The sequence below is a fragment of the Podarcis raffonei genome, chromosome 11 (assembly GCF_027172205.1).
Source record: "Podarcis raffonei isolate rPodRaf1 chromosome 11, rPodRaf1.pri, whole genome shotgun sequence".
Classification (NCBI taxonomy): Eukaryota; Metazoa; Chordata; class Lepidosauria; order Squamata; family Lacertidae; genus Podarcis; species Podarcis raffonei.
The window spans coordinates 11,229,822-11,518,179 of NC_070612.1; the positions used below are offsets into that span (position 1 = coordinate 11,229,822).

The 288,358-nt window shown below is 45.3% G+C and overlaps 5 protein-coding genes and 1 non-coding gene across 12 annotated transcripts; 5 read left to right on the top strand and 1 right to left on the bottom strand.

The window, feature by feature from the left end:
* The first annotated feature begins 8,453 nt into the window (after nucleotides 1-8,453).
* MAPK4 (mitogen-activated protein kinase 4) lies at nucleotides 8,454-93,015 on the top strand. 3 transcript variants are annotated; one of them, XM_053408899.1, is made up of 6 exons: nucleotides 8,454-8,726; nucleotides 47,256-48,573; nucleotides 76,993-77,158; nucleotides 87,173-87,334; nucleotides 88,481-88,682; nucleotides 89,672-93,015. In XM_053408899.1, exons 2-6 carry the CDS (start codon nucleotides 48,028-48,030, stop codon nucleotides 90,357-90,359), a joined length of 1,764 nt encoding a protein of 587 aa, XP_053264874.1. In that variant the 5' UTR covers nucleotides 8,454-8,726; nucleotides 47,256-48,027; the 3' UTR covers nucleotides 90,360-93,015. The 3 variants fall into 3 exon arrangements, with proteins under 3 accessions (XP_053264874.1, XP_053264873.1, XP_053264875.1); XM_053408898.1 differs by lacking the exon at nucleotides 8,454-8,726 and adding an exon at nucleotides 44,529-44,615; XM_053408900.1 differs by lacking the exon at nucleotides 8,454-8,726 and adding an exon at nucleotides 44,531-44,615 and having other exon boundaries at nucleotides 76,993-77,137.
* Nucleotides 93,016-99,554: 6,539 nt separating this feature from the next.
* Nucleotides 99,555-139,776, top strand: ME2 (malic enzyme 2). The gene is made up of 16 exons (XM_053408901.1): nucleotides 99,555-99,701; nucleotides 113,829-113,950; nucleotides 118,158-118,291; nucleotides 121,901-122,050; nucleotides 123,991-124,066; nucleotides 127,963-128,124; nucleotides 130,008-130,111; nucleotides 130,551-130,660; nucleotides 130,768-130,865; nucleotides 131,916-132,029; nucleotides 132,134-132,248; nucleotides 134,016-134,158; nucleotides 136,878-136,980; nucleotides 137,299-137,369; nucleotides 138,481-138,579; nucleotides 139,359-139,776. Exons 2-16 carry the CDS (start codon nucleotides 113,843-113,845, stop codon nucleotides 139,521-139,523), a joined length of 1,752 nt encoding a protein of 583 aa, XP_053264876.1. The 5' UTR covers nucleotides 99,555-99,701; nucleotides 113,829-113,842; the 3' UTR covers nucleotides 139,524-139,776.
* On the top strand, nucleotides 112,225-112,298 carry TRNAI-GAU (transfer RNA isoleucine (anticodon GAU)). Its single transcript has one exon. It is a non-coding gene; the product is annotated as a tRNA-Ile (tRNA).
* Nucleotides 139,777-147,696: 7,920 nt separating the features above from the next.
* On the top strand, nucleotides 147,697-160,392 carry ELAC1 (elaC ribonuclease Z 1). Of its 4 annotated transcripts, XM_053408906.1 has the most exons (5): nucleotides 147,697-147,835; nucleotides 147,973-148,015; nucleotides 152,059-152,239; nucleotides 153,381-153,848; nucleotides 159,732-160,392. In XM_053408906.1, exons 3-5 carry the CDS (start codon nucleotides 152,083-152,085, stop codon nucleotides 160,214-160,216), a joined length of 1,110 nt encoding a protein of 369 aa, XP_053264881.1. In that variant the 5' UTR covers nucleotides 147,697-147,835; nucleotides 147,973-148,015; nucleotides 152,059-152,082; the 3' UTR covers nucleotides 160,217-160,392. The 4 variants fall into 4 exon arrangements, with proteins under 4 accessions (XP_053264881.1, XP_053264879.1, XP_053264880.1 ...); XM_053408904.1 differs by having other exon boundaries at nucleotides 147,697-148,015; XM_053408905.1 differs by lacking the exon at nucleotides 147,973-148,015.
* A 1,935-nt stretch (nucleotides 160,393-162,327) lies between these two features.
* SMAD4 (SMAD family member 4) lies at nucleotides 162,328-189,888 on the top strand. Of its 2 annotated transcripts, none has more exons than XM_053408902.1 (12): nucleotides 162,328-162,681; nucleotides 174,157-174,478; nucleotides 174,747-174,921; nucleotides 176,701-176,730; nucleotides 178,530-178,745; nucleotides 181,075-181,194; nucleotides 181,686-181,799; nucleotides 183,089-183,139; nucleotides 183,525-183,708; nucleotides 184,122-184,290; nucleotides 186,055-186,193; nucleotides 187,200-189,888. In XM_053408902.1, exons 2-12 carry the CDS (start codon nucleotides 174,230-174,232, stop codon nucleotides 187,409-187,411), a joined length of 1,659 nt encoding a protein of 552 aa, XP_053264877.1. In that variant the 5' UTR covers nucleotides 162,328-162,681; nucleotides 174,157-174,229; the 3' UTR covers nucleotides 187,412-189,888. The 2 variants fall into 2 exon arrangements, with proteins under 2 accessions (XP_053264877.1, XP_053264878.1); XM_053408903.1 differs by having other exon boundaries at nucleotides 183,531-183,708.
* A 9,149-nt stretch (nucleotides 189,889-199,037) lies between these two features.
* Nucleotides 199,038-230,309, bottom strand: MEX3C (mex-3 RNA binding family member C). Its single transcript, XM_053407910.1, has 2 exons — nucleotides 228,693-230,309; nucleotides 199,038-202,500 (listed from the first exon to the last, which is right to left on the bottom strand). The coding sequence occupies exons 1-2, from the start codon at nucleotides 230,116-230,118 to the stop codon at nucleotides 201,272-201,274; spliced, it is 2,655 nt and encodes an 884-aa protein (XP_053263885.1). The 5' UTR covers nucleotides 230,119-230,309; the 3' UTR covers nucleotides 199,038-201,271.
* Between the last annotated feature and the right edge of the window lie 58,049 nt (nucleotides 230,310-288,358).

Here is a 288,358-nt window from a genome sequence, read left to right on the forward strand (position 1 = left end):
ACCTTAAGGGAGATTGGGCTGGCTTTCTCTCTTCAGCATTTTCCATTAGCATGAAAATGGTTTCTCAGCCTCAGCTCCTATTACCAAGATGGAACAAGTTCACCTACACAGCTCTTTGCAGAAGGGTCAGGAAGACTCTGAAATCAGATGGCTGGAAGAGCCTGGTGGGGAGAGATGATAAAGTGAGGCTTAGAGGACTCGCCTGCAACCCAGCAGCTGTAATGAGCTTCCCTTGGTTATTGCTCTCAAGCCAGTGCAAACACCAGACATAGCTAGCTGTGCATGCAAATGCTCCAGCCTTAACAGAAAAACCAATTCTGGAGTGGGAGAGCAATTCAGAGTGTGGAAGGGAGTTCTAAACTCTTTCCCAGCAAAGAAGATTTTGTGTGTGTGTGTTTGCCCTTGTAAATAAGCTGCCGTTATTGGTTCTCTCTATTTTCTTTACTGCGTTTGTTTTCGCCACCCAATAACATTCCCTTAAAATATTAAAATATCATAAAGCAACCGCAGAACAAAACAGTTCTAACAGAGAGAGTCCTTCGGCCAAAATTCACAGCACTGAAACCCTGTAGCAGGGAAGTTGCAAGGCGAGAGTAGTGGTATTGTAGTATTGTATTTTAATTTTCTGTTGGAAGCCGCCCAGAGTGGCTGGGGAAACCCAGCCAGATGGGTGGGGTATAAATAATAAATTATTATTATTATTATTATTATTATTATTATTATTATTATTAGTGGGGTTTCGATTGTTGCAGGGAGAGGAGCAAGACTGAGAATCCCCTGCTAATTCTCTGCTCTCAACTAGCCCCTTCTCAGGCTGCATATGGCTCATGGGAACTGTAGTTTATTAAGGCTGCTGGGAATTTTGGCTCTTTGAGGGGGTAAACTATAGATCCCAGGATTCTTTGGGGGAAAGCAATGTGCTTTAAATGTGTGGTGTGTACACAGTCACGAAGTGCTTTTCCTTTACATAAAAATGGCACTGGGCTCTAATATGCACCTCTGCAGGCAACATTCGTTCAGAGGTTTAATCACCTGCTTCTAAATTTAAGCAAACTCTCAAAAGTGGAGAGCCCAAAAATATAAATAGGTACTGCTTAAAAATGAACAATATTAGTAGCAACAAAACTGTAACAATAAGTAAACACTAATCCAATAGCAGAGATTTACAACAACAGAAATTAACCATCTTGTTGTCTTTCTTCCCTTTTCTGGAAAGGTCTTTCTTGGGACTCAGCTACATTAGTAAAAAAACCCAGCATTTTGTATGCGTTATAAACAAGCAACACCAGGTGGCACTGTAAAGCACTTGGGAATTCAAAAGATAATTTGGTTAAATTAATATAATTTGCTTGGCTTGGTAAGGAAAATGTGTGTAAAATTGCATAGAAACCATTAGAAATGATTGCCAAGTACTTGCAGTTATATATCATTATCATTAAAATTATTATTATCATTATAAAAAATTATTATTATTTAGAATTACCTGACCTTTTCAGAAGGTAAAATTAAAATTCCTTGGTTTTCCGAAAGCAGCTTATGTGTTTCTTCATCAAACATATACTTACCAAGCTAAATGCTTTCCAGTTACAAAAACAACAGCAAATATGAACTCATCAGACTCAAAACCATATTTTAAAGATCTATCATGGAGGAGATTTGCAAAACTTAAGTTGCACTCCCTAAAATGACATGCCCTAATGGGGCAGTGTCTTCTCTGTGGTGGCTCCCTGCTTGTGAAACATCCTCCCGTCTGAGGCCCACCTTTGGCTCCGTTCTGCCACCAGGTTATGGCCTGTCTCTGGTGCAGCGTTTAGGAGTTGTTAATTCTATACCTTAACATTGTAATAGCTGCTGCTTTTGTTTTAACAATATGTCATTACTTACTGTTTTATCTTACCTGTGTTATAAAACCATCGCACAAATTAACTGCATAGTCCTGTCCAGAGGGCCTTTCCGTATAGGGAAGGCTTTGAATATTTAAATATTTAAATAAGAATGACTCCCTGTGGGCTCAGGCAAGAGTCTTCTCCAGGTTTTTCAAAAACTGGAAATACAATGAACTGAACCTGGGGGGCTTTTGCTAAATGACTAAGGGTGCTTCATCCTGATTTTATTGCAGGGGAATTAAATGATGGTGGCTGTGGGTGGCGCTGTGGGTTAAACCACAGAGCCTAGGACTTGCCTATCAGAAGGTTGGCGGTTCGAATCCCCGTGATGGGGTGAGCTCCCGTTGCTCGGTCCCTGCTCCTGCCAACCTAGCAGTTCGAAAGCACGTCAAGTACAAGTAGATAAATAGGTACCACTCTGGCAGGAAGGTAAATGGCGTTTCCGTGCGCTGCTCTGGTTTGCCAGAAGCGGCTTAGTCATGCTGGCCACATGACCCGGAAGCTGTACGCCGGCTCCCTCTGCCAATAAAGCGAGATGAGCGCCGCAACCCCAGAGTCGGTCACGACTGGACCTAATGGTCAGGGGTCCCTTTACCTATTTAATGAGCATTCATACAAATTTGTGTGTTGCAAGGCCGGGTGGCGTTTTGCATCTAAGCTTTGTCATCCCACAATTTCCAGAGCATTTCTCCATCAGTCTTCATATAAGTCTGAGCTTTGGGAAGCTGGTTTGTTGTGGAAGACCTTTCACTCAACTACAATCTCATGACCTGAATTTGCTGGTATGAACCCCACCTGAAAACAGTGACAGCCTGGAAGTGCCTTAAATAAACGTCTGGTATTAAAAGTGGAGGAGCAGAATTGGGAAAAACACTGGCAACCACATGCCTTGTTACAATAACATGTGGGCCAGGAGAATGAGCAACCAGGCTAATACCTTATTTTCCTGCCTGTCCCTCTTTGCATAAGCTATGCCTGCTTTTTTTGGAAGTCCTATCTGCTCGTAGGGTTGCCATACATCCTCTTTTTCCAGGGCACATCCTCTTTTTCATGGGTATGTAAAATGAGAGTCGTCATAGCGATCCATAGTTAAAAGTAAAGGTAAAGGTAAAGGTAAAGGTACCCCTGCCTGTACGGGCCAGTCTTGACAGACTCTAGGGTTGTGCGCCCATCTCACTCAAGAGGCCGGGGGCCAGCGCTGTCCGAAGACACTTCTGGGTCACGTGGCCAGCGTGACATCGCTGCTCTGGTGAGCCAGAGCCGCACACGGAAACGCCGTTTACCTTCCCGCTAGAAGTCGGCAAATGTGTCCTCATTTTTGCTCTTCAAAATATGGCAACCCAAATAAACTGCAGCTTCCTTTAGGTCTGAAAGAGGCCAGATACAGAAAGCAACTCCTGCTGAATTTCCACTATTTTATCAAGACCTTCAAAACACCTTTCTGCCATCTGCTTAAGTCATGCATTTTTTAAAAAAACTAAAAGAATACAATTTAAAATAATGACATCAGCTTAAACCAGTGGTGGCCAAACTTGCTCCTCCAGATGTTTTTGGACTACAATTCCCATCATCCCTGACCACTGCTTCTGTTAGCTAGGGATGATGGGAGTTGTAGTCTCAAAATATCTGGAGGGCCGAGTTTGGCCACTACTGGCTTAAACAAACAACACTTATCTCCATGCTAGGAAAAGCTTCACCTATTACATTTTTACGGCTGCAGACCTGAGGACACTTACTTATCATTGAACAAAGTGGGGCTTGTGACTATGTCAAGACCGCAGCATAAGATTGCAGTGATTTATTGAATGGGAGGGGGCAGTGGATGCTTCAGCAGGGGGTATGCCTGACAGCTGTTTCCGTGCTGCTCTGACAGGTGGGTCAAATAGCCCATCCATCAAACAGATGGGCCCATAGCATCTTATGTTTCTCATGCCATCTCTTGCCCTTTGCCCCTATGGCTACTTTGCAAACTCTGGGGTTCTTCCAGTACCACGATGGGCAAGTCAGACACGCAAGCACACATGCCTGGTTATTATCCTCACATTCTCTTGCTTTCGCCCACCAGCCTCTCAAATATTCATTAAGGCGAAGCCATCCTGCTTAACTGGGACCTTAGGGAAATTATAGCCTTTCTAGAGCAGGAATAGGGTATCCTGTTCTTCAACGAGTGAATAAAGTAATCTTGTGTAAAGAAAGAGGAACCGTCATCGCTGATACGGTATTTCATTCCCCTTGGGTTGTCAATTGACACACACAGACATCTATAACCCTGGCCTGGCTTGTTCTTGTGCCTGAAACAGCAGGCTGGAGGTGCAGAAGTCAGCAGATGGAGGTTTTTCACAGCAAGGAAATAAACTTGCTAATGTCTGTGCATCAAACTACTATTTAAAGGCACAGATACTGAGGATGGCTGAGAAGTTGGGAGCCCGGAATTGAATTTTGATGCTGTCTCTTTGCAGTTTGATGCCGTGTTGCCTAGAGAATACTGAAAAAAGAAACAGTGCAACCAGATATAAATTTTTAGCATTTCAGTCTTGGAAAGAACCGATGTTCTCCTCTCCCCGATCTTTCCCATTTCCTGGTATGATTGCCGTATTTTTGTCCTATATCTGCTCCAGTGCCTACAACAAGCAGGCTGAGGTGCAATAATTAAGCAGCTGAAGCTTTTCCTCCATGCTAGGAAAAAGCTACATTTGTTAAATCTCTGCGCTTGCAATTCTGTGCACGCTTTTCTATGCAAGGCCCAGCAGGATTTCCTCCCACATGTACCTTCTCAAAGGGAAGTGTGGAACTGGCCTTTTAAGTGGTGGCTCCCCGTTTGTAGAATTCTCTTCCTATGAAAGCAACCCTGGCACTATCACAGTCTCTTTTTAGGTGTCAAGCAAAAACATTATTAATAACATGGAGGCTTATGGCTTTTAGTTGAAAGGGTAGTTAGATATGTCAGTGGCCTTTGTTTTGTACATCCAGTCAAAGACAACTATGGGGTTGTGGCGCTCATCTCGCTTTCAGGCTGAGGGAGCCGGCATTTGTCCACAGACAGCTTTCTGGGTCATGTGGACAGCATGACCAAACCACTTATGGCGCAATGGAACACCATGATGGAAACCACAGAAACACCATTTACCTTCCTGCCACAGTGGTGCCTATTTATCTACTTGCACTGGCGTCAGTGGTAGAACTAGCTGCTCGTGCACCCAGAGCGGCACACAAGCCATGCACCCGGGGGGCGGGGCGAGCCGCACAGGGGGGCGATTGGCGTAGCAATTGGCATACAGAGGGGTGATCAGTGTAGCGATTGGTGCCCATTGGGGGCGATCGAAGTGGTGATTGGCGCCCAGGGGGTGATTGGAGCAGTGATTGGATCCCAGGGAGGCGGCAATCCGCCCAGGGGGAATTTTGTCACACACACCCCAGGGATGACACCCGGGGGCCAACCGCCCCGACCCCCCCTTCCTATGCCCCTGACTGGTGTGCTTTTGAACTGCTAGGTTGGCAGGAGCTGGGACAGAGCAACGTGAGCTCACCACGTTGCAGGGATTCAAACCGCTGACCTTGGCAAACCCCAGAGGCTCAGTGGTTTAGACCACAGCGCCACTCGCGTCCCAAAATCCTGTAGAGCTGCTGCCCTCAGTGTAGACAGTACTGAGCTAGGGGATCAATGGTACAACTCATTATAAGGCAGTTTCCTCAGTTCCTACATGCAGAAGACCTACATTTCCAAAGCATTCCTCCTCCTCCTCCATCTAAAGATGTGACAAATTGGCTCACGGAGATGGCAATATGTGGTACAACAAGGTCTCTTGATCACTCCACAAAATGGTGTCTCCCTCAGCTACATTATTATGCAAGTTATCTTTTTTTCACACTTTCTCTCCCCCCCCCCCCTTTGGCAGTTCTAGTTCAATTTAATAAGGAAAAAGAGGGCCTCTCGCAAGAGTTGATACGAAGGCGGTGACAGCTTTGGAAATCAAAGACTCCATGCCAGGCAAAGTTCTTTTCCAGAAGCAATTTAGCTTTGGATTGAAGGGAGAAAAGCCATCTCTAAGCAGCCAGTGATCCGGTTGCATTAATATCGCACCACTCTTCTCCAGGCCCGTAGACAGAACGATTTGCGACAAATGTGATGGTTAACATATGCATTGTTAGATGAACAATGAGCACGAGGTTCCAACTAAACGCCACCCCACGATTTCTTGATGCCTGAGGCAAAGAGCAAAATGGTGCCCTCCATTTAAGAGCTGCTCAACAGTGGAACGGACTCCCTCTGGAGCTAGTGGACTCTCCTTCCTTGAAGGTTTTTAAGCAGAGTTTGGATGATCATCTGTCATGGGTGCTTTAGCTGAGAGGGGGCTAGACTGGATGGCCTTTAGGGTCCCTTCCAACTCTGCAATTCTATAATTCCCTGTACAGAAGTTGATGGGCAGTTGAGTCTGCTGAAACTGAGGTGGCTGAAGAGACCAGAGACCATCTTGGCTGTGAGTCCTGGAAGACCTGCTCCCTGCTTTGCAGGCTTTTCCCACCTGGGGTTGGTAGTTATTCCTGGTAAGTTATCAACAGCAAACTTTTGTGTGCATGAACAGCAGCACCAATATTGCCATCTGACCAAATCCTGATTTTTCTTTTAAAATAAAAATAGATCAAAATATTTTTAAAACTCACAAGTTTCTAGACCTCATGGTGGAGTAGATTGTCTTGCATGTAAGCAAAGCTATATAGACACAAGACCAGTGTTTGGAGTGGGTGCTTTTCTGTTGCATGCAAGCTGAGGCGCTGGCATTGTCTCAGGATTCCCGCAACTTGTATATGTGGTTGTGATCACATATTTGCATGCAGCGAGAGTAAAAGTTGTATCCAACAAAGATCTATCCGGAAGAGACCCATAAAAATGAATGGGTGTTACCAGTCTAGGCCCATTAAGTTCAACAGGAATGGTAGTCAGTCCCAACAAATTGTAGCGATGGCCACCAACTCAGATGGCTTTCAAAGAGGACAAGGCAGGTTAATGGAAAATGAAGCCATCAGTGACTACTAGCCAAAAAAGCTATGTTGCACCCCAACAGTTGTGAAGGGAATCACAGGAGAGAAGAGTGCTGTTGTGCTCAAGTCCTTCTGGTGAAATCTGGGTGGCCACTGTGAGAACAGGAAAGAGCTGGCCCACCCAAGAGGCAAGCTGAGGCAACTGCCTCAGGCAGCAAGTGTTAGAATTCCTGATCTATGATTGCAGTCATGGGATTGCTGTCTATCACATGACGGTGTATGTTTTGACTCCACAGAGTGGGAAGTGACGGAGACAGGATGTTTGTGTTACTGTGTTCCGTGAAGTGGGACTATTGTCCTTTGTTCTTTTTCTCTTTGCTGTCTGATGCTAGAGAGAGAGGGAGCCATGTTGCAGTGCTCCGTGCGTGTTTATATGTAAATAAAGTAGATTAGCCAAAATGCTGAGTTGCTGAGGTCTGTTATGCAACTGCGCAAACTCTGGGGTGCCGGTGCCGGTTGGCATCGGTTACTGTGCTGTTCGGGCTGAAGAAAGCTTATGAAGCTCCCGAATGATCGACCAGGAGGGAGGGAACATGCCAGTTGGGCATGTGTCTCTGCCAGGGTCCTACTCGAGTGTAGGCTGAACTCCTGACAGCAAGATCCACAGGGACAGATTATATGGCCTGAAAGGAATGCATCACCAATTGCTGCAGTGGCACTGACAGCAGCGATGCACCCTTGGATCTGCTCCCCACATGCTGCCTCTGTAGGAGCCTCTTGACCAGACTTCCTCAACCTTGGCCCTCCAGATGTTTTGAGACTACAATTCCCAGCATCCCTGACCACTGGTCCTGCTAGCTAGGGATCATGGGAGTTGTAGTCCCAAAACACCTGGAGGGCTGAGGTTGAGGAAGCCTGCTCTTGACCAATAGGAGAGGTGCAATGTAAATCTTCCCCCTGTACTTGTTTTAGATGTAGATCTTCACTCACCCCTTATTCCACAGCAGGGAAGGCTGTGCCATTTTGTGGTCTGCCTCAGATGCCAAAATGTATTGGGAACAGGATTCTGGACTAGTTGGGCCACTTGTCCAGCAGGGCTCTCCTTCTGTTCCAACCTGTTCAGCTTTCAGCCTTAAGCTTCTCTTACCTTTGCTCTTCTCTCCGCCCCCCCCATCACACACACACACACACACACACACACACACACACACAGAAGAAAGTAGATACCATCTCCAAATTTTGCTGCTGATGTGCCCAAATTTCCATCTGAGCAGGGAACTACACAGCTGGCAGACTTCTCATTTCTTCCGCCTCCCTTTGCACATAAGAGCCTCTCACTGTTCTTGCACCCTTGAACCAGCTGCTGTCTCCCCTCCCTCCTCCCTCCCGCTTCCCTGCCTCCAACCGGGGACGGGGTGGGGGCGCAGCTGCGGTTGCAACCAGCCTGAGCTAACAGCAGGTGGCTGCCCGGTGACTGACAGCCCTTCCATGACGTCATGCAGGTGGGCAGGGCGCCGGGAGGCGTTCTTTTTGCATGACTATAGAGGCAGTGGCTGGTAAGTGACAGAGGGGAGCTTATCAGTACACAGAGAGAGTGAGTGGAAGGAGGGAGGAAGGGAAGGAGAGGCAGAAAAGAAAGCCGAGCTCTCTCTCTCTCTCTCTCTCTCTCTCTCTCTCTCTCTCTCTCTCTCTGTGTGTGTGTGTGTGTGTGTGCGCGCGCGCTTCTGTCTCTTTATGGCCGGTGCTTTTAAATACGAAATGCACCTTAGGTGAGGCTTCCCTGCCAGAAGGGAGATAAGAGATCAGGACCATCCTTCCTGCCTGGGCTCATTCAACTGGCTGGGCTTTTTCCCCCCATAGGTGAGTAGCTCCATTCTTCCTTCCACAGGGATGCTGGTTCTCAATTAGTTCCGAGGAGCCTGTGTATATGTGCGCGCGCGGCTGCTTGATCTGCGCTCAGGAAGAAAAGGATCGTAATAATAATCAATGAAATGAAATCCATAGCCAAGAAGATCCTGGAGGGGCATATAGTGGAAAAGGAGGGGGCGAAGGAAGGGAAGAGATTTGGAGGGGCTTTGCTCGCCTCTGCGCCTCTTTTTTATCGGTCCTATAAAGAATGCTCTCCTTCTCATTGTCCTAGAGAGAGGGGGGGGGGAGCTGGCCCTCCGCCTTTTAGTCCTAGCCGGATTGTTGCAGGGGGGTGGATGGGAGCTGGTGGAGGCATCGGCGGCTGCCTTGGCTGCCTGGGGTTCTTTCAGGACAGGGTGATGGGAGGGAGCGAGCGAGGGGAGGCGAGCAGCAAAGAATGAATGACGAGACGAGTTTGGCTGGGGAGGCATCTTTTTCTCGCTCTCGCTCCCTCTTTCTCTCCACTGCCAGCATCCGAGCTAGGCAGCCCCGATCCTTTTTGCGCGTTTTGGTCGGGAGGAAGCCCCTCTCAATTCAGAGGGTCTTGATTTTAATGGAAAGCCCCTCCTAATTCAATGGGACTTCACTCCCCAACTCAAAAGCGCGCAGAATTGCAGCTTTGGGGATTGCTTAACCGTGGACCTGGGAGAGAATGTATTGTTGCGTTTGTGAAAGGCAATGTCTCTCTCTCTCTCTCTCTCTCTCTCTCTCTCTCTCTCTCTCTCTTTCTTTCTTTCCCCTCCAAGCTTCCCTTCTTGTTCTGTATTGCACTGAACCAGGAGATTTGCACTATTGTCCTCCTTGCGCCAAGTGGGTAGGCGCCGGAAGAGGGTTTTCCCCGGGGCCACCTTTCCACTTCGGATTCTGATGCCCGCTTAGCGCTGGGTGAGCAGGTGGGAAAAGAGGCGAGGCGGTGCACCCAAGCGAAAGGGCTGTAGCTCAGTGGTAAAACATCTGATCTGCGTGCAGAAAGTCCCAGGTTCAGGTCCTTGGTTTCTCCAGGTACGTAGATAGACGCATGTCACAGTTCCTGGATAGCCGCTGCCAGCCATCAATAAATATTGATTGGCTTTTAAAAATCACATCACAAAGTCCAGTCTGAATAAGATTAAAATATTATTTGTGCCTTTCACAACTGAAGTGAGAAAGACTGTAGCTCAGTAGCTCCAAGCAGAGCTGGGAATGTCCGCTGTCTGGAACTCCGGAGAACAGCTGCCAGTCAGTGTAGACAATATTGAACGAGATGGATCAATGGTCTGTTTCAATGTTTAATACCAGGAGCCCTAAGGAATATGACCAGGATCCTTTTCACATGGTCTTGCATCCTCCTTTCCTAATTCTTTAGCCTTTACTATGCCATGAAAGCTGGTGATGGATGTTGGCATCTGTCTGTCTCGAGAGCAATGGAGTGCGCCTCGAGGGGTGAAGTCAAACCACTGAGTTAGCAGCGCCAAGGTGACCTCCCTGGGGTGCAAGCCTGGGCAGGGTGTGTGGAGGTCCTGGGCTGCCCAGACGACAAGACCCCACCCCCTGGCCTCGCTGATGTGGTCCAAAGGAAAGCAGAGCGATATGTTTGGCACCAGCTTGGCTTGCAGGAGTTGCGTACAAGGTGCCATCCAACTGCTTTAGGGACTCCACTTTGGATTTGTTGTAGGGTTTACTCCTTTGCTATTTCTTCTCCTGAAGATGTCTGGCAAGGCAGCACAGGTTTAGGACCAGAGTTTTCCTTCTAAATGGACTGCCTTCTCAGGTGGGTGAGCCCCATCTGCCCCTCTACAGCACATGCAGAAACCACCCTCCTCTTGACTGTTGGGTCTCCACTATGGGTCTCCACTTCCAAGGCAAGAAGGTGACTAGCTGTATGTTTTCTTGGACACAACAATAATGCATTGCAGGGACTGGGATACACGATAACGACCTGATTCGAGAAAATGCCTTGGGAATGCCTTGGGAGAAAATGCCTGCTAATGCCTTGGGAGTTAACAGTGCAGCCCTAGGTAAAGGTAAAGGGACCCCTGACCGTTAGGTCCAGTCGTGGCTGACTCTGGGGTTGCGGCGCTCATCTCGCTTTACTGGCCGAGGGAGCCGGCGTACAGCTTCCAGGTCATGTGGCCAGCATGACTAAGCCGCTTCTGGCAAACCAGAGCAGCGCACGGAAACGCCATTTACTTTCCCGCCGGAGTGGTACCTATTTATCTACTTGCACTTTGCCGTGCTTTCGAACTGCTAGGTTGGCAGGAGCAGGGACCGAGCAACGGGAGCTCACCCTGTCACAGGGATTCGAACCGCTGACCTTCTGATCGGCAAGTCCTAGGCTCTGTGGTTTAACCCACAGCGCCACCCTAAACCATGTCTATTCAGAAGTTAATTCCCAACAAGTTCAGTGGGGAAGTGGGTGTAGGGTTGCAACCTTAGAACAATGTAGGGGTGAACTGGGACTTTGCTGGTTCAACACTAAGCTCTGTGTCGAGCATTTTTCTGGGGGAATGAGATGTCGGCCCCAGCAATTCATCTGCACTATGGAGGCAGTTCTGGGTTGCTTGACAGCAGTGGGACTCTCCCCAGTCTGCAAACTTCACCAGTCCTTTTTGAGTTGTTTTTACCTGGCTGGAATGTGTCCTTGAACTCGGGCAACGCTTTTTGTTCGCCTGGATGGAGGATAGAGAGGTCTGTTTAGGAACCAGATAACATTTACATTTACTGCTGCACTCACTTTTGCCTCTGCCCCTGCTCCCCATCGGAAGGTTGCCAAGAAGGGAGTGGGTCCCTCGGTGTGAAAAAGATCCCCCACTTGAGCCGTAAATTCAGGGGCAGTCTACCTCTGAGAGCAAGTTGCTAGGGAACAAGATCAGGAGCCGTCCCCCATGCCCTTATCTCAGTTTGCTTCTTGCAGATCAGTTCTCACACCCCAGTGCCTAAGCAAATGTGTTCAGCGAGGTTACCCATTAAAAAAGTTAAATAAATGCACACCTGTATTTCACGTGGGACCTGACAAGTATTGTACAGACATTAAACAGGAATCAAATTGCTTATGAAGTTGGCTGCAGATGCACCAGACAGCAGTTTTAAAGAAGTCAAGTCACTGCTGCTTACCGGGAGGGAGAGTGGAAGAGGCGAGGTTGCAAGGAGGTCAGCGCTGTGCAAACTCACTGGCAGAACCCCTGGCAATTCCACAGCACCAACCAGCCCTTTGCCTTGTCCATCCCACTCTCTGCCTGGTAAGCAGGAGCATCCTGCCTGCCTTGAGGTCAGGTGAGTGTCATTGCCCAACTGCACCACCTGCCACTGTGTTTGGCTAGAGGTAGCCAACATGGGCGCTCTGTTGATCTGCAGCTCCCATGTCACTCCATGTTGCCCTGGACTAGGGCCACAAGGGTACCTTAGCAAGCAGAGACAGGGTGGGCACCTGACAGAGTGGGCTCTAATCCATGAAAGCTTCTGCCACCACGAATCTTTCAGATGCCACAAAGGACTACCTTGTTCTTTCTGCAACAGGCAAATGGGCACCACAGGCTTGCAAGGAATACTGGACTAGGTTGACCTCACTGTGCTCTGGCAAGCACTTCTTATGTTCAGAGGCCAGAATGTTTATGCATTGACTCCTGAGTATGGGACCTTTGCTTTTATAAATGAAATATATATATAAGCAGACCTCATGGGGATTCTGTTTCGTTTTTTAAAGCAGACAACACAAGCCATCAACTAGTTTCAACATTGCTGTTGCATTGGCGGTTCCCAGACCACTCACGCCCCTGCCTCTCTCTATGTATAATGTCTAATCCTCTCTCTCTCTCTCTCTCTCCCCCACCCCTGCCCTTGCTATAAGCCCGCTTTGCTTGCACATTGTTTTTTCTTTGCTGGCTCTCCTGCGCTTTAAAAGCCAGCGTTCCTATAAAACCAGACCTGATGCCTACAGCGTACGAATGCTTCTGTTGCAAATAACTGATTTACATTTGTATGAATGAATTCTGTTATGCTGTAAGTGTACGTAGCAGCTCGCCCATTGGCTGAATGCATCCTTTGCTGTGCTCATGCTTTCAGATCTACAGAAGAAGCCCTTTTGGTAGTCACCGCACCTAGTGAGGTGTGTGCTGGAGGGGGCTGTGGGAGTGTGTTCTCTGTGGTTGCTCCACACCTGTGGAATGACCTTTTGTCAGAGGTATATCATGCTCCAACACTGCTGCTTTCATTTCATCAGATGCAACCCTTTACCCAAGCCTTTGAGGAGTACCAGGAGATGGAGAGTCTGGGACTGCCTCATTTAGCTGCCGCCGCCTATGTTTTTTAGTGTGTTTCCACTGCAGTTTGATGAATGTGTTTAGTCCAGCTTATTATTATTATTATTATTGCCAGTGTTGGTTTTCAATGCCTATGCATTTACCTTCCTAGGACCTTTGAGCCAAAGGTGGATTATAAACACTTGTAATAAACAGATTCATAAACGACAGGTTTCCAAGGGAGCAACCTGTTTATTGAGCATTCATTCTGTTTGATTTGTGGGGAGATTTGACAATGTTGGCTGTTTAAGGAGCATTCGTTCTGATTTGTTTCCGGGGAGGTTAGTCAACATGGTTTCAAACCATTTCCCCATGGCTTTCCTTACTGTAAACTTTGGAGGAAGAGGGGTTGTCGCACAAGGCCTCCCAATGATCTTTGAGTTCGCAAACCTGAATTTGCTGCCAGGGGACTGGATCCCACCTGAACATAGTGACAGTCTGGAACTGTGTGGGTGGACTGAGAACATGACACCCACCAAACCAGCACGCTTTGTATGCACCCAGGAGCATGGGATTTGGGTGCTGTTGCGTGGCTATTGATGCACAAACTCTATTGATATTGGTGCTCATTGACAAGCTGCCGCATACAAATTTGCCACTTAAACTGATAAAGTAGCAAGGCACTTACTGTATTTTTCGCTCTATAAGACGCAGCAGACCATAAGACGCACCTAGTTTTTGGAAGAGGGAAAGAAAAAAAATATTCTGAATCCCAGAAGCCAGGACAGCCAGCTGGATAGCTGGCTTATGGGATAGCCGTGTGCAGCCTCTCCTGGGCAAGGGCAGCCTTCATCCCCTGCCCGGGAGAGGCTGTGCATGGCTAAGGCTCCCCCAAGAGCCGCGCTCCCTTAAAGAGTGCGCAGAGTGTGTGGGCAGCTTTTGGGGGCTTTTCCTCAGGGAAAAACCCCCAAGAGCCGCACACATGCTCCACACGGCTCTTTAAAGGGAGCACTGAGCAGAGCCTCCCGCCTGCATTCGCTTCATAAGACGCACACACATTTCCCCTTACTTTTTAGGAGGGGAAAAGTGCGTCTTATAGAGCGAAAAATACGGTATGTGCACCCCAAACTTAAAAGGAGTTTACTTGCAGCAGATGCATCCCATTTGTGGCACACAGATTTATGATAAATTCCTCAATAGCAACTGTGCTAGTCTGCCATGGCAAGAAGCAGAGAAGAAACTCGAGACATTGCCCCCCCCCCAAAGACTGCTATATCTGACTATAAGATCTAGTGTGGAGTAGTGGATAGCTTGTCACACCAGAATTGGGAAGACCAATTCAAATCCCCTCTTGACTATTGGGTAGCCTTGGACCAGTCTCTGCCTGACCTACTTCACAGGGTTGTTGTGAGGTTTAAATTTGGGGGTGTTGAGGAGAAACATATATTCTACCTTGAACTCTTTGGGGGGGAAACGTGAGATGCAAAGGCAATAAATAATTGCAAGACACTTGTAACCGGAGAACGGGAAGCTTAGTTCAAACCAGCCTCTGAAATTTGGGCCCAGGTGCAGATTTCTGCTGCTTACAGCTTCTTAGTCCTTGTTGACAGATCGCAATGAGAAAGTGACAGTGAAAAACATTAAGTGCTGGAGTTATGTCAGACTTCAGTTTTGCAGGCAGGTAGTTTTGTGCCTGGACTTAGTGCTCTTAATTGTGTCCCCTTTAGGCAGGTGTAGGGAACATAGGAAACTACCCTGAACACAGGCAGAATACTGGTCTGGCTAGCTTGGCATTGTCTCCACTGACTGGCAGCTGCTGTCCAGATTTTCAGGCAGGGACATTCCCAGCTTTACCTGGAGAGAGGAGGGAGATTGAACCCAGGACCATCTGCTTACAAGGCAGCTGCTCTGTCACTGAGCTGCTGTTCTTCTCCACTCCATACGTAACCCTTTGCTTGTGAAACATGCAAATAATATTTCTTTCCATGCTTTGCTACCCTATGGGAGTTTTACTTGCGTTGCATTGAAAAATATTTCAAGAATTGCTTTTAGGATAGGTTTTTTTAATTTAAAAAAAGGTCCACTTTTTGAAAAGAGGGTGACAAGAGGACAATTAATTTTGTTAACATGCCGGCATTTGAGACTAGGTTATGTCCAATTCCCACAGAAAAGGTCTTAGCACTAGTATAGCTCTTAGTACTATTGTCCCCGCAACTACAGCAAAAAAAAATTGCTCTCCTATGTTGCTGTTTGGAAGCTTTCGAAGTCTGAAAATGCCTAAAACGATCACTGTTCCATGTGTGTGAATAGCAAACAAAATAGCAGATGAAATTGAAATTAAGTGGCGTTCTAGTCTAAGCTGCCTAACTATGGTTGTTTTGTTTTGTTTTGTTTTTAAGTGTGCTAATATTAAGCTGAGTTATCTGGCTTCGGCTTTCACTTGTTTGGCCTTTTTCTGGATATGCAAAGCTAGCGACCAAATCCTCTTAAATAAATCTTCATCAGTGTCTCTTAGAAAGCGCAGCCCAGTTTGCGAGAAAGTCGATTACATCACCGCTCCTGTGAAGGAGTCCTCCTGGACGCTTACATATCAATGCTCGACCGCACGCCATGGGTTCAGAGGTCTGTACAAACATGGATCGCAACAAGGCTCCTGTGACAGCTGTCAGTGTTGCAAACCTTGTTTTACAGACATTTTGGAAGGTGAAATGTCTTGCCTGAGGCTATACTGGGGGGGGGGGGAGAGAAAGCAAAATTGATGGAAGTTAATCTCCACCAGTGATTCGCAAGCAGTAGGGCAGCCATGGTGGCATGAGGTGTTTAGAAGAGGTAGTTTTGATGTCCCAGGGAAGGGAGGGGTCATCTGATGGGGCACAGCAATGCCAAATTTAGCATGCCCACAGCTAGCTCCCACTTACCTCCTTACTTCCAGCCAGTCTGGGAGGGAGGTAGCAATAGATGTCAGCTTTCTCTCCCTCCTCCTCTCTGTCAGTCTTGTCCTTGCAGAACTCAAGAGGGAGGAGGATGGGGAGAAAGCTAGAATTAGTTTTGAGTATATTGGACTCCATGACATTCATGTAGGAAAGTCCTGCCCAATACAGATAGGTGTTAAATGTTGAGAAGGCTTGAAGGAACGTAAGAAGAAGAAAATTACAGGGACAGAACTACCTAAAATGTATAGAAACGTATTTATGTATGCTGCTACAGAGGCAAGAATGTTACTTGCCCAAAAGTGGGAAGAAGCAGAAGTCTCAGCAAAGTAAGAACAAGAAATCAAGATAATATTTTTTTTTATAAAAGAATGGAAATGGTCTGTTAAATATTTACAGATAAAACCACTGGCAGGAGTATTGTAAAAACCTGCAGTTTTATATGAGTGCTGTGGAATCTCGGTTGTTGAATGTAATCCATTCTGGAAGATCGCTCGACTTCTGAAACGTTTGACAACCGAGGCACAATTGCCGGTCAGCAAAATCCATTGGGAAAAAATGGAGAAATGCGCCTCGGAAGCGGTTCGATTTCCGAGGTGCGTTCAAAAACGGAAGCGTTCACTTCTGGGTTATCAGCGTTCAAAAGCCAAAACGTTTGACTTCCGAAGTGTTCAACAACCAAGGTTCCACTTTATATATTTGAAGAAGATGAACAAATGAGTAAATTAAGTTGAGTTGGATATGCAGAAGATATTAGAAACAAATTTAAGGAACTGCAGAAAGAGGGGGAGGGAAGTCAAGTTTTGAAATGTCAAAATGATTGTAAAAGTAGTGAAATGTATAAAATTAGTGAAATGTATAATTGCCCATCTAGTCCAGCATCCTGTTCTCACAGTGGCCAAGCAGATGTCTGTGGGAAACCTGCAAGCAAGACCTGAGCACAAAATCACTCTCCCTTCCAATGGTTTCCAGCAACAGGTATTCAGTAAGATACTGCCTGCACCCATGGAGGCAAGTCAGCAATGTCTAGGCAACACAATGACCATATACACACGTAACAGACAATCTTTATAGAATTCCTTCAAACCATAACAAGTACAAAATGAAATCTTTAGTCTCAAAGTCTCTGAAAATCTTTAAATGAAGCGAGGTACCAAACTTTGTATGATGAAAGACAAGCTATGAAGCTTTGTATATTCAGCAAATATTATGTCCAACACTGAACAGTGATTCCAGATATTGACTACTGTTTCAGAGAATTCTTCATCAGCGCGGTGGGAGGATGTGGAATTGCTTTATAAACTGAAAATATTTATTTTTTTACAGACGATGACCTGCATGACATATCACTTTACAAAACTTATAATCTATACTACAAAGAGTAATGAAAAAGAGTAAATACTCCATCTTCATTTAAAGATTTTCAGAGACTTTGAGACTAAATATTTCATTTTGTACTTGTTATGGTTTGAAGGAATTCAAAAAAAATTCTCTATTACATATGCATATGGTCATCATGTTGCCTAGACATTGCTGACGTTCTCTTTGCAACACAGGGTTTTTTTGCCTACTTACCCATGGAGGCAAGAGCATAGCCATCATGACTTATAGCAATTCATAGTCTTATGCCCCATGGAGTTGTCTAATCCCGTTTTTTTTAATAAAAAAAAAAGCCATTCAAGTTGGTGGCCATGACTGCCTCCCGTGGGAGTGAGGGCCATAGTTTAACCATGCACTGCCTGAAGTTGCTATCCACATCAATTTTGTATCAGCACAATCATTGATAATTGCAGGTGTTCATGTACTGTGCTTTTAAATTATGTTCCTGTAGTATCGAGGAGTTAATGGGAGGACACCAAAAGTGGACTTTGCAAGCCTTTCTTGTTGCTAAGAGACTTTGCCCACCATCTGTTACGTAATGGTCTTCGGACCTCGCTGCCCTGGCTATATATGTAGGATGCATGTACTGATAATATTATTACTCATACACTATTTTTATTTTTTTCTTCTTCCCCTCCCTTCTGTTGTTAAATCTGCAAAAATAAAAAATAAAATAAAAATAATAAAAAGCTTGCACTGAATCCAGTGAGTCAGCCAGGGCTACACTATACCACACTGTAGAAGATAAGGCTATTGATGATTTCTTTTTTTAAAAAAATAATATTTATTACTTTCCCAACAATTTAAACACTACAAAAGAAAAAAAGTTAAACAAAACAATACAGTACAATACAAAAACAAAAACACTACATAACACTAACACTAAGACATTAAACTAACAAAACAAAACAAAAACAATTTAAGACACATCAAACAATTTCAATATCTTATCTTTCATTCACTTGTTTCAACGACCTCCTCACACCTCCCTTTTTGTATTCCACTTCAGTTAATTATTTCAGCAATTCCTTTCCATCTTCCTCTGTTTTCTGTCCTGTAATTATCTTAACATATTCTAACCTTATTTTTCCCTTTAATACACTAATAATCTATTTGTACTTAGTTCCTTATAACATTTCTACTAAAGCCATATAACTTCATTCCAACATTTTTCTAACATTCATTAATTTTACAGTATTTCTGTAAATAGTCTTTAAACTTTTTCCAGTCTTATTCCACCGACTCTTCTCCCTGGTCTCGGATTCTGCCAGTCATTTCCGCCAGTTCCATATAGTCCATCAACTTCATCTGCCATTCTTCCCAGTTGGGTAAATCTTGTGTCTTCCAATACTTCACGATGAGTATTCTTGCTGCTGTTGTTGCATACATAAAAAAAATTCTGTCCTTCTTTGGCACCAATTGGCTGACCATGCCCAGGAGAAAGGCCTCTGGTTTCTTCAGGAAGGTATATTTAAATACCTTTTTCATTTCATTATAAATCATCTCCCAGAATGTCTTAATCCTTGGGCATGTCCACCAAAGGTGAAAGAATGTACCTTCAGTCTCATTACATTTCCAACATTTATTGTCAGATAAATTATAAATTTTTGCAAGCTTGACTGGTGTCATGTACCACCTATAAATCATTTTCATTAAATTCTCTCTTAGGGCATTACATGCCGTGAATTTCATACCTGTGGTCCATAACTGTTCCCAGTCAGCCATCATTATGTTATGTCCAACGTCTTGTGCCCATTTTATCATAGCTGATTTCACCATTTCATCCTGTGTGTTCCATTTCAACAGCAAGTTATACTTTCTTGACAAGTTCTTAATTTTTGAATCTAACAATTCTGTTTCCAATTTTGATTTTTCCACCTGGAAACCAACTTTTTTGTCCAAATTGTATGCCTCCATTATCTGTTAATAATGGAGCCAATCTCGCACTTTGTTTTTCAATTTTTCTTGTTCCAGAATTTCCCAATATTTCGGCCATTTGGCCTCCATATTGAGCTTTTTCTGTGCCTTCGCTTCCATTGGTGACAACCATCTTGGGGCTATTGATGATTTCTAGCTTTGACAGCTGGGTAGGACCTCCAGTGTCGGGGACTGGATGCCCCTCTGACTATCAGCTGCTGGGGAACACAAGTGGGGAGAGAGCTGGCTTTGTGAGAACAGGATGTTGGACCAGATGGGCCTTTGGGTCTGATGGTAGCAAGGATCTTCTTATAGGTGGCTGCCCAAGTACACTTCATACAGATGAATGACACAGTCAACGTATGAAATGAATACGGCTAATATTCAACTTGAATTGGTTCTCACCACGCTACTACCTTATCTTCCAAAACTCAATCAGTCACATATGCCCGCTGAGAGGACAGAAGAAATTCCATTCCCCAAATTTATTTTCCATGTTGATATGCGTAGCAGAAACCAAAACCACAATTCTAGCTGTTTTCATGGTGGATTTTATCTCTTTCTCTTTCCCAACAGTGAAGTGCAATAAATACAAAGCCTATCTATCTAATCTCAATCTCAATCTCAGTCTCTGTGTGTGCACATGGAGAGAGGAAGAGAGTAGGGTGGAATGCTGTTTTGGATAAGAACATAAGAAAATGCACAGTCATAGGTTTGAGCCCCACACTGGGCCAATGATTCCTGCATTGTAGCGGGTTGAACTAGATGACCCTTGTGGTCCCTTCAAACTTTACAAATTCTATGATTCTATGTGAATTGTAGGTGGGTTCCATGAGGCAAGACACAGTTATAACAGCAAGAACCTTTATGAAACAAATAGAACTGGACAACAGGGGCAAAGCAACTGCTTATATATATTTTTGAAGGCCTGGGCCACTTCCACTCCCATTGTGATTGGCTGTCTTAACTTCCAAGCTGCGAATCATGACTCAGAGTTTAAGGGCCAATGGCAGAGACCCAAATCCTGAAATGTTCTGTGATTGGATATTATGTATCAAATCAGAACACAGGGGCTCAGAATCCTTAGTCCAGACCAAGGGTCAGCAAACTTTTTCAGCAGGGGGCCGGTCCACTGTCCCTCAAACCTAGTGGGGGGCCGGACTATTTTGTTTTTTGGGGGAAGAACAAATTCCTGTGCCCCACAAATAACCCAGAGATGCATTTAAAATAAAAGCACACATTCTACTCATGTAAAAACACCAGGCAGGCCCCACAAATAACCCAGAGATGCATTTTAAATAAAAGGAAACATTCTACTCATGTAAAAAACACACTGATTCCTGGACCTCCCGTGGGCCGGATTGAGAAGGCGATTGGGACAGATCCGGCCCCTGGGCCTTAGTTTGCCTACCCACGGTCCAGACTCAAGCTCAGGCAAACACAGACCACTGAATGCATAATACTATGAGAAACTGCAAAGGTCCTCAACAGCACCCTTGTGGAGAAAAGTTGTGAGAAACCATAGAAACAGCTTGGTCCTTTGTGCTGCCCACTATACTGTACGCCACGTACCCAAAGATTTATGCTATGGAATGACTACACAGAAGAAGTAACAGTTATTACTGATAGGCGACCCCGGTGGACGAGCCCCATCTGCCTCTCACTTCCCTCTACAGCACATGCAGAAACTGCCTTCTTGACTGTTGGACCTGTTAGAATTCCTGCTCCATGATTGCAGTCATGGGATTGTTGTCTATCATATGACGGTATATGTTTTGACTCCACAGAGTGGGAAGTGACGGAAACAGGATGTTTGTGTTACTGTGTTCCGTGAAGTGGGACTATTGTCCTTTGTTCTTTTTCTCTTTGCTGTCTGATGCTAGAGAGAGAGGAAACCATGTTGCAGTGCTCCGTGTGTGTTTATATGTAAATAAAGTAGATTAGCCAAAATGCTGAGTTGCTGAGGTCTGTTACGCAACTGCACAAACTCTGCGGATCCCTAAGTGTGCCGGCGTCGGTTGGCATTGGTTGCTGTGATGTTCGGGCTGAAGAAAGCTTTTGAAGCTCCCAAACAATTGACCAGGAGGGAGAGAACATGCCAGTCGGGCATGTGTCTCTACCAGGGTCCTACTCGAGTGTAGGCTGAGCTCCTGACAGGATCCACTATTGGTCTTGTTCACGCAATCTGCCGGAGCCTGTGTTTAGGTGCAGGGGAAGTCCCTAACTTACTGAGGGTTTGAGACCCATCGGCTCCCCTCACCTGGTTTAACTGGCCATTAGAAGCCGTTCCCAAGGTGTGGCCTGTTGGGAAACCGTGTACGTGCAGCTACTCACACAGGGTCAATTAAGATTTGGCAGACAGCCAGAAGGCAATCTGAAGGAGTAAGTCTGCCTGGTGATAACAGAGACATGGAGACTGCTCCCTGATTGGTCAAGCTCTCTCAAGGGAGTGATAATTAATGGCCTACTAACTGGAATGTGTTCGTTCAAGAGTTCAGTGGTTCAGTGTGTCAGTGTAGGAGATGTGAGTCGTGTCAGAGAGAGCTAGCAAAAGATCTGTGTTCTGTTCCTGTAAATAGTCCACTGTATATAATAAACACCTAACTACAAGTTCCTGGTTCCTGCTTCGTCTATCCTGTCTGCAGCCAAGTTGCCAATTGCTTCCGTGGATTCTGCGTTTACTCTGCTAGGTCTGGCTAAGGTCCTGCAACTAGTCAGAAATTCACGAAACACCAATAGGTTTTACCAATATGGCCACTGTGACATACTGACAGCTTCTAGGAACCACAGATGAGAGCTGAGTGCAGGTTGGGGACCAAAGGTGGACAACCTATCCCAGAAGGAGCACAATGTGTCCCCTTATCAGAGGTACTACCCCTCCCCTAACACCCTATAAAAACCTGAGGCGTCTTGGCAGGAAAAAGAACACTTCTCATTCACCTCTACAAAGGGGGTATTTGGAGCAGGGGTTTCTGTTCAAGATCTTAAGAAATGTAATTGCAATTATAAATGGCGTTTTAAAAAAATTTCCCCTTTGTCTGCATGCCTGATGAACCCATGGCGAGCATTCTTTGCAAAACCAAGTATGCAAAGCAGATTGAAAACGAGGAAGGAGAAAAATGGTAGATAGTTCTGGATACTGCTCCAGTAGGGAAAGTAATTGTTAGCACATTTGAGTTAATTATTATTGGAAACCTTTCTCGCCCCCCCTGCCCCCCCCCCGCTGTCCTTTTTGCTCTGCTAAGTACGGGATTCTTGTACTCTTGGTTTTGTTTCATCTCCTTTTGCATGCCACCCACTGTGATTTTCACTACTCATTAAGTGAATTTCTCAGGCAGCTGGAACTCTAACTGGCATTTCTGAAGATTCCTTTCTCCCTATGCCCCCCAAAAAGCAACAGTTAATTCGTGTCATCAAAAAAGACAATGAATTAATGAGGGCAAAATGAGTGAATGAAGGTGAGGATCAAAGATACCGCAGAATGCAAAAGAAAAAAAAGGGGAAAGAAAAGTATCCTGATAACAGGACTACTAAGCGTGTTATGGGCCATACCCAAACTCAATTACTTGCCTATTTTGGATAGAGATAAATTAAAACAGGCTTTTAGCATATGGAAAGCTGTGCTAGTTGGTGACATATATTTTAAAATGAGTGTCGGGCTGCAAAGGAAGAGCCAAACACTATGCCTTGTTTGTTTGTTTGTTTGTTTGTTTATATTTATTTACTGTATTTATATCCCACCCTATTATCCGAGGGTGAATTATGGTGCTGGAGGAGACTCTTGAGAGTCCCATAGACTGCAAGAAGATCAAACCTATCCATTCTGAAGGAAATCAGCCCTGAGTGCTCACTGGAAGGACAGATCGTGAAGCTGAGGCTCCAAGACTTTGGCCACCTCATGAGAAGAGAAGACTCCCTGGAAAAGACCCTGATGTTGGGAAAGATGGAGGGCACAAGGAGAAGGGGACGACAGAGGATGAGATGGTTGGACAGTGTTCTCGAAGCTACCAGCATGAGTTTGACCAAACTGCGGGAGGCAGTGGAAGACCGGAGTGCCTGGTGTGCTCTGATCCATGGGGTCCCGAAGAGTCAGACACGACTAAACGACTAAACAACAACATTATCCAAGGAGCTCAAGGGGGTGTCCATGGTTCTCCCCTGCCTCATGGAATCCCCACAACAACCCTGTGAAGTAGGTCACCCAGTGAGCTTCATGGCTGAGTGGGGATTCGAACCCTGGTCTCCCAGGTCCTAGTCGGGCACTCAGACCACTGCACCACACTGGCTCCATAAGCCTTGTGCCTTTCAAGAAGAGCCTTAGGGACGCAGGAAGCTGCCTTGTAGCAGGTCAGACCACTGGTCCATCTACCTTAGTATTGTCTACACTGAATGGCAGCAGTTATCCGCTATTTTAGGCAGGAGCTCTTTCCAAGTTGGATCTCGAGATGACAGGAATTGAACCTGCAAGGCAGATGCTCTCCCATTTTGTGGTATCCTTTCCCTATTATGTCCATTGCACAGGTGGAAAACTGAGGGCGAGATGTACTTTAAAAGAAGATTAGACAAATTATTGGCTATTCATGAGCATGGTGGCTATTTCTCTCTCTGCTGTGTTGACTAGGGGAGGATGGGTTATTGGTTTGTTTTCGTTCCTGTTTTTTATTTTGGATTTTGTGGTTTTTTTTAAATCTTGCAGTGCTTTGTTGTAAACTGCCTTGAGCTCTATGGATGAAGGGTGGTATACAAATTTAATTAATAAATAATAATAGCAGTGGCTCTCCAGGGTTTCTGACAGCCCACCCTGAAGACATTGAGGTTGGACTTGGGACCTTCTGCATGCAAAGTACCTGTTCTGCCTTTGGACAATGGCCACTTCTTCCCTTTCCTAGCAAGCAAAGCCTTTACCCTTCTTCTATGTTTTTCTCTGGTTTCTGGTGCTTTTTGATGTTCCCCGGAAAAGGCTGTTGACACACTTATCTGAGAGGCTTGTGCATTTATTTTCTGTTTGCGCAGAGAGCAATTTAGGGTGACAGAACAGAGCAAGGCTCCGTGGCAGAACGGAGATGAGAAATACGTCCCATCACCCCATGCATAATGCATACACAATTACCTATCCAGAAGCCCTTCTGAAATGAGCTGTTTCAAAGCTGGGTTAGAGCTTCCCATCTTCACTGATCCACAAAAGGTGGGCAGTCCCATCATCAACATCCAACGTACTTAGAGCAAGCTCCAACTGTATGAAGACATGTCCATGCCAACTTTGCTGCCTCCACTGAGTTCTTGAGTCGCCTCCATCGAAGTGTTGTGAAAGATGAACGGTTGCTTTCGCCTACCCCAGTTAACCCAGTCAGACCATTGGTCCTCCTAGCTCAGTCCTGTCTCCACTGACGGACAGCCGCTGTCCAGGGTTTCACACAAGGGTCTTTCTCAGCCCTTCTCATACCCTCCAACATTTCTCCGATGAAAATAGGCACGTCCCATTCCATAATGATCATTTTACTATTTATACCCCAGACATCTGACTGGGTTGCCGCAGCCACTCTGGGCTGCTTCCAACATATATAACAACATAATAAAACATTAAAAATTGAGGGGGAAAAATCTTCCCTATACAGGATTGCCATTAGACTGCTCGGGGGTTGGAGAATGCCATACCCTCCAACATTTCTCCAATGAAAATAGGGACATCTTAAGCATTGGCGGAGGAAGAGGAGTGCGGTGGGGGGAGCGTACCTCCCCCGGCAGTGCGATCCTGGCAGGGTGCCATCACGGCTGCCCCCCGCCCGCACTGGGCGCCCCACCCCCGCCTGCTCTCCGCCCCCCAGTGCCGGAACATGAAGCTTAGCCACTGATCCTAAGGAAAAGTGGGACATTCCGGGATCAAATCAGAAACTGGGACGGCTTCTCTAAATCAGGGATGTCCCTAGAAAATAGGGACACTTGGAGGGTCTGCCTTCTAGGAGATGGCAGGGATTGAACCCGAATCCTCCAGCATGCAAAACAGAAGGGCTCATGCTACCTAAAAAAAACATTGTGTGTTCTTCCGTGCCGTTTGGACATACTGCATGTTTGATCTCAAACTGTTCATCCAAGTGCATTACTCATAGGTTCCCAAACCATAAAATGGTCAAAGCTATAGTATACCTGAAGGAGCGTCTCCACCCCCATCGTTCTGCCCGGACACTGAGGACCAGCGCTGAGGGCCTTCTGGTGGTTCCCTCCTTGCGAGAAGTGAAGCTACAGGGAACCAGGCAGAGGGCCTTCTTGGTAGTGGTGCCCGCCCTGTGGAACGCCCTCCCATCAGATGTCAAGGAAATAAACAACTATCTGACTTTTAGAAGACATTTGAAGGCAGCCCTGTTTAGTGAAGTTTCTAATGTTTGAAGTTTTATTCTGTTTTAGTCATCTGTTGGGAGCTGCCCAGATGGGTGGGGTATAATAATAATAATAATAATAATAATAATAATAATAATAATAGTTGTTATTATTATTATGATGGTGACAGGTTTTCCAAAATATATGCCCCTAAGTAAAATGTAAAGTTTAAACTGCAACCTTCATGAAACAGCAGGTCGCTTTTCTGTTCGCAGTGAAGAAAATGGGCTATAAGAAAAATCCCAGGCAATTATATTTCTTTAGCAGCCTAGCAAGCTGTGCACATCCTTCCCAGAGCATAAAATAAAAGAGCTCTTATGCGTCTGGCCAAGGCTGGGAGCAATAAATTGACATTGGTGCCATACGCGATGGTTGGCGTGTTAGCTTTTGTCCATTGTTATCGCTGCATTCTCCGTTCCTTATTTCCATTCATCTACGGCCAAATGCTATTTTTTTCCCCTTGTCTTATTTACATATATGGACAGTGTCCAGCAAAAAAATATATATAATAAGGATGCATCATTGCGGGAAACAAACAGGTTTGCTGTTAGATTTGCAAAGCAATGGGTTATGGAAGGCTGATCTCAAGGCTCAGGCAGATTTGCACGGGTGCTTCACATAATGTGCTCCCCAACCAAGTAGGGCTTTGAAAGTCACCACCGGCTGTTTAAATTGGGTCCCAAATCAATCAGCAGCCAATTCATCTGTTTTAGGGTGGCCAGTTGCACACGGTCAAAAAAGAGGGCAAGCAACATCAAACAATAGTACAAAGGGGGATGTATATGGTCATTTATGGGTATAAAGGTAAAGGTAAAGGGACCCCTGACCATTAGGTCTAGTCGTGACCGACTCTGGGGTTGCGGTGCTCATCTCGCTTTATTGGCCAAGGGAGCCGGAGTACAGCTTCCAGGTCATGTGGCCAGCATGACTAAGCCGCTTCTGGCGAACCAGAGCAGCGCACGGAAACACCGTTTACCTTCCTGCCAGAGCGGTACCTATTTATCTACTTGCACTTTGACGTGCTTTTGAACTGCTAGGTTGGCAGGAGCAGGGACCGAGCAATGGGAGCTCACCTCGTCGCAGGGATTGACACCACCGACCTTCTGATCGGCCTCCATGGGTTCCATAATTCAGTTTCCTTGGAATGAAGGTCAGCGGAGACTGTGAAATCCTTAGAATAGGTGGTTTTATTTACGCATATATGCAACCTGAGTACAGGATGGAGGGGCTCACAGCATTAACACCCCACAGCATCAACAGTCCCAAAGATCTTCCTTCTCCATTAGTCATAGTTTGGGGTCCAGCATGAAGCAAGCATGTCTCTCTGTCTCCAGCTTCTAGCCTGCATTCTGCTCAGCTCAACTCTGGCTGTTATTCTCCTACCCAGCAACTAGGTGAGGCGTGGTGGAAGAAAGACCCCATTATGCTTGAGGGCACCATCACATAGTTGTAGCTCTTGCAACCTAGCTCATTTTGGGGGACGACGACGACCTGATGAGGACACTTAAATGGCCAGTTAAAGTCGTTGTCTTACAAAGAAAATTGTCTGACTAGTTCAGCAAACTTCTGTTAGGCTCTAACGCTCACAAGGGGGTACAGGGCCCTTTAATGAACTTGGGGTATCACCTAAACTGACCTCCCACAAACCAACAACAATATTTACACACCAATCTTTAGCAGAATCATTTAATTAATTAACTTTGTATACCGTCCTATACCTGTAGATCTCAGGGTGGTACACAACACAAAACAACTACTGTATATCATCTATCTATCTATATCTATATCATGTATATCTATATCATCTATATCTCTATCTATCTATCTATCTATCATCTATCTATCTATCTATCTATCTATCATCTATCTATCTATCATCTATCTATCTATCTATCTATAATACGTAATAAAAACAAAAACAGAATCAACCCAATAATTGCCATTCCACAACATTTAAAAGGGCATCGGACGTCAATCAGCCAAAGGCCTGGCTGAAGAGAAACATCTACAGCTAGTGGCTAAGGGTGTATAATGAAGGCACCAGCCAAACCGCCCTGGGGAGAGCATTCTACAACTGTGGGGCCACTGCAGAAAAGGCCTGTTCTTGTGTTGCCACCTTCTGGGCCTCTCGAGGAGGAAGCACACAAATAAGGGCCTCAGAGGATATCTCAGGGTCCAGGTAGGTTCATATGGAGAGAGGTGGTCCTTGAGGTATTGCAGTCCTTGAGTAAGGTAGGGCTTTATAGGTCAAAACCAGCGCTTTGAACTGGGGCCGGAAACGAATTGGTAGCTGGTGCAGTTGGCTCAGGATCGGTGTAATATGCTCAACCCGCCTTTAACCCAGTGAGCAACCTGGCTGCTGAATTCTGCACCAGCTGAAGCTTCTGAACCATCTTCAGAGGCAGCCCTACGTATAATGTGTTGCGGTAATCTAGCCTAGAGGTTACCAGAGCATAGATGATGGAAGTTAGGCTATCCCTGTCCAGATAGGGGCGTAGCTGGACCACCAGCCAAAGCTGATGGAAGGCACTCTATGCCACTGAGGCCACCTGAGCCTTGCACAGCTGAGAAGAAGAGTTCAGATGCTTTGTTTTTTCTGTTTTATTAATAGGGAGGCTGCGATTGGGAATGCTAGGAATATACGAGTGCAGAAATAGGTAAAGGTAAAGGGACCCCCGACCATTAGGTCCAGTCGTGGCTGTCTCTTGGGTTGCGGCACTCATCTCGCTTTATTGGCCGAGGGAGCCAGCATACAGCTTCTGGGTCATGTGGCCAGCATGACTAAGCCGAACCAGAGCAGCGCACGGAAACACCGTTTACCTTCCCACCGGAGCTGTACCTATTTATCTACTTGCACTTTGACGTGCTTTTGAACTGCTAGGTTGGCAGGAGCAGGGATTGAGCAACGGGAGCTCATCCCGTCGAACCGCCGACCTTCTGATCGGCAAGTCCTAGGCACTGTGGTTTAACCCACAGCGCCACCTGCGTCCCACCAGTGCAGAAATAGGACTGAATAAACCTTTGTGAGAGGTGACACTGACCAAGCTGATTGACGCCAAGGGTCTGTCGCTGGGACCACACTTGACAGTTCTGCTGCTTGGAGGTCACTTCTTATCTGTCCAGCTCACACGTGGAAGACTATTTAGAGAGACTCTTCCTTAAGTACAGACAGCTGGCTGGAGTCCTCTTGTCTGCTTAGCTTGCCATGTAGCACCAAAAATGCAGCACAGATGGGTTACCCATTTTAGCGACTTTCCTTTTTAATTCCCCCTGCCTCCCCGCAAAGGTTAATGCTCCTAATCTCATTATTGCTGTAGGTGATTGCTCTGGGCTGCTGCTAAAGCTGGTTCCTTGGTACAACCTTTGATTTTTTTCCCCCCAGTGTGTCATGGGAACGGTGAAAAAGTCACTGGGTATATACAGTGCGTTCCGTCCTGTGCTATTTTAGGATTTTGATTTATGATGCAGAGCTCTTTTCTTCTTCTAAAAATTTAATTCCTATAAGGAGATTGTGCAGTATTATTTATTGAAATGCACACTGTATGTAGGAGTCTGCTTGGGAAGATAAGGTTTCGTCAAAAGATGCATCTCTGTGTGTTGTTCCATGTTTGTGCCTTCTTGGAAACCGTATCCCCTTTTCCCCCTAATCTCTCAAGTGTGAGAACTGTCTATAGTTATTTAGGGAGGGGGGTATATTCTGTATGTTCTCAGAGGCACCCTTGCCTCTTGTTTCACATGTCAGTGCTGCTAAACTTTAGCCCCACAAATAGGTGCTGGTTGGGGCTGATGGAAGTTGGAAGGACTCGTCTTCATTTGAGGTTTTAAAGCAGGGGTTGGGGGCCACCTGTGAGGGATTCTTTAGTTGTGATTCCTGCAATTCAGGGGGTTGGACTAGATAACAACAACAACAACAACAACAACTTTATTTATACCCCGCCCTCCCCGGCCAGAGCCGGGCTCAGGGCAGCTAACACCAGTAAAATTACAATAGAAACATAATGGGGGACGGGGGATGACCCAATTTAAAATACATGTTAAAATGCAAATTAAAAAGCAGCCTCGTTTTAAAAGTAGCCCATAAATCAAAACCGTAAGCGGAGGGAAGACATAAGGGTCAGACTGAGTCCAAACCTGAAATATACTCAGAGTTGAGTGTGGATTTCATGCTCTTTATTCAGCTCATAGTGGTGAGGAGGAATGCAAGTTCCCCCAAAGTGTCTGCTTTATATACATTATTTACACAATGGGCCCCGCGTGATTGGCTAATTCCGGGATTCTCCTGTAGGCCAATCAGGTTGCGGATTCACTTCCACCTGGAGCTGGATTGGGTGGCTCCTGCAGACCAATCAGACTACTGCATGTTGGATCCTATTGTTCTAGGACCAATCAGACTGCTGCATTTTGGATCTTATTCAACTCAGTACATAACAAAACCAAAGGCCAGGCAGAACAGATGGTCAGCCCCTTCCAACTCTTCTATGATTCTGAATGCCACAGATCCTCTCCCTTCCTTGATTTAAACCTGTTTCCCACCACCCACAAAGGGCAAAAAGCAGTCTGGGTGCTATATTGCTTGGGGAAACAACCCAGGAGGATAGGATTGAGAACCTTTCTTCACCCACTGTTTTATCTCAGTGTATTCCCAGCTGCAGTTCAGTGCTTTTAAAAGTTGGGAGGTGGAGTCTTGCATTTTGTTCCTCTGAGTGGGTAGGGTTAATGGCACATTCCGAGACACCGTCTTCCAGAAATATATCCAGATATAGACTCAACTGTTTCTGTAGAGGAACTTTGAAAGTTCCCATTGGTGAGCTGTTTTGGAGCAATGGCTCCAGTTATGTAAAAGTTTACGAGATTATGAAAGACAAAAGAGTTCCTGCTGGCTCAGGGAAAATGTATTTCTGAGACTCTATTGCAATTTAGGTTGAAAGCTCGGTCAGGTTACTGGTGCCAGTTACCTTCTTACATAAGATGGGGGGGTAGCGGGCATTTTTTCAACAGCATGGGCAATCTGAAGGTGAATTTGCTGCGTTCAGGCTAACTGTACTTTTCCTCTTCTGAGTAGGTTGGCCATTAGAGCAGACAGTCCTATCTCTGGCAGACTCCTCTGTCTGAAGGGCTGTCCAGCACAGTACATTTGTAGGGTTGCCATATGTCCTCTTTTTCCAGGACACATCCTCTTTTTCATGGGTAGTGTCATCAAGCAATCCATAAAGGTAAAGGTAAAAGTAAAGGTAAAGGGACCCCTGACCATTACGTCCAGTTGTGGCTGACTCTGGGGTTGCGGCACTCATCTCGCTTTATTGGCCGAGGGAACCGGCGTACAGCTCCCCGGTCATGTGGCCAGCATGACTAAGCCGCTTCTGGCGAACCAGAGCAGTGCACGGAAACGCCGTTTACCTTCCCGCCAGAGCGGTACCTATTTATCTACTTGCACTTTGACGTGCTTTCGAACTGCTAGGTTGGCAGGAGCAGGGACAGAGCAACAGGAGCTCACCCCATCGCGGGGATTCGAACCACTGACCTTCTGATCAGCAAGTCCTAGGCTCTGTGGTTTAACCCACAGTGCCACCCACGTCCCAGGCCAAGCGATCCATAGAAGTCGGCAAATGTGTCCTCTTTTTGCTCTTCAAAACATGGCAACCCTAGATGTGACAAGGGGAACCTTTGGCCCTTTGGGGGTTGCTGAGCTACAACTCCCATAATCCCTGGCCATTGGCCATGTTTGCTGGGGATGATGGGAGTTGTAGTTCAGCAACATCTCAAGGCATAGGTGCCAACTCCCTAGGGCCCTTCTCCATGAAGGGACTGCGCATCCACAGATTTCGGGGTCAGGGCCATGCACGCTGCATGGCACCCATGGCCCCAGACACCCTTGGTTGTGGGGCCAAGCCGGCACTCCTGTCTCAAAGGTAAAGATTCTCCACACCTGAAGTTCCCTCTCAGTTGCTGGAGCAGTTTGTATTTATTTATTTCATTTATGGAATTATTGGATCATGCGGAATTGGCAAAGTTAACAGCCAAAATAAGAGAACCTAATTGTTTTGTGGAAGAATTGAAGCCATTTTTTTTGGGGGGGGTTACTTAAATAAACGCTATATTCTGAATTTGTGAGCAGGATTCAAACTATGAACAGAAGGAATTTGAGATTTTGTATTGTTGTTATGGTATAAGATACAGAAGACAGGGTGCAGCAAGGGGGAGAAATAAAAAAAACACCACGGAAAATGGGGTGGGAAGTTGAGAAAATGAAAGAAACAAATATTATATATTGGAGTGTCTATGTCACGCTTTGGAAAATTTAATAAAATATAACTGAAAAAGAAAGAAAGAAAAGAAAACCACTCAGAAAGGCTTGTTGAAAGGGGAGAGTTTTTTATTTTTTTTAAATCCTTTTAAACAAACAAACAAAAAATACTTTGGCGGCTAAGGAATGGCTAACCATACGAATGTTCTTGGGGGCAAGGGACAATTTTGACTCCTGAGCCAATGTCTGATTTGTTGCTATATGTGTCTGTCATTATTGTCCCTCCCTTCCCACCTGGAGAAGCTGATGAATGGAAAGCCCAGGATGTTCACAGAAACATCACAGACATCTCGGCAACAGTGGGGGCCTCTGGGGAGGGAAGGAAAGGTCTTATTTAGGCACTGACTTCTCCAGAAATCTGACTCAGGATTTCCCAGCATGTAACTTTGGTCAAGCTGTTTATGGATGTAGTTCTCCTGCCCATCACCTCCAGTCTGCGAAGCTAAGGTGACAGGACCTGTCTCACTGGCGCCATCTTGGCAGTTTTCTTCCCTCACGAAGGGTGTGAAAAACTAGGGCAGTAAAAGACTTTTACGGCACGGTCCTAGCCATTTCTACTCAGAAGCAAGCCCCATTCAGTTCAATTGGATTTTCTTCCAGGTAAACGAGTAGAGGATGACAACTGCAGTCAGCTGTATCCCTTTTTAACAGGGAAACAGCTCGGTCCTAATCATGTCTACTCAGAGAAGCAGGTCCTGTTGAATTAAATGAGGGTCACTTTCAGGCAAGGGAAGATCGCAGCCTCGCATACATGGTGTGACACCTCAGTAAGAGTGTTTCTGAGGATCCCGAACAAAGTCTGATAATAATAATAATAATAATAATAATAATAATAATAATAATAATACTACTACTACTACTACTTAAGGAGAAAATGCATCCTCCTTTGCTAAGGGAAATTAAAATCTCCCAGTCACCATAAAAGTGACATGGATGCCTGTTGCTTTGAGGTGCTTAAGTTAAAAAAAAAAACCATGTGCGTGGGACCAAACTGCATTGAAACTGTGCTCCAATGTATTCCATTTTATGTATGCTATATTACATAAATAGTATATGATAGGATTTAGGTCAAAACAACATCTTTGATCAACAATTCATGGGTAATTGGCAACAGGAACAGAGTATATTTACACCGGGGGGGGGCAGTGGTGAGAGAGAGACAGAAAGAACCAATATACAATGGTACCTCGGGTTAAGTACTTAATTCGTTCCGGAGGTCCGTTCTTAACCTGAAACTGTTCTTAACCTGAAGCAACACTTTAGCTAGTGGGGCCTCCTGCTGCCGCCACGCCGCCGGAGCACGATTTCTGTTCTCATCCTGAAGCAAAATTCTTAACCCGAGGTACTATTTCTGGGTTAGCGGAGTCTGTAACCTGAAGCATATGTAACTTGAAGCGTATGTAACCTGAGGTACCACTGTACTTCCTTAACAGAAAACTACTCCTCCTACTGGGGAGCTTTTCTTGAAAACTATCTAGAAGCTGGTTTGGGTAAGGCTGTCATATGTCCAGATTTTCGTGGGAGCAATTCCTGAAAGGCAGTGCTTTGTCCTGGATCTTAGGCAAGTCAATCAAACAACCATGTTTTGAAGGGGGGAGGAAGCTCAACAACTTTCGGGGGGGTGTGTCCTAGTTTTTACTTTTTGAAATATGGCAGCCCTGGTACTATTACTTCCCTTGGTCTGGAGAATGCACTTCTGTTGATGCAACCTAGAATAGCATTACCCTTTTTTCCACTAGTGGGACTGGTTGGTCGAATCTGGCAGTTTTAGGCCCTCCAGATGTTGCTGGACTTCACCTCCCATCATCCTTGACATCAAACCATGCTGGCTGGAACTGATGGGGGTTGGAGTGCAACAACCTCTGGAGGGCCACACTCTCCCCTACCCCTGCCATAGAAGGACCCAGGGGGTCTGACCCTGTATAAGGTAGCTTCCTGCGCCAACACTAAAGCAAAAGTATAAGCTGTTGGTTATTTCCGTTCTGCTTGGCTGTTTGCACTACTCTTGTTTGTTGCATATTGACATGGCATATTGACTAGCTTAAATGAGTGTTGAAAAACAACCTGCCTCTTGGCAAATCTTGACGCTTTGCCTTGAGCAGAGGTCAGTAGTCGCTTACTCTTCCTGATGATTTGCAAGTGGTGATTTGTAGGTACAATCGCTTTGAGCTGTAATTGATTGGATTGATTTTGCCGTTGCAGATGCCCGAGAGCCCCCCCCCCATTCCCAAGCCCCTTTCCTGGAGCACTCTGCTTTCCATGCAGGAACAGCAAAGCCTATTTTTATGGCCAGGATAACTAAGGCTGCCATAAATAGCCTCTGAGCATCACTCCCTTTTTCCCCTTCTTTTTTTTCTGCTTGAAAGCAAATAGCTCTTGCAGGGCTCCTGTTGATGGATAGGGAGCCTTTTAAGTTAATTAAGGGTGCATCCATGAGGCTCTTACTTTCTCAATTAGGGGCACTTAAGCAACTCAGATCATTGCTGCTTTTCCTGCTATCTTCCCTGGTGCACGCTTTATTCCCTGCACTTTGGTTTCCTGCATTGGTCCTAAAAAGGTAAAGGGACCCCTGACCATTAGGTCCAGTCGTGGCCGACTCTGGGGTTGTGGCACTCATCTCGCTTTATTGGCCAAGGGAGCCGGCGTACAGCTTCCGGGTCATGTGGCCAGCATGACTAAGCCGCTTCTGGCGAACCAGAGCAACGCTCAGAAATAATGTTTACCTTCCCGCTGGAGCGGTACCTATTTATCTACTTGCACTTTGACGTGCTTTCGAACTGCTAGGTTGGCAGAAGCAGGGACCAAGCAACGGGAGCTCACCCCGTCGTGGGGATTCGAACCGCCGACCTTCTGATCGCCAAGCCCTAGGCTCTGTAGTTTAACCCACAGCGCCACCCGACTGCTTTATATGGTCAGGGAAAAAGCAGGCAGTCTTGGACTATATGCCAATGCAAAATGCAGGTGGGGATGTGGGATGCATGACTGAGTATTCCCCAGCATTAAAAAGAAGAAGAAGAAAAGCCTATTTTCCTCGGCCAAGCTAACTAGCTTGCCTGGAAAGTGATGCTAGCCTGCCTACTTCCTGAGTTGCTAGTTTTCAGGTGGAGTGGGTGGGAGGGGAAAATTGTTTTCTTTTCTTCAATGTATCATAGCGTAGGGTTGCATTCAACAAGATCATAACTGGGGCCTGAACTCACGAACAGCGTGGAGTGCTCCTTATTTTATTATTTATTCTTTAACAGCATTTATCCGGCACCCCTAGCAGTTTCCCTTCTTACAGCAACATGCAACTGCAAACAAACAAACAAGTCCTAACTGAGCCCATAGAAGGCAATGGCAAGAACTTTCTGACAGTAAGTGCTGTTCGACAATGGAATGAATGGGTTCCCATGACGGATGGTTGTGGACTCTCTCTCCTTGGAAGTTTTTAAGCAGAGGTTGCATAGCCCTTGGTCATGGATACTTGACAGTGGTACCTTGGGTTACATACGCTTCAGGTTACATACACTTCAGGTTACAGACTCCGCTAACCCAGAAATAGTACCTCGGGTTAAGAACTTTGCTTCAGGATGAGAACAGAAATTGTGTTCCGGTGGCACGGCAGCAGCAGGAGGCCCCATTAGCTAAAGTGGTGCTTCAGGTTAAGAACAGTTTCAGGTGAAGAACGGACCTCCGGAACGAATTAAGTACTTAACCCGAGGTACCACTGCAGTTGATATTCCTGCATTGCAGGGGCTTGGACGATGGTTCTTGGGTGTCCCTTCTAAGTCTACAGTTCTGTGATTCTCTGTCATGATCAAAGTCCAGCCGGACAAAAACAGTCTACACAGATGTGCAACGAGGCCAATGAGAGGTATGGTTCGGGAGAGCCTATGTGATTGGGAAGGGGGGGTGGGGCGTTGCCTGGGCAAAGCCCCAATGGCCAAGTAGAGAAACCTGGGGGGAACGTTTGGCCCTTAAAATTGAGGTTCCCCAGACCTGTTCTTCCTGGTAATGTGCAAATCGGTCCTGAGCTTGCTGGATTTCGTTGCTTCTGCTCTGAGCTTCTGCGGGCTGAAGCTTCCCACTCACTTCTAGACGTTGAAAGAGACTCAAGACCTTGCAGGGCTGCTGCGCACATCAGCAGATCTTCACAGATTCTCCTTCCCACGCCTGACGGAAATCGATCCAGGGAAGGCTGTTTGCTAACATCACCTTGTCGAGCCCTCGACTGTTGATGTTACGGCTGATTATTCCTCTCTGCCAGTGCTGGATTCAGCATGTGTGTTTTACTCTTCTCCAGAAGAAGTGGAGGACTTGCTTTGGAAAAATGCGACCTTTCCCTCCTCTGGGCTGGGCTTCGCCCTTTGAAAGCGCAACCAGCTATATCGCATGCTGCGTCCTTATAAACTGGAGAGAAAATTGTAAACTTCACACTTGTTGTGGTATTCTTAATAATGCCATTTGGTTGCCATAGAAACGTATTTTCCGAGCATTTTCTGGAGAGCATAGGGGGAGAGGAGGCAATGGGAAGAAGAAGACAGGTTTGGCTCAGGTCAGATCTGAAGGACGAACTTGGCACATCAGTCTACTAAATCATACTCAGAGTAAACCCATTGAAATCAATTGACAATCTAGTTTTAAGAACATTAAGAAGAGCCCGCTAGATCAGGCCAGTGGACCATCTAGTCTAGCATCCTGTTCTCAGTGTGGCTGTCTGTGGCAAACCCACAAGCTGGATCCGACCACAAGAGCACTCTCTCCTGTGGTTTCCACTCACATCCTGGGGCTTCCGACTCTGGGGTTGCGGCGCTCATCTCGCTTTATTGGCTGAGGGAGCCAGCGTACAGCTTCCGGGTCATGTGGCCAGCATGACTAAGCCGCTTCTGGCGAACCAGAGCAGCGCTCGGAAATAACGTTTACCTTCCCGCTGGAGCGGTACCTATTTATCTACTTGCACTTTGACGTGCTTTTGAACTGCTAGGTTGGCAGAAGCAGGGACTGAGCAATGGGAGCTCACCCCGTTGCGGGGATTTGAACCGCCGACCTTCTGATCGGCAAGTCCTAGGCTCTGTGGTTTAACCCACAGCACCACTGTAGTGCTAATAATGCACATTATTCATCTTGACGTGGCAATTCACAGAGCAGTATGCCTAGCATTACTTCAGCATTACTACTGAAGGAAAACTAGTCCTGCAATGTGACAAGAGAAAGACATAAGCATTTGGCCAGAAATGTGTATCTTATTTTTTTAAAAAAGCTCCTGCCTTTCTCCCGTCATGTTGCAGTGTTTGTGGAAAGCTATAAAATGAGCATCTCATCAAAAGAATGTCTTCTTGTCCAGACACACATGTAGTGCTCCTTTGGTTTGGTCGGCCTAAGATGGAATCCAGCCTGTGTTGCGGCACATCTGATGTGGCCTTGTGCATCCACATTGGTTGAGGACCTATGCGCTAGACCACAACCTGCCTACAAATTTCCACCATAGAAATGAGTCGTGCGCACACCAAGAATACAAGAGTCAACAATCTCTGGTTTAAATAAGAAATGGAATGAATGAATGAGTCATAATAATGATACACTGCTTTTGTATTTTCCATTAAGGCCTTAATGCATTTCATAAACCCAGTTGCGGGATCAAAATGGAAAGGGAGGGGGAACGAGAGAGTGGGTGGAATTCAGTGTTGTGTTTCAGCTTGCCAGACGGGAGTTATCTCCCGCTTGGACTACTGCAATGCGCTCTACGTGGGGCTACCTTTGAAGGTGACCCGGAAACTGCAATTAATCCAGAATGCGGCAGCTAGACTAGTGACTGGGAGTGGCCGCCGAGACCATATAACACCGGTCCTGAAAGGCCTACATTGGCTTCCAGTATGTTTCTGAGCACAATTCAAAGTGTTGGTACTGACCTTTAAAGCCCTAAACGGCCTCGGCCCAGTATACCTGAAGGAGTTTCTCCACCCCCATCATCCAGCCCGGACACTGAGATCCAGCACCGAGGGCCTTCTGGCGGTTCCCTTATTGCGTGAAGTGAGGTTACAGGGATCCAGACGGAGGGCCTTCTCGGTAGTGGTGCCCACCCTGTGGAACACCCTCCCATCAGATGTCAAGGAAATAAGCAGCTATCTTATTTTTAAAAGACATCTGAAGGCAGCCCTGTTTAAGGAGGTTTTTAATATTTAATGCTGTATTGTTTTTAACTCTCGACTGGGAGCCGCTCAGAGTGGCTGGGGAAACTCAGCCAGATGGGCGGGGTATAAATAATAAATCATATTATTATTATTATTATTATTATTATTATTATTATTAATCCCACCGTCCTCCCCACCCTGGTACTGTTCTGGGGCTTCATCTTCCCAATTTCAGGAAGTACACAGGGAGAAGAGAGGAAGGGGAAGCCCTATTGTGTAAGCTCAGTTTCTCTGACGGCACCAGGTCCACTGGCAGACCAACTCTGTGTTGCAAAGATGTTTGCAGATGTGACATGAAGGTTAGCAACATCAACCCCGTCTAGTGGAAATCCTTTGTAGACAACTGCAGTGCCTAGAGACAGACAGTCAGATCATGCATTCACAGCAATGACCAGAAGAGGAATGACGGCCGGGAGGAGTGCAGAGAGAAGAAATTCTGTGCTGCATCTGCGACAGTGCAACCAGATGCCTTCAGCTGCCCCAGCTGCAACAAAACATGTCTCTCCCACATCGGTCTCTACAGCCACAGCAGGCGCTGTAACCTTCCAGCGGTTTGACTTCACCCCCAAAGGCACACTCCTCCGTTGTCTCCTGAGACAGACGGATGCCAACAGTTCTGCTGTCGGAGCTCATAGGGCAAATCCTGCCCAGTGTCTTTCTTGGGGAAGGCTTGCTTTGTGTGCAGGAGTCCTGAGGTTAAATCAGCACCACTTCCACGAAGGGGTGGGAATGTCCCCCAATGTTCCTACTAAAGGATATTGTTTCTAGGAGTTTAAAGATTATGTGTGGGATGGATAATTCTCAGCCTTGCATTAGGGGAATTGAAAGCTGCGCATGGCGTGATGCTTTTAAAAAGATTCTGTGAGATCATGGATGTTTGCAGAAATGTTTGTAAATCTGATAAAGAACATTTTCCCGGCAAAGCAGATGCCGTTCCTGCCGAGGGCTGCTCTTTACCAATCTAATTTGTGCTGCACACTCTCTGCATAGGCGGGTGCGATATACACAAGCCAATATCTGTGCCAAACCCTCAGTGACAGAACAAGTCTGGGTGGGGAAACCCAAGAGAATTATTTCAAGGAAAGCTTTGGCTTTGAGACCAGTTCTCTTGTCATTGGTTATTATCTGTATCCCAGTGCTATTCCAAGGCAGGGGTGTGGACCTCCAGATGTTGATAGACTACAAGTCCCATGGACCCTGGACCATTGGCCTTATGCTGGCTGAAGTCTAGTAACATCTGGAGGGTGATGGGTTTTCAAGCTCTGCTGTAAGAAGCTGAAGGCAGCTTATAAGACCATACATTCAAAGCACATTTAAAGCACATTCCCCACTCCCCAGAAAAAAATCCATGGGCTTTCTTTAGATTTGAAGGGTTGTATTCAACTAACTCCCCCCCCCCCAATTTTTTTATTCATTTTATAACACAAATGAAGAACACAAACAGAAAAACAAACAAATTCTTGTCATATCCTTATTTTGTATTCAACTAACCTTTACTCAGAGTAGACCTGTTAAAATAAATGGCAGCAACTACATAGTTAGGTCCATTAATTCTGGTGTGTCTGCTCTGAGTAAAAGTTAGCTGAATGCAACCCAAAGTAATTGACATTCTCAGCCTTAGCAAAACACAATCTCTTCCTAGAAACTTTTTTCTGCAAAGCCATCAGCTGTGACCTCATTAGCAGCTCTGCTTCTGTTTCCTCTTTGTCTCCTTGACAAAGGTGCCTCAGGTCCAGCCTGTCTAAGTAAGTAAGTAAGTAAGTAAGTAAGTAAAATAAAGTAAGTAAGTAAAATAAAGTAAGTAAGTAAAATAAAGTAAGTAAGTAAAATAAAGTAAGTAAAGTAAAGTAAGTAAGTAAGTAAGTAAAATAAATAAATATCTGCATGATGTAATGGTTTGGCTTCCCTGACAAAGCCTGCAGGCTTGCAGCCAAGAGTCAGGCTGAAGCGCCGTGCTTTGGGATGATTTACTGCTGAACCTTGAATTCAGTGGAAACTCTGCCCGGTTATTATGCCCGCAATGTATTAGGCCAGACACCCTTTCAAAAAGCTGTAGGGGGAAAAGCCCAGGATGGACAGCTCGTAATGCAGAGCCCATTAGCCAAGTGTGACAGCGCCTTTGGCTAGAGTGTTTAGGGATTTGGCAATCTCACAAGGCACAAGGACAGGAGATTTAAAAGGCAGCTGAACCTTCATCAGTTCGACCCGCTTGCAGTCAAACGATGGCCGCAGCCATCAATCTTCTCTGTAGCTGAAGAACTGGCTGGAGAGGTGGAAATGCTGGAAAGGAGATACATGACTGGGTTCCCCTTGAGGAGATGGACTGTTGCCTCTATGAAACACTTTCCATCAGTTTCTGTCATTGTCAACAAGTGGTTGTTTTTGGCATCCATTTGTCTTAAGAGATAATGGAGTGCGACTCTGGGGGTGAAGTCAAACTGCTGCGTTAGCAACACCAAAGTGACCTTCCTGGGGTGCAAGTCTGGGCAGTGTGTCTGGAGGTCCTGGGCTGCCCAGATGACAGGACCCCCCCTCTCAGCCTCACTGATGTGGTCCAAAGGAAAGCAGAGCAATACATTTGGCACCAGCTTGGCTGCAGGAGTTGCTGGAAGGAGGCGTACAAGGCGCCATCCAACCGTCTTAGGGATTCCACTCCAGTTTTACTCCTTAGCCTTTTCTCCCAGTATGTTTCTGAGCACAATTCAAAGTGTTGGTGCTGACCTTTAAAGCCCTAAATGGCCTTGGTTCAGTATACCTGAAGGAGCGTCTCCACCCCCATTGTTCAGCCCGGACACTGAGGTCCAGCTCCGAGGGCCTTCTGGCGGTTCCCTCACTATGAGAAGCCAAGTTACAGGGAACCAGGCAGAGGGCCTTCTCAGTAGTGGTGCCCTCCCTGTGGAATGCCCTCCCACCAGATGGCAAAGAGAAAAATAACTACCAAACTTTTAGAAGATACCTGAAGGCAGCCCTGTTTAGGGAAGCTTTTAATGTTTAATAGTTTATTGTATTTTAATATTCTGTTGGAAGCCATCCAGAGTGGCTGGGGAAACCAAGCCAGATGGGCGGGGTATAAATGATAAATTATTATTATATTGTTATTCCTCTGAAGATACTGTAAGTGTGATATATGGTAATTAAGTGTCCCTTGTGCAAACTGTCCACCTCCTCAAGGGACTGAAGTCAAAAGCCAGCCGCAACCCGTTGACTATGCTCCCTGGGATTCTCATGTCCAGCCTCCGACTTTTTGTTTGGCCTTGGGGAAGTGATAAACGCCATGGAGTTCTAACTCCCAAAAGGCTTCTACACTACAGTTAAATCCAGTGCTTCCCTAGCACCAGACATCCAGCTGGTGGCTGGGTATTTGGGAAGTGTTGTGCAAAGCGGGAATAGCTTGTCCAAAATGGTCTGGTGGGCCAAATGGGGAGGAGGTCTGGTGGGCCATAAATGGCCTGAGGGATGGAGGTTCCCTACTGTTGGTGTAATAACCCTGGTCTACTTTGCACCTTGTTGCCTTGCATATCTGCAGCGTTGGTGATGTCTAATGAGAAGTGGGACCATAGCTGTCAACTTTTCCCTTTTTAAAGGGAAATTCCCTTATTCCGAATAGGATTCCTCGCAAGAAAAGAGAAAAGTTGACAGCTAATGAGAGGGACGCGGATGGCGCTGTGGGTTAAACCACAGAGCCTAGGACTTGCCAATCAGAAGGTCAGCCCTTCGAATCCCCGTAACGGGGTCAGCTCCCATTGCTCGGTCCCTGCTCCTCCCAACCTAGCAGTTCGAAAACACGTCAAAGTGCAAGTAGATAAATAGGTACCGCTCCGGCGGGAAGGTAAACGGCGTTTCCGTGCGCTGCTCTGGTTCACCAGAAGCGGCTTAGTCATGTTGGCCACATGACCCGGAAGCTGTATGCCGGCTCCCTCGGCCAATAAAGCGAGATGAGCGCCGCAACCCCAGAGTCAGCCACGACTGGACCTAATGGTCAGGGGTCCCTTTAGACACTTTGCACCTTGTTACCTTGCATATCTGCAGCGTTGGTGATGCCTAATGAGAAGTAGGACCATAGCTGTCAACGTTTCCCTTTTTTAAAGGGAAATTCCCTTATTCCGAATAGGATTCCTCGCAAGAAAAGAGAAAAGTTGACAGCTATGAGTGGGACACCGTAGATCTTCACCAGCTTGCATGACTTCATGATGTGGGTCAGTGTAAGGTATGGATGGGAGAGCTGTTTCAGCCTGAAGATGCATGTGGGCGTGGAAAGGGCCTGAGGCGAAAAGTAGGCACGGCCACAAATGAAAATATTACCTATGTGACGTAGGATAGCTTCTGCATTCACCCATCCATCTTTGCTGTACATCCAGCCAAGCAAAAAGCATTATCAGAGCTCAAGGGCTGAATCTACTTTGATCTGTACAAACTTAATTAACTCAGCTTCCCATTGTCGAAGGCTCGCAGCTCTACAGCGCCCTCTGCTGTCACATTTTGATAACACATTTTTAATGTTATATGCGACCAGTGTAGATCTGTCGCTTTCGAGGAAGCTGGTAAAATGTGGCTTGAACGAGGTAACTGGTTGACTGACCGAACCTGTAGAGAACTCATTAATGGTTCCTTGTCACCCTGGGGAAAAGTGACAAGTGGGGTACTGCAGTGTTCTGTCCTGGGCCCGTTATTGTTCAGTGTCTTTATAAACGACTTGGATGAAGAAATTGAGGGGATGCTCATCAAATTTGCCTGGGAGGGAGACGAAGCCAAGCCTTATGAGGAATGGTTGAAGAAGCTGGATATGTTTAGCCTAGAAAAGCGGAAACAGAGAAGAGATATGATAGCTCTCTTCAAAAATCTCAAGGGCTGTCCCATGGAAGATGGAGCAAGCTTGTTTTCTCCTGCTCTGGAGGGTAGGACTTGAACCAACGGCTTCAAGTTACAAGAAAGGATATTCCAACTAAACATCAAGAAAAACTTTCTGACAGTAAGAGCTGTTTGACAGTGGAACAGTCTCCCTCAGGAGGTTTTGGATTCTCCTCCTTTGGAGGTTTAGAAGCAGAGGTTAGATGGTCATCTGCCATGGATGCTTTAGCTGAGATTCCTTCCTACTCTACAATTGTATGATTCTATGATTCTGTGATCCTGGCAGCCAGAAGCACTCAAGGAGCATGTGAAGGACGGACCAGCGGGGGGCGCTCATGGGTAGGCAGTATGCCCTGAAGAGAGTCTCAAGGGCCGGATAGAAAGCCTTGGTGGGCCACATGCAGCACCTTGGCCTGACCTTCACCACCCCTGGTGCAAGGGCTTGTGTGGCACCTAAAAACTGGCGACAGTGCCCAGCACGCGTCTCTCTTACAGTTCTACTTGGGCCTGCTAAAATAGCTGTTGCATTTTTCACCCCCCTAGTTGGCCTCTGTTCACTTGGCACAGGAATGGGTTGCTAAACATAGCCTGCGATCAGTCAGCGCTGCAGAAATGCAGAGATCATTATCAGAGGCAGACTTCTAGTTGCATTCGCTTGAGGAGCACACGCCAGAGCGACCTGGCTGTGCTGAGCTTTGGGAAAGCACTTCAAGATGCGGGTGTTTGAATCAATATGTTTTGTAATTCAGCTCCTGTTCCAGTTCAGCTATGGTAAAAAAACACACCAAAAAACCCAAGGCTTTGCTTCCGTTCCACTTCATGTCGCCTGCATTTTTGCTTCAACTTTTTCTCATAACAAGATTCTGTTATGAAACTGAACTGGGCTGGGATGCCCTGAAGTCAGGTTTTATCAGCATGCTGTTCTGCAAGGATACACACACACACACACACACACACACACACACACACACACACAGATATATATAGTGGGTAGATTTGGGACTTAGCCATGCCTATCTCCAACACAGGATCGAAGCCTTAATGAGAGAGGTGGCATTTCATGGTTCGTTTTGATAAATCCTGGCCTGGCACTCTGGAAGAAAGAAGGAAGGAAGGAAGAACTGTTCTGGAAGGAAGAACTGTTGTTGGCACAGGGCGCCTAAATGGAGTCTAGGTGGCTGACATTTTTAGAGCAAAACTTTGGGGTGATTAATTTCCCACCAAAATCTGCAAGAAATGCCTCTCAGTTTCTAATTTGGTGTAATTAAAAAACAAAAAAACACCTTCGTACAACCTGAACAAACAGGGAACACCAGACCCTCCTGAATATACCTAAATCTTAAAGTTTTACAGAAAGCTTTGCAAAATAGCCAGAGACTTTCAAATACATCTTACCATTGCAGTCCCTTTGAGTTTTATGGTGCTGATAGGGAGGGAAAGTGGATTTGTGCTCCTTTTCCCTAACATGCTCCTACTTCTCATTGCTCACTCCCCTCACCTCAATGAGGCACAGTCCTCCAGAGAGACAGCCATGTGTGGGGGAAAAACCTGGAGAGATGCTAGCAGGCAGTATACACAATACTGAGGTGGTCTGGCTTGGTGTAAGGCAGTTTCTTATCTTTCTTTTCTTTTATTTCCATAGTTCAGAGGGAGCCACAGAGAGCCATGCAGAGCAGACCCAATCCATTTTGCTAGCTGAGGTAAAGCAGTAAATATTAACCCCCCTCCCAAGTCAAGGTGCAGAGATCAGATTATTTTGGCACCTGAACACAGAAAACCTCACAGATTCCTCTCCCCTTCCCTGCCAGTAAGAATACAACCATAAAAAACTAAATAAATAACAATTTGCTGCTCCTTCAGTGCGGCGGCAGGGCTTGTTATTGAAGACATAGTGTATACATTGATTAGAAGTTCTTTCTTTCTTTTGTATAGTCTTTGGGTTCATCCTGATCATCGAATCATCAAATTGTAGAGTTGCATATGCAGGAATCTCGACTAAAGCATCCATGACCGATGGCCTTCCAACCTCTGCTTAAAAACCTCAATTGAAGGAGAGTCCACAAATACCCGAGGGAGTCCAGTCCACTGTCAAACCACTCTTAATGTCAGTAAGTTTTCCCAGCTCCCTCAACCATTCCATATGAAGCTTGGTTTCCAGACCATTGATCATATTGGTTGCCCTCCTGAATTACAAAACATACAGATTTGAAACTCAGCTACAAGTGGTACCTAACACCAAGAAAACTACTGCTAATATGACCAGGAACCTCACCAAAATGCTGGAGAGGGTGCACCTCCACAGGTACATACCTCCACATGTGGTGGGAGTGCCCCAAAATCCAACTATTCTGGACAACTGCTATACTAGAAATATGTAAAATAACTAAGCAAGTATTAGAAATAATCCCAGAATTGGCCCTACAAAACATCTTCCAAGACAATAATGCCCATTTACACCAGAAAGAACTCATAACCCACCTCCTTTCAGCAGCCAGAAATATCATAACCAGACACTGGAGAAACCTGTCAGGAGTAAACATGGCCCAATGGTACCAAATAGTATGGGAAACAGCCTTACTAGAAAAATTAACCAATAAACTGAAACTGACACGGGGACAAAGAGAAGAAGACGCCTTCGCCCCTGTATGGCTCCCTTTTATCACATACACAGCCCAACAAGACAATGACAAAAATGCACCAACAGCATACAAATCAATATGGCTAACCTGATCCAAAACACCCACCCATCCCATTCACACACGAAAACAAAGATCACCACAGCCAATCACAAATAAACAACCACACCCTAGGCCAACCCCAACCTCTCTCACCACCAAAGGAACACAAGTGAATAGCAGAGAACCTGCATAAGCGGCGGTGACACAAAACCCCACATATATTAAGTAAAATAGAAACATCGCCACCTGACCCCACCCCCACTCACCTTTCCCCCCTCCACCTCTTTCCCCCTTTTCTTCCTAATGTCTCAACAAATGAAACTGATCTGTATAAAATGTTACTTGGAAAAAAAGAGAGAGACATTGCACATACTTTTGTAAACCAAGAAAATCTTTAATAAAAATACATTTAAAAAAACCAAAACATATGGATTCAAACACCCACATCTTGAAGTGCTTTTCCAAAGTACAATGCTTAAGTGGAGCTTAAATTATATGTGGTCATTATTCAGCATTTGTTCTGATTTGCTTGTGGGGTGTTTATGCATCTTCCCATTAATCATTAATTTGGCTCCTTTCATTGCCTTTGACCGTCACTTTCCTAACTGCAAAAATGTCTTTTTTTTAAAAAAGTGGATTTGTTGCACTAGGGCAACAGAGCACTATTAATCTGCTTTAATTGCATGAATTACACCAACCTAAATTTCCCACAGAATACTGGCAGTCTGGTGGGCATGTCTACAGGAGCATGGCTCTCATGCAGAAAACCTGCTATTCAGAATTTACCACTAGAGTAAGTAGAGAGTAGAGAGATAGAGTAAGTAGATAGAGTAAGTAGAGCAGTAGAGAGATAGAACTTAGAGGTGACCCCAGGGATGGGAGAGCAATTCAGTTCCTCTACTCCATTGTGAAGCTCTTTCCAAACAAAGTCTATCCTTGGTCAGCAGTCAGGCATCCAATCAGTAGCAGCACAGAAAGGATCCTTCCTAGGAAGGGGGAGAAATATGATTCAGTTCATGTTTAAAGGCTAACCTATCTAATTCTCACTTTTCAAACCAATTCGCAAACCGAGACATACTGTAGCTACCCATCGAAAATTGCACTTCTGCAAATTTTGTAAATCACTTCTCCAGCCAAGGTTACTGATACAATGCATTTTTGCATGTTCTTTTCATTAAATGCATATATATTAGTGAAAGGAACATACAGAAATACATTTCATTGCAGAAAATGTGTATATCAGGAAAATTGCACACAAATGTGTATATTGGGAGAATTTTGCAGTAAAGTGCTGATGAATTTTAATTATTAGTATTATTAATATTGATTAAATGTGTATACCACCCTGTACCCTATACCCGCAGGTCTCAGGGTGGTTCACAGGATAAAATGAGGACCACAGGATTTTAATGAGGACCTCTTTTAAAAACATCACAAACTATGTGGAAATGAAGAGAAATGAACTTAAGATTGGAAAAATGAGAAACAGAAAACCCCAATTTGACAGATTCGCCCACTCCTAGGTGACCGTAATGATGTATTTTCTAATCCTACATAACTAAATTTGTATTTTCTTTAGGTGTGTTAACCTTCGAGAAGATAGGGTGTGGATAAAAGAAACTGCTGTAGCAAACTACTTCATTATCTATTTTTCATTTGCAGGAGGAGGGGCTATAACCAGTGAGGATTTGACAGATACGATGAAGACTGAATGGAGATGAAAGAAGGATGTGGGAAGAACTGAGCATGGCTCTTTGTGGCACTCAGTTGATGGGGAGCGAGATTCATTGGGAAAGCACTTCCGTCTTTTATCACGTCTTGTGACGGCGAAATGGAAAAATCCACCCTGCATTTAAGAATGTGTGACAAAAGATTCACCAAAGCCTTGCAGTACTAGAAAAAAAATGCAGAGGCCACTTCATGGAGAATAAAGGTTTCTGGAGAACCTCTCCACCATTTGCTGTCTGAAGGTCCATGTTTAGGTAGCCAACTGAATATTAAAAGCATGTATATGTTGAAGCTTCACTTTCCCAAACTTAAAACGAAACAAGCAGGATGATATTTAAGAACTCTTGGAGCCCATTAGTTTATCAGCATATTGCAATGAAAACCATTTGCTAGATTGGCAACTTTTCACCTCTCCCCTCCTTGCTTACCTGAACCAAAGAGAGTCAATATTTAAAGTTTGCAAGCTGGTTTCCAAGACTATTCTCGAATCCACTTTATGTACTTGTGTCTATTTTTCTTTTTTAACCTCTGAACATTTGACTTGAAAACCTTCTCCTGTACGATTATGGGCTCCAAGCAAGGAATTGCACAGATTCTCATTCGTGGTAACGATGTACTGTTTTCTATTAAACCGTATTGGTGACTTGGAGGCTGGGCTCCTCCGCTGCCAGTTCATTGCAGAGACAAAGGCGGATCTGACCCCATCATGGCGGAGAAGTGCAATTACATCGCGAGCGTGTACGGCTATGACCTGGGCTGCCGTTTCATCAACTTCAGGCCCCTGGGCTTTGGAGTGAACGGGCTTGTCCTCTCAGCAGTTGACAGCAAGAGCTGCCGCAAGGTGGCCGTGAAGAAGATCGCGGTGAGCGATGCTCAGAGCATGAAGCACGCCTTCCGGGAGATCAAGATAATCCGCCGGCTGGACCATGACAACATCGTAAAGGTCTACGAGGTGTTGGGGCCCAAAGGAGCTGATCTCCAAGGGGATCTGTTCAAATTTAACATGGTGTACATCATCCAGGAATACATGGAGACGGACCTGGCCCGTCTTCTGGAGCAAGGGCCTCTCTCTGAGGAACATGCCAAACTTTTCATGTACCAGTTGCTCAGAGGCCTGAAGTACATCCATTCAGCTAATGTCTTGCATAGGGACTTGAAGCCCGCCAACATCTTCATCAACACAGAGGATCTGGTGCTGAAGATCGGTGACTTTGGATTAGCTAGGGTCGTGGACCAACATTACTCACACAAGGTACGTCCCTCGATTTGTTTGGCCTGATAAAAGCTGAGTGTTCTTTAAAATAACAGCATGCAGAAGTTTAAACAGATACTGTGGCATCTTCACAAGCTGTTCCAAACGAAGTTTCTCATAGAATGAAAGAGCAATATTGATGAAGCTGTGCATTCATGCTAAATTGGCTGGCTTCCCCTTAGAGGCCAAAAGGCATTGCCTTAGCATATCCTGTGAAATCTCGCTGCGTTAATTGGATTACAAACAACCCGGTTATGTTGGAGGGAGTCCAGCCACGCCACTTTCCAGATGTCAGGTAGCAAAAAAACTTCAACCTAGAAACTAATTTGCAAGGTATGTACAGTAGAACCTTGGTTCTCAAACTTAATCTGTTCCGGAAATCTATTCCAAAACCAAGGCACGCTTTCCCATAGAACAGGCATCCCCAAACTCAGCCCTCCAGATGTTTTGGGACTACAATTCCCACCATCTCTGACCACTGGTCCTGCTAACTAGGGATGATGGGAGTTGTAGTCCCAACACATCTGGTGGGCCGAGTTTGGGGATGCCTGCCATAGAAAGTAATGCAAAATGGATTAATCCATTCCAGCAATTTAACATGAATGTTACTATCTAACAAGACCATTGATCCATAAAATGAAAGCGATAAACAATGAACTGCAGTAGCACAATCAATCAATCAATCAGTAGCTGAACTGGGTTCCACACAGTCACAAAAACAAAACAAAAAGAGCCGCAATAACAAAAACGCAAAATAAATAACAAAACCAGACAGACATCAGCGTAATACTCAAAACAGAAGTGTGGCACTCAAAACGGAACATGTTCGGCTTCCGAAAAAAGTTCGCAAACCGGACCACTTACTTCCAGGTTTGCAGTGTTTGGGTTCCAATTTATTTGAGTACCAAGGCGGTTGAGAACCAAGGTACCACTGTATTCCATATCCGTGTTAGACCAAGAATGAGCAGCTGGTTACTTCCTTTTCCAGATCCAGCCTTGTAACGCATCTGGGAAATGCAGCTGAAAAGTTCACGCAGAAATAAGTCCCACCAAATTGTAAGAGTCCTGCTTCCTGGTAGGTCGGCATAGGGTGGACCCTTAGAATGCATTCTGGCCCTAATTTGAAAGCACATTTAGGCTGCAATGCAATCCTTGCTTTGGATTAGATCCACCCAAATTCACTGAAATTTTCATCTGAGTATGTGCATCTGGGATGTGCTTCCCTTTGAATTCTTCAAGTTAGCGTGCAGAAGAATGTCACCTTCAGAACTTTTAAGCTGCAACTGGACTGCCCTCAAAGGCTAGAATCCAAACAAGCTTGCGTTATGTTGCTTTCATTGGAAGGTATGACCGAGAAAGCTCACAGGGGTCGGAGGACTTGGGATAGGGGAGGAAAATGGTACGTTGGTGCTTCTTTGGCTATGGAGCGGCACTAGAAGAGAAACAGTCAGAGCCAAAGACGGAGCCAACTCCTAGGCGCTGTGTGGGCTTCGGCCCCCAAAATAAAATATTTGAGGGGGCTGGGCCCTCACAAAGTTGATGGGCGTTGCCATGTTGTGTGTGCACTGTGTCATGTGATCGTTTATGCAGGGCAGGGCTTACCTGGCCCCCCACAATATTTTATTAAAGTTGGCACCCCTGGTCAGAGCTTCCACAAGCACAGGCAGTTAGGAGTTGACAACAGAGGCTGGAAATTGGGCCACGCTCACACCAGTACGTTCAAAGCACTATGATACCACTTTAAATTGTCACGATACCCAGAGTTTCCTGGGAAAGAGGGATTTATTGTTAAGCCACCCTGGCCATTGTAGCTATGTGAGGGGAATAAGGGGGGTCTCCTAAAACTCTCAGCACCATAATAATAATAATAATAATAATAATAATAATAATAATAATTATTATTATTATTATTATTATTATTATTATTATTATTATTTATTATTATTATTTTTCCCCGCCCATCTGGCTGGGCCTCCCCAGCCACTCTGGGCGGCTTCCATGAAAACCAAAAATACAGTAAAATATCACACGTTAAAAACTTCCCTGAACAGGGCTGCCTTAAGATGTCTTCTGAATGTCAGGTAGTTGTTTATCTCTTTGACATCTGCTGGAAGGGCGTTCCACAGGGCGGGCGCCACTACCGAGAAGGCCCTCTGCCTGGTTCCCTGTAGCTTTGCTTCTCGCAATGAGGGAACCGCCAGAAGGCCCTCGGCGCTGGACCTCAGCGTCCGGGCAGAATGATGGGGGTGGAGACGCTCCTTCAGGTATACTGGACCGAGGCCGTTTAGGGCTTTAAAGGTCAGCACCAACACTTTGAATTGTGCTCGGAAACGTACTGGGAGCCAATGTAGGTCTTTCAAGACCGGTGTTATATGGTCTCGGCGGCCGCCCCCAGTCACCAGTCTAGCTGCTGCATTCTGGATTAGTTGTAGTTTCCGAGTCACCTTCAAAGGTAGCCCCACGTAGAGTGCATTGCAGTAATCCAAGCGGGAGATAACCAGAGCATGCACCACTCTGGCCAGACAGTCTGTGGGCAGGAAGAGTCTCATCCTGCGCACCAGATGGAGCTGCCCTGGACACAGATTTGACCTGTGCCTCCATGGACAGCTGTGAGTCCAAAATGACTCCCAGGCTGCGCACCTGGTCCTTCAGGGGCACAGTTACCCCATTCAGGACCAGGGAATGCTCCACACCTGCCCGCCTCCTGTCCCCCAAAAACAGTACTTCTGTCTTGTCAGGATTCAACCTCAATCTGTTAGCCGCCATCCATCCTCCAACCGCCTCCAGACACTCACACAGGACCTTCACTGCCCTCACTGGTTCTGATTTAAAGGAGAGGTAGAGCTTCCTTAGCAATCTACAGCTCCCATAATTCTTTGGGGGAAGCCATGTGCTTTACATGTGCAATGAATGCACTCCACGCATGGTTTGGGTCTGTAGGAAGAAGGAGTAGGAGGGATAGAGCCAGGGAGAGAGCAATTGGGGGGTGGGAAATATCACGCATGTGATGTCAGGAGGAGCCAGGGTGGAGCCAAACATGGAGACCATGAGGCTTCAATGGTTGGTGGCTCCTCCTCTGCCTCCTTTGCCTGGTGCCACCGTGGCAGTGTTGGGATGTGTCCAAGGGAACGGCGGCATCAGGCAGGCCCCCAGCTGGCTCCAGCCCACTGGCCAGCAGCCGGGCGAATTCCGGTCTCCCTTGGAACAGCATCAAAAGAGTGGCGCACAGCTTCAGAAGCCTTCAGAAACTTGAGCACGCCTTAAGCGGCAGGGTGAATATCATGCAACAGAAGTGGCGGACAGAGGCATATGTAAAGCGCATTTACAAGCATTTTATTCAACATCAGGACAAAGGAAAAACATGTCTGCTCCCCTTCATGTCCAAGCAGCAGGAAGCACAAAGCAAAAGCAATACACAAACGGAAGTTCCCAGCAAGCTGTGCTGGAATGTAAACAGACATGTGACATACAACAGCTCCACACATCTGTTTAGGTGGAACGGAATATCAATATCCTAACAGGCAGGAGGGAGAGGAGAAGGAAAAGAAGGAGTCAGCCACTGGAGCCACACAGTGCTCAGCTCAGTTCTGCACTCAGCTCCGTGCTCAGTCTCCTCTGCCCCCTCAACATTGGGGGAGGGGTGGAAGGCTGGCCCCATCCCAAAAGATATTGAGGAGGGCCCCAAAACAGCTTGGGCCCCCAGGAGCTAGTGTCCCTGGGTAGAGAATTTCACCTGCAGCATGGAAAATTCCACTGTGAAAAAGCCTGTTCAGAAAGAATGTCCTATTTCAGAAAACTTTGACCACCCCACCCCGTAAAAGAGAGTTGCGTCCAAAGCGTGGGCTTGGCTCATATGCATGATTTCCCCAGATAAAAGGAACAGATGGACAGAAGGAGGAATTCAAAGTATGCTCAGCAATTTTGCTGCTACATTCCACCCCCTTCCAGCAGCCCACCTGCCAGCTAGGGGCTTATATGGGATTTTTGTCTGACATGCCCTTCCTTCGCCAATGAATAATAAGAGAGATGCTTGTCCCCCTGTCCCCACCCCACCTTACTAATTATGGGATACACATGACTACTGCTTAGCTTACTTTAGTAAGAAAACAACGTGAAACCTTGGGCTCTTAAGGGGGAACCGTTTATTTTTGAATAAGCGTTTGCAGCCTCAGAAAATTAGGCAGTGTTTTTTTCCCTTGGGAGCTAGTGCAGCTTACAAAATTTTGAGAATATTATTAAAGCGGTTGGAGTACTTAGCCTCTCCTGTGCAAGTAGCTCACGGAAACATAAGCAGGGCTTCCTGTTCCTCCGCGCTAAGATTTTTTTATTCTGACGACGATACTGCAAGGTAGGCTACAGGCAGAGAAAAAGAGAGAAAAGGGAGAGAGTGTCTGGCTTAAGGACACCCAAACATCTTTTCAGGGTCACACCCAAATACATCTAATGAAATCCCAGTACAGTTTTTGTTTTGGGCTGTGTGTGTGCTTGTGTTTTCAGAAGCATCCATGGAGTTGTTGTTGTTTAGTCGTTTAGTCATGTCCGACTCTTCGTGACCCCATGGACCAGAGCACGCCAGGCACTCCTGTCTTCCACTGCCTCCCACAGTTTGGTCAAACTCATGCTGGTAGCTTCAAGAACACTGTCCAACCATCTCGTCCTCTGTCGTCCCCTTCTCCTTGTGCCCTCCATCTTTCCCAACATCAGGGTCTTTTCCAGGGAGTCTTCTCTTCTCATGAGGTGGCCAAAGTATTTGAGCCTCAGCTTCACGATCTGTCCTTCCAGTGAGCACTCAGGGCTGATTTCCTTCAGAATGGAGAGGTTTGATCTTCTTGCAGTCCATGGGACTCTCAAGAGTCTCCTCCAGCACCATAATTCAAAAGCATCAATTCTTTGGCGATCAGCCTTCTTTATGGTCCAGCTCTCACTTCCATACATCACTACTGGGAAAACCATAGCTTTAACTATATGGACCTTTGTTGGCAAGGTGATGTCTCTGCTTTTTAAGATGCTGTCTAGGTTTGCCATCGCCTTTCTCCCAAGGAGCAGGCGTCTTTTAATTTCGTGACTGCTGTCAACATCCATGGAGACAAGATGCTTGACTCTGAAAACTCTGAAGTCTGCTTGTTTCGCCACTCCCTATCAGTTTGGTGACGCAGAAAAGTTTTCAACAGGCGTCTGAAGGTTAAAGCAGAAAGCTCCTGTCGAATTCTCTGTTGGCAGAGCATTCCACAGGACTGGGCTGATGACACTAAAAGCTTGGCATCTTCTTGCTATCCGATGAGCCGCACCAACTTGGGCAACGATCAGCAATGCTCCTGCAGGTGATCTCAGAGACTGAGCTGGGATATAAGGGATCAGGCTGTTCCTAAAGTACCCTGGGCCTAAGCTGTTCAGGGCTTTGTAAATTAATACAAGGCCCTTGAACCTAGCTTGATCGTGGATGTAGTAGCCAGTGCAGGTGTTTTCACAACGGTGTCACATGTTGTCGGCCCCGTGACCCCAACAGCAGTCTGGCTGCCGCATTCTGCACCTGCTGGAGCTACTGAGCCAGACTCAAGGGCAGCCCCACACAGAGCGCATTGCAGTAATCCAGCCCTGAGGTTAGCAACGCATCAACTACAGTGGTCAGGCTATTACGTAATAGGAACCATCATTTCCAACCAGAAAGAAGACACCCAACTTTATTTCGTTCAGCAGCTTAATTATAAGAGGCACGGAGGTGGCGGTGTTAATTTTGTTGCTCCTGTTATTAAAGAATTAGGAGTTGAAATGTTTGCCGATCTACTGTAAATCACCCAGTGGATCCAGACAGTGGCGTAGCGTGGGGGTGCAGGGGGGGCCGGCCGCACTGGCCGCAACATTTGGGGGTTAGGGGCGCAAATCCACGGGTTAGGGGGCACAAATTACTTGCCTTGCCCTGGGTGCTGACAACCCACGCTACGCCACTGGATCCAGATTGAGTTTCTGTCCACTCTGGCCCATCTCAGCTATTTGACAAATTCAGGTCTGAGCCAAAGACTTTGGGGGAAGTTGGGTTTTGACAAGGGATTTGAAGGATGTCAAATGTTATTCTTCCCTCTCACTTGTTTAAATGAAGATTTTGGATAACTATTCAGTTCTATGCAGAGTTTTGTGTAAATGTATCTCTGAGCTGCTTGCAGAACCGTAGGCATCAATCCTAGCCTGAAATGGCCATAATCTTAGTTCATTTTGACTCTGGAAAACCTTTTTTCCCCCCTCCAGGTTTTTTTGTATTGTTTGGCCAGGCCTAAGATGATATTTGTACACTGTGGTGAGGAATGATGTCTCTCTCAAACGACTTTCAGCTCTGTCTGAATCTAATGTCTCTCTCCATCTGCACAGACAGAGCCTTCTGTTGCTTCTCTGTTGTGATGCAACTGCAGAGAGGCTTGTGGTCACCGGCTAAGTGACATTTAAAACCTTCCACTCCTTTTTTCCCCTCACATGCTATAGAATCAGATAAAGGTTACCCATTCAGCACTGTATTATAGTGCCCTGCAGGTGAATGGAGGGAGATTTAATTCCACCTGGGCGGCTGAGTATAATTTCTCTGGCACAGTGGCATAAATCACCTACCTCTATTGTTACTGGCTTAAGAGAGACTGGAGAAGCCTCAGCCAGACCTTCCCCATTCAGGATGAGATTAAGGCGGAAAGACAAAAGGATCGCCACCCTCGGTCCCATCCTACAGGGCAGGCTCAAGAGCTGGTTGCAATAGGAACAGGGCAGAATGAGAGGCTACAGTTTCTAACATTTTTATTTCGAAAAGTTGTGCTTGGACAGGACTGAGGGTTCCTGCAGAATGGTTTACTGAGCATTCATCCTGATGTGCTTGCACAAATCTTATGCAGAGGTTAGATTATATTTGGTCTTCATTCTGATTTGAGGTTGGGTTGCTCATCTTGGCTGTGAGCCCTGGAAGACCTGTTCCCTGCCTGGCAAGCCTTTTCCCACCTGGCCTGGGAGGGAGGGGCCCTGACTGACTCCAGTTACAGAAGGTGAGGCTGCTGGACAGACTCTTGGGCTGGGGTATTGCTTAGTGGGGTTTGTTGGGGGTGTTGTTGTTGTTAAAAGGTAAAGGGACCCCTGACCATTAGGTCCAGTCGTGGCCGACTCTGGGTTGCGGCACTCAACTCGCTTTATTGGCCGAGGGAGCCGGCGTACAGCTTCCGGGTCATGTGGCCAGCATGACTAAGCCGCTTCTGGCGAACCAGAGCAGCACACGGAAACACCGTTTACCTTCCTGCTGGAGCGGTACCTATTTATCTACTTGCACTTTGATGTGCTTTCGAACTGCTAGGTTGGCAGGAGCAGGGACCGAGCAATGGGAGCTCACCCCGCCGTGGGGATTCAAACTGCCGACCTTCTGATCGGCAAGTCCTAGGCTCTGTGGTTTAACCCACAGCGCCACCCGCATCCCGTTGTTGTTGTTACTAACATTAAATTGTTGTCTCTTTATTTTAGATCCAGTTATGATTTATGTGACAATTATTCAATTTGGTTGTGTGGTTTTTTGATGAACATAAGAAGAGCCTGCTGGATGAGGCCAATGGCCCATCTAGTCTAGCATCATGTTCTCACAGTGGCCAGCCAGATGCCTGTGGGAAACCTACAAGCAGGATTTGAGCACAAGAGCAACTCTCCCCTCCTGTGGTTTCCAGCAGCTGGAATAATAATAATAATAATAATAATAATAATAATAATAATAATAATAATTTATTATTTATACCCCGCCCATCTGGCTGGGTTTCCCCAGCCACTCTGGGCGGCTTCCAACAGAATATTAAAATACAATAATCTATTAAACATTAAAAGCTTCCCTAAACAGGGCTGCCTTCAGATGTCTTCTAAAAGTCTGGTAGTTGTTGTTCTCTTTGACATCTGGTGGGAGGGTGTTCCACAGGGCAGGTGCCACTACCGAGAAGGCCCTCTGCCTGGTTCCCTGTAACTTTGCTTCTCGCAGCAAGGGGACCGCCAGAAGGCCCTTGGCACTGGACCTCAGTGTCCGGGCAGAACGATGGGGGTGGAGATGCTCCTTCAGGTATACTGGGCCGAGGCCGTTTAGGGCTTTAAAGGTCAGCAGCAACACTTTGTGGCATTCAGATAGCCACTGATAGCTTTCTCTAGGAATTTGTCTAATCCACTTTTAAAACCAAAATTCAGCGTCATTGAATGTCTTCTAACATTCAGCTTCACAGAATGTCCATAAGTTCTAGTGTCATGAGAGAGAACGGAAAACTTTTCTTTATCCACTTTCTTGATGCCATACGTAATTTTATAAATTTCTGTCATGTCTCCTGTTACTCATCTTTTCTCTAAACGAAAAAGTCCCGAATGCTGCAACCTCTCTTCAAAAGGGACTCACTCTACCCCTTGATCATTTTGGCTGCTCTTTTCTGTACAATTCTTTTCTTCTGGCTCAAAAAGCACAGCGGTTTGGTTTTTCTTTTTTGCAAAGGAAAAAAAAGCATTGCTGAGGGCACCCCTTCCATTTACACACACAAAAATATGTTTTACGGTTAGCCATCATAACTTTGATTTAAGGTAACTGAAGCTCATTCCGTATTTGGGCAAAAATGCAGCGATGGTGTAAGGCAAGGCTGTGTTTCTGCTTTGAGCAGGCTTGATTTAGCCTGGCAGTATCTTGGCAGGTAAACTGTCCCACTGGGTAGTGATCCTGCACCCTGTTCTTTGCTGCAAAGGGACAATTTTATCCTCCAGTCTGTCAAAGCACTGCTGCATTCCAGTGGATTTTCCCCCTCAAGGATCTGTAGAAAGAAATAGTACAGTGGTACCTCAGGTTACAGACGCTTCAGGTTACAGACTCTGCTAACCCAGAAATATTACCTCGGGTTAAGAACTTTGCTTTAGGATGAGAACAGAAATTGTGCTCCGGCGGGGCAGCGGCAGCAGGAGGCCCCATTAGCTAAAGTGGTACCTCAGGTTAAGAACAGTTTCAGCTTCAGAACGGACCTCCAGAACGAATTAAGTTCTTAACCAGAGGTACCACTGTACAGTCATACCTCTGGTTGTGAACACTGCGGCTTGCACGTTTTCAGGTTGCGGTTTCGCTGAACCCAAAAGTACTGGAACAGGTTACTTCTGGGTTTCGGCGCTCGTGCATGCGCAAAAGCACAAAATGATGTCATGTGCATGCGCAGAAGCACCAAATCGTGTTGCGCGCATGTTGCGGATGTGCCTCCCGCACGGATTACACTCGCAACCTGAGGTATGACTGTACTCAAGAAGGATTCCCCTTCCCCTGGGTTGTCTGTTGTATATGACGCTGGCATATTTTGAGCCCCTCTCACACTTTTGTGCCATGTGCAAATAATGTTGAAGGGAACTCAGAAGAGAGCGCTCAGATGGAACCGTTATTAATGCTGTCTGCAGTAGGAGCCGTTTTGAAACAAAGTGGACTTTGCTCTAAGAAGAGGGTGGCCCTATGTCTTCCTTTACAGATGACTGTCCTCCATTTGAAGTCCTTCCTCTATGTGGAGTCCTCTAGCAGAAGGGTGTTGTAGTTCATTTGTGGTTTAAAGATACCTAAGGAAGGTGAGAAGGAGAGGCCTTGAAGTTGCCCGTTTGGAGTGAGCGGTACCTGGGCATCAAACCCATCAGGCACACAGATCACCAGGTCATTTGCCCCCCACTGTTGTGTTTCTGCTGAACTAATAGTCTTTCTACAGTTTCATCTATACTGTAAATTAATATGTACAAATCTGTGCCTTTTTCATTCTCTCTCTTTCTGTCTCCTCTCAGAGAGCACTGTTGATGGCTTGACAAGAAATGACACAATTTTCTTGTGGCTTTTTCTCTCTCTTTGAAAAAGGGAAATATATTTGCTTTTGGAATAATTTTCTATTACAGTGGGCGCTCGGGTTGCGAACATGAGCCATGCAGGATGCACGTTCGCAACCCGCAGCAGCACATCTGCGCACACGCGGGTTGCGATTCGGTGCTTCTGCGCATGCGCACAGCGCGATTTAGCACTTCTGCACATGCGCAGCCGCTGAAACCCGGAAGTAACCCGTTCCAGTACTTCTGGGTTTCGGTGGTCCATAACCCAAAAAAAAACACAACCTGAAGCATCTGTAACCCGAGGTATGACTGTACTACAGTTTTGCGTTTTGGCTTCAGTATATGATACTGAAAATAACCATAACAAACCAAAACAGATTTTTATTTTTTTTACATTTTTATCGCAATCTCACCTTTCCTCCAAGGAGCTCAATGTAGTGTATGTGGTTCTCTTCCCCATTTTATCCTCACAACAACCCTGTGAGGTAGGTTAGGCTGAGAGCCAGTGGGTTTCATGGATGAGCAGGGAATTTTAACCTTGGCCATAAGCCAACAATCTAACCACTATGCCATACTGACTCTCAGTACTGACTTTGAGCCCCATGAGTGAAAATTGCCTCATATATTTTCTGATAGACTATTCTTACTGTTTTTAATTATTTGTCACTTTCCACAACAAAATGTCTCAGAGAGACTTCCTGATCTCTAACTTGCTCACAAATCTTTAAAGGCAAATGCATCAAGAAAAGAAGTTTGTGTAATCTGGAAATGATAGCAACAGAGAAAGCTCCCCGGATGCGTGATTTACGATGCTCTGATTTGACAGAGCGTTTCAGGGTGAAGACGGATATAGATTTTTAAGAGCAGGGCGCTATCTATTTGTAACCTACCATATAAACTAGATTCACAACTTCCTGGATGTACAGTAATTCATAAAACAAGGAACCGGCAGAGGAAAGGAGAGGAATCAGATGTAGCCCCTGGAACAGAAGGGGTAGAGATCTGCAAAGTTACATGTGCCATAATTTATTAAGATCTGGGTTTCAAGTCTCCAGCTTTCTTGATGTAGTGTGAAATATGGTCTTGTTTTTTCTCTGAAAGAGCTGAATCAGTTTTCCCTGAGAAAGAGCTACAGTACATGAAACGCATCATCAGGCAATAAATGATCTTCTGTGCACCTTTTGGACGTCTCTTCTGTTTTCATTCTTAACATAATTCATACCTGCAAGTCAAGTACTAGATCAGCCTTGCAACTTCCCCTGTGCATCTGGCAGACTGCGAAAGAAAGAAAGAAAGAAAGAAAGAAAGAAAGAAAGAAAGAAAGAAGGGAAAAAAGGTAGGCAGGAAGGAGGCACATGAAATCCAAGGGCTCTACCAGACTACCTATTCATTGAGAATTCCTTCAGATTGGTTTGCAGAGAGATCAAAGCAAGTTTTATCTCATACTTCACAATATATTTTCTTCTCACTTTCCTTACTGCTAAAAGTCAAATCTTTGGAGGAAGAGGGTTTCTTGCACAAGACCACTCAATCAACCATCATTCTACAACCTGAATTTGCAGGTGTGTGCTCATAGGTTCAAAGAGCAACACAGGGCAGTTTGAAAGCCTTCCCCTGAACAGCCCTTTGCTCCTCTTTAAATCTCTGTTATCCAATTTTCTTTAAACTTCTTTAAGCATCTGATTTGCTTGCAAAGGGCTTTCAGAAAGCTCCATGCTGCACTCTGAAGACTCAAGTGGCCTTGCCACCAACGGAGAAGGTAAGCCAGCATCCAGATGCATTGGCAAATCCTCCCAGTTGCATTGGTGCAACTTGGTTCCCCTGGCATAGTGTGGCTGACCTGTGACCCTCCAGATATTGCTGGATTACAACCCCCAGACCATTGACCATGATGAATGGAGCTGATGGGAACAACATCCAGATGGCCACAGGTTAGACGCCCCTGCTTTTGCTTCCTAGCTGGTATATGTCAAGTAAAAGAAAGCTCCCTAAAATTAATACTGCTACAGACAAGCACATTAAAGTGTGGAGTGCAGTTATAACAAGCGGGAAAACTTAAAAACACACAGCTGCTGATTCAGTGTACACTTAGATATCTTTGCACCTAATGCTATTAAAGTGCAATTCTAAAAAGATATAAATATCATTCAGTATCGAATATTACAAATATTATTGCACCTGGTGCTACTAAAATAAAATACAGACCGCCGCATGGTTCTGTGTGCCTCGCTGGGCGATTTACAGCTCCTTACGACCAATCAAACCATGGCATGTGTTTTCTAATTAAGGCTCATCTTCCCTTTTGCACAGAGTGCTGAGAGCTTCCTGGAATCAAATGCAAACATGAGGCATTTGCTATAGTGATGTGGTACAGGGCAGTGCTAATTAATTTCAGCGGGAGCTCGATCTGCTTTGGTGTCTTTGTACCAGCTCAGACTTCTGAGACTGTTGTTCTTACAGTGAAGCCTAATTAACAATCCCCTTTCTGAAACCAATGCTGCTGTGATGCTTTCAGATTTTTTAGGTGCCTGAATGCAGCTAATATTGCGTTGGCTTTTACAACTGACATTCTCCTGTTAGTAGATCAGAATGTGCTGTTCATTTGTTTTATGGAGAGAGAAAAAACCTCCTGTCTTCAGGAAAAAATGTCCCTTCTTTTACTTTGTTGCTTTCTCTGCAAGGGCAGTCAATAATTCTTCTGAGCATCTTAGAATCGTAGATCTAATCAAACCCGTGCCCGTGCCAGGGCAGCTTCTGTGTGATGGCCTGGGATTCGGACTCGGATGCTGAACCTGAGGGATCCCAGCCTGCACAGGATTCCCTGCCTCCAGAACCAGCTGAGCCAGGGCTGGGTCTTGAGGCTGAAGGGTCCTCACCTGTGCTGGATCCTCAGGTACAGGCATCAGCTGAGTCTGCTCTGGCTCCTGAGGTGATGGAGGACCCATTGCCTGCAGGTGCTCCACTCTCAGCCCCGTCAGAGGAAGCTGAGGTTGCCTCTGGGTCCGATAACCCTCCAGCCTCTCCTGAGCTGCAGAGGCTCAGGGCAGAGAGGCAGAGGGAACTAAGTTCCTGCAGGAGGAGTGTTCACCTCCAGGCCAGGACAAGCGAGTCACCAGAGGATTGGGGCCGCCCTATGCCTCAAGGCAGATAAAAGCCGGCCAGCCCCAGTCCCAAGTTGCAGGAGCAACATTGTTGGTTGCGAGTTCCTGCCTGAACCCTGTCCTGCTTTCCTGCCTGAGCTGACCAGCGCTGGCTCTCTGCTTGCAAGCCTGTTACTGACTTCACCCGGCTCCCTGCCCTGCACCCAGCTTCAGCTATTATGGACTGCCTCCTCATTGCACCTTTGACCATGAACCAGACTTGGACCTTGCCTTTTGGGTAACCCACGGGACCAGCACATTCTATCAATCTGTGACGTCCCAGAGAAATCGGGACTATTGTCACAGGTGTTATATGTTAGGTTTGCCATACGTCTGGAATTTCCCAGACATTGCCAGGATCCGGCCATTGGAAGGGTGTCCGTGTAGGGGAAAAGCTCAACAACTTTGGGCGATGACTTCTTTTGCGTCCGGATTTTCACTTTTTGAAATATGGCAACCCTGTTATATGCTCAAGCCATCTTGCTGCAATGTGCAATTTGGCCGCCAAATTCTGCACCAGCTGAAGTTTCCAAACCGTCTTCAAAGACAACCCCAAGTATGACGTGTTGGATTTCTGTTTCACGCATGGGGGGGGGGGAATAATCAAACATCTGTAGTTTCTGCTTGTGTTTTTGTTGGAATCCTCCGGCATCTCTTGTCAGGGTCTGCGGTTCCTCTGCTTCAGATGTGGAGGCCACAAAAGTAATGACTTGGTCTCAGAGTAGGCTGCTTGATGTGTGAGTCAGTGCTCTGGGCGCAAGAGTACAGCGCACACTCTGGTCCTAAATCAGAAAGACAATCTGCACGGCTGTCAGCCTTAGGCTAGCCTTCCCCCAACCACGTGACCTTCAAGTGTTTGGGGCTAGCGTACCCATCAGCTAGCATGGCGGTGGATGATGAGAGCTGGTCCAAAACATCTGGAAAGCACCAGGTTGGCAAAGGCTGCCTCAGACCCTGGTGGCCATTGGGACAGGTAGAGCGGAAAGCAGAGTATCCTACTGGAGATAGGCAGCTAATGACAGGCAGAGCCAATGAATTCTAGTTTGTCCCCATCCTCTTCCCTGCTGGGTTCTGCAAGGGCAACACTAAGCCTACAGAGGAGGAAGCTATAACTAAGAAAGCAGATCAGTGGGGCAGATTGGACTTGGTGGGGTAAAGCCCCATTTGCCCTACGATAGGATACGACAGGGATGCGGGTGGCGCTGTGGGTTAAACCACAGAGCCTAGGACTTGCCGATCAGAAGGTCGGTGGTTCGAATCCCCACGATGGGGTGAGCTCCCGTTGCTTGGTCCCTGCTCCTGCCAACCTAGCAGTTCGAAAGCACGTCAAAGTACAAGTAGATAAATAGGTACCGCTCTGGCGGGAAGGTAAACGGCGTTTCCGTGCGCTGTTCTGGTTCGCCAGAAGCGGCTTAGTCATGCTGGCCATATGACCTGGAAGCTGTCTGCGGACAAACGCCGGCTCCCTCGGCCAATAAAGTGAGATGAGCGCCGCAACCCCAGAGTCGGTCATGACTGGACCTAATGGTCAGGGGTCCCTTTACCTTTACCTTTATGATACGATAATCTTTATTGTCATTGTCCCATACAGAACAACGAAATTGAAAAAATCTACATCAGACATTCAAAAACCGACAAGCCTGCTATCCCAGCCTGGTTAACCCCCTAAAAACTCTGATACCCCATAATTAAATATAATATACTCCCACAGAGACTTCCTTACACTGCGTTTAAAACCGAAATCGGCAAAATTTCTCAGGCAGCTAGTCCTAGTCTTTATAACCCTGTACCTTCTTCCAGAAGGCAGAAGCTGAAGGAGATCACTTCCGGGGTGCGTACTATCTTGCACTATCTCTGCAGCTTTCTTATGACACCTGGAAGCATAGATTTGATCAAAGGTGGGAAGAGTGCATCCGATTATTTTCTCTGCAGTTTTTACAACCCTGGACAGCATTGTTTTTCCCCTGACTGTGCAGCTCTCAAACCACACACAGAGACTATAAGTTAATAGACAAGCCTCCATTGGCCTCAGACCATTTCAGATGAGGAGGTCAAATTCTGGCCTTCCCTTTCTAACCTAAGGCATTTCTCTCTCCTCTGGGTTCCATCCTAGCATAGGCTTGGGAGATTTGAGGTAGAGCTGCCTCCCGATTTGGAAACACTTGCTAGTTTTGAGTGGGCTTAGAATCACAGAATCATAGAATTGGAAGGGCCATCTAGTCCAATTCTCTGTGAGGTAGGAATCATTTGCCCAATGTGGGACTTGAACCCACGATCCCAAGATTAAGAGTCTTATGATCTACCGACTGAGCTATCCTTCTTAAGGAAGCAGTCAGAAGAGCAAAAAGGTTTTTTTAAAAAATAAATAAATGCAACCAATCGTAATAATAATCCCAATTTTGCTGCACGGGCACAGAAAGCAGTGGCGTTGAAGGATATCTTTATCTCATCAGGGAGCGAAGATGATGATAGGAAATGTCTACGCACTCCTGCTGGTAAACTGCTGTTATTTCCAGGGCACTCGTCCATTGGATTAATAGCCAGCAGCACTGCCAAGGAGATGTCCGACCAGAATCGTCAGGAACGGCTGCCATTCTGTTGTGAGGGCACCTTTAGCAGAATGCCCCAGGATGCTGTCTGGTCCGCCCATCTCCGCCGTCTGCTGGTAAAGGTTCCGAAATGGACGGCCTTTTGCACAGTGCACATTGTGGAATTTATAATGGAGTGGAGGCCTCCAGCTTAGTTGGCTTTAGAAGGGGGGTTGAGAAATCCGCTCCACTTCATCACGGGGAGGAGTTGTGGTGGACCGTGTGGCCGCCCACTCTTCCCTAGGGGCGGGGGACGAAGTCCCGCATTGCCCTGGGGATCTCGGCCGCGTCAGCACTCAGCCAGCCAATCAGCTGGCTGGTGGGGGCGTGGCCGGGACCATTTAAACGGAGATACGAGCTGGAGGGCTTCCTCTTGGCTCACTTCTTCAATCTCCTGCCCTCCCCTTGTTTGCAGGTTTTCACCGGCCTTGCTATGGACCTCAGTTGGTTGCCGTTAAGGGGCCTGGCAGGATTTTTTCCATTTGGCAAAATTGGCACGGGCCACTGGGTTTTTGCCTACCTCGTAGCAATCGTCACAACTTGGTAAGGTTTTGCGGTTAGGCATTGTTTGACCTTTTGATGGGGGAGGGGAGGTGTGGCCATCACCTGCCCCTCCAAGCTTAAGGGTATTCTGTTAAAGGAATCCGTGGATGTGGATCTTGTCCGAAGCCTGGGGCGGGGCTAGGGCCATGACACGACCTCATCGGGAACACCTGGGGGAGCTTGAGTTGGTCTGCATCGACGGGGCTCCTCCTTCTGGTGGTATCCCTTACCAGACTCCCTGCATAATGGGCAGGAGTCAGATATAGTCGGGTCCATTCAATGCCTAAGCTAATAACCACTCACATTCTGTAATCAAGTTGTGGCCTAAATTTGCCCAATAACATTAACCTAATATCTGTGTCCTGGTGTATTTTATTCTTCTATGTGGGGGTGGTTGCGGGGTCTAGACACGCAAATTCATGTAGGAAGATGCCAACAGTGACTAGCCATGATGGAAGTGCACGACCTCCACTGACAGGGACACTGTGCCTCCAAATACCAGTTGCTGGGGATTCACAAGTGGGAAGAACGCTGCTGCTCTCAAGTCCTGCTTGCAGTCTTCCCATGAGCATCTGGTTGGCCACTGCGAGAACAGGATGCTGGACTAGACCAGACGCTCCCAAGTGTCCCTATTTCCCAGGGACGGTCCCAAATTTACAAAAGCCGTCCCAGTTTCTGTTTGGATCCCAGAATGTCCTGCTTTCCCTTAGGACATCCCTATTTTCATTGGAGAGGCATTGAAGTTATCCGACCCCTGAGCCATCTGAAAGCAGCCCTGTACATTCACACCTCATGTTACGTCCGTTTCATGTTATGTTCTTTCAGGTTACTTCCTCCAGCGACCTGGAAGTACCGGAAAGGGTTACTTCCGGGTTTCGCTGCTCACACATGCGTAGAAGCACAAAATGACATCACGCACATGCGCAGAAGCGGCAAATTGCAACCCGCGCATGCACAGAAGTGCCTCTGCGGGTTGCGCTCTTTTCATGTTGCGAACGGGCCTCTGGAACGGATCCTGTTCTCAACCAGAGGTACCACTGTATAGGGAAGTTTCTTTTAATGATTTATTATGCTTTTAGACATGTTGGAAGCTGCCCTGAGTGGCTGGGGCAATCCAGGCAGATGGGCCGTGTATACAAATAGTAACATTATTGTTGTTGTTACGATGGAATAGGACACCTCTGTTTTCATTGGAGAAATGTTGGAGGGTGTGCTAGACGGACCTTTGGCCTGATCCATCTTCTCACACTCTGGTGTCTTCCATTGCACATTTTTGGGGAAAGGTTGTGGTTCCTATTAAATTGGGGATGAGCAGCCTTTTGGCCCCTTGGTTGGTCACAGGCAGGGGTGATTTTGTGGGAATGTTCAGGGTGGCAGAGGAGGATATATTGTTTATTAATATTCTTCCTATTTTGCATTAGCAAGTTTCTTTACTTAGCAGAGTTTACATTCCCCTTTCAAACACACAGCAGATAGCTGGTTGCAGGCTTGTTAGAACCTCTTACTATTATGCAATTCAATCTCCCTCAGATTGAATTGTATGTTCCTGGTAAGATCCCCTTTTTAAATCCCTCCTAAAAGAATAAAGACACCACAGTCTTATTCATAAGCAATAAAAAGAAAGTTTACTCACGATCAGGCAGAGCACAGTGTGATCCCTGAAGGCAGGCTTAAGGCTTAAAGTTACAAGCATATACAAACAGGTTTACCCCATATGTGGGTTGACTTAGTGACGGCAGTTAGCAATCGGGGAAGTTCTCAGGACGAAAGGAAGATGGAAAAGAGAGAGAGAGGCAGCATGCCTTGTTCTTTTACCAGGTGTGGAAAGGTCATACCCACCCACTAGTCACATGCAAGGAAGGCCTCTCCAGGCCAGGAGGAACAGGAAGTTCGACTGGCTGGACCAAACATTCCCTTGCACATCCACTCTAGCAAAACAAGGAATGTTGTACTTGACTGCTCTCAGTGGATTGCATCCCACAGATTGGTTGGCGGGGCATGTTCCAGTAGGTGTGGCCAGAGCTAGCCACTTCCACAAAAGCACAAATTAACACACACAGTGTGGAGCGACTGACTTTCCCCCCCTTTGTGGCCAAGCCATTATGAGGTGAGTTTTCTTGAAGGTGGTTGTCAGGCTTCAGGGAATCAGATCCCTCCCACAGTGGCAGCCAAGCAGCAGAGAAACGATAAAAGTTCTTACCAAGCAATGTATTCAGTAATTCACAGAGAGCGATGAAGGAATGCAGTCTTCCCTAAAGAATGGCGTTGCTCCAAGTAAAGTCCCCACGCGGCTACGTCTCCCCTGTTCGACGTCACTCCTGTGTCGGTTAATCTGAGCTTTCTACCTCTGAGCTCTCTGTTCTACTACCCTCAATGCACGCCTGGTCCTGGGAGAGGAATGCTTTCCAAAGACACTGAGTCTGTCAGCTATCTCCCCCTGGTGCTGCTTCTTCCTGCTGTTCCTTTCCCAATATTTCCCAGCTTTTGCCCTCTGCAGCCTCTGAACTATGCCCTTCTGCAAACCACTGTTCTAAATCTATACTGTCCTCCTGTTCTAGGGAAAGTTCAGGAGAGGGGTGGGGTGGTCCCCACCCTTCCTCCTGAGTCCAGCCCCTGACAGCAGTCCTGTCTGGTTGGTATCCCTGCAGTGAAAGGGCCTGCTCAATGGAGGGGATGTCATTCCCAGAGTGGCTGGTTTTTAGCACCTCCCCAGACAGTAGAGAATTATGTGTTGTTGTGCATAGCTCACAGCCTGCTGTGTGGAGGAGGCCCCCGAGCCCACCCTGAGAAGAAATGATGCACCCCAGGAACAAGTATTCGTGACTATAGCCGTGCAGAATGATACCACAACACCCACCAGAGAGTCACCAACAACTACCTTTCAGCCTTCCGCCACCTGCTGAGTGTATGGGAGGTGGCCGTGAGTAATGGGTGCAGGTAGGCAGAAATAATTAAATCATAGGATTGTTGGAAGGGACCCAAAGGGTTCCTCTGTGTGTCTCTATGCACCCAAGAGAAGGAATGAGAGTGAGTGGTTGTTACTGTACACTTGATGCAGTGGGCGGGCTGATTGGACCATGTGGTGCCATTTTACAGCAGCTCCGAGTACAACTCTTGCCATATGGCACGGGAGTTCCCAGCTCACAAGTCCTGCTTCTTTCCCTCCTACGGCCAGATGTCCTAAGCTAGCAGGAGGGTGCTCCATCTTTTGCCTCATCTAATTTGAGGGAAGACGCGTCATTGGTAGCAGGCACCGTTCCCAGCGTTGGCTCAGCGATGGCTCAGATCCTCTTGTCTGTTTTCTGTTGAAAAGCGCGGAGTGAAAACAAGGGTGTTTAATTGAGACCTACAAGTAATGCTGTCATAGATCTATGGTGCTAAATGTTTAGGTTGGTAAACATTAGGATTTAATCAAAACTTGTATGTTATGAGGCGGTCTCAAATGTATATTAACGTTAACGGGGTTTGAGGTGTTTAAGTAGCATTTATGTGTAAAGGCTGCGTATCAGACCTTGAGAATGTAATCAAGATCCATGTGTATTGGAATATGTGCGTGGACCTACTTCTGAGCATCACCTATTATTAATTAACTAGCTAATTAATATCTGGCCTGCAGATCTGATTAGGCTCACCAGGTCTCCCCATTTGGTCTGCGAAGCTGTTTTGACCAAACCATGATGTCAGATGCGATGATGACCAGCTGATTGCTGGGACTTGTAAAGCACTGTGAATGTGCAGTTGTCGTTTGATTTTGCAGGCAAAAACAGGTCACCTGACATCAGATGACTGACAGGTGGGTAGCCCTGCCCACTTGTCAAACCTGGCCTGGGGAGGGGGGGAGGTCCGCTTCTCTATCCCTGGCTTAGTGTTATGAATGAACCTTGTGCGGTGTTTTAACTATGGTTTGTTTACTGCCACCAAGCCCACAATCTGAATCCATGGTTTGCCGTTAGCTTGCAAAGCGTGGTTTGCTTTAACTGTACAGTGGTACCTCGGGTTAAGAACTTAATTTGTTCTGAAAGTCTGTTCTTAACCTGAAACTGTTCTTAACCTGAGGTACCACTTTAGCTAATGGGGCCTCCCGCTGCTGCCACGCCACCGCTGCACGATTCCTGTTCTCATCCTGAAGCAAAGTTCTTAACCCGAGGTACTATTTCTGGGTTAGCGGAGTCTGTAACCTGAAGCGTCTGTAACCTGAGGTACCACTGTACTTTGTGCAACCAACACACTCCCCCGCCTTAACCTGCTGGATTTTGAAACAACTTTGAAATGGCAATTGCTTGACCTGATATCGTATAATCTACCTGCAAACAAATCAGAATGCATGCTCAATAGTCTCTTGGAAGCAACCGGTGTTATGGTGGGGTGTTGAGGAAACATTCATGGGTGATAGAGTTAGCCACCATGTTTTAGGTTCCCTCTCCTTAGTGTAGAGATTGAAGTATACATCTGTGCATTTAAAAATAATAATAGTAAGTTTTTTATTTGATATTAAAAAATTTAAACATACAACAAACAACAATTCGCAGTCTAAAGCATGAGATTACTCTGAATTTCCTGACTTCTCCCCTCCCTTCCATGGGTCCTAATGAAAATATTTACAACTGCATATCAATATTTATCCAAGTATTTTTCCTTCTGAATTATCCATAGTAGCCGTTACTTTACAAGTGTGGTTAAAATCCTGCCAATGTTTTAACCTGCATGCAGTGGTCTCTTATGTAAATTATAAACTTTCCCCATTCTTTTTTCAAGTGCTTGTCTTCTTGATTTCTGAGATTCCCGGTTAGTCTTGCCATTTCTGCACAGTCCACCATCTTGATTTGCCATTCTTCTCTGGTCGGGGCTGGCTCTTCCTTCCATCTCTGGGCCAGTAGTATCTGTGTGGCCATCTGTGCATTGTTTTAACTCTTCTGTCACAATTATGTTCTTAGTCTTAACGCTTTATCTGCAAAACCTTGGAACTGAAAAGCTTTGGCTCAGGCTGAGGGTGCTGGTGCCATTTTTCTTTTCTTTTTTAAAAAAGAAAAAGCAATATTAAACAGGCTTAATAACAGGCATTTCCCACCCTGCCTATTGTTTATATGTATAAGCTACAGGGAACAGCCACCTAATTAAGATAATTGTACTTTGGCAAGGAGATTCTTGATTTATGCTGGATACTCACTCCCCATGCTCATTACTGAAAACCATGTGGGTGCTTTCCTCGTTGAACAAAGCAGAACAGGGAGAGCAAGCCAGTTACCCCTCCCCCGGCATTGGGATGAATCTACAGAAAATGCATCCGCAGTATGAAACGTCAATGGTATGTGTGGCGATCACACAGGGTCCCCGGACGTTTGACAGTCTATTGATCCCTGTGCCACCACTATGATCACTCCCCCGCTGCCACCAACCCGTTTCTCTCAGGTACACACCGAGTCCAGACAGTTGTTAACGTTAAAACAAATAATCAAGTTTATTTTATAAGCATGAACAAGTTTATGGTTTCAGATAATTTTTCTTGTCAGTTTCTTATCCTTAGTTTCTATACCGGCCTATACCTTCCTAATAACTTCTAACTGATTATCCCAACTGTCTATCTGACTCCTCCTAACAGTTTCTCTCACTCTCACATCAAAACTAGACCAACCCACAGACTTATCTTCCCTCTTCCTTCTCCAACTCCCAACTGACTTCCCAACAACTCCAACTCTAACTCTAACTCCTCTCCTTGGGTTCCCACTGGCCAATCACTTCACACTCATTTAACCCTTTTCTTATGACCCACCTAGGAGGGCAAATGCCACAGTATGAAACTTCGATGCATCCTTGGGCTCCTCTGAACAACCTATCCATTGAGCATTCATCCTGATATGCTTGCACAAAGCTTATGCAGTAGTTAGACCACAGGCCCCTCTATAAACATCCTCCCCTCCCCCTTTCTGGTATACATTTTTATTTATTTTAATACAGACAGAACAAAGAAACATATCACAAAGCTGCGCTGTGGATCAATGTCAAATATAATGCTTTTAACTTAAAAAGTGGGGAGAATGAAAAAAAAGGCAATAGCACAAGATACACAGGAAACACAGGTATCTCCAATATCAAAGGATTACAATTCGGAGCTAATTTATTTAATCTGTTAGGGGGGACGGGAAAGAGACATTAAGAGGCCTGCGGTGCATGACATCTATTGAATCAACCAGGTGGAGGAGAATGTCCGTGTGTCGTTGACAAGCATAACAAAACTGTGCCACATTGAAGGAAATCTGTTTTTCTTGCTTTGACCTTTAACAATTCACAATTTATATGCTAATTTTTCTAAGAAGGCTATCTCCCAAACTTTCAGATACCATGCTTGGAGGACAGCACCAGCAAGATCTTTTCCCAGCAGACGTCCTTTTTATTGTGCGTTGATGTTGGTTTGTGCTTATAATGGTATTTGGGAAGTCACATGTGACCCCACTTTCCATACTGTTTGCGGCTGCAAATGTTCTAGAGCGGACATACTACTTCCTTTCTGATCAGTGCACATCCCATAACTTCCTAAAATCCTGCAACTTCTCATTTCACAATTGTTCCAGGGCTTGTTTGTTTAGTCCCAGTTTTGTTGCGGCTCCAAATGGCAATGGTGCAAATAATATGCTCTCCCAAGTCCACATTCCCAGCATGTTCACACTCCTGGCTTTGTCATGTCCACAAAATGGAAGATGGCAGGGTTCCTAAGGACGTGCTCTACAGGGAGCTGGCTTCAGGCACCAGGCCCATTGGCAAACCAACTCTGTGTTACAAAGATGTCTGCACATGCGTCACGAAGGCTGGGCTGGCAACATCAAACTTTCTCTTTCCCCACAACACAACAGTAGCAATGGGTGAATCTATTTCAGTTTCTCATTTGTCCCATCTAAAGTTCAGTTCTCCAAATTTCCACATTACAGTGGTACCTTGGTTGTTGAACGTAATCTGTTCCGGAAGACCATTCGACTTCCAAAACGTTTGACAACCGAGGAGCAAAGGGTGGTCTCCAAAGTCAACGGAGAAAATTGAAAAACAAGCAGCGGAAGCCGTTCGACTTCCGAGGCGCGTTCAAAAACGGAAGCAATTACCGTACTTTTCGCTCTATAACACGCACCCGACCATAACACGCACATAGTTTTTAGAGGAGGAAAACAAGAAAAAAAATATTCTAAACAAACCAATGGATGTATGATTTTTGTGGTTCATGCTGTGGCCACAGACATGTGATCTGACGGTGAATTTGGGGTGACCCAGTGCAAGTATCCTGAGGATCCATGTGGATCCGTGCTTTGTAACCATGTTTTAAGTGGGGAGGGAAGGAAAAGCACCCAAGGGACAAGGAGCACACATGTGGTGTGTGGAGAAGGATGCTGCTAATAATGCAGAAGAGGAGTTTAAGGGGAGAAGGAACACGCGTGGGGTGGGTGGAGAAGGATGCTGTTAATAATGCAGGTGAGGGGTATAAGAGGAGAAGGCTCCTGTCCTCTCCCTCTTTGCTCCTTTAAAGCAAGCAGGCTCTCTGTCCCTCTCTCCTCCCCACTCAGCAGCTCTTCTCCTGCTTTGCTGTTTCAAAGCGAGCCACGGAGGAGGGAAGGAAGGGGAACCATGGATCCTGTGCTCACGACTGCAGCAGATCCCCCCGCCATCCATAGGCATTCGCTCCATAACACGCACAGACATTTCCCCTTACTTTCTAGGAGTAAAAAAGTGAGTGTTATGGAGCAAAAAATACGGTACTTCTGGGTTTTCGGCTTCCGAGACGCTCAAAAGCTGAGGTACTACTGTAGTTTGTGGTTGTTGTTTTTTTAAAAAGCCCTCAAGAAAATACATCAGCATTTTAGTGTGACTTTCTCCTACTACACAAATGTTGTTTGTGTGCAGTTTTCCCTAATACATACATTTTTTGCAAAGCAGTTCCTCCCTAATATAATCCGTTATTGTTTCCATTAATATATGCACTTCAATGTACACTTCACCCTAACGTATGCATTCTTGAATACATTACTTGACTGGGGAACAGCGCAGCAAAATTATGAGAAGCGCAAATTTTGAGGGATGGCTGTTTTGGGAAAATGTGAATTAGGCAGGTTCGCCTTTAAATGCAAACTGAACCCCATTTCCCCCCCATCCTTACTTGACAACAAAACTAGGGCTTCGGTTCGTTCTTGTTTGCAAAGCCCAGACTGCAAGGATCAGACTTCTTGTGCCATAGCAATGTCTGGAATCTGGCAGAGTGATCAGAGACCAAATTACCTAGAGGAAGGTTACATAAATGTGCCGCAGCTGAATATTTTCATTTTACTGCATCACCTCAGTTCCTAGGATGGGACTACCCTGCGGGGCTGGATGCGGATCCTGGAAAAGTACAGACAGGGTGATGAGGAAGTTAGCAGTATTCTTGCCTCCCCCCTTCTAAGGGTGCTGGCTGGGTCATAAAGCAACTGTCACATTGCATTAGCCTGCAAACTGCTTCTCTACACACATGCCAACGAAGGCAACTGCAGCACTGTTTGTGAGCAGTGAGAGATCAGTGCCTGTTTGTTCATCAGGCAACGCTCCCTCCCCACGAGACCTGCACGCTTGCTTCTTTCGCATGCAGAATGAGGTTCTCGTGCACAGCAACCACCCGGTCCCTTGTGGGTTTGTGATCTTGTGCAAAGAGATTCTAGAACACGTGCAGCAACTGCGCATTGAATTACCCTAAATCCAGGCTGTTTCTGCACCTACATTTCAGGAAGTTCTCCTTGCTGCTTGCATAGTGAGAGGCAGTGTGGCGTAATGGTCAGAGAATCAGACTAACGTTGGGGAGGACTGGGTTCAAATACTCACTCAGGCAGGGGTGCCAACTTGAATAAAATACAAGGTGGGAGCTGGTAAGTCCTGCCCTGCATAATCGATCGCAAACACCATTTGAATGGCAATGCCCATCAACTTGGAGGAGGGGCTCAAATATTTTATTGGGGAGGGGGCAAAGGGACCTTGGCCCCCCAGGAGTTGGCTCCTATGCGCTCAGGGCACTTACAGACTGTCGACATTTTCAGCTGGGATTCTTGTCACCTTCCAGCAAATTACAACTGATAGGATGGTTGTGCACAACAAACCCACTTTCCTGAAGGTTTTTTGCAACAAGGAAAGTGGCAGGGAAATATACCCGGGAAAATATGAGATAACACCTGCTTGGATCTACCTCATCTAACCTCCCCACAAACAAATCAGAATGAATGGTCATTAAATAGCCAGTCTCATCTGATCTCCCTGCAAATAGGATGCTCAATAAACAGGCCAGCTGATGTCCCAGGAGAAAAATGGATCTACTATTGCATTATGTGTGTGACAAGAAGCATTCCTACCAAATCTCATTACTGGCCTGCCCAGAGTACATACTGGGAGAGATGGAGCATGCAGCCCTGAAGGCAATGGTGACTTTTGGGCTTTGTATTCATTCCCCTCCTCCAATACTCATTGGTTGAGAGGTCCACTAATAGCCTCTTAACTACAACCCCAGAAGATCCTGTGTCAAGACCTAGGCAATAAGTCTTGCTTCCTTCCTTCCATGTGTTTTATTCTCAACAAAGGAGAGAAGCTCCGTGGAAATGAATTAATTGTAGAGTCTGTCTGGAAAAGGACCATCTCTGATGGAGTCTTCATAATCAGCAGCAGCATTAGCAATAAGACAAAAGCTGTAAACAAGCTGGCTGCAAAGGAGCTCAGCAAATTGGTCTCAATTACTTGCCTATCTTGGGGAGAGAAAAATTAAAGTGGCCTTTTAAGTGCAGAGAGACGTGTTGAATAGAAATTCATAGTTATAAATTAGAACAGCAGCACATGGTCGCAGAGAGAAAGCAAAGAGGTAATATGCTTTGTGTGTCCCTTGCATTGCTTAATAGAGCCTGTAGCAAATTGCATTCCATTCTACAGGTAAATGGTGTTTCTTTTCTCCCCTTCCTAATTTTGCTCACAAGCATTGGAGCCAATTTGAGACTGCTACTTTGTGGGTGGGATTCAGTAATGTGGTGACATATTTAGGTTCCTCGGTTGAAGTGGCTTTGGCGCTTTTGCATATCAGACAAGGACATTTTGCAATAAGTAAGGGGGGTGAAAAAATGCACTACAAAGTGAGGTATAACCATCCCTTGATGCAATGTCGTATAACCTTTGCTGATTGTTCTGGCGATCACACAGGGTCCCCGGACGTTTCACCGTCTATTGATCCCTGTGCCACCACTTTATTTCTCGCTGCCACCACCCAGGCCCTACCTGGTACAATAATGAGTCCAGTCAGGGTTAAATTGGAACATAAACTTCTGTTTATTTATTGCAGTTTAACAAGCGTGTGGTTTCATAAACGGTATTGGTCAATTACAATCATGGGGTGCCTATCCAGACCTATAACTTCCACTACCTGCTCTCACTCACTGAACCACCTCTTAGATATTTACTTGTCTTCCTAGCCCCTCACTGTTCCTGATTCAGCTTATTTCGCTACACTAACTCAACCTACCCACAGACTCTATCCCAATTCACTCCCACTCCAACCAACCACCCCACTCCGAACAAACTCCCCTTTCGCCCCTCCCAGAGCTGGTTTTATAGTCCCTCTGACTCTACCCCCCGGGTCCTGATTGGGTAACCTGTTTAACTATTTCACCTCCAGCACTCTCATATATTAACATCACAATTGTTAGCTTCAAAAATGATGCAATTAGTGATCTTAGTACTACCAGTGGCAGCACCAGAAAAAAATGGGAGTGGGGCATAGAACTGGCAAAGTTAGAAGGGACCACAAGGATCATCTAGCCCTCTGCAATGCAGGAATCTTTCGCCCAAAGCGGGACTCGAACCCACAGTCCTGACATTAAGAGTCTCATGCGCTACCAACTAAGCTATGGTATCCTTCCTCCTACCTCTCTTGTGTCATATTAGGTTTTGCAGCTGAGCTCTGGGAAGGGCTGCTTTCACTTTGGGGTAGAGTTTCTAATCAGCAAAGAGCAGTACGAATTTCCCAGGGTCGCCATCCCACTGGTCCAGTGACTGAACCAGCCTGAGGCTCATTGTCTTACAGTCGGCTCTCTTGGGTTCCAGTTTTCCTGCATTTAGAGCTGTGTAAGTGTCCCTTTTAAGGACCTGCTATCTGGTACAAGCTGGGAGCTGGAGTGTACCTGCTCCTTTCATGAACGCATCGGAGCATGAAAGAGGATGCCTCCAGCCAGCTGTTGAGTTGGATTAAGTTATTCATCCCTAAGACGTCAGATAGGCAGGCTGTTTAGCAATTAATAATGAAAAGGCATTGCGTGCATTAGAATAACCACTATGGTTCTGCAAGGGAAAAGAAAGATGCAAGAAGTATTATCTTAGCAAATGCCCTACAGCTTTGTGGAAGAGCAGGAAGAGAGAATCTTCCTGGAGCTCTCAAATCAATACCCACAGTAACAATGGCAGGTTGTGCTCTTTGAATGTTCAGAATTGCTCACTTCTGAATTCTGCGGTTTAATACAGAGGAGATATTCTGAGCACCCATCTGGTCCAGTTTCGTTGGATGCATTTCAGTTATTGGGGCTTGTGGAGAAGGTATTTGGTCAAGGCCAGCTCTCCATCTTTGCCTATTACGGCAACTAGCAGTGAAAGGGCAGTTGGCTGGGCCCAGGAGGCTGTAAATGTCTCCATAAAGAAGCAGTTCTTAGAGACCTGTACTCAAAAGATGTTGACAACTACAGCCTGGTGGCTAAAGGCTTCTCTAGATGTCCTCCATATTGTGCTTTCATGATGATTGGTTCTCATGATGCTATAGGGACATTCACACGTGATGACGCTTTCAATACTTGTTGCACCTGCAGAGGTTTTGGGCTGATCCTATGGCTTCATTTCCAATCAGTGCATGTCTTATAAGTGGGCATGGTGGGCATAGGTGCCCTGGCCCCTTTGCCCCTCCAAAAAATATTTAGGTCCTAAAGCCAGTGTGCCAAGGGGACCTTGCCTGTGGAGCAAGGCTGAGAGCTTAAAAGCTCTCTTTGGGCCAGGTGACCCCAAGTGGATGAATGCTTGGCCTTGCTCCAGCAAGGCCTGCTCATTGTGCCAGTTCTGGCCTCCCTCTCATTGTCCGCCTTATTGAAGGCAGACTGGCTAGCTGCGAGGTGGCCCCAAGAGCAATGTGATTCTGACCAGATGCGAATTTTGTGTGTCCATGTCACCCGTGGAACCGAACCCCCATGTAAGATGCTGGTGTGCTGTGCAACGTGCCTGTATTAGGTACCTTAGGCCAAATTATCGTTTCCATGATGATTTATATACGTGTGGGTGTAAAAGAATATTTCTTTCTCTTGCAGGGTTACCTCTCGGAAGGGCTGGTGACAAAATGGTATCGATCGCCTCGCCTGCTGCTTTCCCCAAACAACTACACCAAAGCAATTGACATGTGGGCAGCTGGTTGCATTCTAGCAGAGATGCTGACAGGAAAGATGCTTTTTGCTGGTAGGTCTTCAGTTCTTGCTGGTAGGTCTCAAATTTTCTTTCTTTCTTTCTTTCTTTCTTTCTTTCTTTTTTTTTAAAGAATATTTATTAGATTTTCCAATTTTTAAAACAAACAAACAAAAACAGAACAAACAAAAACATTGAAAAAGACATACAGTTCATAAATCATACTTTTGAATAACAAATTTCTCAGATACAGAAAGGTAGCCATGTTGGTCTGCCATAGTCAAAACAAAACAAAAAATCCCCCCCCCCTTCCAGTAGCACCTTAAAGACCAACTAAGTTAGTTCTTGGTATGAGCTTTCGTGTGTATGGTGTATCTGAAGAAGTGTGCATGCACACGAAAGCTCATACCAAGAACTAACTTAGTTGGTCTTTAAGGTGCTACTGGAAGGGGGGAAAAAAATTCTCAGACCTCCTCATACTTCTCTTCCTTGTATCCCAATTAGAATTATTAGTTCAGCAAATCCTTCATTTAAAGCATTACAGCTTATAACATTACCTTATTTTTCAAACCCTTTTTCCCCCTTCTATGTTCCTTGATATCATTACAGCTAGAAACCACTCAATTTCAATCCAACACCATTTATCTTTCCTTAATTTTACAGTATTTCTGTAAATAGTCCTTAAATTTTTTCCAATCTTCTTCAGCCGACTCTTCTCCCTGGTCACGAATTCTTTCTTTCTTTCTTTCTTTCTTTCTTTCTTTCTTTCTTTCTTTCTTTCTTTCTTTCTTGGAAAGAAGCTTGTTTAAATGCAATAGCTCAGCCGTGGACGTCCATTTAGGCTGAGTGTAAAATGCTGAGCGTTTCAGTTGGCTTTCAGATTGCCAGGTATTTTGCAGGTATGATTCAGTTGTACACAGTCATACCTTGGTTGTCAAATGGAATCAGTTCCGGAAGTCTGTTCGACTTCCAAAACGTTCGCAAACCAAGGTGCGGCTTCTGATTGGCCCCGAAAACAATGCCGACAACCGAAACAGATGTTCGGCTTCCAAAAAAACGTTCGCAAACCGGAACACTTACTTCCGGGTTTGTGGCGTTCGGGAGCCAAAACATCCGAGTACCAAGGCGTTCAACAACCAAGGTACAACTGTACTGGTGAATTTAGGTTGTGCAATTGAATCAGGTAGTCTTGTGCAAACCACTTAAGAAACCAAAACACCCTGGATTTTTTTTGCAGATTAGGAACGTGATGGCAAAATATACCGGAAAGTGTGGGATAATGGTAAAGAGAATTGAAAGTGGGATTGCGAATAACTGCCTGGATAGCATCACAAGCACAAATCATCAAGAATGCACAATAGGAAGGATGCCTAGAGGGGGGGTCCAAAGTGCTTACAAAAAAATAACCTGGCGAGAACAAGAAGTTTTCCCACCTGCTGGAAGGCTGTTGTCCGAGTCCATCGCCAGCAGCTGGAAACAGGGCCATCCATATTTGTTCAGGAATCGAGTGCACCCCCTGATGCTACTTGACAAATAAACATCCCTCCTTTTCAGTTTGACCCGACAGCCTTTCTTTCATCTCTGCTTTCATGGTGGTTATTATTATCCTATCCTTGCCCATTATTTGTTTTGCAAGACGGCAGGATTTTGACACTCTGGGTAAGCTGGCCGCATGCAGCTTTCTCTAAATAAATAACAAGGTTCATTAATAATGGATTCTAACGCTTGGCCTTCCAAAATATTTCTGCTCTGAAGACCTGGTAGCGTTGGCTGTGCATAGACTAAGGCCTTGTCCACACTCCTGTTTGCCCTGCACCTCGGGGTTTTCCACTGGCCCTGTGCTTTCTAAGCATGGGTCTGAGAGGTTTTGCCTTTCCCTCACCGCTCCCCTCCCCAAAAACCCCCACTTTTACAGCGATAGTTCCATATCTTCCAAGTTCCCTGTTTTAAGAGGGATGGCCCCACTTTCTTTGAAGATGCCCTGGGCTCTGCCTTTGTCCTGGGGCACCCAGATTTTGCGTGACAGGTGGGCTTTATTACATGTTCTGGGATGTGTCTTTTGAGTACAGGTTAGGTAATTATGACTTGACAGTGTGGGAATGTTCAGGGAGGCAGGAGAGGATACATTGTTTATAATATCCTTCCTAACTTTCGTTAGCAAGTTCCTTTACTTAGCAGAGTTTACATTCCCCTTTTACATGCACAGCAGATAGCTGGCTGCAGGCTTGTGTAAGCCTCTCACTATTATACAATTCAATCTGTCTGAGATTGAATTGTACGTTCCTGGTAAGCTCGCATGAATCCCTCTTAAAAGAATAAAGACGCCACAATCTTATTTAAAGTCAATAAAAGAAGTTTGCTTTCATCAGGAAGAGCACAGTGTGATCCCTGAAGGCAGACATAGATACAAATAAGTACATGTGGATCTACCCCATATGGGGGAATAATCCCAGTGCTTCTGCTAGTTGAGAAGCTAGCAGAGCATTCCTAGCTAAGAAGCTGGTCCAACGAGGAAGGAAGTGAAAAAGAGAGAGGTGTGCTGCGTGACTCGTCCTTTTATTACCTGGACAGGTTAGGTCATGCCCACCCTTCTATCACATGCAAAAGGAAGGATGCTCCGGCCAGGAGGAGCAGGAAGTTTCGACTGGCTGGACCAAACATTCCCTCCCATGTCTTCTCTAGCATTACAAGGAATGTTGTGTTTGGACTGCTCTCAGTGGATTACATCCCACAGAGAGAAGAAATAACGTCCTTTTTAATTTCAGTCTTCTTTCATGTAATCTCACCTGACACGTTGATCTCATTTTCAAAAGGCACCACTGAGCGGCGTAAACCACTCATGAGAGACAACAAAACCAATAGCTGAGTGCCGAATCCAACATTAGAAATATTCAGAGCAGACTCATTGAAATGAATGGACATGACTAGCTTATTTCCATTAATTTCAGTGGATCTACTCTGGGTAAAATTATGTTGTATACAACATAGGAAAAGAGGAAAAGAAAACATAGAGATAAATTTTAAAAAATAATGTTTGTAAAAAAAAAACACCAAAAAAACCTAGAAGCTTTTCTCTTGGGAATTATAGGGATGAACTACCTAAATTGTATAGAAATTTACTTGTGTATTTTACTTGCTCCAAAATGGAAAGAAGTCCCAGCAAAGGAAGAATGGATACAAAAACTTATGGAGTATGGAGAAAAAGTGAAACTTACCAGAAGAATAAGAAATCGAGATAACAAACTTTTTGTAAAAGAATGGAAATGGTTGAATAAATGAGTAAGTTAAGTTAATTTGGATATGCAGAAAATGTTAAAAATAAATTTAAGGAACCACAGAAAGAGAGGGAAGGAAGTCAAGTTTTAAAATGCCTGTAAAATCAATGAAATGTATATATCTGAAAAGTATAACTATTTTTTAAAAAACAACAACAACCATAAATACAAATTCCAGCAGTGACATTAACAATAGGCTTCCTGAATAAGGAGACTTTTCATCTGATGGTGGAAGCTAAAATGAGCAGGTGCTGAGTAGAATCCTAGAACTGTAGAATGAAAGGGAGCCTCAGCGATCATCTAGTCCAGCCCCCTGCAATGCAGGAATCGCAGCTAAATAGCTGAAGTCCATGAGTGGCCAGGGGAACCCAGAATGCCCTCCCCAGACTCCTGGCCTGAAGGCTGATTGTATGGTCACATAGTTCTCCAGGCAAATATTCCCTGTACCTAGAAAAGTAGTTTGCCATGCTAGTCTAGACTCTGTCTCTGACACCTAATTCTGTATGTGAAGGGATTTGTGGAGGAGCATTCAATCTTGTGAGCCACCGCTTTTGACGTGCCTTAAGTGGCGCAGTCCAAACGCACCGCTGGGAACAGCGAGTGCAAAACTCGGGTGATGGCTTCTGGAGTGGTAGATCAGAGTTGCTACTGGTCTGCCGCTTCATAATTTGGCCAAACTGTTGCAGAGAGAGTTGTTTTGAGCTAAGGGATAAAAGCATAGCTGTCAAGCGCTCCTTATTTGGCTGGACAGTCCCTTATCCCAGCGCCATGCCCCGCTGCTGTCCCTTATTGATGATGTCCCTTAAATAAGCTACTGAAGGTAATGGGGCCCTTTCTATGTCCAGCTGTGCTTTGTCAACAACAAATTGTTGCTGTTTTTTGTGTTGAATATATGCTATATGGTAATTTATGGACCTAATAGGTATCTAAAGTCATTTGCACGCAACAAAATATGTATTTTATCAAAGTAATTGTTGATCCCTTATTTTGGCTGCTGATCCCTTATTTTCGAGGCTGCTGGTCCCTTATTTTCAAATCTGTAAGTTGACAGCTATGGATAAAAGAAGAAGAAGAAAGTACTGCTAAATCTACTCTGGGCGGGATTTGGTTTGTTTGGGGCCTGGGGAGAGGGAGGCAGCGTGTCTACACATTCTTCAGCACCCCTCCTTGCAACCCCCAGCTAGGGCATGTACAATTAGAGCTGTTGTTTTAAAATAAATAGTCAAGTGCTTTCCAGTCGTGCTGAGGATGTGCTTCTCCACCCAATTAAGCTATGGGAAGCAGGAGAAGAGGGGTAGGGATGGAAAATGAGTCAACTGATTCTTTGATCACAACATCGGTTCCCTCCTGTGAACGAGCGGGGGGCGGATTGGAGAATGCAGGACATAGCAGGGCGATGCATTGACCTGTGTATCAAAATACTGACCTGACCAGACTCCAGGATGTCAGTGCAAATCTGCAGAATATTCTTATGCAAGAACTGATTTGCGCCCAGCAGTTTCTTCAGACGATAAATAATGGTGAACATGCACAAGTGTGGCCACGCCATAGATGTGTCCAAAGTTCTCCAGACTTACTAGTGTCTGAAGATATGTGTAAATAGTAGACCCATTTCTCTTCTAAAGGGAACACCAAAATTAGGTACATGTTATGAGCATTCCCACCAGGGACGCGGGTGGCGCTGTGGTCTAAACCACTGAGCCTAGGACTTGCCGATCGGAAGATCGGCGGTTCGAATCCCCGCGACGGGGTGAGCTCCCGTTGCTCAGTCCCAGCTCCTGCCAACCTAGCAGTTCGAAAATATGTCAAAGTGCAAGTAGAGAAATAGGTACCGCTCTGGCGGGAAGGTAAACGGCGTTTCTGTGCGCTGCTCTGGTTTGCCAGAAGTGGCTTAGTCATGCTGGCCACGTGACCCGGAAAAACTGTCTGCGCACAAACAGCTCCCTCAGCCAGTAAAGCGAGATGAGCGCTGCAACCCCAGAGTCGTCTGCAACTGGACTTAACTGTCAGGGGTCCTTTACCTTTACCTTTTATGAGTATTCTCAGCTTTATAGCACCTTGCCTTCTGTGGCTGGTGAGGGCATATGCGTACCTTTCAAATGAACAGTGCAAGAGGGTTTCTAGATGACCTGTTAAGAAGGCATTCATTCTGACTCATTTGCACCAAGTTTGCGGAAGGTTATACAACATCACATCAGGCAATTGTTACCCTAACCTTCCTAGTGCATTTCCCAGTCGCTTTCTTTAGAGCGCAAAGTCTGATTGTTTTTGGAAGCAAGTTTCTTGCATGTCAAATCCATTTTGGTTGGGCAACCCAAATTTGCTGGCGTGCAGTTGAAATTCCACCGGCAAATTAGCCTTGATGTGACCCAAGAGGCTATTGTCATGGTGTTCAGTGTGTACTTTGCATGCAGACAACCACAGATTTAACCCCCAGTATCTCCACTAAAGGATCTCTAGGAGGAAAGTCAGGACAGTGTCTATAATGGATTTCAAACACATGCATAGGTACCATAATTTTCACACATGACTTACCACGTGTACCGCTCCTGCACCTGATATATTGGAGTCAGACCTATTGGGTGATCAAGCTCAGCATTTTCTACACCTATGGGTAGTGGCTCTCTGGGATTTCAGGCAAAGGGCTCTCCCAGCCCTATGTGGAGATGTCAGGAACCTGGGACCTCCTACCTTGAGATCTACTGCCAATCTGTCTTGTTCATACTGAGCTAGATGGATCAGGTATTGACCCCAGCAAAAGATGGCATAATTTGTTCAGAAATTCAATATATCAGCACATACATGGGTCCCTAACACTGTACTTACCTTTACCAGGGATAACTATTGCCTCTTATTCCATATGCATAATTGCTGCTGTGTATATGTCATGGTTAAAGGGTCTTAATAAAGCTGGTCCATTTTAGCCTGTCCTCATGAAATCATAGAGCTTGAAGAGACTAGGAGACTATCAAACCCAACCCCTTCTTCATGCTTCATTCCCTCCCATCTTCAATTAACTCACATAATCCACTTTTTTAAGAGGGCGACCTCATTCGCTAGCATGCGAGAGCACTGAGCCACTTTCAAGAGATGAGACCCCAGCCTAATTCCTGCATGGCTGTTGGAAGTAGGCAATTTCAGCTGCTAAAATAATCATGAACACAGATCTGGAGTTTGTTAATTATTTAGGCAACGTTAATGAGACTCCAACAATAAAAAAACCAACCCTCTGTTGTGGTAGTTATGCTCTCAGTCTGACCTGGACATCTCTGGCTAATGGTCCTCAGAAATAAATGCACAAAATGATCTAATGAAATGCATCCTGTGTTAAATTATTTTGTTTTTGCTGTAAACCTCCTTGCTTTACTTTTTGTCCTTCAGCTATTACTCTTATTAAGTTGCACTGATAGCCAATTCTGAACATTTGGTGGTCGTGGTGGGAGAGAGAACATGCATAGATGGTCTTCTTCGCAGGTGATTTTGGACCTCACAGTGTCCACACGATGTCACCTTCATCAAAATGCCATCCTATGTGATTTCCCCATCTAATCTGGATTTATCATTTCTTCAGTAAATCAATCAATCAAACAAACAAGCCTGGGCAACATTAAATCCAGATAAAAGGAGTGGGAATGGAATGGCATTTTTATGAGAATGATGTTGTGTGGATGATGTGGAAAACTTGCAGGCATAAGCAGCACCAAATCCACAACAAGTTGCTTTGTGGAAGCACCCAAAGGACCCTCCCCCCCATTAGTTATCTCCCTTGTTACGGAAATTACCGGGGGGGGCACATCTTTAAAGTTAAATATTACAAATATTATGCCTGAATGTATCCTTTCAACTTGACAGCTCAGGGAAGTTACCTAGCTTTAAAAATAATATAAAATCATCTCCTTTCCCAGTTTCCTCCATTCCAAAGCTATTTTCCCGTTTAAAAAGGACTCCAGGAAGTTCCCAGAGGTGACAATTGCTGGGCTCATTGTTAGCCAAAGGAAGCCAAATCTCATCGCCTGACTCGCCTCAGGCTCCAGACATGCAAAGGAACTTCCATTTTACTTTTGGGTGGTGGGTACTTAAGACATATTTATCTATGCTAATCTTATACCTGAGTCTTGCCCTGCCATGTCTGCTTATGCTAATCTTGTACCAAGGACTTGTCTGGACATGTTTGCCAAGGTTAACCCTTCCCTTTTTGTCACATGTCAGTGATGCAGCAATGATGCTGTACGAACTGTATTCTGGAATATGGTGGGAAAGTTTTAAAAGTCTTTGTCACCCCATCCTCGGGGTTCAAATTTGCTCTTTGAACCTATTGCGCAATAAACTTTGGTCTACAGCTATTTGCTCCAGTTGGCTGGACTCCTTCCTTTATTCCGCAGGGACCCACAGGCTCTGCCCGATGAGCTGGGTGACTGAGCAGCCTCGCACCTAGATTTTTTCCATAGCACCCTTAACAAAGCCTCTCTTCTGAACCACCAGTGGTGACTGGTGCCCATTGCATCTTATAGGGCAGATGGAAGGGAAATCAACAATAGGCAGAGCCACAACTGTCCTGCTTAGAGGTGCAAGGCACACAAAGAAGTTATTCATTGAATTGTTATGGAAGTTGCACAGCCAATCGGTGGACTGTGCATAGATCTCTTGGCTGTTTATTGTGGCACAAAAAACTGTTGTCTTCTCCCACCTAGTGGCAAAAAAGAACCATGAGCTTATAGTCCTTGTCTCTGAGAGTTCTTATAGAGCATTCATCCACATTTATTTTCATTAAGTTTGTGGGGAGGTTATATGATGCCTCATGTTTACTGAGCCTTCATCCGATTTGTGCGTAGGTTTTAAGACACAGCATCAAGAGATTGTTATGTCACACATTATAGTATATTTTTCTGCCACTTTCCTTACCTCAAAAAAACAAAAGGAGCAACAATTTTGGGAGGCGTGAGTTTCTTGTGAAAGAGCACCAAACCCACTTTAACTGAACTCTGCTGGTATAGACCCAAATCTCGAAGGCAAAGCTACACTCCAAGTTTTGTAAAGAGCTGATATAATACAATCTGCAGATAAGCTATGAGTTTATTTTGCCTAAACTGAGATGGAAGGAAGTCAATTGAGTGATGTTATGTTGGTTTGTTTGTTTTATGTTTATAGGCGTTGTTGTTGTTGTTGTTTGTTTGTTTGCTTGCTTTTCTTCTTTTCAGTCTTTTTTCTTTTTTGTATTGTTTGATGTCGTTTCCAAAATATCAATAAAAAGATTAGTAAAAAAAAAAAAAAAGAACTCTGCTGGTATAGACCCAAATCTCGAAGGCAAAGCTACACTCCAAGTTTTGTATTGGATTAATCTCCTTCTGACTCCTGCTTCCAAGGAGGCTGAATGCTGGAAGATTTCAAAACAATTTTTTTTTAAAGCACATATTCACGCAACACATAGTTAAATTCTGGAACACACTCTGAAAGGAGACAGCAATGGCCACCAAGTTGGATGGCTCTAAAAAGAGGATAAGAAAGTCATGGGGGAGATGGCTATTGATGGCTACTAACCATGATGGCTAGACTTTGCCTCCATAGCTGAAGGTAGTACAGTGGTACCTCGGGTTACATACACTTCAGGTTACATACGCTTCAGGTTATAGACTCCGCTAACCCAGAAATAGTGCTTCAGGTTAATAACTTTGCTTCAGGATGAGAACAGAAATCGTGCTCTGGCGGCACGGCGGCAGCAGGAGGCCCCATTAGCTAAAGTGGTGCTTCAAGTTAAGAACAGTTTCAGGTTAAGAACGGACCTCTGGAACGAATTAAGTACTTAACCCAAGGTACCACTGTAATACTTCTGAATATCAGTTCCTGAAGACCATAGGAGGGGAAAGTGGTCATGTGCTCAGGTCCTGCTCATGGGTTTCCCACCGGCATGTGGTTGGCCACCATGAGAACAGAATGCTGGACTAGATGGGCCGTTAACCTCATCTAGCAGGTTCATCTTAGGTTCTTATAGTATACCTGAAGGAGCGTCTCCACTCCCATCATTCTGCCCAGACACTGAGGTCCAGCTCCAAGGACCTTCTGGCAGTTCCCTCACTGCGAGAAGTGAAGCTACAGGGAACCAGGCAGAGGGGCTTCTTGGTAGTGGCGCCCGCCCAGTGGAACGCCCTCCCATCAGATGTCAAGGAAATAAAAAACTATCTGACTTTCAGAAATCTGAAGGCAGCCCTGTTTAGGGAAGTTTTTAATGTCTGATGTTTTATTGTATTTTTAATATTTTGTTGGAAGTCGCCCAGAGGGGCTGGGGAATCCCAGTCAGATGGGCAGGGTATAAATAATAAATTTATCACCATCATCATCATCATCATCATCAGTCAGCTGGACTGAAACCTCTGCTCATCAGTTGGTTCCCTGTGGAAAATGAACTGGTGAAGCAGATCCCTCTACCCACCCACACAGTTCAAAGTTGAGAGGTGTGCAGGACCACCCTCTTCTCAGTCACCAGAGTCGCCAGACACCATGATGGAGTCAGATGATTGACAGGTGGGTGACTTTGTCCACCTATCAAAGTTGGCCCATGAGGAGGGGGCGATAAAGATCTGACATGCCAGCTCCCAAAAATTCTGTACTTCTCCTGTAGTACTAAATTTCTGTTCAGCATTGCATCCTACCCAGCCCCATGTGTTTTGAAGTGATACAACTACGCCATGTTTGCTCTGTGGTGGCTCATTAGCACATACCAAAGCTATCAAGTAATGGAATGCACGTGTGAGCAAGGCCAAAGGCCCCAGAGGTCACAAAGCCACCCTAATGAGCAACGCTCTTTTTGTTCGTTTAGGAAGCCACGAGCTGGAGCAGATGCAGCTCATTTTGGAGACCATCCCTGTTTTCCACGAAGAGGACAAGGAGGAACTGCTCAAAGTGATGCCGACGTTCGTCAACAGCACCTGGGAAGTGAAGAAGCCGTTGCGGAAGCTCCTTCCTGAAGTGAACAGCAAAGGTAGAGACTCGGTTCCACATCTGCTCGGATCCAAGGGTGGATCTCCTTTGCTGGAAAGCATTTGGTTCCTAGTGGGGCTGTCCCAGAAAAAATGGGGCATCCTGTTTTCTCCTGTGAGAGAGCACGGCGGCCATTTTGGGCACTGTGTTCTTGCGTGATTTCAGCCTGAGCTCTTGCCCTGAAGAAAGCACTTTTTCTTGTACAGCATCCCAAAATGTGTTTTTCTGGGTGTCATACTGTGGGGGGAAAAAGAGGGATGCAGGTGGCGCTGTGGGTTAAACCACAGAGCCTAGGACTTGCCGATCAGAAGGTCAGCGGTTCGAATCCCCGCAACGGGGTGAGCTCCCGTTGCTTAGTCCCTGCTCCTGCCAACCTAGCAGTTTGAAAGCACATCAAAGTGCAAGTAGATAAATAGGTACCGCTCCGGCGGGAAGGTAAACGGCGTTTCCGTGTGTTGCTCTGGTTCGCCAGAAGTGGCTTAGTCATGCTGACCACATGACCCAGAAGCTGTACGCCAGCTCCCTTGGCCAATAAAGCGAGATGAGCACCACAACCCCAGAGTCGGCCATGACTGGACCTAATGGTCAGGGGTCCCTTTACCTTACTGGAAAAAAGTGCTTGGGGGGGCGCACTCTCGTGCGGGTCATGTGACTTGTGTGGGACTGCAGCCCTGGAAGATGGCATCCTGGTTTTTTGTGGTAAAAGCCTTGGAGGATATGCTTTCTCAAAATTCCAAATGTGCCCACCGGCTCAAAAAAAGAAAAGAAAAGAAAAGAAAGGCAACCCCTGGGTTAGGGACGTTAGGGCTTACTTCTGAGTAGACGTGTATAGGATTTCTTTCTCTCATGCTTGTTAGACCAGACTCTCTTTAACTGTGACTCCTGTCCTTTCTAAAAATAAGTAACATCCCCAAGACTCACTGTCCTTCCAAAGCTTGCACAACACTCCCATTAAATATAATTAAGAGCTTTACTTCTGAATCAAGGACAATTACATTCAATAATTAAATAGAAATGGAGCTTAAAGGTGAAGTCTTTTATCTGATTTCAGAGTGACTGTTCTTATCATGCATATAAGTCTTCCCAGGTGACTCTGTCTTGGGGACTAAGAACTGCTGACCTGATTGTAATAACTTGCCCCTCACAGCCATCGATTTTCTGGAGAAGATTCTGACATTCAATCCCATGGACCGGCTGACCGCAGAGATGGGTTTGCAACACCCTTATATGAGTCCCTATTACTGTCCTGAAGACGAGCCTGTTTCTCAGCACCCATTCCGGATTGAAGACGAGATTGACGACATTTTGCTGATGGAAGCGAACCAAAGCCAGATGTCCAACTGGGACAGGTACATTAATTCACATGTTATTCACGTGTTCTGCTGCTGAGCTGCTTCTTTCCCCCCCTTTGAGACCAGTTTCCAAGATTCTCAGGCTGCAATCCTGTACTGAGCTTCCTCGGAGAGTAGGGTTGCTGGAGAATTCTGATGGAAATGGTAGTAGAACAATTAGCTGGTGAAGTTTGGAACAGCAGTGGCAATTTGTCCTTGCAAGGATAGTAAGCTCATTTGGATGACCGACCCTTGGAGACCGATGGAAACTGAGGGGTTCCTGACTGCTCTGCAGGACCTTCTAGTGGAAAAAGTTAGTGGGTCTGCTGAAGATGGAGTGGGTGGGTGGTAGAACCACTTCTGAGTGTCCTCTCTGGCTATGTGGAGCCCGGATAGCTTCTCAGTATTCTGGAGACCTTCAGGCTATGAAGCAACCTGGATAAAGACTAGTACACAAATGATGCAAGTCTCACTCCAAAGCTAATACAGTGGTACCTCAGGTTAAGTACTTAATTCGTTCCGGAGGTACGTACTTAACCCGAAACTGTTCTTAACCTGAAGCACCACTTTAGCTAATGGGGCCTCCTGCTGTCGCCGCGCTGCCGGAGCACGATTTCTGTTCTCATCCTGAAGCAAAGTTCTTAACCTGAAGCACTATTTCTGGGTTAGTGGAGTCTGTAACCTGAAGCGTATGTAACCTGAAGCGTATGTAACCTGAGGTACCACTGTAGAACGCTGGTTAGTGTACATAATTGTCAGAATAGAAGGCTCATTTTGCAGCTTGCTTTGTATTTTCTAGTAGCCGGCCAGGTTGAGTTATTTCAGATGGTCCAAAGGTTACTGACTCCCAATGAGAGACAAAGCAAAGCAGGGAGGTAGGGCCCTTCCCAATTTCTGGGAAATATATTCAGTGAAATTAAAGAAATAATTTCTAAATTTGCTTTAATGGGAATATGCACCTGACCCTTAGTTGTGTGTCTAACATTGTTGTCACTTCGAACAAACAGGTACCAAGTGAGCTTATCCTCGGATTTGGAATGGCGGCAAGAGAAGTGCCACGATTTGGAGGAGGTGCAACGAGATCCCAGAGCGGGATCGGAATCCATTGCTGAGGAGGCTCAGGTGGACCCGCGCAAATATTCCCAGAGCAGCTCCGAGAGATTTCTGGAGCAGTCGCATTCCTCGATGGACCGAGCGTTTGAGGGAGATTACGGGCGGTCGTGTGATTACAAAGTGGGGTCGCCTTCCTATTTGGACAAGCTGTTGTGGAGGGACAACAAGCTCCATCATTATTCAGAGCCCAAGCTCATCTTAGACTTGTCTCACTGGAAAAGGGCATCCATTGCACCTACGGCGGAGATTGCCTTGGAGGAGGAACCATCCAACCTATTCCTAGAGATAGCACAGTGGGTTACAAGTACCCAGACAGGACTTGAATGCCCAAATCCTCTCCCAGAGATCCAGGAGAGGAGCTTACCATCTTCTCCTCACCATCTCCACAAAGAACCCAAGGAGGTCGGCAGTGAAAGCGATCCCCAGTTTGATTTGGACGTCTTCATTTCCAGGGCATTAAAACTTTGCACAAAGCCAGAAGATCTGCCTGACAACAAGCTCAAAGACATCAACGGCGCATGCCTAGCAGAACACCCTAGTGAGATTGTACAGACGGAGGTGTACCATAAAGAGAGGTGGTAAAATAATATTAATAATAATAATAATTAAACGTTGCTGCTGGTATTCGTGGCTGATTCCTTACAAATTCTTCCAGTCTTCGTGCTAATTACCCAATGCTGAACAGTAACCAAGGTTTGATCGAACGTGCTCAGTACCCAATGTTACTGAAATGCCTTTTTTGTTAAGGGCAGGTAGAAAACCAGGTCCCCTTCTGATGCCTTGAACAGAAAAGGAGTCCAGAGGTGTGAATGAAATTTTAGGGGTTTTACGCTGCCTTAACAATCTTGCCTTGTACCTCCAGGGGTGTGTTTTGGACATGAGTCCCCCATTGCGGAGGTGTTCTGGATGTTAAACTCTTGATCTTACAGAGAGAGGCTGAATTGGCATTATTTTGAGAGTCATAGGACTTGAAGCCCCTGCTCCTTTGATAACCGGGCAGCCTGGTTTTTAGTGACCTCATGATTTACATTGGTATGACACTTTTCCTGAGAGCCCAGAGCATTTAAAGGAAGGGCTGTAGCTCATTGGTGGGACACCTGCTAGGCATGCAGAGGGTCCCATCTCCGGCACCACCAGGTAGGGCTAGTAATGTCCCCCTCTAGACAATACTGAGCTAGATTGACTTGGCAGCTTCCAAGTTTCCTCTGTTCCACAAGGTTCCTCTCGTTCTAGCTTGGCCAGGTAGGCTGATAGTACTCTCCTGATATTACAGCTAGACTTTGCTTCCTAGTTAATTGGTGACTGAGCTGAGAGTCGGAATGGGGATCTCTGGCTTGTAGTTCATGCTTGCAACCACCACACGAGCACACCCTCTTTGTCACACTTAACGAGTGGAAAGGTAGGGCTTCTCCTGAGACATATTTTACCATCATTCCTTGGAAACAAGACCACCGTACAGCTAAATCAGTTTGAACATCTTAACCTTAAGAACTTTAGGGCACAACGTTTATTTGCTTACGCATTGCTCTTTGTTGGATCAGGGCAATGGTGTCAAGATGCTTGTCAGGCCTCTAACTTCCCCTTGCCCTTCACATAGTACCCTTAAGTCCCCTGTTCTTCCCAGCTCTCAGTGTGTTTGCTTTTTGCTTTTTTTTTGCAGGGCGTGCGTGCCTCATTTGTGTGTTTGTATTTATTTGTTTTGGGAGATATGTCTGTGTTCTGCCTGGGCTTTTTTGTGTACATGCGCGCAGGGGGTTGAGCATTGCCAGTTTGGATTCTGGGTCTTTTATAGTGCCCACAACACTTTCTTAAATTTCCAAATGTGCCCCTAGACCTCAAAAAGTTGAGGAACCCTCACCTAGGCTATCAATTTCCAGACTGTCAGTATGCATGTTTCAGAAGCAGGTGTATCACCCCAAACAAGCAGGCTGTCCAGGCTGAATACAGCGGTAAGAGAAAGGGACTAGGTGCTTAGGAGGATATTGCTGCACACAGTGGCTTGCTTGGATTGAGGCCTTTATGGCATCCCTGAAGCACAGAACCGAGTCTATCAGGCTTGCCCTAGTGTTTCTTAGGAGGCATGGCAGCGGAGCCTGGCTGTTGGGAACCCCAGTTCAAGACCCCCTCCCCAAGCGCCTTACAAGCATAGTGAATTTATTATGCCGTTGCCTTAAAGCCCACCAGGAAGAGTTAATGCCAAAGTCAGATTTCAAAAGCCAAGCAAGGCAAGGAAAAAGACCAGAAATTCTGAAAGTTGAATCTGAATTCTGAGGTGCCGTCAGATGTTGGAACTTCTGTGGAATTTAGTTTCACATGTACCGTTAAACCAGGTGCTCAAAATAAGTAGTGAAGCTGAGGGCTTAAATGTTAAGTGATGGTCTTTTGTGCACAGACTCTCCTGCAGAAAAAAACAACAACCCCCAAACAAAACCCCACCCAGAAAAAGAATGCTAACAAATCTGCGTGGTATTCAGTTAAATAATTGCTCAAGCAGAATTTCTTGCACTTGTGCAATGGGACTCCCACACCCAAACTCTTCCCCTAAATATATTCTGGGTTTTGCCCTAACTCCCTGGAGCAGATATGGGGATGTGTAGGGTGAAGGCAGGGGGAAGATGATTACACAAATTTGTGTAAAGTTGTTGAGGCCAAGGGTTGTAGGCCTTACATCTTGAAAATGACACTCACAAAAGTTTCCTGGGATTAGCCAAGACTGAACTCCAGCTCTTCTGCCACAGTTGTTTTTGCACTGAAGTGTCCTTGGAAGGAAAAGGAGTCAGATGAAAACTCAAAGAAGCTTTGTAAATAAATAAAAATTACACACCATGGATCTGCTGTAGGCTCTATTTTCATTCACATTTCTGAGCACCTTATTAATGAATCGGTTGAGTTTGATTTGTATATTGAAGAAATGTTATGAACTTCTATGTAATCTGCCTGTTCATTTTTTTTTAAAAAAAGGAAATACTGAAAATGTGTAATTAGCATGCGCTTTTCTAAAAAAATAAGAAGAATTACCTTCTTTGTACCATTTTGTTCACTGGATTATGTAAATTTCTTCTGGGAAATTCATCCTGCTTATTATTTAACACTTGGAAAGCTGGTATATTACTTCTGCTGAGATAGTTATTTTTATTAGCGGCATTCAGAACGTGTGCAAGCTTTTGAGTACCACGGAGATCTTTTTAAATGTGCATTGCATTTTCAGCTGACAGATCTCAATAAAAGGCATCTTCTATCTTGCTTGCTCTATGGTTCGACCCTCCCACTTACCGTGGGGCCAACGCTTCTACCAAGTTTGCATCCTAAAAAGCTAATTCTGCCATTTAGTAGCCAAGTTAGTAAACTATTGCCTACATGTTGTGGGGGGAGGAGAGAGATGGAAGATCATTCCGTCTGGCAAGCAGAATGCTTACGCTAATGACTGTTTGTATTAACATGATGCTGACGTTCAACGATGGGCTTGGAATTTGGTTACAAGATTAACTCCGAGGCAGAGGTTGCAGCAGACCTCAGCATTTAGTTCGGCAAAACTCAGAACGCTGGAATTCACAGATGTGCTGCATATTCAGAAAAGAAATACAACGTAGTGCAGCCTTTCGTGAAGGAAAGTGCTCCCCCTGCACACCCCTCCACTTCCCTGTACTTAGAAAACTAGCGTGTCAAGAAGGCTAAGCTGGAGACATCTTCCTGACCTGCTAGTTTCCTGTAAGCAGGGAGTTTTTCTATGGCAGTAAAAAAAATAATTAAGGTATTTTCAGGTGAGTCTTTTTCTACAATGAACAAAATGAAAGAACCAGGAGCAGAGGGGTTCCAAAGAACTGATATACCTCAAAGACAACAACAACAAAAACTTGGCATGTCCTCTAGCCCAATTTAATCTTTGATGTAACAGGCCCAGTTGTTTTCAGTGAGGTTATAACTACGTGGACCTTAGGTATAGTATGAATTTTACATTGCCCCACCAAACTCGTACAAATATTATTGATGTATTTATTAGTCTACTACCGGCTGCAATGAATTCAGAGTTTTTCCTGTGTGTGCCCTTGTAGTTTAATGGTAACAGGCCCAGTTAGCTCCCCCCCTTTGGGATGAGGGTGATCATGCAACTGTTTTCTTGTTGTGCCTGCTTTACCTCTTCGCCATTTCCTGCCCTCCTACCCACCTGGTGGTTCTGGTTTGTCAGAGCTGGTGCCAGGGTTTGGCGTTGTGAAGCACCTGTCAAGGCCCCGCAGCATCGTAGGGGACCCAAATGTTTAGTACTCTACAGCAGAGCATCTTATCTTGCCAGGAGTTTTTTTTTTTAATCTTCCTTTCAGGTTTTATGCAACCCTTTAACGGTCTCAGTCCAGTATACCTGAAGGAGCATCTCCACCTCCATCGTTCTGCCCGGACACTGAGGTCCAGTGCCAAGGGCCTTCTGGCGGTTTCCTAACTGCGAGAAGCCAAGTTACAGGGAACCAGGCAGAGGGCCTTCTCGGTAGTGGCACCCACCCTGTGGAACGCCCTCCCACCAGATGTCAAAGAGAAAAATAACTACCAAACTTTTAGAAGACATCTGAAGGCAGCCCTGTTTAGGGAAGCTTTTAATGTTTAATAGGTTATTGTATTTTAGTGTTTTGTTGGAAGCCGCCCCGAGTGGCTGGGGAAACCCAGCCAGATGGGCGGGGTATAAATAATAAATTATTATTATTATTATTATTATTATTATTATTATTATTATTATTACAAATCAAAAGCTGATGAACATTTGAAGCATCATAACCATAAGGGAAAGCACTGGATATTTTATGTGTTTATTTATTCGGAGAAGTTGCCCCGCTGTTCCATTGAAAGAAATGCTCATAGCAAACTAGAGCTTTAATATTGATTCTCTCTCTAGACGTATCTTCAATATCCCACATAACTGTTTTATGCCAGCTTCACTGCTATGGCTTCCTTCAAAGAACACTAGGAATTTTAGATTGCTGAGAGTTTTGAGACTTCCTTGTTAGAGATTCCTAACTTTGCCCCCTGAGAATTGCCTTGCTCTGGGGGAATGACTACTAAGCAAGTTTGTAGCATAGATCTGGCTTCGTTCGCTCACTCTACGTTGGATCTGACACCACACCAGCAGCCAGCTTGAGAAAAATAAGCAATTCCACATGAGTTCATGTCTCTGATCTTATGCTGTTCACCTGCGTAGACAGTTGGTGTGGACCGAGTTTGTTTTCAATAGCTTATAGCTGGTTACTGCTGCGTCACTAGAACTTATGTTCCTGTATGAACGCAAATTGGAAGCTGAGAAACAGAGAATCCCCTATGGTCAACCCACATAACAATGTACCAGTTGAAAAAGTATCCATGGTGAGGCTCATGTTCTAGCTGAAAGTTAAACACTTGTAAGTCTCTACCACTGAAATCAGTGGGACTTAAAAGCAATTAACTGTGGCCAAACCATATCCATTGTGGTGGTCACTGGTGTAACCCTTAAAAGGCAGAAGTTTCAAAAGCAGTTTTTAAAATGCTTCCTTTTGATGGAAACTGCAGCAGGGGGAGTGTTCTTGTGCCTGGGTCCTGCTTGCAAGTTTCCAACAAATACCGTATTTTTTGCTCTATAAGACTCAGTTTTTCTCCCCTAAAAAGTAAGGGGAAATGTGTGTGCGTCTTATGGAGCGAATGCAAGCTGTGCAGCTATCCCAGAAGCCAAAACAGCAAGAGGGATTGCTGCTTTCACTGTGCAGCGATGCCTCTTGCTGTTCTGGCTTCTGAGATTCAGAATATTTTTTTTCTTGTTTTCCTCCTCCAAAAACTAGGTGTGTCTTGTGGTCTGGTGCGTCTTATAGAGCGAAAAATACGCTATCTGGTTGGCCACTGTGAGAACAGGATGATGAACTAGTTGGGCCACTGGCCTGATCCACCAGGGTTTTCTTACTTTCTTAATCTCAGCAGGTGTTGGCATGAGCAACGAAATATTGTCACCAGCCCCACCCAGTGACCAGTATCTGGTATTTGCAGTTGCATCGAAAACTTTCTTACTAAGATTCGAGATCTGAGCAACTGATCTTACATTTTAAATGTTTAAAATGTTTGCGCCTGGAAAACGGATGTTTGAATATTTGGTATTATTTTACTGTCAGGTTTTAAATGTCTCTTTTGTACCCTTTCGATGGATGAAAGACAGTGCGCTCCCATCGCATGAGACTTGATGTTGCTATACACTACAACATAAATAGCTACAACAACAAGTCACAAGTACAGTAATTATTTATATGCATTCCCTTTTAAACATACAGTCTGAATGTCATCATACATCTTGAAATTTATCACCGTGGATTTGAATGTTAATAAAATAATTCTGTTTCTTTGAAATGGCCATTGTGAAGAGGAAGCCATTGAAAAATCAGGAAAACCCCCACACAACTCTGTTTCTTAGTACTTTAACATTTTCTCTGGATCTCCACTGGTACAGAATCAGTTCACACTGTTTCAAATTCCAGTATTATCAAACCACTTTTAAAAAGAACAGAGCGCTCTTAAACTTACCACATGATTGTTTTCAGCCAGCCATGAGCCAAGACTTTCTCATGTATGTAACCAACAACAATAAAGGAAATTTAACAATGCTTTCCGTTTGGAGATGTATATCTTTGGTATGAAGCAAGGCTTTCAAATGGTTTTCCAGAGAAACCTGCACTTCTTTGTAAGCTTATTGGGATACCTCAGTTAGAAGATCAGAAATGGCAGGTAGGTATGTTTTTCTTAAAGACAACTTTGTCTATAACTACTGATGTTCCCCAATAAAGTGCAGTGCATGGTCTGAAGACACGTGTGTGTATGTGTGTGTGTGTGTGTGTGTGTGTGTGTATGCAAATGTGCATGGCAGGGGTGTCAAACTGGGTTTTTGACCTGGGTAAAATAAAACCTAGTTTCACCTCTGCTTGCAGCGGTTCTCACCCTGTGGGTCCCCAGATGTTGTTGAACTACAACTCCCATCATCCCTGAGGTCTGGCCTTGCTAGCCAGAAATATAAACAACCTCAGATATGCAGATGACACAACCTTGATGGCAGAAAGTGAGGAGGAATTAAAGAACCTTTTAATGAGGGTGAAAGAGGAGAGCGCAAAATATGGTCTGAAGCTCAACATCAAAAAAACAAAGATCATGGCCACTGGGCCCATCACCTCCTGGCAAATAGAAGGGGAAGAAATGGAGGCAGTGAGAGATTTTACTTTCTTGGGCTCCATGATCACTGCAGATGGTGACAGCAGTCATGAAATTAAAAGACGCCTGCTCCTTGGGAGAAAGGCGATGGCAAACCTAGACAGCGTCTTAAAAAGTAGAGACATCACCTTGCCAACAAAGGTCTGTATAGTTAAAGCCATGGTTTTCCCAGTAGTGATGTATGGAAGTGAGAGCTGGACCATCAAGAAGGCTGATCGCCGAACAATTGATGCTTTTGAATTATGGTGCTGGAGGAGTCTCTTGAGAGTCCCATGGACTGCAAGAAGATCAAACCTATCCATTCTTAAGGAAATCAGCCCTGAGTGCTCACTGGAAGGACAGATCCTGAAGCTGAGGCTCCAATACTTTGGCCACCTCATGAGAAGAGAAGACTCCCTGGAAAAGACCCTGATGTTGGGAAAGATGGAGGGCACAAGGAGAAGGGGACGACAGAGGATGAGATGGTTGGACAGTGTTCTCGAAGCTACAAACATGAGTCTGACCAAACTGCGGGAGGCAGTAGAAGACAGGAGTGCCTGGCGTGCTCTGGTCCATGGGGTCACGAAGAGTCGGACTCGACTAAACAACAACAACCCGAGTGAGCCAGGTAGGGGCAGAGAGCTGCGAGTGCGAGCGCCCCCCCCAGATGTTGCGCCCGGTGCGGCAGGCACCCCCTGCACCCCCCACGCTACGCCACTGCAGTCAGGCCATGTAGCCATAGCAGAGACCAGAGGAGGAAGGACTGCTGGGTGCAGAGAGAAGAAAGCCCATGGTGTATCTGCAGCAGCACAACTGGACACCATCATCTGCCCCAGATGCAATACAATATGTCCCTCCAGTATCTGTCTCTATACCCACAGCAGGTGCTGCAACCTTTCAACGATTTGATGTCATCTGCCAGAGGTGCACTCCTCCATTGTCTCCCAAGACAGTCAGCCCTGTCCCTCACAGAACTTAAATTTCACTGTGACGCGGGATTGATAGTTAAGCCGCTCTGGAAATTGTATCTGTGGAGGAAATAAGGGCCTCCTAGCAATTCTCAGCACCCTTAACAACTGCAGCAGCTCCCAATATCCTTTGGGGAAGCCATGACTGTTCAAAGTGATATCATAGTGCTTTAAAAGTGGTATCATAGTGCTTTAAATGGTGTGAATATGGCCACAGTCATGCATCTCTAGGTGCCCTCAGTCAATCCCAAGCTATCTCTCTCTGCTGCTGCCTCTTACGCAACTATTGTTTTGTCATACCCTTTACACCCACCTCCTCTCTATTCACCTGGAGAGGTGTCCCTATTTACCAAGCTCTGGTGTGTACAAACATGTAAGGCTGGAAGGATAAACCTCCTATCGGTTTGGACATTTGGCAGCTTACATTAATAAATGTGTCTTATGTGTGTGGGGGAGGAGGTGTTATTGTTTTGTTTTTCATTATGTTATGTATCTTTGTGTTTCTAAATTGTAAACTGTCCTGTATTTCTCGGATGAAGGGTGGTGCATAAATGTAATAAAATAAAACTACCTACCTCACAGAGTTGTTGTGAGAATCAAATGAGGAGGAGGAGGAGAAGTGCAAACATATTGAGCTCCTTGGAGAAAAAGGTTGGATATAAATCAGTGGTAAAGGTAAAGGGACCCCTGACCATTAGGTCCAGTTGTGCCCGACTCTGGGGCTGCAGCGCTCATCTCGCTTTATTAGCTGAGGGAGCCAGCGTACAGCTTCCGGGTCATGTGGCCAGCATGACTAAGCCGCTTCTGGCGAACCAGAGCAGCGCACAGAAATGCCATTTACCTTCCCGCCGGAGCGGTACCTATTTATCTACTTGCACTTTGACGTGCTTTCGAACTGCTAGGTTGGCAGGAGCAGGGACCGAGCAACGGGAGCTCACCCCGTTGCGGGGATTTGAACCGCCGACCTTCTGATCGGAAAGTCCTAGGCTCTGTGGTTTAACCCACAGTGCCACCCGCGTCCCAATCAGTGCTATTTTTCTGGAAAAAGAGGTGCCGGAACTCAAAATGAAAGCCTCCCTTGTTCTCTTATAATGGCAATGGTGTCCACCTGAGAGGTGCCGGAACTGAGTTCTGGTGAGTCCCTGCTGAAAAAAAGCCCTGTCAACAAAATACGTATTTGCTTGGCTACAGGTGGCCAGCAACACGTGGAGGAATTTCAGGTGACCGCCAAACGCTCGTGCGAACTCTCTCATAGACTTCCTCTTTAAATCAGCGCCGGCTGGCCAAGCCGCACTCACCAGCCTCGCGTCGCTTTCCTTGCCTCCCAAGTCCGCCATCATCTCCCCAGCCAGAAGTTTTCCTCTGCATCCCGGCGCGGTGGTCCTTCTGAAGATGCTTTATCCTTACGAGAGCGCTCTGATTGGCTGCTCCGGCCAGCTTATCAGCATAATTCAAATAAGCCCCTCCGCATCCCCTCCCTTCCGCCTTCCGTGGTTCCACGGCGAGAGCGGCGGGACCGAGCTGCGGAAGCCGCATTGGCTGGCGGCCGCTCCAGGCTTTCTACTCGCCTACGCCTTTCATTGGTCGGGCTGCGATGTCGCTCAGCGAGGGAAGACCCGCCCCCCAGGGTGTTGCTCCCTGACTCCGGCTTGCGTGCTTCATTCACTCCCGGGGCCTGCAGGAGGATCGTGGGCTTGACAGAGGGCTTAGATGGTGGAATAGCATCACAAAGCGCTGCGACGAAGAGCAGAAGGTGTCGGCAGCCACTTGCCTGGTAAACTATTTCGCACTTTTATTAAAATCTACAACCTGGGTCTCTTATGGTTGCCCTTTGTAGTCATATTAATTTTATTTTCTTCCTGGTTGCTTTTCAGTTCAGTCCCTTTCCCTCCCGGGACCTGTCTTTTAGACTCTCAGTGTACCTTTACATATATACATATACTCTTCATGTATGTGTGTGTGTTTGCTGTGGGCAAATTCATAATTAAACTGCAGCTCAAGCTGGTATTACTATTATTAATAATTATTATATTATAATATAATTAATAATAATAATAATAATAATAATAATAATAATAATAATAATAATAATTCATCATAGCAGTGGCCGCTGGATGGGTCACCCTGTTTCAAATAGCATTTTGAAACTTGCTTGGGAAATAGTGCTTCTCCGCAGGCCCTCTGTTGAGTGATTTAGGATGCGGGTAGAATTGTGTGTCTTTAGGTAGACTGTTAAGCATCCATGCTGTGGGGTGGTGATCTCCTAAAAATAATTTGTCTTTAGAAATTAGATCAAACAGATTTTTCGCTTGGGCAGGTCGAGCCCCCTCCTGCTCAGATCTATATCCGATTTATTTTTCGCAGTCCTCTGTTTGCAAATCATTACTTCCAAGAGTGGAGACCATTTGCACTCCTGCAGGCTGCTTACTGGTATCTGGCAAGGTTCCTTGGGACAGCGCAATCTGCTTGGGACAGTGTCTATGGTTTTATTTTGAAGGAAACAAGCTGTCTGAAATGAAGTGCGTGTGTTATAAAAGCAAGTGAGAGCATATTTGCAAGAAACCTTCACTTTAGTGAAGACTTGTCAATAAAGAGCCAGGGCTGTGTGGGGAAGGAAACTTATCCTGAAGGGTAGCTAAACCTTCAAGCTAAAATCTGATGGTAGTTGAGCTTTAAAACTAGTCATCCTTATTGCTGCACGTCCAGCCCTTAGAGCAAAGCCATTTTGTGTGTCAGCTCTTGGCCTGAAGTGAACCTCTCTCTTCTCAACCGTAAAAGTCAGGAAGTGAAGATTTCAGACTCGGAAGCAAACATTTTCACTCAGCTAATCTGGGTTTGATCGCAGATTTCTTTTGCAGTGACTTTGACATATGTAGAGCCAAAACGTCACTTAGAGCTTGCAGCAGCGAAGGGAGAAAGAAAAATCCCATTCTAATGGGCCATAGAAAGGGGACCAGAATAGAAATAATGAAATGTTCCTTGTAAGTTTATCACGTAAACTGCAGAAATAGCAACAACTAATTGATGGTTAATTCTTGACTCTTTTTCCTGATCCTTTCTTTGCTTGTGGTTCACTGGAATATTATTTTCCATTCCACCTTCAATTGCTACAAATAAAGACCACTTGTGCTGTCAGCACAGCCAGAGTGACTTTTGCTTTCTGTTGTATGAAACCATTTCCTTAGTTTGGAGGGACATACGCAGAACACAGGAATGTCTCTCCTTAGCAGGTGGACTGGTGGCTGTGGTATTTTCTATAGTGTTCAATCTGTTCCTTGTAATATGCTCAGTGGCTCACTTGCTAGAGCCACCTGCCATGTGCACATCTTTGCATGTAGAGTACCGTACTTTGGCTTCTGCCACCTGCTTATGTGTTCCAGAGCACTGTAAATGTCCTGTGAGAAACTGCTGCATGGAAAATTCTGCGTTGTAGTATTGGGCTTGGAGCTGTCAATCTTACTGCATTTTATGTGGTGGAGGGGTATAACAAACATACCCACAGTGACAAGTGCCTTCTCTTCAGTTTCTTTCATAAGTCCCTGAAAATTAGCGCAATGGGGGGAAAATAGCCATGAGAACTTAGTTGTGTGTTGTCTGTCCTCATCCTTTTCTGCTCTGTGTTATAATAATAATAATAATAATAATAATAATAATAATAATAATAAATTTTATTTATATCCCGCCCTCCCCAGCCGAAGCCGGGCTCAGGGCGGCTAACAACAATAAAACAATACAAAAGTACAACACAAACAACACTCTAAAATCATTCATTATAAAATTAATTAAATTCAAGCCACTGGCCACCATTGGGCCAGAGCTCCGCGAAGATTGCCGAGGGAGGGAGTCAGGCTGTGCAAAGGTTCTTTTGCAGGCCAAATTAAGCAGCTTTTTAGCAGCGGGGGTGTGAGGGGAGAGGTTGAAAACCCCACCCACTTCACACACTGGTCTTCCACTTTCCTTTGCAGGTTATTGTTTATTTATTTAAAATATGCATAACCTGCCTTTCAGGGTCAAAATCAATAGCTGAACTGCAGCAGGCCTATTAAGAGCCTTAATCACAAGAAAGCAGCAGTGAATCGATAAGTTTTTATGGCCTTGTGTATCACGACAAAAGCAGAGTTCCACACAGCTGGAAAATGGTTCCATGTCCACAGTTTGTAAAACAAAGCACACAAAAATGCAAGGACAAACTATGTTTGATATGTGGTCTTTAAAATCCCCTGTTGTTGGGAATGGAGTGCGGCTTGTCATAGGATGAGGTAGGTTCTCTTTTTTTAGCATTATGAAATCCTAAGAGCTAACATTAACAGGAAATAAAGTAGAGAGACAATGTTAGAGAGTCCCTTCTTAGACAATTGCATCACATACTTACATACTCCTTCATCCCTGAAAGGAGCAAACCTAAAACTTGCTTCTAGTTTGAACAAGCTGGTTGTAGATGTGTTTTGCTTGCCACAGAAGTGCCACTTTGAAGTTTCTTTTCTTTGTCTCTGTGATGCTCTCTGTTTCATACACAGGCAAAGGAATTAAATACTGTATGCCTACTTTTACTATTTACACTATTAGGAGGCTTTAACTACAGGTCTGAGGGACGCGGGTGGCGCTGTGGGTAAAACCTCAGTGCCTAGGACTTGCTGATCGTAAGGTCAGCGGTTCGAATCCCCGCGGCGGGGTGAGCTCCCGTCGTTCGGTCCCAGCTCCTGCCCAACTAGCAGTTCGAAAGCACCCCTAAGTGCAAGTAGATAAATAGGTACCGCTTTATAGCGGGAAGGTAAACGGCGTTTCCGTGTGCTTCGTCACGCTGGCAACGTGACCCGGAAGTGTCTTCGGACGGCTCCCGGCCTCTTGAGCGAGATGAGCGCGCAACCCTAGAGTCGGGCACCGTACAGGCAGGGGTACCTTTACCTTTACCTTTAACTACAGGTCTAGAAACAAACTATTAAAAACGGGCATTAACGTGTTTCCAATTTTGCTACTCTGTCTATAAAGTCAAGAAGTCCAAAGTAGATTATTTAGGACCACCTGAAAATATGTGGTTGCTCACTGCACTCCAGTACATTATATATTTTTGATGTAGTCATCATCTTGAGCAAGATAATTGCATCAATATGTCTGTAACATCTAACGTAAATGTCTTCACTTTTTTCCTGCGGGACAAAAATGTGAAGAATTAACTGATTCTGAAATCTAATATGCAGAGGCAGTGTCTCTGTTTGAAGCAGAGGCATAATGCATCGATCAATTTGTACCTGGAACTTGCCCAGCTTAATGAATTATAGCCTGTTTTATCTCTGCTAAAGCGGTGAGCCAATCTAGCATGAGCTGTTCCGTCTCAAGCTTATAAAAAGGTCTGGCTATTTCCACAAAAAGAGCAAACGCTTAGTACTGTGATTCATCTTGCTCGTTCTAAGGAGCATAAAGTCCTTCATTTTAATGGTCCTCATGCCTTTGGATGAGGTCTAATCCTGTACAAGGTCTCTGCTCTTTATTACTTTGGACTGCAGATTGGAGGCCCATGTGGTCTTTTTAAAAAAGAAAATAATCTTCCCCACAGAAAGCTAGCATGTCAGGGAGAAAGGCTCCCATATCTCCTAGTTTTCAGAGGGCAGGGAGTTCAGTATGCTCAAGGAAATAGGTTGCCCTTCTCCTGACATGCTAGGTTTCTATGCGCAAGGAAGGATTCGCATGGAGGAGTGTTTCGTTTTGTGAGGCTCCACATGGAGCCTGAAGTGGTTTGGCCAATAACATAGACTTACCATCTTAGTGTAAGGGACACGAGTGGCGCTGTGGGTTAAACCACAGAGCCTAGGACTTGCTGATCAGAAGGTTGGCGGTTCGAATCCCCGCAACGGGGTGAGCTCCCGTTGCTCGGTCCCTGCTCCTGCCAACCTAGCAGTTTGAAAGCACGTCAAAGTGCAAGTAGATAAATAGGTACCGCTCCGGCGGGAAGGTAAACGGCGTTTCCGTGCGCTGCTCTGGTTCGCCAGAAGCGGCTTAGTCATGCTGGCCACATGACCCGGAAGCTGTATACCAGCTCCCTCAGCCAATAAAGCAGATGAGCGCCGCAACCCCAGAGTTGGCTACGACTGGACCTAATAGTCAGGGGTCCCTTTACCTTTACCATCTTAGTGAGGCCCTTTCCCCTCCTTCCAAATGGTGCCTCATTACCTGAAGCACTTTCCCCTTAATAGTTCTGGTGCTGGAAGTTAGTTGGGCTATGGGAGGAGGAGGAGAAGTCAAGGGAAGGCTTAGTTTTCTTCACCCGCATGCCCCCTTTTTGGTGAAAATAAAAACAGACACCTCTGCTTTATCCATGAGCAGGATCTCTCAGCATAGACCTCTCTGCTTATTCTATTTCTGTGTTTAGATGGTGTGCATTCTCCTCCCCACTCCCCATTTCATCCTCCTAACAGCAACCCTGTGAGGTAGGTTAGGCTGAGAGTCAGGGACCGTCCCAAGTTCACCCAGTGAACTGCATGACTGAGTGGGGATTCGAACCTTGGTCTCCCAGGTCGTAGCCCAGCGCTCGAACTTCTCTCCCCATTGCACACCCGCTTCCCAGCCCGTGCGTTTCACTGGCCTAACTTCGCACCCTACTGGAGTGTTTTTGCCTGGCTGGAATTTGCCTCCCACTTGTCTTGATAGAGGGTATGTGTGAATGTGTGTAGGAACTAGCCAAGCTCAGAAAAATAAAATTTACATCCTTGAGCCGTCCACTTTCCCCCATGTTTGGTGTAAACATTGCTTTGACTGCTTTTGAATAACTTTTTTTTTTAAATCAAAAGAAATGTACATTCCTTTTTTAAAAAAAATCATTTTTATTAATTTTCCAATAAAAAACCTCCAATCACCATATCCAATCATAATCCAATTAAAACAAAAAACTAAAATAAAAAAGTCCAAATTAGAATCCAAATTGTAATTATTAATTTTTCGGGGCTCCCCATAGTCTGGACCTCTGAAGCATATCTCCACATCTCAGTCCTGCCTCTCCTCCTTGTTTTCATATTTTCCACATCCCGATTTTAACGCTTTAAAGTTCTCTGTCTCTGTCTCTACGATTCTCAATCGTGTCAGGAATCATATATCCTTTCGTCCATCGAATACAGCTTTATCTGTGTCTGTATATTTTTCCAACTGTCTATTTGCCAGCACAGCTTCCCCTGACTCCATTCCAGTCCGGGCTGTTGTCCAAGTCTGTTATCTGAAGTTTCATGACGCAGCAACTCCCAAGTCGTTAATCCTTCCAATCCGGGCTGTTATCCAAACCTTCCTTTGGAGATTTAATGACACAGTACCTTCCACATTGTTGAGTTGTTATTATAAATTGTTGGGCAAACTTTGCAATATTGCAGTGTAAATAAACTGTATTCCACAGATATAAGTCATTTGACGATCGATCGCCAGAAATGTACTCTCTCGTGCCCCGCCTTCATTTTCTTTTTTGAAAAAAATGTTAATGATAACTACCCCTGAGTGTTAGGGGCTGGCTGGAGACGAATAATGTAAATGCATCAGCTGGCTCTAATATTTATTTATTTTATGGAATTTATACACTGCTAGATTGTAAAAAAATAAATAAAAATAAACCTGTAAATGGTTTACAGATAATATAAAACAATGATTTTATCAACAAGAAATATTATTGCAAAAATAGAATATATTTAGCTATGCCTTCCCTTCCCCCCTGACGGGCGGCTTGCAGATAAAATAAGAAGAGAACAAGAATTAACAACAGTAATTTGGAAAAGCTCAAACTAACAATAAGCCAAAAACAGATTGAAACTCAACATCAGTGTACACTGGGTCCCACTGATGGGAAACATTTGCTCCCTAGATAAGCGCCTTTGTACAGTGCTAACGATTAGTTTGAACTGGCCTGCTGCCCTTCTGATAAGAGGTTTCCCCTCAGAAACCAACAATCGTCTGTGACTCAGAGAAATACCGTCTTCCAGATACCAAAAATTATTGGCTGTGTGAAATCGAGATGGGTAATGCATTTAGGCGGGGGAAAGCCATTGGTGCCTCTGGTCTGATTGAACGGAAATCACATCTGTCAAGGAAAAAAATGGGTGTGAGACCTTTTCCACATAAAATCAGGCAGGGAGCTGTAGGAAGCCGACCTCTGACTTAGCGAACCTGGGGTTGTATTCAACCAAGCCCTGCTCAGAGTAATCCCTTTGAAATTAATGCACCTACTTTGTGACCTATGGGTTTACTCTGGGTAGAACTAGCATCCCAGGGTGCCATCAAGATTACTGGGCGACCTTGGGCCAGCCAATGTCTCTGAGCTACCCTACCTCACAGGATTGTTGTGAAGATAAAATGGGAAGGAGGAGAATCATGTCTGTCACCAGTTCCACAGGGCAGGCGCCACTACCGAGAAGGCCCTCTGCCTGGTTCCCTGTAACCTCACTTCTCGCAGCGAGGGAACCACCAGAAGGCCCTTGGCACTGGACCTCAGTGTCCGGGCAGAACGATGGGGGTGGAGACGCTCCTTCAGGTATACTGGGCCGAGGCTGTTTAGGGCTTTCAAGGTCAGCACCAACACTTTGAATTTTGCTCCGAAATGCACTGGGATCCAATGAAGATCTTTCAGGACCGGTGTTATATGGTCTCAGCGGCCACTCCCAGTCACCAGTCTCGCTGCCGCATATGATATGATATGATAGCCATCTTCAAATATCTCAAGGGGTGTCCTATGGAAGATGGAGCAAGCTTGTTCACTCCTGCTCTGGAGGGTAGGATTTGAACCAATGGCTTCAAGTTACAAGAAAGGAGATTTGGACTGAACAACAGGACTAAATAACAGGAACAACTTTCTGACAGCAAGAGCTGTTTGACAGTGGAACGGTCTCCCTCAGGAGGTGGTAGAACATAGCTGTCAAGCGTCCCTTATTTGGTGGGACAGTCCCTTATCCCAGTGCCATGTCCCGCTGCTGTCCCTTATTGATGAGGCTTCGTTTGGCTGCTGGCTGGGCTTTCTGCCTTTGGCTTGGAGGGGCTCAGAAGTTGAACATACCTGTGCCCGGAAAATCCCTTATTTTGGCTGCTGATCCCTTATTTTCAAATCTGTAAGTTGACAGCTACCGTATTTTTCGCTCTATAGGGCGCACCGGCCCATAGGATGCACCTCTTTTTTTGGGGGGGGGAAATGAATAAAAAAAATATATTCCCCCCCCCAGCCGCGGCTGCCGCCCCAAGCCTTGCGAACACTCGCCCGAAGCATGGAGAGCCCTCCTGAGGGCTCCCCGTGCTTCGGGTGACAGGCTGCCGCCCCAAGCCTCGCGCGCCCGTCGGGACCTCCCACCGGGCGCGCAAGGCTTGCGGACACTCGCCCGAAGCACGGGGAGCCCTCCAGAGGGGTCCCCGTGCTTCGAGTGACAGGCTGCCGCCCCAAGCCTCATGCGCTCGGTGGGACCTCCCGCCGGGCGCGCAAGGCTTGCGGACACTCGCCCAAAGCACGGGGAGCCCTCCGGAGGGCTCCCCGTGCTTCGGGCGACAGGTTGCCGCGCCAAGCCTCGCGCGCTCCCGCCGGGCGCGCAAGGCTTGCGGACACTCGCGGGGGCTGCAGGCTGCTGCCCGCAAGCCTTGTGAGCCCACGGGAACTCCCGCCGGGCTTGCAAGGCTTGCGGATAGCTTCCTGAAGCCTGGAGAGCGAGAGGGGTCGGTGCGCACCGATGCCTCTCGCTCTCCAGGCTTCAGCGAAAGCCTGCATTCGCACCATAGGACGCACACACATTTCCCCTTCATTTTTGGAGGGGAAAAAGTGCGTCCTATGGTGCGAAAAATACGGTATGTGGTAGACTCCCCTTCGTTGGAGGTTTTCCAGCAGAGGTTCAGTGGCCATCTGTCATGGATGCTTTAGCTGATATTCCTGCATTGCAAGGGGTCTTTCCCAACTCTATGATTCCCCCTGTCCCAGCACCATGGCTCCCTTCTGCATCCTTGGTTTGCCACAATTGCATTTACTCCCCTTCCCCCAAAAACAAAAACATTGAAGGGGATTCAATCGCAGCTGTATCCCTTTTCAAATCATCGCTTCCCCCTGCATCCGTGGCTTGCCAAGTCCACATCTTTCTGATTTCCTCCTCGTCTGAACTGCTGTGGCTTTTCAACTTACCTCCTACTTACCTGTTTGCTGAGCATTCCTCCCCCAGGAAAGCTGCGCCAGTGCTTTGTGTGGAGTAAGTGACCACATTAGTGATAGTTAAGTGGTCGCCCCCACTTCTGCTTGTCCCACTGCTCCCCCCCACCCCGGGAAAACCCGCTGTTCACCGCTGAATCAGAATAAACATGTTATATACTGAGTTGAATAGGATCCAGAATGCAGCAGTCTGATTGGCCCTAGAACAATAGGATTCAGAATGCAGCAGTCTGATTGGTCCGGAGGAGCCACCCAATCCAACTCCAGGTAGAAGTGAATCCGCAACCTGATTGGCCTACAGGAGAATCCCAGAATTAGCCAATCACCTGGGGCCCATTGTGTAAATTATGTGCAGTGGTACCTCGGGTTGCATACGCTTCAGGTTACATATGCTTCAGGTTACAGACTCCGCTAACTCAGAAATAGTGCTTCAGGTTAAGAACTTTGCTTCAGGATGAGAACAGAAATCGTGTTCCGGTGGTGCGGTGGCAGCAGGAGGCCCCATTAGCTAAAGTGGTGCTTCAGGTTAAGAACAGTTTCAGGTTAAGAACGGACCTCCGGAATGAATTAAGTACTTAACCTGAGGTACCACTGTTTATAAAGCAGACATTTCTGGGAACTTCCATTCCTCACTACTATGAGCTGAATAAAGAGCATGAAATCCACACATTAATTGGTCAAAACATTAATTGGTTTTTCTGCGGATAGCAGTTTGTTCCGCTTCAGCAGTAAATAGCAGGTTTTCTAAGAGAAAACTGTGTGACAAATGAAAAACTACTTGGACTCATGCGTAGACAGCACAGGACAAGTGGGGAAAAAATCTCTTGGGCTTTGTGGGTGAGCCCTAAGCCTGAAACCACTGCAAGATGTCCTTGTTTTGCCAAGCTGGTATGTGGCACACTTGACTCAACCTTGCACGCTCATATTCACACGCTCACCTGGGGCGATTAGCAGTAGCCCCTAGGTGAGCAGGGGCTTGGCAAGTGCCCTGCCCCATTTCCCCCACCCTACCTCATTCTCTCAACTCCTGCTTGCCCCCATGGTTTAAAGCACCGGGGCAACTATTCTTACCCTTGGCAAAAAGAAATTTTAAAAAGCAAACAAACCTAATGTGTGTGTTCTCCTTGTGTTGAAAAACTAAATTAAGAAATTAATTTGAAGGACAAGTCGAAAGTCCGAATTCATTATGGTTTAATCGGCATTTATTTTAAATTATGAGTTCAAGGACAGAGTTCGGGAGAGAATAAGTAATGGCTAATTAGATTGTACCGGGGCCAGATGACACTTGTATCATATTTCATTTGTTCCTCCTCCTGCAACGGGAGAGCAATCCGGTTCCACAGGTTGCTCATTAACTGGAGACAGGTAAATTAATTTGTTGGGAGGAGTACCTTCTGTTGGCTTTATATCATGGCTAAATATATTTGAAGGTGCTTAGCCTCCTCTAATGGATGCCTGTCAGTAATGCAGAGGAGAACGTAGTGCTAATTGCTGTCAAATTGGGATCCAAGGACCAGCGTTATTTGAGGTGCAACCCCCGTAGCAATTGACGAATCTGTCTAGAGTTGCCTTTCAGACTGTGTCCAGGGAAATTACCTTTCAGAGGGGTTTATTGGAGAACTCCAACTGATTCACAGCTTCTTCACTGAGGCATTGCAGAGCATAACTTCAAAGCATTAGTTAATTAGTTCCATTAAAAGCCGAGTGGCAAATAAGCTCCAAAATCTTTTTGTTGTTTGACAGGTTCTAAAAACCTTCAACCTAGCTCAAGTTCTCCTGTTTGAATTGTCTATGTACTAATGGCATCTCTTCAATAAATTGGATTTGATACAGATTTCTGCCATAGATCTTTCTCAACCGATTAATTCCAGCAGGCCAGCTGGGTTTTGTCCCCAGTCACCTAAGCGCTCTTCAGAAAGCAGCTTGTGTTTCTGTTAGCAACGAAGTTTCTGTTGCTAGGCTGTAAATGAATAAACTTGGCCACAGGTCCCTCTGAACTAGCCTGATTTGAAAGAAAACTTCTTATCCGTATTCTTTTTACTTTGATTTGTTTTTAAAGGGCCTACACAGCAAAGGTTTGCAGATGTGCACCAAATTCGTGATTTAGAAAACAAAGTCGCTTCTCTCTCCCATAATACCTGCATCTTAAAGCGGGCAGCTAAGAGAGATGGAACTCAAGGCAGACTAAAAATAAAAAGGCACAGTCGGTTCCCGCGTTGCTGTCGGAACTTTCCAAAGGACATTTGGAGGTTTTTACATTCCTGGCAATGGATTTTTTTTAAAAAAGAGCAATTTATGGCAGTAACCTCCCCTTGTATAATAGGGAGCTGAATCTTGATTTCAAAGCCATACTTAATATAGAGAGATATTTTATAATGGTCAAAGACCAGCTCACATAACACAATAAAAACAGCGTTCATAAAGATAAAATATACAATTAGAGCAGATTTCAGCAATAGCTCATGTGTTAAAATTGAGATATATACATACACCTGTACAACTGAGATTTGGGCTACCATAAAAATTGACCCCGAGGCACCCTAAAGGACGACTTCAGCTTTTCCCTAATAAGCTGTTTTATTCTAGAGGATGATCTGTGCCTACAAATCTGGGTGCAGAATCTGGCCAGGTCGTCTTGTCATCTTTGCCCAAGAGGAGAGAATTAAGTTTAGACTTGTCTGAAAGATTGGCGAGCCTCTTCAGCAAAGGGTCAATGGTGTCTCTACGAATCCCAGCATAAAAAGGACGCCTAAAAATATATATATATTTGGGGCTTCCTATTGCTGTAAACAAAAATTGCCCTTTTCCCTTATGGGGTATCCAAGAGTCCTTACATAGGTTCCCTATTAATAGGAGAGAATAACAGAGGCCAACCGGAGAATATTGAGAAGCAAAGCAGCTAGTAAGCTTGATCTTTATTGATCTGTTGCAACAGGGTGCTCCCCTCACCTGCAGGAGAGAGGAGGAACCCAGAAAAATGGCGTGCACGGCCTTATAAAGACTTCTGAAATTGCCACCCTGTAGATCAAGACCACCCCCAGAAACATCATACATACATCACAGAAGGGGTGTAACCTAAGACCACCCCTCAGATACATCATACCTACATCACAAAAAAGGCGGTCTAAAACAGAAATTTTGAATGTTGTTTTTCTCCTGTCGTTGTGGCAGGTTACTTGATTGGATTTCCTGGGGAGCCTGGCCATTCTTTTGTAGTGATAAATACTTAGTTCCTGAGCCAGGCCACAGGCTCACACCCTATTCATATCTTAAATGTGCCCTTAAGACAGGATTTGTGAGGAAAGAGACAACGGGGAGGTTTCACACTTTGACCTTGTAGAGAAAACATTTACCCAGTTTAGGAATCAAAATGGTTCCAGGTTGGTCTTCCTGTGCTGATCTATGTATGTGCTTTGTTGATACACTTATGAACACTAAACATATATCTAAGACCGCAAAATTCCTATCACAATATTTCCCCTAATGGGCAGGTGCAAAGTCTCTATGTGTACAGGACTTTTCCATAGGAGCCTTCCAGTTCTGATGAGGGCAAGGCCGAGTTTCTAGCAAGAGTTAAAGCCCTTCTTAGCATTTCTGGGTGCGAGGAAATAGAGATATGTTGCTGCAATGGCTACGTATCTCCCGTTTTCTATGACAGCTGGACATATAAAGGGCCCCATTACCTTCAGTAGCTTAGGGCCTCATCAAACCTTTATAACCACTTCCCCAACTCACTAGTTTATAATTGATTAACATAATGTTGTGCCTAGAACTTTGACTGTTTCCCCTGCTAATTAATCAATAACTTGAGACATGGAACAGTATGCTATTCAAAAGAGGCCTCCACCAGAATTTCATTTTCATTGGTGTTTAAAATATGTTGGCATCTCACTCCTTCCTCCGCCACATTTAATATTCTATAAAATGACATTAGAAAACCAGATAAAATGATTCTGGGGCCCAAATGAGACCAATGAAACACCGTTTTGTCATCCCTGCTATGGCATATCAAAGAACACCCCCCCTTTTCCCCTGTTGAAAAATTCAGCATTTATAGGCATGAACTCTGCTTCAAACCATGAAATGCAGGTTGCACCCAAGCTTGCAAAACAAATACTTAAGACTCAATAGATGCTGCTGTTGTTATAGTGCCTGGATAGCTCAGTTGGTTAGAGCGTGGTGCTGATAACGCCACGGTTGCAGGTTCGATCCCCGTATGGGGCAGCTGCAGAGTCGTGCATTGCAGGCGGTTGGGCGAGATGATCTTTAGGGTCCCTTCCAACTTTAAGATTTTATTTATATTGTGCCATGTATGAGATGCTTTACTAAAGTCCCTACTGCAAAGGGCTAGCAATCTTAAAATATACCCGAGGAAGAATGGTAGAATGTACCCTACGTACCCCTTTCCTGGAATGGGATTGTTTCAGTTACAGGTACTTTGGTTTAGCTACAGCAGGGACGTCCCACTCCCAATAGACTGCGATCTGCTCACAGTCTTAAAAAAAACTGGCAGTGATCACCATCTACCTGTTGGACATGCCTGAGCCACAGTAAGAACATAGTAAGAGCTCTGTTGCATCAGGTCAGTGGCCCACCTGGTCTAACATCCTTTGGCCAACCAGACTCCCGTGGGAATATCCCTCTCCCCTTCTGCGCTTTCTATCAGCTGGCCTTTGGAAGCATAGCTGCCTCTGACCATCATGGCTCACAGCTGTGGATTAGCCGTCCAAGTTGGTGTCGATCACTACATCTTGTGCGAATGAATTCCACAGGTTAGCTGTGCAGAGAAATGCCTTCTTTTGTCTATTCTGAATCTTCCAGCATTCAGCTTCATTGGACGTCTCTGAGCCTCTAGGGCAGCCTTTCTCAACCTGTGGGTCCCCAGATGTTGTTGAACTACAACTCCCATCACCCCTAGCTAGCAAGGCCAGAGCTCAGGGATGGTGGGAGTTGTAGTCCAACAACATCTGGGGACCCACAGGTTGAGAAAGGCTGCTCTCGGGTTATGAGAATTAAATTTGCGATTTCTGCAACGCGGCAAACGATGGCACACGATGGACACGAGTGGTGCTGTGGTCTAAACCACCGAGCCTCTTGGGCTTGTTGATCAGAAGGTTGATCAGAAGATCAGAAGGTCGGCGGTTTGAATCCCCGCGGTGGAGTGAGCTGTTGCTGTGTCCCAGCTCCCGCCTGCCTAGCAGTTCGAAAGCACGCCAGTGTGAGCAGATAACTAGATACCATTGTAGCGGGAAGGTAAACGGCGTTTCTGTGTGCTCTGGTTTCCATCACAGTGTCCTGTTGCGCCAGAAGCAGCTTAGTCTTGCTGGCCACACGACGTGGAAAACTGTCTGTGGATAAAAGCCCGCTCCCTCTGCCTGAAAAGCGAGATGAGTGCTACACCCCATAGTTATGTTTGACTGGACTTAACCATCCAGGGGCCCTCTACCTATACCTGTTCTTTTACTGTAGTCATGCAGCACCCTCATATACGCAGCCACAAAGTGCCAGGAGTAAAGCAAAGCACGAATGTTCCTTCTCAACCCCGTCTCTTAGCTCTTTTTCATTCCTCCAAATGGTGACCCTGCCTTGCTTGTAGACTGAATTGTTGTTGTTTTGACAGGCTATAGGTGTTATCTAGCCAGCATGAGAAAAGCTTAACTATCCATAAAGGGTTTGCTTGTACCTCTGTATGTTGCCAGCGTGAAACAAGACTGCCCTCTTTGTAACGTGTAACGTAATGTTTTCTTTCTCCAGGCAAACCATACAGAATGTTCTCCAGATTAAGAATAGCTTCCGCTCCCTGCGTGTTGGCATGTCGCAGAGTACATACAAAAGAAAAAGGCAAGGTCTTGATGCTGAACCCGAGAACAAATAAGGTCGGTCGCATGGAATGTCTTTCACGTCTGTTCTTGAATTGCTATCTGTGCTGTGGATCTTACCCAGAGCTAAAAGCTTCTGCAAGAGCAGGGGGAGTTGTTCTGCTGAGACTCGTAACCTTAAAAGAAAAGACCAAGGCTGGTGCAGTTCTTACCCACACTTACCTGGGAGTAAACTCCATTGAATTCAGTAGGACTGACTTCTGAGTAGGTGTGGTTCAGATTGTGTTGTAAATGAGATAGAAGCCTTACTTTAAGCAAAGCCTGAATGACCACATCTAACTTTGCATATCTTTATTACCGGTAGTTTGAATAGAAGGGTGACAACGTAGAGAATCACAACAAATCCTCCTCTTGTAATATGAGTACAGTGGTACCTCGGGTTAAGTACTTAATTCGTTCCAGAGGTCCATACTTAACCTGAAACTGTTCTTAACCTGAAGCACCACTTTAGCTAATGGGGCCTCCTGCTGCCGCCGCGCCGCCGGAGCACAATTTCTGTTCTCATCCTGAAGCAAAGTGCTTAACCTGAGGCACTATTTCTGGGTTAGTGGAGTCTGTAACCTGAAGCGTATGTAACCTGAAGCGTATGTAACCCGAGGTACCACTGTACAGTCGTACCATGGCTCCTGAACGCTTTGGGAGTTGGAAGTTCTGGCTCCCAAACGATCAAAAACCGGAAGTGAGTGTTCCGTTTTTTGAACTTTTTTTTGGAAGCCGAATGTCTGCCATGGCTTCGCTATTGTTTCCGGTGCGCCTGTGCAGTTGGGAACCAATTGTAAGCTGCACCTTGGTTTCCAAACTTTTCAGAAGTCGAACGGACTTCCGGAACGGATTCCATTCGACTTCCTAGGTACATCTGTATACCAGTACAGTGGTACCTCAGGTTACATACGCTTCAGGTTACATACGCTTCAGGTTACAGACTCCGCTAACCCAGAAATAGTGCTTCAGGTTAAGAACTTTGCTTCAGGATGAGTACAGAAATTGTGCTCAGGCGGCGCGGTGGCAGCAGGAGGCCCCATTAGCTAAAGTGGTGCTTCAGGTTAAGAACAGTTTCAGGTTAAGTACGGACCTCCGGAACGAATTAAGTACTTAACCCGGGGTACCACTGTATAATACTGGTGGTGGTAGTACATTGTGCTTGTGTTGGTGCAGTGTCATGGAATACTTAGCTGATCGGGAAACACAGCAGTTTGCAGTCCTTCTTCCATAAGGGAAGGAGACATTGTCAGTGTGGCTGGGATCAAAACTTTTCAGGCGGCAGGTGCAGGGCTGGTAGGGAAAGCACAGGGATCTGGTCAGCCAGAGGATAAAGGAATCTAGTGACAAGGAATGGCACAGGGAGAATTGAGACGAGAAGAAGAAGCTGTGGGAGAATGAATCTTGAAAGAAAGGGTAAAGAAGAGGAAAAGTTTGCATCAGAGAAGAGGTTCATCCCATATGGTTTAAGATTAGCACTTACCAAGAGGGAGGAAATTGGGTTATTTAAGGTAAGTAACTTTTAAAGCAGGCCTTTTCTCAACAACACTCTCCACATACTTTTGGTCTACTGCAAAGTTCCTAACTAGTGAATGGAAAGTAACAAGAAGTGGGGCGGGTGCTGGGTGCCTGCTAAATACGGGGCTCATTTCCTTGAAAACTCAGTGGTTCTTGGCTAAATTTGACTTTCAGAAGAATGTCACCTGGTTGCCTTATTGCCAGCCCAGAGCCAAGAGATGGGTATGGCAATAGGTTTGGGTGTCGGCTGCTCTAACTGACCTACTGTCCCCTTTCCAAAGTGTCTTGCCACAAAACTTGTGGCCCTCTAGTTAGCTGGTCTCCAACCTATAGCCTGCCCTCCAATGGATCACAGCCGCAACGCTACAATGGTACATGTATATGGTGTTTGTTTAAAAGTGGATCCCCAAATACATGTTTGATCTAAAGGTGGCTCTCACTTCTGAAAAGGTTGCTCGAGATGTCATTGGGACTGCAGCTCCCATCATCCTTGACCATTGGCTGTGCCCGCTGAGGCTCATGGGAGTTGGAGTCCAACGACATTTGGAGGGTCACAGGGGAGGTAGGGCAGGATGCAGCTCTGACAGACCGATCTCTTCCCCCCATGCCAAAAAATGAGTTACGATTCTGTTGACAGGAAAAATAAGAAGCAATTCCATGTGACAAGATGATAGGAGTGATGAACCCCGAGGTCACTGCTGGGTTTACTGTTCAATCCGGCAGTTTTTATTGAGGCTGAGTCATAAGAGGATTAAGAATGAAGTCGAGACAGATAGCTGTCAAAGGCGTAGCTGGGGTTGCTGAGAGGGAATGGGCTCTGGAAAATAAAAGTGCTAAATAATGGCTGCCTGGTTCTCTTCTGCCCCCTCCACCTAAAAAAGAACCCTTGCCCATTTCAACAATAATATTTTTTTTATTTTATTATTATTTATTTTAATATTATTTCTTAAACAGATGTTTGCTGAGCATCTGGATAAGCCCTAAGTAGGCCATATTGAAGCTCAATCTTCTGAAAAAGGAGGGTCTCCGAACACTATTCAGATCTCTGAAGAGACTGAACAAGATGCCATCTGAGATTAGTGACCCCGACTTTCCTTCAAAAAACAATATCCTTCATTACTCTCCAAGCCTCCTCATCCCTGGCAGATTAAAATTGAGGGAACTATGGGCCCTGTTAGCTCAATAAGATGTCAGGCTCACTGAGTTTCAGCTTTGCTAAAAAAAAATAAAACCCAACTAGATGGTACTGAGAATTGCCAGGAATTGTTTTGGCTTGTTGAATTAGATTAGTGTTGGTATAATAATAATAATAATAATAATAATAATAATAATAATAATAGTAGTAGTAATAATAATCTATTATTTATTATTTATACTCCGCATATCTGGCTGGGCTTCCCCAGCCACTCTGGGCGGCTTCCAACAAAACACTAAAATAGAGTAATGCATCAAACATTTAAAGCTTCCCTAAACTAGAACAGGGGTGCTTGTTTTTATTTTCCTTAGCATTCTTATGATGAAGCAAATCTTAAGAGTAGGGCCGGGGATACTGGTTGCTAGGAAACAAGAGTGAGAGGGGCCTGTTTCGCTTATGTCCTGCTTGTGGTCTCCTGGACTAAATGGAATCCTGGACTAGCGCTAGGCGAGATCAGCCTTTCAACATCACGATGTATCACCAGCCAAACATCGCAATATGTATCCCCAGCCAACACATTGCAGTTTTGAAAAGCAGAGGGAGGAACGAGCTGCATTGGCCCTGGCCCTGCAAGGCGACAGGGTGAAACCACCTCAGCTCCCTTGGCGGGTGCTGGTGCCTAGCTGTCAACCGTCCCTTATTTGGTGGGAAAGTCCCTTATCCCAGTGCGGTGTCCTGATGCTGTCCCTTATTGATGGTGTCCCTTAAATTTCCCGGGTTTCAAAGGAAGCAGCTCCTCTCCCTCCCTCCCTGCCGGCCAGGGAGGAGGGAGGCTCCAACTGTGTTGCTTGGCTGCGTTGCTCACCCAATAAGGAGTCTAAGAACGACTGGGGGATGGAGCTTGCATGCCTTGTGCTGATCAAATCGGCCATGTTGCTTGGGGACTCACCTTTGCTCAGCGCTTCCCAGCGGAGAGGTGACGGTGGTTTCCCTTGCTGCATCCCCTTTGCCGAGTTGCTGTGCTGTGGGAACCACCGCTTGAGGCTTCGTTTGGCTGCTGGCTGGGCTTTCTGCCTTTGGCTCGGAGGGGCTCAGAAGTTGAGCATACCTGTGCTCTGAAAAATCCCTTATTTTGGCTGCTGATCCCTTATTTTCGAGGCTGCTGGCCCCTTATTTTCAAATCTGTAAGTTGACAGCTATGTGCTGGTGGCGAAGAGAGTTCCTCTACTGCTAGAACGCCAAATGAGAAACAAGTTGCATTGGCTCCATCGCTGGCAGATAGCCATTGAACTTCTGCTCAAAAACCTCCAAGGAAGGAGAGTCCACCACACCTTTCAAGGGAGTCCGTTCCATTGCAGAACATCTCTTCCTGATGTTGAGTCGGAATGTCCTTTCTTGTAACTTGAATCCATTGGTTCGAATCCTGCCCTCCAGGGCAGGAGGAAACAAGCTTTTCCCCTCCTCCATGTGACAGCCCTTGAGATATTTGAAGATGTCTATCATATCTCCTCTCAGTCTCCTCTTTCCCAGGCTGAACAGCGTCTGACTTCTCTTGTTCCTCTCTGTCTCCAGGGCATGGCTTTCACGTTAAAAGAACGTCAAATGCTTGGCCTCCAGGGACTTCTACCTCCAAAGTTTGAGACGCAAGACATCCAAGCCTTACGGTTTCACAGGAACGTGGCAAAAATGACCGACCCTTTGGAAAAGTAAGTGTGTGTGGGTAGGCACTTGGTCTTGTATCATTCATTCTCGAGTTTTTATTGCTATTGCTGTTGTAGCTTGGACATGTGTCAGGGATCCAGATCCACAGGGGGAAAGCCGGTTTGGCCCAAACTCAGCTTTTGAAAGTAGCCGGTTGACTCAGGCCTTAAAAAATGTCTGATAAGAGAACACTCAACAGTGCCTAAACACGTCCATCGAACGGCAGACGTTACATTCACAGCATGCTATAATCTCAGGGAAAATACCATGAAAATTGTATATAGAGGGCATCTTACCCCCAAAAAGCTTGCTAAAATGTATAAAGGGAAAACATCAACCTGTTGGAGATGTAAAAAAGAGGAGGGGTCATACTATCATATGTGGTGGACCTGTGTGTTGTTGTTGTTTAGTCGTTTAGTCATGTCTGACTCTTCGTGACCCCATGGACCAGGCACTCCTGTCTTCCACTGCCTCCCGCAGTTTGGTCAGACTCATGTTTGTAGCTTCGAGAACACTGTCCAACCATCTCGTCCTCTGTCGTCCCCTTCTTCTTGTGCCCTCAATCTTTCCCAACATCAGGGTCGTTTCCAGGGAGTCTTCTTTTCTCATGGGGTGGCCAAAGTATTGGAGCCTCAGCTTCAGGATCTGTCCTTCCAGTGAGCACTCAGGGCTGATTTCCTTAAGAATGGATACGTTTGATCTTGCAGTCCATGGGACTCTCAAGAGTCTCCTCCAGCACCATAATTCAAAAGCATCAATTCTTCGGCGATCAGCCTTCTTTATGGTCCAGCTCTCACTTCTATACATCACTACTGGGACCTGTGTAGCCGTTGGCAAATACTGGAATGATATTTATAACGAGTTTAAGAAACTATTTAAAATTACTTTCAAAACCCCCCCAGAGATTTTCCTTCTTGGTATATTACCATCAGAAATTAAAAAACATATAAGATCATTGTTTATGTATGGTATAACAGCAGCTAGAACCCTTATAGCAAGGAATTGGAAGAATGAAACGCTCCCAGAGATTACAGATTAGCAGATACTCATGTTAGAATATCTACAATGAGCAAAACTGACGGGATCAGTTAGAGGAATATCGAAACAAAAAACAACTAGAGAATGGATAATATTATGTAAGAATTATCTAAAACTTCATTGTACAAATAGCTCCATATTATCAGAAATTGAGTGATCTTTGTAAAGAAAAAGATCAAAGGAATGTATACAAAGCAGAAAGAAATGATATTATATAATGTAAACCTGTGTAAAAAAGAATGTTATATCAAACAGTATAATGAGAAAGAAGGGAAGGATTGCGTCGATGAGTACTTTTACTATGTAAATAACTTCGTCTTTTTTAAAATTTCTTTGTTTCTTATCTTAGTTACTTCTTTCCCCCCCTTTCTTTATAAATTTTCTATTTTATATAATTTTCTTTTTTCTACCTGTTAAGAGATAGTACATAATGTTTGCATAGACATGCAGTTTTTTAAATCAATAAAGAATATTTTTTTAAAAAATAAACATGTCCATCGAAACATCACCAGGGCTTCCATCAAAGCATCTCTGACCGGGTATAGGTCATGCTTCCTTCAGCTCGTTCCCATTTTCCAAATATACCCCTTTGAAGCCTTTGTTGCTTTGCTTCTTATTAAATATATTTACTAGTAAAGCAACCTGCTTTCTTTTCTCCTTTTCTGAGATTCCCAGCGCTACTTGAACCTGGGACCTTCTGTATGAGATTTAGATTCTGTGCCATTGAGCTAGAGCCCTTGCCCCACCCCTGATATAAATCTAAGTGTAATTACTGACTTGAGTGTTAATGTGTAGGCACTTAGGATCTAGGCAGTAACTGAAAGATAGATAGCGTGCCCATAAAGCAGTGTTCTGCCTAATATACAGCTCTCTTATCAAGGGAGTGTCATGTCCATTGAGCAAACGATGATTACACCCCACCGCCCTTTAAGTAGGTTTTCCCATAATCCTGATCCAGTGCGTGTTTCTTGGAAGAAACTATCACTTGGTTCATAGAGGTTACTTTGCATTCAGCGAATGCAACTGTTAAATGCAAAATAAAAACAAAAAGTTTAGTGTCGGTTGTAAAAACAACCTTGAATTGGAGTCCAAAATCCTGCATTAGCTTAACTGGAAGTAACCTCCATGAAGAAAGTGTCCAGAGGTTTTCAACCTTTTTGAGTCCACGGCTCCCTTGACAAACTGCATTCTTTCTGCAGCACTCCTCTTTAAAAGCTGCTTTTTGTTCCACAGGGGGAAACAATATAATAATAATAATAATAATAATAATAATAATAATAATAAAATAAATAATATATTATTTATATCTTCCCCAGCCACTCTGGGTGGCTTCCAAAAAAATATTAAAATACTGTAATACATCAAACATTAAAAGCTTCCCTAAACAGGGCTGCCTGCAGATGTCTTCTAAAAGTCTGGTAGTTGTTGTTCTCTTTGACATCTGGTGGGAGGGCGTTCCACAGGGAGGGCGCCACTACCGAGAAGGCCCTCTGCCTGGTTCCCTGTAACTTGGCTTCTCACAGTGAGGGAACCGCCAGAAGGCCCTCGGCACTGGACCTCAGTGTCCAGGTAAAACAATGGGGGTGGAGACGCTCCTTCAGATATACTGGACCGAGGCCGTTTAGGGCTTTAAAGGTCAGCACCAACACTTTGAATTGTGCTCGGAAACGTACTGGGAGCCAATGTAGGTCTTTCAAGACCGGTGTTATGTGGTCTCAGCGGCCGCTCCCAGTCACCAGTCTGGCTGCCTCGTTCTGGATTAGTTGTAGTTTCCGGGTTACCTTCAAAGGTAGCCCCACGTAGAGCGCATTGCAGTAGTCCAAGCGGGAGATAACCAGAGCATGCACCACTCTGGCAAGGCAGTCCGCAGGCAGATAGGGTCTCAGCCTGTGTACCAGGTGGAGCTGGTAAACAGCTGCCCTGGACACGGATTTGACCTGCGCCTCCATGAACAGCTGTGAGTCCAAAATGACTCCCAGGCTGCGCACCTGGTCCTTCAGGGGCACAGTTACCCCATTCAGGGCCAGGGAGTCCTCCACACCTGCCCGCCTCCTGTCCCCCAAAACCAGTACTTCTGTCTTGTCAGGATTCAATCTCAATCTGTTAGCTGCCATCCATCCTCCAACCGCCTCCAGACACTCACACAGGACCTTCACCGCCTTCACTGGTTCTGATTTGAATATATATGGAATATATATGGAATACTTTTATCTTTTCCCCTGTGGGTGAAAAGCAGCCTGCGGATACTTTGAGCAGAAAGATGAGTGGAAGGGAGAGGATTAAGCAGCCCCTTCCCTTCTCTCCTCCACCCTTTTGCTGCCCTGCTGCTGAAATTTAACACTGCTTGTGTTTTTTGTTTTTGTTTTTAAAGAGAAGGGATACTCATCTAAGTGAAATGAATAGTTTCTCCCTGAGAAGGATAGCACGGGAGAATCACAAATTCAAAAAGCAAAAGAGGCGGGGAGGAATGATTTTGTTATTGTTCTCCGTCTTGCATTTCAGCTTCAGAGTATTCCTCATTTGTGGGAAGGTATATAAATAAATCTAATCTTGCATCTCCACTGTTTCATTTACAGATACATCTATGTGATGGGCATGCAGGAAAGAAACGAGAAGCTGTTCTACAGGGTATTGCAAGATGATATTGAGCAATTAATGCCAATTGTTTATACACCAACAGTAGGCTTAGCTTGTTCCCAGTATGGACATATCTTTAGGAGGCCAAAGTAAGAACATTTTTATATTCTGATTTTTATGTCTCAACCAATGAAGCTTTTCAGAATTTACAGTTGCTGTACCATGGTGACTCAAGAGCAGATATGCGGCTGTCTGTTTGCTTGCTTATGTTACTTGATAAAGCACCGTGTACATGTGCTATAAGGGACAAGGGTGGTGCTGTGGGTTAAACCACAGAGCCTAGGACTTGCCGATCAGAAGGTCAGCGGTTCGAATCCCCATCACGGGGTGAGCTACCGTTGCTCGGTCCCTGCTCCTGCCAACCTAGCAGTTCGAAAGCACGTCAGAGTGCAAGTAGATAAATAGGTACCGCTCCGGCGGGAAGGTAAATGGCGTCTCCGTGCACTGCTCTGGTTTGCCAGAAGCGGCTTAGTCATGCTGGCCACATGACCCGGAAGCTGTACGGCGGCTCCCTCGGCCAATAAAGCGAGATGAGCGCCGCAACCCCAGAGTCAGCTACGACTGGACCTAATGGTCAGGGGTCCCTTTACCTTTACCTTTTTACATGTGCTATAAAAATAAACCAGGAGACTGCAGCCAAATAATGGACTAAGTTTGTCCAAATTAACATCTTTAATTTATCTGTTTACCCTTTTCCTCTCCTTCCTTCTATCTTTCCTTTAGATTTGTGTTTGGTAGTCCATTGCCTAATCTGTTGCACAGTGGCAGTTGTTGAATTCAGAGGCAGGAACAACAACAACAACAACAACAACAACAACAACAACAATATTGTTATTTATACCCCACCCATCTGGCTGGGTTTCCCCAGCCACTCTGGGCGGCTTACAGCACATAAAAAATTGTAAAACATTAGACATTAAAAATTTCCTGATACAGGGTTGCCTTCAGATGTCTTGTAATATCCTTAATATCGGATGGGCGGGCATTCCACAGGGCAGGTGCCACTACTGAGAAGGCCCTCTGCCTGGTTCCCTGTAACCTCCTTCTCGCAGCAAGGGAACCGCCAGAAGGCCCTCGGAGCTGGACCTCAGTGTCCGGGCAGAACGATGGGGGTGGAGACGCTCCTTCAGATATACTGGACCGAGGCCATTTAGGGCTTTAAAGGTCAGCACCAACAATTTGAATTGTGCTCGGAAATGTACTGGGAGCCAATGTAGGTCTTTCAGGACCGGTGTTATATGGTCTCGGCGGCCACTCACAGTCACCAGTCTAGCTGCCACATTCTGGATTAGTTGTAGTTTCCAAGTCACCTTCAAAAGTAGCCCCATGTAGAGTGCATTGCAGTAGTCCAAGTGGGAGATAACCAAAGCATGCACCACTCTGGCAAGACTGTCTGCAGGCAGGTAGGGCAAGCAAATATTCTACGAGCTAACTTCTCTGCACCCTTCCTTCAGCCCCATCCTTTGGAGCTTTCCTACCCACTTGATTTGATTTCCAGTCTTCAACTTGCCCCACCAAGATCCTCATCCTCCTGTTCCTTTGGGGGTAATGTGAGCTTTTCAACCCAGCAAAACAGACGACTTTAGCTTCCCTTACAAGTGACAAAAATCTGCTTTGCCTTTTGTGCAGCTGTGAATTTCTGTTCGCAGAGAATAGTGTGGAGAAGAGAATGTTAGGACTGATTCCCACCCACCCCCATCTTTCTCTCCCTGTTCAGTCCTATACTTGATCTAAACCCTAAGTATTTCTGTCAGCTTAGTTTGCTGATTTATGAAGTTCTGTCTAATTTTATTTCATGTGACAGATTGAAGTTGGGGTGGATTAATTTCACATTTTCCAAACTCCATAACCTTTAAATAATACATTCCAAAATTCCAATCTAATATTCATTGTGTCGTCTTCTTTTTTTTAAAGCACTATCTTTAGCTTGATTTATTAATTGAGAGGGTGCCCTTTGCTAAGCTCACACTGCAAATAAAAGGAATGATTTGAATGCATCAGTGAGTGATATGTTTCTATTTTCTTGCAGAGGATTATTCATTGCCATAACAGATAGGGGCCATATCAGATCAGTTGTGAATAACTGGCCAGAAAACGATGTGAAGGTATGATGCATCCCCTTCTTCATATGTGTGTGTTTCTCTTAATTCCAGCTTTGCTTTTTCAGCAATGGGGAAACTGGATAGATAAATACCGGGGGTTATTTGTCTTGCAGTCAGGAATTTGTGTCATGCAACTATGAATACTGCATAGCCACCTTGTCCCATGTCTCGACGAACATGTGTTTCTGAGTATGAAACTTAGGGACGCATCAAAACAGGACCATTTTTGTGAGACCTACTGTGCTCACTCTTTGAGCCAAACAGTTAGACTGCACCAGGTTGGGGGAAACTGATTTGGGCAACCGTTTGCATCTCCTCACTTCTCTACCATTGACAGAGCTTTCTAAAATGTGCGTGCATTGTGGGAATGTTCAGGGAGGCAGGAGAGGATATATTGTTTATTAATATCCTTCAAAACTTGCGCTAGCAAGTTCTATAACAGCAGAGTTTTACATTCCCCTTTTAAACGCACAGCAGATAGCTGGTTGCAGGCTTGTTTAAAACCTCTCAGTATTAGGTTCCTGGTAAGTTCCCTTATATTCCTCTTAAAAGAATGAACACGCCACAATCTTGTGTAAAGTATATAAAATAAGTTTACTCACATCATCAGTTCACAGTTGAATTCCTGAAGACAGACTTTGTTACAAAGTATATACATGCATTTTTAGCTAAAAAGAGCTGCTCCAACGACGGAAGAAGTCAAAAAGAGAAGGTGTGTTGCATGCCTTGTCCTTTTGTTACCTAGGCAGGTAAGGTCATGCCAACCTCTAGTCACATGCAAGAGGAAGGATGCTCCATGTCAGGAGGAAACAGGAAGTTTTCGACTGGCTGGACCAAACATTCCCCCCCCCCGGCGCACGACTTCCGGGTTAGCGCCATCGCCTAATGGCGGATTCCCTCTGAGCTCCGGAGGGAATCGGCTTAGTAGGGGTTGGGTCCTGCTGCGGCGGCGACGCGGGGACCCTCAGAAACCACAGGTGCTGAAGCCTGTGGACCTGGTGACTCGGCGGGCACCATTTGCGCCCCCCCGACCCGCGAAGGAGCCTTTTTAAAGGCTCCGGAACGGGGGACGGAGAGCGGTGCGGTGCTGAGAGTCGACTGCTTCCCCTACTGAGTGAAGCTGCATGCCATGGACGGAGAGCGCTGACTTCTTTCTCAGAACATTTGGACTAAAAGTAACAACCCGTGAGTAATACGGAAATTGGACTTAAAAAGAGAAATTTCTTTTTTGGGAATTAGGTACGACCGGGTAAGGTGTAAAGAGGAAGTCCGCCTACCCGCCTTGTAAACATCTTAAAGCAAGGATTTTATAACTTAAGGTTGAGAGAACACCTTTCTCTTTTGTGGATAAAAGCAATTAACTCCACGTTTTGGCAATATAAGTGATTGTGCTGGAGGATAAGAGCTAATATTGAGAGCGGAATTGTCACCCCTCCCCCAGGACCCGGGAGCGATCGGTGAGAGAGCGTGCGGAAGAGACATAGAAGACTTTGACAGCTGTCAAACTAGCTGTCAAAGTTGGGGAAAAAGGAGAACTTTGTTTCTGTTGTCTTTGCTGGTTATATTTGTTACAATTTGGCAACAAATTGTTAAAAATAAAGAAGAAAAGGCTAACTTGACTTTTGGGTTGGAACTGGAAGATACTAAGAAACCAGAATCCCTCTAGAGGGGGTTCAGGACATTACAAAAATGGCTGTAAGTGGAAAAACACTGGCTGAACTGGAGAGGACTTTTTTCTCTTGGGAAAGTTACAAGAACAAAGTGATGTTTTGGCTACAAATGTTACAGTATTGAATGGAACAGTAAATAAAGTTACTGAGCCTGGGAGGGACTTGACTCAAGTCTTTGCAGCTGAACAAAAAAGTTTTGCAGTTGAACTAAAAATCTGCAGCTGAACAAGAAAAGAAATCTGAGAAATTTGAGAATGTGATGAAAGAGAAACATGATGATTTGAAGGAAAAGGAAGGAGGAGCTATAATGCCACAGATGATTAAGGAGAGCCAGAGGCCGATTAAGATGGATACAAAGGAAAATAAGATCAGGATGATGAAAATCTGGTTTGAATTGAAGAATGGAGAATGGAGAGATCTCCTTATTTGGAGATCTGAAGACCTTTGGAATACAAACCTGGCTAAAGTGGAAACTGGAGCTTTTGGGACATTTGGACTTAAGAGAAGCAAGAAACAAGATTTTGGCTCCACTTTTAAATATGGAGGCCTGGCTGGAAGAAACATGGACCTTATTGGGACAGAGCTTCTTCGAGATTTGGTGTTCAATATAAAGGACTATCAAAAAAACCGGCAGAGAGGAATTGAGAGAGAATTAAGAGCCTCGGACGTGAGGTCGCCAGGCTGACAGCAGATAGACTGATGGACTTTTGTTGGGGTTCGAAACCGGGAAAGGGGGGGTGGGGCTTTGGGAATCCAAAGGGTGTACAATTATATTCTGTTTCATTTAATTTTGTTTTGCCACTAACATAAAAATGGGGAATTTGTGGAAGGGAATTGGGGTCGACCTTAGAAAAAGATTTTTAAGAATAAGTACTGATGTATAAAGATTGAGGTTTATAAGTTAAAATTGGTTAATTAAAATGAATTAAAGAAAATAAGGTAAAGTTTGGGGACAAGAACTTGCTGAGCTAAAAATTGGAACTGGAATACAAGAAGGGGAGGTGTGGGGAAGTCAAGGAAATTGGTTATTGATAGTAAGAAATGTAAATTTTATGTGTTTTTAATTGTTTTTTTGTTTTTTCTTTATTTTTTGAAAATTTCAATAAACATTTATAAAAACAAACAAAAAACAAACATTCCCCCGCATGTATTCTCTAGGAAAACAAGGAATGTTGTACTTGACAGCTACTTACCGTATTTTTCGCACCATAGGACGCACCGGACAATAGGACGCACCTTGTTTTAGAGGGGGGAGAACAAGGGAAAAAAATTCTTATGCTCTCTGCCCAGCGCCCCTTCAGTGAAGCGGCAGGAAGCGCTGCGCAGAGAGTGGGAGAATTTCCCCCCTCCTGTTTTCCCGCTCTAAAACAAGGTGCGTTTAAGGTGCGTTCAGGCGGCTACCTTGGAAGCCTGGAGAGCGAGAGGGGTCGGTGCGCACCGACCCCTCTCGCTCTCCAGGCTTCAGGTTCCTTTCGACCTGCTCTTTGGGGCTGGCAGGGGGAAGCCCACCACCAGCCCCAAAGAGCAGGTCAGGGAGCAGTGGAAAGGCGCAGCAGAGAGGCTGCTGCCATAGGTGCGCGTCACCTCTCCAGCCGGGAGAGGGTCGCGGGGGGCTGCTTTAGCCCCGCCGCGCTCTCCCGGTTGGAGAGGTGACGCGCGCCTATGGAGGCTCCTGCCATAGCCCCGCTTTACCTCTCCAGCCGGGAGAGGGTCGCAGGGCTATTGCGTCTTTGCTCCATAGGACGCACACACATTTCCCCTTCATTTTTGAAGGGGAAAAAGTGCGTCCTATAGAGCGAAAAATACGGTATGTATCACATCCCACATACATGTCCACCTATTCCCCAATCCAAGGCAATCCAAGTCTATTCTTTTTTTTATTTGTGCAACCGCCACCTCTTTGCAATCTCAAAGTGACATCTCATCGTCCCCTCTTTTGCCTATGGTTTAGTCAGGGTGCTGAGAAATTTCTTGGCTGCTCCTCCTCACCCCTGATCTAAGGGTTTCAGGATTCTCTGGGAAAGGGGAACAAACTGACTTAATAGTTAAGTCTATAGCGCAGCAGCGTGCCGGGTACTCCTAGTTGCCCTATCCTAATTAGGAAAATAATTACTTCTTCAGCCTAAACATTCTTACCTACCAGAAAAGAAACACTGTAGAGATTTATACTGTTCCTCTTCCATCTTTTACCCATGTGCCTGAAGTTAATTTCCCCCTTGTGCCTTCAAGGCTGTTGTCGTCACAGATGGAGAACGGATATTGGGCCTTGGTGATCTGGGTGTGTATGGAATGGGGATTCCTGTTGGCAAGCTCTGCTTATACACAGCATGTGCTGGAATACAACCCGACAAGTGCCTCCCTGTGTGTATTGATGTTGGCACAGACAATCAGGTAAGTTACAACAATGCCTCATTCCCTCTCCCGATACCAGTTTTGTATCGCTACATCGCCCAGGCCTAGTGGGAGGTTTGGCCTTCCTTTGTTTATGGGCTGTGGTTGTTTAGACTTCCATGTTTTGGTTTGCCACATGGTGGACACAAAAAGCCCTAGCTTTTTCCAGTCAGGGATGCGGGTGGTGCTGTGGTCTAAACCACTGAGCCTCTTGGGCTTGCTGATTGGAAGATCGGTGGTTTGAATCCCCATGATGGAGTGAGCTCCTGTTGCTCTGCCCCAGCCAACCTAGCAGTTTGAAAGCACACTAGTGCAAGTAGATAAATAGGTAGCCCTGCAGCGGGAAGGTAAATGGCGTTTCCGTGAGCTCTGGCACTCATCACGGTCCTCCATGCACCAGAAGCAGTTTAGTCCTGCTGGCCACATGACCTGGAAAACTGTCTGTGGACAAACACCAGCTCCCTTGGCCTGAAAGCAAGATGAGCGCCGCAACTCCATAATCTCCTTTGACTGGACTTAACCATCCAGGGGTCCTTTACCTTTTTAGCCTTTTCCATAGCTGTGGATCCTCTCAATAATTTCATGGCAGGTTGGATTTTGATTCGATTTGATGGATTTCTCTTCAAGATGAAAGCTAGACATAGGACAGCCTGGTTCTAGCATTTCCCTAGGCTGGTTTTCTCTCTGCAGCGGGAGTTTCATGTAGAGTAGCATTTGAAAACAATGTAGTCCTCTCCATTTTACAGTCTGAAGTGGTGCAGGCCATTCATTCATTCCACCATCCGATTCTGCTGCCTGGGTAGACACTCTTTTCTTGCAGAATGGTTGATTGATTTGATTGATTGCATTTCTATGCCAATTTTCGTTCGGACAAATCCCAAAGCGGCTTGCAAACAATAAATAAGGTAATGCAATAAAACATAATAGGGCATCACAAATACAGCATAAATCATATAAAATAGTTAGCAAATCATAAAACAGTTACAATCTATAAAACACTATTAACAAAGCAGCAACTTTAGAAAGTCACAATTACAGGAAATGTCGTTTTATGTGATTAACAAATCAATACAACATTTATAATTTATGAAACAATATTAACAACATTAACAAACTAACAACTAGAGGAAAATAAGCTAAGCACTGTTAAATTTATTACACACACTCCACAACCTATGACTCATAATCTTTAACACTATTAATTTCATTAAAATACACATGAAATACACATAATGCTTATTATTATTATTATTAGGGTTTTTGGGGATAATTTTATATATATAAAACATAACCATTTCAAACATTAAAATACAAGGTTCTTTTGAACTTTTGGACCTCATTCCTTCCATCCATGGGTTCCTTGTTTAAGTTTAAATTTGCTGCATCTTTTACCATTATCCATCTATTATATAACCATAATTACCATAACTAATTCCACATTACAAGTGTCATTACATCCCTGCCAAAGATTTTAACTATTTACAGTGGTCTTTTAAATAAATGACAAATTTACCCCAGTCTTTAGAAAATACTTGATCTTCCTGGTTTCAGATCTTCCCCATCAGTTTCGCCATCTCTGCATATTCCATCAGTTTCATCTGCCGTTCTTCTTTTGTTGTTATTTCTCCCATAAGGCTCATTATTAAGCCAGCTCAGCCAGATGCTTTTCTGCCTGGGGTCCTTGGGTAGTGGGACATGGTTATTTTTAAAGAGATGGTGAAGCATTTAAAATTTGACTTAGATGTGAAAGGCTACTTGATATCTGCTGCTAAAGTCCACACTTCCTGGGAATGGCACAAAATAAGTAAGTCCTCTGTAGAGCAGGGTACTGCAGAATGATCTAAGCACTTCCTTTAATGGCTTTTGTTCTTCGTTTTCCACAGACGCTTCTTCATGACCCGTTTTATATGGGGCTCTACCAGAAGCGAGACCGCTCTCAGCTGTACGATGAGCTCATCGATGAGTTCATGGAAGCCATTGTAGACAGGTATGCGTTCCAATAATCACAAACATCAACACATGTTCCAAGAACAGTGGTACCTCTGGTTTCGTACTTAATTCGTTCCGGAGGTCTGTTCTTAACCTGAAACTGTTCTTAACCTGAAGCACCGCTTCAGCTAATGGGGCCTCCTGCTGCTGCCACGCCCCCGGAGAATGATTTCTGTTCTCATCCTGAAGCAAAGTAAAAGTAAAAAATAAGGAAGGCCATAGATGGCTAGATGGACCAATCAACTCACTATAAAGTAACCAAGTTAAGAAGAGAATCAGCAGCTTAGATTTACAAAGGTTTTCTTGCCTGGTTTCCTTACATGGCAAGATTCTTACATGGCTGTTTCCAAGTCATGCATGAACATGCACGAAGTATTAAAACGTTGTGCCCTTTGCAGCACAGCTGTTGACTCCGTATTTCTCATTTTGCCCTCTAGGTATGGCCAAAACACCCTCATTCAATTTGAAGACTTTGGAAACCACAACGCTTTCCGTTTTTTGAGGAAATACAGAGAGAAATATTGCACCTTCAATGATGATATACAGGGTAAATCAGCCCCTCTTGGGTATCTGTTTTGTTGATATTTTGCTGTCTGTATTTGTAGACGCCTCTTTTATTCCAGCTCTTTTCAGCAAGGTCTGTTCCTTTCACAGGGACAGCTTCGGTGGCCTTGGCTGGGTTGTTGGCAGCGCAGAAAGTTCTCGGTAAACCAATTACAGAGCACCAGATCTTGTTCCTTGGTGCAGGAGAGGTGAGTTGTGCTTCTGAGTGAGGCATGTACCGTATTTTTCGCGCTATAAGACGCACCAGACCATAAGATGCACCTAGTTTTTGGAGGAGGAAAACAAGAAAAAATAATATTCTGAATCTCAGAAACCAGAACAGCAAGAGGGATCGCTATGCAGTGATCCATCTTGCTGTTCTGGCTTCTGGGATAGCTGCGCAGCCTGCATTCGCTCCATAAGACGCACACACATTTCCCCTTACTTTTTGGGAGGGAAAAAGTGAGTCTTATAGAGCAAAAAATACGGTAGTTCTTTCCCAGCTGGAAAAGGGTTGCGACTGACCTTTTACAGCTTTGTTGCAATGACCAAACGCAGTAAGGGATTACAGAAAGCTTTGCACATATAATATCGGCCTGTTTCACACGACACACCAAGCCAAACTGTGGCTTAGCACACGATCACAAGTATTCCTGGAGAAGTGATCACTGCTGTCTCGCTCCTGGTCCTTCTTCTGATGTGTTGCCTTGAGCTAAACCATGCTTTGGCTAAACGCATCATCGGCACCCGGGCTCATGGTTTGCCTTGCTCCTTAGTTAATTGCCTTAACTAATTTATTGAAAGGCAGTTGGTCAGCAGCTCTACAGAGTGACATAACATACTTTTCCATGTATAAGACTAATTTTTTTTTACTCTAAAATAATGTTCAAAATCGGGGCTCATCTTCGGCAATCTTCGCGGAGCTCTGGCCCAATGGTTGCCAGTGGCTTGATTTGAATTAATTTTATAATGAATGATTTTAGAGTGTTGTTTGTGTTGTACTTTTGTACTGTTTTATTGTTGTTAGCCGCCCTGAGCCCGGCTTTGGCTGGGGAGGGCGGGATATAAATAACATTTATTATTATTATTATTATTATTATTATTATTATTATTATTATTATTATTATTATAATACACGGATACATCTCTCCCCCATTTTCTTAAATCGGAGTCCCCAAAAATAGGGGGCGTCTTATAGATGGGGGCGTCTTATACATGGAAAAATACGGTATTTCCCCAGCATTTCTCTTATTTATCAGGCTGCCCTTGGAATTGCAAATCTCATCGTCATGGCTATGGTGGAAAGCGGTCTTTCTCCAGAAGAAGCTTATAAGAAAATATGGATGTTTGACAAATACGGCTTATTGGTTCAGGTGAGGCTTGGGGTTTGGTTGGGCACAATCTTAATGCTCTACTCTTCCCACCCCCACTCCCACCCTGCCAACTCTCAATAATTCTTTATTTTTAAAATATCTAGGGTCGGGAACAAACTGTTGATGCCAACCAAGAGTCCTTTACTCACGCAGCCCCAGACCAGGTGCCAAAGACCTTCTTAGAAGCAGTGAATGTGCTTCAGCCTTCAGCTATCATTGGTGAGTGTTGCTAACGCTTCTCATATCGGGTTAGCATCCCAGTAATAATAATACTGATGCTTTCAGGAAGGGCTTTTAATGTCAGGTGGATAATAATAATAATAATAATAATAATAATAATAATAATTTATTTATTTATAGTCCTCCCATCTGGCTGGGCTTCCCCATCCACTCTGGGCGGCTTCCAACAAAATATTAAAATACAGTAATGCATCAAACATTAAAAGCTTCCCTAAACAGGGCTGCCTTCCCAAAGGAGGCTATGTGGTTACTGAAGACCAGACCTGCAAGAATTACATTTTCCACAGTGACTGGCCTGTGTGTGCTTGTACTGTCAACAGGCCTGAGTGTGACATGGACACCCATATGAACACTCAGTAAGGTAAAAGGTAAAGGACCCCTGGACGGTTAAACCCAGTCAAAGGCAACTATGGGGTTGTGGTGCTCATCTCGCTTTCAGGCTGAGGGAGCCGGCATTTGTCCAAGGAACAGCTTTCCAGGACATGGGGGCCAGCATGACTAAACCGCTTCTGGCGCAACAGGACACTGTGATGGAACCAGAGCGCACAGAAATACCATTTACCTTTCCGCCGGAGCAGTACCTATTTATCTACTTGCACTGGTGTGCTTTTGAACTGCTAGGTTGGCAGGATCTAGGACAGAGCAACAGGAGCTCACCCCATCGTGGGGATTCAAACCGCCGACCTTCTGATCGGTACGCCCAAGAGACTCAGTGGTTTAGACCACAGCGCCACCCGCGTCCCAACTGAACACTCAGTATGGGTGTGTTGGTCATCCTGTGCCATTCTATTCCCGATAAAGCAGAACTGAGCCTTATCCTCCATAAATTTATCAGTGGCTGCTAGTACTAGTGGCTAGATACTGCCTCCAGGATCAGAGGTGGCAGGCCCTGCTTAATGGCTTCCCGTAGGCATTTGGTTGAATATTTCTGGGCCCAGGTCCTGTTGGTGCTTAAAGACCTAAGAGTTGTAGGCCACAAATATCTGAAAGACCGCTTCCTTCCCTACAGTCCCTCTTGGATATTAAGATCAACAGAGGGGGCCCTCTTGATAGTTCCTCCACCCTCAGAAGCTTGCTGGGACGGGGTCATTCTCTGTTGCAGCCCCTCAGTTGTGCAACTTCCCACAGAGGTGTGGCGCAGGACACCTCAAGGACCTCCCCTCCCCATATAAACCATCCCAGACTCTTCATGCATCATCTGAGGCATGACAAATGCCAGAGTGCACAGAAACGCCATTTACCTTCCCGCCACAGTGGTACCTATTTATCTACTTGCACTGGCGTGCTTTCAAACTGCTAGGTCAGCAGGAGCTGGGGCAGAGCAACGGGAGCTCACTCCGTCGTGGGGATTCGAACCACTGACCTTCCGATCGGCAAGCCCAAGAGGCTCAGTGGTTTAGACCACAGCGCCACCCATGTCCCTGTCAGTTACGTGTGAAGACAAGGGAATATACAAACTTGCCATGAGACAAGACCTTGCAGAGTCCGTGTGTTGCCTGTCCTGCATTAACTGCTTTCATATCCCACTGGCATTGAGGCAAGGAGGAGCATGAGAAATAATTTTGCTTTAGCAAGAACGTGTGCCGTCACATCCCCAGAGTGGCCGTGCTGTGTCCAGCCCAGTTGGCGCAGAAATACTTGCTGTGTTCCAGTGTCCTATTGCTACCATTTTTCAAAAAACTGCATGTGAGCCTCTTTTTGGCAGGAGGGCGGGGGAAAAGGCATCATGTTATTTGCTTCTTCCAGGGGTCGCAGGCGCAGGCCGACTCTTCTCCCATGACGTTCTCAAAGCGATGGGCTCCATCAACCAGAGACCGATCATATTTGCACTGAGTAACCCTACTGCGAAAGCTGAGTGCACCGCTGAGGAGGCATACACGTTAACAGAGGTGAGCCAAATAACTTGAAGCATCACTGGTCATCACAGCCTTTCTCCTGGACTGTGCAGCTTGACTTGCTTGACTGAGCTGCCGGAAGCTTGATCAGGAAGCACCTTCTGTGCTGAAGACATTATGTGGTTTTGACTCGTGTGCTAGTGTGGCTGATCAGCTCACCTGCAGAGAACTGGTATCTGGTATCAATGGTCCTTTCCCTCTCTCACGAGGACCTCAAGAGACACACTGCCCAGGTTTGCGCCCCGGGGAGGTCACTTGGGTGCTGCTAACACAGTAGTTTGATTTCTCCTCCTCCTCCTCCTCCTCCTCCTCCTCCTCCTCCTTCTTCTTCCTTTCCTTCTCCTCCTCCTTCTCCTTCACCTTCACTGATCACTCGTAGTCAAGTAAGATTGTCTTCCATGAACACAGTCTTAACAGTGAGTCCGTAAGTGACTGTGGAGGCCAATTCTGGATCCACATGTCCTTCCACAGTGGGGACATTGGTGGGAGTTGATCATGGTGAGGATTTGCCAAGCATGCCTTCCTCTTAGCACGTTTCTCCCCTGCGTCCTGAGTTTGAGCATCTTCACAGCTCATGACACCTTTGGTAAAGGCTGTTCTCCAATTGCAGCGTTCGCAGGCCAGTGTTTCCCAGTTGTCTGTGTTTATACTACATTTTTTTTTTTAGATTTGCCTTGAGACAGTCTTTAAAGCTCTTTTGTTGACTACAAGCATTACACTTTCCATTTTTAGGTTCGGAATAGAGTAGTTGCTTTGGAAGATGACAATCCCCAGAGGTGCACTCCATTGTCCCTTGAGACAGATGGATACCAGCAGCAACTTCTGATTAGGCTCTAACTAGATATGGAATCCGCATGGTGAAATAGAATCTCAGCTGCCGAGCAAGAATATCTGCCCTACCTCTGGGTGTACCAGACAGCTACACATTAGATGTCATAATCACTTATGATCCACACACACCAGATCCAAAACACACGGACTGAATAGGGCAATATTATCCCCCCCCCCGCATTTTTTGCAAAAGTTAACTGTCGTATTGTTGGGCTTACACACTTCCAAAGGCCCTAAGGAAACATGGGTCCAGCCTATAGATATCTGGTAGGTTTGCCAATGGGGTCAGATTCTGCTGTAATGCAGTTTGCAGGGTGGATAAAAATCAATGATTTATTTATTTATAAATAAAATAGGATTTGTTTTTTATTTAAATCAATTTTTTCAATTTAAATTGGATTTTTAAATAAAATGTTTTTGGAGGAAAAAAATCTTTCTAAAGATAGTTTTCTATTTAAGTTACATTATAGTTCAAAGGCCATCAGGAAATAAGGATTTGTTTTAAGCTTTTCATGTGTGTTGAAACTCAGTCTAATTCTTTTTTTTTAATGTTTAACCACATCAGTTAACAAACATGGATACATATGCTATAATGTTATTGTTTTAGTTAAATAAATGGTTTAAATTGTTATTAATTCTTAGAAAAGTTGTCCAAATATAAAAACAGTTAACTTATTCGCTCCGGCGGGAAGATGAACAGTGTTTCCGTGCGCTGCTCTGGTTCCCCAGAAGCGGCTTAGTCATGCTGGCCACATGACCCGGAAGCTGTACGCTGGCTCCCTCAGCCAATAAAGCGAGATGAGCGCCGCAATCCCAGAGTCATCTGCGACTGGACCTAATGGTCAGGGCTTCCTTTACCTTTACCTTTATATCTCATAGTACAACCAAATCAGTAATTTTTGATATAACTGTAAAAACTACTCTGAAAATGTATTATTCCAAAAATGAAATCTTCCTCTGGTTGTAAATATTAAGATTATACCAGCAGGAATGCCTTTCTGTAAAAAAATAAATTTGTTGTTTAGTCGTTTAGTCGTGTCCGACTCTTCGTGACCCCATGGACCAGAGCACGCCAGGCACTCCTGACTTCCGCTGCCTCCCGCAGTTTGGTCAGACTCATGTTTGTAGCTTCGAGAACACTGTCCAACCATCTCGTCCTCTGCCGTCCCCTTCTCCTTGTGCCCTCCATCTTTCCCAACATCAGGGTCTTTTCCAGGGAGTCTTCTCTTCTCATGAGGTGGCCAAAGTATTGGAGCCTCAGCTTCAGGATCTGTCCTTCCAGTGAGCACTCAGGGCTGATTTCCTTAAGAATGGATAGGTTTGATCTTCTTGCAGTCCATGGGACTCTCAAGAGTCTCCTCCAGCACCATAATTCAAAAGCATCAATTCTTCAGCGATCAGTCTTCTTTATGGTCCAGCTCTCACTTCCATACATCACTACTGGGAAAACCATGGCTTTAACTATAAGGACCTTTGTCAGCAAGGTGATGTCTCTGCTTTTTAAGACGCTGTCTAGGTTTGCCATCGCCTGTCTCCCAAGGAGCAGGCGTCTTTTAATTTCGTGACTGCTGTTTTTTAACTGTTAACTGATGTGGTTAAACATAAAGGGGAAAAAACTTAGACTGAGTTTCAATACACACGAATAAAAAAATTTAAACCAAGTCTCACTGACTTAAATCAAATCCACCCTGGCAGTTTGTAATATTATTTGGCTGGAGACATGTGTGAGCACCTCTTGGTGTAGCTAAAAGTGTTGTGTCTGCCCAGTGTACAAATACTCACATGTATAAAATTGCGGTGGAACTTCATCTGTACTGTATTGCCCTTATTCTTGCAGAAGTGGCTTCCTGATGAATCGTTTCCTCTTTTTTCTATTTGGCAGGGGCGTTGTCTGTTCGCAAGCGGCAGCCCTTTTGAGCCAGTGAAGCTAAGTGATGGGCGATCCTTCAAACCTGGACAAGGAAACAATGCATACATATTTCCAGGTAAAGCAGTTTGTTAAGAGACAATTTTGGCTGGTTAGAATCCAAAGGCCTCTTGCATTGCGAGATGGGCTTTGTGATGGCAGGTTACAAGTTCATAATAAAAAATATTTTTTGCCACAAGGGCATCAGGGAATCCTGTGCTGCCCCACCTTCAGTTCCCTTCGTGCTGTTGGCTTTCAGTGCTGAGCATTGTTGGTAGCAACACTTATAAAAATAAACACTGCTGTTAGCTTCAACGCAAACAGCCGCATAAAAGCCTTTCAGTTCCGCAAATCCAGACGTTTTTGTAAAACGACTTTGAATGTCTCTGTTCTTTAGGCGTTGCTCTTGCTGTTATTCTCAGTGGGGTTCGGCACATTAGCGATCAAGTTTTCCTGGAGGCTGCGAAGGTAAGTGGTCCGAAGGCGAAACACCTGGTGGGTGAAATAGTACGTGCATTGCAGTTTCCGCACGTGTGAAGGGGATTTTCAAATGGAAAAGATAAAATATGAGTTCAGAACTGACCTGTGCATTGGTTGGCTTAAGAGGCCAGAAGCGAGGAGATTGCGCCACAATGGCAAATGCCTTGGTTAGATCAGGGCTACCGCAGTGAGCTCTACATGGGGCTGCCTTGGAAGACGGTTTAGAAACATCCTCTGGTTCAAAAATGTAGCAGCAAGGATGTAGACCGGAGCCAATTACTGCGATAGCGTGGCTCCCATCATTGCAGCAACTTCACTGGCTTGAGAGCCATTTCCAGGCCTTAGCCAAAGTGTTGGTTATCGTCTCTAAAGCCTTAAATGGCCCAGGAACAGTGTAACCCCATCTGGTACGCAGGCTGAGACCCTATCTGCCTGCGGACTGCCTCGCCAGAGTGGTGCATGCTCTGGTTATCTCCCACTTGGACTACTGCAATGCCCTCTATGTGGGGCTACCTTTGTAGGTGACCCGGAAACTACAACTAATCCAGAACGCAGCAGCCAGACTGGTGACTGGGAGCGGCCGCCGAGACCATATAACACCGGTCTCGAAAGACCTACATTGGCTCCCAGTACATTTCCGAGCACAATTCAAAGTGTTGGTGCTGACCTTTAAAGCCCTAAATGGCCTCGGTCCAGTATATCTGAAGGAGCGTCTCCACCCCCATCGTTCTGCCCGGACACTGAGGTCCAGCATCGAGGGCCTTCTGGCGGTACCCTCACTGCGAGAAGCCAAGTTACAGGGAACCAGGCAGAGGGCCTTCTCAGTAGTGGCACCCGCCCTGTGGAACGCCCTCCCACCAGATGTCAAAGAGAACAACAACTACCAGACTTTTAGAAGACATCTGAAGGCAGCCCTGCTTAGGGAAGCTTTTAATGTTTGATGTATTACAGTATTTTATTATTTTTTTGGAAGCCGCCCAGAGTGGCTGGGGGAACCCAGCCAGATGGGCGAGGTATAAATAATAAATTATTATTATTATTATATTATTATTATGTTGGTTCGTTCCTGTGTAATATTTTTCTCTTCATATTAAAAAAGGCATTAACAGAGCAGCTGACTGAGGAAGAACTTGCTGAAGGACGGCTTTATCCTCCTCTTGCAAACATCCGGGAGGTTTCCATTAACATTGCCGTTAAAGTAAGTGCCATTTTGGGGGGTGGCAGGAGAAGCGTTTGGATAGATGTACAGCCCACTTTAATTTTTCTGAATATCGCAGGGTGGAGTGGGTGGGGACATTCAATGACATTCTAGGGGCTGGAATTGATTGCATGGGATGAACCTAAACTGCCCATTCTAGGTGTCTGAACAAGGTTTGGATAATGACGATCATCATTAAACGAAAACCTTGAAGGACAAAGGTAGCACATGTCTGGGCCCAAAATGCCAAGGCCATCTTCAGGCCTTGTTTGTGAGCTTCCAGAAGCAATTGGCTACTTGTGGTTAGAAACAAAATAGGAAGACACCAATGATGGGGAATATGTGGCTCTCCACAGATGTTGCTTCCATCATCCCTGACTGTTGGCCTTGCTGACTGAGGCTGATGGGAGCTGGAGGGTCCAACGGCAAGCTGGAGGACCACAAGGAGGACTGTAGCTCAGTGGCAGAACATCTTCTTTGCATGTGGACAGTCCCAGATCTAATTGCAGGCAGGGCTGAGAGAGACCCATGTGAAACCATAGAGAGGCACCCTCTGTTGCCTGACTACCAACTCCCATTAGCCCCAGCCATCATGGCCCAACGGTCATGGATGATGGGTTTTGTAGTCCAGCATCTGAAGGGCACCAGGTAGGCTAGCCAGGGTGTAGACAATACTGAATGAGATGGACCAGTATAAGGCTGCTTTCTGTGTTCTCCATCTCTGAGATAGATCATGGGAATCCTGCAGATCAATAATCTGATTTCCTCCCGCCCTGCAGGTTATGGAATTTTTGTATGCTAACAACATGGCGTTCCATTACCCTGAGCCTGCAGACAAGAACAAGCACATACGGTCGAGGATCTGGAACTACAAGTACGAATCGTTTCTGCCGGATTTGTATGATTGGCCAGAATCTACGGCGCATCCACCAAAAACACAGTGACTCGCCTAAGGGGGCGTGTTCTTCAGGTGGCACCTGAATTTCTGCAGGGAATCTCTTTCCGGAACAGATTTAAAACCAGGAACGTTTTGAGACTTTGATTTTTTTTCAACAACGACAAAAGTATTTTTAAGCCTTGCCCCATAACAATTGCTGGGATTGCTCTTGGTATAGATTTTCCCTCTGACAATTTGCATTCCATTGGATGGAAGTGACTTATCTGGAACCAAGATACAAAAACTTACACTGATTTTTTTTTTAAAAAAATTCACTTTTACAGTCCTCAGGGTCACTTAACCATATACAGGAAATCCTTAATTATCTTGTCATTCCTGTTATATAGACCCAGTTTATATATTTAGTGGTAGAGCTTCTTCTGAGCTGCCCCACTTCAGACTGCAAATGATCTTCTTTATCTATATTGGAAACGAATAAACTCACCGAGTGTAGAAAATGAGCATGTCAGAAAGATTCGGCCTAGCCTTTTGTCATGTGCTGTTTTTCTGCTTGCACAGAACTTATTTTTTATGGCGAAAACATTCAAACAGGCAACCTTCCAGCATCTTGAAGTGGTACAGCGCAGAAATGGTTTTACCTCTTGATCCTGCTGCATGCATAAACTGGGCCTTAAGCTGGCTACCAAATCTCTTCATCCCTTTTTGTACTCTGGTTGCCTATTTTATATGTGGCCTGATGGCCCTTGCAGTTGTCTGATGTGCTGAGCTTTGTGGCCTCAATTGAGCAATGTCAGATTTTAGGACGGGCTACCAGCTTCATTTGCAGGTAAACATGATGAGTTGTCTGTTCTGAGCTCTGAGTAAGCAACTTTGCCCTTCTTAGCTCTGCAACAAAAAACCCCCAAAACAAACCCTTGCCAGCAAGCATGGTTTCAAAGTGCTTCCACATGGCAGTTTATTGCGAAGTCTGTGCTGTTCACAAATGCAGCATCCACACAATGTCACAATGCCCTCCCATATTATTTTCCAGTTTAATAGGGGTTTACTGTTTCTGCAGAAAATCCAGCAAGTAACACCCTCCTCACAAAAGAACAGAACAATAGAACTGGCTTAAATGCAGTGGGCTAAATTATGGGATGGCATTTTGATGAGGATGATGTTTCAGGGATGCAGCAAAAAACTTTTATGTGTGAACAGCACAAAGTCCAAAGTGTGTAAGTGACCTAAGTCTCTTGAATCTATACAAGGGGCGTGAGAACCTTTGACCCTCCAGATGTTGCTGAACTAGAACTCCCGTCATCCCTGGCCATTGGCCATGCTTGCTGGGGCTGATGGGAGTTGGAGTTCTTCAACATCTGGAGGGCCAAAGGTTCTCCACCCCGCGTACCAGTGTTGGCTTCTACAATGTTCCAATTTTGCCTTTTCAAAGTTTTCCTCTGCGGGGTGCTTACACTCCGTAGCCCCAAATCCTGGGCCTCCAGTGCATCCTCAGAGCTCTGTCCCAATGGCATCAGCATTGGGGTGGTCTTCCCATCTCTGCATTTCAGCATCTTGTCCAGGTCATTCCCAGCTCCCTTGGAATTCTGCATTCGAAAACACATACACTCCCAAACTTTGGATTGAGGCATGCATTTAGGAATTAGCTTGAACTAGCTTTATTTTACAATGTAATAGCAAACTGTTGGGTACATTGTGCCTCTTAAAACAAGGGGCAGTTTCAGTGTGGGCTTCTCCAGTGCTAAGCTGCATTTTGACCTGACCAGATACAAGGCTTGCGTTTGGCCTGCAACGTGGTCAGTGAGCAGTCCGGCCACGGCTTCCACCCGACTGAGCCACCCTTAACTATAGATCCGCTATGTGTACAGCTGTTGCAAAACTGATTTTCCAACTGATTGTACATTTAGTACAAAGACTTACTTGGTGCCTGGCTGTGTGTTTTTTTTAATCTCTCAAATGAGTTGTTACCTAAAATTGTGGTGATCGTGGGAAATGGGGTGTGGGCATTTTTCCCTGTTTACTACGGAGAAACTTCTTCCGATAAGCACCAGGCGACAGCAGCTCTAGTGTTAAACAGACTTGGGAAACGGATTAGGATTTCTTGACCGCCTCATTTTGTGTAGAAGCAACAAGGAGATATCGGGGTTTATATCTGGCACTCCACACTCGCTGCCCTTAATGGCTCTTCTGCCTGCCAAAAGGGATGGAAGACATTAGTGATGAAAGAAATTAAACCAATCAAGCATACGGGGTACATTTCTGAACAGATTTAATTCGAATGTTCTCAGCAGACTTATGAGCTGCCGGACAACCATCACTTAGTATTAGATTGGCATTATGCTAATGTCTTCTCTGCCGTTTCCCCTACTTCACCTCTTTGCATAATTTTTTGTCTCCCAAGATGATTGCATGCTCATACAGCAAAGAGATGAATTTTTTGCACCAGCGAAGGTTGTGGTTACAAAAGGCGTAATTTACCAGAGTTTGCACAAGCTCCAGTAAATTCATTGGAGCTGTGCAAGCCAGCTACTGTTCTTTGGGTAAAGTCTCGTGGATTTCACTGAGGTTTGTGGACTGTTCCTGCAGCAGTGCTTGTGCCACACTTCTCAACAGAAAGCAGAACAGAATGGTCCTTATCTCCTATACACACCCTCAAGGCTTTAAGAGTTGGATCATACATAAGGTATATGAACAGCCCAGTGTGTCTTGGACACAGAACATTCAAAGGAGTATTTTAAGGGTGTTTTCCATGATACAGTTTTAAGATACAGGAGCACTCGCATAGTTTGAAACGGTCTACCCACCGCCCTTCAAAGCCATAGCTAGCTTAATGCAATTGGGCACATAATTTGCTAGATTCTAGAGGTAGTTGTGTGGTCAGACTTGGATCCAAGTACACAAGCTTTGACGGAATGTATTTAGTCTGAGAGATGGTCCAGCTAATGTTTCGCTTCTCCCCATGTTGCTCTTGTAAGAATCGAGTTTACACAACTATCAGACTCTGGTGATGCATCTGTTGCTGGATTGCACCTTCTTCAGACTCCAGGTGGGGAATTGCGTGCTTAAATGTTCCCCAGAATAAAAAGCGAGAGAGCGCTGTGCACATGCAAAACTAACATATCAAAGAGAAAGTTGCCTTGAACCAGCCTTCCCTTAATACTAGTTCTGTGATGTGCAGGAAGGTGTTTTAAAAAATAAAATAAAATTGGGATATTCGGATATTTATTTGCCCCCCCCCCAGCGAGAAGTGGTAGTCTGGGAACAGGTGAAACTTGTGAGTTTGCTGAGCATAGTTCAATTCCGATCCAATCAATCTTCCTCCTCCAGGGATGTGAGCCTTCCATTCAAGTCAACCTTTGCAAGATCCTTGATGAATACCATTTTAAAAAACAGTACAAGTAAAATAACATGTGAAAAACAAGGCACTATAACGTAGCTGTGAGCGTAAGTTTCTCTTGTGTTTTTGGCAAAAAAACAACGGGGTGTCGACAATGCTATTTAAAAATGTGTCTTAGTTGTAATGTCTTTTTTATTTTTTATTTGCACACAAAATAGTGTCACCTGGCACCTGTTTTAGAAGGGATTCCCCCTGCCCTTTGTTTGCCTTATAACATGGCTTCATCATTGCACTTCCCCACTTCCTAACCCTTGTTTTCTTTTTAGCGACGTTTATTTATTCTGTAAGTCGTTTTTAACAAATCTGTTTTAATGATTGCTCTTGAGGCTTTGCACATGAAGATTGCTTTTCCGTGAGTGCGACAGAAGGTTAAATGCTGCTTTAGAGGGACCGAAAGCAATTCTTCAGAAGAGGGTTTGTTATCTGTTTGTACATCTTGTTAGCTTGGAATTCTTTTTTGAGAGGTGAAATTTGCGTTTGGAAAACTTGACCCGTATCTCTCCTTAGCTGTCCAGCGTCAGTGAAGGAGCTGTTCACACAACCGCCTGAACCCATGATGCCCTTTTGGGTCTGCGTAACTGCCACTATTTATTGAATTCAGCCCATATCCACTTTAGGCACATGTCACCAGAAATGTGTCAGAAGCGACATGGTTGGAGATGTGCCGGAACCCAATGTGGTCTGAATTTATGCATGTGTACACGATGATTTATACAACAGGAAATCTCTGTTGACTGCCATGTGCTGGTTGGGTTCCTGGATTTGGCCCTGAAACCATGTACTGTATACAGAAACAGGGACAGTTTTCTTATGGCTCAAGTGGGGAAACCCTTTCATTTTTCTGGCTCCCCTGCATGAGGAATCTTGATGGGAAATAAGAAACCCCAACTCTCTCTGGTAGCCCAAAATGTCCCAAGCGGAGCATAAAAGTAAGGCAATTTTAGTTCCATCAGCTGTTGTGTCTTGCATAAATGCTGTTTGGGCTGTTTCTAAAGCAAATCAAACACCTTTGTGGGAGCAATTCTTGCATAGTCAAAATATAAATCCTCAGGATGAACCTTTTTTAGAATATGGTTTATTGCAAAGTAGTCTGTGTGGCTTAAAAATGAACAAACACTGTGTTTAAAAATGTGGGTTTATTTTTCTCCTTTGGTAATACTGTAACTGTACTGAGTTAATGTGTTATGGTCTTCTATTTTCATAGTAAAAGCCGTCCCTTTTGCCTACGTTGTGTGTGTGAAACTATTGTTTTGCCAAGTTGCACGAGCCTTCGGCTCACGCACAAGGGAGCCCTCCCCCTCTCTACACATTCATTCATTGATGCAGCTTTCCTACATCATCGAATAATATTTGGAAGGGACCCCGAATGTCATCTAGTCCAACCCCCTGCAATGCAGGAATATCAACTAAAGTATCCGTGACTGATGGCCTTCCAACCTCTGCTTAAAAACCTCTATGTAATTAGGACTGTGATATGGTCTTTTGAAACACTGATATTGGAAACTGCTACATATAATTACTAAGAAATTCGGATGGAAGAGATTCGAGGAAGTCAAATACTATGTTTATGAAGATGGATGGTACTTAATTTTAATTAATTGATAATATGTTGAATGTAACTTTTTTCTCTTTTTCTTTTATTTTTTGATTGTCTTTATTATTGTTAATCTTTTCTTTTTTTTACTATGTTTATCTACTGAGAATAATAAATATTATTTGGGGGGGGGACCTCTCAAGGACAGAGAGTCCACAATTTCCCAAAGAAGACCGTTCCACTGTCAAACAGCTCTTACCGTCAAAAAGTTGTCCTTTCTTGTAACATGAATCCATTGGTTTGGGGTCCTACCCTCCGGAGCAGGAGAAAACAAGTCTGCTCCATCTTCCATGGGAATAGCCCTTCAGATATTTGAAGATGGCCATCGTATCTCCTCTCAGATTACTCTTTTCCAGGCTAAACATGCCCTATTCCCCCAAGCGTTCCTCATAAGGCCTGGTTTCCAGACCCTTGTTCATCTTGGTTGCCCTCCTCTGCACACATTCCAGCTTGTCAATATCCTCCCATATATAATATTATTTATACTCTGCCCATCTGGTTGGGTTTCCCCAACCACTCTGGGCAGCTTCCAACAGAATATTAAAATACAATAATCTATTAAACATTAAAAGCTTCCCTAAAGCTGCCTTCAGATGTCTTCAGAAAGTCTGGTAGTTGTTTTTCTTTGACATCTGGTGGGAGGGCGTTCCTCAGGGCAGGTGCCACTACCGAGAAGGCCCTCTCCCTGGTTCCCTGTAATTTGGCTTCTCACAGCGAGGGAACTGCCAGAAGTCTCTTGGCGCTGGACCTCAGTGTCCGGGATGAATGATGGGGGTGGAGACACTCCTTCAGGTATACTGGACCGAGGCCGTTTAGGGCTTTAAAGGTCAGCACCAACACTTTGAATTGTGCTCGGAAATGTACTGCTTGTCAATATGCCTTTCAATCATCTGCATAGTGGTGCCGCCACAGGGCAACTGCAACACTTATTGGCATCAGTGGACAGGACCAATCTGGAATGGGCACCAAGAAGGCTGACACATAAAATCCTCTATATATGATCAAGCTGATGCATGTGATAAACTGCTTGTGGGTGATGCACCCAATTTGTCCATGCAGAAGCAGGTCTGTGGCTTCCACAGGGTGGCCCCTACATATAAAGCTATATATGTATTTGCATAACATACCTACATACTAAACAAGCATATATGAAATGGCAGCTGTTTGCATATATAGTGATTAGTTGTACCTTTTCTTTTTAATTCTCAAGTTTTCCAAAAGAAAATAAAACAAATTATACATTTTCCAATTAGCATTCCATTCATGTTCCCCTCCACCCTTCCATGGTTTCCCCAAATTTCCTAATACTGCTGCATATTTTATTGTTGTTAGCCACCCTGAGCCCAGCTTCGGCTGGGGAGGGCGGGATATAAATAAAAAATTATTATTATTATTAAAATTATACTCCACCGTATTCTCAGAGTATGGGACGCGGGTGGCGCTGTGGTCTAAACCACTGAGCCTCTTGGGTTTGCTGATCAGAAGGTTGGCGGTTTGAATCCCTGCAACATGGTGAGCTCCCGTCGTTCTGTCCCAGCTCCTGCCAACCTAGCAGTCTGAAAGCACACCAGTGCGAGTAAACAGGTACTGCTGTGGCACAAAGGTAAACGGCGTTTCCGTGCGCTTTGGTTTCTGTCACGGTGTTCTGTTGTGCCAGAAGCGGTTCAGTCATGCTGGCCACATGACCCAGAAAGCTGTCTGTGGACAAACACCGGCTTCCTTGGCCTGAAAGCGAGATGAGTGCCACAACCCCATAGTCGCCTTTGACTGGACTTAACTGTCCAGGTGTCCTTTACCTTCTCAGGTACACTTTGCTGCTGTTCTTACTCAAAACCGCCTTGCATTTTAACACGTTTACAAAAAAAATTAAAGAAATCTACCAACTTTTCCCAGTCCTCCTTAAAAACTATCTCGCCTTGCTCTCTAATTCATCATCAGAAGAATCTTTATTTGCATCAGCCACTAGCCATAACAATAACATAAAAATGTACTGAAGATAGAGGTAAAAACTTAACTATACAAAATACATTCTTGATAGAGAAATAAAACTTTATTCACATTAGCCAATGGCCATAGCAACAGTAATACATTACAGTATACGCAGAAAAGGAAATTTGATATAAAAGCACAGTTTAAAGTCCTGAATTAGCAGTCAGTTAGTGGCCCTTATTCTGATTGCCCCCGCTATGAACCTAGCAACCTTTGATGTTATCTGCTCATTTTGATCTGATAGAAGAAAATACATTCTGGAGGTGCACATCAATAATCAAATAATAGCTCTTATTCCAATTGCCCCTGCATATTTTTTTGCTGTCACCTGATTATTTTGATGACAGGCATGTCCAACTCCCAAGAGACTCTGATCTACTCCCAGTATAAAAAAAACCTGGCAGTGATCTACCCATTGTGCGTTGTGTGGATGGATTGCCCAGAGTTGTTGAACATTTTGGGGGGGAGGATTGCAGGTTTTTTTAGCTTTCCCCCCATAACTTTTTGTACGCAAGGATCCTGCGATCCACCAGGATCAGCACGGGATCTACCAGTTAGACATCTCTCTGCTAGAAGAAAGGACACAGTAGCAATGGTTGAGCGATGTGGTATGGATAGTAGTAGAGGGGTAATAAGTAATAACCTCACTCCTCAAATCTTTATAGAGTACAAACCAGAAGGAGATGAGCTACTGATTCAATACTGCCATTTCCACAGGGACATAACCGTTTTTCCAGGGGAGTTTTTCGAAATCGACCCTCAAGTGCAGCCTGCATTTTGGAATTGCTAAATTTTGCAAATAGGGTGCCAACGTGTCAAAATGACTAGGTCGGAAATAATCATACCATGGGCAAAAATTCCTTATCGCGGCCAAATTATTCTGCCGCTTAGTATCATATAGGCGCTGCCTATTTAAATTATTTGCTTCCTAAAACCCAGTGTCGAGAACTGTTGTGTTGACAGAAAAGTAAAGCTTTGGGTTGACCATTTTAGTCCAACCGCTCTCCAATTTTACTAGTTAAACTTGCTAATTCAGCCTATTCCATCAGTTTCAGCTGCCGATTGTACCTTTTCCTTTTATGAACTTTTTAATATACTTTGCATAAAATAATAAAATTAGAAGCGTTCCCGATTTTCAGCCATTTCACCTCCAGACTCGCCAGCAGCTGCATCCAAAATGCCAAAGCGCTTCCTTTTCTTCCTCTGCAGCGGCTCCTCCTCCTCCTCCCCCTGAACGGACTCAACCCCGGAACCTATTGCCTTTCCTATTCTGCTCACTTCCTGAGCATGCGGAATAGCCCCCCATCCCGCAGGAGAAGGGCGCCTCTGAGCTTGCAAAGAGGGCAGTTCATTCCTCCGCTTCCGGCTGCTTGCTTGCAAGGTGCGTTTTGGACCGGGGAAAGGTCCGAATGAGCAAAACCGATTTTCAAGCAGGGAGGCTTGCTAGAGCCCCGAAAAACCCTCCTCTTTAAACAAAAATCACCTATTCTTTATTTTCTTCTTTCCCCTCCTTGGTAGCCGGGCTCTCAAGCTAGGAGGACTCCGAGCGAGAAAACCCCAGGTGGGTAGGGAAAAACACACACACACACACCAAACGCCCCGTGAAACTGTAAACGAGCTGCTTTTACGCTCAGGACCAAAATCAGGTGGCGAACTCCAGCTCCCATGAGCCCCCAATGACTAGGGATGATGGGAATTGTAGTCCAACGCTATGGGGGGGATTTCCAAGTCGATGAATGCAGATTGGCTGAGGTTCTATGCATGCCAGGAAAGGGTTAAAATGCATGCCACTGTTTTAATGAGTAGGGGGTTACTGTTTTTTAATGCTCTGTCTTAAAACACAAAAAAACACACCAGCATTCTCTGCGAAAGGAAAGCTTGACATGGAGCAGCCAGGTTCTAGCATAGATCAATGCAGGTTTTCTTCCTGCAGCGAGAGTTTCACGTCGAGTAGCATTTGGAAGCAATGCTATCCCTCCTTTGAAACCTGAAGTGGCACAGGCCATTCTATCTGGGGAGACACGCTTTTCTTGCAGAATGTTTGATTTAGTTGGTTGGTTGCAGTGCCAGATTTACGTATAAGGTAAACAAGCTATAGCTTAGGGCCCCACTCCCTTGGCCCACCCCCCAAATTTCACTATTAATATACTGTAAAGGTAAAGAGACCCCTGACTGTTAGGTCCAGTCGTGACCGACTCTGGGGTTGCGGCGCTCATCTCGCTTTATTGGCCGAGGGAGCCGGTGTACTGCTTCCGACTAAGCCGCTTCTGGCGAACCAGAGCAGCGCACGGAAACGCTGTTTACCTTCCCGCCGGAGCGGTACCTATTTACTTACTTGCACTTTGACGTGCTTTCGAACTGCTAGGCTGGCAGGAGCAGGGACCGAACAACAGGAGCTCACCCCGTTGCGGGGATTCGAACCACCGACTTTCTGATCGGCAAGCCCTAGGCTCTGTGGTTTAACCAACAGTGCCATCCTCTGCTGGGATACTGCCAGGGAGACAAAGTCCATCATGGCCCCACGTCGCCTCCGGACGTCCATCGATCTCCCGTAGACACGCAGTATCAGCAATTAGCGACACGAGCTCCAGAAATAGCTTGCCACATTCCAGAGCTGATGCACACTCTTATCAGCAGATAATGCACAGCAAAAGATGCACGCAGGAGAGCATTATTTATAAGTTTATTCTGCGTTGGTCAGAACAGAGAAAACATGACTGCCTGCTTCAGTGTTTCAGGCAGAGAGAGAGAGAAACGAAAGCAATAGAAAACATAAACTTCCTGTGAACAGGAAATACGCAGACTCTGTGACACACAAAGCCTGCTCCCTTTTAAGGTGGAACGGAAATATCCTAACATCCTCATCCCTTTTCAGTAGCTTAGGGCCTCATCAAACCTAAATCCGGCCCTGGTTGGTTGGTTGTGTTTCTGTGCTGCTTTTCATTCAGATGGATCCCAAAGCGGCTTACAGATAATAAATAGCAATAACCATAATGAAGCATAATCGAGCACCACAAATCCAGCACAGATCATGTAAAATAATTAAGAAACCATTAATAAAACCATTACAATCTATAAAACACTATTAACAAAGCAGCAGCAGCAGCAGCAACAAAAAGCTGAAGTTTCTGCACTTAGACAGAAAGAACCAGATGTACAAATGTAGGATGGGGGACACCTGGCTAACTAGCAGTACATGTGAAAAGGATCTAGGGGTCTTGGTGGACCACAAGCTTAACAGTGAGTCAACAGTGTGATGTGGCAGCAAAAAAGCAAATGCTATTCTAGGCTGCATCAACAGAAGTAATAGTGTCCAGATCAAGGGAAGTAATAGTACCGCTCTAGTCTGCCTTGGTCAGACCACACTTGGAATACTGTGTCCAATTCTGGGCACCACAATTTAAGGAGGATATTGACAAGCTGGAATGTGTGCAGAGGAGGGCAACCAAGATGATCAAGGGTCTGGAAACTAAGCCTTACGAGGAGCGCTTGAAGGAGCTGGGTATGTTTAGCCTGGGAAAGAGGAGACTGAGAGGAGATATGACCGCCATCTTCATATATCTTAAGGGCTGTCTAATGGAAGATGGAGTGAGCTTGTTTTCTCCTGCTCTGGAGGGTAGGATTCGAACCAATGGTTTCAAGTTGCAAGAAAGGAGATTCCGACTAAACATCAGGAAGAATTTTACGACAGTTAAGAGCTGTTTGACAGTGGAATAGACTCCCACGAAAAGTGGTGGGCTTTGGAGGTTTTTAAGCAGAGGCTGGATGGCCATCTGTCATGGACGCTTTAGCTGAGATTCCTGCATTGCAGGGGGTTGGACTAGATGACCCTTGGAGTCCCTTCAAACTATGGTTGCCAGATTTTTTTTCAATGAATCTGGGGACACTTTTTTTTTTAAGCTGAGTAGCAACAGGGAGTCAGTAGTGGGGATGGTTAGGCAAAAGACCCTGGGCTCAAGCACACATGCATATTGTATATAAAGGTGCAAAGCCCTTCTTTCGCACCCTGTGGAACATAAATGCACAGAGTTTTTAAGAAACTGAGCAAAGGTGCTCCTCCTGCCTGTGACTCCTGAGCCTTCCCCAATCTCTTCACCCTTCCCTCTTTGTTTTGACTTATCGGGGGAGGCTCGGGAGTCGTGGGCGGGCGGCCATTGCCCAGTTTTAAAAAAAACTGCATTTATGTTTCACAGGGTGCGAAAGAAGGGCTTTGCACCTTGTCTGGCAGAGAAACCGAGCACCTTGCGCCCCTCCTAGGCAACAGCCGCCCGCCCACGACTCCCGAGCCTCCCTTGATCTGTCAAAACAAAGGGGGAAGGGGGCAGGAGATCTGTACTGCCAGACATCCCCGGTTCTCCTTCAGCAGTGGTGGCGGCAGCGAGCAGCTCCTGAAGCCAGCCAGAGCCAACTGCGCTACCAGGCTGGCTCCGGGCTGCTGAGGCAGCCGCCGCCACGTTTCCCGGGCACAGATTTGCAAATCTGGAGACATTCCGGGCACGGAATTTGTCTGGGGACAGATTTGCAAATCCGGGGACTGTCCCTGGGAACCGGGGACATCTGGTAACCCTACTTCAAACTCTTCACGGCCTAGGACCCGCGTACCTACGGGACCGCCTCTCCCGGTATGCCCCACGGAGGACCTTAAGGTCCATAAATAGCAACACCCTAGCAGTCCTGGGCCCTAAGGAAGTTAGATTGGCTTCAACCAGAGCCAGGGCCTTTTCAACACTGGCTCCGGCCTGGTGGAATGCTCTGTCTCATAAGACCAGGGCCCTGCGGGATCTGATTTCTTTCCGCAGGGCCTATAAGACAGAGTAGTTATGCCTGGCCTTTGGCTTGGAGCCAATTTGATTCCTTCCCCCTCTTTCTTTTTCCTTTCTCCTACTGTGATGAGGCTGCATTTTAATATTTTAATGTTTCTATATTTTAATGTTGTATTTTAATCTTGTTTTTAAGTTGTATTCATTCAACTTGTTTTTATTATTGCTTGTTAGCCGCCCTGAGCCCGGCCTTGGCTGGGGAGGGCGGGGTATAAATAAAAATTATTATTATTATTATTATTATTATTATTATTATTAGATTCTATGATAGGAGTAAACGTGAGCTCCATTGAATTTAGGAACCTAGGAAGACTCCTGCTGGATCAGACCAAAGGCAGCAGTTTGTTCTTACAGATGCCTATGGAAAACCCACAAACAAGAGCTGAGCACAGCTGTACGCTTTCTATTTACAATCCCCATCAGCTGGTGTTCAGAAGCAAATTCCTCCAACAGTGAAGGTAGAACATAGCCATTATGGCTAGTAGCCACTGAAGGCCTTATCCCCCATGACTTTATCTAATCCTCTTTGAAAGCCATCCAACTTGGCGGCCGTCAGTCATTACCTCTTTGGGAGCTGACTTCTTTTGTCTGCCTTAAATCTTGCAACATTCAGCTTCATTGGGTATTCAAGAATTCTGGTGTTTAGGCCTTTACACCTTAGTAAGTGTGCGTAGGATTGCAGCCTTAGCCTTTACCAGTACATTTTGATGTCACATAGCTTTTCTCTTTGTGCACGGGGCCAGAAAATCCAAAATTAAATCCCATTTGTTACTGTCTCCGCTAGGGTGCCGCGCTGATTTGGAGCAAAATGGCGATGGATGTTACTTTCCTGGGAACCGGGGCTGCATACCCGTCTCCAACGAGAGGGGCCTCGGCTACGGTGGTCCGTTTTGAAGGAGAAAGCTGGTTGTTCGATTGTGGCGAGGGGACGCAAACCCAGTTCATGAAAAGTCGTCTGAAAGCAGGTCAGCAAACTCCATTGTCTCTCAAATCAGATAGATGCCAACAACCTCTTTTCTAAAGTCGCTGGTAGAAGCTAGAAGTTCTATCCCCCCCCATTTTTTTTATTCATTTTATAACACAAATAAACAGCACAAACAGGAAAACAAACAATAGAAACAGATTCTTGTCTTATCCTTATTTTTCGAAACATTGTTAGGTGGGCTTCCCCGAGTCCCCCCATCTGATTTTTATTTTACCTCATCTTTAGCAGTTTACATATATCATAATTTCTAACCATTTTTTTAATCACACTTACTTTAACCATAAAAATCTTCACTTGCAAATAATACTATTTTAAAATACACTATCTTCTACTTCTAACCCTACAGCCTAAATCTACTTCCAAAGCTATTCTAAGATCTAAATATTAACATATTTTTTCAAATATTCCAATCTTCTTTCACCGTCTCTTCTCTCTGGTCTCGGAGTCTCCCGTTCACTTTGGCAAGTCCCATATAGTCCATCATCTTCATCTGCCATTCTTCTATAGTTGGTAAATCTTGTTTCTTCCAGCAGAAGCTAGAAGTTCTAGCCAAGCTGGCAGCTTTGGAAAAGTATGTGTTTCCAGTTCCATGCTTAAGGCTGCAATCCTATAATCCTACACCAAGGTGTTGCCAACCATTTCTATTTATTCATTTGATGTTTTATTTCATATAATATTTATTGATTTTGTTAAGAAGGGCAAACATAGCCAAAAATAAAACAAAATGAAGAAGCTAAAGTGCAAGCCATGAAGCATCACAATAATAAAATATTGACTCATACCGATTATGATAATCGATAATGGGTGGCATGCCTATCTAATTTATGACATGGTGAAGGTCCACAGGGGTTTCCTGAATCATCTAATAAGGAAATCATTATATAAGATCTGGATAAAATATAAAGGAATATTGGAACCAAAAATACCCCTGTGGACCTCGCTGACAGAAGCGATGGCAGTTAAGAAAAAGAACAACTCCATATGCCTGTTCTAAAGGTGGAACGGAACTATAGCCTAACATATTTGTACTTCTCTGGTGTGAACTTCTGTTTTCTCCATGTGCTGTTTTCAACGTATGCCTCCTGAATTCTCTCATCTCCAATCCATTGTTGTGTTTTTAGGTAGGATTGCCAAGATCTTTATAACACACCTCCACGGGGACCACATCTTTGGCCTCCCTGGGCTTCTTTGTACGATCAGCCTCCAGAGTAGCCCTGCCACAAACAAGCTGCCGGTTGAGATTTATGGACCTCTTGGGCTGAGGAGCTTCATCTGCAGAACTTTGGAGCTTTCCCACTCGCAGCTCGCCTTCCCTTGGGTCGTTCACGAACTGGTGCCAACGCCAGACCAGTGCCCTGCAGAGGAACGGAAGGAGCTGTCTTTTGTGGACGGAGACAAGGTCTTGTCTGAAGAGGCACCAGGAAAAACCATCCGCCTGGACCCTCTAGAAGACTCGTACACCTTGGTGGACAACTCTCAGTTTGTGGTGAAGGCGTTTAGGCTGTTTCACCGCATACCTTCCTTCGGATTTCTCGTGGAAGAGAAGCCACGGCCTGGCAAACTCAACGCCCAGAAGCTGAAGGAACTAGGTAATAATGGGCCTGCCTCTTTCGACCCTTAGGAAAACTGTCCTGTAGCAGGTGTTTTGAAGTTTGTCTTAAAACAGGGACAACCAACAGGTACCCTCTAGAGTTCTTGGATAGCAATTCCAAGCAGCCTCTTCCAGCATGGCCATTGATTATGGATGGTGGGAATCTACACCTCTGAAGAGCACCCAGTGGTTACCTCTAGTCTCCCCCCCCTTTTTTTTAGTGAGACCTGCAACAGAAAGTTGCAGCATGGAGGTTTCCTATTCAGGGTGCCAGCCAGCCAAGCCCTTTCCTCAGGGTACTCCATTCCATTGCCCCTCCCTTGCCCAGCAGACAGTGTTCTGTGGCCACTGAGCATGCTCAGTTCTCATTAGAATGGGTTTTTTGGGTAAGATTTTTACAACGGCAAACTTTGCAATTTCCCCGATTGTGCCCTTTTGTGTGGATGGTCCTGTTTTGGTAATAATAATAATAATAATAATAATAATAATAATAATAATAATTATTAATACCCCGCCCTTTCTGGTTCAAAAACCTGGCTCAGGGCGGCTAACAACAAATTGTAAAAGCAGCATAAAATACAGTATAAATCCATGAATAACAATAAAATTCAAAGTTCAGAAATCAATTTAGGGGAAATCCATCTAATAAACATTAGATAATCACCAGGGCTAGCTGGCTGAATTAGTCCTACTTGGGCCAGCAACAAGGCCAGGGGAGAATTAGCTGTGAGGTCTCAGAGTGGGTAATCTTCATAAAAGGGGAGGGGAAGAGAAGGGAAATAAAAGATCAGGCTGAATTCAAATTAAAAGCCAGGCGGAATAGTTCTGTCTTACAGACCTGATGGAAGGAGGTTAAATCCTGAAGGGCCCTAGTTACATGGGACAGAGCATTCCACCCGGTCGGAGCCATCACTGAAAAGGCCCTGGCCCTGGTGGAGTATTGATACTTGAAGACTGGTTTTGCTGTCAGCATCTAGGGTGCTCCTGATCATGTTAATCCAGTGGTCCAATCAACATTAGCACACACCATGCCAAATCCTGGTCAATGTACTAATATTCATTGGATCCCAGTCAAGGTTCGATTTTACCTCCAGTGGGCTGGGACAAAGCAGCTTGTTTGTATGGCTCAGCTGGGGTGCTGGAGTGCTCCCGATCCCCAGCTGAGACACCCCTGGTGCTCCCCCCGCTTGTGTGGGAGCCAGCGCTGGGCTGGGGGCTCCTTTAATTGCTTTGCTGAGGGTAATAATAATAATAATAATAATAATAATAATAATAATTTATTATTTATACCCCGCCCATCTGGCTGGGCCTCCCCAGCCACTCTGGGCGGCTTCCATAAAAACCAAAAATACAGTAAAATATCACACGTTAAAAACTTCCCTGAACAGGGCTGCCTTAAGATGTCTTCTGAATGTCAGGTAGTTGTTTATCTCTTTGACATCTGCTGGAAGGGCGTTCCACAGGGCGGGCGCCACTACTGAGAAGGCCCTCTGCCTGGTTCCCTGTAGCTTTGCTTCTCGCAATGAGGGAACCGCCAGAAGGCCCTCGGCGCTAGACCTCAGCGTCCGGGCAGAATGATGGGGGTGGAGACGCTCCTTCAGGTATACTGGACCGAGGCCGTTTAGGGCTTTAAAGGTCAGCACCAACACTTTGAATTGTGCTCGGAAACGTACTGGGAGCCAATGTAGGTCTTTCAAGACCGGTGTTGTCAGGGCTGCCCTAGGTCCCAGCTCACAAAGGACCAACGCTGCTTCGTTGTTAAGTATAAAAGTCTTTATTGAAGTTCAGTTTCACTTCCAGAGCCGCAGCGCACAGCCCCACGTCTAAAGTGTCAGACCACTGATGCTCTGTCTGAGTCTCCTCCCCCCTGACACCAATTTAAGATCCTAGCCTTGCTCCACCTTCTCCGCTGCTCCTTCCTCCTCTGGGTCCGCCTGCCCGCCGAGGTTCCGCCCTTTCTAGCCTCTTCTCCCGCTGATTCCCCTGAGCCTTCTCCCTCCCTCCGGCGGGCTTTAGGAGCTGGTTCCCCATCCGGGTCTCCTGCTGTTCCGCGCGCCTGCACATTTGAACTTGGCGCGCGCGCCCAGCCAGCAGCTTTCCTCCTGACCGTTTCACTGCTGCTGCCACTGCTTCCCCCTTCGGGGGGGCTAGCTGCAACTGACCTCCCTTCCGTTCCCCCACTCTCCGATGGAGGCGTGGTCAGCCCTGACTCCCTCTCTGGAGGAGACGCTGGCCCTGACACATGTGACTCCTCCCCCCCACTATGCTCTGGTGGGGAAACTGGTCCCGATCCTCCACTGCTGCTTTGGGGTTCCCCTCTGGCTCCTTGTTTCTGGTGCGTCCCCCCTGGGACCCCCCTTGCCCTGACCATCGGCGCCCCCTTCTGGGAATCTTCTGATTCGCTGGAGAAGCTCATGGAATCTCTCGGGCCACTGTCATACTCCCCTACGCTGCCCTCAGATTCTTCCCCTTCGCTCTCCCAATCCTCTCTCCCCAGTGCTCCTGCTCCTGATTCCCTGACAGGTGTTATATGGTCTCGGCGGCTGCCCCCAGTCACCAGTCTAGCTGCTGCATTCTGGATTAGTTGTAGTTTCCGAGTCACCTTCAAAGGTAGCCCCACGTAGAGCGCATTGCAGTAATCCAAGCGGGAGATAACCAGAGCATGCACCACTGGCGAGACAGTCCGCAGGCAGATAGGGTCTCAGCCTACGTACCAGATGGAGCTGGTAAACAGCTGCCCTGGACACAGATTTGACCTGTGCCTCCATGGACAGCTGTGAGTCCAAAATGACTCCCAGGCTGCGCACCTGGTCCTTCAGGGGCACAGTTACCCCATTCAGGACCAGGGAATCCTCCACACCTGCCCGCCTCCTGTCCCCCAAAAACAGTACTTCTGTCTTGTCAGGATTCAACCTCAATTTGTTAGCCGCCATCCATCCTCCAACCGCCTCCAGACACTCACACAGGACCTTCACCGCCCTCACTGGTTCTGATTTAAAAGAGAGGTAGAGCTGGGTATCATCCGCATACTGATGAACACCCAGCCCAAACCTCCTGATGATCTCTCCCAGCGGCTGCATGTAAATGTTGAAAAGCATGGGGGAGAGGACAGAACCCTGAGGCACCCCACAAGTGAGAGCCCAGGGGTCTGAACACTCATCCCCCACCACCACTTTCTGAACACGGCCCAGGAGGAAGGAGCGGAACCACTGTATGACAGTGCCCCCAGCTCCCAGCCCCTCAAGACGGTCCAGAAGGATGTTATGGTCGATGGTATCAAACGCCGCTGAGAGATCCAGCAGAACTAGGAAACAGCTCTCACCTTTGTCTCTAGCCCGCCGGAGATCATCAACCAGTGCGACCAAGGCAGTTTCAGTCCCATGATGAGGCCTGAATCCCGACTGGAAGGGATCCAAATGGTCCGCTTCTTCCAGGCGTGCCTGGAGTTGTTCGGCAACCGCTCGCTCAATCACCTTGCCCAAGAATGGAAGATTTGAGGGTAGCGGCAATTGCACACTCCTCAGCCAAGCAATTAAAGATATAGAGGGAGGCAGAGTGGGATGGTGGTTTCACTCAGCGGTACATCGCTGGTGAAACTGCCACCATTCCTGAGTCCCTCTGCTAGCAACGCTCGCTGGAGGAAGTCGCTAGCAGAGGGACTCAGAAGCGGTAGCGGTTTCACCAGCAATATACCGCTGAATGAAGCCGACATCGCGGTCTGTTCCTAGGCGATATATCGATATACAGTGGTACCTTGGTTCTCAAACTTAATCCATTCTGGAAGTCCGTTCCAAAACCAAAGCGTTCCAAAACCAAGGCGTGCTTTCCCATAGAAAGTAATGCAAAATGGATTAATCTGTTCCAGACTCTTAAAAAACCGCTAAAACAGCAATTTAACATGAATTTTACTATCTTACAACACCACTGATCCATAAAATGAAAGCAATAAACAACGTACCGCAGTCACACAAACAAACAGTCGCCGAACTGGGTTCCACACAGTCACAAAAACAAAACAAAAAGAGCCGCAAAAATGCAAAATAAATAGCAAAAACAAACAGACCTCAGCGTAACACTCAAAATGGAAGTGTGGCACGCAAATCAGAAGCGTAATACTCAAATCAGAAGTGTAACACTTAAAACAGAGCATGTTTGGCTTCCGAAAAAGGTTCGCAAACCGGAACACTTACTTCCAGGTTTGCAGTGTTTGGGTTCCAAGTTGTTTGAGTACCAAGGCATTTGAGAACCAAGGTACCACTGTATCAGCCAGGCCTACTTGTAAACAATGGCCGTACTTAGCATTTACTTCAGGCAGAGTATCTCAGCGGTTCCCACAACGACCCTGAATAGTAGGTCGGTATTGTGCTGCTGGCAGAGGGAGCCGTGAGAGATTTGAGCAGATGGCTTCCAGGTGCCACCTCTTAGCCACTGCTGTACACTTGATGGATTCAAATTCCCACAGCGCCTCTGCTGATCATCGTGAGCGCTGACGTCACACCGCAGCTCCTGAGTGTGACTAATAACTTTCTGAGCAGGGGAAACGGCATGCTTTTACCCATAAAAGAGAGTGCTGTGGCACCTTAGGGAATAATTAATTTAGTGCAGTGCTTGTGTGCGTGTCTCCAAAGCCATCAGCCTGCTCCATGTAATCGCCATTGGTTTCATGTGGGATGTGCTTTTGAGGCCAGTCTTTGAGATGCCTGCGCTCTTCTTTCCCTTTGCTGTTGCACACTAATGCACATACAGTGGTACCTCAGGTTAAGTACTTAATTTGTTCCGGAGGTCCGTTCTTAACCTGAAACTGTTCATAACCTGAAGCACCACTTTAGCTAATGGGGCCTCCTGCTGCCGCTGCGCCGCCAGAGCACGATTTCCGTTCTCATCCTGAAGCAAAGTTCTTAACCTGAGGTAATATTTCTGGGTTAGCGGAGTCTGTAACCTGAAGCGTATGTAACCTGAAGCGTATGTAACCCGAGGTACCACTGTATTTCCCTCTTTTAGAGACGCAGGTAACGTTGGTTAATGCTTCTGATCAAATCTGAAAACTTTAGTGCAGAAATCTATGTGGGGGGTAGGAGCAGAGCTCCTTCCACCCCCCCACCCCAAAAAAAAAAAGCATTTCAAAGTAGAGCATCCTTCATGTAACAGGGAAGGAAAAATCAGTGTTGCCTAAGATTATAGCTCTTCCTTTTTTATTTTTCAACCAAGGCTAACCGAGAGCTATATTTAATGTGCAGGGTTGGAGTATTAGGCTGGCCTTGGCTGAAGCCCTGCAGATATTGCAAGTATTAAAATATATATCATCTATAGGGCAAAAAGTCATGTGGGAATGAATGCAGCGAGAAAGGGTTGAAAAGGAATCTGAATAGGGTGTAAAACTTGTTAGGCAACAGAAACAATTCAGTACCTAAAAATGGAAACCCTGCATGCACTTTATTCTAAACTCAGTATTTCCCCTGCATAAAATGTTAAATCATACAGACTTGGAAGGGAGCCTGAGGATCATCTAGTCCAACCCCCTGCAAAGCAGGAATATGCAACTGGCCCTTATGGGGATTGAACCTGCAACTTTGGAGTTATCAGCACCACACTCTAACCATCTGAGCTGTCTTGCTAAATGTTCTTTAGCAATGGTCACTGATGCAGGGAAGGAATGGTTATGGATCTGGGACGGATCATTGGATAGGTACCATCAGAGGGAAAAGTATGTTGTAGAAAATGCCTGCATATTTTGCAAATGTGCATTCATAAGGACTACAAACTTGGTGGCATGGATGCGTGAATTTTTGGGGAATTGCCGATTGCTCAAAAGTGTGTTTGAAATTTTGTTGCAAGCCAAGCTTCTTGACAAATAGCTTTGGACCTGTGCTTTAATTTCTAGGAGTTCCACCAGGCCCTATATACGGCAGACTGAAAGACGGGGCTACAGTTGTCCTGGAAAATGGTACAACCATCTTTCCTTCAGATGTCACGGAAGACCCGCTTCCTGGGAGAAAAGTTTGCATTTTAGGAGACTGCTCTGGCATTGTAGGAGACGGAGCGGCGGCCCTTTGTTACGGAGCCGATCTCTTGGTTCACGAAGCCACGCTGGACGATGCCCAGGCAGACAAAGCGAAGGAGCATGGTCACAGCACCCCACGGGTGGCGGCGGAGTTTGCAAAGTTGTGCAAAGTGAAGAAACTGATTCTGTCTCACTTCAGTCAGAGATACAAGCCCGCAGGTCAGACTGGTGAAGGAGATGTGGATGTCATGGAGCTGAAGAGGCAAGCCGAGGAGGTACTGGATGGCCAAGAAGTGGTGTTAGCCGAGGATTTTATGACCATTGATATTCCAATGAAAAAAGTAACAATAGCACCGCCAAATTAATTTGCTGATAGGCAGAACCTATAGCTATAGTTTACTTCCAAATTAGTTTCTTAATGCCCAGTTGGAGGGGGTTACGGACCTGATCCATTGGACTTACTTATGGGCACTTTTCCTACTTGAAAGACCTCATCCGTGCTTTCCTTTTGACAAATATATTAATTAAATCATCAAAAGACTGAGCTAGCAAGCTTACTTTCTGCTGAAGGCATAATGAGCTGGTTTAGCTTTTGATCTCAGGCAAACCATTACAAATTTCAGTTTCCTAAACTAAGCATTTTTAAGAGTCATAATGGGACGCGGGTGGCGCTGTGGGTTAAACCACAGAGCCTAGGACTTGCCGATCAGAAGGTCGGCGGTTTGAATCCCCGTGACGGGGTGAGCTCCCGTTGTTCGGTCCCTGCTCCTGCCAACCTAGCAGTTCAAAAGCACGTCAAAGTGCAAGTAGATAAATAGGTACCGCTTCAGCTGGAAGGTAAACGGCATTTCTGTGCACTGCTCTGGTTCGCCAGAAGCGGCTTAGTCATGCTGGCCACATGACCCAGAAGCTGTACGCCAGCTCCCTCTGCCAATAAAGCGAGATGAGCACCGCAACCCCAGAGTCGGCCACGACTGGACCTAATGGTCAGGGGTCCCTTTACCTTTACTAATAGTACCACAAGAACTGGTGTTCAAATTACTGTATTGTGTTGCATGGAAAGGAATGCAGCAGAAGGCAGCTCTGTGCTGGAGGCTTCGCTTTAGCAGAAGCCGCTGCATAGAAGCGAGCTGCACGAGGGATTGCGAAATGTGGTTCATCTCCTCTGCAGCTTCTAAAATGTCACGAAACTGGATAGCTTTTACTTCCCCTTTTGCTTTTTGGATCCAAGTGCATCCAGAGTTTAAAAATACTTCTGCCTCCCCCGAGATCCCATCTGAGCTCAGATGTCCTTGATCTAATTTTAAACTTGGCAGGCCCATTGGGCATGAAGGCTGAATCTTTCCCATGTTCAAAGAAAGAGGGCGTGGCTTGGGCCGAAGATCCCAACTGCTGCGCACATTCTCCCCTTTAAATAGCATAGCCTGGCTCGGCTATCCCCAGGGTTTCCTCCTGTTCAGTGTCCCAAGCCAAGGAAAAATTTCCTGCAGCTAATCACTGGGAGTTCAACACTTTCTCCCTGCAAGCAGGTCCCTGATTCAACTTGCAATTATTGCATCTAATCGCATCCCAAGTGCTAGGTGCTTTTATGGTTGGCAGGGCCAGGATTTTGAACCGTGGAAATCCCTGGACTTTGGCAACCAGCAAGCAAGCCCAGCTTTTCACAATTGGATTCTCTTGCCTTGTTGGCCCAAACTGAAGTTGGGCTGGGTGTAAGGACCTTACACCCCATCCAAAAAGTGAGGAGGGGGACGTCTTTTGGTGGTTCCCCTCAGATCCCTTGCTTTATACAAACAGAATTGTTTGAAGGGGTCCTGAGGATCATCTAGTCCAGCCCCCTGCAATGCGCGAATCTCAACTAGGTCACCTATGATTTATGGCCATTCAACCTCTGCTTGAAAATGTGTGCGCGCTCGTGTGCCCTAAACCCAGCGCTGCTGGCAGATCAAGGCTGGTGGCTGTCGCCTGGTAGCAATCCTGTACCGCGTGCACGCTGCAAACAATAAGCAGTGCGGGCTTTTTTTTGAGCAAAATCGGCGGTATTTCCGGGAAGGAATCGACCCCTCCTCGCTAGCCAGCAATTTCAGGGCAAAAGAAAGTTTTTTTAAAAAAACACCGCCCGTCCGTTCTGTGTTCGCACGCTGACGACGCTCCTGAAAACCAAAACCCCAACTCCCTTTCCCTCTCCTGGTTCCCGCGGTTACTCCGCGCCCGCCCGCATTCTTTTCCAAGGAGAAAAAAAACCTAGGGCGCCGTCGCCTGGCTTGCCCTCGACTGAGCATGCGCGCTGTGCGCACGCTTGCGGGAGGTGGTGAAGGAGCCGTAGCAGAGGGCGGCGTGCGGCGGCGGCGCGACAGAGAGAAGCAGCAGCAAGTGCGGGAGGGTGGGAGGGAGAAGGGAAGAGAGAGGAAAAAACCCGGATGTGGCGCATGCGCGCTACGGCGCCTGCCTGGCCGTGTCTGCGGCGGCAGCGGCACCAACAACAACACCAGCCAGCCAGGGGCACGACGTAGGAGGTGGCGGCAGCGGCGGCGGTTGGAACGTTCCTCCCTCCTCCTCCTCGCGCCTCGGCCCCCCCATCGGCCGTCTGCGCGCGCGTGCGCAGAGCGAAAGGCCGCGGCGCCCCTCAGGAAGCCTCCCCCCTCCCGGCTCGTCTCCCTCAGGGCCGCTGAGGAGGCGGGAAGGCGATCGCGAGGGGCGGCCGAGGAGGTGGGTTAGGGGCGCCCAGGAAGGCCCCTCACCGGAGGGCGGGCGGGCAGGCCGCGGCGGCGCCTCTGCTGCTGCTGCCGCCACCGCCGCCGCCCGACACGGGGTCCCGGCCGAGGCCCAGGTAACGCCCCCTCAGCCCCTTCTTCTTTTCCCCTCTCCGCCGCTCGGGCTTTTGTTTTCGCTCTGCTCGCTTTATTTACTACTTCCTCGGCCTTGAAGCTCCTTCCCGAGTTAAGAGGCGAGGAGTAGTAATCTGTGTGTATAAACATTGCGAGGCTGTGATTGTAATAAATCTGCCGCGAGCAGAGAAGGAGAGACAAAGGGAGTCTGGGAGGTCTCTTTTCCCTACTCTCCCCCCCTCCCCCGGGACCCCCTTTTGTAATGATTTAAAAAGGAAACTCTGCACGTTTGCTCACTTGAGTTACTCCCGAGTAACTCCTGCCTAAGATTGAAGCCCGAGCAGTGGCTCCGTGGAAGCCCCCTGCAAATCCGCTTCCAGACTTCATTATTCTAATTTTTTTTCCTGCCCCCTTTGCGCGGTGTAAGAGTTCCAGAAGTGTTTCTTTCATCTGTTGCTCTTGCAGCGGAAGGAGACCCCCCCCCCAAATATGGTACCGTTTAAAGGCTTAACGGGACTAGTTGGTGGAATCGTGAAGGTTTTTTTTGAGGGGGGGAGTTTCCCCCGAGGGTCGTCTAGTCTAACCCCCTGCAGTGGCATGAGTGGGTTTTTGTTTTGTTTGCAGCGGAGCAAGAACACTTGCCACAGTAAACCTGCTAGTTTTTTTTAAAGTATTGTAAAGCTTGTGGTGACACTGTTGTGGCGAAAAGAACAAAGAGCTTAGTGGCACCGTAAAAACCTAAAACAGAGTTATTGTTTGCATGAGCATTTATGGAATAGCGCCTGCTTCATCTGATGCAGGGAAGAAGAACTGTTGCCACCGTACATCTGCTAAATCTCTCACAGGCCACAAGGCTGCTCTTTTTGAATTATTGCGGTTAACAGTCCTGTGGCACCTTGAAGACTAGCAAACTTATTGTGATGAGTTCTTCTGCATCTGATGTCCGTGAAAGCTCATGCCATTTTTTAAATTAAAAAAACACCTGTTAGCCTTTAGTAGTAACCATAGTAATGAAGTGCCTTCAGCAACATGAGATGGTTATGTCTGTGGGTATTATTATAAAATGCATGGATACTTCTGTTAATTTTCATTTAAAGAATGAATTCAGAAAACTAATTTTAATAATTAGCTGTAATGTTTCATATGCTTCTGTGGGTTTCTGTATACCTCTTCAGTAAGTTAATGAAGAAGTTGGCTATAACCAACTTCATTAAAACGTGAACTGAAAAGTTGCTCCTGAATTGTCATGTTTAAAAACTCTGTTATTATGTCTTTCTGGATAATAGCCCCCATCCATATTTAAAATATGGAAGGAGATTACACACTCACAAGAGGTGAATTGGTGGGTCAAGAGAGAAGCTTTGTAAAGCATGCTGTGCTGTGCCCGAAAAGAGTGATCTGGAAGTGAATAATACTGCCTGAATCAATGGTAGTAAGTGGGAAGTATTTTGTACAATCAATATAAGAAGCTTGTCTTTGTCATACAAGGATCGTGAAGTACTGAAATACAAGGTTATAGAAGCTATTCAGTTCTTTAGTAAGTGTAGGAAGAAGTTCTTTATGCTTCTTCACATTGTTGTTAAAACACAAAGCCTGATGTAAAAGTACTGTAGAAATGTGAGTCAGTGTTGGATCTAGGTTCCAAATCTAGATTTAGCCTTGGGGGTATTGCTAGCTATTGCCTTTCAGCCTCAGTTTGTGAAAAGAAGGGTGGGTTATCTATTGACTTTAATCTTAGTAGCTCAGAGTTGTGTGCAAAAGAACTTCCCCAATGCACTGTGTTAAAACTAATCTTGCCTCATTGTGTTGCTCAGAAGTACATAAACCACTGAGTGGTTTTATTACAATCAAGCGCTATATACATTTTGTTAAGTAAATAAAAAATACTGCATAGTAAAAGAGCTCTATTGTGAATGGCAACGAACTTATAATAGCTTACAAGATGTTTTTCCATCACATATTAAGTAGGGATGAATCATAGAATCATAGAGTTGGAAGAGACCACAAGGGCCATCGAGTCCAACCCCCTGCCAAGCAGGAAACACCATCAGAGCACTCCTGACATATGGTTGTCAAGCCTCTGCTTAAAGACCTCCAAAGAAGGAGACTCCACCACACTCCTTGGCAGCAAATTCCACTGTCGAACAGCTCTTACTGTCAGGAAGTTCTTCCTAATGTTTAGGTGGAATCTTCTTTCTTGTAGTTTGGATCCATTGCTCCGTGTCCGCTTCTCTGGAGCAGCAGAAAATAACCTTTCTCCCTCCTCTATGTGACATCCTTTTATATATTTGAACATGGCTATCATATCACCCCTTAACCTCCTCTTCTCCAGGCTAAACATGCCCAGCTCCCTTAGCCGTTCCTCATAAGGCATCATTTCCAGGCCTTTGACCATTTTGGTTGCCCTCCTCTGGACACGTTCCAGTTTGTCATTGTCCTTCTTGAACTGTGGTGCCCAGAACTGGACACAGTACTCCAGGTGAGGTCTGACCAGAGCAGGATACAGTGGCACTATTACTTCCCTTGATGGATGGATGGATTTGCTGTGAATATTTATTCTACTGTCATCTGTCAAGTAGGGATGCATGTCATCCATCCCATGCAATCACACACATTTTATCCTCTTTTCACTATCATTAATGTGGATTAAGAACATAAGAGCCTCCTGAATAAGGCTGGTCTCACAGTAGCCAGCTTGATGCCTGTGGACATCCACATGCAGGACCCCAGCACAAGAGCGCTGAAGTTTACAGCAACTATTATTCATAAGCATTACTGTCTTCTGCCATGAAGGTAGAGCATCAACATCACGGCTAGTAGCTCTTGATAGCTTTTTCATCCATGAATTTGTCTAATCCTCTTCTAAAGCCATGCAAGTTGGTGGCCATTGCTGCCTCCTGTGAGAACAAGTTCCATATGCACTCCATGACATGCTGATGCCACTTATGTTGGTGGAATGGGAAAAATCGATATGTAAAATAAGCTTAAACTCAGAAGCACAGAAAAAAATATCACTGAGATGAATAGCAAGGATTAGAGCGAATGTGTTGAACATGTGTCATGATTAGTGTGTAGCCTTGGGTGCTGGCAGGTGTTGGAAGGGAGTGGGTTGGAAGTAATGTCGGATGATAACACATCCTTGAACAAGTCCAGCAAACAGAGTTGAATAAAGCTATGAGCAGACAGTATTCTGGGAATGAAGGCCAACTTCAGGCAACCAGGCATTGGAAAAGGTTAGACACTGTGACTGCCATTGAAAGGGTTGGCAGTGTGGTGGTAGCATTCAGTGGGTGATAAAGCTGGATAGCTATTTCCAATAGACTTGGTGGCAGGGCTGGGTGATCTGTGGCTCTTCAGATGTTTTGTACCACAGTTCCTATTATCTCTGACCATTAGCCACACTGGCTAGGACTTATGGGAGTTCAGAGTTCAACAACATCTAGAGGGCCAGAGACTAGCACCCATGCTTTATGGAAACATTCTCTTTAGATAGCTTTCCCCACCACAATTAATGCACCAATGATTTTTTTTTCTTTGACATTAAAAAACTGATCAGTTGCTTGTATGCATCATTGACTGTCAGTCCACCAGCCTGTTAGGAGTGGGCTAAGTCAAGCTGTCTGAGTCAAATTTTCCTTAGATGCAAAAACTACTGTCCATTCTGAATAGGATGATCGCATTTCCTAGATATCAGAGAATATGGGAATCATGTAGGCATCTTACTTTTTGACTGTGATTAGATTCCCTTGCTATAGCTACACTTAAGCAAATTATCCTAACTGTCCATTAAGTTAATTCTGTACACTTTTAGCTACCCTTGTCTTGCTGTTTTCTTTCAGATGATAAGGTGATCTTCCATGCAGTTGTAAATGGCTTTTTACTGGGAGCAAACATTTGAGAGTGTTTCCAGTAAATAAGCATTCTTTGCCTCCTGACAATCTCCCCTGCATCCTGCCATTACAACTTTTTTCCCTTTGTATTGTTAATGGATTGGATGTTCTGGTTAGTAACAGTATATAACATTTTAGTGTACTCATTTAATGTCATTTAAGTATTAGGGACACCTCTGACTTTATAATCTCAATTACTTTATAGAAACTTATTTATTTTCTCGTATTCAAGCACTTTGCATGCTGCAAGCACTCTCACTGCTCTCCAGCTCAGTTCTTCCATTCCTCCCCCACCCCTATTATGTGGGATTTCTCACATTCTTAAACGAAACAGTGTCCTATTGCTAGCCAGAGTTAAGTGATTCCTTTTGATTATTCAAAGCTTTTGGGGTTTATTTGTTTGTTTTTGCTTCTGACAGAAGTATCCATTTATATGCCTTAAGTCTTTGCTGTCCCTTATCTCATTATTGTATGTTGCTGTGTTGAAATCTTTATCATCAGTTTTCCTGTTTGTATATCCTCCCTATTCATTATTCTTTTGTTTTGATGCTAAACCATGCTTTCACACAATATAATTTGATGCTACTTTTTAATGAAACCCAGAGCTTTTGACCCATGGCTAAACATAAATTATTATTTATTTGCCCTCCCCTTACTGTATTATTATTAACATGGATTTCCCCTTGATAATCAAATTCATATTTTGAATTTCCATTATGCCATCAGGAAATCAAATGTGCATGCAGAACAGAATCACATAGTAGACCTGAGTTCCCATTTAATTAACAGTTAGGTTTTACAGAATATAAAACTAAGCTTTTAAATCTATGAGTTTTGAGATTTTTTCAGTTTATGAATTCACATTCTGGGACTTGTGTGCCTTCAGACATTAAGACACTTAGTAATGATCCATGATGTAAGCATTCTTGCACACACTGAAGGTCACCCTAACCTTACGCAATACATCATAAATCCCAGAAGCATTCAAGGTCATCCCAGATAACCCACCTGCCTTTAGACTCTAAAGTTTGGCAGGCTAGAAGGCACAGAACCTTCTCAGTACAGTCATACCTCGGGTTAAAGTTGCTTCAGGTTAAGCGTTTTCGGGTTGTGCTCCACGGCGACCTGGAAGTAACGGAACGCGTTACTTCTGGGTTTCGCCGCTCATGCATGTGCAGACGCTCAAAATGACGTCACGTGCATGCGCAGAAGCGGCAAAATGCGACCCGCGCAGATGCGGGTTGCGTTCTGCTCAGGATGCGAACGGGGCTCCGGAATGGATCCTGTTCGCATCCAGAAGTACCACTGTAGTTCCCACCTTACTGTGGGATGTGCTAACATGATATCCACTTCTCTCTGAGCTTCCATGTGATGGTTGTGGCTTCTTTGGAAAGCTTTTCTTACTGTATGCTTTTTGCTACTTTTAGATAATTATGATGTTTTTATTGTGGTGATTTTGTAAATGTTTTTGAGAGCCTTGTGTGGCTGTAAAGTGAGATGTAACTTCTTGATTTTTTAAATAAAATTGTCGCAGGTTTTTAACAAGGATAAAAGCCACATAACTTCTGGAGTGAATAAAAAGATCAAATGGAGTTGGGTGCTTAGTTGATGGCTTCAGTGTTTGGCACAGATGGACAAATGCTGCAGTCATTTTCATGATCCTTTTATACAACCACATGAAGCATTTTTTGAAAAACAACTTCTTGCTACTTAAAGGTAACAAATTTTAATTGGTGACAAGAAGAGGAGGTCTTTTGAGGTAGAAAGGGGACAGTGAGAGGCACACCTAAGTCTACTTCTTGTAGAATGTGTTTCATTGAAGCAGATTTACACCAGTCAATGAATAATCTAAATGAGCCTTCCCCAGCCTGCTGCCTTCCACATATTTTGGACTACTGAATTTAGGATTATTACTGTTATTTTCATTTCTGTCAGTCATTTTCCTCCAAAGGAGACCGGGGCAGGAAACAACAAAATTGTGAAAACAATACGAACATTTCAAAAACATTGGCAATGGCTCTATTAGTCATGTGGGCATCTCAACTACATGGAAAAAAAGAACTGACATATTTCCAATTTACAAGCACTGGGTTTGCTGGACAGGTGACCTGTCAAGCTGCTATTTACAAGCTTGGATTAGTTGTACATTTGTAAAGAATATTCCTGTTTGATTTAGATTCTACTCCTTCAGCTTTGTATGTTCTAGAAGCTCCTGTTTTTTATTCTGTCACCATTTTTATTGTGTGGGGGTTTTTTGCATTGTTGGCTGCCTTCAACTGTAAATAGGTGCAATATAAATTCTACAATAAATACATTTTGTTATGTTTATTTACATAGGTTTATAGAGGTTGTTAACTCTATTAAAAAAAAGCTAGCTTTGTTGTTTATTTGACCGTAGCCAATGTCAGATTAGGCCACAATCCTAACTACTGGCACGTATGCTCAGAAGTACATCCCATTGAATTCAGTGGAGCTTTCTCCTAGGTAGATGGGTTTGGATTGCAGTCTTAGTCACTCTGTTGTGGGTGCCTTTGAGAGGAAGGAGGATATATAATAATGATTATATTTCTTTAAGGATTAATCACTTTATATGCCAACTATGGGCTTATCTACACCTACCTTTCCTCTGCTCTTTCCAGGCACAATTTATGATTTAAAGCTTCGTGTCTGAGCCTCTTTTTTCTTCTTCTCCAGAGCTTTCCCCACAAAACTCTACTCTTTAAAGCTCAGTCAGAGCAAGCATCAGTCTGCTCGAAACCTGAATTGACGTTTACTCCGATTGAACTTTGAAGAGTGGATTTTTGTGGGGAAAGTTTGGGGATGGGAGCCCATTCTGCCTCAGACACGGAGCATTATACCTCTGCCTAGAAAGAGCGGGAGAAAAGGGAAGTGTGGATAAGCCCTATTACAGTGCAGTCATGTATAGATAGAGATAAATTTGGAGGGAAGCTCTGTTGAGCTTAAAGGAATTTACTTCCAGGTAAGTGTGCATTGGATTGGAATCTACAGATAAACCTGAGAATTAAACATGTGTAAGAAAGAGTTAAATGTGAGTGTGCATGTGTGCACACACAAATAAAAAACAGGTAGATATTTTTTTTTAAAGTAAGCAAGCAAGCTTAAATATCTGGAATTCCTGAGCTGCTCTTCTGTCATATTGTTTCTACAACATTAATTAAGCATATTTCACCCAGGTCAGTAAAAGGAAATGTATAAATATATGATGTTGCAGGATGAGGTAGTTATGCACCGCAAGGTTAAAATTGGGGGTTGTATTCAATGTTAGTTCTGTTCAGAGTTGATCCATTGAAAAGACCTGACTAACTTAGTCCATTAATTTTAAGGGGTGCTGTCTAATTGCTTTCCTTTGATTGACTGGCAAGTGAATACCCCCCCCCTTTTGAATACAAATTAAAATCCTATTTTTATTTGCTGAGAAGGCAGTGGTGGTTGCTACTGCTCTCAAAAGCTAGATTAAAATTTCAGTAGCTTCTTGTTGATTCAAGTGCTTGAATGGCTTCCATTAGACCAGTGGCGTGATGATCTTAAAAGCATTATTGCTCTGCACAGTTGCTGAATGATTCACCCCAGCCTTGAAATTTGTTGTAGCTGGTGTCAGTGATTGTGATTATTGAATTTGTGCCATGTTTTCAGCAGTTAAGTATATAAGCTGTGTACTAGATTATTGGTCTAGAAATGAGTTGAGGTCAAAACTTTGGTCCATTAGATGGTTTAATACATATCATTTGAGATATGTATTTATTGTTTTACCTTATATTTCAGTAGCAGCATCACTCTAGTGTTGAATATCTTGGCTCTTGACATCCTTATTAATTTATCAAGAAAATTTTCCCACACAAAAAACAGAAGAGGCCAATTCTAGGAATATGTTTCAAAACAGTCTATTTAGCATCATCTATGGGGGAGTTGGGTATGTTTAGCCAGGAAAAGAGGAGACTGAGATATGATAGCCATCTTCAAATATCTAAAGAGCTGTCCCATGAAGATGGAGCAAGCTTGTTTTCTCCTGCTCCAGAGGACCTGAATCAATGGCTTCAAGTTACAAGAAAGACGATTCCAACTCAACATAAGGAAGAACTTTCTGGTGATAAGAGCTGTTTGACAGCGGAACAGGCTCCCTCAGAAGGTGGTGGACTCTCCTTCAGTGGATGTTTAAAGCAGAGGATGGATAGCCATCTGCCATAGATGTTTTGGTTGAGATTCCTGCTTTGCAGGGGTTGGACTAGATGACCCTCGGGGCCCCTTCCAACTCTACAATTCTATGATTATATGTATAAAATACTTCACATGCATATGGGTGTATTTTTGCTTCTCTAAACCACATGTGTCTGCCTGGGCAAAAGAAATACCGTGTACATGATTAGAAAGAGGAAGAGTTAATGGCCTGGTTCTGGTCTTTATGAATTGCACAGGGCAGCAGTGAGCAAACTGTGGTGCAGTACCTATGTTATACTTTCACTCCCATCAATGCCTGCTGTCTTGGGCAGTGCTAAGAGGTACGGGAAACAATGAAAGCTGGAGGGCCACAGCTGTACCCTAGGAAATATAGCCCAGAAAGCCAACTGAAGACTGGCTGAGTAAGCATTGTGATAATACATCCATCACATCAGTCCTCTTACAGTGATAAGCATGTTTTCAACTCCCAAGACTAACAGTCAGGTCACTAACCGATTCAGCAGGATCCCAGTAAACATATTAGCCTGAGCTTCAGTTTGTCCATTTTGTGTATTGAACCAGGGTCAGACTGTAGTTAGGAAGGGAAGAGGAGGAGCAGGGGTTCAGATCATTGTAACGGGTAGGGTTGATGAGCCCAATGACATTTGGAGGGTCTCAAGTTAGCCAACCCTGATGTAGGAGGAAGAGACTTGTGAAGGTATCGGGTGCCTGAAGCAAGGAGGAAAACAAAGCAACCAACAAGAGAAGGGTGTTAAAGAGGGAAACATGTAGAGCAATGTGACCTGCAAACATGGAAGACAAGTTTGCACTTGTGTTGCCCCACCTCGCTACCTTCAAGTCTATATAGCTCACAAATAGATGCAGTGGCAGCTTGAGGCCTCTAGCTATTCTTTATTAATGAAGTATATTATTAATTGGATGCCAGCCAGGGCTTTTGGAACAGATGTCACAGCAATCTAAGCTGAAGCACCTTGCATTTGGTGGCCACATCATGAGAAGCACTTTACATCTCCATGTTTCCGCTTGTGCCAAATGTATAATAATGGTTTTGTATCTGTCCTTATGAGTATGTGGGTGATGAGGAATTGGAGCTGGTGGTGTAAGATTGATTAGGGTCTCTTGGCATGCTGGATCCTGCCCATCCTTGATGAATCTGCCCCCATAAGACTACTGCACCCTGGGAATTAAGCATCAAGACTGAGGGGGTGTGCATTTTCATCTTTTCTATTGGAACTCTCAAAGAAATAAAGTGCACATTTCTTCAGCTTTGGGTTCCCAGCTCTGGACTCCAGCTCTGATAATTCCCAAGTAGTTTAGCCAATGATCAAGAGTGAAAGGAATTGTAGTCCAGCTGCATCTAGGGACCCAAAGTTCAAGAAGGTTGATGATGTGGATTTTGGCTTTATGGATGTGCACCTTCTGAATCATGTGTGCCCCAGCACCACAAGGTAGCAAATGGCAGCAAATTAGGGCTATCCCATCAGTGACTGAGAGAAAAGCAAGCAGGTGGGATGTGTTAATCTGAGAAACTAAAGCATTCAGCCCTAAACTGGGCCCTCCTGTTGTTGGACTGCAATTCTCCTTGTTCATGACATTTGGCCATGCGAGCCGAGGCCGTTCAAGGCTGCTCAGCAGCATCTGGAGGGAACCAGGAAGTGAAGGAAGGCATTTCTAACTTTTAATTGACACATCAGAACATCCTGTGATTTTCACAGATCCCTGTTGATATTGTTTTCTTTGGCGTAAACACCAGTAAATAGAAGAGATGCTAAAGCAAGCTATGCAGTATCTGCAATGACATTTAAAGCATGCAAGGCATTATCTTTGCAATGCAGCTTACAAATGTTGTATCTTAATTGTTCAAATACCCCTTTGGGACAGAAATATCCCGAGGAATGAAAAGAGGCAGCATGTTGCACCATAATAGCAATGTTAATTGGAAGAACTGCCATCTGCTTTGAATTCCTACGCCTCCGTTGAAAAGACATAATCCCATACCGAATCAGTGCATTGGTCAGCTCAAAGTGGCATTTTTGTGGGGACTACTTTAAGCCACACATGCATAAAATGTATTCTGATGATAGCTCTGTGATTCAACAGGACATTTGTGTGTTGCTAATGCTTTCTTGGAAGTGATTTTATAACTTCCTGGCTGCTCTGAATGTTAAATGTCAGTTGTACAATAAGTCTTAATTGGAAAGAATTACAGCTACTCTGTTGACAGGGTATAGTGGATTGGATACAGACTAAATGCTTAGAGTATACCCATTGAAATCAAAGGAACAAGTTATGACTAACTCAATTCTCATTTATTTCAGTGAGTCTGCTGTAAGTATGACTAAGTGGATGCAGCCCATTGTTGAGGCCATCCAGGACTCTCAGTTACCAGAGAGCGGAGTTGCACATGGACTTCCGCAAGGGGAAAGCCTATGTGCATAGGTTTCCATTAGAGCTGGAATCCATCATGAAGCATGCCTAGTATGTGAATACTGTGGAATAGAGAATGTAGGGGAAACTGTATATCTTCAGGGGCAGAGCTAGGGGCATGAACTTGCTCACTGGTAATATTCTATTCTGTTATATTCTATTGCAAAAAGGGGTTAGTGTGTCCAGGAAACTTAAATATTGGTGCAGATGTGTATGTGTGTGGAATGCTTGGCACTTTTTCTTTGGACAGTTTATCAAATCAGAATTGGCTTTCCCAGTTGCTTTCATCTCTATATCTTTCCCCCTTTATAAAGGAAAGCAAAAATTGTGCATGAGGAAAACTTTTAACACTCCTTCTGCCCTGCTGCTTTGCCAGTCAGATTTGGACCCCCCCATCTCTGATTTGGCAGCGGCAAAGTATTAAAAAGCCAACATAATTTGGAAGACACTAAATGTATCCTCTGCTTTGATGTGTACTGTGGCTCTTGAGAGCGGAATTAGACATTATAAAAATATGTGTGGTTATTAATGAAAATGATGGGCTCTTCCTCACCCCCTCACTCAATTTCTTACTGATTCTAATTTTAAAATTGAGATAAACTCACATGCATGATTTGGCTCTTATCAATGCAGCAATCCTATTACAGCGGTTACTTTTTCAAAAACAAAGTGCATAAAGAGTTAAACCAGATAGATCCGCTGAGCTACATTTTGGGGGCAGGGAACAGAATAAAACATTGTCAAATAAGTATAGATACTTGTGGGAAGGCTGTTACATAGTTGCAGAAGAACAGGAGTATGCTTACTTCCTGTTGAATAATCATCTCGAAAAATAGCTTGAACACACTCAAATATTGCACATGGAAAAAACATGTTGATTTCTCATACATGATACTTCCTGGTGGCCCAGACAGTAAACATTTCATGGCCATTCTTGTGATGTTTGTTCTCTATTCCTTCTAGGTGCATGCTGGAGACAGTTCTTGGCCCACTGACTGGCAAGATTATTTGGTCTTGGAAGTAAAAGCTGTACCAAATGGACAGTATGTCTATTACTAACACACCAACAAGTAATGATGCTTGTCTGAGCATTGTTCACAGTTTGATGTGCCATCGACAAGGAGGGGAGAGTGAAACATTTGCAAAGCGAGCAATTGAAAGCTTAGTAAAGAAACTGAAGGAGAAAAAAGATGAATTGGATTCTTTGATTACAGCTATAACTACAAATGGAGCTCATCCTAGCAAGTGTGTTACAATTCAGAGAACGTTGGATGGAAGACTTCAGGTTGGTAGAAGCACATATGATACCTTAATATCCTTACTCTGAGAGCAGCAGGGTATGGGACATTTTGAAGGAGGGAGAGTAGTGGTACAAGAGCATAATTTGCTTTGGAAATCAATTTGGGGTTCATAAATGGGGTTGGTTCCTTGCGGTATTCACAGGGTATAAAGTGTTGTGTTGCTACCGCTTAGTGACATTTGATTCTGATCCTTGTCATCCTTTGTGATTTTCTATTCTCATTTGAAATTTTTATGATCTTCAATCTTTCTAGGTGGCTGGTCGTAAGGGGTTTCCTCATGTAATTTATGCACGGCTATGGAGGTGGCCTGATCTTCACAAAAACGAACTCAAACATGTCAAATATTGTCAGTATGCTTTTGACTTGAAGTGTGATAGTGTCTGCGTGAATCCATATCATTATGAGCGTGTTGTATCACCCGGCATTGGTAAGTATGTTCTTACTGTATGTGGAGTTGCATTTCATTAATGTTTCATTAGGTGGAGTATTGCAGGTTTTTCATTCACCCTGCTGTCCTGTACTTTTTCATGATACCTCATGTAGCCAGTTGATTCTAGATTATTGCAAAACACCCTTGGGGCTCGACAAGGGCCCATCCCTCCAAAACCCAATTGCATGTATTTGCTTTTTGTAAAGGACGAAGGAATATACTGCTTTTTAGTCTATAGGTAGGTTGCTGCCGTGGCAGCTGCTGTTTACCATGAATGCTGTGCTGGTAGAAGCAAGGTTGCATCCCTCAGGTCCTCTTGATCTTCACCTCTGTCACTTAAGCCAGCAGTTCTTGGTTTGTGCCTTTCCCTCACACAAAGTAACTTCAGCGCTTGGGGAGATCTGCTGGGAGAACAGGCTTTCCTGACAGTGGAACAACCCAGACCTTTCCTTCCCACTTTAGTGGGGATGCAGGCCAAATCTTACACCAGGGAGTGATGGTCTGTATTACTCTGCTCTTAGGGAAAGCAATAGCAGGAAGAGGTATAACAGGTGTGGGGTTAACATGAGTAGAGAGTTCCTGCCTCTCTTCGGACAGGGTTATTGGAAATACCATATCACAGAGCAGTTGTTTTCACCATTTTCTGACTTGAGACCCAACCTAAGCATTCATTTGGTGGCCCTCCCTTTTTAAAAAAAATAATTAAAAAGGCCATATATTTGTATGGTGGTAGTCCTGCCACCTTAGATTAGGCCATGACCTGGGAGTAGGTCCTGTGCTACCAGTTGATGTCCAGTGCCATAGATGACCTTGGGAATTCTTCTTTGGCTTCGGTTACTGCGGTATTCTGGCATTTTTTGTCTAGCTGTGTCTTTTCCTTGCAGGGATCGGGATACCTGTTGCATCAGGGTTGTGTTCTGTATTGCTGCAGCCAACCTGTTCTTGCTGAAAGTTGACTCTTGATCAGTGTTGTTCTATCTTACAAGATTTAGGCTATCCCTCACAGGTGGCACCTACTGCTAATGCAGTGTCTTCCAACAAAATGTATAGAGCATTCGGGAAGGCTTTTGAAAACAGCTGTGTCTCATGAATCTTCCTTCCTTTTGAAGGATCTTTTAAAGTTCCTCTAAGATGGGTTGGATGAGAGTCTAAACACCAAACGGGGGTGTCTTTCATGGTGGAGAAGAAGGGTTGGTCCCTTGTCCAGGTTTCGAGATCTGTTAGGGTTTTTATTATTATAGTATTTTATTATTATTAAATCCACCTCACTGACTGAGCAGGGAAGACCTTAATCATGTAATTTATTCATTAAATTCCATTTATGAATTGCTTTACATAGAAATCTCAAAATTATTTCACATGAAAAGCATCAGCTATAATAACAATTACACAATTTCGTATCTAAAAGCAATTATACCAATTCAAAAAAATTTGAAAACATTATCATATATAAAAACAACTAAAACCTTTCCATATTTAGAAACAATTCCATATTTAGCTCTGGTATTGGTGTTAGAGGGAAGTGAACAGGTAAGGAGACAGTTTTCCAGTTTGGTATCAAAGTTGTGATAGAAAGTTATTTTAATGAGTAAAATTTCACTTTTCCAGTTTTCCACAAACACTGAAGTAAATGTTTAATTGTGCTTCACTGACATATACAGTATGCCTGCAGTTATTTACCCACCTTCTGTTTATAGGCTTTATAGATAGTAAAATAGTCGTTTATTGGTATTTAAAACTGAATTAGTGTCTTTATATGCTCTTTTCTCTTTAAAGATCTTTCAGGATTGACACTGCAGAGTTCAGGTAAGCTATACGTGAAATCATAAGAAGTATAAACAGCAATATCTCTTAAGGTGAATGCCTCTTCAATTTAAAGCATATGCAAAGCATTGCTAGGGAAATTACTTTGAGAATACTCAAGTTACCTAATTGATATACAGACATCTTCCACTTGTGTGCGATGGACTCACGCCCGCCTGCGTATAGGCGTGGTGCCGGGAAATAGTAAAATAACTTAATTCATACCCGGAAATGGAGGCAGAGAGATGGAGCGTCCTTGTGGCTCATTAGGAGACCCTCCCCCAGAGTCCAAAGAGGACCGAGGAGGAGAAGAGAGGTGAGGCAGGACTTTGTTTATGCTGCTTAGCCTCCCCACTTAACAGCTGGTGTGTGGGCACTGCCGCTTTCCTGCACTACCTCCAGTCAGCCCCAGAGCTTCAATTCCAGTTGTGGATATTTTGGGTACAATATTTTTGATTTTTGGAGAGAACACATCAGAGAAGGCATTTAAAGGGTGTTTAGAGGGTGTTCCCCATTTACGCAATTTTCACTTATGCGTGAGGGGTGCTGGAAGGTAACCCCTGTGTAAGTGGGGAGTTCCCTGTACTATGGGCCACACAAACGTGTACAGACATGAGGGTAGAGAGAGAAAGGCTCTTAGGCTGGGGTCTACTGACATTTTACACCAATGATTTCAGTGCTACTGGATGTAGCTAACTAAATTAAGCAATCTTAATAAGATATTGCATGTATCTAAAATGTTAAAATTCTAATTATATTTGTTCCATGTGTTCACTAACAGAAGATGATTAGGTTGGATATCTTCAACTCTTCTCTGTGCAAAGTTTGTTCAAAACAAGTTTTGTCAAACTGGAATTAAATCCATTTCCATTGCCTGCTGGGGAAGTGAAAATACCCCCCCCCCAAAAAAGGTGTAGGAAGTCTGTATATCTGCAGTATCAGCTTTGTGCATTCTTGATGGCCACTTCTGTTTTATCACTGAATTATTTGCATATCCAAATGTGCATCTTTGGATAATGGTGCTGAATTGTACCTACATAATATAAAGAGGTATCTGTGTTCTGTTCATATTATAGTTGATCTGTATTATTTTGATTTTCTAAAGCAGTTGAAACTTTTAGGGGTTCTAAGCAAGCCCCAGAGATTTCCGATTTAATCCCTAGAGCACAAATGTGGGATGGATCCCAGGGATTAGGAGGCCCAACAAAATAATCTGGAATAGGCATAGACAAGGCAAATAGGCTTTGATTTGAAGAGGATGTGAATTGCTTTGTTTGCTCCACTTTCCAAAACTGAATAATCTGTACACACATAAGGCATAATACCAGTTCTGAATTTTAAGAGTTTTGGCCCCTAAAACGTTTTTGTTATGTAGAATGCTGATGACTGTTTTTAGTTTATTGCTGGTCTTAATTGTTGAATGTTTCAATTAGTCACTTTAAAATATAATTTTATTGTTTTACTCATTTGGTACACTGCTTTGATGTTTTCTTTTACAGTCAAGTGGTGTACACATTTTATGAAATAAATAACGGGGGGAAATACATCCCTAAAGGGGTTTCCTGTCCAACCTTATTTTGAATATCTCACCAAGCAGCTTACTTTATTACAGATCTGCCCTTAGAAGAGTTTCCCCAATTCACTTATCCTAAGTTTCCTTCCTTGTAATTTAAAACAGTATCTTCTCTTTCTAGTCTGTGGATAATATCAACAATTGCTGTCCTTTCTGAGATATTTTTTTTAAAAAAGTGTATTCCCTCCCTTAATATTTCCTTGTAACTTAACCTTTTCTCTTATCACAGCACCCTCAAGCATGTTGGTGAAAGATGAATATGTTCATGAATTTGAGGGGCAGACATCGCTGTCAACTGCTGAAGGCCATTCAGTTCAGACTATCCAACATCCGCCTAGTAACAGGGCATCTACTGAAACCTACAGCACCCCATCCATGTTAGCTCCTTCTGAGTCTAGCACCACCAGCACCACCAACTTTCCCAACATTCCTGTCGCTTCCACAAGTAAGATAACCCTGTTTATTTTAAAGATTACCAAACTTGTTTCAGCTTCTTTCAAACTTGGCAAAATTAACTTCTATTACAAACTGGCGAGATTACAAATTGGAATACTGATGCTGTTCAAAGAGCAACGCAAACCTTGATCTGCCGTATTGGAGGGGGTTTGGATGAGGTGGTAGTGCTCCTCCACCTGGCTGTGCTGGCACAGGAGCTTTTCCACTGGAGAACGCCCCATGGCACCTGCCCAAATGGAAGCTACTTCCAGTGTTCTCCCTGCTGGTTGTTGCTGGTGGAACACACCAAAATGTGATGGAGGGGGTAGAGTTGGCTGTGCTGCTGTCACACGATGGCAGCTGGCCCTTTCTGGCCTCTTCACTGTGCTAGCACGGGGGCTAGTGTAGCATACAGACATTTCCCCCTCTTCTCTCCCTGCTTCCCCTCCACTCTGGCCAGTGTGAACTGCAGGACTGTGGATCTGCAGTGGTTGCACCACTCCTGTTAAGCCCCACTGCTGCTGGTCAGGGGTTTGGAATGCAGCCGCAGTCTCAAATTACCTTATATGTTTTCTCCTCTTCACATCCTTGACTGATATTTCGTTACATTTTATTATTGATTTTACTGCAATTTAATTAGTGGGAAAATTTGATATGCTTTGCAATTATATGACATATGCTTCTTAAGTAACCCTTAAGCTGAGTAGGAATGTAAGTCTTGAAAACTGTTATCATTTGATTCCTAGTGTTGTGCAAATGATTGGATTGAAGAAGATAATTTACGAGCAGTGGAAACATGGCAAAACTTACACACACACACACACACACACACACTTGCATGCTCACAACTGTGTAGATTGTGTAAGTGCAGATTTGTTTGTGCAAGTATGTGGTCAACAGTTTAGCATAAGAAAACATTTTGAAATTCAGTTCTAGTTCCCATTGTTGTAGAGAGAAGTTGTGTGTGCAGTTACCTGAAGTACGTACAGAAGTCAGAAGACTGAGAAAAGCTTTAGTGACTTGATAGTGAAGAGTTAATGGAAGACCCCTGGGTATAGGGCGGTATATAAATTTAATAAGAATAATAATGCTTTGCAGTGGTCCTTTTTGCTCATCTGATTACTACTACTCTGTGCATGCTGGATAACACTGTTCATGAAAGTATCTGCCATTGAGTATCAACATGCGAAAGCTAATTCTTTTTTTGTTTAAATAGTTTTATTGAGTTTTCAAGAAGTAGGTAAATATGTAAGCAGAGGAAGTTCAATAAAGTATGTTAGTACATCTGCATTACAGGCAATGTCCAATTTATGTGGGGGTTACGTTCTGGGGGCCCCTGCGTGTAACAGAAACCATGTTTATTGGGAGCATCACGGAGGGGCAGTGGGGCTTGCATAGCCCCCACGCGTCAGCTGAGCTGCTCAGCAAGCCATGCTGTTCCTCTAGTGGTTCAGCTAAGTGCTTCTGCTTCTCAGGCTCTTGCACAGCTGACACATGGGGCAGTGGCTGCTGTTGCGCAACCCTGCTCATCAGCTGTTAGGTGGGGAGGCCTCAGCAAAGCCCCACTGGGCCTCCCCAGAGCCCAAAGAGGATGTGTTCCCCATTTCCAGGTTCCACTTTTGAGATTCCGGCACCACAAGGTCGCACGCAAATAGAGCGAATGTAAATGGGGAGTTTTCTGTACATCATTGCACTTCACTTGTTCAGTAAACAAACAGACACAGAACCAACATGACGAATAAACAAACTAACTTATGTGAAAGTTAATACTAAGATTTTCAGACCATCATTTAAAACCTACCCAGAGGATGAAAATAAGCCCATGCACCTCCAAGTATAACTAAGAAAAAGGCTGTCAAGCAGTGTCTTTTTTGTCATTAATCCATACACATGTAAATGAAAGAATAGGGAATCAAACAAGATCCATTACAGTTTTTTGGGGTGGGGGAAAGGTGTATGTAGCCCATACTTCTATCAGTCTTTAGCACTGATATAGTTTGATCCACAGCCTTCTCTTACCTGGTATGCTAGAACTCTGTTTCCTGGCCCATACACACACACTGCAGAACATCAACAAGGAATCTCTTTGTGCTAGTTTGTCTCTTTCCACCTTACAGGTCTGGGGCATATAGAGCAATTCCGTTTATAAGTTATTTGGCATTAAGCAGCCAGTGTTAGTAATGATCCATATTTTGTGTCATGGCTTCCTGAAGGTGCCAAAATCAAAGAAGTAATTTTACAAAATAAAGGGCAAAGAAGCAGAATTGTGATGCTAACATCTGTCGAATGAAATGATAACTCATTTTAAGACAGGTGTTAACTGTTTTACATTTTGCCAGGTCAACCCCCCAGTATGCTGCCAGGTAGCCACAGTGATGGACTTTTGCAGATTGCTTCAGGGCCTCAGCCAGGGACACAGCAGAATGGCTTTACAGCTCAGCCAGCTACTTACCACCACAGTAAGTATTACCGTACTTTTCGCTCTATAACACGCACCAGACCATAACACGCACGTAGTTTTTAGAGGAGGAAAACAAGAAAACAATATTCTAAATGAAATAGTGGATATATTATTTTTGTGGTTCATGCTGTGGCCACAGACATGTGATCTGACAGTGAGTTTGGAGTAGCCCAATGCAAAAATCCTGAGGATCCATGTGGATCCATGCTTTGTAACCACAGAGGAGGGAAGGAAGGGGAACCATGGATCCTCTGCTCACGACTGCAGCAGATCCCCCCGCCACCCGCAGGCATTCACTCCATAACACGCACAGACATTTCCCCTTACTTTCCAGGAGGAAAAAAGTGAGTGTTATGGTGCAAAAAATACGGTACTTATACCGTACACCAGTGTTTTAGGGCACTGCTAGTTTTTCAAATGAAGTGGAGCAGGGAGGGGGTTTCCTAGGTAGAGCAAATTGATCAGACTTTTCTACTCTGCATTTTTAAGACAGTACAACAACTTGGACTGGGAGTCGAACTGCCGCCTATGCACCTACCATCCCTCACCATCAGAATGGGCATCTTCAGCACCACCCACCGATGCCCCACCCTGGACATTACTGTAAGCACCCTTTTATTGCCGCATTGAGATGCGCTTACTTTTTGTGCAGCATGGGGAACGGGTGGAGAGGGTGGCGGAATTCAGGTTTTTGGGAGTAACTATCGATCAGGGCATGACTTGGAGCACAAATACCACTGCTCTGGTGAAGAAGGCCCAGCAGAGAATTTATTTCCTCAGACTTTTAAAGAAGAACAATCTGAGTGAGAGACTGCTGGTGTCCTTCTACCGAGGCTCCATAGAGAGCATTCTTACATACTGTATTTGTGCTTGGTTCTCCAGTTGTACAGCTAGGGAGAGGAAGGTGCTCCAGAAGGTCATAACCACAGCACAAAGGATTATTGGTCAACCTCTCCCATCTTTGGAAGAATTGTACGGTTCCCGTTGTCTTAGGAAAGCAAACAACATCCTGCAGGATTCATCTCACCCGGGATACAGTCTGTTTGCACTACTGCCTTCTGGCAGGAGATATAGAAACATCAAGTCAAGGACAAATAGACTGAAAAACAGTTTTTACCCGAGAGCTGTGGCCCTTTTGAATGCTGTAACTCGATAGTGTGACCTGGGAGATTGATGGGTGTGGGTGTGGCTGGAATGTGGTTTGTTGGTTGTTGTTGTTGTTTTGCTTTTGTTGTTTTTAAGGGATGGCATCCAATTTCGTTGCACTTGTGCAATGTTGCACGTGTGTAATGACAATAAAGAATCTATCTATCTATCTATCTATCTATCTATCTATCTATCTATCTTGGTGGCTGCAGGAGAGGCAGTAATGGTGCAGTGGGCTTGGACCAGAAAGATCCAACACTTTAGGTGTTTGCTCAGCTGCAGAGGCCCTTGTCTGGTCAGGACACTGTCTCTCACCCGAACCTACCACACAGGAAAGGAAACGATATGGGAAGGGTGGGGTATAAATGTAATGAAACAAAATAAGGAAAACTCCACGCATGTTTCAGGTAGCCATGCTCATCTCTTATTCTTATGTTTAACAAATTGCAAGTGTTTGTACAAACAACACTTTGAGCAATGGTTGGGGTACTGTTCCACAAATCGTTTCTGCCTTACACATTTGGGCATTCTGCATGTGTGTCTATAAAGGCTGAGTTATCTGAGTTTATGTATAAAATTTGCACTGTTCACGACCCCCCCGCTGATTTCTACTATCTGTCCTATTTACTGTAACTAATAAATCCAAATATTTAGTGGTCATTTGTTTTCGGAGGGTGCAAGGACTTGTGAGGAGAGTCGACAAAGAAGAAGCACCATGACTGTATTTATTTTGCATTTTTTTTTAGGGCCAGTTCATAATGAACTTGCATTCCAGCCACCTATATCAAACCACCCTGGTAAGTGCATATAAAGAATGTTCAGTTGAATTGGTGTTCTTCTATGAGCTAAGGATGTCAAATTGAAAGCAGCTTCTTACTCCCTTTAAAATCTCTTCTACCATTCATTTGATGTATGGGCAACCTTTTAAAAAAAACCATATGTAAACTTTTTTTAAAGAAACCTGTGAAAAACGTTACAGTTTTGAAAGCTTTAAGGCAAAATTGAATAAGCTCCCTATTTCTAGAGGCACACAGTGAAAAGATTTAGCAAAAGCTTGAACAACTATGTTCTAGAAGTTGATTCCCCATGCTCCTTCTCTGCTGCTGCTTGTTTGCCTGGTGCTCTGCATTCACTTCTCTTCTCTTTCTTCCTCCTCCCTACTTCTGGGGGGATAAAAACCAGCTCCAGAATACTGGTGTTCAATTGCCTATTTTGAGATGGATGTCCAAGTTGGCGAAACATTTAAAGTACCTTCAAGCTGCCCAATTGTTACAGTTGATGGATATGTGGACCCTTCAGGTGGCGACCGCTTTTGCCTCGGTCAGCTCTCCAACGTTCATAGAACAGAAGCCATTGAGAGAGCGAGGTATGTTTTGTTATTTCTGGAAAAGTAAGCAACCAAAATGAACAAGGGGCTGGAGCAATTCTGTGGGGAAAGGCTGCAACGTTTGGGGAGCTTTAGTTTAGAAAAAGGCAGGTACAGAGGGAAGTTTCATGTAATGAAGCTAAATGTTGGAATATTCAAGACAGACAAAAGGCAGCACTAATCCCAGGATCCCTGTGTTATCAACAGTTGTTTTGTGCAGCATTAAACATGGAATTGTCGCTTTAAGGTACCACAAGACTATTGTTTTTGCTGTCCACAGATTAGGCCTGCTATCCTACTGGAAATTAATGTTTTTTAAGTATCACTCCCCCTGAAGGAGGTTTCTACAAACTGAACTGATATTCTATATAACCGTTTCCCCTTCTTACATTGAGTGGTCTGGTCTTTTTCAGGTTGCATATAGGCAAAGGTGTGCAGCTGGAATGCAAAGGTGAAGGTGACGTGTGGGTTCGGTGCCTCAGTGATCATGCGGTCTTTGTTCAGAGTTACTACCTAGATCGGGAAGCAGGGCGTGCGCCAGGCGATGCAGTCCACAAAATTTATCCAAGTGCATATATAAAGGTTTGTGTGAATCTGTTGGGTGGCAGTCAATATTTTCTAGAAGCCTTTCCTGTCTTGTTTTTTTTTCCTTTTTCCTTTTTACTGTAATTGTGTTTGGCATTGCAAGTAGAAGGGAAACAAGTTTTTTTCCCCTAAGAACAGCCTATAGCCAAAATAAGAATTAAAATATAAGCTTATGAAGAGCAGTCTTAGGAAGGGGTGGGAAGATGGAGACCATTCCTTTGAGGTTTGCTGCTGGGCTCACAGACATTGGATTCATTCATTCTCTCTGTAAGCCATGAGACCCACGATCAGATTTAAAACCCTTGATTAGGCTTGATGACTTCAAACATCAAAATTAATTGTTTTATGCAAGTTGATTTTTGTGAGATGTTGATAGGTTGTCATTTTAATTCTAACTATAAAGTGAACTGTTTTAAGAACTCAACCCATGCTCATGCCAACATGTATTTGTGGCCTTTCTCAAACTTCCTGAAATCAGGCTGACCTCCCTTAATTTGTGGAAGGAAAATAGATCTGACCCACGTGTGGGTATTTAAGACTTGGCTGGGCGCCTAGATTCAAAACATGGGGCTTTGCACACTCTCCAGTTAGCTAGCAGCACAGTGTGGAATATTGGTTGTTAAACCCTTTTGCATATCCCGTTTAGTCTACCATAAAATGCTTGCCCCACTTTCTACCCTTCTTGCAATGAGCAGTCCACACACTGTTATAAATAAGTTTAAAATGTTCTAATTACTAAATCCAAAAGTGGTTCATGTATTATTCCATGCAGCAGCAAGGAGAACACAGGTAGATTACTCTTGGGTGCAAAATACAGCATATAATTTCAAACATGTGATCTGAACATGGACCGAGCTCATACACATCCGTCCTGGTGGATTACATGGTGACAAGAGAGTTTGAGAAAGGAATAGAAACACCTTCCCTTGTGGAAGAGAAGGGGTGTGACCTAGCTGAGACTAGGAACAGAACTCTGTGGTCTTAAAACCGTCATGTGTTAGCTAGCACTCATGCATGCTTGTGTTGGGCTCCAGTTTCCCATAGAATTTACTATAGATCCCTATTCTTTCCCCCCAATTCACTTCCACCCCCTTCAGCACTTTTCCCTCGCTTCGTTCTTTTCCTATAGCCCCACCCTTAATGCTTCCTCCCCGGGGCGGGTGTGTGTGTTCGCTTCTGTCTTTCCAACATGTCACTTCTCCAACATTCAGTAGCCTCAAACCATGTGGTGTAAGCGTGCTGTTTATGTTGTTGCCCAGCCATTCATTATAATTCTCATGTGCACAAACAGTTTGGTCTGATTTGGCGCCTAAGTTGCCCGTGTGCCTTTTCACAGAAGCCACCATCATTCAGTCTGGTCCATGGTCTTCTGTTCCTGAAGCATGTGGCAGGAACTTAGCAAACAGTTGCTACTCTATGTAGTAACAATCCCTACACAGAATACATTTATGTGGCTTCTTCTGCATGATTCCTGGTGTCCACCTTCGCAGTTTGCAGCGCTCTTGTTGTGTTTTCCACAGTGCATACAACCAGTGGCGTCAGAATCTTAGAAGGAGATTCTTAGAAGGAGAACAGCAAAGGGAAAGAACAGTCAGCTTTATGTTCTAAACTTAGCCAGACAAGTTTGTCCTAATTTTTTGAGTTACCTGCACTTTCTGCATTGTGAAAGCCTTAAGTGGTGGGAATTCCCAGTTGTTTTAATTTTGGTGGGTGTTCTTTCGAAGACTAATTTGTAATCTCTGCTGTTTCTTTTTTAATAAGGTGTTTGATTTGCGTCAGTGTCACCGTCAGATGCAACAGCAGGCTGCTACAGCACAGGCTGCAGCTGCTGCTCAAGCTGCTGCAGTTGCAGGAAATATTCCTGGGCCAGGATCTGTAGGAGGAATCGCTCCAGCCATCAGTAAGTGGCATATAAAAGTAAATTACCAGATTTCCCTACCTCTCTTTGCTGTTATTCACTTTTGAAACGATTTTGGCAGGGATAAATTAAATTCGATCATGCCAAACTGTGGTTTGAGCTTCCAAATGTGTAAACAAACCATGATTTATAGTTGTTCACTTGTTTCCTTTTTTTGTTCATCACTCCCGTTTCCAGATGCAGTGACCTCTGGAGGCAGACAAATTAATAGAACTGCGGTTTGTCAGTTCAGACAAAACAAACCGTGGTTTGCAACCCTATTAAACCATAGCTTTGCACGATGTCTGGCTTGAGCTGAACACGTGTCTGTCTTGTTTTTCATCAGGGAATTTGTTGTGTCTCCTTTCAACATGATATACCCCTATGGTGAGTTGACAGGAGTGCTGGGTGTGAAAGCATTTACAGAATTCCTTTCCCATGGGAATTCACATGGTGCAGCAGTTTTTGATAAATGCTTGGAATGTCATGTAGCAGGAAACTGGAGGCTGCAGTTCAGATGAGACAGCTATATCTCCTACTGCTTTTTAAATCTGGAAGGTGGCTAAAAAAAGTTCCCTGCAGGGCAGAAGCAGGGGTTGGTAAGCACCAGCTAGGACTTGCTACCAAAATTGGACAAAAGAATCATGGATTCTGTGGGGTAGTGTAAGTTTCTTCTGAAATGCTGCTGGAATGTTAGGCTCTGTTAAATTGAGCTTTGGCATCAGGATTTAGGCCTTGAGGATTCTAATAGGACAGTAATAGCTGTTACACATTTGTTGCATATTTTCTTTAGCCAAGCGCATAAACATTTTGAGACTATTGGAAACTGTTGCTGCTCACCCAGCAAACAAATTTTAAATATTTTCGGAAATCTGGGAAGTGTTTGGCAGCAAGCCTTGTTGCTGTTAAAGCACCCAAGCCACTCAAAAGCTGGGTTGAGGCTGGCAAATTGCTTACCTGAAACCGAAAGCTAAGAAGGGTGTTTAATGTAGTCCCTGGCTCTTTTTAGGTTTGTCGGCTGCAGCTGGAATTGGCGTGGATGACCTTCGCCGCCTGTGCATCCTCAGGATGAGCTTTGTCAAAGGTTGGGGACCTGATTACCCGAGGCAGAGCATTAAGGAGACGCCGTGTTGGATAGAAATCCACCTGCACCGGGCCCTGCAGCTCCTAGACGAAGTTCTCCATACCATGCCTATTGCAGACCCCCAGCCCCTAGACTGAGACCTCGCTGCTGTTCTTAGCTGTTATAGAGTGAGGATGGCGGATTGTAAAATACAATTTTATTAACCGGAAGATATATTTTGCTTCCGTTCTGCTTAATCTTTTAACCAGGTTTTAAAGAGAAAATGTCTTTGCCACCTTGCTCTCAGCAGAATAAATAAATAAATCAGAACCTGCAGGAATTCTGAATAGTTTCACACCTCCGGGCTTGTTCTGTAGTTGTGGGAAGCTGACGCCAAGGAGCAAAGTTTTGATTGTGGTCTTGGCGTGATCCCTGCTGTGCTTAGGCCTTGGAAATCTCACTTGGCTTGATTAAGGGAACCCCCCTCCCCTGCTCCATTCTCTTGGCAGCATGGATTTTGGGGGGCTCCGCTTAAGCACTTATTCAGCCTGCCCCTTAGCTAGATCCACCCCAAATGAGCAAAATCATGTTGATTATTCTAAAGGGATGGTTTCTGGTGCTGCACTTTGCTACAGCACTGGGGCACGTCTCATAGCAAGGTTCTGTATGTGAAATATTTATGTACACATAATCATTTGAAACACACTAGAAATGGATGGGCTTCGAAGCTGGCACTAAATGTAAATGCAACATAAAATATTCAGCAAGGAGAACTGCCAGCTAAATTATGTAACCAGTGTGCAATGATACATATTTTCATTACTATTCCCAACTGATTTCCGCTACAGTGAAAAGGCTGTAAAACCTGGACAGTTGAGATAGCATTAATATGTGTTTTACTGCACTTGGAGTGCCATTTCAAAACCTCATAATCATGTTGATGGTTGCATCGCCAAGAATCCAGATTTTATATTTTTTAACATTTCTACTCAGGGCAAGATGGCAAACTTGTTTTTATACCTCTTGGTTATTTTAAGCTCTTTATCCCATCAATGATTTTATCTATTTGCATTGACTTTGTATAGAGAATTTCAGGTAGAAGTTGCAAATGTATTGGCTGTATGACAGATGCAATATTATGCTTTCTCTAGTTAATAAAACTACTGGAAAAAAACTCTCAGAACTCTGATAGAAATTTATCGATAGTTTTTGTAAGTATTTTCCTACGTTTTGAATCCTTTCATCTGGAGTCCTGGATAAAGTTTCTGCCTGAAAATTCTGCAGGAAGCAATGGGAGCGATTCTCTCCACTTTCCGGCTTGCTTTCAAACCCTGTGGTGTCAGCTGTCTTTCCCCTTTACGTAGATCCAGTATTATAAGAACAAACGGTGGCAGGAATGGGCACTGGCAGTTCCCATAGCTAGCAGGCATACAGAACAGTGAGGAGCACATCTGGCCTGCAGCATCTCTCCCCTATGCCCAGCCCAGCTCCTGGTATCTAAGTCTCCTGCCTGTATTAGTCTCCCTCCTCAATTCAGCCTGACTTATTTTCTGCCTCGCCCTCCAGTTTTCTATGAAACCAAAGGATTATAAAACTTCTGATCATCTGAAAAGGTGTCCTGATTAATCAGGCAACTTTTTAATTTTATTTTAAAGTTAATAATTGTCAGTATAAGTGCGTACATAGAACTGTAGGTGGCAACCTCCAATTTTAGTGGAGGCGTCCCTCTCCCCTGCTGCCTGAAAAAGGAGTGCTCTGTAAGATGGTGCCTGTTTTTATAACCTAAAGACAAAGCATGGTTTCTCTTCAAAACTATGTTATTCCTATGCAAACGTATGCAGACTTAATTGAGTAATCAATTAAAAGCCATACCATTAATCAACGAAAGAGTTCTTTAAATGAGCGACAGCCCCAATGGAAGTTAAGTAATTTTATGTACTCAGCATTTTTTATTCTTCATGTAGAATTTCTTCCCCGCCCCCACGCTTAAGCAAAAAAAATACAGCTTTGCATCTTGTGGGTGGGGTGTGGGTGTTTGAAACTTTGCAATTCCTGGAAGAGAATTTTTTGCCCTGCTCTTAAATGTTGAACTGAAACACAGGGGCTAAAGCAGGCTCAGCAGAATGGTTAACCCGGCCCCAAATGTAGCCTCTGAATGAGTTAGTCATCAGTGTAGGGCCTGACAAGCACACCAGGGCATCAGAGTGGAGGGCAGCTGGAACCCAATGTGTGCTAGAGCTTTTCCAAGTCTGTAAATAGTGCAAGAAGCATCAAAGCAGTCAGACAGGTTTTCCTAGGCGAGTCTCACTTCAGAGATGCAAATGTACCAGTTGCCTTGGCTTTCTTTCAAAAAAAGCATGGGAGGCCTTGTGGGGAGAGAGTGTGTGAGTGCCAGATTTTGCTCCCCTCCCAAGTCTATCCTCTGTATACATCTTGGGCTACTTTGAATGGTCAGTGATGGAAGGAGAACCCTGTGTAGCCCCAGTTCCAATTTATGTAAAAAAAAAGGGGGGGGAGCCAAACAATTTCTTCCAACCTGGAGACTATGTATATCATGAAAGCCCAGAATTGTGTGAAGAAAAATGGAATGCTTCAAACTGTACGAATTATAGAAATAAAGCAAATTTGCATACTTGCCTATTTTGCATAATTCCTCCTCTTGTCACGAGACTGGGCATGTTGGAAAACCTGCATAGGACACCTCCCTTATCCCCTGCTTCTGTTTACAGTCTTTGGGACAAGATACTTTTTTCTTTAAAAATAAGTAAGTAAATAAGTAAGTAAGTGAAAGTTGAAATTCTCAGGCTGAATTCTGCTTCTAGGATCTATATGTGCTTGCATAATGCAGTTGTAGAATTGTGAGGTAATTATGGTCCTGGCACCTTCCTGGTTGTGAAACTCTTGCCTGAGAAACAGCTCTGCTCTAGGTCTTTCAAAGTGGAAAAGAAAACACTCCCCATTTTCGAAAACCTCCAGAGCTGATGTCACTCCTGTTGCAAAATAAAATATAGAGATAGGCTGTGTATAATTGCCTGCTGGGATCTTCTTAACAAGCAAGAACGCCCCCTGGAGCATACACTCATTGCTTGAAAATAACAGTTTGCTGTGCTGCACAAAGGAATTGGTAAGAGATGCATATTTGGGGGAAGAGTCCCACTTCTGCATTATTTGGTCATGAAAAACGCCTTACCTGCTGTAGATGTTGAGCTGCTGTGATAACTTGCTTTTTGTCTATGACAGCCAAGGTATTTAGTCTTTACAGATTTCAATACGATTGTACCAAGTGGTTTTAATTTTAACCTTTGTTCTCAGTGGGGAAAATGGCAGTTGTGGGTTGCATGAGTTTGCAAATCCTTAAAAGGTGCAGCTGTGTCAAGTCTGTCTCACACTACATAAAGAACAAGCATTCTTGTGGGCACCTTTAAAAAAAGTTAAAACATGTTTTATTGGCTGGTTTGTGCTTATGAAAGCTTAAAAAGGTGAAGGGACCCCTGACCATTAGGTCCAGTCGTGGCCGACTCTGGGATTGCGGCGCTCATCTCTCTTTACTGGCCGAGGGAGCAGGCGTACAGCTTCCAGGTCCTGTGGCCAGCATGACTAAGCCGCTTCTGGCGAACCAGAGCAGCGTACGAAAACACCGTTTACCTTCCCGCCGGAGCGGTACTACTTGCACTTTGACGTGCTTTCGAACTCCTAGGTTGGCAGGAGCAGGGACCGAGCAACGGGAGCTCACCCCGTCACGGGGATTTGAACCACCGACCTTCTAATCGGCCAGTCCTAGGCTCTGTGGTTTAACCCACAGCGCCACCCGCGTCCCTATTATGAAAGCTTATGCCCACATAAAAATCTTTTGGTCAAGAGCTGCAAGATTAATGCCATGAAGTGGACCAATGAGACCTGTGGTGAAGGTTAGCTTGTCTCCCAGAGTTTCCTGTGAGCCATATGCCAGCTGGTGTCCAGAGGGTTTGGGATCTGTCTTGCATCTACCGGAATAGAAGCTGGCTCTGCTATGATCCATCAGGGTAGATTTTAAATTTTGATGATAATTGGGCTGTTTGAAACAACTCTTAACAGTGCAAGTAGCCACTAGGTGTCCTCACTCTTCCACGTTTGGAAGGAAATGTCTCAGAAAATGTGTCTGTTTCATCCTTTTCACATGAAAAAAGAAAGCTCTATTTGCAAGAATCTAGTTTGACCCTTAAGACAAGACATTAATGTATTGGGTGCACAAATGCCATTTCTTCTTCCAATTGTTGGCTGCGTCTCCTATGCAAATATAAATTTATTGCATTTATATCCCACCTTTTTTCCAAGGTGTACATGGTTCTCCCCCTCATATAATCCGCACAACAGCCCTGTGAGGTTGGTTAGTCTGAGAGGCAGGGAGCGGCCCAAGGTTCCCCAGTGAGCTTCATGGCTAAGCAGGGATTCGAACCCTGGTCTCTCAGGTCCTAGTCCAACACTCTCGACCACTGGACCACACTGGCTGTCAATGTACATTAGAGACTTGGAAAGCTTGGGGAAAACAGCAGAAGTCAAGCATGCCCATTAGACATCAATACTGCTTGCGTTCTGCAGTTCAGTTTCTTGGGATTTTTACATGCCTGGCTCTTATTAGATGGTATTTTGGGCTGCTGGTGAGAGGGGTGTGTGTGTTGCACATCTAAGCACTTCCACTAAAAAAACATCTGTGGTCAGCTCCCAAAACTGCAGTGAGAAGCCCCACGTAGCCGACTTCCCTTGACAGGTCGAATTTTTCCAATTGTAGCGACCCTATTCTCCTTTGGCTCCCTGGTCCAGTCTTCCAACTCTCCCTTGCTTGCTCACTTCCAACAGCACATAACTCCCTTCCTCTGTTCTTAGCTCCTCCTTTCTTCCACTCCTGTCTTCACCACATACTTCTTCTCTCCGGTTCTTGCTTTTCAGATCACTGCCTACTTTGTCCCACTTTCCTTTGCTGCTTCAGCTCTTGCCCAACCTCCTAAGTACTCTTCCTTGCCCCCTAGCATGCAACTCCTTTTCATCTTATATGCGGTGAAGTTCCTTCAGCGCTCCCTCTCTGATTTAACACCTTTTCTTTTCAATTCCCTATCTGTCCTTACCTGGCAAGTCTCATTCTCCACTTATCCTTTTTGCAAGTTGCTGTGTTCTCATCCTTCTGCTGTGTTGCCTAGAAGTTCCCTTTCTCTTTATTTCCATAGGTCTTGAGATCCTCTCCTGAGTTTCCAATCTGCCTGTGTTGGAGGTTTTCTTCCCAGCCAAGCCAAACTGACAATGTGCTCTTCCCTCAAAGAAGCTGGACTGTCCAACTGCCCCGAGCAGCTAAACATTTTCTAATGACACCACCAAGCATCAGCAAAGGTTTCACCACCTTAAGTACTATACTAGATAGCTACTTCTTAAATTTGCAGTGTTAAGTAGGCCTTGAATATTAATTTTAACAATGAGCAGTCCTCTGAAGTCTTTGCAGCCTTGCAATCCCCTCCCGCCATTCACATCAGCCACAAAAGCAGACAATTATCCAGATGTTGCAATATACCATTAATTATTACCTTTGGGCTCTTTTATTTGCAGTACAGGTGAGTCACTGGTGAAATTATCCCACGGACTGTTTTCAAGGACGCTGGCCTTTCTGGAACAGCAATAGCCACACCTTGAAAAACAAGGCCCAAGTTGGCTGACTCATCTCCATTTCCAACTTCTGTTGTATTCTTAACAGGAAATATACTCAGAACAGCAGTGTGCTTGGACAAAGCAAGATAGGAAGAAAACCAGTGTCCGACTCCATGACACTGGAGATGTGGTCATGCTAACCAATTATGGGAGTTGTTTGATGTACGATGGTTCTCACTGTACATTCTGTCCTCAGGTACACCTGCCTGAATTCAAAATACTATTGCCTTGGGACTAGTAAATGGTCTGGAAGCTACAGATGCTGTAGAATTGCTTCAGCAAGGCAGGTATAGCACTCATTGGGATTAAGAGATCACTGGAAGCCTCTTTTGTAAGAGCCGGGCAGAAGCACAAACAGATGAAAATAACCTTTAGGAAATATTAGACCTATTAGACCTTTAAAGCACAGTCAAAGCCCGTTTCCTGCTTCAAAGAATTCTGGGAACTATAAGTTTAAGAGTTGCTGGGAATTGTAACTACGAGGTGCAAACTACATTGACAAAATCTCTTGGAAGGATGGTGAATGTACTTTAAAGGCATAGTCTGCCTTCCATAGATTTAAAAAACCAGTTGGCATGTGCCTTCAGTTCAAACATTTTTTTCAAATATGGTTGCCCAATTATACATGAGCAAGAGTTCACCATAGACTTGAGGGTCTGTAGTGTGTGGAATTATTTATTATTATTATTATTATTATTATTATTATTATTATTACCCCGTCCATCTGGCTGACTTTTCCCAGCCACTCTGGGTGGCTCCCAACAGAATATTAAAAACATACTAGCATATCAAACATTAAAAACTTCCCTAAACAGGGCTGCTTTCAGATGTCTTCTAAAAGTCAGATAGTTGTTTATTTCCTTGACATCTGATGGGAGGGCATTCCACAGGGCGGGCAGCACTACCAAGAAGGCCCTCTGCCTAGTTCCCTGTAACCTCACTTCTCACAGTGAGGGAACCACCAGAAGGCCCTCAGAGCTGGACCTCAGTGTCTGGGCTGAACAATGGGGGTGGAGATGCTCCTTCAGGTATACAGGACCAAGGCCATTTAGAGCTATAAAGATCAGCACCAACACATTGAATTATGCTCAGAAACGTGCTGGGAGCCAATGTAGGTCTTTCAGGACCCATGTTATATGGTCTTGGCCACTCCCAGTCACCAGCCTAGCTGCTGCATTCTGGATTAGTTGCAGTTTCCAGGTCACCTTCAAAGGTAGCCCCATGTAGAGCGCATTGCGGTACTCCAAGTGAGAGATAGAGCATGCACCACTCTGGTGAGACAGTCTGAGGGCAGGTAGCGTACCAGATGGAGCTGGTAGACAGCTGCCCTGGACACAGAATTAAACTGCGCCTCCATGGACAGCTGTGAGTCCAAAATGACTCCTAGGCTGCGCATCTGGTCCTTCAGGGGCACAGTTGCCCCATTCAGGACCAGGGAGTCCCCCACACCCACCCGCCCTGTCCCCCCAAAACAGTACTTCTTGTCAGGATTCAATCTCAATCCGTTAGCTGCCATCCATACTCCAACCGCAGCAAAGGCCTAAGGCCTTATTCTTCATCTGCATACATTTGCCTGCATGGGCACTAGACACACGATGTAATTGTACCCTTTACAAAAGGAGAGTCTTTTGGTACGCAGAAAAGTGGACTTTGAGAAGTCATAAACATTTGTTTCTGGAGAGATTAGATGATGTTGGATGCAAGTATTAATTCTTCGCTTGTGGGGAGTTTAGATGATGTCATCCCATACTTTTCCCTGTCACTTTTCCTTATCACATAAAGTCTGTTCCTTTGGGGCAAGTGGGCTTCTTGCGCCCAATCAGCTATAACTGCACAACCTGAAATTGCAGGTATGCGATGGATTCCCAATCCTTTCAGGCAATGGGTCTCCGATAACAAGCCAGGGGAGGTGATTTTTGCCAATTTCTATTTCCCCTAACACCTTCCCCCCCAATGCCTTCAGTGCAGAACTGGAAGGGTCCCCAGCCCCCTGGTCCTGGAGCAGATGGAGGGGGGGGGGCGGAAGGCCTATAGGGTAAATTGGTGAAAATCCTTTTCCATTAGTCTCTGGATCAAAAGCCTTTCTGTGAATGGAAAGGTGTAATTGGATTTGGCACTTCTGCAGATGAGGGATAGCCAACTGAAACCTGAAGAATAACAACTTGCACTAACAGGTTTTTAAAAGAGGCTGCGCCAAGTGGCAAGGAACAAAATAGGCACTGTTTGTATTGCTCTCCACTGTCCCTTCCAGCTGGGGAAATAGTAGCTGGGGTGTAGAAGAGCAGGATTCAGACCGAGGAAATGTCATAGAGGAAAAGGTTTGAAGTACAGTGGTACCTCAGGCTACAAACTTAATTCATTCTGGAGGTCTGTTCTTAACCCAAAACCGTTCTTAACCTGAGGCACGGTTTCGCTAATGGGGCCTCCTGCCGCCGCTGCACCACTGGCACATGATTTGTGTTCTCATCCTGGGGCAAAGTTCTCAACTCGAGGTACTACTTCCAGGTTAGCGGAGTTTGTAACCCAAAGTGTTTGTAACCTGAAGCGTTTGTAACCCGAGGTACCACTATAACTCAGCACTGCTGTGGCTCCAATCACAGATAAAAGGTCCCTGCAGCCAGATTTGAACCTAGGTAAAGGTAAAGAGACCCCTGACCGTTAGGTCCAGTCGTGAGCGACTCTGGGGTTGCGGTGCTCATCTCGCTTTAGTGGCTGAGGGAGCTGGCGTACAGCTTCCGGGTCATGTGGCCAGCATGACTAAGCCGCTTCTGGCGAACCAGAGCAGTGAATGGAAACGCCGTTTACCTTCCCGCCGGAGTTGTACCTATTTATCTACTTGCACTTTGACATGCTTTCGAACTGGCAGATGGGCAGGAGCAGGGACCGAGCGACGGGAGCTCACCCCGTCACGGGGATTCGAACCGCCAACCTTCTGATCGGCAAGCCCTAGGCTCTGTGGTTTAACCCACAGCGCCCCCCGATTTGAACCTAAATTATGCCAAATCCCATATGCTTCAGCCCTTCCAGTATATTGTAAACACACACACACACACACACACACACACACACACACACACAAAATGCCCTGTGTTGAAGAGAACCTGCTGCATGCAACTCTGTGCAATTCATTCAAATGCCCCAGGGAAGCTGCCTCTGAAGAGGGTCCATTCTGCTGCGTCCAGGCATGAGTGAATCAAAGGTCTAGCACACCACCCTGGTGCCCTACAGCTATTTGGGGCTAAAAATCCAGTAAATAAATAAAAAGAAAAAAATGGTAAATCTGAATCAAATGTGTGTGGGGGAATATGGGATAACTTTTTGTTGTGGTCTCTGCAAAGAGAACCCCACAAATGTGCACACATGCATGATTCCACAACAAATTTTTGTGTCAAAGCACCCCAAATCACACTGGACTCATGTGGGACTTACTTGTGAGTAGACAGAGCATTGCACTGTTAACATTTCAACAAATATGCACAAACACACACATGACAACTACAGTGGTACCTCGGATTACATACGCTTCAGGTTACATATGCTTCAGGTTACACACTCTGCTAACCCAGAAATAGTGCTTCAGGTTAAGAACTTTGCTTCAGGATGAGAACAGAAATTGTGCTCCGGCGGCATGGCAGCAACAGGTGACCCCATTAGCTAAAGTGGTAGTTCAGGTTAAGAACAGTTTCAGGTTAAGAACAGACCTCCGGAATGAATTAAGTACTTAACCTGAGGTACCACTGTATCAGATACAATTTCCTATACAGTACACTGGTTTCTACCTACACAAGTGAGTCATCTTTAGACAAATCCCTTCTCCTAGGTTCTTCGTTCATTCAACTATCTATATCCTTTTAAACTGTGTGTGTGCAAGTGCATTGTTTTTATTACTTTGTGTATTTTTGTGTTGTTTTAGTATAAACCGCTCTGTGATCCTTGCATGAAGGGTTGTATAGAAATTTAATACATAATGAATATGGAGCAGCCGGTAGATTTCGTTAGTCTAGATCAGTTGCCTTTTATTTCGAAAAAGACAATGTATGCATGCAAAGACATGTTTCTCCAGTTTGCAGTTTTAAAAGCCTGAAAGAACTTGAATCTGACTTAATATTCCTCTTCCACAGCTGAGATAAAGCAAAACGTTGCTAAAAGGTAATTAGTCTCAACTGCTTTGAATATAAGCTGTTACAAAAGAGAGCTGTGCGTTGCCTTAGCAGCAGCAGTATCAAATATGGCAATTCATGAACATCTGAGTGATTTCCCAAGTCCTGTTTGAAATGCGTTGCTCATCTCCACATGCCACAACACATACACAGGAAAAATAAGTCTTGGAAGAAAATGAAAATCAGGTCACTTGCAGATCTTGTGTGTCACCACAAAATGTGTCTCTGATATCGATGGGAGTAAAAGATGCTCAACTGAGGATCTTAGCAATCTGGATACAGCATTCTGGACCAGCTGAAGCGTCTGAACACTTTGCAAAGGAAGTCCCACTTAAGAACACATTACAGTAGTCCAGGTAGGATGTAACTAAGGCATGCATGTAAAGGGACCCCTGACCATTAGGTCCAGTCGTGAGCGACTCTGGGGTTGCGGCACTCATCTCGTTTTACTGGCCGAGGGAGCCGGCGTACAGCTTCCAGGTCATGTGGCCAGCATGACTAAGCCGCTTCTGGTGAACCAGAGCAGTGCACAGAAACGCCGTTTACCTTCCCGCCGGAGCGATACCTATTTATCTACTTGCACTTTGACGTGCTTTCGAACTGCTAGGTTGGCAGGAGCAGGGACCGAGCAACGGGAGCTCACCCCGTCGTGGGGATTCGAACCGCCGACCTTCTGATCAGCAAGTCCTAGGCTCTGTGGTTTAACCCACAGCGCCTCCCCATAGCCATGGCCATATCCAACACTGCAAGGGCACAGTTGCTGCATGAGCTGTAATTGTGCAAAGACATTCCTGGCCAGCACTGAAAGCTGGAGAAATCCAGAACATTCAAACTACAAGCCTGAGTCTTCAAGGGGAGTGTAACCCCAACCAACACTGGTTGAAGCATTACTGTGTTGAAGTGGGGCCATTTCACACTTACCACTGCTTCCCCTATCAATTTCCTTCTCACAAAAATTTCCAGTCTTTGGGGAAAGCGGGTTTCTTGCGCAAGCCCTCCCAAACGGGACTATGATTGGGCAGTCCGAATTTGCTGATAATACAACTGAATCCCACGCCAAAATGGCGACCGTCTTCCACAACAACGCTTCCTTTGCACAATCCGCCCAGCTGTGGTTCAAACACATTGTTGAGATATCTGGCTGTACCAGGTCCGTTGTGCGAGAAATCAAGTTTCCTGGCAACGTTATAAAGTGGGTAAGTCTGCTTTCCGCCTTGGTGCCAGAACGCTGCTTACAGCCCCAAAGGTTTTCTATTCCGAGGGCATTTGGCAGGGCCGGCCCATCCATGAGGCAAGGTGACCGCCTCAGGCGGCAGGATCCACAGCGGCAGCAATGGCTGCAGCAGGCACCTTGGAGACCTCTTGTTGAATGGGCACTACAGTGGTACCTCGGGTTACATACGCTTCAGGTTACAGACTTCGCCAACCCAGAAATAGTACCTCGGGTTAAGAACTTTGCTTCAGGATGAGAACAGAAATCGTGCAGCAGCGGCGGCAGGAGGCCCCATTAGTTAAAGTGGTGCTTCAGGTTAAGAACAGTTTCAGGTTAAGAACGGACCTCCGGAACAAACTGAGGACTTAACCCAAGGTACCACTATACTGGTCTCCTCCCACTGTGTTCCCAATGCAGATCTGTATTTCCCTCTTGTTTCTGATGTAGATCTTCACTCAGCCCCTCTTCCCTGGCAGGAGGCACCATTTTGTGGTTCACCTGAGTGCCAATATGTCTTGGGCTGACCCTGGCAGTGGGAGGTAAATGGCCCTGAATTGGGGTGTGTGCGCACAAGGTAACAGTGTAAGCTGGAGACGTTTTCTTTGCTTGCCTCCCTCGTTTTCTTCTCAGTGCACCAGTTACCCTCCATGAATTCTTCAGTTACAGGTTACCAATATGTCCTTAAACACGAGGCGACATGCAAACCATGAAAAGAGTGAAGTCAAGAAAACATTCAAGTTAATGGAAACAAGTCTTTATTAAGTAACTTTTAATATCAGAAAAATAAAACTCTTATAATTCTCTTTACAGCAAATATATAATATCAGTGCTTTGGCCACCATAAGTTAAAGGCCCTTTATCATAAAATATATGGTTTTTTTTTTAATTTACTCAAATTGAATTTATAATCCCTATGACCTCCCTACATATACATAACAAAAAGAGTGTAGTAAAATTAGCAAATACTAAACTATATTGAGAGCTTTGTCATTCTTGAGTCTGTGGTTTATAGAAACGGTACACGCACCTAATGTCTGTCGACTCCTTGGCTTATTAGTTGCAGTGTACAATGCAAGAGTACAAAATACATGCTCGGTGAACGAGATTGTTCATATCTACAAGACTGCAGCTAAAGATTAAGGTTTCAATACTGACATTTAAACTATCCTACAAGCTGTTAGCGTTAAAGTTATGCATTTCATAATATAATAATATTATAATAATAATATGCCATCAAGGCAACTTTTATACTGAAAAAAATCATAAAATAAAAACCGTTATCTGTAAACTTTTTTTTTTTAATACGAAATGTAACCCTTTCAAGTGGAAATAAAAAATAAAGATTTCTGTATATTTACTTGTTCAATACACATAGAATTTGCTATACTGAGGGGAGCGGGGAATCTGGTTTCAACTCGGGAAGGTATTGCTCCAAAAGGAAAAGAAAAGAGAGAAATAAAAAAATAAAGAAATCCACCAGAACCTCTGAGTGTTCTTTTTTTCAAATGCCAGCACAGATTTGGGAACATTCTGAGTATGAAGAAGCAAGAAAACATCCACAGGTTGAAATGTAAAGAAAACAAAGAAAAGGAACGGGGGAGAAGTTCGTATTGACTTGCAAAGGGGAAGATGGGTGGCTTTGAAATGAGATAAACCCCTCACTGGGCCACAGTCGCAGCTGCTCTCATGAATGATACAAGAGCATGAATGTTGACTGCTTCTCTGTCGTCGTCCCCCCCTTTTTACATTACTAAAAATAAAATACATGCTTCACATAATGTGCAAGTTATGGTTGAAACATAAAAATGATTCACATTTTTTGAACTCTGATATTCTCTAAAATAGTTAATTTAAGAACAGCTTGATCAAACTAGCCAATGGAATGTTAGCATCCTCGCTGTCAGATACAAAGGGTGCAATGACCCGACAGCTGTCCTTCCACCAGACGCCCCCTCCTCTGAAGCAGATGGGGGGGGGGGGAGGAAGGGACATTGGTGGGCTGCTCAGAACACCACAGCTCTTCACATGGATCCCATGTGTGGTGTGGGTCAAACAGAGAGCTCCAGTGCAAGCAGAGGGGTGCCCCTACTCTCAGCGGGGTGAGCCAATCTACGGATACAAAACACAAGACCGACACCCTCCCTTGAAATGAATGGGGAGGCCAGCCACTTGGGAGGGGGGGGCAGACTCTGCTTGCGTTGGGAGCCCCCCGCGTCCCTTAGCACTGATCGAGGCAAGGCAAGACTTTCCCACGCTTCAGCAATGGAAGACCCGCACATTCCTGATTCTCTTAAGATGCCCCATTTGCATATTGGAGGAGGTGGCAGTCAATTCATACCATTTTGCCCTGTCCTCTGTCCCCTTATGAACAATGATCACATTAATAAAAGTTACCGCTACGCTACTTGCTGAATGCCAGGAAATCAAATTGTGCATCATAAAATTATTTGCAACATTAGGTAAGTTAAGCCTATGTTGTAAAGGGGGAGGGGGGGGGAGGAAGCGCCCCCAAACCTGTTTTGAAAAACTGGCAGTGTAAAGAAGGCAGCATTGGAAGAGTGTTTGATACATTGATAATCCTCTGTACCCTTCCCTCTTATAAACCGACAGTTTCTACATTCAGGGCTGTGTCAGGCTTTTGCTGTCATGACCTGCGAAGCCTCACGCTCCATTCTGTCCTGTTCCAAGTTCCTGACCCTCCTATCGCCTCACAACTTCATTCCAGAACTTTGCTACAGGTGCCACAGCTGCAACCAAAATGGACAAAGACTGGCTAGGCTTAGTGTTAAACTGTACAGACCTTTTCCAAAAAAGAAAAAGAAAGAAAGAGAGTACATGCCTTTCAAACAACATTAGCCTAATCTCAAGAAAGCCCAATAACAGTCTGAGTTCATTATAAGTTTACTTAGGGGGTACCATTACATCCAAGCCATTAAGAGTTTAAAAAGTCCATATATAATATCTCTATATATTTAAGAGTGAATTTGAATCGCCTGAGTAACAGCTGTCTGGCAAACTGGACACGTGGGTACGTCTTTTTCACAGATCTTGTTGGCACATTCCATGCAGAATAGGTTGTGGCCACACGGAACCAGGGCAGCGATTACTTCGTTCTCAAAGCATATCACGCAGTCATGCTTCCTTCTCAACTCTGGAGGGGAACTAGATGTGGAGCCACCATTGGAAGAAGAGTAGCTGTTGGTACCATTGGAAAAAGCAGGGATGTAGATCGGAAGGCCAACTTGGCTGACTGTACTGGGTGGATCACTTCGGACTCTCCTTGCCAGCGGATGTTCCAAGGTTTCGGGAAATGTAGGCGACAGGCGAGGAGTGGATGGCTGACTCCCTCTCCGTGGAGCCTTCACGTTACTAGCAGGTTCGTTACCAAAACTGGAGAGCGGGTTAACGGGTTCAAAGGGTGTCCAGATGGTTTGAGAAGGCGTCGGCAAGGAGTCGTACGCAGGAGAGTCAACTGCAATGTCCTCCGCACCTACAGAAGGCAACGTTTCTCCAAACCAAAAGTTGCCTGTGCTGAATGGACTTGTGGGGCTGAAGTCAGCCAGCCTATTGCTTCCAAAGTAGGAATCAGTGGAGCCGCTTCCTAAAGAACTGGAGCTGTCGTTTCTGTAATTAGAAATCATCCTAGTGCGGCTTGGAGGAGGTACTGGGTTGGAAGTAAGCCAGGCAGATCCCAGGTTCCCTCCTTCAAAGCTCACGTCCGTACCGTTATAATGGAAATCGTTTTCTTCGTTCAGTTCAATGTAGTTTCCAGTGCGCATGGCGATGTGCATTTCTATCTCTTCTCGAGCACGATCTACGTTTTCAGGCATACCGGTAACCTCAAAGACTGGCTCCTTGTCTCTACTGGGAGTAACTATGTAGGTGTGGGTCTGCTGCTGGATCCGCTTGATTGTAGCGCCTTTGGGGCCAACCACCAGCCCCACAACACGGTAAGGCACCCTGACCTGGACTGTAGTTTGGCCTGGCAGGTTGGGGTTACAAGACAGTCCTCCCAGTGCTGGGCCATTTTTGTTGCGTGAAGCTCTAATCATGGAGAAGTGTTCAGCAGCAGAAAGAATTTCCCTTTTGGCCATGGCTACATCTTCTTTGCGCCCAGTGACGACAAAAATGGGTTCTTCTCCGCGGACAGGGGTCTTGATGTAGGTATTTGTCTTGGCTCTCAATGCCTTTATTTTGCAACCTGCATGGAGAAAGCACAAATAAAAGTGCTTTAGTGAAGAATCTTGAATGGGAAAAAAGATGCAAGAAGCAAAAATCGCTTTGTGCTGACACTCTTATCCTCAACCTCTCCCTCTCCCCACTGTTAGGTAAAGGTAAAGGGTCCCCTGACCATTAGGTCCAGTCGTGACCGACTCTAGGGTTGAGGCCCTCATCTCACTTTACTGGCCGAGGGAGCCGGCGTACAGCTTCCGGGTCATGTGGCCAGCATGACTAAGCCACATGGCGAACCAGAGCAGTGCACGGAAACGCCGTTTACCTTCCTGCTGGAGTGGTACCTATTTATCTACTTGCACTTTGATGTGCTTTCGAACTGCTAGGTTGGCAGGAGCAGGGACCGAGCGATGGGAGCTCACCCCGTCGCGGGGATTCGAACTGCCAACCTTCTGATTGGCAAGTCCTAGGCTCTGTGGTTTAACCCACAGTGCCACCCGCGTCCTTCTCCCCACTGTTAGATGAGTGCAAAATCACACCATTACAGTGAAAACAGCAATTACCCAATTAAAGAAGGTTGCTATTGAGAACAAGTGCTTAGGAAGCATGGCAGTTAAGTCACAACCTGCGTGGAACTCACAACTAAACTCACATAAACCTTTAGCAACCTACCCATCCATACCAAGCTGCAATTTGAAAAAGACAGCTAACTTTTTGAAAAGCCTCCTTGCCTGGCTAGGGACTATTTACAAGCCTCTTCCAAATCACTGTCTTAAAGCTAACAAAAGTTGTTGACTTCTGTATTTGTTCTGTTCCTCCGCGGAGTGCAGAACAACCTCTAAAGCCAGTGCAGTTAGGTTTTCAAAGAAATCTTTTCCAAGTAATTAGCTGAAGCCAAAAACACATTGATCAATGGTGTAGCAGACAGTTTCATTCCATTCCGTATATAGCAATTAAACAGAAGCTACATGAAGGTTATTTAACTGAACAAGAGGTTTAATTTTCTTCAATATGCTGCTTTTCATCAAAGAATATCAAAGCTGTTTACAATAAAATGAGTAAAACCCATATAAGGGCAACAGAAGCAGAAAGTGCAACATAATCACATATGACTGAGCAACAAAAAGCACACCCAGAGAAGACTCACTGAAATAAATAAACAAAATTCGGTCCAATAATAGTATGGTGCTCCCTTCTCAAGAGTTACTATTGATAAAAGAATAAACATGGTCTGGAGATCTTATTAAAGGTGTTAATAAAGGTATAACTACACTAGATTGTCATCTGATATCTCTGTTAATTATATGATATAATCTTTTCTTATTAACTGGAAAAATATTCAGTTCTAGTTGAGTGCAGATATTGCTTGGTGGCATATATATTTTAACTATATTCAACAATAACATTTACAATTTCATAGCCCAGTTTTTATTAAATATCACCCCCCCCCCAAAAAAAGATGGTAAGTCTTGCAGTATTTGATAATTTGCACAAGATGGAATAATAGAATTCAATGGTTTGAATGTTTTCAATTAATGTGCCTGCTAGAAGACCTTATAAGGCAAAATGAAATTAATAGACAACAAGGTTTGAAAAATTAACTTCATAATTACAGAACTCTAAAGAATAATTCTCTAAAATATATTGGAGCATAATGATTGAGGAAAGAAAAGCAAATATAGATAAGTTTAAAAGCTAGATGGAATAATTATTGTGGGGTGGTGAAGCTATTTTCATAAAAGACTCTAATATCTCAATTCCTACTGCTTTAAAGGAAAATCATTACAGTGGTGCCTCGCAAGACGAAAAGAATCCGTTCCGCGATTCTCTTCGTCTAGTGGTTTTTTCGTCTTGCGAAGCAAGCCCATTGACAGCTTAGCGGATTAGCGCTACAACGGTCTAGCGGCTTTCAGCGATCAGCTGTTAAGCGGCTTATCAGCGGAACAGCTGATAAGCGGCTTAGGAAAAGGGGGGAAAAGCGAAAAAAAACCGCGGGGACTCGCAATATTTTTTCGTCTTGCGAAGCAACCCCATAGGGAAATTTGTTTTGCGAAGCGCCTCCAAAACGGAAAACCCTTTCGTCTAGCGGGTTTTCCGTCTTGCGAGGCGTTCGTCTTGCGGGGCACCACTGTATAAAGTTCTATAAAAAAAAAAACATTTAAATCCTTTAAAATTAAGCAAAAATGAATAGGGTAATGACAGAGTGAGTGCATTTCCAGCACAGAGTATGTTTCTTTCAAATGTGGTAGGGTTCTGAAGGGAACTGAATGGAAATTGTTGAGATTAGAATCACTGCGCACATTTCCATTATTGCCATCACCAGTAAGAATTATTCTAAGATACGCTGAGGATATAATACCATCTGAAGATTACAGAATTGGAGGGCAACTTAGTATTTTACAACTCCAACTGAGGTGGCAAATAAATTTTAAAAAGTAAAAAATTCAGGGTGTGCAGAAATATAATAGGGTGAATAGTGTGGGATACACTATATTTGACAAAGTTTACCCACTTAGCTTGGTTTAGAAAAGTTAGGCAAAGGGTTTACTTGAAATTGGAATTTGTGAATTTTCGGAACAGAGATTGCCAAAAAGAAGACATTTCTGTTGAACTCAATGGGACTTACTTCTGAGTAGACACATTCAGGGTCATACCATTAAAACATCGCATATACAGTACAGTACAGAATTAAGCCTCCCAAGCTGAAGACACCCTATTTAGTGGCTTTAGGTTTCTCATCAGGAGAAATGCATGCGGTCTGGAATGCCACTGAAAAATGCCAAGTCCCGATCTATTATGTGAAAAGCCAACAGAACAAGACCATTAAAAAGTTTTTCTTAAAGTGACTTTTACAGGAAAGCTGACTCTACGGACTCCAAGGTCAAGCTCTCCTTTGTTATTTGGAGAGAAGAAACAGCAATCGAGAGGAAGCCGCAGCCTCCGACACCTGAAACTTCTGAATGCGTCATCAATCAATGCTAAATGAGTTTAGCTTGTAAGGAACTGGTAGCAAGATACAGATGCAATAGACTACTGTAAAGGCAGCCAGGCCAGAACACAGGCCATTAACCTTCTTCTGTAGTTCCACTGGCTGACCTTCGTGTCTATTGCCTTCCTTGTCTTCTCCATTAAATCACGTCTTCAACATGCCATCTAATAGCCTGGTAAAAGTATTAAGCTAGGGTGAGTTACTGGTACATTTTATGCTTCTAACAGACTGTCCTGGAGGCTGAGGCCCAAAGCTATAAAGGAGGGAAACTTACAATCTCCCACACCTTGTTCCCAAATCCCTGGACATGTGAGAGATTGCCACATGCATTTTCTGTTGTGATGACAGAATAGATCTGATGCTTGGAAAAATTGAGTTAAACTGTGCAGTGCTGATTTGTTAGCAAGATATTGTCTCCAGACACGCTCAAACAGATGTTGAAGAATACACACAGTTCATGAATAAACCTAGGGCTACTGATCTAGAACTATGAGAACGAACTACCACACTACATAGGCGATTCCCTATTTACTGGTACAAGGTGGTGTAACTGTATGTACAAACAAACTGACACCCACCTATGGGAAGTTGCTTTTTCTTATCTGAGGCCTTGAACTACATGCTCAATTCTAGATGCGGAACACCGAAAGACTACATTGTGTTCCAATGTAGTCACCAAGATTTATGTACAGATATGCCTGCCTGCGAGTTGAATATTTCCATCGTTCTAAACAAAAATGAACAATTTTAGTAAAAGCAAAAGCTTGGCAGGCAAACACAGTCCTTCTCTCAAGTGTGTGTTTTTTAATTGATACTTCACCAGCCCCCTTTCATTATTCCTCTTATTTCTATAGGTGAAAGATCACATTGAGGATGCCCAAGTCAAGTCAGCCAGGTATGTGCAGAAGGATGGAGGGAATAAGCAAAGTTAGTTTTCAGGACTGGAGCGCAGCGCTGCTGTAATTTTCTTCAGTATGTCCATGCAAAATATTTACTACTATGTCTAAATGCACCACAAAGTGGGATACATTTCATGGACATTTCATGGGTGGAAAAGGAGAGGGAGGTATTGGGCTCAGAGGAAGTGCATTCGCAAGGCAAAGCCTCTGCTCCTCTTGCAACTTGTTAATGGGCCGTTCTCCTTGTAGCTAAAACAATGCTTCAGGAAGGAGGGAATTGGGCCACTGGGTGTTTGGACCAGAGGGTGCATGTCCTCCAAGATAAATCCCTCACTGCATCTTTGAAGGGGGGGAAAGAGCTTGGAGCTTGCATGCTGCAAGGTGCACTTTGTGCCAAGCCCTATGGTCCTTTCCCTTTTATCCTTGAATATCCGTGTGATGTGTTGATGACATAGTTAAGGGGGGAGGACACTAACCGTTAAGACAGAAACTGTGCCCATTACCTACTGCGGTGGGGGGGGGGGGGAAGAGAGAGACTGTAGAGAATTCAAGATGTGTGCCATCTTGGATGTTCTCAATGTAGATTTTATAATCAAAGGTGTGGTACAGAGCCTTTGTTGCTTCTTTTGAGATTTCTGCATTATGAAATTGGCCTGGAATACGATGGAACACATTAATTCACTAAGTTTCCAGGTGAAAGAGAGTTATATGTTTGTTTTTTAACATTTTGCTGATTTTTACAAGTCTTGTACCCCGCTCTCTCTGAATCACAGCCCTGGAACTTGTTTCTCAGGTAATAAGATAACAATGCCTTTGGCCATGTGCAGCTAAGAGATGTCAGGGTTCTGGTTCGATCAACCTCTATTTGTAAGACCTTTTGTCTACTCTCTGATGTGCATGTGTATGTGAAAACTCTCTTTAGTTACACAGTGCCAAACCCCTCATGCAACCAGGAGAACTAATCATTGCCCTTTCCCAGGAAGACCATGATACTCATTAAGCACCACTGCTGCCCTTTCTGACCGTAGAATTTGTTGGAGAACCCCCTCCACAAATGCAGCTGACAAGTTATTTGCTAGGCGAAATATTCCATCACCATACTTGTGAATAAAAATAAATATAGTCCCATGTTCAGCAGCTTGCAAACTATACTGCAGTCGGCCTTCCAATGCAACTGCTCAGGAAGTTCCATTGCCCAGGGAGTTAGCATAGGCTCATTTTTCACCACTGACCACTAATTAGAATTGGACAAGAATTTCTCTACTTGACTGTTGATCCAGACTACTTCTGTTAGCTTTTCTGCTTCACGTGGCTTGACTACGTGATTGGGTCAGCTTGAAGCTGTTTGCTTTAAGTAGCTTTCTGGGAACCTTTTAAGAGTGACTTGGGTAGGACCCACAGACAAATCAAGTCCTTCATTTTGTTTCCAACTGTGGCTGGCAATATACGTACAATGCTCTGTGATGCATAAGTTTTGGTCTGATTTGCTTGGGTGGATCTGTGGTGAACTGGCTGAAATGCTCCTGCATCAGTGTGTGAGATAAGGAGGTTGTGTATGGAAATATGTGTCCACGTCCTGAATGCTTGGCAAATCCCTCTTTGCAAATCACCATTAGCAGCCTCGCCTTTTTCCAGAGTCTCCAGAAGTTTGGAGAAGAAGCAAGGCAGACTCTTATTTACTTTTAGCCTTCTCAGGTGGTAAAACAGACCCGGGTTTCCTTCCAAGACCAGTGCTGCTTCTCCCTACTGCAGCAGTCCAGTATGACATGCAGCAAGATCCAGGACCTCAGAGTCCTCTGGAAGATGGCCCAGTGAATGGTGTCTAGGCTGCTGATGAGGGCAAAAAAGCAGACCCCTCAGTATTATTAATTTTAATTATATTCTACCTTTCTGTAGAATACAATTACAGCTGATAAAGTACTAAAATTAGCAGCACTATCAAAAAATCACGTTAGAAGCGGCAGTCCATAAAGATCCCTAAAAGCAGCAAATTGTTAAGCATTAAAAGCTTGTGATGAAAAGTTTATGAGTAGATGAATCTCCACAAGAAGGGGATCTCATAGTTTTGGTGCTTTCAGAAGATCCTGTGTCTTGTACCTGCCTGACTAATCTCACATTGTAATAGAAAGGGAGATGTCCTCTGACATTTATTTTTTAAAAACCAGGCACCTTAACACACAAATAGATAGTCCTTGAGGTAGCCTAGGTTGGTAGGGACTTTAAAGGTTAACACCGGCATTAAAGTGATCAGAAGCAAATAAGCAACCAATGTAGGTGGAATAAGATCTAAGATGTGATGTGATTGTCCAGCTCTAGATACCACGCTGCTAGAAGGTTACATACGCTTCAGGTTACAAGATGCTTCAGGTAACAGACTCTGCTAACCCAGAAATAGTACCTCGGGTTAAGAACTTCAGGATGAGAAATCACGCAGCGGTGGCGTGGCGGCAGCAGGAGGCCCCATTAGCTAAAGTGGTACCTCGGGTTAAGAACAGTTTCAGGTTAAGAACCCGAGGTACCACTGTACTACCTTGCTGTTTCCTCCAGCTTCTCTTTGAGCCAAGGTTTCCCAGAATTCATTTCAGAGGTGGGAACTCTGGAAGCCATACAGAAGTACCAGTTGATGGAAACCACAGGTAAGAGTACTCTTGTGCCAAGATCCTGCTTGCAGGCTTCACAAAGGCACCAGTACGGCCACTGTGAGAACAGGGTGCTGGATTAGATGGGCCACTGGCCTGGTCCAGTAGGCTTTTCTTATTATTATCCTTCACTTCTAAGTAGTCCTAGCCAGCAGACACCTGGAGATAATAATTTCCAAGAGCAATACTTGAAGGGAAATTGGAGTTTTGGGGGGAGGAGAATAAGAGACAGCAGGCTCCTATTCCCTAAATCAGTTCTCTTTCTGCCTATATCTCTTCCTTCAATCTATCTCCTAAATTTTGTAAGACTGTTTGCACCCCTTAATATGACTTAAAATAGTTGTGAGCCTTCTGTTTCCAGCTCTCTTCTACCACCACTGGTACAAACAGGTAAAAGCTTGGCCAAATTACATACTAGGGCGGTCCTTATTGTTTGCCAGCTTCATGCTCAGGGAGAAAATGTTGCTTTGGGAACAGAGCTAAATAGCACCTTCCTCTCCCCCACAGTGCTGTGAACATTCTTTATAAAAAATCCCCTGCTTATTGCCATTCAGTCTGCTGCTTTTTACTAGTCTCCTTCAATGCCATCAAAAAAGAAAACATTTAATTTAATCCACTCAATTAAAAGTTGGGCTATAAATCCTCAAAATGAGTAAGTAAACAGAGTCTTCTTCCTGGCAATAATCTCATTGATGATCCTTGCCTAGTGGGTATCGTATAGTGAGGAAGATGGTGCCAAAGTTGACAACATGCTAGTGTGGCTGAGATGGAACGTAGTACTCACTCTCAATGGATTTATCTTTTTGCCCTCTCTCAAAGCCATGTCCAAAAGGTTACTGTGCCAAGCGAGGTGCTTTTTGCTGCTGCTAATATTAATGGGATGTGCCCACTCCTCTTTCTGGCCGAGTTTCTTTTATACATTCCTTAGGGCTGGAGCAGTATTTCCTCTTCACCTCACTAGGAAAATTTAATGCTGGAAGCTGCTTGCAATAATTGAGGTTGTTCCTACCATGATTCTGAGTAGGTTCACCACTCCTCTCCCCTCACTGCCCCCACATCTGTGCAGTATTTGTAGTTTTAAACTTTTCTACATGTATCCTGGGTTATATTTCCATAATAATAGATTTATCCTTCAAGTCAGCTAGTTGATACTTTCTGCATCTGTTGGGCTGATCCTGTGCACGCTCTTTCTCTCTCTCTCTCTCTCTCTCTCTCTCTCTCTGGTATTGTGGGTAGGATGCATGCAGCGCACAAATGTTATTTGCCAGGAAAATGCAAACTCCGTGTTAGAATACATTATTTTAGCTAAGCAGATTTGCATGCATTTGTTTTACATCAACTCAGCTTTCAACATAGATGCTTTCAAAAGATTTTGACATTTAATGGGGCTGTCAATGGAAGCAGAGGATGCTCGAAAAAGAAAATACAAGGAGATGGGGCATAGTAGATGATGAAGATGATGATAAATCTTTTTATACTCTGCTTTTCCCCCTGATGGGACTCAAGTTAGCTTGGATAACTGGCAATAGCCATCTATCATGGAGTGGGGTGCTGAAATTCCCTACTCTAAGCTTGACCGCCATGTTATCTAAAACCTATTCTTGTTATAATTCCATATTATTTGCATGTTTGGGGGCGAGAAATCCCTCTCTCTGGAGGGAAGGGATAGGGCAACGACAGGAAGACATTGGCTGGGTACCAGGGCATGCCAATACCTCTGACCCCTGTATCAAGCATAGAAAGAATTATTCCTGGAAATGTAGAAAGCAAATAACTGGCTGCTATGCACCTAGAAGATCTCTAGAAATGACACCTTCTATTTAGACATCACATCAGAGAAACAAATTATAATACACCAAAAATAAATATTTTTGAATACTATGTAGCCAAGAAAAGATCTACTCAAAATCAAACATGGCAGGTTTGGGGTCAGACGAGAACAAAGTTGATGTTTCTTCCACCTGTTTGTCTCTCCTCCACCACAGAATGAAATGTTACTGAATCTTCACTGATTTTCAGAAATGTTTCTCTACAGACTCGTTGCAGGTGCCTAAGTTATTACAGTGGTACCTCGGGTTAAGTACTTAATTCATTCCGGAGGTCTGTACTTAACCTGAAACTGTTCTTAACCTGAAGCACCACTTTAGCTAGTGGGGCCTCCTGCTGCCGCCGGAGCACGATTTCTGTTCTCATCCTGAAGCAAAGTTCTTAACCTGAAGCACTATTTCTGGGTTAGTGGAGTATGTAACCTGAAGCGTATGTAACCTGAAGCGTATGTAACCCAAGGTACCACTGCACACTCCTTCCATTATAGCTTACTTATTTCCCTTACAAATGACCACATTTTAAAAGTGGCTGAGAACACAAAAACGCTTTTCGTATTATCTAACTCAGTGTGGTCCAACATGTGGCCCTTGTGCTACCTTCCCACAGCTGGGTAAGGTGCCAAAGGAGGCGGGAAGACTTCAGAACCCTGCCAGAGCCTTGTGCCTCCTTCCTAAAGCCCGACACCTCGCTTAGCTGGCTTTGAGAAGGCAGCACAAGGGTGGGGTCCTCCCCTTTTGGCCTGGCTCCCCACTTTGTGCAACAAGGTAGTGCATGGCCTGCAGGTATGAAAAGTGGACCGCCCTGATCTAACCCACTGCTTCCTTCTGAAGAGTACAGTGGTACCTCGGGTTACACACGCTTCAGGTTACATATGCTTCAGGTACTTAACCTGAGGTACCACTATATATCCCAAGATCTTTTGAAAACAACCCTTCAAACCCAAAAGCTAAGCAGCAATTGAACAACCAAAATCTTTCTAAACCATAATCAGAATTTACTTAAAATAAAATAAAATAATAATGCACAAAGATGAGCAATTTTGGAGCAACGCTTACCAGAAGTATAATGGATTAATTAACTACCGTTCAGGATATTTGCAAGGCAGCTGAGTGTGGAAATAAGCTTGCTGCTAAACAACCAAGAAATTATTTCCTATTCAAAGAAAGGGAATCTCAGCATCAACAGGTGATGTCCTCAGGCACAGCAAAGACATGGCAGCCTCTCCAAACAGCCCAGCTGAGCATATCTCAGTCATTGCTTTAATCTCCAGGAGTCTATCCCTGCTTGCACATGTGTAGCAACGTCACGCTGCCTGCTGAAATGTACAGCTCTTCTTAGCAGTCAAGCCCACCTGTTTCCTTCTACTTGGTTATTCCTCTTTACATGGAAGAGAGGCACCAAATTAAGGAAGTGCTGCCTACGTCACTGCAAGTGCTGGTCTTTGAAGAATAAGGAACTGAAACAAGAAAACTCGTGCTTACCCGTCAGCCTCTGGTCTGGAACAGTGGCAGTTCAGAAGTCGGCTGTTCCACTTGCCCTCTCACCTCTCTTGCTGACATCTGTTTAGACTTGGCACACCTTAAAATATGCTAGCTTCCCTTGGGATATGCAGGCTAAACATGTGACTTCTGTATATAGCTTAATACAGTATTCACCAATCTAGTGTCCTCCCTATCTTTCTGGCAGCAATTTCCATCAGCACCAGCATCAATATGGCAGAGATGGCTGGGGGTTGGTGGGGTTTTAGTTCAAAACATTAGTTCAAGGCCACCAGGTTGGCAAAAGCTGGCTTAATATATAATATAACTTGTATAGAGGTTAAGAAGTGCCTGAATTCACTGGGTCTCCAGCTACAGTCAAGGCAACCGCTGAAGTCTCTGGACCTCTTTTAACTCTAATTAGGGCAGGCATTTTCCTAGTTGAACAAAAAAGTGTGAATGATAGGAAGCTCCCACATTTTGGAATACAGATCCAAAAAACCTGTCTTCTTGCCTTTCTGCACTTCAGCAAAATGTGATGCGCTATCAGGCTTATTGTATGCCAATAAACTGACAGACAACAGTCTCAAAGAGGAAAAGCAGGGCTCTCTCTCTCTCTCTGTATACAGTGGTACCTCAGGTTATATACGCTTCAGGTTACATACGCTTCAGGTTACATACGCCGCTAACCCAGAAATAGTGCTTCAGGTTAAGAACTTTGCTTCAGGTTGAGAACAGAAATCATGCTCTGGCGGCGCAGCTGCAGGAGGCCCCATTAGCTAAAGTGGTGCTTCAGGTTAAGAACAGTTTCAGGTTAAGTACGGACCTCCGGAACGAATTAAGTACTAAACCCGAGGTACCATTGTACATACACCCCCCACCCACCAGTCTGTTGTATCATTGTAGCCTTCTCTCCTTTCCTGTTTTGCATTTGTTTTTACCATTCTCTCTTTCCAACAGCAAAGCGTGAACAAAAGTGACAATTATTTGATGGCCACCTATAAAATGGATTGCAAGATGCACACAACCACATGGGGAGCCGGTTGTCTGCACCACATAGCCACATGCAAAGGCACCCCATATTCCTCCACATTTATGATTGGTAACAGGTATCAGGGTGCAAAAGACTCCCCACAAAATTAAAGTTTGCAGGCAGTCAGCACACGGCAAATGCCACAGATATTCCAATCCTGCTCTAAGAGTGGAGTCTGGACCCTTTCCTGTGATGAGAAAAGCAACACCAACCAAACAAAGTTAGTTGCTTGGCTCTGCTAGTTTTACAGTGCAAGTTATGTTATATGACGACAAAACTGTCTGTTCACTGGTAACTTTGAGTAGCCTAAGGAGAGAGAAAAACAATACCCAAGGGAACTCTGGCAGTTACCCCCAAATACTGATGCACATAACAAGCCTGCGCTAGTCTCTGCAAGGCATGTCTGTTAAGTAATTACTATTAGCATTTCCATGTTGAAATGCATAACTTTATAGAGGGAAACAGCACATATGGAAATACTGCCGAGGTAAACTAGAAGAATATATGCACATTTCTTAAGTAACTAACAATCCCTGATAGCTCCCTCTCACTCTCACTCAAGGTAGGCTGCTGAAGACAAAGTACTTGGCTCCAAATCAGGTCAGTTTGGAAGAAACACTACAATAAAGAACACCGAAAGATACACCTTGTGGGGGAAACGCATAGCAATTAAAACACTGGATCTTGAGATATATTAGCAAAATTCCACTCATGTGGCAGGGATTTCCAGGCACCTATCTGCACTGCAATTCCAAGGATCCCTGGAAAGCCACTTCTGAAGGGTGAGGGAGTCTCTGGAATGGCATGTGACTGGGTATGGGGGGGCTATAGCAGGGTAGGGTAACAAGAGATAAATTGGCAGACGACTGCCTTGCGTAAGTGCTTTTCTGCTTGTGCAAGACGTCTCTGGTTCCAAGCTCTTGTAAATAAAATGTGATTGCCATCTAAGTTGGCAGGTGGAACATATACCTGTAAGCACAAGGGCCCAGGTTCGGTCCACAGCACCTTCAGCTAAAGGAAGCTAGGTAGCATAGTGTTGAGAAGCCTGTTGCCTAAGGGCTGGAGAACTAAGTCCATTTCAAGAGATGATACTAAGCTAGGTGGACCAGTTCCTTCTATCTTGTTTTAGAAGGTTGATTTTACAAAAACAACAACTGTGAATTTGCTTGCCACCCTAGGCACCTTTGGGAGGAAGGGCGGGATAATAAATTCATTAAATAATAACCCTACGCCCAAAAGGGAACTTTCACTATTTTGTACTGATTCAAAGGCCAGAAGCCAGGTTATACTAGCTCAACTAGTCTTACAGTGAGTATATTTTAATCAAAGGAGCAATTAATTCATCAACTTTAATTACACAAAACAAGGTGGAGCACTTGTTCAATGACACCTGTTAACTAGCCTCCAAAACTTCAACTTAAACTGGTGGGGATGGGGAGAAAGAACCATGCAATTATATAATGTAGCTTATATACAAAGACTGATCTGGGCATTATGGTTTATTCATGTTTAGCAGCTTAAAAGTCACAGCTACAGAAATGGTACGGGTGAATTCATTTATTTAAGAAAATGGGCACAACCGCCTGATTGTAAAAAACCTCAACCTTAAACATAGTTAACTAGTATGTGGGACACATTATCATATCCTCCTTAGCTCATCCACCCACTGCCAGGAGAGATAAAAACTGATTACTTTTAAAGTTTTATTTTAATGAAAATTGCCAGATTGTAAAAGCTTCAAGTATAACAAGTTTCTATTTTTAAAAAACTGGTAAAAATGAAATCTGAACGTAATGCAAACATTTACGGTGGAATTTAATGTGATACTACAAGTGTTTTCATTTACATAAGCTTATCAGCCTTGCCAGATAGTATCCCCCCCCCCACTATGCTAGGGATTCTCCTACACACACACACCGAGCCAATTTCAGGGTGAACAGGGAGTAAAAGGGAGGGAGCCCAGTTGCACAGGGTTTCTGTTGAGGGGGTTACAATCATATCTTGGTTGACGAACGCCTTGCGAGTCAAACGTTTTGGGTCCCGAACACCGCAAACCCGGAAGTGAGTGTTCCAGTTTGCGAACGTTTTGTGGAATCCGAACGTCTGGCGCTGCTTCCACAGCTTCCAATTGGAAGCCAATCGGAAGCTGCGCCTTGGTTTCCAAACATTTTGGAAGTCGAACAGACTTCTGGAACAGATTCCATTCGACTTCCAAAGTACCACTGTATCTCTTAAAAACTGTATTTATGTCACTCTTGTGAGCTTTTGATGAAAGGCTACTGTTTGAAAAGCAATCACTGTGGGGAAAACATATTCAGTAATTATCACTGCAGCACAACAGTCCATGTGGTCATATTATGGTTTGATCCCTGGCAGCAGAATCTAGTTGATCTCTGTATCTCACTAGGATCATACACCGAGTACTTATGATTATGCTCCCTTTTTATACTGAACTACCCAGGAACTGCAATGTATTAAAGTTCTGAAATAATTTCTATAAACAAAATGAATAGTCTATTTCCACTACACAGAAAACACTGCTTTGTTCTGTTTTAACTATAATTCATTGCTTCTGAAAAGATATTGGTGATTGTTACAGTCCAGTCGTATGAACACTATACTGGTGGGATGCAAATACTTACCAAGTGTCACTGGGAAAGAGGGTCCCTAGTGGGGGTGGCCCCAAGCAGGTACTTTGGGCAGACCTGCCTGTTTCCCACTATGTGGACTAACTTTGATGTCTCGTGTGATCACCAGATGCATGGAACTGTTTCATACAGCCAGCAGTTCTTTCTCTCTATCGGCTGCGTTGTCATTTGTGTATGGGTAGGAGATTCGAATCAAACTGGTTCTGAGCCAGTCCAAGGGTAACTCACCCATTTGCACTTGCCTATAAGTAGATATTATTTCACAGTATAAAAAACACAGTGCTATCTTGCTTGTTACAGCTGCAAGCAGGAGGAGCCCAGAGGAGCACTGAAATCCCTCCTCAGGTGGAAACTACACACACATGAAAAACACTGTGAAAATGCTTTTTAAAAAAATGTTTTGAAAAATATATTGAATTTGCCATAGCTCGCCATCACCATCTAGTGTCACATTTGTATGTTGTATTTTACAACACATTTAAAACGTTTTATTTGCAGCTGTATAGCTGAGTCCTCAGTAACACATTATTTGTGAGTACTGGTGCGTTTTTGAAGCACTACCTTAGCACTGATTTTAAACAAATTTATTTAAAGAGATGCAGAAATAAGCCTGAAATACTAATGTATCACAAATGGGAAAAAACTGTTCTCAAAGCCAGAATTCACCAAGCCTCTAGATTTCCATTACCAAGCCTTTTCAGTGGCTGACACAAATCTGTTCACCTTCAAAAGGTAACTATAACATTGAAATAAGACAGTTGCAGGGGGTCCCGGAGGAAATGTTGCAGAACTTCCTAAGAACTGAAAGGGAACTGAAAGTTACTGAAATTTGATTTAGAATCCCCCAGTAAGAATGATAATGGGGAAAAAAATAACATGCAATATCAATATATAACATGCTGAATTACATTTGGAGTTCACAACTGCACTGGAGGAAGTGTCTCAGCATTTTTTTTCTTTTTTTGAGCCCAAATGAGCTTCATAACTTGCCCTCAGATAATAGTCACAATCATTCTGCATGGAAAGGGCAGTGACTGCCATTAGTCACAAAGGTTATGGAACAGAGAGAAGAGTTATAAACAAAACCTCCATGGCTGTGATCAGATCACTTGGCCTTGGCCTCTTAGGAGGACTCTGGGAACTCAGCTTTCATTAAAATAAGCCTAACAAAAACATACACAGAGAAGTGCTTCGAGCCCTCACAGCTGTCAAGCAAAACTAAAATCACGTGCAGACAGTGCCTGCCAAAAGACTGAAACCAGAGAGGATGTGAGCAGGAAGCATGGGCAGAACTTCCTTAATCATCAGAATTCCCTAACTCACAACACAGCCTCTAGCCTGGCTTCTTGTCCCAGAATCTACAGCCTTGAGCAATCCTTCCTCTATGTTTGCAGGACTAACAGCGTTTTGCAATAGCTCTCAAACCCCATCACTATTAAGGTGACTATTATGCGTCTTTATGATCATTGTTGGAAAAATACGTTTTAATTTTGACAAATCTGCATACCCCTTTCTCCCAGAGAGCTCAGATTACCTGTAGAGTAGGTTATGCCCAGGGTTACCTTGTGAGAGTCACAGCTGGATGGTGATTTGAACACCCACCTCCATGAGTCAGGTTTACATGTTCTATTACACCAAACAAAGCACCTAAGTCCCATACCCCTTCAAAAGCGCCAGATTGGACAAATACACAGAAAGTTTCAAGGGCTCTACAGCCTCACACTCCTGGAGTCTTGTATGTCTGCATTTCAATGCTTGTTTGTTTATTTTAGCAAATAAAATAAAGCACCATGAAAAGGACATGGTCCATTGTATCACTGCTTCTCAAATGTTTTAACACCATGCACATATATGGTAAAGGATTAAGAAATGGGTCCCCCAAATGCATGTTTGAGTTAAATGTGGGTGCTGGGTGTGAAAAGATCGGAAATGTTTTACACTACATACCTTTTCGTAACCCGATTAGCATATCAAGTATATTCAGGTTGACTCTCATCTAGGGAAATGCATGAAGAGATTTAAGCATGCAATATGGGACTCTCCCCCTGACTTCTCTGACTTTGGAGTTCATGTTTGGAAATGCACTCCAATATTTTATTATTACTCCTAACACATTCTAACGACTGTGTCACAAGCTGAAGTGATTTCTTATCCTCTGAATGAGGAGCTCCCCATGTCCACAAAGATAAATTCATTTTTATTTGTGGCAGGGTCAGAGATTAATTGCTTTGCATGTTGAAAGTCCCTGGTTCAATCTCCGGCTAGAAGGGCTGGCAGAGACCCCAGCTGAAATCCTGGAAAGCTGCTGCCTTCCAGTGTAGACAATACTGAGCTAGATAAACTACTGAGCTAGATAAACTCAATACAAGACAACTTCCTATGTTCCTACTCATTCAGGAGTCAAATACTGACAGCTGCCTCTTGATGTTGGCACTCAAAAGGCATAATTTATATAAAATACAAACAGACAGGCAGGCATGACAATATTTTCTTTAGCAGGTTTAGAAGTTTGCCTCCTTTTTAATTTTTGACCTCTGTTCTGGAGATTCAAGAAACCAAAGGCCAGGTTGGGGGCTCTGTTTCTTTCCCCCCCTTCTGACCTTCCTATTCTTATTGCAAGGAAGTTTGGAGTTGTACAGACTCCAAGAAAGCTTCGTTTGGGGGCTGCCTGGTTCTCCTCTTTGGAAATGGTACTACAAGTTTCTGTGATGTCATCACACGCAGCAGGTGAGACCAGCCACCAAATTTGGGCTGGAGACAAAGCAAGCCAACCAGCAGCGGTCACCAACCTATTCTCAAGGTGGTCATTGAAACTTGTTCCTGGCCTGAATTCTCTGCTGGCTGTGCAGTGTGCCTAACACTGTCCATTTTTGGCAGCAAATCATTCTGGATGACTCTGTGCCTCATAACACAGAGCAAAGCTTGTAGTGAATGGAGCTGTGAGATACTTACTGCAGCCCTGCCAGCAATCGCTTCAGTACTGACGGTGCTGAATGTAAGGCTATAAATTCGCAAGCAGCTGAAGAAATGGAATGTGCACACATAATGCCCACCCACTGAAATCACACGAAGGTCAAAAAAGAAAGAAAGAAAATACCTAAAATACCTAACACATTCCAGTTTCGGACTCTGGGAACTCTGATGTATTAATATTCCACAGTGGAAGTTACAAGGATATGCCAGTAGCATATTTTAATATATACTAATTCTGGATGGAAAACATCTGTCATCAAGATGCATAATTACCTTGCTTGGTTAGGTTACCACATTTCTGTTAAGTTAACACTCTTCAGTAACTCTCTCAAGAACTGTAATCTTAATGTCCATCTGGCCCTGTTTTCAGAAAGCTCACAAATCTTTCACCATTGTAAAGTTTCCTTTACAAAATAAATCACTCCATCTGCAACTACTCTACCCCAATTATTAATGCTCTGGAATTCAGTTTCTTGCAGTGCAAATTTCACAGGAGTCATCATAAGAATTTAAGAGCTACCCTACTGTATCATATTAAGACCCAGAAACTTGTTTCCAACAATGGCCAACCAGATGCCTCCGGAAGCTCACCAGCTGAAGAGGATGATAGCAGCCCTTCTCAGCATCTGGTAGGCTGCCTCTGAATCCAGAGGTTCCATATAACTCTAATGGCTAATACCTGTTGATAGAGACCTAACCTCTATTAACTTGATTTGATTTATCCTCCATCCCAAATGTGGAGTGTACAAAAGACTGCCTGAAGAAATTGCAAACTTAAATGGCAATTTCCAGCTAAATAAATCAGCTATATTGTATTTTTTGTTTTGCCTTTATAAAGCACAGAGGTCCTCCCATATTACCTCTATTGAAATTTCAAGTACTTTTTAAACCTAAGACTTTTCAGTCAGCAAAGAACAAACAAGGTAACAATGGGTAAAAATGAGCAGCCTAGTTAGCAGGGGAGCCATTTACTATTCTTAAAACCTTTGGAGCTTTTCCCCCCTTGTTAAACCATCATTTAACTAAATCCATTTTTCATAAAATTACTATTTATGTCAAATGAGAACTTTAATAACATGTAATGTACCTTCAATTTATTACCTTTCTATAGCATTGTATAAGCTATACTTGTCCTCAAAGAAGTGTCAAATTGGGTTGGGAGAAACAACTTACATTGGCCTAGTTTGCACACAACATAAACTATGTACAGTACAGTCATACCTCAGGTTACAGACACTTCAGGTTGTGCGATTTCGGGTTGCGCACCGTGCCAAACCCAGAAGTACTGGAATGGGTTACTTCCGGGTTTCGGCACTTGCGCATGCACAGAAGCGCTAAAGGGCGCTTTGCGCATAAGTGCCAAATCGCGACCCGTGCATGCGCAGATGCGGCGCTGCGGGTTGCGAATGTGCTTCCCGCACGGATCATATTCGCAACCAGAGCGTTCACTGTAATGTAAATAAAGCACAAAAGAGCTTTTGCTCCTCCCCTGCTTGTGACTTTGCCACACTGGAGAGGAAACGAGTCTGATTTTTAGATGACTATCATATCTCCTCTCAGTCTCCTCTCATCAAGGCTACCCTACTTCCTCAACCATTCCTTCCAATGCTTGGATTCCAGACCCTTGATCATCTTGGTTGCCCTCTTCTGCACATTCCAGCTTGTCATTCTTCTTCTTAAACTGCAGTGCCCAGAACTGGACACAGTACTCCAGGTGTGGTCTGATCAAGGCAGAACAGACTGGTACTACTGAGTTCCCTTGAATGGGACACTGTACATCTGTTGATGCATCCTAAAATAGCATTAGCTTTTTTCTTTTTTGCTGCTGCATCACACTGCCAAGCTAAGTGTCCCCCATCTTATATGTGTGCAGCTGTTTTTTCCTGCCTAAGTGCAGAACCTTACATTTGTCCCTATTGAAATTCGTATTATTAGTGTGGGTCCTGTTCGCCAATCCGTTAAGGACAGAATGAATCCTGTCTTCCATGGCATTAACTATCCCTCCCATCTGCAAATTTGGTGACCATCACCTCAATTTCTTCATCCAAGTAGTTAATAAAGATGCGCCTAGGACAGAACTCTACAGCACTGCACTTGCCACTTTTTTCAGGATGATGAGGAACCGTTAGTGAGTACTCTTTATGTATGGTCAGACAGGCAGCTACAAATCTACCTAAGACTTACATCACCCAACCCACAGTTTACCAGCTTCACTGCAAGAATATTATGGAGCTGATCGTACAAAATGGGACCAATAGCCCTTTGCCCATCCATATCAAAGGGGATGGAGCTCTAGCTGCTATGGTAATACAAGCTCTGACTATACATGGTATGTACAATTGTACTGTAGAATGTAAGCAAGGATTCTAACAATATGTCCTTCTGAACAGGTATTTATTTTTCAACATTCCTCAAAATGTTTTATGACAACCACATCTTTAAGTGGAACAAGCCATTCACTATAAAATGGTGACAACTCTCCCCCCCACAAAAAAACTACTGGGGGGGGGGTTGTTACCTGAGGTTATATTAGCCTGGATTAACTATGCCTCTTATGGCAACTTTGTCACTGAGCATGCCTGGCAAAGCAGGTATCATGTGAGTAAGGAAAATCCATTTAGCCTCATCCACTTTTAAAGGCAAATTCTACTCAGATTCCTTCGTTAGTGGGGTTTTTTGCCTCTGGATGAAACATAGTTCCTTTGTCCCACCCACTTGGCTTTTGGAAGGCTGGAGAAATAACCTGGGCAACTGTTTTAGGTACTTTCAGAAATGTTAAATTCTACCATGGGGGCATAGAATGCTGAGCTGGCCGGGTGTAGTCTTGAATGCAGACATCTCAACTGGCCAACTTTTGTTTTCTAGGAGCAAATAGCACAATATACTTTTGAGAACTGTTTAAAATGTACAGATGCACTAATGTTTGTTTATTCCTCTCCTCACTCATGCCTCTTACAGAAAACATTTTTTTCAACAGGAATTTCTTTGCGGAGCCACAAATCTATTTATGACATGTTCTTTGCTATGCTGACTCTGTAGTGGCATCAGAAACTAAATAGCAGGAACATGTAGTACGAAAAGTAACTGCAATAAACAACAATAGCCTTTGCTGGTGGTGGTGGTGGGGAAACAGAACAGGACTTAATTCTTACGCAAATAACATTTTCTGAATCTGGTTTGAAGGAACTGAATCCCTGATAAAAGTACTTCTGGGGAAGAGCTACTTGTTCAACATTGAGGAGCATATCAGAAGCATATATCACACTTGAGGATTGTATCTTGCAACATTTAATTGCAGGTAGTTAACATAACTTGCATACCAACCTTTATGACAGATGCCAAGCAACAGATCCTATAGTGTGCTTGTTTTGCAGTAGCTTACACCTCACTGTGAAAAGGTGGTTCAACCACTTGTTATGAACTGGGAACGGAGATTGGGGAAACAATGTATTTAGATTGGCTGCTACTTCTTTCCTTACTTCTTGGTAGAATCAACAAACTAGTAGTTTACAATCCAGGCTGAAGAATATATTACTTGACAGCTACTGGACTAGCAAAGCAATCCTATGCAAGAGTTTATTTCAAGGTAGACAACTCTTAAGTTCAATGGGACTTATACCCAAAGTAAATTGTGCATAGGATTCTAGCCTCCAGGGAAATACTAATGAGGCAGATAATCCAACCTATCTTCTGTGCAAATTTAACTACATCCAAGCTTCTCTTGTGTGTATGGTGTATATAGGTGGAACTGTAAACCTTCATTTTCTGCTCTTCCATTGATGCCTATGGGATGAATTTTAGTTACACTTGTATTTTGGTGGTGTATATTCACCAAACAGGTGGGCAGGATCAGTGAATGGAGTCAGGATGCAGTGTCATTTTATTCCTCTCCCCACCCCAGCACACTCATTTCCCACACTTGACACAACCCTTTTTGCCCTAATCTCTCTCTCTCTCTTCACCACTTTGATTTGTGCCAGTATGGCTTGAACACAGACAGTCTAAGCAAATGTGCCAAGTTATGTCGCCAGCTTAAGAAGAGCTCAGTCGGGGTGTAAATATACCAGCTGGAATAGTGGGGATGTGCTGTATGTAGGAGTCATGATTGCACTGTAAATGGTCACACAATTTATTAAATTCCCTAATGCCTGCAATTCTCTTAAAAGGAATAACTGTGAACACTCCAACACATTTCTTCTGCTTTTGTTTGTATAAAAGGTCCACATTTAAAAATGCATTTTTCTTCTTTGAAAGTATGATTTCCTGCTTTTGTGCAATGTAGTAAGATCCTCAGGACAGCTATAAATAAAGAATCTAGAGTAAACAGGGCATAAATTTGAGAGAAGAGCCTGTTTGTCATAAACATGAAAATAATAAGCAGGCACCCAAGAAACTTCAACCTAAGTCACATAAGAAACGATGGGACAGCTATTTATTTAACATATAGTTTGTAACGGGTTTTAAAAAAATATTATTAATTCAATAAAGCCTTTTAGGGAATTACACCTAATTCTGGGCATCAGAGTTTAAGGAAGATATTGACAAGCTAGAATGTATGCAAGGGAGGGCAACCAAGATAATTAAGGGCCTGCAAACCAAGCATTATGAGGAATGGTTGCGGGAGTTGGGCATGATTAGCCTGGAGAAGATAATACCAATAAGTTATAGGATAGGATAAAGGTAAAGGTACCCCTGCCCGTACGGGCCAGTCTTGACAGACTCTGGGGTTGTGCGCCCATCTCACTTAAGAGGCCAGGGGCCAGCGCTGTCCGGAGACACTTCCGGGTCACGTGGCCAGCGTGACATCGCTGCTCTGGCGAGCCAGAGCCGCACATGGAAACGCTGTTTACCTTCCCGCTAGAAAGCGGTCCCTATTTATCTACTTGCACCCGGAGGTGCTTTTGAACTGCTAGGTTGGCAGGCGCTGGGACCGAGCAACGGGAGCACACCCCGCCGCGGGGATTCGAACCGCCGTTGGCAAGCCCTAGGCGCTGAGGCTTTTACCCACAGCGCCATCTTCAAATATCTGAAGGGCTGTCACATGGAAGATGGTGCAAGCTTGTTTTCTCCTGTTCCAGGGGGTAGAACCCAAACCAATGGATTTAAATAACAAGAAAGGAGATTCCGACAAAACATTAGGAAGAACCTTCTGATAATAAGAGCTGTTTGAGGTCTACATGGGAAGGTGGTGCACTCTCCTCCTTCGGCGGTTGGATGGCTATCTGTCAAAGATTCTTTAGCTGTGATTTCTGCATTGCAGAGGGCTGGACTAGATGACCCCTCGGATCCCTTCCAACTCTACAATTCTATGATCTGCCTCTGAGATTTAAAATAGACTTCCATGGCAGCTCTAATCTCTAAATAGTGTTCTCCTTTGCCAGTTACCAAGGTAATAAAATCCACAGGACTACATGCCCCCAAAGGCAGTCTATTACGTGGAGAGAAGCATAAGCATGCATGCTCTCTCCACTTAGTCTCTGACGCCCCTAACCATGGGGATGTCATGTTCAGATGCTATCTAAGTGCATAATTTCTTATGTGCGCAAGCTAAAAGTGTATATTATTCATCAGCAGATTTTGTCAATAAACTGATTACAAGATTCAACTTACACATGTTGAATTTTATGCGCATAAGATAGTGTTCCCTTCTGGATGCCCTCCAGATCTTTTTAGACTATAACTACCATTATTTCCCACCACTGGGTGGGGATGATGGGAATTTCAGTCTAAAATACACTAGCTTGTGGAAGGATGATTTAGGACAGGGGTGGCCCACTCCCAAGAGACTGTGATCTATTCACAGAGTTAAAGACTGGCAGTGATCTGCCCCCTTTTTTTGGGTTCAGGTCAAGGTTGTTGAGCTTTTTTAGTGAGGACGAAAGCCCCATTTTTGGGGGTACAGGGCGGTTTAAATGTTGAACTTCTTTAGGGGAAGCCAGTGATTGTCTAGTGATCTACCACAGACATCCAGTGATCTACCGGTAGATCACTATCTACCTGTTGGACGTGCCTGATTTAGGACATAAGTGGGAACAGGATTTGGCTGGCTGGTGGGCTAAGTTAGACAGGTGGAGAGGGCTATCCACCTGTCAATCAGCTGGCATCACAATGACCAGTTTTTGCATAGCATGAGCATGGAAGCCTTAACCCTGTGCTCTGCAAGCTCCAACCATCAGCTGATTATTGAGCTTTCATGCACAGGACTATGCAAGTCCCGCTGATCAGCTGACTGGTGTCCTTGCAGCCCCACTGTGCCTTTATATGCCCATACCTGACAACATATGAAGTTAGGTGTATGGCAGGTGGGCATGGCTTGGGCAAGGATAATTAAGCCTGTGGGCAGGAGGATCCCCACCATGAGTGCTGGATATATTTGAATTTTCCCACATGGACAGCTGAGGATGCTAGAGATGAAGGTCAGTGGGCCAGTCTCCTCTCCACATGATGGACACGGGTAGGAGGAAAGTATAGTCCAATTTGCCCTACTGAATAAGTACATCACATGAGTAATCTTTAAAAGGTTATCTAGCCTGAAGCAGAAAAGCTGTTGGTTCTGGAATGTTATTGTGACATGGAATGAAATACAGGGAAAGAGGATTGTTATTATTTTCTAATAATGAGCAATAAGTACCGTTTATTAAATAATAAATGACTTTCAGCATCATAAATAATATGCAAATTAACCAAATTTAAAGTAGCTGATTAATCAGTTAAGCAGCACAATGATTGACTAAAAATACTTTTAAAACACAAGAGACAGCCAAACTTTTGAAGTGTTTATCAAATAACAAAAAAAAAACACATGGTATATAGTACTTTGGTTTAATGGAAATGCTTTTATCACTGACCACACCATCCACAAGGAAGTGATTACTCGATTTTATGACATCACAAGTCATGTCCTTATCAGAAAAGCACAAACTGAGAAACAGGGTACTTGGTAGAAGCAACAGCAGAAAGCAGAAGCTGGAGGATTGGAGACATTGGCCAGGCAAACATGAAACAATACATCTATTCCCTCCTTAAATCTGCTTACTGTAAAACCCATTTCTTTTTATTTATGGCCTGATTCAGCACAAAGGCAAGCATGTCAAAGTAAAAGTCACAGTAGCATAACTTTGCTGATCTGAGTCAGTCCCTAACAAGTCAGTTGACTGCTAACAGAGGTAGTTAAAAGCCTGGTGGCAGCATCTGGCCTGAGGTTAATAGGTTTCATATTCAGTTATAATCAGAGCTAAAGTTTTTAAAAAACAACAAAATCAAGTTTTTTGGGGGAAATGATAGGCACTTAAAATTTACAGCAACAAATGATGTCTATCCTTGTATCTGCAAAGCCCGCTATGTCTGCTTCAGCTTTTTATTTATTGCTTCACAGGTCACAGGTCACAAAAGCCTGGCGCTTTTGTTGTGTCCTTGAATACGCCTTCCCACCAACTTCAGGTTATTGTGTTCCCAGACAAAAAAGGACAGATGGGGGATAACTCTGAGGAGGAGGAGGGGTGACAGGAAAGCAACTGACAATTAACTGACAGAGAATGGGAAAGGATGAGTGGCATTAATTCAACTAGTTTGGTTTTGTGCTTTTATGAAACTTGGAATACAGTACTCTACACTGTAGATGGGAGAGGAGGGGGACAAGGAAAGCACAAGCCGTGGAAAAAGTGGCTGCGTCTCATCTTTACTTGCATATTGCTTTACAAAGGGGCTCTGCTAGTTATCTTCTAACTCACCCCTCTGATACTGCACCAGCTTGGATTATGCCAACCCTTCAACTATAAATTATTATATCCCAGTAGATCTGTCGCCAGAGTTCTCCCTTCCCACACTTATATTACCACTGACATCGTTACAGACCACCTACAGCAACAAAACAGCATCTTCCCAAGTGTATCCCTGCAGATAGCAAACCACCACATAGCATGCAATTAAGATATATCAAATCCTTCATTGAAAGAGCTCTCAGAATCATACAACTGAAGTAGCCCTTTATTGTGTTAGGAGTCCTTTACCACAGGCTATAAGGTGCTTGTGTATATTAGCAATGGCCTCACACCACATTACATGTCTATCTTTCCAAGGAAAATGGGACCTATTCTCACAATGAAGACTGAACAGGTCACAAGTGCATCATTAAGTAAGCTACATGACCAAGTTGGGGACTGAACTCTGGTCTCCCTAGTACTCTTAACATCATACCAGCTTTCTACCAGGAAGTCATCTCAATATTCATGCCTCTCGCCAGCCCCAGGCATTGAATTCATCACCTATCCCAACTCAATTCTTTCCTAACCTCCCCCTGGCCTGAAGGGTGGAGATTCCACCACACCCCAGGCAATCTTTTCCACTGCTAAAGGTAAAGGTACCCCTGCCCGTACGGGCCAGTGTTGCCAGACTCTAGGGTTGTGCGCTCATCTCACTCTATAGGCCGGGAGCCAGCGCTGTCTGGAGACACTTCCGGGTCCACTGCTAAGTTATGCTTATTTAGAAAGTTTTTCCTAACATCAGGCTTCGATATCATCCATTCCAAACTCTGCAACAATTAGACTTTGTGCACGGTTCTCCCTGCGATAAATGTTCTATTCGTCTTCTCCAAAATAACGCTTCCTGAAAGATTTCTGATCCTTTCTTTACGAGCAATATACAGTATTCCCATCCCCACTTAATGGAAGCAAACATTCTTTCTAAGTGTCTGTTCTTAATAAAAAAACAAACCCCACAGGCCCTACTCAGTTCAACCACCCATACAACTAAGTTGTTACTGTCTGTGAAAGCTTAAGTCACCAAAATCGGCTCATGCTTTCTGTGGAACATGCCCAGGCCTGCCCAAAGGCCTCCTACATTTAGTTTTAAAATACCTTGGACCTTTCCTTCCCAATCCAGCTCGTAACTCTTGCGCAGCTTCCCTTTCTCTACAGGTCACAGGAACACCAGAAAGCACCCCACATTTCGGAAGGCCACTTCCTCACCCACCTGTTGGTATTACCAACCCACCCCCCACCACCAAGGTAACCCATTCAGCAACCCTGTAACCGGGCAGGACACCTACCAATCCCAAGCCCCCAAGTTCCAAAACCAAGAGGTCTTCTCAACTTCTAGCACATGTCAATCCTGCACATAGCTGTCAACTTTTCCCTTTTTAAAAGGGAAATTCCCTTATTCTGAATAGGATTCCTCGCGAGAAAAAAGTTGACAGCTATGATCCTGCATCGTCGGAGGTGGCACCCCCTCCAAACCCCTTATCCCCCAGACAATTTCCCCCTCCTCCCCATTACCTCCCACCTGGCATCCTGGCAATCCCAAGGTTCAGACCCGACCTCCTCCTGCTCCGAGGGTCTCCTGACCCACCCCGGAACTTCGCCTTCGCTCCAAGTCACCCCGCGTGCATCCCATTCCATCGGACCCAGCCCTTCCCAGTATCCCATTGCACTTACCCTTGGCTTCCCTGGCCTCGTGCAAATTTCGTGTGTGTGCATTCAATGGGCCATGCTACCCGCCCGCCCCCCTCGTGCTTCCCATGCACAAGAGAACAGGGCAGCCTCCAACAATGGCAATAATAATAATTAGGGAGGCCTCGCCCGAACCCAGTTTATCCAGATCCCCGCCCCCCACGCACCAGCCTCTCCTCTTCCTTCCCCAGCGCCCACCTAATTTCGGGGCCCCGATCCCCGATCTACTCAGCCTTCCCCAACCCCAAGGCCTCCTCCTGCTCTCCTTCCCACCCCCGCAGCACTCACCCTGCCGCCCCACAATCTCGGCCACATGCTCGGAGCTGGGCACCGGCACGCACTCGGTGGTGTTGACGCTCTTCCTCCTCAGCAGCGCCGCCTGCTCGCCGCTCAAGGCCGGCACCGGAGGGATCCCGGCCGCCGCCGCCGCCGCCACACCTCCTCCGGGCGGCCCGTAGCCCTGCGAGAGCATCGCCGCCATCACGCCGCCGTGGTGGGCATCGTCGCCGGGCCCGTACAGCGCCCCGCCGAGCGCCGCCTCCTGGGCCTCGAAGGCCGAGCCGGAGGAGAGGGGCGGCGGCAGCATGACCGAGCCCAGCCCGGGGGGCAAGGCCGGCGGCGGCGGCGGAGGCAGCAGCAGGAGGGAGGCCGCCGGGACGCCGCCGCCGCCGGGCTCCAGCAGCAAGTCCTCCCCGCCGCCGCCTCCTCCTCGGTCGTCGTCGTCCTCCTCGTCAGGCGGCTCCTCCAAGTCCAGCTCCAGGTCGCCGCCGCCGCCGCCCTCGGGGGCCGCCTCCTCCTCCTCGCCGCCGCCCTCCTCTTCCTCCTCCGGGCGCTCCAGCGACGGAACGGGCGCCGCCTCGCCCAGGCCCAAGCCGGCCAGGCGTTCCCTCAGCAGCGGCGGCGAAGGCGGCGGCGGCGGCAGCAGCAGCGGGTGATGGTGGTGATAGTGGAGCAGCAGGCCCGGCGGTGGCCTAGGCGGCAGCAGCAGCCCCACCAGCTCGGGCGGCTCCTCCTGAGGCGACGGCGAGGCGCTGCCGCTCGGCATGGCCTCGGCAAGGCCGCCGCCGGCAGCAGCAGCGGGCGGAGAAGAAGGAAGAGGAGGAAGGGGCGACGCGCTGGGGCTACTGGGCCCTCCTGGGCGACATGCTGCTGCTGCTGCCGGCTCTCCCGCGGCGGCGGCGAGGACGACGGCCTCCTCCTCCTCCTCTTCCTCCTCCTCCTCTTCTTCTTCTTCCTCCTCCGCCTCTTGCGGGGCTTGAGGCGAGGCGCTGGCAGCAGGAGCGGCGGCGGCGACGACGGTGGTGCCGCCGCCACGGCCGCCGCTCGGCTCAGCGCTTCTTTTGTTCCATGGCGGCTTCCCCCCGCCGGCTCCTCCAGCAGCAGCAGCGGCGGCGGCCGCAGGCGGCGGCGGCCCAGGCAGCTCCAGCCCCGCCCCGCGCCGCTCCCCCAGCCGGGCGATTGGGTGGTGGCAGCGGCGGCTCAGCAACCGCAGCCGGCGCTTGGGCAGGGCCCCGGGAAGGCGGTGGCTGCTGCTGCCGCGGCCGCAGGAGGAGGCGGTGGAGGGGGGGAAAGCGGCTGCTCTGGCCGCGCCTGGACGGGGAAAGGGGCGCGGGGCGAGAAGAAGCGGCGGCGGCGGCGGCGTTTGCGGAGAGGGCGGCGGCGGCGCCTCCTGCTGCTCTTCTCCCTCCTGCCCTCTGGTCTCCTCAGACACCATCCACGCGCCCGCCCGCCCTCGCTCGCTCGCCTCGGGCCCAATCTCGCCGCCAGGCCCCGCAGGATTGTTGGGTCGGCCGGGCGGGTATTGTGACGGGGGCGGGAGGGAGGCTGAGGCGGCGGCGGCGCCGGCCGGGTGAGCCGAGGCCTTGCCGTGCTTGCCCTCCGCGGCCTGGCCTGGCCCAACCCCTCACTCACCCCGGCCTTCGGTCAGCTTCCCGCTTCCCTCCCCTCATCCCGCGTGGGAAGAGGAACGGAGGGAAGAGGGAGAAAGGCAGAAGCGCCTGAGGGAGGGAAGGTTGAAGGGCACCAGCCGCGCTGAGGCGAGGGAGGAGCAGGAGACAAAGGATGGGCGCCCATCCAGAGATTATATGCCATCTTTTTAAATAATAATAATATATTCGACGGGTTCACACACAAACACCCGCAAGCGTGCCTCTGAACATGCACAGAATGCGCGCACACAACTTTTTTATTTACTTTTTTTGCAAGTCTCGCCCCCAGAAGCTTCCCCAGATCAAAGGCATGGCTTCCACCCAGGAAAGCCCGAGCCTCCTTTTTAATAAATGGCAGGGTGACACCAGCCCTGACAAAGAGAAAGAGTGTGGGGAACTTGCCCAGTTCCTTCCAGAACAAGCTTCTGCTGAAAATCTGCAAAAGCGCATGTGAATTTCTTTCCCCAAAAGAAAAGGGTTTCTGGGGTTTTTTGGTTTACATTGCTTCCTGGAGAATTGCCTGGAAAAGGTTTCTTGAGTGAGCAGGCCAAGTTGCCTTTTGCAGGCTGGGGCTAAGTTACCCCTTGTCAGTTTCCAGCTGCTCACCATCAGGTTTCTTAAAAGTGGCAGAAAGGAGAAATGTCTTCCGTCTTTATTTAATTTGTAAACCATCCTCCATCTGAAGATCCCAGGGTGGTTCACAACTTAAAAATTAAAAACCAGAACACAAAATACATAATAGAAGCAAACCAATAAGATCCCCCACAATCTAAAAAGGCCATAGAATGTTTAATCAGTTCAAGGCCTGTTGATGTGATGATGTATAATGAAAGTGCCAGGCGTGCCGCATTGGGGAGAACATTCCACAAGTGGGGGCCACTGCAGAAATGAGGCACACAAAGAAGGTCCTCAGGATGATCGTAGGATCCATTCATATGGGGAGAGGCAGTCCTGAGCCATTTAAGGCTTTATACACGAAAACCAGCACTTGGAATTGGGCCTGGTGTAGTCAGGCCAGGACTGTTGTAATATGCTCAAACTAGCGAAAACAAAAGGAAAAACTAAAAGGCCAGATGATGTGGATTCCTAACACAACAAGTGTTAGGTGTGCAACCTGGCCGCCAATTTCTGCAGCAGCTGAAGTTTCCAAACCACCTTCAGAGGCAGCCCCATGTATAACACATTGCAGTAATCTAACCTATAGGTTATCAGAGCATAGGTGACAGAAGTTAGGCTATCCCTTTCCAGATATAGGCGCTACATATCTGCACCTTCAGAGGGAGTGTAACCCCATCAAGAGCAAGCAACATCCCATCTAGCTGATCTAGGGAACGGTCCAGTAGGGTTGCCACCTGTCCTTTATAATACAGGATTGTCTCGTATTTCAGTGGAAAATGCTATGTCCTGCATTGATACACTTTTGTCATGTATTTCAGGTCGTCTCTCCCCGTGTGTGTGTGTGTGTGCGCGCGCGCGTGCCAAGTTAGGGATCCTCTCCAAATGCATGTGTTTGAAAGAGTGTGTGAGATGTCGTGTCTTTAAGCTCTGGGTAGCCAAGCCCAGAAGGATTTACAAATTCATGTGCACACGTGTGTATGTGACAAATTCCAGAGGGGCCATCCCGTTAGGCTGAAATAGATTGTAATGAGTTGCTTTGAAGTCACTTCGCAACATTTTTTGGGGGGGGGGGCGGAGATCACATCCCCAACCACCCCAGCCTGTCCTGTATTTTGCCAGAACAAAGGTGGCAATCCTACCGCCCACTAAGAATGCCTCAGTCTTATCTGGATTGAGCCTCAGTTTGTTAGCTCTCATCCATTCCATTACTGAGACAAGGCAGTGATCCAGCACATCCACTGCCCCATTTGCAGATGTAAAGGAGAAGTAAAACTGTCGCCAGCAAATTGCTTACACTGCAGGCTTCCTCTACCTCGGCCATCCAGATGTTTAGAGACTACAATTCCCATCATCCCTGACCACTGGTCCTGCTAGCTAGGGATCATGGGAGTTGTAGGCCATAAGCATCTGGCGGGCCAAGGTTGAGGAAGCCTGGCTTACAGTGTTCTCCATATATCTGTACCACAGCAGTGGTTTTTAACACTTTGTTTTAGGGACCGCTGGGATTCTTCAAACGTAAAAGGGGTTCCTTGAGGAGATCAGTAATGGTAGGCAAGCTTCTTCGAAGGGCAGGTTGCTCACCAGTCTTGTTCTTCTGCAATGTGCAGGGGGGATGGAGGGAGCACATGGTAACCCATATGGGTCAACACAGACTCAGAGCTCTACCCTAGAATGTGCCCCATGTCCTCTGCAGTACACAGAGATTTCATGGCAAATGTGGCATTCCACAGTGGAGAAGCCAACAATGTTTGAAAACTGGCGATTTAGAGTGGTGGCTATTGTTTTAAATGTATATTGTTTTAAATGTTTGTTTTGCTTTTGGGATTGTAGTTCCATTTGTGTTTCACAAGCTGGTCTCTGACTGTAATAAATTTCATGTTCATGAGTGGTGGCTACTTCAGACAATTTATTTTCCACTTAGAACAGCTTGCATGAAGCTAGCATTTTCAAGCAGCTACCATTAATGGAGTGGTCTGTGTGAACCGATATCTGAATGCTGCCGATGGGAAGGTAGTGCTTATGGATCCAAGGGAGAAGGCACCTCAAGCAATATGATTGAAAACGTCCCCACTCAACCCCCCCAAACCCCACTTTCCATTTGGCCTTGTGCAAATGTATACTGGGAGACAAGAGCTGAGATGAAATGTGAGTCTAAGGGCCTATTACTTAGGCTGGCAACTTGAGTCTGCCGTTCATTTCGGGAGTTGCAACATTCTGAATAATTTTACAATTAACAAAGTTTGAGCTGATGATGTGTGAGGGTAGAAGAACTACACCTTAGCTCTCCCATAAGAGCTGTTTATCCAGTTTAGTTTTTTAAAGTCTTCCAGTGATAAGTATCACACAACCTCCTTCGTTAACTTGTTCCGCAGCCTTTTTTTTTTTTTAAAGTTACTGTTACATAGGAGAATATTAGAGGGGAAAGTAGGTCATAGAAGACTGAATTTTTCATCCTTTTCCTGTGGACACATGGTTTATGGAGAAATCCCAATATGGTGTGAGCTCAGACTATTTCCAGACTATCTGCAAGGCTCTATTTTAAGCCAACCTGTTTCATTTTGCCCTGGAAAATAAATATTTATTCAAACTTTATGTGATATAAAACAGTTAGGATGACACACATATTGCCTTTGCTACGCGTCTTATGTTTCCTGCATGCCTGAAGCTCTGCAAATATGCTTTTGAGTCATCCTGGCTGACACCCACAAACCACTTAAGAAGGCTTTTAGCCCCACTGACATCAATAAGACTAATAGCCTAATTCTAAGGATTGTTTTGCTATTAAATAGTGAGGACGGGTTCGGAAGGGGTGTAGTGATTTCTGTACCAATGTGTCTCAGTGGAAATTGGGATGTTACGGTGCAGATGAGTACAGTGGTGCCTCGGAAAACGAAATTAATCCGTTCTGCGAGTCTCTTTGTCTTGCGTTTTTTTCGTGTTGCGAAGCACGGCTATTAGCGGCTTAGCGGCTATTAACGGCTTAGCGGCTTTAAGAAAAAGGAAACAAACTCGCAAGAACTCGCAAGACGTTTCGTCTTGCGAAGCAAGCCCATAGGGAAATTCGTCTTGCGGAACGACTCAAAAAACGGAAAACCCTTTCGTCTAGCGAGTTTTTCGTCTTGCGAGGCATTCGTCTTGCGGGGCACCACTGTACATCAAATAGGATTGGACTGTGGATTTCAAAACGCCCCACTGTGCTAGCTTAAGTGGTTTGCCAATTCCACAAATGTGGGCTTTTACATGAATAACAAAGTTAAGTAGAATCCCCACAGAATTCAGGAGGGCTTTGCATATTACCAGGAAATAGGATGGTGTTGAAGGAAGAAGGGTTTGCATCACTTTGACCAATGCTTTAATGCTATCCCTACATAATGGGGGGAGGAGGGATTAGAAGATATGGTAGGTAAAAAAATTAGAGTGAAAGCTTTTGGAAATGACAGTGGGTTTAAGAAGGCATGCTGTGATGTCATGGGCACTGTCCAATGGACAGAAGCTGCCTTGGATTATGAGTGGTCATGGGAAGACTATTCAGTCCTAAACTTGATAGTTGGACTGAGGGTGTGTCTGTCCTAGCACTTTCAGAGAAAAAGATATAAAGCTAGATATGTGCTTTGCTATCTGCACAAAACATGAAGGCATTGTTCCATTTAGTTTTACCTTTTGGTAGGAATCATAGATGGGTCCTCCTTATGGGCTTGGCCACCGTGAGAACAGGGTGCTGGACTTGATGGGCCTGATCCGGCAGGGCTCTTGTGCTCATTAGAATTTGCCTCTTGAGGCTCTGCTGAAATGAAACAAATGTTGACACAACAGAATAAATAGAAGTGTGCTTAGTTGCCTTGGACAATGACAGTCTCTCTCTCTCTCCCCTCATCTGTTATTCCTTTTTGTGTTTGCCTATATCTCTCCCTATTTCCCTTTACTCCAGCTGGGATGCTCAGCTTTTCAGCTTTTCACTTGTTTGTGGTGAGTGGGTATATATCTGTATCTGAAATGTCCAGAGAATGTACAAAATTCAGTTGATATATGCACATTCTCCAGTTGGGGATTATGCATAATGACCGGAGAATGTACAACATTCCATCTTTGTGAATAGCTCATGTGCCCATTCTGTACGTGGCCTGGTGAATGTGCACCATGGCTGGCTGTGAATGCACATAAACAACTCAACTTACACGTCCCTTAAAATTATATACACATGTATACAGACACACTCCCCACAACCTGGCGGAACATCAAAGGCATTCTTGTAACTCATTTCAAGGCCGCCTTTTGGAGAGAAAACAGGATGTATATTTTTAAGTGCATAAAAGAAGTCTGGCTGTTGAAGTCATAACTAACTGGTCTCTAAGAAGCACAGGAATTGTTGGGGGAAGGTCTTAAGAAAGGGTAAAACACACACACACACACATACACACTTGACAGGTCAAGGCAATAACTTAGACACCAAAGGAACACGATAGCTCTTCATAGGAAAAACCTGCTTTCTCCATGGTTGACTGGAGAGAGTAGCTATTTCTATCACTCCATCTAATACTGAGCTCAGGTGCTGAGTGCCAACAGGCCTGGAGTCAAAATGGGGCCATTGGGAAAGAGTTATTCCCATGCTTCTGGGGGAATACTATGGTTTGCAGAACTACAAAAAGAAAAGCAGTAAAAACGAAACCCCAAAGCGCGTCACGCCCCCTCTCCAGGTTGCAGAGGCTGCTGAGCATGCTTAGTCCTAACTGAACTGTTTTTGAAAGGGGAGTGGAATGCCTTGCTGGGAGGAAATGGCTTGCTGGCACCCTGAGCAGAAGCATGCTTTTTTTTTGGGGGGGGGGAGAACAGACTGCAGCATTTTGTTGCAGTTGCCACTTGTGACTCCCTATTGTATAACTGCTCTAAATTTGTTTGCATTTAAAGCCCTGCTGCAACAGCCGAAGGCTGTTTAGTTTCTCAAGGGGAGAATGCAGCTGTTAGGAGCACATTGGGAATCCTGGGAAACGTCCACAAGTATTTAGGAGGCCAGGATTATGTGATCTGCCTCCATAACTAGCCTCAGATGACCTGGAGTCTCTCATTTATAAATCTTTGCAGACTGTTAACAGTCTAAAATAATACTCAGCTGGAGGTCCTGGAATTTAATTGATTCATCTGCATGGCTAATCCATTAAAAATTTAATTGCAGATTATAAAAGCTTACTGGTTAATCAGGAAAGTCAGTAGGGCCATGGAACAGGCTCTTAGAGCCCAGCTCTGACAATATTTACCTAAAATAAATATCCAGGCCATGTTTGTGTTCTTTTAAAAATGTTTAGTGCTGCTGGACAATACTTGATAGTTTGCACCATTACCTACTTTGGTAACTCTTCCGATAGAAGGACAAACTTTGCTAGCGCCTTTCCTTATCTATATGTTTTTAATATTGTGCTTTAATACCGTAACCCACCCTGGGACCTTGAGGGAAGGTAATTCTGTGCCAGCTTTTAAACATCCGAAAACTTTTTCTATTCTGCCAGGCCTATGCAGGCAATGAAGAGCACATCACTCACAATGGTCTGTTTTAAATTCTTTTGCTTTTAACTTTTCGTGATTTTACTGTGTGGTTTTGGGTTTTTATATTGCTGTAAACCACTGTGTGATGTGACACACACACACACACACACACAATGCTACAGCAGTATAGAAATAGGTTTTTGTGGGGTGTTTTTGTAAATAAATAATCCTAGTAACAACTGCCCCATAGGCCTGTAACCGAAGGAAAAAACAGAGATGTAGTAGCTTCATGCTATTCGTAGAGCATAATAGGTGGTTTGGCCTTCATTTCCATAGTCCGTGGTGGCTGGTATCTATTGGAACTGTTAAGATAGAAGGCAGACAAGACCAATAGCAGATGGAGCCAGAGAACCAACAAATTCTAGTTTTGCTCCTGTCCTTCTTCAAGCTGAGTTGTACAATGGAAGACCAAGGAAGAGGAAATGATAATCTGTGCTCCCCACTTTGGACTGAAGGCAGGACAGGTGGAAGTTGGCTGAGGTTGGTGGGGCAGTGCCCCATTGTCCTCATGGACCATCCATAATTAGTTATGGGTCAACAACCAAGTATGTAGTACGTGGAGGAAGGAGAGCTTTCAGGTAAATACTGCCGTTTGTGGTCATCACCTCTGAGATTTGGGAGGGCAGAGTGAAGTCAGGTTCAACCCTTGGCATCTTCAGGTAGGGCTGGGAGAGATCCCTGTGTGAAAACCTAGACAGTCTGTGCCAATGATGTGGAATGCTAGACTGGTGACTGGGAGTGGCCACCAAGACCATATAACACTGGTCCTGAGATGTACATTGGCTCCCAGTATGTTTCTGAGCTCAATTCAAAGTGTTGCTGCTGACCTTTAAAGCCCTAAATGGACTCAGCCCAGTATACGTGAAGGAGCGTCTCCACCTCATCATTCAGCCCAGACACTGAGATCCAGCTCTGAGGGCCTTCTGGCGGTTCCCTCACTGCAAGAAGTGAGGTTACAGGGAATCATGCAGGGGGCCTTCTCGGTAGTGGCGCCCGCCCTGTGGAATGCCCTTCCATCAGATGTCAAGGAAATAAACAACTATCTGACTTTTAGAAGACATCTGAAGGCAGCCCTGTGTAGGGAAGTTTTTAATGTTTGATGTTTTATTGTGTTTTTAATATTCTGTTGGGAGCTGCCCAGAGTAGCTAGGGAAACCCAGTCCGATGGGCGGGGTATAAATAAATTCTTCTTCTTCTTCCCCACAAGCCTCCCAGGAAAACCAGGACATCCCCTGTTTTATTGCGAGAGAACACAGCCATTTTGGTCAGCGTGATCTCGCGTCATTTTGTGCCATGATTTCCACCTGGGGAAAGTGTGAATTGTGGCACGAAATCAAGCAAGATCACAGTGATCAAAATGGCCGCCATTCTCTTGCCATCAAAAAAATCAGGAAGGTGGTGTCCATGAAGATTGTGTCCCAGTTTTCACTGTCCAGATGTTGGAGGGTATGTGAGCGCAGAAATCCTGAGCTAGATGGGTCAAAGGTCTGACTCAGGTAAGGCTGCTTCCTATGACTATTACTCAAAAAGATCACAAGGACTTCCCAGACTCAGAGTGGTTCTAACTTTTCCACCCAAACTTCTGCATCAAAACATTTTGTGGAAACAAAGGCTGTCAATTCCAGACAGCAGCTGGATACAAGGAACTGTTTATGTTGACTCAGGTTATTGGTCCATCTGACTAAGTATGTATTTTGTCACTGCAGCTGAGCAACCAGCAGAATGGGGTAAGGTGCTTTTCTATTTGAAACAGAAGCATGGCTGTTCTGCCATTTGATTGGCTAACACTGCTACAGCTGACTGCATGGCAATCCTTGCTACGTTGGTCGGCCTCAGGCTTATGCTGCTTTTGTCATTTACCTTTACCTTTTTAATCAACTGTAGTAAGGTAAAGGTAAAGGGACCCCTGACCATTGTGGCCGACTCTGGGGTTGCGGTGCTCATCTCGCTTTATTGGCCGAGGAAGCCAGCGTACAGCTTCCGGGTCATGTGGCCAGCATGCCTAAGCCGCTTCTGGCAAACCAGAGCAGCGCACGGAAACGCCGTTTACCTTCCCGCCGGAGCGGTACCTATTTATCTACTTGCACTTTGACGTGCTTTCGAACTGCTAAGTTGGCAGGAGCTGGGACCGAGCAACGGGAGCTCACCCCGTCGCGGGGATTCGAACCGCCGACCTTCTGATCGGCAAGTCCTAGGCTCTGTGGTTTAACCCACAGCGCCACCCACGTCCCTTTTATCAGCTGCAGTAGGGGTGGTTAAACTGCTGCTCTCCAGATGTTTGTCTGCAGCTCCCATAACCGCTAACCATTGGCCAGGCTGCCTGGGGCTGATTGCAGTTGGAGTCTTAACATTTAGAGCACCATCATAGTTGCTACAATACACAGTATGTTGGGGTGGGTGGGTAACAGTGGCATGCGGTGAAACTTTCCGTAGGGCAAAAGTTAGGGCCAGAGGTGCCCACTTGCGAGGGCGATTAGGGCAGGGGGCCAATTTTGTGTGTGTGAGCATCACTGGAGCTCTGCTGCCTCTTTCCCAAAGGCCATCGGACGGTGGCGGGAGGGCTCTTGAATGCATAAGAGCATCATGCGTCTTTCCATAAGCCAGGCAGAAGCTTCCAGGGCTTTGGGGAGGAGGCACCAGGGGAACATTTAGGAGACTAGCCTCCTCCCCCAGTCCACTGACTGTACGCCACTGGTGGGTCAAGAAAAGAGAATTAAAAAAAATATGCCCATTGCTCTAATGAAGTCTGCTATTGCTTTGGGAAGCAATAGATCAATGTGTTTCTCATGAGCTAAATTACTCTCTGGCATCTCATCTGAACTGAATTTATTTATTTGATATTTTCCCTAAGATTTCTATACCGCTTGATTGCAAAACAAACAAACCTACCTCAAAATGGTTTGCAAAAAGATTAAAACAATAAATTTATTGGTAAAAACAGTTAAAATATTCAGAAAATTAAAACAAACTAATAATAATATAAAAAATAAAAATAAAAGACCCACGAGGAATTCCCTGTGCCTGAGTGCTCTCTCTTTTGCTTTGAAGCTTTCCCAGTGAAAGCCTGCTCTTTACTGCTGAATCGGAGCAAACAGCAATCTGCAGAAAAACTAAATTGACGTCTGCTGTGCTTCAGCTTTAAGGAGCGGGTTTTCACAGAGAAAGCTCAGGGGAGGGGAAAAAAGGAGCACTGGGACATGGAGCTCTAAATGTGAACCTGGAAAACGTAGGGCAAAAGTTCTACCTTTAAGTGTGCTTTGTTTTGGCTTGCCGATGATCAAGATAATCTAAATTTGGAAAGGTGATAGTTATTTTTTTAAGTTCATCAGAAAGGTTCCCTGTTTTGCATCCCTTTCCTTTAGTCTCTCTCTTTTACACTCCCTCATTCACTGACTCAGGTCACACACACACACACACACACACACACACACACACACACGAGAGAGAGACTTTATCTTACCTCACAATCTTCTCCTTTGCATACTCCCTTCTGACTTCCCTTCCCTTTTTCTATGAAAAGTTGCTTGTCCCTGTTCCTTCCAGCCGACTTCCAACTGCCGTGGGGCATTCCAGAACTTTCTGAGTCCAACATTCAGTGCCTTTTGTTAGAGATGGAGTCCACACAAAAGCACCCTTCTGGGTCATTTGTATAACAAAGGGATCTTGCCAGGATTTCTAGGAATGGCATCTTAGAACTTTCCCTGGAATTTCTGTAATAGGCTGGGAACAATGTGGACTAACGGTTTGCAAATCTCCCAAAATGATTTAATGGGGTTCTGTCTCTGTTCCTGCTCTCACCATAGGCAGGGGGAAAGAACTACAGAACCTCTAAAAATGTTGCGATTGTCAACTCCCAGAGCATGGCCAGCTGCTCACGAGAAGCGCAAAAATGGTTTTATTACCCATATGAAAAAGAAAAGATACAACGCTATACTTAGAAAACGGGCTGTCCTATGTCCAGTGAAATGATGGCCTGTCGTGGGCTGTGTGGCGATCACACAGGGTCCCTGGACGTTTCACCGCCTATTGATCCCTGTGCCACCACTTTATTTCTCGCTGCCACCACCCAGGACCTACTGAGTCCAGTCAGGTTTAAATTGGAACATAAACTTCTGTTTATTTATTGCAGTTTAACAAGCGTGTGGTTTCATAAATGGTATCGGTCAATTACAATCATGGGGTGCCTATCCAGACCTATAACTTCTACCTGCTCTAACTCACTAAACCACCTCTCAGATATTTACCGTATTTTTTGCTCTATAAGACTCACTTTTCCCCTCCTAATAAGTAAGGGGAAATGTGTATGCGTCTTATGGAGCGAATGCAGGCTACGCAGCTATCCCAGAAGCCAGAACAGAACAGTTCTGGCTTCTGAGATTCAGAATATTTTTTCTCTTTTTTTCCTCTCCAAAAACTAGGTGTGTCTTATGGTCTGGTGCATCTTGTAGAGCAAAAAATACGGTATTTGGCTTCCTAGCTCCTAACTGTTCCTGACTCAGCTTATTTCTCTACACTAAGTCAACCTACCTACAGACTCTATCCCAATTCACTCCCACTCCCACACCAACCAACCAACCAACCAACCAACCAACCAACCAACTCCCAACAAACTCCTCCCTTTGCCCCTCCCAGAGCTGGTTTTATAGTCCCTCTGACTCCACCCCCGGGTTCTGATTGGGTAACTTGTTTAACTATTTCACCTCCAGCACTCTCATATGTTAATGTCACAGGCTGGCTGGACACAGAGGAATGGTGGGAGGCACTAGGTGGGGAGCCCCCAAGGGAAGAAGGCTCAGAGCCTAGGGACTTGTGGTGGGACGGCACTGAGCGGTCAGAGGAAGAAGAGGGAGCAGAGTAGGAGGAGGAGGTGTTGGAAGCTGAAGAGGTAACAGGGCTTAGTGAGCAGGAAGAGGCTGTGGTGGAGAGCAGTGCAGAAGCAGAGGCTGGAGAGGAAGGGGACTCAAAATATTGCAAAATGCTCCCCTTCCCTCTGGTCTTCCAGGCAGGAGCAGAAGAGGCATGAAAGGGAGAGAGGGGCAAATTCTACTAATAAAGAGTTAACTTCATGTGCTCCGTGTGATTTATTTTTGGCAGCCTGCCTGACATTGTCCTAGTTCTGCAACTCGAGATCCTTTGAACTGGGATTACCGGGGACCGAAGTTGCTTGCTGGCCATTTGCTGCACTGTTGGGCTGCACTATACCAAAGACCTGGATAACTCAGCCGGTAGATCAGGGGTCAGTAACCTTCTTCAGCCGGGGGCCGGTCCACCATCCCTCAGACCATGTGGTGGGCCGGACTATATTTTGGAAAAAAATATGAACGAATTCCTATGCCCCACAAATAACCCAGAGATGCATTTTAAATAAAAGCACACATTCTACTCATGTAAAAACATGCTGATTCCCCGGCCGTCTGTGGGCTGGATTGAGAAGGCGATTGGGCCACATCTGGCCCATGGGCCTTAGGTTGCGTACCCCTGGATTAGAACATGCTTCTGTTGATTATTATTATTATTATTAATAATAATTTTATATACCGCCCTATACCCGGGGGTCTCAGGGCAGTTCACAGAATAAAATCAAGCTATAAAACCACAAAATACCTAATAAAAATAAAAATAACCCAATAGCAACCCCCCCCAAAAAAACACATTTTAAAAGGCATAGGATATAAATGGGATCAACCAAAGGCCTGGTTAAAAAGGAACGTTTTTGCCTGGCGCCTAAAGGTGTGTAATGAAGGCACCAGGCGAACTTCCCTGGGGAGAGCATTCCACAGATGGGGAGCCACTGCGGAGAAGGCCCCGTTCTCGTGTTGCCAGCCTCCGGACCTCTCAAGGTTGGGCCACACGAAGGAGGGCCTTAGAAGATGATCTCGGGGTCCAGGTAGGTTCATATGGAAAGAGGCAGTCCTTGAGGTTGCAGGTTTGATCCCCTTTAGGGACCGCTGCATATTCCTGCATTCCAGGGGATTGAACTAGATCATGGGTAGGGAAACTAAGGCCCAGGGGCCGGATGCGGCCCAATCGCCTTCTAAATCCGGCCTGTGGACGGTCCAGGAATCAGCGTTTTTTTACATGAGTAGAATGTGCCCTTTTATTTAAAATGCATGTCTGGGTAATTTGTGGGGCCTGCCTGGTGTTTTTACACGAGGAGAATGTGTGCTTTTATTTAAAATGCATCTCAGGGTTATTTGTGGGGCATAGGAATTCGTTCATTCCCCCCCCCAAAAAAAATTATAGTCCAGCCCCTCACAAGGTCTGAGGGACCGGCCCCCTGCTGAAAAAGTTTGCTGACCCCAGAACTAGATAATCCTCTGGGTCCCTTCCAATTCTGGAATTCTATGATTCTATGAATTATTGCACAGCCTGAGCTTAATCCTTGGGCTCTTCAATTGCAAATTTGGAAATGAGAGCATAGAGGGTCTTATACCGTGTACAAGAATTGTGACATAATGAAATAGATTCATCAAAGGGGCATTGGGGAAGGAAGAGTCACAGAGGCATATGACATTTTATTCTGATGTCTACTAAAGTATACCGAACTTTCTGCTTATTTTCTTCTACGTGCAACAAGGTACAGCTATTGTTTTTTGTTTTGTTTGTATGTTTTCATTTATTAAGTTTTCAAAACCAAAAAACACAAGCACATCTTGGGAAGAGAGAGAAAAGAATTCTGACATGTGTGGCAATCCTGGCCTCTCACTCATTCCCCAGAAAGAATTGTGCACAAAAGTGTGTAATTTCTCCCCCTGCTCTGCATGGCGACCAAAAAAACAAAACCAAAAACCCACCCTCGCACAGCTGCAGTTTTACATCTGTGGCTTTAATTTTATGAATGAGCAGTATCCTAATTATTTCAGCATTCGGGGGAATGGGGTTTGTTAGGCAGGCTAGCCATGCTTGGAATTCAGGTTTATGTAATTCTCTTCTCGCTGTATAATAGATTAGAGGCATGCTGCTGTCGGAAGCATAAAATGTACCCCTTGTTAATAAGCATTTGATATCATACTCTGAGCTGTTTCTCTCTCTCTTTTTAATGTACTCTTTGCAGCTGCAGGAGCCGGTGAAGGGAATCATGGAATCCCTGGTTTGAATCTTGCCTCTGTCATGAACTCAGGACAGAGTTGGGCAAGCCACTCTTGATAACCGCAACTCCACCCCACACAATAGAATAGGGTGAATAAAAATGCTGACTTACCTTACAAGTGGATTCTTATTTATTCGTTTATATACCACTGAATACAGGGACGCGGGTGGCTCTGTGGGTTAAATCACAGAGCCTAGGACTTGCTGATCAGAAGGTCAGCGGTTCGAATCCCCGCGACGGGGTGAGCTCCCGTTGTTCGGTCCCTGCTCCTGCCAACCTAGCAGTTCGAAAGCACGTCAAAGTGCAAGTAGATACCGCTCCAGCGGGAAGTTAAATGGCGTTTCCGTGCACTGCTCTGGTTCACCAGAAGCGGCTTAGTCATGCTGGCCACATGACCCGGAAGCTGTCTGTGGACAAACGCTGGCTCCCTCAGCCAATAAAGCGAGATGAGCGCCGCAACTCCAGAGTCGGCCACAACTGGACATAATGGTTATACCACTGAATGCCAACGTAGGCTTCTAAGTGGTTTACAAGTATAAAAACCAACCGTGCAGTCATGAAAATATAAACACCCACCATTAAAATACACAATAAAACAATCCCTTTAAAATATAGAACATTCTTATTTATGTATTTATTACCAGCAGAGGTTACCTGGCCTCATCCAGGAATTTGTAGAAACCAAGAAATATCTGGAAGGTGAAATTTGCAAGTTTGGGCCCATCACGGCAAAATTGGGCAAAGTCATGCCGAAGTCACATTTTGGTCTGCCATCTTTAATCAGATTAGTGCCAGGCATCCAAACATTGATGAAGACCTCTGCTTGCACCTTAGGTACCCTCATGCTAAGTTTGGCGAGGATATCTTGATTGGCAGCCAAACCTATATGAAAAAAGTGGGTGAAGGGGCTGTTGCTGTTGTTGCTGTTGGTTTTTTTGTATCTTTATTTTAAATGTTGCTGTGATTTACACGGAAATTGTTCAGTTTGGTTTTGTGTTTTGTAATGTTTCATTTATTGTTTTTGACTGCTTTTGTTATGTTGTAGGTTTTTTTTATCTTTTCATGTTGTAGGCAGTCTTGAGCATGATCGGAACTGTGGGAATGCAGCATACAAATACAATTATGCAATTATGCGTGCATGAAACCCTGGAGAACTGCCGCCAGACAGTGTAGCCTGACTCATTATAAGGCAGCTTCCTGCATTCCTACCAGCGGTGGAGCAAGCCAATCGGGGACCTGGGGTGGTGTGCATGCCCTGCGCCCAGGGGCAGGGCCAGCTACCCATGGGGCGGGGCAGGTCAGGGCAAGATGTTCTGCAGGGCCTCCAAGGAGTCTTCCTGCCTCCTCCCACTCAGCCGCCCTACAGCTGAGGAGGAGGCAGCGGGCGGACCTTTTAGGGCAGCGTGGAGCCTGTGGGCGCCCAAGCCACTGTGTTACTCCGTGCCACCCGCCATTTTGTCACCCCCCTCAGTGGTGACACCCAGGGCAGTCCGCCCCCTGCCCCTCTGGTTCCTACAACTAAACGGGCTCCTTTTGTCGATTGCCCTCATGAAGTGCTTTGAGTGTTCGAAAGCACTGTACAAATGTTAAGTGTTGTTGTTGATGATGCTAATAATAGCATTAAGTGGAAGGCCACTTGAAGAATGGATACAGCAACCAACTGCCATAGGGTGTCCTGCCTCCAAGTGCACACAAGCACTTAATATCTGTATCTGTCCGCCAGGTGATGTGAAGAGTTGTCCTGCTTCTGCTTTTCAGGTGGGCCAAAAGGGTTGTCTTCCAGAACACTGGAGGTGATAGCCTGGTGAGCCACAGGCAAAGCATGGACGAATCTGGCAGTCCGAGAGGTGGATCCTCTAGTAATCTACTCTGTCTCAATCTCTGACTGTGCCTGGCCTAACCATTTGGCCCCTGATCTTTGTGGGCTGCTTCCTTCATGCTGTAGCCTGCTAGTACTGTTGCTCCAAGGTGAGCACAGAGCTCCCATACAGGAATCTAGCAAAAGAGGACCAAGGCTCACGTGAATAGAGAGTGGATTGGAGGTCTTTTGTTGGTGGTTATGCCGTGGGAAAGAGATCTATCTCAGATCTTGGAAGAATGTGGGCTGCTGCTTTGACCAGGCTATGCTGGTCTAGATGAACCATCGGTTACTAGTAAGGTTTCTGACTTTTAAAAAATATGTCGCCTCTGTTTCTGGGCCAGAGACTAATACTTTCCACCCCTTACGTCTCCACGAATCAGTGGCCACCGGACCCAAAATTCTTAGGGATGCAAAATTACAAAAGGAAAAAAATAAAAAATAAACAATAGTGTGGCCTCCCCTCACACAGAAAATCTCCCAATTTTCTCATGGGCAGACTGAGGAGCAGATTTGGGTGATGGTCAGTCGCTAAGACACCCTAGCCTCTACACAGGCTTTAGAAAGGCACCCACTCCTGACCAATCCCCTGCCCTGCTCTCTGCTGTGCTTGATGCTCATAGGGTGCCACGGTGGCCACTCAGGTAGGTCGCTGAGCTATTGCCCCTTCATTCTAGCCTATTGGCAAGTGGTGCTGAGGATACTTGCCTTGCCCGTGGCACTGGCAACCCAAGCTATGCCACTGCCCTGACTGGAAAGCTTTGCCTGCTAAATCTTTGTGCGGCACACCTGCTTTTAAAGGCATTGGAGCAGGGTTGGTAAGAAGTTGGCAACCTTAACTGAGCTACTGGAGAATGGGAGAAACAGCATAGCATTTCAGAGACTCTCTTGGGGTTTCAGTAAGAGATGACCTCTATTAGCCTAATAAAAACATATTTGAGTGGGTGATTCTTATTTCTAGCAGGTGTCCAAAAGATAGCCAAAGTATTGGAAAGGCAGGCCAGTTGAAAACAGGTGCATCTGTAGATAGCGTGGGCTGTCGCAGCGATCTGTGTGATAACGAATGAACCGGGAGCCAGAAAGATGATAAACTCAGCAACGGGCACCATTAATCTATATTTAATTGAACAAGTGCCTGGCCGTGGAAAAAATATATACTCTCCAACTTGGGAAAGGTGAAAAGGTTAATTGCTAACCCATTAATCACTGGCCAATTCTAAAGCTTGCTGATAAAAAAATTTTTAATTGGCCAACATTGATCCTTAATTGGCATTTTATAAGCAAAGATATAATTCTGTGTCTGGCAGCAGTTTTAATTTTTTTTTAAAAAAAGGAAACATTCATCGATGGGTCAATACACGGGCAATGTCTCTAGTTATGCTGCCTGAAAGAACAAAATGTTAATTTCTTGGATCACTGCAGCACAAATTTAAGCCAGTGCAAAGAAGAACAGAAGAAACCCAGTCTTGTGGATATTGGTCCTAGGAGATTCCCTTCTCTAAAGCAGGGATGAGCTTGCTATGGTCCAGCATGGTTCTGCTTTTAACATATATAGGATGTGAAGTTTCTAATGAGGTTGTTATAGACATATATATTGTACAGTGTGTATCAGAAACAACATCAAGGAGTATAGCTAGGAACAGGGCCACAAATAAGGCTCAGAAGCAGATTTTGGTAAAACCTAAGAGCATAACGCGGGTGGCGCTGTGGGTTAAACCACAGAGCCTAGGACTTGCTGATCAGAAGGTCGGCGGTTCGAATCCCCATGACGGGGTGAGCTCCCGTTGCTCGGTCCCTGCTCCTGCCAACCTAGCAGTTCGAAAGCATGTCAAAGTGCAAGTAGAAGTACCTTCCAGTGGGAAGGTAAACAGCGTTTCCGTGCGCTGCTCTGGTTCGCCAGAAGCGGCTTAGTCCTGCTGGCCACATGACCCGGAAGCTGTACACCGGCTCCCTCGGCCAATAAAGCGAGATGAGCACCGCAACCCCAGAGTCGGTCACGACTGGACCTAATGGTCAGGGGTTCCTTTACCTTTACCTTAAGAACATAAGACGAGCCACCTAGATCAGGCCAATGGCCCATCTAGTCCAGAGATCCACAGTTTGACTATGTGCTGTGAAGAAAGACTTTTATCTGTTCTGAATCATCCAACCTTCAGTTTCATTGGATGTCCACAAGTTCTAGTGTTATTATAGATGGGAGGAAAACTGTTCTCCGCACTATGTATACGTTTATAAACTTGTATCATGACACCTCTTACTGTCAGGGACTGGACAGAGGGAGAGTGGTGGAGATCGCTGCCCCAGCCTGAACCTTCCAGAGAAGAGGAAGACAGTATAGATTTACAAGACTAGTTTGCGGAGCATTAGCAATCACCCCAGAATTGACCTTACTAAACAATGGCCACTTACACCACAAATAACTCATAACTCACCTCCTTTCAGCAGGCAGAAGCATCATAGCCAGAGACTGGAGAGACCTGTCAGGTGTAAGCATCGACCAATGGTACCAAATAGTATGGGAAACAGCCCTACTAGAAAAATTAACCAATAAACTGAAACTGACACGGGGACAAATAGAAGAAGACACCTTCACCCTGGTATGGCTCCCCTTTGTCACATACACAGCCCAAGAAGACAACAACAAGAATCCACCAACAGCATACAAATCAATATGGCTAACCTGATCCAAAACACCCACCCACCCCACTCACACATGCAAACAAAGACCACCACAGCCAACCACAAATGAATAACCACACCCTAGGCCAACCCCAACCTCTCTCACCACCAAAGGAACACAAGCAAACAGCAAAGAACCTGCACAAGCGACGCTGACACCAAACCCTACATATAGTAAGTAAAATAGAAACATCGCCACCTGACCCCCCCATCTCCGCCCCACACTCCACCTCTCAACAAATGAAACTGATTTGTAAAAATGTTAAATGGGGGAAAAAATACGAGAGAGAGACATTGCACACACTTTTGTAAATCAAGAAAATCTTTAATAAAAACAACAACAACAACAAACACTGGTTTGTGGGAGGTCACAGCTCAGAGGCAAATGAAGGGCAACGTTGAGAAATTATGGGAGAGGAGGAAGAGGCAGAGCTGGAGCAGCTGGCTGACAAGTTATCAATAGAAAGCATTCCAGATCCCCGCTCCCAGAACCTGGCGGGCATTGAAAGTACGAGAGCAAAGGGCTCAGAGACAAATGACCCTAAGTGGCCACCATAAGGTGGGTGGCACTGTTGACGATTGAGGAAGTGGAGCGAAGGTGTGTGTGTGTGTGTGTGTGTGTGTGTGTGTGTGTGTGTGTAGATTTACTCAGAGCAACAAAATAACTCCAAGAGGCTGCATTTCTAAGCCTCTCTCTGTGAATATGGAATAAAAGACATTGGTAAGAACTTTCCCTGTCTTATCTTTTCCCGGCAACAGGGGGATAGAATTCACTGACACCTGACACTTATATCATTGACTCTAAACTAAAAATTCCCCAAATGCTGCAATCTTTCTTCATGGAAACTCCACCCCCTTGATAATTTTGGATGCCCTTCTGTTAACCTTTTCCATCTCTTAACATGAGGTGACCTAAAGAGAACTCAGTGCTGTATTCAAAATACAGTTGCACCATAGATTTGTACAAAAGCAGTCAGATGGGTGGGGTAATAAAATAATAATAATAATAATAATAATAATAATAATAATAATAATAATAATAGAATAGGACATTCCTATTTTAATTGGAGAAATGTTGGAGGGTATGGTGTTGCATGGGGAGAGGGACTCAAGATGAAAACTGTTCCTGTCTTACATGTGTGGTTCCTTCCCCAAGGAAGGAAAGGAAGTTTGTGCCCTGGGCACGTCCTGTTTCAGAATCAAAGGCCTGTAATAATATGAATTAAACACACTTATGTCAGCATAGGAACCTCCAGAGAAGGTAATTAAGACCTGTAGGTGTGCTGACTACACTAAGATGGAATGACAATAGCCTCCCATTAAGGAAGATGCCAGCTTCTATGGGCTGTCCAAGAAACCTCACAGATTAACCCTCAGTTTGCCATATGTTATTACTGGTCCAGCCCCTTACACTTGTAACAGCAGCCTGACACACAGAAATCTATCAGCACAAGCTTTGGGGCCGAGGCAGATTTAGGGAAGTGCAACTGGTTCCCCAGCACAGGCTGCAAAGACAAGGGGGCACCTTCCCCCCAAAGCCTAATAAGTGTTGGGCTTTGGGGATGTTAACAGAGAAATCTGAGGGTTCCCTTGGACAAAAAACAAGGACACCAGCCAGGAATACCAGAGCAAAACAGCAGCCAGTAGGCTTGGTATTTATTGAAGACTGTCGCGACAGGACTCTCACCTGGCACAAGGTGGAACAAGATGGAAGCCCCGAACAAAAGAGCCCCCAAACTTTTATTAGCTGCTAATCCCCATGTTACACCTCCCCCAAACTACATCACTCACACATCACGGTTACATCACAAAAAGAAAGGTCTGGTGGCAGTAATCTGAGCATCCTGGACCCTGCCCCATGGTTCTCCTTGCCCTCCACCAAACACCCATCAAGTGTAACAAAAAATATATATTTACATTTCCCTGTTTCCCGGCCAAGTTAATCACACCCTTTTGTTTTCATCTGGGTTTGTTATTTCTGGAATGGCTACCTGTCTGGCACTCAGGTATCAGGATGCCAGGAATTATCACTCAGGCAGAGGGGCTGCTGAGTAGCTGAGCTGACAGGTCTATATGAATTTCTGAAGTTTTCCCAGTGAGCTAGTACACAGATACATTTATCAGTGAATTCTTACATTTGGTATTGTGCAGCAGAGGCCCTTTGAATAGATAGGAAGAAACTGTGATGAAGTGTTTTGTGGGGACAAATCACAAAATTCACAAAAGTGATTGTGCTGGTTTTGGTAGTGGGCTGCATGTGTATGATATCTGCTGGAGGGGCAACCCCCCAAAAAACTATACATACCGTATTTTTTGCTCTATAAGATGCACCAGACCACAAGACGCACCTAGTTTTTGGAGGAGGAAAACAAGAAAAAAAATATTCTGAATCTCAGAAGCCAGAACAGCAAGAGGGATCGCTGCGCAGTGAAAGCAGCAATCCCTCTTGCTGTTCTGGCTTCTGGGATAGCTGCGCAGCCTGCATTCGCTCCATAAGACGCACACACATTTCCCCCTTACTTTTTAGGAGAGAAAAAGTGAGAAGAAGAGTTTGGATTTGATATCCCGCCTTTCACTCCCCTTCAGGAGTCTCAAAGCGGCTAACATTCTCCTTTCCCTTCCTCCCCCACAACAAACACTCTGTGAGGTGAGTGGGGCTGAGAGACTTCAGAGAAGTGTGACTGGCCCAAGGTCACCCAGCAGCTGCATGTGGAGGAGCGGAGACGCGAACCCGGTTCCCCAGATTACGAGACTACCGCTCTTAACCACTACACCACACTGGCTCTCATAGAGAGTCTTATAGAGCAAAAAATACGGTAAATTCCTGCAACAGGGAGGAGACATGAGTGCTCTGTCAGGGTCCTGGAGTCCTCCTGCCTCCTTCACAAAACCTACTTAGCACTTGCTCAGCTTGGGGGAGGAGGAGGAGGAGGAGGCACAGTTCTCCAATCCATAGGCATAGGATTGCCATATCTTGAAGAGCAAAAAAAGAGGATAGCCTGAGCTGCTACCAGCCTGAGTCGGGGCAAGTGGTGCATGGGTGCAGGCGTATGGGGCCGCTGCTGCCATGCCTCTGTGCCTCTTTTCCTGGCTCAATATGGCAGCAGCCATGGTGTGCAGAGCAGCCTGAACCCGAAACCCCCCCAAACCCCAGACATTTCCTTTAAAATGTAAAAATCCGCCTGGACGGGCATTTGGCCCCCCGAAAGAGGATATGTCCAGGTTTTCCAGGATGTATGGCAACACTACCAATCTGTTAAGGACATATCAATTCTGTCAAATGCTGATGCTGAATATCGGAGATCACCAGTGCTTCCCCCTCCTGGGGGGGGCACTCAAGGGTACACAGTACCGGCACAGTTGTTGTTGTTGTTGTTAAAAGGTGTGGCACTTACTGTAACAACTTCATGGTGAGTACCGGCACCTTTTTTCTAGGAAAAAAAAGCACTGAATATTACTTACAAATATTGTTGTGAGGGTAGCTTTGGATCAGATGATTAACAGTCCATAGATATCATTTTGGCTAGATACAGTAGTACTTCTGGTTAAGAACTTAATTCGTTCTGGAGGTCTGTTCTTAACCTGCAACTGTTCTTAACCTGAAGCACCACTTTAGCTAATGGGGCCTCCTGCAGCCGCCGCATGATTTCTGTTCTCATCCTGAAGCAAAGTTCTTAACCTGAGGTAATATTTCTGGGTTAGCGGAGTCTGTTACCTGAAGCGTGTGTAACCCGAGGTACCACTGTACATATGCTTCAGGTTACATACGCTTCAGGTAACAGATTCCGCTAACCCATAAATATTACCTCAGGTTAAGAACTTTGCTTCAGGATGAGAACAGAAATCGTGCTCCTGCGGCGTGGTAGCAGCAGGAGGCCCCATTAGCTAAAGTGGTGCTTCAGGTTAAGAACAGTTTCAGTTTAAGAACGGATCTCTGGAACGAATTAAGTACTTAACCCGAGGTACCACTGTACTGTGGATTCAACTGTAGGTTTGTTTTTAAAAGAGTGAAAAATTTAAGTGTTTTCTTCCCTCTAGTGGTCGTTTCATGTAAGAGAGCAACAGTTAATGGATTTAATTAAACTCCAACACATCTGTTTTGTTCATCGGATATCAAATTTTAATACCCAAGTAATAGTGGCGAGTGGTTATAAAATGAAGTTTGCTACAAATAATTTGAGAAATTATTTACTGAAATCCCAACATCAACACTGAACATTTATTTCTATATTATGTAATTGTTTAAATCATATAAGCCAAGCTTCCTCAACCTCTGCCCTCTAGATGTTTTTGAGACTACAATTCCCATCATCCCTGACCACTGGTCCTGCTAGCTAGGGATCATGGGAGTTGTAGGCCAAAAGCATCTGGAGGGCTGAGGTTGAGGAAGCCTGATATAAGCTATGCTAAGAGCTGGATCATATATGCATGAATAAACACATGATTATTCTTTTAAAACTGTACTTTTGTGAAGTATACCAGAATTGCAAATTCAAAGAGGAAAAAAAGTCCTTCAAAGAGACCGAACAAATACAATAATGAAGGAGCACATACTTTGCTAGGAAATATGCACAAAAAAGAGTTGGATATGAAAAGTATACCCCAGCCTTCATCAAAATACCAGCCTTCAGATGTTTTGAACTCCCATCACCCCAGCCAGAATGGGAGCCGTAGTCCAATATACTTTTTATATCCAACACTTTTGGAGGGGCCCAGATTAGCAGAGGCTGGTATATTAATTAGATAATCTTCTTGACTATTAGAAAGAGTCCTTCCAGATTGTGGTGTGAATGGCTGGATTCCTGCTGCCATTTGACGTAGATCTGGGAACAAATGGTCAAAAAAGTGTTCATTCTGCATCACACACCATTTGTTGTTGTTTAGTCGTTTAGTCATGTCCGACTCTTCCTGACCCCATGGACCAGAGCACGCCAGGCACTTCTGTCTTCCACTGCCTTCCACAATTTCCTCAAACTCATGCTGGTAGCTTCCAGAACACTATCCAACCATCTCGTCCTCTGTCATCCCCTTCTCCTTGTGCCCTCCATCTTTCCCAACATCAGGGTCTTTTCCAGGGAGTCTTCTCTTCTCATGAGGTGGCCAAAGTCTTGGAGCCTCAGCTTCAGGATCTGTCCTTCCAGTGAGCACTCAGGGCTGATTTCCTTCAGAATGGATAGGTTTGATCTTCTTTCAGTCCATGGGACTCTCCAGAGTCTCCTCCAGCACCATAATTCAAAAGCATCAATTCTTCGGCGATCAGCCTTCTTTATGGTCCAGCTCCATTTATGGTCACACACCATAAAGAACATGAAATGGCTGAATAAACTGGTCCGTGAAGTTCTGACTGTGATGCTCAGCGACCAGCTCATTCTCCACAAGTATAGTTTTGACGTTGCACAAATCATGACCCAGAGCCTGAAACGCACAACTTGAGCCCTCCCTAAACCTTGTGGGGGACATCACACATCTCCCTGACAATGTTTTGTAAAACAAACTTTTTGAAGATGCCGGGCTAACTAGCAAAGCACAGGGACAGGAACCCCGGGTCTGCTATGCCGCACTGAGCCGCAGCCAGAGGCATCCAATTATAAAGCATGGTTTCACAATGTCTTTCATGAATTCATCCCAAACCGGTGACAAACGGCCACTTTGAGGAGCATCCGCGAGGTTTCCTCCAGCGCGTTCTGCATAAATGCCCTTGCAGTAATCTCTCTCTCTATTACATCTCACTGACAGCACTTTCTTCGTTATTGCAAGCAAGACCTCACCTGTCGACTCGGGGACTATGAAACTTTAAACATGGAAGATTGCATGTCAGCTGTAATAATGGGGCTCTGGCACAAAATCTATTTTGACCAGGCAATGAATCCAAGCTGCAGCCCTGTAAATCTATGCAAGATGACATACTGCAAGCAAGGAAGGCCATATTCTGCTAAGGGATGGCAACACATTACATCACTGCTCTAACATCTGCAGTGGCTCTCTGTTCTTTTTCAGGCATAATAGATGGCAATAGTTTTGCAGAAACTCCAGATGGGTTGATCCCAACATAACCCTAGAAGCTACCCTCTTATACGTCCCATTATGTCCTCTGAGCTCCAACAAGGGTGCTGTTTTAGAAGTGCTTCTCCCCCAAGGAACTCACCATGAAGTTGTTAGAGGAAGATGCCCGGTGACCCGGGCAGCGCTGAATGGATGGTTGGACAACAGCTCTGTTCATCGCCTGTGAAGGGGCTAAAACCTACAGCAAGCTGCCTTTGCGGGGTCCTCCTGGTTCTGGTGCAGGTCAAATAAATGCACCCCATCTTCCTCATTCTCTTAGATTCAGGCTGGTGGCTAGAACATCTTGGAAGGGCCCTCATACAAACACGAGGGTGTGCAATGGTAGAGGTTTGACTGGAAAGCTGAAAGCCCACCACTGCTACACGGGGAATGGATTGAAGAAAAGGAAATATGAATTGGCCCAGCCCTGTAGCTTGACCAATTGCAGCTAGGAACTAGGTGATGTCATAGATCTAAAAAAAGGTGTAGATTTGCACACTGAGCCTCTTGGGCTTGCCGATCAGAAGGTCGGTGGTTCGAATCTCCATGACGGGGTGAGTTCCCATTGCACTGTCCCAGCTCCTGCCAACCTAGCAGTTTGAAAGCACACCAGCGCAAGTAGATAAATAGGTACTGCTGCGGCAGGAAGATAAACAGTGTTTCCGTACTCTCTGGTTTCTGTCATGGTCTCCCGTTGCACCAGAAATGGTTTAGTCATGCTGGCCACATGACCAGGAAAGTTGTCTGTGGACAAACACTGGCTCCCTTGGCTTGAAAGCAAGATGAGCGCTGCAACCCCATAGTTGCCTTTGACTGGACGTAACCATCCAGGGGTCTTTTACCTTTTTATTTACCTCTCCATCCAGTCTTCAGTTCAAGTTCTTCACATTTATACATCAGTTTGCATTTTATAAAGTCCTCATGACAATTCATTAGCATCAGAGTACATGTTTGTCCTAATATACACATTTTTGAATGCAATTTTGCTTAATACACAGATTTTTTTTTTGGCAAAGCTATTTCCCCTCATATTAAGGATTTTTAATGCACTCTTTCATTCATGCATTTTTGTTGACATTACTGGGTTTGGAGAAGTGCACGCAAAATTCAGAGAAGTGTGAATTTTGAAGGACAGCTGTGCTTCAGTTTGCGTATTTTTTCAGAAAGTGTGAATCAGGTAGGTTCACCTTTAAATGTGAACTGAATCTGATTTCTCCGCCATCTCTAGTGGTGTCCCATCCAGGTGCTCACCAAATCCCAACCTGCTTGGTTTCAGCAAGCTGGTGGCCCCATGCTCCTTCAGACCATACCCTGGGACATGATTTGAATCGGGTACTCTTCCACTGATAGCGGACTTCAGATCAGTGCATTGCTACATGAGTTGCATCCCATCACAAGCAACATCTACATTGTCCCCTCCCATCTACAGGCTGCAGATATATGCAATGCTGGCCTCTGCATGTCTCAAATATAAAGGAATTGATTTTGTACAGCAGTAAAACAGAATGCGATCGCCTCATTTTTTAAATCACAGTTTTGAGTAACGACATGCCAGTTTTGCAACAAATGAGATAAGGGTATAAAAAATAAGGCTTTGACCTTTCTCTACTCGTTGTCCATGCTGCTTTTCAAAAGTGCCTTTTTCTTAACGCCAAACCATACAACAGTTTTGCATTTCAGAGAACTTTTCCTTATGTATTTTGCAGCAGAATTGATGGACGGCAGTTTTGTTTCCAAACCGCAGGGACCTTTCATAAGTCAAGTTTATTTAATACCACCCAAGAATGTGTGTTGGAAGCAATATTAGCCAAGCGCTGGAATTTGTGTTCAACACTTGCCTTTAGAATGAGCTAGAAGATTTGGGGAGTAAGCAGCTGACCCCCAAAAGACATGTTACCCATCTCAAGGGATTATGATAGAAGTGGAACAAAACTTGACTTTTACAGCTGTTATGGCTGGCACACAGAGTGGGCTGAGTCTATCGATGGGCTCAAGTGATGGGTTCAGGGGCTCAGGTTCTCTGGATCTGCTATTGCCAAACTGACCACAAAGGTAAATTGCTCTGCCCATTTTGGCCTCAGGCATGTGGCCCCTGAAAGACTGCACATAATAATGGAAGGGTAAGATAAGTGTTAGGATGTGGGTGGCGCTGTGGGTTAAACCACAGAGCCTAGGACTTGCCGATCAGAAGGTCGGCTGTTTGAATCCCCGTGACGGGGTGAGCTCCTGTTGCTCAGTCCCTGCTCCTGCCAACCTAGCAGTTCGAAAGCATGTCAAAGTGCAAATAGATAAATAGGTACCACTCCAGCGGGAAGGTAAACGGCGTTTCCGTGCGCTGCTCTGGTTCGCCAGAAGCGGCTTAGTCATGCTGGCCACATGACCCGGAACCTGTATGCCGGCTCCCTTGGCCAATAAAGCGAGATGAGTGTTGCAACCCCAGAGTCGGCCACGACTGGACCTAATGATCAGGGGTCCCTTTACCTAAGATAAGCATTGGGACGTGGGTGGCGCTGTGGTCTAAACCACTGAGCCTAGGGCTTGCCGATCGGAAGGTCACCGGTTTGAATCCCTGTGATGGGGTGAGCTCCCGTTGCTCGGTCCCAGCTCCTGCCAACCTACCAGTTAAAAGCACATCAAAATGCAAGTAGATAAATAGGTACCGTTCTGGCGGGAAGGTAAACGGCGTTTCCGTGTGCTGCTCTGGTTCACCAGAAGCGGCGTAGTCATGCTGGCCACTTGGAAGCTGTCTGCAGACAAACACTGCCTCCCTCGGCCAGTAAAGCGAGATGAGCGCTGCAACCCCAGAGTCGTTCACGACTGGACTTAACAGTCAGGGGTCCCTTTACCTTTAAGATAAGTGTTGATCTTACTCTGGGACTTTTCTCTCAGCTCATACCACAAAACTGCTTCTACTTCTACAGTCTTGTGAAGTTTTAATCTCAACAGAAGTCAACCATTTTCTCCTTTCCTGACAGAAGCAGAACTGCGAACACTTTGAAAGATTTGTTCCCTGAGCAGGCGTGCCGGGTTCTGCCCCACATTGGAGGTGCCCAGAGAGCGTGGCATCCTGTGCTTTGCACACATGGGACGTTACACGGCACGATGGGCCCCATCGGACCCTCCCGTGGCTGCGACAAGCCCCATCAGGACTTGGCACACCTTGTGATGTCACACACATGAAGCATTGGGTCGCCCAAATTTTGCGGGTGCCTTGGCACCCAAGGCTCCCCAGAGATGGCGTCTATGTCCCTGAGCCGTTGGAATGTTTTGGGCCATTACACCAGTTCAGTCAATCAGTGAAAGGAGCTACATGGCAACAGCCACAATACACAGCAGATAAAATCTGCGTTGCATGCCCACTTACCTGGGAGTAAACCCCATTGAACAAAGAGGGACTTGCTTCTGAATTAACATGCTAAGGATTTTGCTGCTATTTATTCAGTTGTCTGCATACTTTGGAGTTTGCAACTGCCTTCTCATCCAACAAGAAGCCTCGAATAATTCCACCGAGGGACGAATCCTGCGCTCCTCCTTTTGAGCAGCTCTTTGTGACCTATCTGTGTGCCATTACATTCTGTCTGTGTTTGCTAAAGTTTCATTGTGATCTATAAACGTCTCTTGAGAGTGGCTTCTGCATATTGGAGTATGAAACATAAATCTTCCATGGGTAATTACATTTTGGGGATGGGAGAAAGATTTCATTCTTCGTCAACAGCTTGCCACCCATACAAACTAGGGAAGCTGGAAGCCTTTCATGTACTTATCAATTGATTTGTTGGATGAAAATGTCTTTCCCAAATTGCACTGCTTTTACCACAAGATGGAATGGAGCTGTTATTAAATGCAATCTGATCCTTTTCTTCTTTTTGTAGTCTTGCTTGAAATCCTTCGCCGATACTTTCCTGCAAACTACGTCAATCGTGACAGATATGTCCCCCCAAAAATCTGGGATCTGACCTTTTGGATTCAGAACTTCCCACTTCCTGACACAAATCCAAAGGAAGTTATTTATGCTTAAGACACACTGAAACCCATTGGTCTCATAAATACCAAGAGATCTAAAAAGACTATTTATGTATGTGACAACAGCTTCAAGAATGTTGTTAGCCCGGATGTGGAAGGAGAAAAAGGTCCCAACAAAAGAATGGATTACCAAAATGATGGACTATGCTGAAATGGCAAAGATGACCGTGAAAATCAGGCCCCAAGATGACGAAAAATTTAATCAAGAATGGAGAAAATTTGTAGAATACCTTAAAAACCACTGTAGTTACTTAGAAACTTTAGCAGGGTTGCTATAACATTTATGAAGTGATATGAACTAAAGTAAAAAAATAAGGAGATGAAATAGAATGGAGAAATATAATTATATGCAAGAAAAGAGGGTAAAATTTGGAAACTGGGGGGTTGTTTAATCCCAGTACTATATATATATATATATAAAATGTTTGGAGTGTATGGAAATAACTCCGGCCTGGTGGAATGCTCTCTCACAAGAGACCAGGGCCCTGCAGGATTTGACATCTTTCCGCAGGGCCTGCAAGATGGAGCTGTTCCACCAGGCCTTTGGTCAGGGTTCAGTCTGATTCTTTTCTTTCTGTATAAGAACAAGCATTAAAGAGGCCTCCTAGCCTGCTCACAGGTCCTTTATGAGACAAGTGGTAACATTTGGCCCTGGAGAATATGAACCACTCTCAATTTTCCCCGTGGATTGCCATCTGTCCAGATTTTAATTTGCTCTGAATTAATTTTAAGATTTTTTAAAAAACTAATTGATTGCCTGTTTTATGTTCTTATGTTCTTTGTATACTGTGTTAGTTTTATGATGTTAGCCGCCCTGATCCCCGCTTCGGTCGGGGAGGGTGGGGTACAAATAAATTATCATTATCATTATCAATATCATTATCATTATCATCATCATAAAAAACTGAAAATATTTTTTTTAAAAGAAGAAGAAGAAGAAGAAGAAGAAGAAGAAGAAGAAGAAGAAGAAGAAGGAAGAAACCCATTAGTCTCGGATGTGACTAATTTGTCCATTGTTTTCAGTGGACCATAAGCATAATTGGGATTCTTTGAATCAATGTAGCATACTACGGCCTGAAGGGAATGATCTTGTTACTTGAGAGGCAGGAGATCATTGCAGTGAGCACACGCCCACAACTTCTGTCTATCAGGTAGATCAGGCATGTCCAACAGGTGGATCGCAATCTACTGGTCGATCGCGGGGCATCCGTGGTCAATCCTGGTTGATCGCGTGATCACGATCGGTCTCCCCCACCCCCAAAAGAGAAAGCTCAACAACTTTCACTCCCCCCCAAAAAACTCAACAACTTTGGTCAGTCCAATGGGTAGATCACTGCCAGTTTTTTTTTTAATAGTGGGAGTAGATCGCAGTCTCTTGGAAGTTGGGCATGCCTGTGGTAGATAATCATACAGGTGTCAGCCTATGCAATACACTGGGTAGCCACAATTGACACCTGTCTGGGCTTTCTATTATCAATTTTTTTTTAAAATTGAGTTTACTTGCAAAGTTTGTATTTGTAAGATCCAAAATCCAAATTCCACATTTGGCCCTCGGGGCAGAAGTTCCTCACCCCCTCCAAACCGATTTGATAGATGCAGAAATCCCAGGAAAACTTTATAAATCTGAGGATAGCGGGAGGTGATTTTAGTCAGGCAAAAATCAACAGTCACCTCTAATGTGCTCATTGCTGTATATAGCAAATAACCAGGACTTTCAGGAATAAACGGGTGAGATAATAAAGCTATCAGGGCTGGGGTTTTTGAGAAACAGACTGGCATTGCAACATTATTGGTTGAAGAATATTAATGGGAGAATGTCAAAGGTGCTAAGGCCCCAGACATCTCCGTAGGTTAAAGACAGCTGTAGTATATGCTGTTGCATACTTTGTAACATGATGTGGCAGAAGAACCACGCACACCACCTTGAGGTCTTTGGAGGAAAAGGTTGTACACAGAATCATAAAATCATGAGGCAGTAGAGTTGGAAGAGACCCCGAGGATCATCTATTCCAACCCCCTGCAATGCAGAAATCACAAATAAAGCATCAACGACAGATGACCATCCAACATCTGCTTAAAAACCTTCAATGAAGGAGAGTTCACCACCTTCCAAGGGTGTCCGTTCCACGGTCAAACAGCTCTTACTGTCAGAAAGTTCTTCCTGATGTTTAGCTGGAATCTCCTTTCTTGTCACTTGAATCCATTGGTTTGGGTCCGACCCTCCAGAGCAGGAGAAAACATGCTTGCTCCATCTTCCATGGGTCAGCCCTTGAGATATGGCTATCATATTTCCTCTCAGTCTCCTCTTTTCCAGGCTAAGCATACCCTACTCCTTCAACCACTCCTCTTAAAGCTTGGATTCCAGACCCTTGGTCATCTTGGATGCCCTCATCTGCACATGTTCCAGCTTGTCAACATCCTTCTTAAATTGTGGTGCCCAGAACTCCTCTCTCTCTCTCTCTCTCTCTCTCTCTCTCTGTGCATATATTCCTGATGAAGTGTGTATATGTATATATATGCAATTTTGCCTAATGTACACCTTTTTGCAAAGCAATTCCCCGTGATACAACACATTTTTGTATGTTATTTTCCCTAATATATGCATTTTAATGTACACTTTACCCTAAGAAATTAATTTCCGGTAGCCATTACTTGGCTGGTAAACTGCACTGCAACATTCGGCGCAGTGTGAATTTTGAAGGAGGGCTGAGTTTCGGTTCGCGTATTGTTTCAGAAAGCGTGAATTACACAGAGTTCACCTTCAAATGCAAACAAAACCGCATTCCTCCCTTCTCCCTAGCCTGATGCAGGATCCCACAGAGAAAGTGGCGAGGCAGGTCAACAGTTGCCGGGCCATGGATAGCTCTGACCGTGCAACTTGCTCCAAGGAAGTTCGGGAACAGACTGAGACCCTTTAAGCCTCTCTCTCTCCAGACTTCCTCCTCCAGGACCCTTGGGGAAACCTTCTTGGTCTTAAAGGGTCAACCCTCTGGCCTGAAGATGGGCGCTCCTCCTCTGTCCAATAGTCTTCCTCCTGGTGCACTTCATGTGTCACCAGACTGCTGGTGTGTAGCAGGAGTCATCTGGTTCTTCAGGAAGGCAACTGTGAGGGTCCAGGCAGTGGTCTTACAGGCCCTGAGGATCTGAGAGGTTCCTCTGGGGAGGACCTACCCAACAGCTTCAGGTGCAATGCTTTCCTTATCTCCTGTAGTGTTTGGGCGTGGAGTATCCTCTCCTTACCCCGGTAGCCTGAGAGGCAAGAAGAACAAACATTTCATATTTTATGGCTTTTTATTCAGTCATCTGGTTGCAAGACAAAAGAACCATGTCTCCATGCATAGAAGACATTGGCTACTCTGAGTCCTTCCTCTTCCGTCTCCCACAACATCCTGGGAACCTACGGGACGTCACAGGAGTCACAACCCTCGCATCCTCTGTTCTTGAATGCAGAATGTGGCGATCACACAGGGTCCCCGGACGTTTGACGGTCTATTGATCCCTGTGCCACCACTGTGCTCGCTTCCCCGCTGCCACCAACCAGTTACTCTCTGGTAAAACACTGAGTCCAGTCAGTTGTTAAAAGTGAACCAACCCCGCCCCCCCAAGTTTATTTTACAAACATTAACAAGTTTATGGTTTCTCAGATAATATTCCTGTCAGTATCTTAACTTTAGTTTCTTTACCGGCCTATACCTTCCTAATACCTTCTGACTGATTATCTCAACTGTTTGACTGACTCCTCTTAACAAATTCTCTCACTCTCTCACACCAACCCACAGAATTATCTTCTCTTCTAACTCCAGACTGTCTTCTCAACCACCCTAACTCCCTAAAAAATCCTCTGTGCTTAAACCTTATACACAGTTAACTCTGCCCCTTAGGTTCCCATTGGTTAGTCATTTTACAATTAGCTAACCCTTTCCTTATGAACCCAGTATGATGTCCTACACCTAGGAGGGCAAACGCCACACAGAAGGACTGGCAAGTCCTTGGACTAGAAGGGTCTCCCATACTCTCCAGGGAGGTCTCTTCTGTCTGCTCTCTAACATCCTCCTCCTCCTCCACTATCTCGTAACTAGGGATTTCCTCATTCAGCTGTACATCATCCCTGTCTCCCTCTCCTCCTGAAACTGCTGCAGACAAGGGGGGAGAAACTTCCTACTCCTTCTCCTCTTCTGAGAGGCGCCGACCAGACCAAGGGCTCATTTCCCATTCCTCCTATTCAGTCCAGTCCCTGACATGCAGTCAGCTCTGAGTCCCAGGGGTGGAGCAAGGTGGGGGCAGTGGGGGCGGTGGCCCCGGGTGTCATCTCTGAGGTGTGTGTGTATGTGTGACATTTGGTGTGCCGCCCGCCCGCGACTCCCGCCTACCCCGATCCATCTGGGGAAGGGGGAGCTGTGGCATTCCCCCCTTCCCCCTTCGTTTTGACAGCCCTGCTGGAGGAGGCATGCAGGGAGAGGACGCAAAGGAGGCAGGCGAGCAAACAAACAAACATAGCAGAGGGAACTCTGGACCCAAACCCTGGAATCCCCCCCGAAAGCTCAACAACTCCTGGCAATGAGAATGGATAGATCCCAGGCAGTCTTTTTATACTGTGAGTAGATCACAGTCTCTTGGGAGTAAACAACTGTAAACTACATTTAAATGTGTTGTGTGGTGGTGTAACAATAAATTGTCTGCACCGGGTACCATCTGACCTTGCTACGCCACTGCTGAGACCTGAGCCTGCCCTGACACCCCACTTGGTGATCCTGTAGCCTGTGACTCCATCTCCATCTCCTTGCTAGATTCAGGCGTCATGATAACTATGGACGAATCTTAAGATGACCCAAGGGATTGTATACAGAATAATCGCACCCTTTGTGCTCTCTCTCTCTCTCTCTCTCTCTCTCTCTCTCTCGTTATTCAATACTAGAGTGATGATAGGAAAATATCCTGGTGCTTGTGTTTCTCTCTCTCCTTCCCTCCTCCTCCTCCTTTTCTTTTATTCTAAATGTTGTTTTCAAAAGTAAATCTGAAAAACATCCACACTCTCATTCAGAACTAAATTGAGGGAAATCAATCACCAGCGTGAAGGAGAGATCCATCCACAGGTTATTTTCCCTGCCCTCTTTTAACAAATTTTTCATTTATTCTCCTTATTAATCCCACTAAATCTCTTTTACGTTAGCAGCATGTACAAATAATTCAAGTGCTCGGTCACTGCTGTGAGTGAACATTATGCCTTGCAGGTGGCAAGGAAGATATTAATTTTATAGTTGCAGGCAAAGAGGAATTGACTGGAATTAAGAACAAGAGAAAACGACTCGCTGCTCCACGGTAGTTTAGGAAGGAAACGGGAAGAAAAAAGAGATGAAGAGGACTAGAGAATCACATTTCATTCAGTCATTGCTTAATTTCTTGGCTCTGCTCCTGAACGTTTGATCTGTGGGGCACTTTAAAGAAAAATAAAATTAAAAAAATGGAGGCCTATGTGGTTCTATACTCTCTCTCTCTCTCTCTCTCTCTCTGTGTGTGTGTGTGTGTGTGTTTCTCATTCAGCTCCCACAACATACATCCAACCTCCATGGAACTGCAGGATCACATAGTACATATTTTGCCAGCCTGGTGACCTCCAGAGCTTTTGGACTATGATTCCTATCAGCCCTAGCCAGCACAGCTGTACTGGGTGAGAGTGTTGGAGCTGGAGGTTTCTGAATTTGTCTATCTTGCTCTCCCTTCCCCATCCGTTTTCCTTTTTGTTATGTGTCTATTGCATGGTAAACCTTTACGGAAATGACTTACCTCTTCTGCTCTTTGTATACTGCACTGGCCTCTTGAACCCTGCTCAGCATTTTGAGCTTTAAGACAAAGAACTTAATTCATTCTGGAGGTCCATTCTTAACCTGAAACTGTTCTTAACCTGAGGTACCACTTTAGCTAATGGGGCCTCCCGCTGCCGCCACACAATTTCTATTCTCATCCTGAGGTAAAGTTCTTAACCCAAGGTACTATTTCCGGGTTAGCAGAGTCTGTAACCTGAAGCGTCTGTAACCTGAAGTGTCTGTAACCTGAGATACCACTGTAATAAAAATAAATAACATACTGCTTCCATACTACTGAAGCTTCCTTGCTCAGAGGGACATAGAACGAATGACACACCTGATAGAATGTTTGTTTGTTTGTTTTTTAAATACACACTTCAGCTCACCACTTTGATGGCATGCAGTTTGGGAAACAGTACATTAGAGAGCACCAGGCTGAATAAGGCTCTTGCTGTGAGACACTTGGGTACATAAAGCAGGAACAAATTCCTTTTATTGCCCACTATTTATTTGGTGCCATCAAATTGCATGGCATTTGACCAGGTTGTTATAAGAGTCATACCCTGACTCCATGGGCTTTAAAAGCTTCCCTGATGCCTGCTGACTAAACATTTTGCTGGTTATGTCAAATCAATATGCGCTTTCTCACCTCTGCAGTTCCTAGTCTGCTGATCCTTTGCTTGTTTTCTCTCCTAGTTCCCCCTTCCAACTTTCTGGATTAAGGTGGCCAATTACAAATTGCCGAAAAAGAGAACCAAAGAAGATAGATTTGAACAAAACCTCTCTCTGTGTGTGTATGTACGTGTATGTAACTGTGTATGTAAAGATAAGGTAAAGGGACCCCTGACCATTTGGTCCAGTCATGACCGACTCTGGGGTTGTGGCGCTCATCTCGCTTTACTGGCCGAGGGAGCCGGCGTACAGCTTCCGGGTCATGTGGCCAGCATGACTAAGCCGCTTCTGGCGAACCAGAGCAGCGCACGGAAACGCTGTTTACCTTCCCGCCAGAGTGGTACCTATTTATCTACTTGCACTTTGACGTGTTTTTGAACTGCTAGGTTGGCAGGAGCAGGGACCGTGCAACAGGAGCTCACCCCGTCTCGGGGATTCGAACCGCCGACCTTCTGATCGGCAAGTCCTAGGCTCTGTGGGTTAACCCACAGCACTACCCGCGTCCTGTGTATGTACGTACCACTGAGCAAAAGCCATGGTTGGTCTGGCCTGCCAGAAGGAATTTGTTGTAGCCCCTTCGAGCCCCTTTGCTGAATAAGCAGGGGTTCGGAGTCCCTGACAAACACTTGTCTGAGAGCAGAATCCACATACAAAGTCACAGTCCAGAGATCAGGGAATCCAGATTATCAGAGAGCCAAGGGTCGAGATGGAGAGCAGGAAGCAACAAGGTAGGGCTTTAAATGCAATAAATGTATAGTGCAGATGGGGGCCATAATGTGCTCTTCTGCTCTAAATAAACTTCCAGCTTTTAAAATATGCTCTGTATTCAGTTCCTTTCCAGGAGATTCATTTAAAAACTTTCCTCTGTCTAGGTTTCTCTGCCTTAGCAATAATGCAGCCCTTTCTATTGTTAGCAAATCTAATTAACAAGGATAGCTTGGGGTTACTTGTCTGAAGCATTTTATTGATCTCAGGATGATCAGAGCAGGAGGAACTGTCAAATGAAGTACATAAGCAACAGCGGCAAAAGAAAAACCCCTAAACCACTAATTCCTTTGCCACCTTTGCAAAGCTTATCGTAAATCTCTCTCTCCTAATTGAAAAGGAGAAGCCAGAAGTATATTGTTTCTCGGGAACTTCAGAAAGAACTTTTACTGATGGAGAACATTTCTTGCAGTATTGCTATTAATTTTTCTAGAACCAAAGAATTGCTAAGAGACTCTGAACAAAAAAATATCCAGGTCATGTCTCACCTCAGCCATGATTAAAAGCCATTCCACGCCTGATAATCACTAGTTAGGGATACACAAATCAGTTTGTTTCAGTTTCTCATTTTCCCAACCTTCTGTTTGGTTTTCCATATTGCCACAGCAGCCTGTGATTATTATTATTTTTTTAAAAAAACTTTGTCAACATTTTAGTGTACATTTCTCATAATATGCACATTTTTGGGTGCTATTTAAATAAACCCCTTTTTTGCATCTAGTTTCGCCCCCAATACAGGGGGGAGGTTCAAAAAGTATCTACATGGTGCTTAGAGAATAACTTGCACCTAAATAACTTGCACCTAAATATTAGTAAGGGATGTGGGTGGCGCTGTGGGTTAAACCACAGAGCCTAGGACTTGCCAATCAGAAGGTCGGCGGTTCGAATCCCTGTGATGTGGTGAGCTCCTGTTGCTTTGTCCCTGCTTCTGCCAACCTAGCAGTTCGAAAGCACATTAAAGTGCAAGTAGATAAATAGGTACCGCTCCAGCGGGAAGGTAAACGGCGTTTCCGTGCGCTGCTCTGGTTCACCAGAAGCGGCTTAGTCATGCTGGCCACATGACCTGGAAGCTGCACACCGGCTCCCTTGGCCAATAAAGTGAGATGAGCGCCGCAGTCCCAGAGTTGGTCACGACTGGACCTAATGGTCAGGGGTCCCTTTACCTTTAAATATTAGTAAGACAAAGGAGATGGTGTTGGAGTTTCGGAGGAAGTAGCCCCATTGTATATCTGTGTGTGTGTGTGTGTGTGTGTGTGTGTGTGTGTGTGTGTTTGTGTAGAGAGAGTCTCTTCCTTTATATTCCTGGGAGTTTACCTTAGTGAAGACCTCACTTGGAAAAACAATATAACTCAGGTGGTTAGGAAGGCCCAACAGAGACTCCATTTTCTCAGGGTCTTGCGAAAGAACAATGTTAAACAACAATTGATGACCTCCTTCTACTGGTCCACGATAGAAAGTGTCCTCTCATATTGTATCACAGTGTGGTACATGGGCTTGACAGCCACGGACAGAAAGTCTTTACAGAGGGTGGTGAACACAGCTCATGATATCATGGGCTGTCCCCTGAGCCCGCTAGATGACATTGCAAGGGACCGTTGCCTTAGGACAGCAAGAAAAAAATCTCAGGGACGATTCACACCCTGGCCAGCAGCTCTTTAATCTTCTACCCTCAGGCAGGAGATAATGAAGTATAATCAGTCGTACCAACAGGCTAAGAAACAGTTTCTATCCGTGGGCTGTTAGGCTGCTGAGCGGAAAATTACCGTATTTTTTGCACCATAACACTCACTTTTTTCCTCCTAAAAAGTAAGGGGAAATGTCTGTGCGTGTTATGGAGGGAATGCCTACGGGTGGCATGCCTACGGATTTTCCTCCTCTAAAAACTACGTGCGTGTTATGGTCGGGTGCGTGTTATAGAGCGAAAAATACGGTATATAGTGCAACTGACTTTTGGGGTTGGTGTGTTGTGCGAAAAGCACACAGAGTGCAATGAGATTGAATGTTTGTGTGGGGGGAGGGAGGCTCGGTTAATTTCATTGTACACAGGTTGTACATTGACAATAAAGTTATTATTGTTAGTATTAGTTGATCAATATATGTCATTTTATGGTACCTTGCATGCATTCTTCTGGCAACTTCTGCAGCCAAGCTATTGTCAAATGTACAGTGGTTAAGTACTTAATTTGTTCTGGAGGTCCGTTCTTAACCTGAAACTGTTCTTAACCTGAAGCACCACTTTAGCTAACGGGGCCTCCTGCTGCCGCCGCTCCGCTGGAGTGCAATTTCTGTTCTCATCCTGAAGCAAAGTTCTTCTACAGATGCACCTATCTACAGATCACCTATCACTATCTACAGATGCACCTGTTTTCAACTGGCCTGCCTTTCCAATACTTTGGCTATCTTTTGGACACCCGCTAGAAATAAGAATCACCCACTCAAATATGTTTTTATTAAGCTAATAGAGGTAATCTCTTACTGAAACCCCAAGAGAGTCTCTGAAATGCTATGCTGTTTCTCCCATTCTCTAGTAGCTCAGTTAAGGCTGCCAACTTCTTACTAAGCCTGCTCCAATGCCTGAGGGCCCTGCTCCTTCCTGCCACTTACCATCTGGCCGGGGGCGGGGCCTGGGGCCTCATAAGGACTGCGTGCGGCTTGCTGCCTGCTGCCCAGGAAGACTCCCCTGAGTGAGTGCCTGAGGGTCCTGCTCTTGCCACTTACCATCTGGCCTGGGGCGGGGCCTGGGGCCTCATAAGAACTGCGTGCGGCTTGCTGCCTGCTGCCCAGGAGGACTCCCCTGAGTGAGTGCCTGAGGGTCCTGCTCTTGCCACTTACCATCTGGCCGGGGGCGGGGCCTGGGGCCTCATAAGGACTGCGTGCTGCTTGCTGCCTGCTGCCCAGGAGGACTCCCCTGTGTGAGTGCCTGAGGGTCCTGCTCTTGCCACTTACCATCTGGCCGGGGGCGGGGCCTGGGGCCTCATAAGGACTGCGTGCGGCTTGCTGCCTGCTGCCCAGGAGGACTCCCCTGTGTGAGTGCCTGAGGGTCCTGCTCTTGCCACTTACCATCTGGCCGGGGGCGGGGCCTGGGGCCTCATAAGGACTGCGTGCGGCTTGCTGCCTGCTGCCCAGGAGGACTCCCCTGTGTGAGTGCCTGAGGGCCCTGCTCCTTCCTGCCACTTACCATCTGGCCGGGGGCGGGGCCTGGGGCCTCATAAGGACTGCGTGCTGCTTGCTGCCTGCTGCCCAGGAGGACTCCCCTGTGTGAGTGCCTGAGGGCCCTGCTCCTTCCTGCCACTTACCATCTGGCCTGGGGCGGGGCCTGGGGCCTCATAAGGACTGCGTGCGGCTTGCTGCCTGCTGCCCAGGAGGACTCCCCTGTGTGAGTGCCTGAGGGCCCTGCTCTTGCCACTTATCATCTGGCCTGGGGCGGGGCCTGGGGCCTCATAAGGACTGCGTGCGGCTTGCTGCCTGCTGCCCAGGAGGACTCCCCTGAGTGAGTGCCTGAGGGTCCTGCTCTTGCCACTTACCATCTGGCCTGGGGCGGGGCCTGGGGCCTCATAAGGACTGCGTGCGGCTTGCTGCCTGCTGCCCAGGAGGACTCCCCTGTGTGAGTGCCTGAGGGCCCTGCTCTTGCCACTTACCACCTGGCCTGGGGCGGGGCCTGGGGCCTCATAAGGACTGCGTGCGGCTTGCTGCCTGCTGCCCAGGAAGACTCCCCTGTGTGAGTGCCTGAGGGCCCTGCTCCTGCCACTTACCACCTGGCCCAGGGCAGGGCCTGACAGGCCTCACCAGGACAGTTGTTACTGCCAGGGGGGCACAGAGTGTTTTTAGAGTGTTTTAAAAATGTTTTTAAAATTTTTCTTTTGGATTTTTTGTATGTGGCGGGTGGGGGTGGGATTGATGTTTGGTTGGGCTTGGGGAATTTTTTTATTTTTTTGTGATGTTTTTGTAATTTTTACATTATTATTTTTTGTTTGTTTGTATTGTTTTATTGGTTGTTTGTTTGTTTAAGGTGCTATTATGTTCTTAGGGGGAGGGGTCAGGGCTGCCGGGGAGTGGGCCCCAGCCCACAAAATGGCTGGGGCATGTTCCACAGGGGGGGATGCACTGGGACAACCGATCTCGGTGATCACGGGTAGGAGGAGGAGTTACGCTAAGACTAGACCACGTCATTACAGAGGGGGCAGGTTTAGTCGTTGTCTGAGGACTATTCCTGCCTCCGGGTCTGGTCCTGACCGGATGGATACTAGAATCAGCAAGGGATACCCACATGACCTGAAGGTGCTGCTGTGCAATGCCAGGTCAATGATTCATAAGACCACTGCCATCCATGACTTGATCATGGATGGAGGACTTGACCTGGCATGTGTAACAGAGACTTGGTTGGATGAAGCAGATGGGCCTGTCCTTGCCGCTGCTTGTCCACCAGGTTTCTCTTACGCACAGCAACCCAGGTCATGTGGGCGGGGAGGGGGGGTTGCAGTGATTTTTAGGAAGTCATTAGTTTGCACCAGGCGTCCTATTGGGAAGACCCAGTTTTCCGAGTGCATGTTCTGGAAATTGGGCAATAGGGGCAGTACAGGATTCCTTTTGGTGTACCGACCTCCCCGCTGCACCAAGGATTCCCTGCCCGAGCTGCTTCAGGTCGTGGCGGATGTTCTCCTGGAGACACCTAGCTTGGTCGTCCTAGGGGATTTTAACATCCATGCCGACACGACCTTACAAGGGGCCGCTCGGGACTTCGTGGAAAGCATGGCCTCCATGGGGCTGTCCCTGAATAAGTCTGGCCCAACCCATAGCTGCGGACATGCCTTGGACCTGGTGTTTACCTCTATGGATGTTGGTGATCTGACACTAAGTAAAAGCGAAACAAAAGAAGTGCCATGGTCAGATCACTTCCTGGTGCAACTGGACTTCTCTGCGACCCATCCCCTCTGCAGGGAGGTGGGACCAATTCGGATGGTCCGCCCCCGCCACTTAATGGATCCAAATGGTTTCCAGAGAGTGGTAGGGGATGCTTTATCCCATGTTGATGGCCTTTCAGCTGATTCCCTGGTGGCCCGCTGGAATGTGGAGTTAACCAGGGCTATTGACTGTTTGGCTCCGAAGCGCCCTCTCCGATTGCATGGAGCCCGGACAGCCCCGTGGTTTTCCACGGATCTGAGGGCAATGAAACAATCGTTGAGACGGCTAGAGCGCCGGTGGCGGATAACTCATTCCGAATCTGACCGGACACAGGTTAGAGCTCAACGTCGAGCCTACCAAGTGGCGATAGCGACGGCGAAGAAGAATTTCTTCGCCGCCTCTATTGCATCTGCAGAAAACAGCAGCAGGAGACTTTTTCAGGTGGTTCACAATTTAGCGGAACCACCTGCAACATCGGGGCCCAGTACGGGCCACATGTTCTCCTGCAATGATTTTGCAAAGTTTTTTGCAGATAAAATCGCTCAGATTCGGGAAGAAGTAGACTCCACCGTGGGAGCAGGGCCGGGGCGGGAGAGTGCTAGAGTTCTGTCTAGTCAAGTTGAGTGGGATCAATTCCAATCTGTTACCTCCGAGGATGTGGACAGGCTGCTTGGACGAGTGAAACCAACCACCTGTCTCCTGGATCCTTGCCCATCCTGGCTTATAAAAGCTAGCCGGGAAGGACTGGGCGATGGGCTTCGTGGGGTGGTGAATGCTTCCCTCCGTGGGGGAGCCTTCCCAGACCCGCTGAAAGAGGCGGTTATTAAACCACTTCTTAAAAAACCATCTTTAGATGCGGCCACGATGGCCAACTATCGCCCAGTCTCAAATCTTCCATTCTTGGGCAAGGTGATTGAGCGAGCGGTTGCCGAACAACTCCAGGCACGCCTGGAAGAAGCGGACCATTTGGATCCCTTCCAGTCGGGATTCAGGCCTCATCATGGGACTGAAACTGCCTTGGTCGCACTGGTTGATGATCTCCGGCGGGCTAGGGACAAAGGTGAGAGCTGTTTCCTAGTTCTGCTGGATCTCTCAGCGGCGTTTGATACCATCGACCATAACATCCTTCTGGACCGTCTTGAGGGGCTGGGAGCTGGGGGCACTGTCATACAGTGGTTCCGCTCCTTCCTCCTGGGCCGTGTTCAGAAAGTGGTGGTGGGGGATGAGTGTTCAGACCCCTGGGCTCTCACTTGTGGGGTGCCTCAGGGTTCTGTCCTCTCCCCCATGCTTTTCAACATTTACATGCAGCCGCTGGGAGAGATCATCAGGAGGTTTGGGCTGGGTGTTCATCAGTATGCGGATGATACCCAGCTCTACCTCTCTTTTAAATCAGAACCAGTGAGGGCGGTGAAGGTCCTGTGTGAGTGTCTGGAGGCGGTTGGAGGATGGATGGCGGCTAACAGATTGAGGTTGAATCCTGACAAGACAGAAGTACTGTTTTTGGGGGACAGGAGGCGGGCAGGTGTGGAGGATTCCCTGGTCCTGAATGGGGTAACTGTGCCCCTGAAGGACCAGGTGCGCAGCCTGGGAGTCATTTTGGACTCACAGCTGTCCATGGAGGCACAGGTCAAATCTGTGTCCAGGGCAGCTGTTTACCAGCTCCATCTGGTACGTAGGCTGAGACCCTATCTGCCTGCGGACTGTCTCGCCAGAGTGGTGCATGCTCTGGTTATCTCCCGCTTGGACTACTGCAATGCGCTCTACGTGGGGCTACCTTTGAAGGTGACTCGGAAACTACAACTAATCCAGAATGCAGCAGCTAGACTGGTGACTGGGGGCGGCCGCCGAGACCATATAACACCGGTCTTGAAAGACCTACATTGGCTCCCAGTACGTTTCCGAGCACAATTCAAAGTGTTGGTGCTGACCTTTAAAGCCCTAAACGGCCTCGGTCCAGTATACCTGAAGGAGCGTCTCCACCCCCATCATTCTGCCCGGACACTGAGGTCCAGTGCCGAGGGCCTTCTGGCGGTTCCCTCATTGCGAGAAGCAAAGCTACAGGGAACCAGGCAGAGGGCCTTCTCGGTAGTGGCGCCCGCCCTGTGGAACGCCCTTCCAGCAGATGTCAAAGAGATAAACAACTACCTGACATTCAGAAGACATCTTAAGGCAGCCCTGTTCAGGGAAGTTTTTAACGTGTGATATTTTACTGTATTTTTGGTTTTTATGGAAGCCGCCCAGAGTGGCTGGGGAGGCCCAGCCAGATGGGCGGGGTATAAATAATAAATTATTATTATTATTATTATTTAAAAGCAGGTGTGCCGCACAAAGATTTAGCAGGCAAAGCTTTCCAGTCAGGGCAGTGGCATAGCGTGGGTTGCCAGTGCCCTGGGCAAGGCAAGTATCCTCAGCACCACTTGCCAATAGGCTAGAATGAAGGGGCAATAGCTCAACGACCTACCTGAGTGGCTGTCGTGGCACCCTATGAGCATCAAGCACAGCAGAGAGTCGGGCAGCGGATTGGTCAGGAGTGGGTGTCTTTCTAAAGCCTGTGTAGAGGGCAGGGTGCCTTGGCGACTGACCATCACCCAACTCTGCTCCTCAGGCTGCCCAAGAGAAAATTGGGAGATTTTCTGTGTGAGGGGAGGCCACACTATTTTTTTATTTTTTATTACAGTGGTACCTCGGGTTAAGTACTTAATTCGTTCTGGAGGTCCGTTCTTAACTTGAAACTGTTCTTAACCTGAAGCTCCACTTTAGCTAATGGGGCCTCCCACTGCTGCCGCGCCGCTGGAGCACGATTTCTGTTCTCATCCTGAAGCAAAGTTCTTAACCCGAGGTACTATTTCTGGGTTAGCGGAGTCTGTAACCTGAAGCGTATGTAGCCTGAAGCGTATGTAACCTGAAGTACCACTGTATTGCTCTACTTTCCTTTGGCCCAGAGGGGGTGGGTCTGGGCAGAGGAGGAATGGTGGAGACCACCTCTCCATCCTGACCCTTCCAGGGAGCAGGAAGAGGAAGACAGTATAGATTTACAACAGGGGTTTGAGGGAGGTAGCAGCTCAGAGGCAGATGAGAGGAAAAGCTGGGAAATCATGGGAGAGCCGGAAGAACACCCAGCTGACACATTGTCATGAGAAAGCATTCCAGACCCTCCATCTCCCAGAACCCGGCGAGCCTTGAAAGTAGGAGAGCAAAGAGCTCAAAGACAGAGGGCATGTAGAAGTGATGAATGAGGAAGTGGGAGAGACGAGGGTGTGTGTGGAGATCCACTCGGGACAACGCCATTATCCAAGAGTCTGGGTTCTATAGCCTCTCTCTGTAAAGATTGAAATAAAAACGGACAGTAAGAAACTTTTCCTTGTCTTTAGACTTTCCTGGGCGGTGGTACATGACCCCAGTCAAGCTTGCAAAAATCTATCATTTGCCCGATAATAAATGTTGGAAATGTAAGGAAAATGAAGGTACATTCTTTCACCTTTGGTGGACGTGTCCCAGGATTAAGGCTTTCTGGGAAATGATATATAACGAATTGAAAAAGGTATTTAAATACACCTTCTTGAAGAAGCCAGAGGCCTTTCTCTTGGGCATGGCCGGCCAAGTGGTGCCAAAGAAAGACAGAACTTTTTTTATGTATGCTACAACAGCAGCAAGAATACTCATCGCAAAGTATTGGAAGACGCAGGATCTACCCACTCTGGAAGAATGGCAGATGAAACTGATCGACTGTATGGGATTGGCAGAAATGACGAGCAGAATCCGTGACCAGGGAGAAGAGTCGGCAGAAGAAGATTGGAAAAAATTTAAGGACTACTTACAGAAATATTGCAAAATTAAGGAATGTTAAATGATGTTGGATTGAAATTGTGTGGTTTCTAGCTGTAATGATATAAAGGAACATGGATGAAAAAAAAGGAAAATAAGGTGATATTATAAGCTGTAATGCTTTAAGTTAGGGATTTGCTGAACAAATAACCTGAAATGGAATACAAGAAGGGGAGGTATGAGGAGGTCAGAGAAATTTGTTATTGAAAAGTATGTTTTTTGAACTATATGTGTTTTTTTAATCTTTTTGTTTGTTTTTTGTTTGTATAAAAATTGGAAACTTTAATAAATATCTTTTTTTTAAAAAAATAGACTTTCCTGGGCAACCAGCTGGGAGCTGCTGACAGCATCCTGACACCTTTCAAGGCTTGCCTGAATAAAAGTATTGCATTGCTTATGGAAGGTGCTTAGAGTCTTTGGCTGGATCTAGACACATCCAAAAAGCATTTCAGGAAAACGCGTTGTAAACCTCAAAGTGGGAAATCACACTGGCGAAAGACGGAACTCCACAGTGCCATCTGGTGTCACATATGCATATAATGTACAGTGGTACCTTGGTCAAAGTGCAAGTAGATAAATAGGTACCACTCCAGTGGGAAGGTAAACAGCGTTTCCGTGCGCTCCTCTGGTTCACCAGAAGCATCTTAGTCATGCTGGCCACATGACCTGGAAGCTGTACGCCGGCTCCCTCGGCCAATAAAGCGAGATGAGCACCGCAACCCCAGAGTCGGCCATGACTGGACCTAATGGTCAGGGGTCCCTTTACCTTTACCCTTTTACCTTGGTTTATGAACTTAATCCGTTCCGGAAGTCTGTTCTTAAACCAAAGCGTTCTTAAACCAAGGCGTGCTTCCCCATAGCAGCGGGGGGCTCAATTGACAAATGGAACACACTCAACAGGAAGCGGAACATGCTCTGCTTCCAAGGCAAAGTTCACAAACCAAAACACCTACTTCCGGGTTTGCAGCGTTCTTAATCCAAGTTGTTCTTAAACTAAGCTGTTCTTAAACCAAGGTACCACTGTATATAAAACACTTTTTCTTTACTAATGTAGCTGAGTCCCTTGATCTTTGGATAAATAGAGCAAGCATAGCAGGGAGCCTCTCTCAAAAATGGTTTTCTGTGTGCCAGCTTTGAATGGTAGGGCACAAAGAGGGCACTGCTGAGTTTTCGTGCTGGGTCTCCAATTGGTAGTGTTTGAAGCAACTCTTTAGGCGCCAACCCTTTACATAAGGAAGCCATCCTTGATTCAGGACCAAGTTATTTGAAGGATTGTCTGCACGCATATGAACCTGCCTGAACTCCTAGATCAGTTTCAGTGGGCTACTACTCATGAACCCAACATCTATATATGAAATTGGTGGGCACTAAAAGCAGGGCCTTTTTGGTGTGTGTCCCGTGTTTATGGAACATCTGTGGATGTTGCTCCCTGGACAGGTATGTATCCCCCCCCGCCACCCCGCACCTTGGAACATCATTGATTTTTAAATGGGCTTTCCATTCCAAGCTGGACTTAATTGATATCTAACGCTCAGCAATCTAAACTGCCGCTACTCCAATTGCTTATTTTTAGCTGCATTGATTTAATTTATCTAATGTTTGTACTGTTCTAAATGGCTGCTGGTGCAATATTGGTGCTTTTTAAAATAAATGTTTAAATGCCTTGATGAATTTTATGGTTTCGATATACTGTATTTTTCCATCTATAAGATGCCCTCCATGTATAAGATGAGCCCTATTTTTGGGGACTCAGATTTAAGAAAATGTGTGCGGTGGGGGGAGAGAGACATGTATCCGTGTATAGGTAAAGGTAAAGGGACCCCTGACTATTAGGTCCAGTCGTGACCGACTCTGGGGTTACGGCGCTCATCTCGCTTTATTGGCCGAGGGAGCCGGCGTTTGTCCGCAGACAGCTTCCGGGTCATGTGGCCAGCATGACTAAGCTGCTTCTGATGAACCAGAGCAGTGCACGGAAACGCCGTTTACCTTCCCGCTGGAGCAGTACCTATTTATCTACTTGCACTTTGTGGTTTCGAACTGCTAGGTTGGCAGGAGCTGGGACCGAGCAACGGGAGCTCACCCCGTCGCAGGGATTCGAACTGCTGACCTTCTGAGTGGCAAGTCCTAGGCTCTGTGGTTTAACCCACAGCGCCACCTGGGTCCGTGTATAAGACGCCCCCTAATTTTTGACATTATTTTTTAGGGAAAAAACCTAGTCTTATACCCGGAAAAATACGGTATGTCTGAAAGGTAAACGTACTAAAGTTGAAATAAATAAATGGATTACAGGGGAGGAACAGCCGGGATCACCAACAGATGCCACACAGCATCAACCCTTAAATTTGCCTTTGATCCCAATTCCCATCTATTCGGCTTTGCAGGTGTATTTAGTTACCAGTCCAAAATTAGGAACCACGCATTCAGACCCATTTGCTGGATACAGTAGGGGTGGGGGATATTTTTTTCCACCCTGAGAGCTATACCTCCCCATGGACAAGCTTCCTGCATGCCAGTTGACTGGGTTAGAGACTCCTTCGTAAATTTCTGCTGTTCAGGACTTACCGTACAATGGATGAGGAGGAAATGGCCTGCATTTTTGATGATCGCATCTTGAAAATGAAACACGGGAGTATGCCACGGGACTCTTTGGATAGACAACCAGAAACAGTATCCATGCGTCTCTCCAAGAGGATTGGTTATTCTTCTACAGTTCTCCACAAAGCCACTTCCAATCTCAGGAGGAGGTGGTGTTGCGGTCTTCACGCCCCCAACACTCACGCAGAAACTGGTTCCCAGCCCTGCGCGATCAGGGGAATCCTCTGCCGCGTCATCCCCCTGGCCAGCCAATCGGCAAGCATTTAAGGCAAGTGCGGCAGAGGAGCGTCCTCTTTTGCCGCCAATCAGCTGGGGAATTTCCCACCCACCCACCCTTTAAGTTTCTCCATTGACCTTGCTATGGACTTCGGTTGGTCTCTGTGAAGGGGCCTGGTAGGAATTTTTCCACTTGGCAAATTGGCACCAGCCATTTGCTTTTTTCACCTACCTCGTAGCAAATCGTCACAACTTCCTTGGTTTGGCGGTTAGGCATTAGTCAGGGGTATTGTTATGTAGATGTATGGGGGGGAGGAGCACCATCACCTCCCCCCCCCCCGGTTACTGAAGGGTAGTCCGGTAAAAGATTCTGGGGGGCGTGGCCCCATCCGAAGCCTATGGAGGCCAGGGCCCAAGGCACGCCCTCGAGCGGTGACCCTGGGGGAGTGCCTAGTTGATGTGTATCAGCAGGGCTCCCCCTGCTGGTGTTAACCCTTCCTGGCCTTCAGACAGACAGACTAAAGCCTAAAGTTGATTAGGACCAATGCCTAAGCCAATATCGCTCATCACCTGTGACCAATAAAGTTGTGGCCAATTTTAGCCCATTAACCTTAATAATGGTGTCTTGTGTCTTTATTTCTACTGGTGGGAGTTGGGAACTCGCCACACAACAAATTGCTGCGAACAGGGATTTTCGACTCTGGCAACTATGGAAGATCAGACAAGAGAAAAGCTCCTTTGCATTTATGAGGAGAGGTTGAGTTTGTATATTAGACCTAATATTAGACCTAATATAAATGAGATTTCCTGGCAAAAGCAAGCTCACACCTCTCATTGAGTTTGTATACATTAATAAGGAGCAGATGCAAGAGGCTCATTCACAATTATATTTTGGGAATGATTTGTGTTCTTACGTAGCTGCATTGTTTCCTACTTTCTGGATGTCTCAGGATCATCTTCTAAAGTAATCGTGTTCTGTGTTATAAATCAAGTCACGCTAGGAGTTGTGTCTTTTTGTTTTCCACCAAAAGAAGGCTCCAACTCTGCTCACTGACTGATGAACATGCTCTGATCAGGGCTGCTCATTCCCAGTTTAAAAATCCCCCACAATAAGAGATTGCCTAAGCGTGTTTCACTGCAGGTTGGGGTGTGGTATAACGAACCAGCCAGCTGTTCACAAAGATGCTTATCTGCCAGCCTAATTCAAGTTTCACCCAGGCAACCCGCACCCTTATTTATTTATTTTTAATTACAAGGGCATATGTGGGCCTGCCTCTTTGTCTAATGAAAGGCTGCAGCAATTAAAATGGCAGCAGCCTAACCAGAATCGGGTTGCATCCTCTTAATGCCGGATGCAACAAATATTTCGAGAGAGGACGAAAATTGCACTGATTGCTATTAACCGCCAAATTGCAGAGCCTACTTGTTACAGCAAGGAGGAGTGTAATTATGTGTTTAAGCATTGTCTCCTCGCTCACTCAGCAGAATTGCCCTTAATGTTGTGGCTTGCTCTTTCCCCCACTCCTTGTTTCTACGCTGAAAATTTATTACTGATGTGTGAGAGAATCAACTTCCCTTTGAGTCAGGATGCCAGCTTAATAGTGAAAGATTTTTTCTTTTACACTGGGCCACCAAACCCTGACTCTCTATCAACACTGTCTCCTCTTCAAGCAGCCCACAATAACCCCACCTCTCTCTGAAACATGTAAGAAAAGTTATGCTTAGTGGGAGATTGAAAAGAGTGCAATTTCCAAACAGGGTTAGAATCATAGAACTGCAGAGTTGGAAGAGATGCTGGGGGCAGTGCAGTCTTTAGCATATGTGCCACCAGGGTGCAAAGATCTGCCCAGGGCCCCCAAATTTAGTCCAACCCCCAAATTAACTTTTATTATGATGTAAGAGTTAATTTCGTGTGCACGGCACTGTTGAGAATGACAAGCGCCACCATTTTGAATGATAAGCGCCACCACTGGCACAGCGCATCTTTGGTAAATGAGCGCACAAAGTCAAAAGTCCTTTAGTGAAACAGTAGGTATTTGTTGCTGTTGTTTAGTCGTTTAGTCGTGTCTGAGCACACCAGGCACTCCTGTCTTCCACTGCCTCCCACAGTTTCGTCAAAGTCATGCTGGTGGCTTTGAGAACACTGTCCAACCATCTCATCCTCTGTCGTCCCCTTCTCCTTGTGCCCTCCATCTTTCCCAACATCAGGGTCTTTTCCAGGGAGTCTTCTCTTCTCATGAGGTGGCCGAAGTCTTGGAGCCTCAGCTTCAGGATCTGTCCTTCCAGTGAGCACTCAGGGCTGATTTCCTTCAGAATGGAAACAGTAGGTATACATTTTGGTAATACCTAGGTATATATGTACAGTCATACCTCGGGTTACAGATGCTTCAGGTTGCGTTTTTTTAAGGTTACGGACCCGCCGAAACCTGGAAGTACCGAAACGGGTTACTTCCAGGTTTCGGCGGTCACGCATGCGCAAAAGTGCTAAACTGCACTTTGCACATGTGCAGAAGTGCCGAATCGCAATCTGCGTGTGCGCAGAGGTGCCGCTGCGGGTTGCAAATGTGCATCCCGCATGGATCACGTTCGCAACCCAAGCTGTATTTTGTTTTTCTAGCTTGATCAAAATTATTTATTATTTCATAAGAGGTAGATAGTTATGAGCTTCAGCGGTGAGCGCCTGGTGCCTCCCAGAATTTGGTGCCCGGGTGCCCCGCACCCCTTGCACCTCTGGGTAAAGACGGCCCTAGCTGGGGGTCATTCCCTGAAATGCAAGGAATATGCAGGTAGCTTCTATGAGGATTGAACCCGTGACTTTGCCGTTATCAGCACCATGCATAGAATTGTAAGTAGGAAAAGACCCAAAGAGTCATTTAGCCCAACCCCATGCAACGGTTGAGCTCTAGAAATTGGCACTTAATGTTGTTTCCCCCATAACATGAAGGTTGCCCTAACAGTGTTGGGTTTGCCAACCCTTGACTTAGATGAGTGTGCCTGTGCCTTTAAGAACTGCACGGCAGCTTTGGCAGAGGCAGCTTTTTCAGCATCGCAAAAAGATTTGAGAAGAGAGACCTGCCCAGGCCTCTTCCTGCCACTTAACTGTTAAAGGCACAGGAGCCTAATTTGAACCGGGGCTACATTACTTGTATAGTTGCTGCCATGTAAGAGTGGAACCAGGAAGTTCCTCAATGGTTCATCTCTCAGGCACGCTCTCATTAGATTCCCTGTAGCAAACTCCTACCACAGAGCCTAGGACTTGCTGGTCAGAAGGTCAGCGGTTCAAATCCCCGCGACGGGGTCAGCTTCCATTGCTCGGTCCCTGCTCCTGCCAACCTAGCAGTTTGAAAGCATGTCAAAGTGCAAGTAGATAAATAGATACCACTCCGGCAGGAAGGTAAACGGCGTTTCCGTGCACTGCTCTGGTTCACCAGAAGCGACTTAGTCATGCTGGCTACATGACCCGGAAGCAATACATGACTCCCTCAGCCAATAAAGCGAGATGAGCGCCGCAACCCCAGAGTCGGTCACGACTGGACCTAATGGTCAGGGGTTCCTTTACCTTTACCTTTACCTTTACCTTTACCTTTACCTTTACCTCCTATATTAAGAAAGCCCACACAAAAGAGGCATGGCCAGGCTGTGACGGTTGTGTCATCTATTGAACTTCAACCAGTGCCAGATACCTGGTCTTTATCAAACATCCAATGTGATTTGTCTGCAGGGAGGTTCCATAGCAACAGGCATTCATCCTGATTTGCTTGCCTAATACTTATATGTCCTCCTGTTAATCATTCGTTCGCGCCACACTTTTCAACACATTTCCCTGTCACATTCCTAACTGTAAAAGTAAGTTTTAAAAAGTGGATTTGTGGGGACTAGGACAACAGAGTGCTTTGATGGCTCAGTTAGTAGAGCATGAGACTCTTAATCTCAGAGTGGTGGGTTTGAGGCCCATGTTGGGCAAAAGATTCCAGCATCGCACAGGGTTGGACTAGATGATCCTCTTGGTCCCTTCCAGCACTACAAATGCAAGTTTCCCAATATCCACTTCAATCCCTCCTGCAAAATATGGACAGTTTCAGGTAAAGGGTAAAGGGTAAAGGGACCCCTGACCATTAGGTCCAGTCGTGACTGACTCTGGGGTTGCGGCGCTCATCTCGCTTTATTGGCCGAGGGAGCCGGTGTACAGCTTCTGGGTCATGTGGCCAGCATGACTAAGCCGCTTCTGGCGAACCAGAGCAGCACACAGAAATGCCATTTACTTTCCCACCGGAGCGGTACCTATTTATCTACTTGCACTTTGACGTGCTTTCGAACTGCTAGGTTGGCAGGAGCAGGGACCAAGCAACGGGAGCTCACCCCATTGCGGGGATTCGAACCACCAAGCTTCTGATTGGCAAGTCCTAGGCTCTGTGGTTTAACCCACAGCGCTTTGGGATGCCCTTAAGCTTTGTCCCAATATGTTAGGTTTCTGTGTACGGGAAGCATTTTTAACACTGAAATGGGAGATAAAACGAATGATTCCCCCACCTGTAATTTGACTAAAGTATCACACATCCCAGGACTCATCTGACTGTGTGATTCAGTTCCAAGTTAATAAGCGGTCATCTGTATTCATAAGCCCATCTGTCCTTTGATGAGTGTGTGACCTGATGCTATGCGGGAAAGAGAGAACATTGCCATATTATGTTTTCAATTCATTTGTTCGTGTACATTTTTAAACAGGTCAAATAAAAGCCATTTGGATCTATTATTTTCAATTACAAGGCATTTGTGTGGTAGAAGGGTGAGAGAAAGGACCATTTCAGGCTACATAATAGGGCAGTAAAGCATTTCCTCCCCCCCTCAAAATTGGATATTAAAACCCACAAGCATAGCTTCAGACACCAAAATATCTCTGCTCTAATACCCTCAGGGCAAACGGACACGCAAACGAGCGGCTGTTAATAATATAGTTCAATAATGCAATTAAGCGATGCATAAAGAGATGGCCTCAGCGTTAGTTTTGGGGTGACAGCCTTGCGCTGGTGCACGAGAGGATTAATTCCGCTACATTAGCACTAAATAGAAATAATGAAATAAAAAACACTGTCGCTCCTAATTTGGCTGCTCTTAAAGCTGAAGGCAACTGTGATGTAGGGTATGATTCAGAGCCATGAGAGAAAAGACTCGTGCGGATGAAGTAGTTCTCGTTTCCTGTGTACTCCAGTTCTGTAGGATGGCTGCACTTCAGTTCCTATATTGCTTCAGAAAGTGTGAATTCCTACTTTCAGCAGCCAGAAACACCATAACCAGACACTGGAGAGACCTGTCAGGAGTAAGCATGGACCAATGATACCAAATAGTATGGGAAAATTAACCAATAAACTGAAACTGACACAGGGACAAACAGAAGAAGATGCCTTCACCCCGGTATGGCTACCCTTTATCACATACACAGCCCAGTAAGACAATGACAATAATCCACCAACAGCATACAAATCAATATGGCTAACCTGCTCCAAAACACCCACCCACCCCACTCACACATGAAAACAAAGACCACCACAGCCAATCACAAATAAACAACCACACCCTAGGCCAACTCCAACCTCTCTCACCACCAAAGGAACACAAGTGAACAGCACAAGCAACACTGACACCAAACCCTACATACATTAAGCATAACAGAAACATTGCCACCCGACCCCATCCATCTTCCCTCCCTCCACCCCTTCTTTTTTTCTCTCCTCTCCCCCTAATGTCTCAACAAATGAAACAGATTTGTAAAAAAGTTACATGGAAAAAATATGAGAGACATTACACTTACTTCTGTAAAACAAGAAAATCTTTAATAAAAAAGAAAGTGTGAATTCGATAGCTTTGCTTTTAAATGCGAACCGAATCAAATTTCTTCTCCCTCATCCTTGGTGATGTGTGAGTGAGGGAAAGGGTTGGGCAGCCATTGCAAAGAGCCATGGACATAAGTTCATATCAAAGTATTTAACTATATTACTTCTTAGGCCACATTCACACCATTTTCCAAACAGCCATGGCTTCTTCTCAAGAATTCTGGGAAATGTGGTTTGTTAAGGATTCCGAGAGTTGCTAGGAGATACCAGGGGTGCCAAATGGATTAAAATATTGGGGGAGGGGGCAGGTAAGCCCCACCATGTATAATCAGTCACATGATGTGGCGCATACACACCATTTGAATGTCAATGGTCATCAACTTTGGCAGCTGATATTTTATTGGAGGCCCCTAAGAGTTGGCTGTTATGGGATTCTGCAGATCCCAAGATTGGCTTAACAATCAATCCCGCCTCCCAGGGAGCTCTGGGAATTGCAGTTCTGTGAGGGGAATAGGTCTCGGGTTAGGGTCTATTCTGGAAGCCATACTTGCCTGAGAGTTCCTCTTAGGCTATAAGTGTCTTATAACTAAAGATACCGACTTTAAGGTGGGATTGCTACTCTTTGGGAGATATTTCCTCTCTGAGTCTGAGTGATTTGCCAAGTAAATGCCAGCAAGTGTCCTGCCTGAATTTGCTCCAGAAGGTAGATACCCCGTGTGGACTCTTAATTAGGCAGAATGCATTAGTGTGTAGCCAAGTTGTCATGACAATCACTAAGAAGCAATTTCCAGCCTTGAGAATCCAATTACCCATCACTTGCAATCCATCAGGCTGACAAGCTTCTTCCATGTTGATTTTCAGCTTTGCTGGTGGTTGGCCAGCCCATGGGGAAGCCTTGGGAGAAATCTCCCTATGTTGTCTGTGCAACTTTATTAAGTACCTTCAGGCTCCCTGCATCGCCTTTGCTTGGTGATTAAGTGACAGCTGAAAAGGAGCGTCTCCACCCCCATCGTTCAACCCAGACACTGAGGTCCAGCTCTGAGGGCCTTCTGGTGGTTCCCTCACTGCGAGAAGTGAGGTTACAAGGAACCAGGCAGAGGTCCTTCTCGGTAGTGGCACCCGCCCTGTGGAATGCCCTCCCATCAGATGTCAAGGAAATAAATAATCTGACTTTTAGAAGACATCTGAAGGCAGCCCTGTTTAGGGATGTTTTTAATGTTTGATGTTTTATCGTTTTTTAAATATTCTGTTGGAAGCCACCCAGAGTAGCTGGGGAAGCCCAGCCAGATGAGCGAGGTATAAATAAGTAAAGAAATAAAATTTGTTAGGGCCAGCACAAGACAGCTGAGCAGAGCATTGGACTAGGACTTGGGAGACCAGGGTTTGAATTCTTACTCAATCAGGAAGCTCACTGGGTAGCCTTGGACCAGTCACTGTCTTTCAGCCAAGCCTACCTCAAAATGGTGCCCCCACAGCCAGAGAAGGAGAGGTGAGTGAAGATCTATAGCAGGAACCAGGGAGTGTTGGGAGCCGCCCAGAGTGGCTGAGGAGGTCCGGCCAGATGGGCAGGGAATAGGTAATAAATCCTCCTCCTCCTCCTCCTCCTCCTCCTCCTCCTCCTCCTCCTCCTCCTCCTCCTCCTTTATTAAAGCCACACGGTATCACAATGGTAAGAGTGGTGATGGGCGCCTCTTGAGACAGGTAGGGTGGGAATTAGGAAGGCTACAGCCAGGAGGAGACACAGCCTAATAATTCTAGCTTTCTCCTCAATCTCCTTCCTGCTGTGGTCTGCAAAGGCATCACTGAGATTAAGGAGGAGGAAGCTGACAGTCAGTGCAAAACTCTGGATTGCTTGTAAATAAGAAGGCTGACAGGTGGCAGCAGCCTGAGGTTGGTGGGGCTATGCCACATTTACTCTAATAGACCAGCCTCCCTGGTTGCAAACCTCCACCCAGATCACCTGGTTTCCCCACTTTCATCTTCTCACCTGGATTCATGCTCATCTTGTTCTTCCCTATCCATCCCAAAACAACCTCCAGGTACCACCCCAAGAGTCCCCCAGCCTTTCTGAGATCATAGAATTGTAGAGTTGAATGGGATCTTGAGGGTCATTTAGTCCAACCCCCTGAAATGCAAGAATTTCAACCTCTGCTTAAAAACCTTCAAAGAAGGGAGCTCACCACCCCCTGAGGGAGTCTCTTCCACGATCGAACAGCTCTTACCACCAGAAAGTTCTCCCTGATGTTGAGTCAAATGAGCAGATTGAAATGAAGGTAGAGCTATCTATTGTCCTGCAAAGCTCCTGTTATATAGTCTTATGGGACGTGGGTGGCACTGTGGTCTAAACCACTGAGTCTCTTGGGCTTGCTGATCAGAAGGTTGGCGGTTCAAATCCCTGTGACAGTGTGAGCTCTCGTTGCTAGGTTCCAGCTCCTGCCAACCTAGCAGTTCAAAAGCACACCAGTGCAAGTAGATAAATAGGTACCGCTGTGGTGGGAAGATAAACGGCATTACCGTGCGCTCTGGTTTCCATCACAGTGTTCCGTTGTGCCGGAAGCAGTTTAGTCATGCTGACCACATGACCCCTGGAAAGCTGTCTGTGGACAAATGCCGCCTCCCTTGGCCTGAAAGCGAGATGAGCGCCACAACCCCATAGTCACCTTTGACTGGACTTAACTGTCCAGGGGTCCTTTACCTTTACCTATAGTCTTACATTTTTAAAATGCAGGCTGTAAGAATCTTCAAATGCGAAGGTTTTTCGCTAGGCATTAGGGTCCAGTATGAGACTGTGTCCAGTAGGGGGCAGCAGGTACATAAATTAGAACAGTACCGATGCTGTGCTCCTTAGAAGGGAGTTTTTTCTTTTGGGAGGGGGAAATTTGCAAAGGCGGATCAACAAGGCATATGCTGATTGGCATTATCCAACACCCTTTGATGGCTCTGGCACTCCCTGCAAGAAAACTCATTTTTCTATAAAAGGAGATCTGGACAAATTGCTCCTGAATGGTTCTGGACCCTCCATCCAGACATCCAACCGCATATGTATGTTTCGCATCAAGTTGGGGGGGGGGGACCTGAAGCCTGACTATTAAAAAGGGAGGTTTTGAACACATCGGTCCCTCTTTTGGCTCATGAATAGTGATAACGAATTCTTTATCCTCTGCCAGATCAAGGAAACACACATCATGATCTCCCCAGATGTTCTCAGTGTCGGACCTTTCATATGTTCCCGCCTGAGCTTTGGGAGTATCAAACGCAGCGTGACCCCAGCATGAAAAATCCACTTAAAAAGGAGAGTGATAAATATGTAACTATTTTTGAAAGGCATCAGACCCTTCATGTATATTTCATAATGAGTTAGTCGCTGCGTCTTTGCTCTTCCGTCTGAAATCACCCAAATTACATTTCAATGCAATTTGCATTAATAGTCTCATTTTCATTTAATTACAAGCCTCTTGTTGCTGGGATGAAAGGCATTTTCCAAGGCACAATAGATAACTCTTCCAGAGACATTTTGCTGTGGCGACTGCTGTAACCAGTCCCATGGAACCCAGGTGGATTCAGAGGAGTGCTTAACAGTCTTCGTGGCATTAAGTTCTTCCCATTTCCCTTTGCTCACAGTGACCACTTGGGTCCTCCTGCCTCTAATAGCACCCAGGTTTTGCAAATTGACCTTTTCACCCATTCTTTGGGTTTCCAATGAAGAGAACAACTCTGAAGGGGTTATGTGCAGCTCCCCCATGTGGTGAACCATTGAGCTGCAGCTGATAAGTACCTCGAGACTTTGGCGTGACTTCCATCTGGAGAGAATGGTGTATAAAAGGAAAGCCTTTCTTGCAAAACAAGGTCTTCCTGTATCTTTGGTCCTGACTTCTGGCTCACTCCTTCTAGCTTTGTCATTCGAGCCCACCCATCTGACTGGGTTTCCCCAGCCACTCTGGGCAGCTTCCAGTGAAATACAGAAACACAGGAAGGCATCAAACATTAAAACTTCCCTAAACAGGGCTGCCTTCAGATGTCTTCTAAAAGTCAGATAGTTGTTTATTTCCTTGACATCTGATGGGAGGGTGTTCCACAAGGTGGGCACCACTACCGAGATGGCCCTCTGCCTGGTTCCCTGTAACCTCACTTCTTGCAGTGAGGGAACCGCCAGAAGGTTGTCAGAGCTGGACTTCAATGCCCGGGCTGAACGATGGTGTTGGAAACACCCCTTCAGGTATACAGAGCCAGGGCTGTTTAGGGCTTTAAAGGTCAGCATCAACACTTTGAATTGTGTTTGAAGATGTACTGGGAGCCAATGTAGGACTGATGTTATACGGTCCAGCAGTCGCTCCCAGTCACCAGTCTAGCTGCCGCATTCTGGATTAGTTGTAGTTTCCAAGTCACCTTCAAAGGTAGCCCCACAAAGAGGACATTGCCATAGTCCAAGCAGGAGACAACCAGAGCATGTACCACCCTGGTGCTGGCAGGTACGGTCTCAGCCTGCGTACCAGGGTCTCAGCCTGCGTACCAGATGGAGCTGATAGATAGCTGCCCTGGACACAGAATTGACCTGTGCCTCCATGGACAGCTGTGAGTCCAAAATACTCCCCAGGCTGTGCACCTGGTCCTTTATGCAATATTTGGTTGGAGAACTGCATTGTTAAATTCAGAGAAGTGAACATTTTGAAGGATTTTGGTTTGTTTATTGGTTTGCAAAGTGCAAATTACGTCGGTTTGCATTAAAATGCTTTGATTGGGCTCTAAGATGTAGAGGACCTACAAACTATCCAAGCAAATGGCTATTGACATGGAGAGAGCCTCAAAGAGGAGACCTGACATTTGCAGTCTGCAATAGTCCAGTCAGCTTTCAATCTCCTTTCTTGCAGATGTTCCAATATTGGCAGCTATGCGTAGCACTAACCAAGAATGGCTGAGACGACGGCAAGTTCTTACAAGTGAAAAATGGAGCTTTTCGCCTCCCTGTATATTAGATCAGGTTTGCTCAACGAAGCGCAGTCTGATCTGAAGGAGTAATGCTGGAACTGGAAGGGGCTAAATCACAGCCCTATCTATCTTCATTGAAGAGCTAAGTCTCTCTGTTTGGGAGACTGTTTTGTGGGTCTTTGGTTGAAGTGGGTAAGTAGCAGTTACTGTCAAAGGGGAAGGAAAGCATGGTGCCATTACAGGAAGGGAAGGGAAAATGGAGTCAAGGATAAAGAAGCGATGACTATACAGCAGCTTCATTTACATGAATTTAGCTGGATTAAAATAGGGGATGGGAGGCAATTATTATTATTATTATTATTATTATTAATAATATTTATACCCCGCCCATCTGGCTGGGTTTCCCCAGCCACTCTGAGCAGCTCCCAACAGAATATTAAAAACTTCCCTAAACAGGGCTCTTTTCAGATGTCTTCTAAAAGTCAGATAGTTGTTTATTTACTTGACATCTGATAGGAGGGCGTTCCACAGGGCGGGTGTCAGTGTTTGAAAAAGAAAGGGTTCTGACCTCCTTTTTACTCCTTTGCCTAGGCCTCAGACCTTAGCTGGCACAAAAGAGTCTTTGAGAAAGAGTATTCTTGC

What these genes read in the sequence shown, in the direction of transcription:
- SMAD4 (XM_053408902.1), top strand. Translation starts at nt 174,230, where the DNA reads ATGGACAGTATGTCTATTACTAACACACCAACAAGTAATGATGCTTGT. An exon ending in ATTGACACTGCAGAGTTCAG is followed by an intron (nt 176,731 to 178,529) that starts GTAAGCTATACG and finishes CTCTTATCACAG; the next exon opens with CACCCTCAAGCATGTTGGTG. An exon ending in GCCCCACCCTGGACATTACT is followed by an intron (nt 181,800 to 183,088) that starts GTAAGCACCCTT and finishes ATTTTTTTTTAG; the next exon opens with GGCCAGTTCATAATGAACTT.
- MAPK4 (XM_053408899.1), top strand. Translation starts at nt 48,028, where the DNA reads ATGGCGGAGAAGTGCAATTACATCGCGAGCGTGTACGGCTATGACCTG. An exon ending in ACCAACATTACTCACACAAG is followed by an intron (nt 48,574 to 76,992) that starts GTACGTCCCTCG and finishes TTTCTCTTGCAG; the next exon opens with GGTTACCTCTCGGAAGGGCT. An exon ending in TAGGTCTTCAGTTCTTGCTG is followed by an intron (nt 77,159 to 87,172) that starts GTAGGTCTCAAA and finishes TTGTTCGTTTAG; the next exon opens with GAAGCCACGAGCTGGAGCAG.
- ME2 (XM_053408901.1), top strand. Translation starts at nt 113,843, where the DNA reads ATGTTCTCCAGATTAAGAATAGCTTCCGCTCCCTGCGTGTTGGCATGT. An exon ending in GGCCAGAAAACGATGTGAAG is followed by an intron (nt 124,067 to 127,962) that starts GTATGATGCATC and finishes TGTGCCTTCAAG; the next exon opens with GCTGTTGTCGTCACAGATGG. An exon ending in CCATTAACATTGCCGTTAAA is followed by an intron (nt 138,580 to 139,358) that starts GTAAGTGCCATT and finishes CCCGCCCTGCAG; the next exon opens with GTTATGGAATTTTTGTATGC.
- MEX3C (XM_053407910.1), bottom strand. Translation starts at nt 230,118, where the DNA reads ATGGTGTCTGAGGAGACCAGAGGGCAGGAGGGAGAAGAGCAGCAGGAG. An exon ending in CGAGATTGTGGGGCGGCAGG is followed by an intron (nt 202,501 to 228,692) that starts GTGAGTGCTGCG and finishes TTCTCCATGCAG; the next exon opens with GTTGCAAAATAAAGGCATTG.
- ELAC1 (XM_053408904.1), top strand. Translation starts at nt 152,083, where the DNA reads ATGGCGATGGATGTTACTTTCCTGGGAACCGGGGCTGCATACCCGTCT. An exon ending in GAAAAGTCGTCTGAAAGCAG is followed by an intron (nt 152,240 to 153,380) that starts GTCAGCAAACTC and finishes TTGTGTTTTTAG; the next exon opens with GTAGGATTGCCAAGATCTTT. An exon ending in CCAGAAGCTGAAGGAACTAG is followed by an intron (nt 153,849 to 159,731) that starts GTAATAATGGGC and finishes TTTAATTTCTAG; the next exon opens with GAGTTCCACCAGGCCCTATA.